A 288358-nucleotide genomic window follows, 5' to 3' on the forward strand; every position below is an offset into this window, starting at 1 on the left:
GCAGAGGTGCGCAAGCTCATATCATGATAAAGACTCCTGCAAGGTTTCATCAATTTATACGAAAAACGTTTTAGCTAGGCGCGTCACAAGGTGAAAATGTGCATATTTTTACTATTTCAGTGGCCATAACTCTAGAAATAGGGGACGGAACTAGACGAAAAATAAAAGGTGCGAAAGTTCATATCATGATTAAGACTCCTGCAAGGTTTCAACAATTTATATGAAATACTTTTTGAGCTAGGCGCGTCAAAAGGTGAAACTGTGCATTTTTGACTATTTCAGGGACCATAACTCTGGAAATAGGGGTTGGAGCCAGACGAAAAATAGGAGATGCTCAAGTTCATATCATGATAAAGACTCATGCAAGGTTTTATCAATTTATATCAAATACTTTTTGGACTAGGTACTTTTTTGGACGGACGGACGGACAAGACTAAATCTATATGCCCTCACCACTGATAGTGGGGGCACAAAAAGAGATAAAATTTGAAAATTCACATGTCACTGTTTTGCGATTATTTAGCAAAAAATCAGAAATCCACGTATATACATACTTATTTGTGCGTCAGCATTTATAGAGCATGAACGCTGTACTGAATGTTTGTCTTTACCACATCAGGTTTCAAGCGTCGGTAAAGATCGTGAGATCTTTAAATATAAAAAGTTTTTTTAGGCTTTATATTATATAGAGGTATTTTTTAAATGCCACGGACGATTTTGATGAATAATATCGTGCTTTTGTAACTGCACATAGTAACAGTAACTTTAAATAGAATGTAAATATAAGTAATGTCATGTTCTATATAATTGACCTTACGGATTCGATGAATATTTGACGTCTTGAAATTGGAACATCATAAAATCATAGAAATAAAAAGTTGTTTTACATGACAATTGCACAGCTTATTAAATAAGTACATAATTCTGAAATTCCAGTGTGAATTTAATGACAGAAGCTTGAATTCCCGAAAAGGGACTACGATAAGGGGCCTCAATTCTGGACAGTTCAGTAATTTAAAAATCTAACCATTTTCAAAGAAATCTTGCACATCTTCGTTTTGATGCATTTGCATCGATGTACGAGTACTGAAATTTCTAAAAATAAGATTGATCATCTTTTCTAGAAATTTTGAAAATTGATTGTTTTTATTTCTTTACAAATGGAATTCTACTTTAAAGGGGAATAACTTTTTGTGAATATTTGATGTTTGGAGCAGTACGGGACAATGCGTTTAAACATGTATTGGACCGAGTTTTTGGTAAAGATGTTGTCCATTTAAAGACAACTGTGAGACGTTCAATTTACGGTTCATAATATCTTTTTTATGGGATAATCATGTCTGTTTCAGGAAAGTCATTATATGTTCAAAGTTTGTAAATGACAAACTGTGAAGTATTGCATATTACTCACAAATAGAAAAATGAGTCCTAGAATTAAAAAATATGTAAGTTTGTCATTGATTTACTTATTATTTTCTATTTGTCAACCTTACACATTTTTCACAGATTGCCATTTGCAATTAAATCAAAAGGAAACAACTATTGTAAGCAATTGTGCATAATCACTTTCATGAAACGGAAATGATTAATCAATAAAAAGAGAATTATAAACCTTGAAAAAAAGTTCTTACAATGTTTTGCAAACGAATAACATCTTTACCGACATTCTAGTCGTTCAATACACGTTCTCCCGTTGTATTCCGTACTGTCTCGTATTCATTTTCAGAAAGTTGCCCCCCCCCCCCCCCCCCCCCCCTTTGTAAAACAATTCCATTTGTAAAGAAATGAAGAAATGAAAACAATTTTCAAAATTCTTGAAAACGATGTTTAACCTTGTCATTCGAAATTTCAGCACCCGTACAGTGCTGCAAATGCATCAAACCGAAGATGTGCAACATTCCTTTGACAATGATGAGATTTTGTCCAGAAGTGTGGCCCTCTTTATCTGGACCCTATTCGGGAATTCATGCATCTATCATTAAATTGACAATCGATTTTTAGAATAATATACCTATTTTATAACCTGTTCAATTTTCGTGTTATACAACGTTTTCTTTCTATGATTTGATGATGTTCAAGTTTCAAGACATCAAATATCCATCGAACCCTTACCTGGTCAAATCAAAATCTCATTTATACATTGTTACTGTAGTATTTAACAGTACACACCTTCAAAAGAAGGATGTACATAAGATATCTTTATGCACAATTTATGTGTACATAAAGAATACTACTGAAGGTGCGTGAAGTTGGCGCGTAGGTCGTAGACTGACAATTTTGTCGACCTGGCTCCGGACGGACATTTTGTTTTCAACCCTTACCTGCCCCGCCACTGCACAATCAAAGAGGAAAGCGTAATGATAAACTGTAAAGAGGGCTGGGCTGAAGACTAAACATGCAGTGCGTCAGGACAATGCTGTCATAGCCTCTTGCAAAAAAACAAAACGTTTCATAATTTTGATAAATAATGGTCAAAAATGGCTATGCCTGAGAATTTTACGAAGTTCGTAAATCACATTTACATAAAAATCAGGGTCGCAGAAGAGTCTTTAGATAACTTTTTAATCCCCCGCCAGGAGTGGTGGGGGTTATAGGAATGGTCTCCGTCCGTCCGCCCGTCCTTCCGTCCGACCGTCCGTAACAAGTGTGTCCACTCGATACAACTTAAACCCCTTGAAGGATTTTCATGAAACTTGGGTCAAAATGACCACCTCATCAAAATGATGTTCAGAACTTATGAGTCAACCATGTCGCCTCAAGGTCAAGGTCACAACTCAAGGTCAAAGTTTTTAGCCTTCAATTTTGTGTCCGCTCTGTATCTCCTAAACCCCTTGAAGAATTTTCATGAAGCTTGGGTCAAATGATCACCTCATCAAGACAATGTGCAGAACGTATGATTCAGCCATGTCGCCTCAAGGTCAAGGTCACAACTCAAGGTCAAAGTTTTGAGCCTTCCATTTTGTGTTCGATCAACATTTTTACTATCCATAACAGTGGCGGGGGATATAGCTGTCTTTCAGACTGCCTTGTGAATTTAATTACTTAATTAAGATGTTGATAACGGTAACCTTGAAGAAGCTTCCTGGTAATGGCAATATGATGAATATTTTCTCGACAGGACCATTTGACACAAAAGGCTGTCATAGATTTAGTAATTTGACAACGACATGCTTCATTTTGTACTCAAGATCGTTAGGAAACAAATTACAAGTTTTAAATGGAAGTCTGCCTGTAAAATTCGGTCAGTCTAAATATAAACCTTGTACATAATCAATGTAAAGTAGAATGTAAATTTAACAAATCTTCTTAAAATACATCTTATTTCTTTTCAAATATCTACAAAATAACCCTGAGCGCAGTTTTGGAACTAAAGAACGTTAAGTGCTGTTATAATTTTTATCACTCAATATACAATGATATCCCGAAATTTCAAACAAATCAAACACGCAGTTTCACAATAATCCAACACAAACAACAACAAATTGGATTATGAGGAAAATTGACTTTTAATTTAATAATTAAGTAAATATCGAAAACTAAATTGTCTTTTAATGTAAGGGAAATCTACGACTTTATTGTGTCTCTTATAATCTAGAATATTTGTAAATTCAAAATATTCATGTGTACTTTTATTACTTTTTACAAAATTAGCCACTGTGGTAGAATATGTTAGGCGTAATGAACGAAATGAGCCGTGCCATGGGAAAACCAACATAGTGGGTTTGCGACCAGCATGGATCCAGACCAGCCTGCGCATCCGCGCAGTCTGGTCAGGATCCATGCTGTTCGCTAACAGTTTCTCCAATTCCAATAGGCTTTAAAAGCGAACAGCATGGAGCCTGACCAGACTGCGCGGATGCGCAGGCTGGTCTGGATCCATGCTGGTCGCAAACCCACTATGTTGGTTTTCTCATGGCACGGCTCAAATAGTTTTTTTTTTCAAATGTACTTCAGCAAGTTTTATATATTGGTAAAGTTACGGCGGCATAAAGGTGACATGTTATACGTTTGATTGAAAAATCGCAAAACGGTGACATGTAAACTTTTATTTTTTATTTTTGCATAAAATATATGCTTACCCAAGCAAGGGTATATGTGTCATTTTTCTTGTTTTGGTAAAAATCACGAAATGAACAATTTTATTTGCGATTTTATTATTATTATTTCTTTTAGGTAAAAATAAAAATCACGTGTCTTCAAATACTTCTCAAGTATGGCAGATCATTAGTGCCTGGTGAAAATTGTTGCGAACTGGTAACGCTCGCAGTGACGGATGTGTTGTTCTACTAAATCAGACAGTCAGGCACATTTACTGTCGAATATCAGACAGTCAGATAGACGGACAACGCTAAAACTGGTGAAAAATTTGACAGAGTGTCAAATGAAAAATTATAATGGATTTATAGTACTGAAACAAATTTCTACAGAAGGCTATGCCAAGATTTTACTGGCTGCGGAGTGCCGTCAAACAGTAAACACTGCCTTATCAACAGTGTTTGAGATAGTTCAAGAAAATCTAACAAAGGGGCGCTTTAAAGTATTTTGAACAAACAGTTCCGACATCTCAAACATCAATAGAAAAGACGTACACGGCTTAGTAGCAGTAGAAAGATAATATTTCTGCGAACAATCATCATATAAATATAAAAGTACAATATAAGGAGTGGTAGTTGAATGTGCGCTAAAATATACGAATAAATAGATCTATTAAAAGTTTTCATCAAACAGTATAGACAGGAAACCCCTACTAGAAAATGTACTAGATCTAGGAAACTTGATGACGTAAATAATAACTACCTGCATGTGAATCACGTCACGCTTAAACAACATACAAAATGGCGGACGGCACAATAAACTGAAGTGGTTTAACATGGAAAAATGGATAATTAAGGCTTAAAATACTGTATGGATTTTGTAGTCAGTAAGTGAATCCATTATAGAAAAACACGTAACCCGATGAGTTATTAAATATTTGACACAAAAAAATATAGCATATGTATCGTAAAACACCGAAGAGCACATGTATTTGAAAACGAAAGTAGGATTGATTTACCGGCGCACTACAGTATGTTATCTCTTGACTCGACAGTTCGACATGCTGACTCAACATTTCGAATTATTAACTAGAATTGTACTTACTAACTCGAAATTTCGTAATACTTTATTGCCTCCGTATCCTTAAACAGGGCCCGCCCTGTCCAATAATTGGCTATAGCCAAATAAAGAAAATCATACAAAAATATTTTTAAAATTGCAAAATGAACCATCAAATTTGTAGCCAAATTGAAAAATTTGTAGCCAAAGTGGCATTTTATTAGCCATTGGCTACAATGGCTAATGACAGAGTTGGCCAAGCTTAAAATATGAACGTCCGTTCGTCTGTCAAATGTCAGAAAGACTATGAATAACTCTCGTACTCCAGATAACGGATTTTTGCTGTAAGCCAGCAGTAGCCATGACCTATACCTACATGTCCATGTATAGTGTGGTTTTATCTACCGGTCGAAAGCTTGACATATGGTCAGAATAATGAAATAGTTTAAGTCGAACACAACTCGGTCACCTAATATGAACTGCTCCCACCTCTAAAGAGCTATCCCTGATAGTTGTTACAAAAGAAAATCACACTTCGATTTTATTTTATTTTTTTATTTGCAAATAAATATTGACACATACACCTTTGATTGGTTTCCAAATCAAAAATAAAATATAATAAAATAAAAATTGATATGTCACTGTTTTTGCGATCCACATGTCCCCTTTATGCCACCGTATATAAACTTATTTTGTTTGTCAGGGATTTAAAAAAGCATGATTGCTCTTCAATACCGTATGTAGTTAATAAAACTTTTGAATGTCTTTACAATATCAGGTTTCAAGTGGAAATGATAAGATCGCGAGATCTTTAAATACAAAAATAGTTTTATTAAGGCTTTATATAGAGGTATTTATTAAACACAACAGATTTTGATAACTCATTCAAATCAAATGCACTGAATGGTATCGTGTCTACACATGGTTACAGTAACTGTAAATATAATGTAAATATAAGTACATTATACTACATTATAGAACTTACCTGGTCAAATTAAAATCTCATTTATACAGTGTTACAGTAGTACTCATGTGCGGTTCAGGGGGCGAGAGGGGGGTCCGACCGAACCTTTACTATGACAAACATGTGTCTTGATACACTAATTTGATGTGTTGTTTTTTTTGTGTGTGTGGATGTTAGCCGCTTACAAGCACAGGGGGTTGTCAATAAGTTTTTGTTGAACAGGCTGAAATAGGGGGTCCGGGGGCATGCACCCCCCCCCCCCCCCACCCCGCCCCACGGAAAATTTTGAAATTCAGCGCTTCATTTCCAGCATTCTGGGGCATTTAAGGAGCATTTAAGAACAACTTTTCCACTGCAATTTATATACAATATACCCCTTATTTTCACATTTTTATGAGCTCACCTGTTAAATTTTGGAAAAATAATAAAATTAAGTTTTCTTAGAGGTACAATTCTTTGTTTCTTTGGGATAATTAACATAAATATGAGTTACGTCGGGGTCGTATGTAGCAGCAGCCACATACACTTTGGATGCGGTCCTAATATTGCCTTTTCAAGAAAATGTTTTCTTTCCTTCTTCTATTCTTTCCTTTTTAGGATTTTCCAGGGCGGTCCGGACTCCCCGGACCACTCCCCTCTAGATCCGCGCATGGTACTTAACAGTAAAGGATGTGCATGAGATATCTTTATGCACAATTTAAAAACAAATTTTATATGTGCATAAAGAATACTACTGAAGGTTTATGAAGTTGGTGCGAACCTCGTAGGTAAACTGATCATTTCGTCGGCCTGGTCCGTAGATTGTAAATCCTAGCGTAAAAATGTTTATTCAACTACCTCTTTTGCTTTTAAATCATTCTATGGTGATCAACTTAAAAGTTTTGGAGAAGAAACCTGTAGTCTTCAAGCATTTTGTTTACATCATATATCCGAACATTTTGTATATAAACAGTTAATGCCTTTTTTCTGCGAATAGTACAGGTCTCGGTTGCATCTTAGCAAGGTATATCAAAATGTCGCGTCCGTTTTCAAACATATTTGATTAATTTAGAGGAATAAGGTCAGTAATTCGGTCGAAAATGTACTATTGTGGTGTAGTCGAAAGAAGTCAAAAGTAAATAGATCCTAATTTCACACGTTTTGCGCAATTTCGTGTAGAATGAGTGCTTTAATCACGCTTTTTAACTGCTAGAATACATTCTGCATAGAATGAAAGGGTTCCTATGTGAGTACTCTAACGACGGCGTGCTTTGAAGATTGAAACCGAAATTAGGTATTTATTGTGCTGACAAGAGCAAAATTGCGCATTTTTTTAGGACAGCAGACCACAACTGACTGGCATTTCACTAGGAACTATTCAACTTTCATGAAAAAAAAACAGGTGAAGGAAAAAGGGATGTTCTATAAAGATGCATAAATACGAGGTGAAGTTGTCGATTTATATCAAACAAAGAAGGATTTGAATTACTGACATTTAACCTAAATTTGTCAGTTGGTCCTGGTGACGTTATATCTATATACAAGTTGCCCAATAATATATGTAACAAGAAATATCTTTAAAAATGATGGTCGGCGAATTGTAATAAGGAAAGAAGTTTGTGAATTTTTCATCTAACATTCATCTTTCATCTAACATTTTTCAAATTGCAAAACTAAACACCGCACTTCAACAATTTAAATGGTTCTCTTTTAATTTTTCGCAAAGGTTTCGTAGGGTTGCAATTTTGTTTCGTTTATCCTTAGACGAATAGTTACAGCAGTAGTTTGATGAAGATTCATGAAGCGGTTTATGAGAAGAGGTCATTAAACGTGTTTATATTTTTAGCTAAATTGGTCCCTATCCCCATTTGTAACAAAATAGCAGGAGACCTTACGATATTGTTACACATCGGGTTTGATAAAAATCCATTACATTTTAGTGGTTAATGCGAAGAAAGGCATATCTACTTTTAGCTATAGTGGTCCCTAATAGGGCCCAAGTTCCTATATAAATAAATTTGGAAGAGGACCTTATAATGATGCTCCAGACCAAGTATGACAAAGATCCACCAAGCTGTTCATGAGACGCTGTATAAAGGCATTTCTAGTTTTAGCTCTAGCAGCCCCTAAAAGGGGTCAAATGTCCCAGCTGAACAAAGTTGGCTGCGGGCCTAAAAAAAGATGCTACAAATCAAGTTTGATTAGAATACATGAGAAAAAATCAATAAAAGGATTTTTTTATTTATTATTTTTATTTATTTCTAAAATAGGCCGACTGATCCCGCTTTAACAAATGCATATTCGCTATTCATGTATCTTTGGACAATGACGTCACACCTATAAAAAAGTGAAGGTCAAGCAAAACATACAATTGTAATTATTTCAATATTTCTGTTTCATAAGCAAAGTTTGACCGTAGTCATATCACATAGATAAACTGTATGCAGCGTACCTTCATTTCAGTGTAATGAGATTCAGTCATTATATAGCATATATATAATAAAACAGATTTCAACTGAGTTCAATATTTGCATACCATACTAAAGAAAAATATTTATATGTAATAAATCAGTTAAACAATTTATAACAAATATATCAAAGCAAACAAGTACTCATTTTAATATGCAATCTGAATAAGTCACAAAAGCAAGAAACCTTCTCATATACAGACGACAATTGTAACAAGGAAAATCTTTTAAAAAGCACTTCTCTACATAAAAGACTCTTATCACACCCTTATTCATGTGATACGCAGACCGTATTCAGCTCTTTCTTTAATTTGATATATGTTGGTATTTGAACAGGTTTTTATCATATTTATTAAACTAACTTATCATTTTGAGATATATCAATATTCTTGCTAAATATACTGAGCCAAAGTTAGCTTTATAACTGTGAACAGCGTCGTTTAGGATAAACGCTTTGTCTACATTTCACTCAGCGTAGCACAATCAACAGAGTGAAAGAAACTGACACTCTCGTCCAATCAGGCAGAGTGTTGCATAAATCTTCCATTTTGATAAATTATCTATAATGCGTTATCAAGTAGTTTGATTTGCAAACTGAAGTCACGTGGCATAGGTAACGAAAACGAATTTAGACGGCGTCGCCGAAATGCAGTAGGCAATTATCATCTAGTCATAAAACTTGCAACATCAAGATATATTGTTATATATCTTGGTCTTATTTTTGGTAAATATTTAAAATGTGAGGCATTTGTTGATAGCATTATTAAACAATAGGGACATGATGACCCTATATCGCTCACCTGTAAAACCTGGCCTTGGAATCATTAAGATAAACATTTGAGTGGTGACTAGTTTTTTTCCCCACATGACCCAGTTTCGAACTTGGCTTAGGAATCATCAAGATAAACATTCTTACCAAGTTTCATGAAGATAGGGTCATAAGTGTGGCCTCGAGAGTGTTAACAAGCATTTCCTTTAATTTAAGCGAGTGATCTAGTTTTTTACTCTACGTGATCCAGTTTCAAAATTGGCTTAGAGATAATCAAGATGAACATTCTGACCAAGTTTCATGAAGATAGGATCATAAATGTGGCCTCAAGAGTGTTAACAAGTTTTTCCTTTCATTTGATCGGGTGACCTTGTTTTGGAACCTATATAACCCAGTTTTAAAGTTAGCATAGGAATCATTAAGATAAACATTCTTACCAAGTTTCATGAAGAAAGGGTCACAAATATGGCCTCTAGCGTGTTAACAAGCATTTCCTTTCATTTGAGATGGTGACCTAGTTTTTGATCCCGGATAACTATTATTATTATTATTATTATTAATATTATTATTATTATTATACCAGATTTATATAGCGCCCTTTTCATGATCAATTTCACGTTCAATAGCGCTTTACATATGCAAATGCAGCCACACAGGCGCATAATTCATCCTCTACTAGTACAGACACAGAGCGATCTGACCAGAGGGACAGAGTGAGACAAAGCCCCCACGACAGAGAGATCAGAAATCAGATACAGCATAGGTCGTTGCGAATAGACAGCCTGGTTCTTTAACGTGCCCAGTGTATAGCACTGATACACGCAAGGATTGCCTGGGTTCCTGACCAGTACACCTCTAGTTGGGTGCGAAACACTGTAAAGCGTTTCTGAAAATTCCCGAGTAGCTGCCGGGGATCGAACCCCCGACCTCAGGATTGGAAGGCCAGTGTGCAAACCACTGAGCTATCCGTCCACCACATAACCCAGTTTCGAACTTGGTCTAGGAATCATCAAAATGAAGTTTCTTACCAAATTTTATGAAGATATGGTCATAAATGTGGCCTTAACAGTGTTAACAAGCTTTTCCTTTCATCTGACCGGGTGAAGTAGTTTTTGACCCCATATGATCCAGTTTCGAACTTGGCATAGAGATCATCAAGATAAACATTCTGTGCAAGTTTGTATCAAATCAAAGCATAAATGAAACCTCTATATGGATTAAAAGGGCCAAAATTAAAAAAATACCCCTTTCAGGGGCGTAACTTTAGAACTCATGATGAAATCTAGCTGGTTTTCAAAAGGAACTAAGATCTTATTGTGACTTAAATTGTGTGTAAGTGTGGTTAAAATCCAATGTAAAATGTCACTTCTATCGTGTTCACAAGGTAAAACTTAACAAATTTGGACTCTTTCAGGGGTCAATCAGAGGCCGTAACTCCGGAACCTATTATTGGATCTGCCAGATTCATCATGGAATCTAAGATCTTTAGTTGTTAAAGATATTTTGCAAGTTTGTTTTAAAATCAAACCATAAATGAAGTCTCTATATAGCTGCAAAAGCCAAAATAACAAATTTTGGCCCTTTAAGGGGCCATAACTCTGGAACCCATTATGGGATCTGGCCAGTTTTCGAAAGGAACCGATATATTATGCCAATACAAGTTGTTTGCAAGTTTTATTAAAATCAATCGCAAAACGTGGTCTCTATCGTGTTCACACGCCAAAATAGCAAATTTTGGCCCCTTAAGGGGCCATAACTCTGGAACTCATGATGAGATCTGGCCAGATTTCGAGTGGAACTGAGATATTATGCCAATACAAGTTGTTTGCAAGTTTGATTAAAATTGATTTGCAAAATGTGGTCTCTATCGTGTTCACAAGAAGTTGCGGACGGACGGACGGACGGACGGACGAAGGGTGATCACAAAAGCTCACCTTGTCACTACGTGACAGGTGAGCTAAAAAGGTCAAATCCCGAGTAAATGTTTTATGCAAGAATTGCCAGTACTTGAGTGTAAAATCAAAAATGACATTAGCGTCTGCCCTTGTCCAGAGACATTATTCTTGTTCGTGTTTGGTATTCTGGTCTTAGCAGAAAAGTGGAAATTAAAACAACAGACTTCTCAAACCAGAATGTTCTTGGTATTACTACTGAGGTGCTTACTAGAGAGGTACTTACTTACTCTTTCTACTTCCTCTGCACTTTTGGTTATTCGTCATTTTGTGTTATTGTTTAACCTTACATTTATATTTAAACTGAGCCGTAATGTATTTTTACGAGCTGAGGGTGCAATACAAAGTTCCCTACCGGAAGGTAACTATTGTTATAAAACCTAATGATCTGAAGTCTGTAAATGATATATAAACAATAATGTGCTATGTACGTTATAACATAAACTGTTTGGATTCAAATTAACATATATAAAAATCTACAGTTGTTGATTGCTTATATAACATCTATACATATAAACATGTGTTATTCAGAATTAATTCTTAAGGCCAACACTTTTTAATTGGGTCCATAAGACAAGCTTGTAATGTTGAATATTTATACAATTTAAAGTAAATATCATTGCACGGATGAAAAAGCTACAGACAGGACAAGAAAAAAGACCTAAATATTATTAAGACTGGACAGGAAAAGGTCACTGCTGACTTTCGACCCCCTTTGAGCTAGGGATCTGGATGTTTTGCGTTACACATCATCTCATTAAGTGCCAAGTAATATCAAAACCCTTTCGGTGGATGACAGAATTATGGATCGAACTGTATAAGCCTATTGACTTTGGCCTCCCTTTAAGCTAGGGGTCTGGATGTTGCGCATGCCATGTTGTCTCATTCAGGGAACATTTGTACCAAGTAATAATAAAACCCCTTGATTAATGGCAGAGTAATGGACCGGACTGAAAAAAACATCCGCTTTTGACCTTTGACTTAAAAATGTGAGACTGACCTTCGAGCACGGGACCTGGGTGTTGCGCATGGCAAGTGGTCTCATTATTGAAACATTTGTGCCAAGAAATATTAAAATTCCATGTTGGATGACAGAGTTATAGATCGGACAGGAAAACCTTACTAAACTTTGACCTCCAACAGCGACCTTGATCTCTAAGTTTAGGAGCTGAGTGTTGCGCACGACACATGGGCTCACTATGGGGAACATTTGTGTCAAGTAATTTAAAAAAGTGCATGACACATTGTCTTATTATGGAAAAAGTCCTGTTGTCCTTTGACATCCAAGTGTGACCTTGGCCTTTGAGCAAGTAGTAAAGATTTTGTTCACGATATGCCGCCTAATTATGGGGAATAATAGTGCCAAGTAATATCTTATCTTATCTTATCTTATCTTATCTTATCTTATCTTATCTCCTATCCTATCCTATCCTATTCAATCCAAATCCAAATCCAAATCCCAAATCCCCAATCCAATCGATCGACCGACCGACTTGTGTATAATGAGTCTGTCTGTCTGTCTGTCTGTCTGCCCTGCCCTATCCTGCCCTGCCCTGAACTGATGACCTGACCGGACCGGACCTAAAACCATTGAATACATATTTTGGTTCAGTCAGGCAACAATCTCTAGACTTTTGCAGACGGTAAATATGCTAAAAAACATATAATATCTTTATAAAACGATGCTGTGATGGTAAACATATTGTTAAAATTTATAATATTTATAAAACACATGTGTTGTAAGCGGATGTAATAAAAGAATATATATATATATTGTTTTCTTCTGCCTTGATTAAACATCCTACTGAGCGCAATGCAATAGTGGAAAGTTCAATAATTAAGATCACTTTTTAAATAGTTTTTGTTTTCACCTACGTGACACCATACATGCATATGTATTCATATTGCAAAAATATAACCCTTCCTTCCGACCTTTTTCTTTTCAGACTACGCACAATCAAGACAATATACGTTTTTGAAAGATCTTCCGATTACAATATTGTCGAACTATAAAATGTAATTATATAACCCCATACGTAGGTAAGTATGCAACTGGTTCCACATTCTTAAGTCATTAAGTATTACATTTTTGTCTGTTTGTTTACGGTTCGTCATGAGCGACTTTTGTGTTAAGATGATTGTGATTTTATAATTTGATCTTTATTGTTGAGCAATTGTTAAAGCTTTTTTAATTTAAGCATAAACTGACCTTGATATTTAGCCGATATTTTTACCTGTGCTAAAATAAATAATGTAATTTTAACAATTACAAATATATAAGAATTAGCGTTTAATTTAAAGTACAATTAATTTAATATTGAGTATTATCCTTACACCTCGCGGCGAGTCAGGCCGAGCACGGTTTTTGATCGTAACAGATCAATAAACAGTACGTACATCTCGTCCTCGCCCATGTTTTACGTTATGTTTTATTCACTGATATATTGTGAATGCATAAGATCAAACAAGTACTGAATTAAGTGAATTATATACAATAACTTTATATAAAATAAGACATTATTCAAAATATTTAAAATGGTTAGCGCTATCACTACGATGTTTTCCAACTTGAACCCTGTCATTCATTCACATGTCTTTACTTTTTTAAACTGTTTTATAACCGTCATAACGATGTGTAATTAAATTTTCAGCAATGTACATTCTGGGTTTCTTGCCTAATGAAATGTTTTTAATATATAGTATAAAATGCTATATTTTTGTGTTATGAAGTACTAGTAGTATATACAATTGCCATAATAATTCACTAACCCCACGCTCCCCCGACATAGCTATCTATATACCAAGAATGAAACTCTCGCCCTCACCCCCAATAAGATCGCTTTACTTATATGAAATATTTCCACCTGCAGTTAATTAGTTAGATATTGTAACTTGCAGTGTCACGAATTTGGTGCATTAAATTGGCGCTTTTTTCCAGCTGAAGATATCGTTCGAATTTGTTCTATTGTGTTATTAAAGTAGATGTTTCATATACAAATTTGATTTTACGGAGTAACCGTTTGTAACACTAAGGTTTATCAAACAGTTAATGAGTATAGTTTTTGTCATTTTATTTAAAAACGCGAACCATGAACGAGCTTATCAGCCATCTGGTATTAAATATCAGATGTACTTCTCACTTGTCAGAAAACCTAATGGGCGGAATTTTAAATATTTTAAATATTTTAAACTATATTGATTTATCATTGTGCAAGCCATTAAACGCAAAAGCACATTTTGGCAATTCATTCTGTAGTGAATGTTACAGCAAATAGGGCGGTGAGTAGAAATATTTGTCGAACTGTCATAAAAATGTGACAGTAATTTATATTAACTAAGTCTAACTCATGTAGAAATATGTGGTCAATTAATGTTTCTCTATCGTTATTGCACGGTACATTGCTAAACTGAGCCCCTGAGCACAATTCAGTCGCGTTATTAGGAACCATATTGATTGTTGACATCAGATTTGTAGCGGTTCTCGTATCGGGTGGCCTCGGTAGCTCAACTGGTAGAGCGTTGACACGGTAAGTCAAAGGTCCGAGGTTCGAGTCCCGGTCGAGGCTGCACATTTTTCCTGAGACTGTTACAGATTTAAAATAAGTCTACTTCGATTGTCTATGACTGTGATCAGGAGGGAATTTGCATTATATTTGTATTATTTTTTGGAAGAATACGTTTTTTCCTTGTGCCTAATAAGCGTCCACATAATATACCTCTCCGGAGGGTGCGCCTATCCAAGAAACGGAAATTACCTGTAATACAATACAATATGGGCAGCGTTGTTTTTATTCCAACATCTACCTTTAAATTGATAGGGAATCGATCCTACCCGTAGCGACGAAAATCGAGATCGATCCCTCTACGGTAACATGCGATATACCGAATGATATATTTAATATCAAAATGAAAAAAATGTGTAGACAGTTATTTTCAAATGTTATGGGATGAGTAGAAGTCGGATCGATTCCCGATTGAGGCAGTGTCTTATTTCATATTAGTCACCCATTATGATAATTCTTCCTCTGTCAATATGCATGTGAATGATACATTCAAATTCTTCTAAATATTCAATACTTGATTTTGATGAATGAGTTTTACATGGTAAAAATGAAAAGGATTTTGAATAAATTACGTTTATAGTTATATAATTTTCAATTGAGAAACAGGTAGTCGGATGAATATTATTGTTAGAAACAACATAAATACTTACTATTAGTAAATTTTATTAAAAACCCTTGTCATTGTTACAATATAAACTTTTCTGTCATTATTTTATTGCACTGTGAAAGGCAAAACATTTTCATGTTAATTTGTCTCTCCCATAAAAAGCAATTTCTGCGATTTTGATACTTAGTGATTTTGGATGTTTGTATTTACAGGGTATTATATCGGAAATGTTTTGCCATCTTGCCATGATTTTGATTTTGATAAAAACTGGATACATGTATTTTTTATTTTTATTTTATCATGCCATGCTATGATCTTGTTAGATTTCATGCATAATAAAGATTCTTCTTCTTCTTCTATATAAAATCAGGTGTTGTTTTGTTGTTGTTGTTGTTGTTGTTGTTGTTTCATATACGGCTGTACTAAAACTGTGAGTTTTATATCTCGTTGATGATTTTCTTATTCCTTCTAAAATGTATACAAAATGCCGACCTGATAAACTTATCTTCAGCCGTCAGAATCCTCACAAAAAGTGCAAAACCGAGACATTTATCGAAATCAAACCAGTACTTGACTTGTCATTCAACTATTCCTCGTGCTACCAAGTACAGCTCATGTGCTAACAAAAAAGTCGTCTACATCTTTTCTATGTCCCAACGCAAACTCGAAGTTTTTGTGACAAAAATCGTTGTTTCTATTAATATTCTTGTAAGTTCTACAAGTAAAATAATACCAGTTGTTTTAATCCGTAATAAGAATCCTCCCATCCTGTGACGAACTATTGCTGCACGCTTCATTTTTGTAAAAAATATTTTAATGGTTTAGAGATATTGATATAAAGTAACAAAGTGTATCGTTTACTGTTTAGTGTATGTTATTTTACATAACAATAGTTTTTTAAAAGTGCCGATGATTCTTCAACTCCTGGGAAATGCAGAATAAGGCAACTTAACAATGATAACAGCTTCCGGAGAAAATAATTCGAAAGTACAGGTAAGAACAAAGTAGGAATAGCAACGCACCAAGAATATAGCCTCAAAAAGACAAAACTCAATAGCAATTAATACAGGCTTTTATTCTATACCTATTTTATCTATCCAATCGCGAACGTTCATTTCCAACACGTGACCGTACAATATATTACGGTATTTGGATGCACCTGCGTACAAAATCCTGTATTTTCTGTATTTGGACGCACGCGCGTACAAAAAATCCTGTATTTTCTGTATTTGGACGGTTCAACAGTCCCATGTTAAACATACGATAAAGCCCAAAACGCGTGAAAATGTTCCGAATGTAAATCGGATGAAATAGGCGCGCTATGTACAGGGTTTGATTATGCGTCTTGAAATCTGGATTTAATTTGAGTTGGTTTTTTTTACAACACACAAAAACGATTCAAGGGAAAACAATGCTATCTGATTTAGATATTAAAACGTTCGTTAATAATCAAAAACTTAAAAATACAGTAGAAAGGATCATCAGATGTTGGAATATTTGAAAAGTTGCTTAAAGAAGCCGTTCTGGACGAAACCTAGAAATTGGTATCAGCCCTGACTGTCTGAATAGCCACCTCAGAAGTTTTTATTTAACGGTTTAAGAAACAAAATGGAGAAGATTATGAATGGCAACGGACGGGCGGTCAGCATCTAAAACATGTCTGCTCTATAATTCAGTTTTGGTCGGATCTTCACCAAACTTGCTGACAATGTTTGTGGGCATTACATCTCGGCCACTTTCGATAACCAGCTAAATTGTACTAGGCACTCTTTGATTATAGTCTTTTAATTACTGGAAAAACGGGGAATTTAGCATTGCCCGCTCTTTTAAGTCGAATAGTTTTCATCCGATCTTCACCAAACTTGCTGACAATGTTTGTTGGCATGTAATATCTCAGCCAAGTATTATTACCACCCAAATCGCCAAATGGCTGTTGTAGGGAGGTTGCACCAATACTTTTTTAATGATGATACGCAGAAAAAAACAACATTCAATGAATTACGTATATTACGTATGAAGTGAAATAAATATAGAATAAAAAGGTTATTTAAGGTCTAACATTGTTCTGTATAATAGTATAATGTATATTTGCACTCATACCAAGCTGAGAAAAACTAGAAAAGGCAGGAATACAACATTCAGTGAAAAGTTTTAATTTAAACAATTATTATAGTAAGATAAAATAGATATAGAATAAAAAGGTTATTTAACATTGTACTGTACAATACGAGATATATTTGGACTCGTACCCAGCTGAGAAAACCATATTGAACTCGCCTAGCGGCTCGTCCAATATGGTTTTCTCAGCTGGGTACTCGTCCAAATATATATCCGTATTGTACTGAACAATGTTAAATAACCTAATAGTATGTGGTGACAGTCATATAGATAAAGTCATCGACAGGCATCAATGATAAAACAAACACATAAAAATATATGGTGGAGCACCATCTTGGAACAGTCATTGATAATAAAACAGTCAGTGTTCCAAAGTTACTCTCTAATGAGAATCAATTTTGTCCCTGCCAGGCGAATCCCTCAACAAAAGCGACGAAAGGAACATTTTTAAAATTCTTTTTAACTTTTACAAAGTGCTATAAACATTTTTTATTTTCTTCTAGTAAGTTTTCAACTTGGTCAGATAGATAGTCTAGTCATTTAAATGTTTAATTTTTACATGTGCTTTAAATATTTTTAGTAAGTTTTCAATATTTTCAGATAGATAGTCTAGTCATAGTCTAGTCATTTTAATGTTTCATGGCAACTCAGAATGATTCTCACTCATTGATATCTTCCTATGTCATACAACACTACATCTCAAGGAAGAGTTTATTTTAACTCTTTTTTGTGTTATCCTTGACATATAATGTGGATTGACATGGCTATATTAATTCATACATTGTTTATTGTTTATTGTATATATTGATGTCATACTTGCCATGTAATTGGACATTTTATGTTGAAATAGATCTATCTATCTCTAAAGAGTAGAAAAGAAAATATTTTAACCAATTATGGATAAACACTGACACAAAAATCAGTATAAAATCGTCTCAACATAACAAATGCTTAATTCTGATTGATGTAAAACAATCAGTTAAACATAAAGCACGACATGTTTATTTAATTCAAAAAGTTATAGAAACAACATACGTAAGGCACGAAATGCTCGGCTTAAAAGTCCTTAAGAACTATGCACGCATGTTTAATCGCAAATGATTGTTGTACTGCATTAAAGACAACTTTTATTATCACCACAATACACATCACGAAACGTAGAATCAATTTTTCGAAATTGTTTTATTAATGCAAAATTATTTTGTATGTAAAGATTTAACAGATATGAAACATCAGTTATTTTGAAATGATCTATTTAGAGATAGTCATGAGCATTTACATAATTTCATTCTTATCCTTTTCTTTATATCATGTTAACTTGTTGTTGTAATTGTACAAATCTATGTTATGTACTCTTGGGAATGAATATACTTAAACTAAACTAACTTTTTTGTATTTTACAATGCCTTCCAGTAGTTACTGTTGATTCACCAGGCGGCGAATAATCTACACTGTCTTTTGGAATGTTGAAAGGGTGGATGCGTTCTTTCAACATGGCTTTTCCTGTTGGACATTGTTCTTGATTGTTTTTATTTATATTTCATACATATTTCCACATTGGTTAAATTCGTGGTTTGGTGTCCTCGAATCGAATAGGATCGATGCATGCAGGTAATCAACAACTCTTTCACATGTTAATATCTTAATTTGACTTTCGAAAACATAATAAAAGCGTTACTTTAGGCAATTACTTTTTTTTTTTAAACTTTCTTCATGGTTATATACTTGTACCATAAAATGTGTACTTTAAATATTTATATCTGTTTGCAAGATTGATATACATTGTATGAATACATAGACGGTTTCGCTTTAATTATTCGGATTCAAATTACACTTATTTGAAATAAAGAACTAACGTCTATTTATAAACATCTTTTTTTTATCGATTATGACGTAGTAGTAATTGACAAAATAGGTTCAATAGCTATGTTATTGAGAAATGTGTATTTTTGCAGAGGGGTTTAAAATTTTGAAGCGTGTGGACTAGGAATATATTAAGGTATTTATAGTGATTTTAGATAAATAGACGTGGTACTTTTATTTTTATCATACTATGTAATGGTACAATGCTTTTTTTTAAACCGATCCTTAAATTATTTGTTGATACTGATATTTAATTAGAATTAATTGTTTCGAGTAATGAATTAAAATTACGCATTTTGGGATAAATTGTTCTGCGGTGTATAATTTGTATTTTAAAAATGATTTAGAAGAGAGAGTCGTGTGCTGAATGCTTTGCAGAAACAGGCATCAAACAAATTCTTCTAACGGAATGAAATAAGAAATATTTTACTTTTCATTTAATTCTTGTATTAAAAAAAAATCTACAAATGTGAATTTCAATGAAAGTTTCCGCGTGCTTAAGATTGAGATATTTGCAAGTGACTTAAGTAAACCAAACTTTTGAGCTTATTTTATGACATCTTGTGCTCATATTTCGTGTTTCCTTTGTTTTTTTACACTTTTGTAGCAGAGATGAGTCAAAACTGTGTTCCCGGGGTAGCGGGGACGATTTGAGGGCGAAAATTGTATGTCCCCGAAACCGAGGGAAAATAGTTTTGGTTAGTTCCCAAACATCAGTGAAAAAAAACCTAACTGTATGATTATTTATGTGTGTATTACTAGCAGTAAACAGAAAGATCGTGACTTCACATATGCCACATATTGTATTATTTTAATTAGATATACTATTAAATGATTCACTTAAATTCATTTTTAGAGTTCATGTAGGATTAAAACAGTTTTGGTGTTCACATTCAGTGTATACGTTATTCGGCAGGGTTTGCACATGCATGAACACCAGAAAAATGTTTAATCATATATTATTGCTGTTGAACACACGATCATAATTAGCACACATATATAACAGGTATGGCAGGGATATAAGTTATTACAACAATAGTATTCAGCCCTTTCCAAGTGCGTAATGAAAAATGAACGAGTGCATTAGTTTAAATTTTCATCACCTATTTCTAATATATATATATATATATATATATATATATATATATATATATATATATATATCTAAATAATAATGATGATGATGATGATGATGATAATGATAATTTCATGGTGATATAAGCATTAGAAATAGTGTTGTAATGATTGTAAAAACAAACAAAACAAAATAATTAAAACTTACACATGTATTTCCGAGTAAATATATTTATAAGTTTTTTGAATGGAAAACATGACAATCTGACTAAGAGAATAGGTGCTCCTAGCTATATTTACCATTCAGAAGTAAGAACGTCATTGCCGCTTTTCAACTTGAGTTTTACTGCTATCCGATTTGGCGTTGATGCAACGCTGAAATACGCGCATGAGTACAAAAAGCTCATTCTATGAACATTTCGGCTAACGCAATCAAATTGCTTGCACTAATTCATAAATAAATTGGAATTCTTACGAAATGAACAACATATCATCATATTCTGTCATTTCGCACGAACGCTGAAGAAAATAACTTCATTTTTTATATTTACATTATATTTCCTTTCAATTTGTAAACAAAGTTCCTTTTCATAAATTGAACACACTTTGTTTAACTGGCGGCGTCACGCTGGAAACGTTCCCACTGGCTTCATGCGAGCATTCTCAAGAAAGATGGCGCTATCATAACTTTAGCGCATTTTCTGCTCCAGTTGAAGTAAAATTAACGTCATGATTTTCAATGAAACGCATAAGGAGAAAGTAAATATTGTCATATGACAAAAAGCGAACATTAAATAATTTAATGATGATAATTATGTTAAATGATAAATAACTGCTTAAGGTCGTTTCATATGTTTTGATAAACGATATTTCTTTCGTCTGCTTGCTATATACTCAGGAAAGAAAACTTGCTGGAAATTCTCACGACACATTTCCATGCTTTTTAATTTTGTCTCTTTGACAGTTTCTGTAATATGCATGCTCCATAACCTAAGATCTCCTCTTTACTTTCTAGTTTGTTTAGTTCTGCCCTTTTTTCTCATGAAGTGCATTATTTTAACTGGGGACCATGCGTCGCTTTTCATATGATTGCACTCCAGGGTAAGATTGGTTGAGATTCTATGCAAATGGCTGTATGAACACATCTTCGTACGTCTCTAACTTGTGTTTTTGTACTCGTAACATTTTAAATGTTGAGGTCTGCTCAACCCGTAGATTGTGTGGACGGTCGAATGTATTTCCACTACCGTCCGTGAACAGACTGAGTCAAACCAAGCCTGAAAATTTTCATTTTGTCGTGTTTGGCGGCCTGTGGGGTGTCCACGCTTTCTATTGAAAAACAATATATGATCTTTATTTTTCAACTAAACAAAGGTGTTTACAAGAAATATTTAAAGATTCGCTGTTATGGCCAAAAAGCGATCGTATTTTTATGCTGATACTTCTGGCTGAAAATTGATAAAACTAGCACTTGCTTCAGGTCTTTGTTTTGTTCGGATAAAAGATATTTTAACTGATTAGACATTAATCTAAGTTCAAGGTTTCAAAACTTCATAAGCTTCAAAGAAAGCTTCAATATTTTACTTAGGAGATCTGGCATTTTAAAAGACAGGGTTGTATGTTTGATATTTTGTAAGTCTGGTTTGAAAATCTGGACCCATGATTGTAGTTTTGAATGTCTAATTAAGGATGTACGAGCGTTTTTCAGGATATCTGACATTTTGAAAAATGTTTCTTCGAATATTGCTTTCAAACAAAAGTTTTGTCAAAAATTAATCATAAATAATTAAATTATGGCTAATAATGTACCATTTAACCAAATAGATTCTACTTTTTGCGAAAAAAAATTTTCACCCTTATTTTTGGCTGGCATTTGCCTAAACTTGACATACGATTTACAATGGGGTAGGGGTAGGTAATTTCAAATATCTATTAAAGTAGATCAGTTTTGGTTTTAATATTTTCCTGACTGATACATATAATGATAAGCTATAATTGAAATAAAAGTTTTCAAGATAGCTCTTTATATTATCTAGAAAATATTAATTTAAACAAAAAGAACAAAAAATATCAAAATTCACTAGTTTTTAACAGTTTTTTCTTAATAAATCTCTTAGATGCACGGTGACCCCAACTTTTTTTCTTTCCATTTTGAAGTTTTTTTGTGTGTCGTTAAAGCTGCAAAATATTTTGAAAATCCTACCGTCAGATTTTTTTTGTAGATCTAAATACGTTTTTCCATTGAAAATAAAGTGGGTGGGGTAATTATGTCAACATGTAAAAATGAAAGATATTCGTTAGTGACATAGATGCTTATATAATACTGACATCACCTTGTATTCATATTAATCTGTAAGACCTGAAATCATTTAGTGGGATATTATATGTTTTATAAAGTACCACCATTTTTTTAATTTTACAAAATTTCAGAAATGCTTAAACAGTGGGTGAAGAAAATGCCCTATAAAATTAAAATGAGTTCGGTGATCTGTGTTTTTTCTTCTCTTGTTTGTCTTGGAAACTAATGTTCTTCAAGCCCACAGAGTTTGAAAAAATTCTTAACGTTAGAAAAAATTCGTTCCTACATCCTTGATTGGAGTGCATGGCGTCATTTATCTTTATTACATAGAATAAAGAATGAACTTTGCATATGGAAGCATAATTCTTTTGATTTTTATCCATGCGGGCAAAACCTGTCTGGTACCCCACATGCCAGACGTCTCTCGCGCTGTCAATGGCAGATAACGATTCGTGTATTAATTACACATTGTTTATGTAAGTTCGATAAAATCAAATACCCTGATAGTTGCACATAGTTGCACTTTGTTCCTCATACAACATTACACTGTAAATGACAAATCTAAACCGAAACTCTTTGAAACGTGATCACGTATTTTCTGCTTCCGTGTGATTTGTTTAAATACGCTACCAGAAGAAAGGGTGTTAGCAATGGTTTATTAATTCTATAACTTGTAAAGTAAGGTATCCAAGAAATAAAATCTACCAGCGGTTGTAGATACCAATGGGAATATCTGGTTCGATGGCAACTGTTTTTGGCGTAACTTTCTTACCGGATATTCCCATCTGTATCAGCAACCAGTGGCAGATTATGACAGCCATACAACGGATAAGCGGTAATCCGTGTGTTCAGTGGTGAAACTAGCAAAGTTACTATCTTTCTAAAGATAAAATTTTCTATGAAAATATGAACGTAAATTAATTCCAATCAATAGCATAAAACCCGGTTAAAAGTTTCTGATCTAATCAATTATGGGAAAATATCTAAAAAAAAAAATAAGCACATGGACCTATACATTTTATTTCATAGAACATGTATACATTTACAACTGTGAAAAGTTCCATTAAAAGCTGCACTCAAGAATTTATTATATATGTAATGTAAGAATTTGCTTGAGATTTTTTTCAGATAGTTAAAATATGTCTGGGCAAAACTCAAACACATGACCCTGCCTTTTTGTTGACTGAAAAATCAGTGTAATAATATTCTACAATGCAGAAAAAACATTTTACCTAACCGTGCAAAAATATCTTAAGAAAGTCTTCTAATTTGGATTCAATATGAAACTTCTGACGAGAGCTTAATGAAAGCTTCATATATATTGTGTAACATGGTCAAATGAAATATATTTGAGCCGTGTCATGAGAAAATCAACATAGTGGCTTTGCGACCAGCATGGATCCAGACCAGCCTGCGCATCCGCGCAGTCTGGTCAGGATCCATGCTATTCGCTAACAGGTTCTCTAATTGCAATAGGCTTTGATGCGCAGGCTGGTCTGGATCCATACTGGTCGCAAAGCCACTATGTTGATTTTCTCATGGCAAGGCTCATTTGTTTTAGATATGTGGACATGCTTGAAGTTCAAACTCACAGTTACAAGCTTATTTTACGATATATTAATATAGTTATTAAATGTTGTTTTGGACAACCGTTTTGGAACATAAAATGTCAAATTATACTATGTGAGATTCTTTTATAAGACGTAACGAATGTGTGTATTATAGACAAAGGTTTCACGGGTTATGTTATGTTTTGATCAAGCAAACAATAAAATGAAGTTTCTTTGCTGATGAATATTAATCAAAGTCGTGTATCTTTTAGGTATGTTTCATGTTTCAATAAAAAAGTGATTTATTATAGAATTTGGTCGAAGTTTGAGCTTTTAAAACTTTTTGATGTATAAAGAAACTTTTACGATTTAAGAAAAGAACAGAGTGCTTTTGTTTTTCGAAAATCTAGATGTTTTCCAGTTTGATTAAATGGAAATGACGTATAATTTTGAGGACACATTTGTATACATAAAATAATGCATTGTAATTTTTTTACATTTAAATTCACTTTATCTTTTGTACAGAAAAAAATGTTTATTTACGTAGAAACATCTTTACTTCATAAATGTCAAGTGTGTGAATGTATGCACGATTTGATATTATTCGCAAAAAAATATTAACAAAAAGTGTCTTCGAAATGATATCTTTCAAAATCGGACACCAACATTTCAAAAAGAAAATTAAATTGTAGCTAAATTTTTTTTTCTGACCTTATTTTACTGCATTTACGAATACTTTAAATACAGATCAGGAGCTGTATTTTTATAGGAAGGGGAAATACGATTTAACGTGTGCTGGTCATTTTACTTCTTGTATATATATGATCATTAGGGTATGCCATCAGGTCCGTTTTTAAGGTAGGAACATGAGAAGTGAATGACCAGACACTTATTAGAACAAAAAAACTGAAGCAAGCTACGAGATAAATCACTTTAGTAAATAGAATATTACATAATTCATACAAATAATTGTATAAATTCCAAAATTCACATATTAAATACCATCAAACAAATCTGTCTTTATTTCTGAGTAAAATTCTCGGATATACTAAAAATTCTTTAAATGTACTTTTTTTCTACTGTATACGTAGATAATAATTATCATAAAAATAAGTTACAACACAGAAAATAACCATAAAACTATGGATATCCTTATTTTGTCTGAGATATTTAGATTAATAAATCTGATGTAAGCTTATCTTTATAGAAAATAACTTTTTTATTTTGTGACAGCTGAAAGTGTATTTTTATAGTCAACAGAAACTACTAAAGGCTAAGAAATGAATAATTTTAACATTCATTTTATTTTTGTTTTTAAAAACGTTATCGTTCATTTGGTTGGGACTTACCAGTAGTTGTATCCGATAACATTGAAAGGGTCTGTTCTGTAAGTCTTCTTGCACCAAATTTGAAGATTTTCAGGTATATTCATGTGCAGTATGTCGTCAGGCAGATAAACAATATCCCATTTTAGTATTCAGTGAACTTCATGTCGGTGTTTTCCTTTTTATACGCTTCAGCAAAATGAAAACTTGTACTTTACCCTTGCCAAGAATAACCATAAATTCAGTTTCCACGTTTCCATGGCGGCGGTATCAATACTTGATTGTTATGCAGATATTTATTTCGCTTATGTAGTAGGAAAGTTTTTAACATACGTTGCGATGGTTCAAATTTTATATCTGTAATAAGTGTCATATTAAACAAAAAGACAGTTTAATAATGTGTTTTGGTAGAAAATATTTCTGACTATTATTTGTTGCTGATATGCATTTGGCACATATTGTTTGCGCATTGGTATTTGATCACGTATGCCTTGGTTTGTATATTTAGGGCTACTAGTGAGGAACATTAAATCGGACAATAATAAAAGTGCCAGTAAATTTGTCTTTCTGATAAATCTAAAGAAAATTTGTTTAGATTTTGTGTAAGATGAATTTCATTTCATCTCGCGAGCTTCGAAAATAGTAATCTCACACGTGGTTTATAACACGTGATAATACTGTCTGCGAAGCTCACTGGATGAAATAAAATTACAATTCTCTATATATACTGTCATAGTTTCAACCTTTTATCTTTAGGTATGAAAATAACGGTATAGGTAAAAATGCAATAAATATATGGCTATTATGATCGTTTATATTACCTTGTCATATATGAACTTATTTAAGTTAAATACAACTGCATAATTCAAAGAATGCATAAATTCTAACTGCAGGCCATTTTTCACAGTATAATGATGAAAAATATCCTTATGTTGTTTACTTGATGTAAACCCAGGTTGGAAAATAAAGTTTTAAAGTTTGAAAGCAAATTCTATAATGTATTTTACTACCAGTCCAGAGACCAAAATCAATGAATTGGCGTCTTCAAGCGTGGAAGCGGCAACGTTGTGTGGTGAGACACACGTCATTACCTTTCTAAGATAAATGTCAAAGTAGATTAATATTTAATTCATTCACAAAAAGAATACTTGAGGCTGAAATATTTTGAAACAAAGCATAACTTAGTGTTATTTACCAGCTTGTTCAGAAAATGGCCTGGAGGTTGGCTTGGGAGGTTGATATAGTATATACACTGACTTCCCATACCTACTTCTTAGAAAACATCAAACGTCTTTTCTAAAAAAAAAATGACAAAGTTCATTAGTTTATTATAATTAGTACCTAACATACCGGGTGATAAAAATGTCAATTTGAAATTTCGCAATACCTTGAAATGTACATATTCTACATCATTTTCATCACCCAGGCCCTCAGGAGAACTCCGGTAGATACACTTATATTATAAATATGAGCCGTGCCATGGGAAAACCAACATAGTGGCTTTGCGACCAGCATGGATCCAGACCAGCCTGCGCATCCGCGCAGTCTGGTCAGGATCCATGCTGTTCGCTAATAGTTTCTCCAATTCCAATAGGCTTTAAAAGTGAACAGCATGGAGCCTGACCAGACTGCGCGGATGCGCAGGCTGGTCTGGATCCATGCTGGTCGCACACCCACTATGTTGGTTTTCTCATGGCATGGCTCAATAATGAGATCAAATTATTGAAGTTTGATGATTCCTATTAAACATGCCATGTACAAGAGAAGTATGTCTGATGTGTAGTAAAGTTAATTTTCACAAACACATAAAGCCCTGTATAAACTTGAAAAATAACTCTGGTTTTACTTTTCAATTTGGTTTTGGTTTCTTGGCCAGAAAGGGTACAGAAAAACTGACACCATAATTTTGACCGTATAATAAGACTGCTATGTCCCAGAGTTTCACATGCTACGTGTATCACGTTATAAGAAATGAATAGATCACATCAAACATAATTACTTTCCCTCTATAAATAGTTGACGGTATAATATGTCAATTGTAATAAAAGTTTATCCATTACTTTTCAGTTGTATTTTTAACCATTATCAAAATCTGAAGTGAAATAATTGTATACGATATTTTCTTTATAACTGCAGGGGACAGTACTGATACTGACCTTAACCTTTGTGTCTAACCAGGAGTATTATTTGCCTAATTTTCAGTGACGTCTATTACTTATGATTTCTAAAACGGTCTTTTTATATTAATTTATAATTTCTTTCATTATTTACAGAGAACTTTTTATCATTATCATATTTCAATTTTTGAAGTGAGATATGGATCATTGTTAAAGGGGCAAAGCTCCAGAATTATCTCCATTTTTTCAAAATGTAAAAAGAGTTTTCATTAGTTAAAAGTTTGGCAGTATTTTGCAAAATGTTTAGAAAAATACATAAAATATATTCAAAACAAAAGTCCATATATTGAAAATAGAAGTTAATAAAAAAGACAGAATGGAACGGAACTGTTTTGTTAATAAAAACATTAAATTTTATACGTATCAAATATCAAAAAAACTTAAATAATACTTATAAGTGATGTGATAGTTGCTAATTCATATATGATCAATAAAATTTGGAATTTGACACGAAAGTGTGCCCCTTTAATGTCAAAAAGAAAAAAGAAATTGACGACAAAAATATTTCATTGTCTACTTGACAGCACATTAAACAACTTATTCGAAATTCCATGAATAATGCATGGCCAAATTCGTGTCAAGTGTATTTAGTTTAATTTGCGAAGTATCAGTGTGTTACGTCACAACATTAAATAGGGTTGAGTTACAGGCTCATACCGGTACCCCTCTCCAAAAGCATGTCGCTGACGTTTGCAATTCACGAATTTATAACGACAATAGCAGACGTTTTAGAAAATATACATATAAACCATTCACAAAACAATAAACAGCAATACCATGGCAACCTTCCTGAAAAGAAATATGAAAAAGAAAACTACATTGTGTCAGTAAAATCATAATTTGTATCCACGTTGCATTTTTAAATGCTAGGTAAAAGAGCAGTAAATACTATTTTAAACCACAGACTCCTTTGACATTAAAAATTCATGGCAGCTTTTGGCAGATATTGATAAGGTTGAAAGGTTACTTGACCCTAAGATAACAGACACTTTCTTCAACACTATCAAGAACATTGACACAAGAACTTCAAAATGTGCAGAAGTGATTCATTTCTAAGCTTTAATACAGCGGATATTAGAACAAATAATGAGGTAAATTTGAATAATCTAAAATGGACCTGAGTTTATCAAACAAATCGGTCAATTTATACAAGTCAAGTAAAATATTGACTTGGTGAATTTATATACAATATATACAATAAAGCTAGTACTTCTTTTTCACCTTGAAGATCAGCGCACAAATACGACCATTCGCATACACCCACACACTCACACGCAAAGAGAACTCAATAAAAAATATTCACTTTTTTGTTTACCGTATTTTTTAAAAAAAATTGAAAATGTCACGATAGCGAGCTTCATTATAATATGAAATACTATACAGTACATGTTTAAAAATAATCTTAATGCACGATAATTGTTCTTAAACTTGAACTAGTTTTGCTTTTCTTCCACTTAAAGTCACGATTTTGGCATTACTAATTATCTCACAGTAATTAGTATCTCGCGTCTTTGCATGAATGTCTATATCAGTGTAAAGGTCGAGTTAAAATATCATAACATCAAAGTAAATATACAACTATCGTCAAAAACGAACTATAACAATGGGTACAATAATGTGTCTATCCTGCTATCATATTGCCTAACATAGTTTAAATGTCTACCTACATGCATGCCATTGAAACGTTAATTACAATTTAAAGCAACTCGCTCATAAATGAAAATTTCTCAAAAAAGGAGCAAAATATTTATGTCCATATTTTTCGCTATACATTGTGTACAGATATTGGACCCTTTTCATGACCTCTGCGGCCGGATGCATGCCGGGTTAAATCGCTTACTTCGAATCTTTTGAAACAAAACAGGTTAAAATTCGAAACTAATTTGCGAGTTTTAAGGAATATAAATACAGCCTTTGCACCGCAGAATTTTGCGTCTGATTCTATATATTCGTTGGAACTAAATAACCAAATCCGGATAACCTGCATGTGTATTTTGTTAAAACGAGATATTCAGAGTTATAAAAAGCTACAATTCAAGACAAATACAAACATAAAAACAACTGGAAAAAGGGAATACATAAATCAAGACACTGTTTAGAATTTGTGATTTCTTACGTCATTAACCCTGGTAATTTCTTAATTAATTACTGCCATATTCTAATTTTAAAGACAGATGATAAGTCCTGATATCACAAAATGGGTGTCACAAACAGAACAGAACAAGATTTTGTAAAAGTTTTCTACTGTCGTAATTACTACGCCTGTTTTGACTTAATTTCATAGATTCATTCAAAACGATAAGGATTTAAACATCAGTTGAAAAAATAAATTGAGCGTGTGAAGGCATTATTTTATTTTATGTTTGTCAATAATAACAACAACAACAACAACAACAATAATAATAATAATAATAATAATAATAATAATAAATATCTATTATTATTAAAATTATACTGTATATTTCGGCCACATTGAAGAACGGAGAACTACCTTCAGCCGACCCAGTGTTGTTTTTATGTCAAGTTTGGCGGTAAGGTGTGGAGGAGGGTTCGGGTCATGAAGGACATAACACTTCTCATTACCTCTCTCATGAACAGACTCAAATAAGTACGCGGTTATTTGTTTGGATGAGTTTTATGCTCACGAATAATCTTGCTCTGGCCCATCCCGACGGATCGATTTTACGGTAGAATTTTTGTTTAAAACCAACGTAAAAGACCGAAACATTTGAATCCCATAGATACTTTTTCCACATGGCTTTCCGAGTATGTGGGTTATTTAAAAATGCATTGGCAAGCTGGGAACCAGCTATTGAAATATAAACCCAAATAGACTCTAAACGAAAATTGTTTCTATTTTGCATAACTAGTCAGTGGTGTACCAGTATAATGTACTTCGTAGATATTTGCTAAGGTTAGCATAATGAATTGACCGATGACTGGCTTTTACACAGAGCTGACCTTGATATAGATTTTATCACATAGCGACATATATCTAGTATACGACAGTAAGTATACCTTATTTTCTAAAATTAGAGCTTTTTACTAATAATATGAAGTGACATTTATCCCTATTTTAGGTATTCTGGAAATACCGAAATTTGACAACGATGCGCTGGACCGTGTTCGGCTTTGTATTGATCCTTTCTGTTCCTGGTAAGTCAAATATAAAATCGTTCTGATATATGATCATGACAGTTCCATGTTTTAATGTTAATTGCTATTATTACTTACAACACTACTGAAATTTATCAAAATTTACTTAAATCTTTCGGAATTTATTCGAAAAACATTCTCATAAAGATTACAAATTCAGTTGGGTATTCTATAATTACTTAACATTAATCGTTGAACTGCATGTCTGTATTATTTAAGGCCGTTTTTGCACAGATGTTTTACCGGAAGTCATGCCTTAACGTTATTTTAAGGATGACATAGAATAAATCCTGGGTCCGGCATAAGTAAAAACGTTAAACTTGTCAGGAATTAAAAACACTCCGCATGCTGACTCACACAACCGTTTCACCTAAAGGAGGTTAAAAAAATATATACGACGGACTCGATAAGCTCGCCGACAAATGTTGTATTTTTTTTTAAAAGTGGACATTTGATTCATTTTCACATAGTATTTATATCATAATTTTATTGTTAAAACCGCTTTTTTCCCCGATGGTAATTATTGGAGTTATTTTTGTCTTCATTCAAGGTCATATCTGCGAGTCTAGTTACGAATACGACGAGAACGGATACACAGGTTACGAGAACGGAAACACAGGGTATACCAACACTTACACAGGTTACGAGAACGGATACACAGGGTATACCAACACTTACACAGGTTACGAGAACGGATACACAGGGTATACCAACACTTACACAGGTTACGAGAACGGATACACAGGTTACGAGAACGGTTACTCAGGGTATACCCAAACTTACACAGAGTCTCCGTATGACACGTGGTACCCTTATGAGAATACAGGCTACACTTATTCTACCGACACCACGTGGACGGGTACCAACACTGGTAAGATGTTTTTGCTTATTTGCTTATTTGTTTGATTTTGCATTTGGCGCCGTTTGCATTTGGCGCCGTTTGCATTTGGTGCCGTTTGCATTTGGTGCCGTTTGCATTTGGTGCCGTTTGCATTTGGTGCCGTTTGCATTTGGTGCATTTGGCGCCGTTTTACAACAGAAGTTCAGCTATACAACAGTTGCCAGAAACCTAGCAGTGTTTTTTTTCCTACGTAATATGTACATTTAAGTACTGACTTGTTTACAACTTCACCTCGGAGAAAGAAGGATGACGAACGACTTAACACATATTTTCTTTTCCTTATCGTCATGAAACAAATCGCCTCACTCGGATTCGAACTTGTGGCCTTTAGATTCATAGGTGTTTTGTTTGGCCTACCTGGCTGACTGGGCGCACTTAATTACGAAGGGTAACACTTTGGTTACTACACAGTGCCAATCAGTGCCTGTTAAATGGAACGATACAACATGTCTAAAACTCGACAAATACATTACAAGTGATCTATATGTCAATAGTTTTTACAACGGTTAATTAAAAATGTTCATTCGTAGCCTTTTTACTCTGTAACAAGTAATGCTAAACATTATCGAACTCAGTTCTAGAATTTATTGAAAACAACCGAAAATATAATGCTTTTATCATATGTTAATTGATTCATACATGTTTTCGTCACGGTCACTTTCAAGAAATCTACATATATATGAAATATTTGAGAAATGACACATTCTTCCACGAGTCTCATTAAACGGATGAGGATATGCACTTGTTTTTCCATAGGCATCATTTGAAATCTCAACTCTTACCAGTTGATAATATGTTTACATTTGTATATGCATTGAGACCTCTTTCAGTCTTCGAGTACATTAAACTTAAGGTAATTTTTTGTAATCAAATTTCAGGCTTCTGTTTTATTCCATAAATCATTTTAAATACACACGAAACTGCATAAACACTTATTAATAAGAGTGCAGTTTATGAAATGTATTCATTAAACTTGGGTTAAATTTTCACTTCATCAGAACAATATACAAAGTCCATGTTACACTTGCACACAGGTCAGGGCAAAATGTGCAGCTTAAAAATTCAGGCTCATTTTTCTCGAAAGCTGTTCATACACTTCTAGCCACTAGACCACGTGTATAAGATATATAAAATGTCAAGTTTCTTCCTATATTTGTGTATGTTATAAGTCCTTTATACAAACTACAATAATGATAAACATGCAATAACAGTTTACAGGGGCGATCCAGGATTTTTTCTCCCTCCTACAAGAATCTGAATCACATCAAAAATGTAATCATCACTTCGAGAAATCCAATATTATTTTACAAAATTTCCCATGATATGAAAACGAGCATAGTGGGGGTACGGATGAACAAGGATGAAAAATTAATTATTGGCCTTGACTAAGTTTAAGTCCCCTGCCAATGACTCGCCGACTTCTAAAGGGTTATTAAAAGTATAATATGAATCATGTATTGCCATTATCCATGTGGATGTTTTGCCGTTTGATCTCAAACGTTACCAGTTCTAACCACGAGGAGGTCTCCACTTTTAGAACCTGTTTATTTATTTATTTATTTATTTATTTATTTTTTTTTTTTTTGAATTTTTTTTAAAATGGTTTTTTTTTTGTATAGATCCAGTATAATTCACATATATTTATGCCCATTCACCTAAACAAAAAGACTCGAATGAAAAACCTTCCTGTAGCCTGTCTTAATTAACAAATATTACTGTGTCTAATATCAAGCGAATTGTTCAGATGCATAAGTGCCAGTCCCGCCAACCTCTCCTAATGCCTTGTATTGAGCATGTAATTCTTAATTCGTCGTTATCCCCGCTTCACTTGTACTGACAGGCAGCACGCATCCTATGTGGAGCAGTGTCTTGATGTTTGGAAATATAAATATGAGTTTTGTACTGTTTGTTCAATTGTGAGAGTGCAGCGAATTCATTTATTCTTGAATTGATTTTACAATAGTATTATACACAGGAAGTATTGTTTGGATTCACGGTGCCTGCTTGTCTTTCCGAAATATTTTTTAAAAGTATATGTTTGTTGTAATACATTCCCACAGTTTAAAGAATTTATTTAATTATGTTGTTACTATTATGTAACCTGATTGCAAATAAAAGTAATTGTTGTTGTTGCAGTTTAAAACAACGTGACTAGATTTAATGTAAAAATGTTAAATAATATGGTAATTTTCATTTTTCAAGAAAAGTAATTAGATTCGTTCGTCTTTGTTAAAAACATAGCAGGCTTTGATTACAGTTCTTATCATTAACTCATTCCACTTTCTGAGCTTAATTTGAAGTGGAAAATGACTCGTCTACGGTGTCTGCTGATTTGGACTAATGTTCTAATACCACGATACCTTGTAGAATTCATCAAACGTAAATTTCATTTTGCAAGCGGAGCAGACTCGATTACTTTCAGAAATACGTTCGTATTTTGTTAAGTACCGTTCCGCATCTGTGCTGTTTCAAAGCCATGCTTGTTTTCTCAGTTATTTCCCTGACTTAAAAAATTAAAGTTTGTTAGTCCTTAAGTAGTTTAACCTACTCTTGTTTATGGAATTAATTAGCTCCTTTAATTCATTACCATGCATGTTCAAATCATTTCCTTTTATTCATTTAAATTAAAAATATGTGCCTGTTTGAACACAATTTTCAAAGTTATTTTAAAATGATTTCAAAAACTGTTAAACAACTTGTGTCATTTTCTTTGGTACAGTCGTTCATAGATACTCTTCTCAATTCATTTTCCCGAATTTTGCACGAAACTGATTAAAACTTGTGTTAAATTGCAGACTGGATACATCCAACAGGCTCATCCTCTCACCATGACTATTACACACACGAATACAGTGGATCTATGGAATGTAAATGTTTACATTTTATAAAATAAAATCACGTGTGCATAATTATAGTAACACAATTTTACGGAATATGACTGATTTTACCATTATCTACTTACAGTTTATAAAAGAGTCGCGTGATAGATAACATTACCGATTGTTTAAATCACTTGTACAGATGTAATATGAATAATTGCGATTAAAACAAAAACGACCTTATGTAAACATTTAAGTTGAATTTAGTACTGATAGCATAGAAGTTGTTGTATGTTTTACCATGGAATTCTATCTTTCTATAGATTTACCAGACTACATTATAGGTGCCACGCATTGGATTATCTAGCTGTAGGATGCTAATCTGAATGTTTTCAAAAACTTTATTCATACAATTAATTTGAAAGTGATTAGCTTCAAATCAATAGCTGTTATCATATATTGTCAGTAAAACATCTGTGCTATTTTTAGGGAAGTGCTTGCGAGGTAATCTGACATTGCCTTTACAAAGTTGGGAAGAAGCGCTCAATGATCCCTCGTCAACCGCATTCAGTAACTTGAAAGGAAGCCTGAGTTTGAAGGTATTGTGATGGTAGCATATATTTTCCAAATATGTAATGAGAGGGTAAAGAAGAAGGCTGATTGTCAGTGTTTCTATTTCACTTTATTGCTGTCCTGATTAATCACGGTGTCCCCGAATCATGAGTGAATGGTTTTTGACGTATTATTGGACGAACCTTCTCATCATTGGCGAGTTATGAGGTCTTACTTGAAGCAAGTGCAGCGTGAAATTAAAAAAAATAGACCAACGAGGCCATAGAACGCTCACCTGATCTTGACCTTGAATATATTTTATGATACAGTCTTCTTAAGGTTTATGTTAAGTGTGAAATAACTTGACTCACAGATGAAAACAAGTTAAATAAGTTTATAACATTGGCAATATGAGTGCTAAAAGGTTCAAAACTTATTATCACATCATCGATTTCAATATCATGTAGAAATAGCTTACTACTTTAGGGAAAATAATTTTTTACCAGTTTTCCTTATGTAGTTCTGCGTAGGATTCATATTTTATAAAAAGGGCTCGGCTTTAACAATCTAAGTAAGGAACTACTAGCCGATGCTTCCTGTTAAACCATATACCTGTTGTTATCGTAATTTTTAAAGAAACTTTTTAAAACAAAAACTTTCATGTAAAATGTCATTTTCGTAATATCCAGGATAAATGAGATTTTGCGTCATATGGTTCCGTTCCATGGACCTGGCTAGAACACAGTTACTCGTTGACAATTAGAAAAAACGTTACATTTGTACATATGTACATATGTGTAAAGTAGAATATAATTTCATGTTTTTCTTATATAATTCTATTTAGATAAGTGGCGTGTTCAAAAAGTAATGCAGCTGGGTCTATATTTTGGCTGAATTTTCTAGTGAGCTTACATTCTTTACATCGTTTCTGAGGTGACGAATGACATCTATCACGACAGCATCGCTTCATTACTGTTTCATGTTGTTTTCCTTCATCACTGTTTCATGTTGTTTTCCATCAATTGGAAAAGATGTTCAATTAAAGTCCATAGTATAACTCTAATAACGGAAGTTATTTCAAGAAGATTAAAATATCTAAACGCAATTTATCGACACAATAATCAGCATTCTCGCCATTCTCCTGCTTATTAATCAACAATGAAAAATTAGATTATTACAAACACTAAACAGCACAATGTTTGTGAGACATAAAAATCACGTTTATATGTGTGAAACAAACATACTCAAGCATAGGGATCTGCTTATAGATTATATTTCATTGGTCCTTATCCATATATGAACTCTATATTTTGCAATGTTTTTGCATATAGTACAGGAATGTCACGAATTATATGTTTAGGTAGTAATTTGTTAAATGTCAACAAAATCGAGTATTGTTATGATTTTATTTTTCATTTTACGACCTGAGCCCAATCTTAGAAAGTCAAACAATATTATTGAATGATTGCATTCAATTTCGTTAGAGGACATAATGGCATGGCAAGAAAATGATTTCTTCATTTTGTCGTTAGAAAAATAATTTGGTTTGATATCTGAATATATATCAAATGTGAATTATAATGCAAACAATTTTACCAAGGAATGTTAGAAAATTGTTAACTGTATTTAGTCTGTAAAGTTCATTGATCATATTTTAATTTCCAGGTTAACAACACGGCCTCCACGGGTATATACTACGTTAATTTCGTATACTTCGACGTGATACGATTCCTGTAAGTCTATATATATATTTTCGTTACGGTAACACCTGTCCGTTTTCCTAGATTTTATCAATTACAGTCATTTCAATCAGTGACCATATCTTAAGATGATGTTTTGAGAGAATGTAATACGAAACTGAATTAACAAAGTCACGAAGAAACGAAATAAAGAACTTGATACCTTTCAACTTTAAATGGATCATCACCGCATCTTCCTATAGTTTCCGGACTTGATCTAGAGTGTGATATACAGCTATAAGTAATAGCGTAACAGGGTATTTTTTAGTTTATTTTTTATAAAAGAAGATAAGATTTTTGAGACTATAAATTATTGAAGTTCTTTCAATATTAAGTAGGTTTATTATTTGAAATTCAATTTCTCTAAAGAAACGAATATACCTATAAAACATGTCAAAAAGTTTCTGCCACAGGATTTTTTCATATTTACGATTTATGGAAAGACACCTAAATACCAAGACTTAACTCGGAAGTAAGTTTATACTAATTTAGGTCGGGTCGATTATGAAACAAGTTCTACAACTTATATTAACCACTCTCGACACCTCGTTCCTGATGGAATCCACCGCCACGAGGGTATGAGAGAAGAGGCCAATTTCCCTTTTAATGCTGAGCGCCAGGCAAGGGAGCTGCTGGTACCATTTTTCACGTCTTTGGTATGACGCGGCCGAGGATCGAACCCACGACCTCCCGCAGTCGAAGCGGATGCTCTACCACTAGGCTATCGATATAAGTTGACGATATAATGTCAATTATATTTGATTAAGATTCTGTTTGATGAACATTTATTGTTAAAATAAGTTAATGTTGAAACTGAGACTTGTGTTCTTTCGTAATTCTACTAGCAGAACTAAAATAAGGGTGCATTCCGAATACATCTCACGATCGTAGCACTTTTGTGATTTACCACCATCGCAAATGCGATTTCACAAACAAAATATCATTTTAGACCTGGGGTTATAGCGGAATACGAACTATACTTGTACACAGAACCCTTCAGCGATATTGAAGAAACGAAGAACACGACCAAATATTTGTTTCTATCGATGTCTGACGTTACAAACGCTACTGTAGTTGATGGTAAGATATTAATTTCTGTATTTTACATATTATCAGTCTTTTTTTTTTTGTCTCGGGTACGTTTTCTGAATAGAATGATTAGATTATTTAATAGGTAAATATATATATATATATATATAAAAGATATTTTTTCTGTGTATACACCTCAGGATTCCCATGAAGAAGTTATTATAGTGTAGAATAAATGAATCATTGAAGCTATATTCTTAGCTCCTTTGAGACGGTAGGGTCTTACTTGTCGAAAGTGAGTCAAAACCGGAAAGGTCTTATACCCTTTTAGATTAAGCTGAAAGAAGTTCACGGTTATGGGTTATGAGACCCTTTTCTCAGTACCAGTGTTTACGTCTAGCTTCATGCTATAAAAATACATTCGCTTTAGGGCAGGCATTTGCACATAATACGGGTCAGCGCTCTGTAGGTATGAAACTGAGTCATTTATTCTTTCAATATTAAGTATCCTGAAATCGTTTAATTCGTTGTCATGGCTTGCCATACGACGAATTGTTACGTGTATGTAATACCTTAGTTATGTATATATCATTTCTCAAACTTGTATTTATATGATTTATCCTGCACTGGCTAATAATTATTGTGGAATTTTCTAATTAAATTTCCCGCACTTTCAAAACGTTACTATTAGCTTTGGTGAAGAAAACGTCTGTTCTCTTGCCGTCCGTCAAGCTTTTCCCAAGGTTACAGATTCACTGCTGATACTAAAATTATGAAACTCAGTTAACGGTCCTATTCATAAGATATTATCAGACATGTCCACAAACGTATAATATTATCCTAAAACGTAAGACATAACATGCGATTGCTACCAAATAGCGCCGAATATGCACCAAGGTCAATGTATTATACCATTGCTGCATTTGCTCTTTGTGAATGACTGACTCATCTGAATATAGTTTTAAGATGCATTGAACTTCAAATGGATGTTTAACGTATGCCGATGATATGGCACTACTTTCGTACAATAAGTTAGGTCTTGAAAAGCTAATAAACTTATGCCGTAGAAGTTCCGCAAATGAAGTCAATCCTCGCTACATATTGCTGAATTCAAGTCATATGGTCACAAAGGAATCGTTTGCAATGAATACATGTATTTTAATGAGACTATAAAAGATGTTTGTTCTGAATTACGTATATCTCAGGCTTTGGCGTGAATAAGAACGACTTTCATCCTCTATCTATATGACATCTGTATCAGACTTTTGTCTTATCGAAAGCTATTTTCGATTTTCGATTGCGAACATAACAAACACGCAGTCATATTTGAATTATGTATTAATTTAATACGGTCAATGCCGCGACCAACAAGGACAGATATAGCTCTTGTCTGAATTAGTGCTCTCTCGACCAAGTTAATTAAGGGAATAAGATTAAAATTATTTCATCCGGAAACAATACGCCGCGCACTTTATGTATCATTATAGGTTTCATGTGAACCTCCGCATTAATACATTTGCGGGTGCCTCTTAATTTCATTCTGGTTCTTATTTGTAAATGTTGCGTTCTGCTCAATCCGGTGCTAAAGGGTGTGGACGGTAGCTTGCATTTTCACCACCGTCCGTGAATAGGCTAAATCAAACAGAGCATGCAACACTTTCGTTTATGTCGTGTTGTGCGACCTGTGGATTTCCGCTTTTTCTATTTTATTCAGTCTTTAATATCGAAATTGAGTAAGAGTAACGCTCACTAAAATAAATATGACTTTTTATTCCTTTTAATATTCAGAAAAATAACATTTAATATAAACCTTTTTTACAATTGGGAGTATATGTACACGGTATTAATCTTTGTATAGTCATTTAACTTTCATGTATTTTGTTTGAAACAGAGTGTAGTGACATGACGGATGGACATTCGAGTTGGACCAACACTCATACAGGTATAACATCATGAAAGAGAGACATTTAATTTGTATAATTTGTACAGTTGTAATAAAACAGACCGGACTTTGTTTAACATAATTTAGCCGTTGCTATGGTAAGTTAGTTATATCTTGGTCAGCATTATGGTTCAATCCACCTGCATGGTGACATTTTGGTTCCCTGACTTGCATTAAAAATGGTCAATACAATTGATGATATACGTTATTCTAAAGACTTCTTTGGATGATAAAAGGCACTTTTCAACTGAAGTCCTTCAGGTACAATATGCAACGTGACGGCAAATGTTTCCAAAGTGTTTCCCACATTGCACGAAACTTCTAATAATTTGATATTTTGTATCATACTACATAATTTAAAGTACAAAAATAAAAATTCTCAGACGTCTGAACAATATGGTAATGGTTTATTGAAAGTTCAAGAAAATTATGTGATACCATAATATAACTTTATTAATATATTCTTGACCAAATTTTAAAAGGTCTGATTTTTTAAAACATATTTTTATTAAAATGAATGTAATATTTGGACTTTAAGGAATTTTGCTAAGAATATCGATAGATGAACATTGCAAGTGTTTTTGTATTATTCAGTTTTTAGTTTTCATTAAACCACGGTTCTAACTATATACAATCCTGTTTTACTTGTATCTTAGTCGGACAGCTAGGAATAAGTTCAACGAAAATTCTTTTGAAATAGGAAGCTTGCTGGTTATGAGAGCGTAATCCATATACATATTAAAATAGTAAGAAAGAGGAAAACAACATTTGGTCAACAAACCGTTTAAACACCATGACTAGATTCTGTTTTTAAAAAAATAGTCACATAAAATATTTGTTTAATTTTGTAATTATCATGTTATGAATGTGATCACAAAAGTAATAAGATCCTAGAAACAAGAAAAAATGGATTGATCGTCTCAATGGCAAAACTATAGGTCATATGGTGACTTTCCAGCTTTTGACGCTGGAGAATGATTTCGATATGCCTGGAGTCTCCAGAATGGTCACTGTTGTTTAGATATCAAGCTTTCACTACAGTTACTATGAATTCATTCGACTTCATGATATTCATTTAAAGTGGAAAGACCTCGGCTTATTTGGAATCTATGTTGTGATACAACAATACATTGAATTTTTCAGCAAATTTTGAAGTTAATTTTATTAGCGGAGCGGACCAAATCATTTACAACAGATATTCAGCTATATAACCTAGCAATTTGTCTGTAATCTGTACAAGTATTGACTTGTTTTACAACTTCCCCTCAAAGAAGGAGGACGAACGACTTAAAACATATATTATCTTGCCTTATCGTCATGAAAAATAAAATCGGCTCACTCGGGGTTCCAACATGTGGCCTATAGATTAAATGAGATATAAACAATTCCGTATGCGTCTTGTGACATCTCACTTCTTATTAAATTGATGACATATTTATGTGCATTGAGACCTCTTTCATCCTTCCAATATATTAAACTCGAGGTAATTCTTTTTAATAAAATTTCACACCTCTATTTTATTCAGTTATTCATTTTAAATATACATCCGTATATTTTGCATTTTTGACACGAAACTGCATGTACACTCACAAGAGTGCATATTTTCAAAACGTATTCGTTACATTTAGATTACATGCCCATGTTCCACTTTCAAATGTCAGGTCAAAATGTACGGCTTTAAAAGTCTAGGCTCATTTCAACACATGTCAGACGCTCCAGTGTTGTTCATACACTCTAGCCTCTAGTTCACGCCTAAGATAAAGAAAACTGATCTGAAGTTACTGAACTTTAGATGAAACAAAGACTAGTTTGTTTTACTCGTATATAACCTACAATGTAAAATTGTCCTGGGTAATGTCCCTTTGCAAATAAATGCATCTTGAAACATAATTACATATTATATGTAGATGTCGGCTTGAGACACGATTCCATATTATGTGTAGTCATCATGTTGGAACATGATTCTTTGAACGCTAACAAATTATTGTTTCCAAAGATTTCACAGTTTTTATGAAATGATTTCAATGACTGTGGTAGCAGTTTAACAGCTTGTACCGTTTTCTTTGGTACACTCATGCATAAATATTCATCTCATTTTATTAGCCCGATTTTGTACGAAATTTATTAAAACTTATGTTAATTTGCAGACTGGATACATCCAACAGGCTCATCCTCTCACCACGACTATTCGACATTGGAAAGCAGTGGATATATGGAATGGGAATGTAAATGTTCACATTTAGTAAAAATTCACGTGTGCATAATTATAGTAACAGAATTCTGCGGAATATGACTGATTTTACCGACAGGAATGCCATCATTTACTTACAGTTTATAAAAGAGTCGCGTGATAAATAAGATGAACTTTGTAGATAACATTTAACATTACCGATTGTTTAAAGCACGTGTACAGATGTAATGAATAACTGCGATTAAAGAAACGACCTTATATAAACATTTAAGCTGAATTTAGTACTGACAGCATAGAAGTTGGTATTGTTTTACCATGGAATTCTATCTTTCTATAGATTTACCAGACTACATTATAGGTGCCACGCACTGGACTATCAAGCTGTAGGATGCTAATCTGAATCTGTTCAATAACTTTATTCATAAAATTAATTTAGTCAGAGATCTTTAAATTTGACAGCACTTAGCTTTAAATCAATAGCTGTTATCATATATTGTCAATAAAATATTTGTGCTATTTTTAGGGAAGTGTTTGCGAGGTAATCTGACATTGTCTTCACAAAATTGGGAAGAAGCGCTCAATGATCCCTCGTCAACCGCATTCGGTAACTTAGAAGGAAACCTGAGTTCGAAGGTATTGTAATGGTTTCATATATTTCCCAAATATGTAATGAGAGGGTAAAGAAGAAGGCTAATTGTCTGTATTTCTATTTCAACTGTATGAGGAAGCTTTACTGCTGTCCTGATTAATCACGGTGTCCCCGAATCATGAGTAAATGGTTTTTGACGTAATATTGGACGAGCATCCTCATCACTGGCGAGTTATGAGGTCATATACATCATTATTACTTGAAGCGAGTGCAGCGAGAAATTAAAAAAAATGGACCAACGAGGTCATAGAAAGCTCACCTGATCTTGACCAGTTGGCCTTGAATATATTTTATGACACAGTCTTCTTAAGTTTATGTTAAATGTGAAAGAACTTGATTCACAGAACAAAACCAGTTAAAGAAGTTTATGACATTGGCAATATGAGTGTTAAAAGGTTCAAGACATATTATCACATCATCGATTTCAATATCGTGTAGCTTACTACTTTGGGGAAAATAATATTTTACCAGCTTTCCTTATGAAGGTCTGCGTAGGATCCATATTTTATGAAAAGGACTCGGATAAAACAATCTAAGTAAGGAACTACCAGCCGATGCTTCCCGATAAATTATTTACCTGTTGTCATCCTTGTAGATTTTAAAGAAACACTTTCATGTAACAAATGTCAATTTCCTTATAGCCAGAATTAATGAGATTTTGCGACATGTAGTTCTGTTCCATGGACCTGGTTTGAACAAAGTTAGTCATTGATTATTAGAAAAAGTTACATTTATGCGTTATATGTGAAGTAGAAAATAATTTTATATTTTCCTTATATAATTCTATTTAAATAAGGAGAGTGTTCAAAATGTAATGCAGCTTGGTCTATATTTTTGCTGAATTTTCATGTGAGTTTAAAGTGTTTATATCGCTAAGGAGACGAATGAGTTAACAATCACGACGGTATCGCTTTATCACTGTTCGATTTTGTTTTCCATCAATTGGAAATGATGTTCAATTAAATTACATAGTATAACGCTAATAGCGGAAGTTTTTTCAAGGAGATTAAAATATCTTAATGCAATTTATCGACACAATAATCAGCTACCTCACCTTTTTCATGCCTATTAATCAAATGTGAAAAATTAAATATCAAAAACACTAGACAGCACAATGTTTGTAAGACAGTATTATCACTTTGATATGTGTGGAGCGGATATATTCAAGTATAGGGATCTGCTTATAGATTATATTTGTCATTTGTCATATTTTAATTTCCAGGTTGAAAACACGGCCCACATGAGTATATACTACATTAATTTCGTACACTTCGACGTGATACGATTCTTGTAAGTCAATATGTATATTTTCGTTAATACCTGTCAGTTTTCCGAAATTGTATTAATTACAGTCATTTCAGTCAACAACCATATCTTAAGAAATTAGTTTAAACTTAATATTTTGAGCAAATGCAATGCGAAACTGAAACAAAGAAATAACGAAGTCACGAAGAAACGAAATAGGTAACTTGATATCTTTCAAAAGCATAAACTTTAAATGGATCATTACCGCATCTTCCTAGATTTACAGCTTTTAAGCCCAACTAAAGTAAGGATGCATTCTGAATACATCTTTTGATCGAAGCAATTTTGTGATTAAACAACATCGAAGATGTGATTTCACAAAAAAATATCTTTTTAGACCAGGGCTTATAGCGGAATACGAACTGCAGTTGAACCTAGAACCATTCAGCGATATTGAAGATACGAAAAACACTACCAAATATTTACTTTTATCGATGTCTGACGTTACAAACGCTACTGTGGTTGAGGGTAAGATGTTAGTTTCTGTATTTTACATATAATCAGTCGTTCTTCATGGCACGTTTTCTCAATAGAATGATAGATTATTCAATAGACATTTATATCAAAATGGACATTTGTTCTGTGCATGCACATCAGGATTCCCATGATTCCCAAGTATTATAGTGTAGAATAAATGAATCCTTGGAGCAAAATTCTTAGCTCCTTTAAGATGGTAGGGTGTAAAAGCTTACATTACTTGTCGAAAGTTAGTCAAAACCGAAAAGGTCTTCCATTCCTATAGATTCAGTTCATAGAAGTTCAGATTATGAGACACTTTTAACAATACCAATGTTAACGTCTAGCTTCATGCTATAAGATATACATTCGCATTAGTTCAGGGTCAGTGCTCTGTATGTAGGCAAACTGGTCATTTATTGTTTTTTAAATATTTAGTATCCTGAAATCGTTTAATTCGTTATCATCCCTTGCCATACGACAAAGTGTTACATATGTGCAATATATTTGATCTACTCTCTCCTAACCTTATTTCTCAAACTTGTATTTATATGATTTATCCTGCGCTGGTTATTTTGGAAATTTGCAATTAATTGTCCAGCACCTTCATAAAGTTCGCTACAGAAAAAAGCGCCAAACCTTTCGCCAAGCTTTTGTCAAAGTTACACATTCACTGCTGATACTAAAATTATACAACTCAGTTAACGGTCATATTTATAAAATATTACCAGAGATGTTCACAAACGTATGATGATGTGCTAAAATTAAGGCATACCATCCAGTTGCTTCCAAATAGCGCCAGAAATGCGCCAATGACTATTTATTATACCCTTTCTGTATTTACTCTTTGTGAATGATTAAGTGAATACCACTGACTCATTTGAATATAGTTTTAAGATGTATGGTATTTCAATGGATGTTTAACTTATGCCAATAATATGGAACTACTTTCCTACAGTAAATTCGGTCTAGAAAGGCTAAATAAACTAAAAACATAACAATTCCGCAACAGATAGGTTTGTCTTAAATAATACATAACAGATATTTAAATAATCAAATGAGGTACAAGCTCACAATATATTGCTGAAATGAAGTCTGTGTTCACATAGGAATAGTTTGCAATGACGTTTGATGAGACTTTTAAAGATGCTTGTTCTAAAGTACGTAAAACCATTTTCGGTATGTCAGGCTTTGGCGTGAATAAGAACGACTTTCATTCTCTATCTGTAAGATATTTATATAAAATCTGGAAAGTAGATCCATCGGAAGCACCGAGAACAAAGCAAACAGTGAAAATTGCAGACTCGGTTTGATTGAGTCTGTTCATGAGCAGTAATGGAAACTGTAACACTGCCCACGCCCCCTAGTACCGGCTTAAGCAGAATTCAATCTTCAAAACGAAATGAGTTGAAATCAATGACCCCGAAGGACCAGAAAATATAACAACACTGAGATGAAGACTTTTGTCTTATCGAAAGCTATTTTGGATTGCGAACTACAGTGTAAGATAACATAAACGCAGTTACATTTGATGGAGTGTATTAAATTGATATGGCCAATGCCGCGACAAACAGGGACAGATATAGCTCTTGTCTGCATTGGTGCTCTAACTCTCGAACAAGGTAATTAAGGGTATAAGATTAAAATTATTTCAGTTGGGGACAATACCCCGCGCACTCTGTGTACCATTAAAGGTTCCATGTGAAATGCCGTATTAATACATTTGTGGGTGCCTCTAAGTTATATTCTGGTACTTATAACATGTGTAAATGTTGCGTTCTTCTCAACCCGGGGCTAGAGAGTGTGGATTGGTAGCTTACATTTGCACTATCGCCCATGAACAGGCTTAATCAAACCGAGCATTCAATACTTTCGTTTACATCGTGTTGGACAACCTGTGGATATCCACTTTTTTTCTAAAAATTAAAAATAAATCAGTCTTTAATAATGAAACTCATAACGCTCATTAGAGTAAATATGAATTTTTTGTTTCTTTTAATAGAAAAAAATATATTTTGTATATTGGAAGTATTTTTACTTAGTATTAATCTTTTTATAATCATTTAACTTTCATATGTTTTGTTTGAAACAGAGTGTAGCGGCATGCCGGATGGACATTCGAGTTGGACCAACACTCATACGGGTAAAAAAAATCATGAAAGACACTAAATTTGTATAATTTCTACAATTATGATAAAACAGTCTGGAATTTGTTTTCACATAATTAAGTCGTTGCCATGGAAATTATGTTATATCCTAATCAGCATTATAGTTCATTCCATCTGCATCGTAACATTGTGGTTCATTGACTTGCATTAAAATGGTCATGATGATATACGTTATTCTAAAGACTTTTTTTGGATGATTAAAGGCACTTTTCAATTGAAGTCCTTCGGATACAATATGCAAAGTGACGGCAAATGTTTCCAATGTGTTTCCCACATTGCACAAACTTCTAGTAATCTGATATTTTGTATCATACTACATAATTTAAAGTACAAAAAAAATCTCAGACGTCTGAACAATATGTTAATTGGTTTATTGAAAGTTCAAGGAAAGTATGTGATATCATAATGTAACGTTATTAATATAACGACCTTGACCAAATTTTAAAAGGTCCGACTTTTTTATAACATATTTTTTTTATTAACATGAATGTTATATTTGAACTTTAAGAAATATTGCTAAGAATATCGATCGGTGCACATTGCTAAGTGTTTTTTGTATTATTCAGTGTTTAGTTTTCATTAAACCATGGTTCTAACTATTTACAATCCTGTTTTACTTGTATCTTAGTCGGACAGCTAGGAATAAGTTCAACGAAAATTCTTCTGAAACAGGAAGCTTGCTGGTTATGAGACCGTAATACATATACATATTAAGATAGTAAAAAAGAGGGGAAAACATTTGGTCAACTAACATTTTAAACACCATGACTAGATTCCGTTTTAAACATTAGTCACATAGAATGTTGATTTAATTTGGTAATTATCATGTTATAAATGTCATCACAAAAGTATTAAGTAGTAAGAAAGAAAATATTTGGATTGATCGTTTCAAAATTATAGGCCACATTTTGACCATGAAGGAAGACTCCTATATGCCCGGAGTCACGGGCAATTACCTTTGAAGGACACCCAACCTTCCGTAAGCCATCTAAATGTCTAAATGGTTTGTTCACAGGAAAGACGTTTTCACCTTAGGAGAGGAATCAAAACCTGAATGGTCGCTGTTGAATTAGATATCAGGCTTTGATAACAGTTACTATTCACGATACTCATTTAAAGTGGGAAATACCCGTCAAAGGTCTCGGCTTATTTAGAATCTATGTTATGATACCATGATTCATTGAAAATTTTGGAACATTTTGAACTGATTTTTGTTGACGGAGCAGACTCGATCGTTTGCAAATCTACGTTCGTACTCTGATGCCAATCCGCATCCGAACTTAACAAATGAATCAAAGTATGTGAAAAACTTAACTAATGACCCTTGCATGTAGTTTTAATGTCATGCATGTTTTACAATGCTTTCTCTGGCTGACAAAGTAAGTTTGTTATTCCTCAGCTTTTATCTTCTCTTTTCTTTATATTCTTTTTAGCTCACCTGTCACAAAGTGCAGTCGTCCGTCCGTCTGTGCGCCGTGCGTAAACTTTTGCTTGTGACCACTCTAGAGGTCACATTTTTCATGGGAGCTTTATGAAAGTTGGTCAGAATGTTCATCTTGGTAATATCTTGGTCAAGTTTGAAACTGGGTTACGTGCGGTCCAAAACTAGGTCAGTAGGTCTAAAAATAGAAAAACATTGTGACCTCTCTATAGGCCATACTTTTCAATGAATCTTCATGAAAGTTGGGGAGAATGTTTAGGGCTGTAACGAGTATCCGAGTACTCGGATATCCAAGAATTCGACCAAAAGTTCGAGTACGGATATTCGTCTTTGTCGAGATCGTTGGATCGCGATCTTTTCCACTATTACATGCAACACGTAAAATTCTATCAATAAAACTAAATTAAAGCCACATTAAACGTATTCAATGCATATTTTGCACATCTAAGACGATTACGCATTGTCAGATTCTAGACCGATGTAAACAAATGTCCTAGGTAGAGTTAGTATCGGTCTTATTTTCGAACGAAAATTAATATGAAATCAGTCAAAACAGAGAATAAACATTTATTATTTGAGAAATTGAATTCAATAAAAAGCTAAATACGAAACTCTTTCCAACAAATAAAGTTTCCTTATCAAAAATACGAATTTTGTACTAGATATTGTGATATTAATGCCCGACGTCATATCGTTCATCTGCAAGAATGGCCGAACATTACAGTAGTCCACCCGCGAAACCTGACTTTAATTAATGAGCAAAACATTAAACATTAGACAAAACTGTTAAATGGAGCTGAAACTGAAAAGTCCATAAAGAAAACGGTACTTATATAACGGGCTTGCATTTTTGTATCATTAAAAGTTATGGCTGGTGATCCGTGGTTCGATCTGTGAATCGTCAGCCCCGACTCGCGGATCGGATCGGATCGCCACTTGTCTGACGATCCACAGCCCTAAGAATGTTTAACTTGATGATATCTAGAACAAGTTTGAAACTGGTTTACGTGCCGTCAAAAACTAGGTCAGTAGGTCAAATAATATAAAAACCTTGTGACCTCTCTAGAGGCCATATTTTTCATGGGATCTGTATGAAAGTTGGGTGTTCACCTTGATGATATCTAGGTCAAGTTTGAATCTGGGTTACGTGCGGTCTAAAACTAGGTCAGTAGGTCTGAAAATAGAAAAATATTGTGACCTCTCTAGAGGCCATACTTTTCAATGGATCTTCATGAAAGTTGGTCAGAATGTTTAACTTGATGATATCTAGATCAAGTTTGAAACTGGATCACGTGCCTTCAAAAACTAGGTCAGTAGGTTAAATAATAAAAAACCTTGTGACCTCACTAGAGGCCATACCTTTCATGGGATCTGTATGAAAGTTGGGCAGAATGTTCATCTTGATGATATCTAGGACAAGTTTGAAACTGGATTACGTGAGTTTCAAAACTAGGTCAATAGGTCTAAAAATAGAAAAAATGTTGTGACCTCTCTAGAGGCCATACCTTTCAATGGATCTTTATGAATGTTAGTCAGAATGTTTCTCTTGATGATATCTAGGTCAAGTTTGAAACTGGGTTAAGTGCCATCAAAAACTAGGTCAGTAGGTCAAATAATAAAAAAAAATTTGTGACCTCTCTAGAGGCCATACTTTTCAATGGATCTTCATGAATTTTAATCAGAATGTTTACCTGGGTTATATCTAGAAAAAGCTTGAAACGAGGGTCATGTGTCGTCAAAAACTAGGTCAGTAGGTCAAATAATAGAAAAACCTTGTGACCTCTCTAGAGGCTATATTTTTCATGGGATCTGTATGCAAGTTGGTCTGAATGTTCATCTTGATGATATCTAGGTCAAGTTTGAAACTGGGTCACATGAGCTCAAAATCTAGGTCACTATGTCAGATAATAGAAAAAACGACGTCACACTCAGTTCAAAACTGGGTCACATGGGGACAGGTGAGCGATTCAGGACCATCATGGGCCTCTTGTTTTTCTAGTAAGTTTTTACATTTTTCAAGATGTATTATTGTACAAATTTGACAATTTTTCATTTGATAAGTGATTTTTTGCTGTTCAAAGTGAATTTACCTTTGAAACAAAAGGGGGTAGAGTTAGACATCTTTATAGATAATGAGTTACATACGGGAAAAGTTCTATATTTTGCCATTACTCTTTAGATATTCTGCAAGAAATGTAGGTAGGTTTTACTTCTGCCCCAAGGCTATTTTTGAATGAAGTGAGCAAACTTTAAAACAGTCACACAGGACTTGACCTTATTTTTTCAATGTTGGAGTTGGAATTCGGTCTCAATAAATCCTTTTACTTGAGGCGCCCTAGAAAAAAATTATATTCACAGTTCTATTTTGTGTTTTATAATTGTTTACCTATAGTTTGACGTTTCTTTTATCAAAATTAATGGTATAATGAATTCTCTGCAAACGTTTTGAACTGTGGCCATCACTTTGAAATTTGTCTCTATTTGAGCTTGAGAAAATATCATGAATTATGCGAAAAAAATTAAAAACGGCACGGTAAAAGTTGTTTAAATTTTGCATACAAGTCTCTCACTGGATACATTATATTACTGTAACATTGTTTTGAACATTTGAAATATTCACCATTAGGTGGGTCATACCTTAAAATATGTGTTAACTTGCAGACTGGATACACCCAACAGGCTCATCCCATTACTATGATTATTCGACATACGAAAGCAGTGGGTATATGGAAGGTAGATATATACATTTGTTACTAAAATAATAAATTATTCACGGATGCCTTGAAATTGTAACATAATTTTAAGAATATGGCATCATTGTCCAAACAGGACATTTTACATACAATCTATAAAAATGGTACATGATGAATAAGACTTTTGATACCAACGGCTTTTTAAATCACATGTACAGATGTAATATAAATCTGTAAAAAAGATCCTTTAGAAGCATAGAATGCAACCAAGCAAAATAATAGCAGTCTCGGTCTTACTGAGTCCGTTTACGAGGGGTCATGACATCTCTCATGCCCCTTATAACTGGCTTAAGCGAAACTCATCTATTGAATGGACTCAATGATCCCAAAGGTCTAGAAAATATAGCATCACTGAATAATTATGACTAAAGAAAACGACTTTATGTAAAAATCTAAGTTGAATTTAGTGACAGCGCAGAAGTTGTTATATGTTTATCCATAGAATGCATCCCTGTATAGTTTTATCGGAAGTACAGTATAGGTACCACATATTTGATCATATGGCTGGAGGATGATAATCTGAATCTTTTCAAAAGATTTATGCATTCCATTCATTTAGTCAGAGATCTTTAAATTTGAGAGCGTTTAGCTTTAAATCAATAATTGTAATGGTAAATAGTTAATGTAACAGCTGTGCCATTTTTAGAGAAGTGTCTGCGAGGTAATCTGACATTGCCTTACGAAACTTGGGAAGACGCGTTGTATGATCCGGGGTCAATCACATTCAGTGACTTAGAAGAAGACCTGACTTCGAAGGTATTTTAATGATTGCTTATATTTTCCAAATATGTAATGAGATAGTAAGAAACTTTGATTTCCGGTACTTCTGCTTCAACTGTATGGGGAAGCTGTAGCGTTGCCCTGATTAGCCACGGTGTCGACGAATCATGAATAAATGGTTTTGACGTAACTGAGGACGAACCGTCTCACCAATGACGAGTAATTAGGTCATAGTTAAGTTTGTATATGAATAATTATCATACAAGTTTTCAGCTGTTCCCTCTCTCTTTTTCAACGTTTTGCATATAGTACAGAATTACACGCATTTTATGTTTAGGTAGTAAATTGTTACATGGCAACAATATCGAGGAATGCTATGATTTCATTTTTCATTTCACGACCTGAGCCGAATCTTAGGAATTCGAACAATAATTGATTTCTTTAGAAAGCATGGCAATAAAATGATTTCTTCATTCTGTTATATCTAAGAAAATGGATTTTCCTAGAAAACCAAGTTTGAATTATATTGCCAAAGTTTTTTATCCAAAATCTGAAACGTTCATTTGACATATTTTAATTTCCAGGTTGAAATCACGGCCTACACGAGTATATAATACGTTAATTTCGTACACTTATTTTTATGTTTTCTTTGTATAATTCGATGTATATAAGAGGGATCTTCATAAAGAAATGTAGCTGGGTCTATATTTTGACCGATTTCATGTGAATTAAAATTCTTTTTATCACTCTTAAGGTGACGAATAACGAATGCTTATGTTTTATTTCGTTAGAGGACAGGATGGCATGGCAAAAAATGATTTCTTCATTCTGTCATATTTAAGAAAAAGGATTTGAATTGATATTTCACTATATATCAAATGTGAATTATATTACCAAAATACCAAGGCGTATTAGAAGATTTGTAAATTGTTTTAGTCCATATATGTCAATTGTCATATTTAAATTTCCAGGTTGAAAATACGGCCAAAATGAGTATATACTACATTAATTTCGTACACTTTGACGTGATACGATTCTTGTAAGTCAATATGTGTATTTTCGTTAATACCTATCAGTTTTCCGAAATTGTATCAATTACAGTCATTTCAGTCAATAACCATATCATAAGAAATTAGTTTAAATTTAATATTTTTAGCGAATGCAGTGCGAAACTGAAATAAAATAAGTAACTTGATATCTTTCAGCAATTTTTAAAGTGTCATTACCTCATCTTCCTATTGGTCTAGAGTGTTATTTACAGCTTTTAATCCGAACTAAAATAAGGGTGCATTCTGAATACACCTTTTGATCGAAGCAATTCTGTGATTAACCAACATCGAAGATGTGATTTCACAACAAACAATATCTTTTTAGACCAGGGCTTATAGCGGAATACGAACTGTACTTGAACCTAGAACCATTCAGCGATATTGAAGATACGAGAAACATTACCAAACATGTGTTTCTATCGATGCCTGACGTTACAAATGCTACTGTGGTTGATGGTAAGATGTTAATTTCTGTATTTCGCATTATCATATGTGGTAGGTTTAATTGAAACGTGCAGTTTCGACTTTTTTTGTCCAGGGTATGTTTTATGAATAGAAAGAGAAAATTATTTAACTGGCATTTTTATTCAAAATGGTTATTTATTATGATTATGTGCCTAAGGATTCCCATTAATAAGTTATTATTGTGTAAAATATAAGAGAATATTTGAAGCAAATTTCCTAGCTCCTTAGAGACGGTCGGGTTTAAAAGCCAAACATACTTGTCGTAAGTTAGTCAAAAGAGGAAAGTCATCCATCACTGTTGATTCAGCTCAAAGATGTTGACGCTTATCAGACACTTTCTCACTACCAATGTTTACGTCCAGCTTCATGCTATAGAATATGCGTCCACTTGAATCAGTCATTAATACTGGACAGGGCTCTGTATGTGGTCAAACGGGTCATTTATTATTTTGATATTTGGTATCCTGAAATCGTTTAATTCGATGTCTTTGCATTTATGTCTAAATGATCAGGCTGAAAATGCCATACGACGAAGTATATGTAAAATATTAGTTTAACTCTCTCCTGTCATTTGCCAAACTTGTATTTGATGATTTTCCCTGCACTGTCTATTGTTGAAGTTTTCCATTTAACTGTCGCATGCGCTCATAAAGTTAAAAAAAAAATAGCTTCAGACATCACTTCTTTTTGTCTTGACATCCGCCAAGCTTTTGTCAAGGTTATACAGTCACTGCTGATGCTAAAATTATACAACTCATTTAACGGTCATATTTACAAAATATTATCATTATTGTATACTTGGAAAATATGGTCTGAGGCATTATTTCCATGATGATGTGACTTAGGCGAAATGTCTTGGCCTTGTTGAATGGAAATCAATTATCTAAAAAGTGTATTCAAGGTAGCAAAGTATGAGCGTAGGATAAGTTTGGTCCTTGGTAAAGTTTACAATCACGTGGCATTAGAGTCAACTTTACAGTGACTAATTTTGTCGAACAAACGATCATGTAAGGCAAAATTTGTTGCTCGTCTTGCACAAATTGATTCAGCAAAATATGTCATATCGAGGGTTCAACGCAATAAGGGCGTATCTACATATGATTATTATATGTAGATACGCCCTTATTGCGTTGAACCCTCGATATGCCTTATATAGATCAGGTTATTGAACTGTTATCAGGATTTATCTGGCTATGGATGATATAAACAAGACCAAATGCTTCAAGATAATTTCTGAGAAATGTCCATTATCTAACAACATTATTGAACTATTTGTTGTAATAATGTTTTATCATTGATATAGTTTCACTCAATATTTTAATCCTGGCGAACCATACACATTCTCTATGCCTTTCACTTTTCGACATGGAGTTTGTTTGTATTGGAATATAATTGCTAGAACAATGCGGAACTTAACAAACCCGTAGTTTACCTATATTCTTCGTTCTCCAAGTAGGGTGTCTGTGTACGGTCATTTATTTTTCTTTAATTGTCAAATCAATATTAAAGTAGTGTTAATATAGATATTACTATGTAAAAGAAAATTGATATGAAGAAAACAATAAATCTTGGATTGTGCAAGTAATATACGTTCAAATGTAACATAAAATGTTCTAGAAGCTGTTGTAAAAAGCCAGTTAATTTCTATGTTTGTTTATCGTGAAAGGTTTAGGGCTCCCACGTTCTATATCCACTGTCTGTTATGTTATGCTGTTGTTGGTTGGCTTTGTTGTTGTCGTTGTATCTGAAAAATGACAATTTTCTCTTATATATGTGTGTTGTACATATGTTCACTTTGGTGTTTATATATTAAATTTGTTCTTTGTTCAATGTATGCAATTAGTATTGATGTTTCTCATATCTGGTGGAAGAAAAGATACATATACGCAAAACATAGTAGGAAATTAAGATGCATTCATTCTTAAATGACACAGTTCAGTAAAGCTACAATAGATATGAAATTATTTGTGTTTCTTTTTATATTAAGAAAAAGTACATTTGATATTAAACTGATTAATGATTAGAAATACATTTACTTTGCATTAATTTTTTTAAAATCATTGAACTTTCCTCTAATACGATTCCGTATGTTTTTTTAAACAGAGTGTAGCAGCATGACGGATGGACATTCGAGTTGGACCAACACTCATACGGGTATAGCATTATATGTATAATTTGTGTAATTATGATAAAACAGACTTGAATTTATTTTCGTATAGCTGGTTCAGTCGTTATTGTAGAGATTTGGTTAATATATCAAAATCAGAATTATAATTCGGTCCACCTTTCCGTAATATTATGTTTCGATACTCTGTACCCATTGTGATAATTTTACGGTCTGTTGTGATGATTAAATTTGAGTGTTTATAGAGTATCGAGATGTGTATATGTTGAACATTTCAAGGTGATGCATTTTGTAGTGAAAAATATATTCAGGCATATGTTTGCCGCGTTTTCATATCTCGTCAGTGTATATGGGTGTCTTTTCATACTGAATTTATTAAACGAATTGAATAAAGTAATAAAATTCGATGCTCTGTCAGAGCATTTTATCAGTTTTATTCACCGAATTCAATAGATTCAATATGGAAAGACACAAATGTAATATTCTTTTTATCACCTGTAAGAATTTCCTACTGAAAGATCAAAATTACTTTTTCCTTTGTTCATCATAGACCAAGTCAATAAAACCAATGTCACCTGTACATACCATCAAAGCTTTATGAAATAGTTAAATACCAAATGTTTGTTTTTATCTAACGAACAATATCAGTTGTAAACAAGAGCTGTCTGGTGACAGCGCGCTCGACTATTCGAAGAATTGATTGAAGAATGGGGTCAAAATATTTCCACGGATATTCAGACAAAAGAAATAAATAGATTAGACAAACAATGTTCCTGTATTACTTTGATTTCGATAAGTCTTGCACTAAATGGCAATATATGAGCCAATTTCAAAGTCCAAAAAGGGCCATAATTCAGCCAAAATAGTTATGTAGACTTGCCTACAGATGGAAATCATAATGATAAACAAGTGTTCAAAGTTTAAAAGCCATATGTCAAATAGTTTTGACAAAACATGGACTTGTATGAAAACAGAACCAATTTCAAAGTCCAAAAAGGGCCATAATTCAGCCAAAATAGATGACAGAGTTATGTTCTCTTTCCTACAGATAGAGACTATTATACTAAACAAGTGATAAAAGTTTAAAAGCCATATGTCAAACACTTTACAAAAAATATGAACTGGTACGAAAACTTAACCAAGATTTCTAAGTCAAAAGGGGCCATAATTCAGCCAAAATCTTTGATGGAGTTATGTACTCTTGCCTATAACTGGACATGGTGATGGTAAACAGGTGTTGAAAGTTTCAAAGTTTATCTCAAAAGACTTTGTCAAAATATGGACTGGTACGAAATATTAACCCAGATTTCTAAGTCAAAAAAGGCCGTAATTCAGCCAAAATCCTTGATGGAGTTATGTGCTCTTGCGTATAACTGGACATGGTGATGGTAAACAAGTGTTGAAAGTTTCAAAGCTTTATCTCAAAAGACTTTGTCTAAATATGAACTGGTACGAAAAACTTAATCAAGATTTCTAAGTCGAAAGGGGCCATAATTCAGCCAAAATCCCTGATGGAGTTACGTACTCTTGCCTATAACTGGCCATGGTGATGGTAAACAAGTGTTGAAAGTTTCAAAGCTTTATCTTAAAAGACTTTGTCTAAATATGAACTGGTACGAAAAACTTAACCAAGATTTCTAAGTCGAAAGGGGCCATAATTCAGCCAAAATCCCTGATGGAGTTATGTACTCTTGCCTATAACTGGCCATGGTGATGGTAAACAAGTGTTGAAAGTTTCAAAGCTGTATCTTAAAAGACTTTGTCAAAATATGAACTGGTACGAAACACTTAACCATGATTTCTAAGTCAAAAGGGGCCATAATTCAGCCAAAATCCTTGATGGAGTTATGTGCTCTTGCCTATAACTGGCCATGATGATGGTAAACAAGTGTTGAAAGTTTCAAAGCTTTATCTCAAAAGACTTTGTCAAAATGTGGACTGGTACGAAAAACTTAACCAAGGTGTGACGCCGACGCCGACGCCGACACCGACGCCGACGCCGACGCGGTGGTGAGTAGGATAGCTCTACTTATTCTTCGAATAGTCGAGCTAAAAATGGAGTGTAGATATTGAATTTTCATTATATATATAACTTTAAAACAGTCCCACAGGACTCGACCTTATTTTTTCAATGTTGGAGTTGGAATTCTATCTCATTAAATCCTTTTACTTGAGGCGCCCTAGAAAAAAAATGATATTCACAGTTTTATTTTGTGTTTTATAATTGTTTACCAATAGTTTGACGTTTCTTTTATCAAAATTAATGGTATAATGAATTCTCTGCAAACGTTTTGAACTGTGGCCATCACTTTGAAATTTGTCTCTATTTGAGCTTGAGAAAATATCATGAATTATGCGAAAAAAATTAAAAACGGCACGGTAAAAGTTGTTTAAATTTTGCATACAAGTCTCTCACTGGATACAGTATATTACTGTAACATTGTTTTGAACATTTGAAATATTCACCATTAGGTGGGTCATACCTTAAAATATGTGTTAACTTGCAGACTGGATACACCCAACAGACTCATCCCATTACTATGATTATTCCACATACGAAAGCAGTGGTTATATGGAAGGTAGATATATACATTTGTTACTAAAATATTAGATTATTCACGGATGCCTTGAAATTGTAACATAATTTTAAGAATATGGCATTATTGTCCAAACAGGACATTTTACATACAGTCTATGAAAACGGTACATGATAAATAAGACTTTTGATACCAACGGCTTTTTAAATCACATGTACAGAGGTAATATAAATCTGTAAAAAGATCCTATAGGAGCATAGAATACAACCAAGCAGAATAATAGCAGACTCGGTCTTACTGAGTCCGTTTACGAGAGGTCATGAAATGTGCAACATCTCTCATGCCCCTTAGCACCGGCTTAAACGAAACTCATCTATTGAATGGACTCAATGATCCCAAAGGTCTAGAAAATATAACATCACTGAATAACTATGACTAAAGAAAACGACATTATGTAAACATCTAAGTTGAGTTAAGTGACAGCGCAGAAGTTGTTATATGTTTGTCCATAGAATGCATCCCTGTATAGTTTTATCGGAAGTACAATATAGGTACCACCTATTTGATAATGTAGCTGGAGGATGATAATCTGAATCTTTTCAAAAGATTTATACATTCCATTCGTTTAGTCAGAGATCTTTAAATTTGAGAGCGTTTAGCTTTAAATCAATAATTGTAATGGTAAATAGTTAATGTAATAGCTGTGCCATTTTTAGAGAAGTGTCTGCGAGGTAATCTGACATTGCCTTACGAAACTTGGGAAGACGCGCTCTATGATCCGGGGTCAATCACATTCAGTGACTTAGAAGAAGACCTGACTTTGAAGGTATTGTGATGATTGCTTATATTTTCCAAATATGTAATGAGATAGTTAGAAACTTTGATTTTCGGTATTTCTGTTTCAACTGTATGGGGAAGCGGTAGTGTTGCCCTGATTAGCCACGGTGTCCACGAATCATAAATAAATGGTTTTGACGTAATTGTGGACGAACCGTCTCACCAATGACGAGTAATGAGGTCATAGTTAAGTTTGTATATGAATCATTATTATATAAACTTTCAGCTGATCCCTCATTATTTTTCAACGTTTAGCGCATTTAGTACAGGAATTACACACATTTTATGTTTTGGTGGTAATTTGTTACATGGCAAATATCGGGTAATGCTATGATTTCATTTTTTATTTTACGACCTGAGCCGAATCTTAGGAAGTCGAACAATATTATGATTATATATAATTTCTTTAGAAAGCATGGCAATAAAATGATTTCTTCATTCTGTTGTATCTAAGAAAATGGATTTTCCTAGAAATCCAAGTTTGTATTATATTGCCAAAGTTTTTTATCAAAAATCTGTAAAGTTCATTTGTCATATTTTAATTTCCAGGTTGAATACACGGCCTACACGAGTATATAATACGTTAATTTCGTACACTTATTTTTATGTTTTCTTTGTACAATTCGATGTATATAAGAGGGATCTTCATAAAGAACTGTAGCTGGGTCTATATTTTGACCGAATTTCAGGTGAACTAAAATTCTTTTTATCAGTCTTAAGGTGACGAATAACGAATGCTTACGTTTTATTTCGTTAGAGGACAGGATGGCATGGCAAAAAATGATTTCTTCATTCTGTCATATTTAAGAAAAAGGATTTGAATTGATATTTCACTATATATCAAATGTGAATTATATTACCAAAATACCAAGGCGTATTAGAAGATTTGTAAATTGTTTTAGTCCATATATGTCAATTGTCATATTTAAATTTCCAGGTTGAAAATACGGCCAAAATGAGTATATACTACATTAATTTCGTACACTTTGACGTGATACGATTCTTGTAAGTCAATATGTGTATTTTCGTTAATACCTATCAGTTTTCCGAAATTGTATCAATTACAGTCATTTCAGTCAATAACCATATCATAAGAAATTAGTTTAAATTTAATATTTTTAGCGAATGCAGTGCGAAACTGAAATAAAATAAGTAACTTGATATCTTTCAACAATTTTTAAAGTGTCATTACCTCATCTTCCTATTGGTCTAGAGTGTGATTTACAGCTTTTAATCCGAACTAAAATAAGGGTGCATTCTGAATACACCTTTTGATCGAAGCAATTCTGTGATTAACCAACATCGAAGATGTGATTTCACAACAAACAATATCTTTTTAGACCAGGGCTTATAGCGGAATACGAACTGTACTTGAACCTAGAACCATTCAGCGATATTGAAGATACGAAAAACATTACCAAACATGTGTTTCTATCGATGCCTGACGTTACAAATGCTACTGTGGTTGATGGTAAGATGTTAATTTCTGTATTTCGCATTATCATATGTGGTAGGTTTAATTGAAACGTGCAGTTTCGACTTTTTTTGTCCAGGGTATGTTTTATGAATAGAAAGAGAAAATTATTTAACTGGCATTTTTATTCAAAATGGTTATTTATTATGATTATGTGCCTAAGGATTCACATTACTAAGTTATTATTGTGTCAAATATAAGAGAATATTTGAAGCAAATTTCCTAGCTCCTTAGAGACGGTCGGGTTTAAAAGCCAAACATACTTGTCGTAAGCTAGTCAAAAGAGGAAAGTCATCCATCACTGTTGATTCAGCTCAAAGATGTTGACGCTTATCAGACACTTTCTCACTACCAATGTTTACGTCCAGCTTCATGCTATAGAATATACATCCACTTGAATCAGTCATTAATACTGGACAGGGCTCTGTATGTGGTCAAACGGGTCATTTATTATTTTGATATTTAGTGTCCTGAAATCGTTTAATTCGATGTCTTTACATTTATGTCTGAATGATCAGGCTGAAAATGCCATACGACGAAGTATATGTAATATATTAGTTTAACTCTCTCCTATCATTTGCCAAACTTGTATTTGATGATTTTCCCTGCACTGTCTATTGTTGAAGTTTTCCATTTAACTGTCGCATGCGCTCATAAAGTTAAAAAAACAAATAGCTTCACTTCTTTTTGTCTTGACATCCGCCAAGCTTTTGTCAAGGTTATACAGTCACTGCTGATGCTAAAATTATACAACTCATTTAACGGTCATATTTACAAAATATTATCATTATTGTATACTTGGAAAATATGGTCTGAGGCATTATTTCCATGATGATGTGACTTAGGCGAAATGTCCTGGCCTTGTTGAATGGAAATCAATTATCTAAAAAGTGTATTCAAGGTAGCAAAGTATGAGCGAAGGATAAGTTTGGTCCTTGGTAAAGTTTACAATCACGTGGCATTAGAGTCAACTTTACAGTGACTAATTTTGTCGAACAAACGATCATGTAAGGCAAAATTTGTTGCACGTCTTGCACAAATTGATTCAGCAAAATATGTCATATCGAGGGTTCAACGCAATAAGGGCGTATCTACATATGATTATAATATGTAGATACGCCCTTATTGCGTTGAACCCTCGATATGCCTTATATAGATCAGGTTATTGAACTGTTATCAGGATTTATCTGGCTATGGATGATATAAACAAGACCAAATGCTTCAAGATAATTTCTGAGAAATGTCCATTATCGAACAACATTATTGAACTATTTGTTGTAATAATGTTTTATCATTGATATAGTTTCACTCAATATTTTAATCCTGGCGAACCATACACATTCTCTATGCCTTTCACTTTTCGACATGGAGTTTGTTTGTATTGGAATATAATTGCTAGAACAATGCGGAACTTAACAAACCCGTAGTTTACCTATATTCTTCGTTCTCCAAGTAGGGTGTCTGTGTACGGTCATTTATTTTTCTTTAATTGTCAAATCAATATTAAAGTAGTGTTAATATAGATATTACTATGTAAAAGAAAATTGATAGGAAGAAAACAATAAATCTTGGATTGTGCAAGTAATATACGTTCAAATGTAACATAAAATGTTCTAGAAGCTGTTGTAAAAAGCCAGCTAATTTCTTATGTTTGTTGATCGTGAAAGGTTTAGGGCTCCCACGTTCTATATCCACTATCTGTTATGTTATGCTGTTGTTGGTTGGCTTTGTTGTTGTCGTTGTATCTGAAAAAGGACAATTTTCTTTTATATATGTGTATTGTACATATGTTCACTTTGGTGTTTATATATTAAATTTGTTCTTTGTTCAATGTATGCAATTTGTATTGATGTTTCTCATATCTGGTGGAAGAAAAGATACATATACGCAAAACATAGTAGGAAATTAAGCTGCATTCATTCTTAAATGACACAGTTCAGTAAAGCTACAATAGATATGAAATTATTTGTGTTTCTTTTTATATTAAGAAAAAGTACATTTGATATTAAACTGATTAACGATTAGAAGTACATTTACTTTGCATTAATTTTTTTAAAATCATTGAACTTTCCTCTAATACGATTCCGTATGTTTTTTTAAACAGAGTGTAGCAGCATGACGGATGGACATTCGAGTTGGAACAACACTCATACCGGTATAGCATTATATGTATAATTTGTGTAATTATGATAAAACAGACTTGAATTTATTTTCGTATAGCTGGTTCAGTCGTTATTGTAGAGATTTGGTTAATATATCAAAATCAGAATTATAATTCGGTCCACATTTTCCGTAATATTATGTTTCGATACTCTATACCCATTGTGATAATTTTACGGTCTTTTGTGATGATTAAATTTGAGTGTTTATAGAGTATCGAGATGTGTATATGTTGAACATTTCAAGGTGATGCATTTTGTAGTGAAAAATATATTCAGGCATATGTTTGCCGCGTTTTCATATCTCGTCAGTGTATATGGGTGTCTTTTCATACTGAATTTATTAAACGAATTGAATAAAGTAATAAAATTCGATGCTCTGTCAGAGCATTTTATCAGTTTTATTCACCGAATTCAATAGATTCAATATGGAAAGACACAAATGTAATATTCTTTTTATCACCTGTAAGAATTTCCTACTGAAAGATCAAAATTACTTTTTCCTTTGTTCATCATAGACCAAGTCAATTAAACCAATGTCACCTGTACATACCATCAAAGCTTTATGAAATAGTTAAATACCAAATGTTTGTTTTTATCTAACGAACAATATCAGTTGTAAAAAATGGAGTGTAGATATTGAATTTTCATTATATATATAACTTTAAAACAGTCCCACAGGACTCGACCTTATTTTTTCAATGTTGGAGTTGGAATTCTATCTCATTAAATCCTTTTACTTGAGGCGCCCTAGAAAAAAAATGATATTCACAGTTTTATTTTGTGTTTTATAATTGTTTACCAATAGTTTGACGTTTCTTTTATCAAAATTAATGGTATAATGAATTCTCTGCAAACGTTTTGAACTGTGGCCATCACTTTGAAATTTGTCTCTATTTGAGCTTGAGAAAATATCATGAATTATGCGAAAAATATTAAAAACGGCACGGTAAAAGTTGTTTAAAGTTTGCATACAAGTCTCTCACTGGATACAGTATATTACTGTAACATTGTTTTGAACATTTGAAATATTCACCATTAGGTGGGTCATACCTTAAAATATGTGTTAACTTGCAGACTGGATACACCCAACAGACTCATCCCATTACTATGATTATTCCACATACGAAAGCAGTGGTTATATGGAAGGTAGATATATACATTTGTTACTAAAATATTAGATTATTCACGGATGCCTTGAAATTGTAACATAATTTTAAGAATATGGCATTATTGTCCAAACAGGACATTTTACATACAGTCTATGAAAACGGTACATGATAAATAAGACTTTTGATACCAACGGCTTTTTAAATCACATGTACAGATGTAATATAAATCGGTAAAAAAGATCATTTAGAAGCATAGAATACAACCAAGCAGAATAATAGCAGACTCGGTCTTACTGAGTCCGTTTACGAGAGGTCATGAAATGTGCAACATCTCTCATGCCCCTTAGCACCGGCTTAAACGAAACTCATCTATTGAATGGACTCAATGATCCCAAAGGTCTAGAAAATATAACATCACTGAATAACTATGACTAAAGAAAACGACATTATGTAAACATCTAAGTTGAATTTAGTGACAGCGCAGAAGTTGTTATATGTTTGTCCATAGAATGCATCCCTGTATAGTTTTATCGGAAGTACAATATAGGTACCACATATTTGATAATGTAGCTGGAGGATGATAATCTGAATCTTTTCAAAAGATTTATATATTCCATTCGTTTAGTCAGAGATCTTTAAATTTGAGAGCGTTTAGCTTTAAATCAATAATTGTAATGGTAAATAGTTAATGTAATAGCTGTGCCATTTTTAGAGAAGTGTCTGCGAGGTAATCTGACATTGCCTTACGAAACTTGGGAAGACGCGCTCTATGATCCGGGGTCAATCACATTCAGTGACTTAGAAGAAGACCTGACTTCGAAGGTATTGTGATGATTGCTTATATTTTCCAAATATGTAATGAGATAGTAAGAAACTTTGATTTTCGGTATTTCTGTTTCAACTGTATGGGGAAGCGGTAGGGTTGCCCTGATTAGCCACGGTGTCGACGAATCATAAATAAATGGTTTTGACGTAATTGTGGACGAACCGTCTCACCAATGACGAGTAATGAGGTCATAGTTAAGTTTGTATATGAATCATTATTATATAAACTTTCAGCTGATCCCTCATTATTTTTCAACGTTTAGCGCATTTAGTACAGGAATTACACACATTTTATGTTTAGGTAGTAATTTGTTACATGGCAAATATCGGGTAATGCTATGATTTCATTTTTCATTTTACGACCTGAGCCGAATCTTAGGAAGTCGAACAATATTATGATTATATATAATTTCTTTAGAAAGCATGGCAATAAAATGATTTCTTCATTCTGTTGTATCTAAGAAAATGGATTTTCCTAGAAAACCAAGTTTGTATTATATTGCCAAAGTTTTTTATCAAAAATCTGTAAAGTTCATTTGTCATATTTTAATTTCCAGGTTGAATACACGGCCTACACGAGTATATAATACATTTAAATTTTGTACACTTATTTTATGTTTTCTTTGTACAATTCGATGTTATATAAGAGGGATCTTCATAAAGAACTGTAGTGGGTCTATATTTTGACCGAATTTCAGGTGAACTAAAATTCTTTTTGTCAGTCTTAGGTGACGAATAACGAATGCTTACGTTTTATTTCGTTAGAGGACAGGACGGCATGGCAAAAAATGATTTCTTCATTCTGTCATATTTAAGAAAAAGGATTTGAATTGATATTTCACTATATATCAAATGTGAATTATATTACCAAAATACCAAGGCGTGTTAGAAGATTTGTAAATTGTTTTTAGTCCATAAATGTCAATTGTCATATTCTAATTTCCAGGTTGAAAATACGGCCAACATGAGTATATACTACATTAATTTCGTACACTTTGACGTGATACGATTCTTGTAAGTCGATATGTGTATTTTCGTTAATACCTATCAGTTTTCCGAAATTGTATCAATTGCAATCATTTCAGTCAATAAACATATCATAAAAAATTAGTTTAAATTTAATATTTTTAGCGAATGCAATGCGAAACTGAAATAACGAAATAACGAAGTCACGAAGAAACAAAATAAGTAACTTGATATCTTTCAACAATTTTAAAAGTGTCATTACCTCATCTTCCTATTGGTCTAGAGTGTGATTTACAGCTTTTAAGGTGAACTAAAATAAGGGTGCATTCTGAATACACCTTTTGATCGAAGCAATTTTGTTATTAACCAACATCGAAGATGTGACTTCACAAAAACAATATCTTTTTAGACCAGGGCTTATAGCGGAGTACGAACTGTACTTGAAACTAGAACCATTCAGCGATATTGAAGATACGAAAAACATTACCAAATATGTGTTTCTATCGATGCCTGACGTTACAAATGCTACTGTGGTTGATGGTAAGATGTTAATTTTTTGATTTCGCATTATCATATGTGATAGGTTTAATTGAAACGTGCAGTTTCGACTTTTTTTGTCCAGGGTATGTTTTATGAATAGAAAGAGAAAATTATTTAACTGGCATTTTTATTCAAAATGGTTATTTATTATGATTATGTGCCTAAGGATTCACATTAATAAATTATTATTGTGTAAAATATAAGAGAATATTTGAAGCCAATTCCCTAGCTCCTCAGAGACGGTCGGGTTTGAAAGCCAACCATACTTGTCGTAAGTTAGTCAACAGAGGAAAGTCATCCATCACTGTTGATTCAGCTCAAAGATGTTGACGCTTATCAGACACTTTCTCACTACCAATGTTTACGTCCAGCTTCATGCTATAGAATATACATCCACTTGAATCAGTCATTAATACTGGACAGGGCTCTGTATTTTGTCAAACTGGGTCATTTATTATTTTGATATTTAGTGTCCTGAAATCGTTTAATTCGATGTCTTTGCATTTATGTCTGAATGATCAGGCTGAAAATGCCATACGACGAAGTATATGTAATATATTAGTTTAACTCTCTCCTATCATTTGCCAAACTTGTATTTGATGATTTTCCCTGCACTGTCTATTGTTGAAGTTTTCCATTTAACTGTCGCATGCGCTCATAAAGTTAAAAAAATAGCTTCAGACATCACTTCTTTTTGTCTTGACATCCGCCAAGCTTTTGTTAAGGTTATACAGTCACTGCTGATGCTAAAATTATACAACTCATTTAATGGTCATATTTACAAAATATTATCATTATTGTATACTTGGGAAATATGGTCTGAGGCATTATTTCCATGATGATGTGACTTAGGCGAAATGTCCTGGCCTTGTTGAATGGAAATCAATTATTTAAAAAGTGTATTCAAGGTACCAAAGTATGATCGTAGGATTAGTTTGGTCCTTGGTAAAGTTTACAATCACGTGGCATTATAGGCAACTTTACAGTGACTAATTTTGTCGAACAAAAGATCATGTAATGCAAAATTTGTTGCGCGTCTTGCACAAATTGATTCAGCAAAATATGTCATATCGAGGGTTCAACGCAATAAGGGCGTATCTACATATGATTATTGTATGTAGATACGCCCTTATTGCGTTGAACCTTCGATATGCCTTATATAGATCAGGTTATTGAACTGTTATCAGGATTAATCTGGCTATGGATGATATAAACAAGACCAAATGCTTCAAGATAATTTCTGAGAAATGTCCATTATCTAACAACATTATTAAACTATTTGTTGTAATAATGTTTTATCATTGATATAGTTTCACTCAATATTTTAATCATGGCGAACCATACACATTCTCTATGCCTTTCACTTTTCGACATGGAGTTTGTTTTTATTGGAATATAATTGCTAAAACAATGCGGAACTTAACAAACCCATAGTTTACTCATATTCTTCGTTCTCCAAGTAGGGTGTCTGTGTACGGTCATTTATTTTTCTTTAATTGTCAAATCAATATTATAGTAGTGTTAATATAGATATTACAATGTAAAAGAAAATTGATATGAAGAAAACAATAAATATTGGATTGTGCAAGTAATACACGTTCAAATGTAACATAAAATGTTCTAGCAGCTGTTGTAAAAGGCCAGTGAATTTCTTATGTTTATTTATCGTGAAAGGTTTAGGGCTCCCACGTTCTATATCCGCTATCTGTTATGTTGTGCTGTTGTTGGTTGGCTTTGTTGTTGTCGTTGTATCTGAAAAGGACAATTTTCTCTTATATATATGTTGTACATATGTTCACTTTGGTGTTTATATATTAAATTTGTTATTCATTCAATGTATGCAATTTGTATTGATGTTTCTCATATCTGGTGGAAGAAAAGATACATATACGCAAAACATAGTAGGAAATTAAGATGCATTCATTCTTAAATGACACAGTTTAGTAGAGCTACAATAGATATGAAATTATTTGTGTTTCTTTTTATATTAAGAAAAAGTACATTTGATATTAAACTGATTTTAAATTGATTAGAATTACATTTACTTTGCAGTAATATTTTTAAAATCCTTGAATTTTTATCTAATACGATTCAGTTTGTTTTTGTTTGAAACAGGGTGTAGCAGCATGACGGATGGACATTCGAGTTGGACCAACACTCATACCGGTATAGCATTATATGTATAATTTGTGTAATTATGATAAAACAGACTTGAATTTATTTTCGTATAGCTGGTTCAGTCGTTATTGTAGAGATTTGGTTAATATATCAAAATCAGAATTATAATTCGGTCCACCTTTTCCGTAATATTATGTTTCGATACTCTATACCCGTTGTGTTAATTTTACGGTCTGTTGTGATGATTAAATTTGAGTGTTTATAGAGTATCGAGATGTGTATATGTTGAACATTTCAAGGTGGTGCGTTTTGTAGCAAAAAAAATATATTCAGGCATATGTTTGTCGCGTTTTCATATCTCGTAAGTGTATATGGGTGTCTTTTCATACTGAATCTAATAAACGAATTGAATAAAGTAATAAAATTCGATGCTCTGTCAGAGCATTTTATCAGTTTTATTCACCGAGTTCAATAGATTCAATATGGAAAGACACAAATGTAATATTCTTTTTATCACCTGTAAGATTTTCCTACTGAAACATCAAAATTTCTTTTTCCTTTGTCTATCATAGACCAAGTCAATTAAACCAATGTCACCTGTACATAACATCAAAGCTTTATGAAATAGTGTATGTGACAGGAAAAGCCGTACCGGCGACAGTAACCATCAGAACAAATCAACACCCTTTACAATATTTACAAATTTATTTATATAAGATGATTATTAACAATGCATAGATGATATGAAAAAAAAACTGATTATAAGAAAGAAAAAAGTCAAAGTTCAGTATCTCCGGATACAAAAGATCTTACAGTTCCGTTCTAAAGTGACGTGTCACAGTTCTTTAATTTAATTGCGAACTTTAAGTAGCACAAACAATATCAAAACGTATCTTGAAATAAAGTCCCTTTAAACCGTGAATACGTTGATTCCGTATTGGCTCCCTATGGTGGTAGGTGATTGCATCCCTGAGCTGACTTCAGAGGATAACAAAAATCAGCGTCTTTGCGGTTTACGGCACAACCATGGGACGAAAGCTCTGCGCTGGGAATATCACATCCAGGCGAGTGAAGACAAGTGAACCTCGGGCATTGTACTTCCGGGTTAAGACATCACCAGGTAAAATCGTCTGGCGGAAAAAACTAAAATATATAACATATGGTAAGCACCATAGCAAAACAAATAAGTCAGGGCATATAACTGCTCCTTTGGGTACACCATACCTCCGTAGGCACCCATAAATAATACATGCTACTTATACAAAATATATGTGCTACTAAGTTCATACGTCACGTTATTAAAATACGTCACTAATTATTTCCATTATTACAAAAATTACTTACTTAAAAGACTAAAGTTAAAGTATGAAATGATATGAAAATTATATGATGAAACATTATAGATACGGACATGATAAACTGCAGCTATTATTCACAACTACAAATTAACAAAATTCAATGCAAATCAAACGTTATATCATAGTTGGCATCCATATAATATCTAATGCCATACACTACAACGGACATTAATTAGATGTGCTATAGACTGGCACACAATTACAAATTACAATAATATATTACATACATGGTGCTAGACTTGCCATATAGATTTATACATAACAATACAATGCAGTAATGGCGTTCCATAATTAACAAAAATGTTTGACATAAGTATTTGAAACAGTGCTTTACAATTATCACGATACAAATTTCAGTATGAATCTAACATCTTATATAAACGAAACGTTTAGACTCCTCTTTCTAAATAATTTACAAAAGTCTAAAAATTTAATGAATTATCCTGACATACCGAAACTAGCCAAAATCATGTGCCGAAAAGTAAATGTTACAGAATTCTGTAGAATGAACAAAAATTTACCAAATAAAAATCGTAATGCAAAAATCATACAAAAGTCTAACAAATAAATTTCTTACCTCGATCGAGCATAAATTTCTAGCAAGAAAATAATTCAGACATAGATTCGTCTATAATGTCGGAAGGTGGTGTGCGCAAGGCATATTTAGTCCAGTCTATTTAAAGGGTAATGTCCCGCCAAATACTAAATTTCATGGGATTCACGGCCTATGCGTAAACTCTTGACTATTTGTAATACCACGGGATTCACGATATAGCCGGGGAATCTAACTACTTTGGCGCGGATTGAAATTGACAATTTGAGGCCCATTATAGTGGTTTAGGGGATAAAAACATGAATTACTGAAGTTTATAAAATATCAACTTTCTTGTTACTGAACCGAATTTAATGAAATTTACATGGATATTTAAACACCAGGGTAAAAGTATAAAAGGCAGACAAGCTCAGAAAATGTCTACTTTTCAGCTGAACACAGTGCTGTGAACAACAGAAAACTGATACATTTTTTCTAAATATCTCTACTTTTATTGAACTTTATTTTTTCAAATTTGGAACATATGTTCTCTAGTATGACAGAATTCAGTGTGTAAAATTTTGTAAATTTTTATCAAGTAATTACTGCCTTTCTGAAAAAAAAGTTTTTAGTTGTCTGCTAGAAATTCAAATTTACAGTTATAGGACAAGGGGTAGCTGGAGAATCAATTTTGATTTTGGAACTTTCAGGCTTAATGTCCTCTCAGCTTGATGCCCCATTTAGAATCACATAATGTGCATTAATGGCACTGACCATCTGATAAGCTTTGAATCTGTTCTAACTGTGGTTAAACATGTTTTAACTTTTAGTTAATGTTGAATTTTGACTCTCACAACAAGAATGAATGTTCTATCTCAATAGTTGTTGTATTTTGAGATGTGTTTATTAAAATTGTTTAACACGATGAAATTATGGAATAAACAATGTCATCATTTTATATAATTGTAACTCACGATAAAACATGAAGTTACACCGTTTTTACACAATAATGGTGTTTTCAACAATTTGAAGGAGTTGTTGAATATGACATAACAAAATTTACTAGTGAAAGTTTGCCACATTCCCTGAAACAGAAAAACTACAGACATCAGCGGCAACAAAATGGAAATGTAGGTAATTTATTACATATATTATACAATAAAATGTATATATTAACATTTTTAGTAATATCTTAGGGGATGACCATTTATATGGGGTTCGGCATGCTTCCCTAGAAAAATTTTACATTATAGATACAAAATGAGGGTCAAGGGACATGCGCCCCCCCCCCCCCCCCCCCCCCCCCCCCATTCCGGAAAAAAAAGTTATATTCAGGATGCAAGATAGTGTGTTTTGGCGCATTTTTGAAATCTTTCCTGTGTTTACGTCGTCAATGCTGCAGACTAAAACACTGGAAAGGGAATGCACAGACATTGTTTAACAGTGATATATATATTTTTTAATAACCAGTAATATTGTGTAATCTTAGCAAGGAAGAAAAATAATTGCATTCACCCAGAAAAAACAACAACACCAAATTACCTATGTTCGGGCGATATTTTATTTATTTCCTGTTACTTTGAGAATAATTGATTTCATTTACATTGGGGAAATATTATTTTTCTCAAAACTCAACCCCTCTCCCCCCACTCCCCACACGCAGGCACGCATGCATGCACGCACGCACGCACTAAATGGTCGTCCCCTTACGTTAAGTACTTGAAACATTCTCTGCCTTTGTTCAAAAGTCGAACACAAGTAAGAATGACTCTGACTTTTTTTCAGAATGCCTTTAAATTGAGTTCAGATTGCTTATGCCATTAAGTCAGAATGAATGTGACCTTTATTCAGAATGCCTTTGAATCCTGTTCAGACTGCCTATGCCCTTAAGTCAAAATGACCGATCACAAGTCGGAATGACTGTGACCTTTATTCAGAATGCCTTTGAATCCTGTTCAGACAGCTTATGCCCTTAAGTCAAAATGACCGATCACAAGTCAGAATGACTGTGACCTTTATTCAGAATGCCTTTGAATCCTGTTCAGACAGCCTATGCCCTTAAGTCAAAATGACCGATAACAAGTCAGAATGACTGTGACCTTTATTCAGAATGCCTTTGAATCCTGTTCAGACAGCCTATGCCTTTAAGTCAAAATGACCGATCACAAGTCAGAACGACTGTGACCTTTATTCAGAATGCCTTTGAATCCTGTTCAGACAGCCTATGCCCTTAAGTCAAAATGACCGATCACAAGTCGGAATGACTGTGACCTTTATTCAGAATGCCTTTGAATCCTGTTCAGACAGCCTATGCCCTTAAGTCAAAATGACCGATCACAAGTCGGAATGACTGTGACCTTTATTCAGAATGCCTTTGAATCCTGTTCAGACAGCCTATGCCCTTAAGTCAAAATGACCGACCGATCACAAGTCGGAACGACTGTGACCTTTATTCAGAATGCCTTTGAATCCTGTTCAGACAGCCTATGCCCTTAAGTCAAAATTACCGATCACAAGTCGGAATGACTGTGACCTTTATTCAGAATGCCTTTGAATCCTGTTCAGACAGCCTATGCCCTTAAGTCAAAATGACCGATCACAAGTCGGAATGACTGTGACCTTTAGTCAGAATGCCTTTGAATCCTGTTCAGACAGCCTATGCCTTTAAGTCAAAATGACCGATCACAAGTCGGAATGACTGTGACCTTTATTCAGAATGCCTTTGAATCCTGTTTTGACTGCCTATGCCCTTAAGTCAAAATGACCGATCACAAGTCAGAATGACTGTGACCTTTATTCAGAATGCCTTTGAATCCTGTTCAGACAGCTTATGCCCTTAAGTCAAAATGACCGATCACAAGTCAGAATGACTGTGATATTTATTCAGAATGCTATTGAACTGAGTTCTGATTGCCCGTGCAGAATGCCTTTAAACTGAGTTCAGATTGCCTATGCCATTAAGTTAAAATGATTGATCACAGGTCAGAATCATTGTTACCTTTTTTCAAAATGCCTTTAAATTGAGTTCAGATTGCCTATGCCATTAAGGCAGAATGACTGTGACCTTTTTTCAGAATGCCTTTGAGTCATATTCAGACGGCCTATGCCTTTAAGTTAAAATGATCGATCACAAGTCATAATGACTGTGACCTTTTTATACGCCAGTCTCTGAAATATCGGGTCATTATGTGAAGGTGGGTGGCGGGCGGTCGGCATCCAAAAGCATGTCCGCTTTCTAAGTCAAACAGTTTTCATCCGATCTTCACCAAACTTGGTGACAATGTTTGTGGGCATAATATCTCGATAAAGTTTGATAACCAGCAAAATCGCACCAGGCAGTCTCGAGTTATGGCCCTTGTATTACTCAAAGTTTGCAATTTTAGTCTTGTCCACCCTCTAAGTCAAATACTTTTCATCTGATCTTCCCCCAACTTGGTGACAATGTTTATGGGCATAATATCTCGGCCAAGTCCAATAACCAGCAAAATCAAACCAGGCACTCTTGGATTATGACCCTTGAATTACTTGAAAAATTGCAAACTTAACCTTGTCCGCTCTCTAAGTCCAGTACTTTTCATCAGATCTTTACAAACTTGCAGATAATATTTGTCGACATACATCTCAGCCATGTTTGATAACCAGCCAAATTGCCTCAGGCACTCTTGGATTATGGCCCTTGAATTCCACGAGATCTGCGAATTTAGCCTTGTCTGCCCTTTAAGTCGAACAGTTTTCATCCGACCTTCACACCAAACTTACTGACAATGTTAGTGGGCAAAATATCTCTGCGAAGCTCGATAATCAGCCAAAGCGCCCCAGGCATTCTTTGATTATGGCCCTTGAATTGGTCCGAATTCGATGACAGGCGTATTTTGTGATTGAAATGATCGATCTCAAGTCAGAATGACTGTGACCTTTATTCAGACCATGACACTAATCAAGCAAAATATTGAATATGTAAAGAAGAAAGTTCAGTTAGTGGCCTTGATTGTGATTTAAGATTTGTCTTTACAATTATAGGTAGCAAATGGAGGTTGCAGCAAAACTCAGATGTTTAAAAGACTTAAATTTCTTCAAAGTAGATGATACTATATGGACTGAGTGTGAAAATCTTGCATCATTCCTTCAAAAGCAGAGACAAGAAAATGAATCACCTATAATAAACAGTAACCTGCTTCGAGAATTACGTAATTTTAAGGCTGGACTGTCTGACTTAAATGGCAAGAAAATTGTTTGTGCTGCATCTGTTGTTAAATACTGTGTTAAACATTCTGACAAGTATGCAATATGTAATAGCGTGCTGTGTGAAATAACAGAAACCATTTTTGGCAGTCAAAATAATAAAAATTCCCACTACAATATATTGGATTTGTATAATAAAATAGCTGACTCTGATCTATGGTGTGAAGAGCAGCTTGAACACATAGATATAAGAGAAAGTCCTTCATTATATTCAAACTACAGAAACAACTTTACCAACACGGAGTGGAAAAAAGTGTGCTTCTTTGAGTTTCATTTTGCAAAAACTTACCAAAAGGTTTTGAATTATGAAGAAGAATTATGCGAGAAGCTTAGCTACTGGCAAAAAATTCAAGTTTCAAAAGAAATAGCTGATGACAGTTTGAAAAAGTGCGAAAAAGCCTTGCAGACAAACCAACTTAGGAAGTTGGCTGCCGAAGAGATTCATGGACAAAACTGCATTCATAATGGAGTGACGCACTCATATATTAAACTAGACAAATCATTAAATGACTGCTTGGTTGATTATACCCAAGGATGTGGGCAGTGTGTATGTGTAAGTTGCAACACTTCTTGTGCTCATTCAGGGGACATACATGTGATAGTGGAACTAAAGAATAATATGAACAATAGTTATGCAGAAATAGCGGAATTACTTTCGTTTGAATTACTCGGAACACACAACATAAGTGCAACATTTTACATCTTTGTAAAAGATGGAACACTTGATAGCTATCGTTGCCATTTTTGTGATCAAGGAAACACACATCGATTTCAGCTGCAATGTGACATAAATTCTAAATCACAAGATGTTGTCCTGAGCACTATGAGAACAAGTCAATTAGACTATAATGACCCAAAGGTTTTGGAGCAAGCATCAAACCTTAGGCTGTGTGAACTCTGCTTTGACAAAATTTCACTCCAATTGAATGACACCCTCGACTGGCGCTCATTAGACGTCATGGCAGAATGGATATATCACGTTCCAGTTGAAGTACAGTTGTTTTTTTCAACTTGGTTTATAAACAAGAAGAGCTTAAAGAAAAGTGATGACCCTAGATCACTCCTGAAGAACAAGGTTACAAGACTTTATGCCCTCTTTGACACAGGACTTTCACTCTTAAACAGAAATTATCAAGGGATAATTCAGCAGCTTAATTCAGAAGAGCTTCTTGTAAATTATCATTCACTTACAACAGTGTTTGACATCACAGCCAGTTCTGGATCTACACAAAGCCTAAAGACAGCCGACAGGTGGTTGAGAATGGCTTCAGATCCAAATGTTTCACACTATGAGACTTACATCAAGAGGTATCCATTGGATTATCAGTCTCTTTATGAAACTGAAGTACGTACCCACCATGTGAACCTGAAAGACTGCTTTCTGGTATTCTTTATGGACAATCTTGTGCGACTGTCAACCCATGAAGATCCTGATCCTGGACGTAGCAGAACATCACAAGTGTGTACACTCCCAATTACATTTAAAGGTCTGCCACGAAACAACAAAATCACCGAAACATGGCACACAGAGGACTGCACAGATATGTCCACTGATTGCAAATGCATGGATCCTGTCAACTGGATAAGGAAGATTCCAAAATTCTTTTTCAGTGTACCCAAACAGAATCGTCTGCCTGGAACACATTTAGCTTGCAACTTACTTGGGGTATTGTAAAACAAGCAGTGAAAGATGAAATATTTTTCCAATTTCTGAACAGAAATACTGAACAAGACAGTACTACATCCAGTGGAAATCCTGATCATCAAAATCCCTCTCTGATATGTCAGAGTGAAGAAGACCATGAACAGGTAGAAGATGAACAAGATTGAGCATTTCCAATATCAACATTACCACAGAAGACACCAGGTTTGAAGTCAACAGCCAGGATGTTGGTCTGATAGACATGGATGATTTGGAAATGGAATTTAATAAGTCCCTTACCATAGACATGTCTTTAGACGAGCAGCAGTTCATTAATGATTTACAGGATCAAATGAATGAAACTACAGTGCATGATATGCAAGTCACATTTGAAGAGAAAGATTCTGTAAGAGAACAATCAGATACCATTTGCAGAAATGATTCCGTGGATATCGAGAAGGCTGCCACAGATCACTTACTGCCTGTGTTCCAAGTCCCTCCTTTGCTATGTAGGCATCCAATTCCAGCAACAGGCAGAGATGACAGTATCTCAAACATTCGCCATGTCTTAGATGATACATTGCAAAAATTGGACAGAAGCAACAATCAGAAAGACAGAATTATATTTGCACCAGACCATAAGATTTCACAAAATGTGATAAAGTTAATGAATGAAAACTCAAAATATCAACAGTTTCTGCCAGAATTTCCAGCTCTCCACCTTCGGAAATCGAAAATTGTAAATCTCTTTGCAGCATACCAAAAGGCAGGGTTACAGCATTTGTTAAAGTTTATGAAAGACTCTGAACAGGAAAATGATTGGCATAAACTTATAACATTACAGAACATTGAAACTGCTACAAGAAATATCATTCGACTCTCTGCAGGTCTTCATCTAGCCCAATTTGTTCAGTTTTGTTCATCCCTTGACCTCAATGGACAAAAAGAAATTGAACAAGATCTTCTGAAAATGACAACAGTAGATGTGTCAGAAAAATGGGGACACAAGTTCAACAAATTCTGTCAAAAAGGTTATAACAAAAATGCCACATTTGCTCTGCACCAGGATATAACAAGGCACTGTGACGAAATTGTAGCTATAACAGTTGCTGAAAGAATAGGTGGACCCAGTGGATATAACCTACTTCTAGCATCTGTGAAAAAGTCATTGCCATTCGCATTCCTAAATGGTTCTTCGTCATATGCAGCTTTTTGCGTAGATTTGCTGTATGAACACTACAGGGCAGGTGTATTTCACCAAAATATGAAGATGACCTTGTTTTCCACACCTCACAAGGAAGGGCTAATTAACGTGGCTCTGGATACTCAGCGAGAAATGGATCACAAGGATGCCATGAAAGCATTTAGACCTAGATCTACTTTAGAAACTGTGGTACCAAGGATGGCTATTGTAGACCATTTCTTAGAAGTTCAGAATGTCAGGAAAAATGTCCTGAAACAAAGCACTGCGGATGACAATGAGTCTGGCTGTCAAAAGGCAAATGCTTGTAATAGTAAAACATATGAAGACAAAGATCTGCAATTTTCTGTCTCTGGAAAGGATTGGAAACACATTGTACCTGTAGTGAAACTGCTTTTAAGACTGAATGCTTTTACTTTAGTTGAAACATTAGTGCCACAAAACATATATGACACCCATGAATGTATGCTGCCTTGTGAAATTCTTGATTCAAATTCCTACAAAGTTGGACAATTCCTGATTATCAAGTATGCTGCTACCAAGAAGCTTTTCGGACTTGAAGAGAAAGACATTCCTGACAAAGAATGTGTAGACGGTCCATCAGTGCTAGTAAAAAAGGCAATGGGAAAAAGTACTACATTACGCCGAATAACCAACAGTCAAACTAGTCAGAAGCCTATGAATGAAAATGATATTGCAGAGAAGAAGAGACAGTCAAAAGTGAAAAGAGAGTCTAAAGTCATCGATTGTTTGAGTTCATCTATGAATACCTGTCAGTCACTTATCAATCCTGACGGCTCAAAATCAACTGTCCAAAAATCCACAGGAATTAAAAAAGCCATTGTAAGGGCTGTTCAGTATTTGAAAACGCCAGAACAATCAACACTGAATGAACACGCTTTCCTAATCAATGGTTTAGAAAATCTTTCACAAGAAATTAAACTCAGCATCACACATGCCACCATTGAATTTGCAGGGATAAAGTTCAGATCCAAGGCAACTTCAGGAGATGAATATATTTTACACATTGAAAACGGCATATTGAGAAAAACTCTGTCTATGTTTCCAAATGTATCTAGCATGGTAATTTGTGAAGAAAAATATTCTTACACACCCGATGACTTCAAAAGTGCAACTCGGAAAAAGAGAACAAAAAATGAAATATCATCAATAGCTCATTTAAAAAGCGGAGACGAAATTTTAAGCAGCAGAAAATTGTCAAAATCTGCTGTAATCAATACACAGGAGGGGAAAAAATGATAAGCAATTATTTGGCCAGAAATCTGTCCAAGCTGGACTTAAAGAAGCAGGTAGAGATTACCGTTGACAGTGAACTGATTGTCGTTAAATGTGAGTGTGCCGACCCTTGTGACCACCAAAGTTATACATTGCCAGTGAGAGCCTTCTTCAATGAAAATGGATTTGTCCATCAAGAAATTATCAATGATGTGCATCAAAGAAAGGGAGAGGCTGAAATGGCACAGGTAGATTGGTTAGCCGACATTGAGCCCAAACTAAAGGACAAACATGCTGCTCTAAGCATTCTTACTTCTGGTGACATTGATAGTGTTTTGATACATATGTTTGCTCTCTCTTTACATTGGCCAAGAAATACAGATGGCTCCTTTAAGAAGCCAGTTTTACATTTTGCTTCAGAAGGTCAATACAGAAATGTACAGAATCACAGATTTGATAGAATATTTTGAATCTGTCCTGGGTTTCAAGTATGCAGCACTTAACATTGCAACTATATGTCTTCTAGGAGGCAATGACTTTATTCCAAAACTTCATGGAATGTCTCATGATAAGTGGATGTCAGTCTTTCTTGAAGATGTGAATTCTATAAAAGCTATCATCAACATAGAAAAACGAAATGAGGCCGGAGTCCCTATGGTGGTAACCATCAATGAGAATGTTTATATCTCTGTTGTTAAAGACTGTACTCTCCCAAAGGTTTAATCCTGATGAGCTTACACTTGATGAGCTAAGACAACTGACCATACGAATGCCTGGAAAAAAGGAATTCCGACATCCAACGTCATGGATGCCACCATATTCTGCCCTACTCTGTGTGGTTCAACTCTTAAATTGCCAACTTGAGTACATGTTATGTTCATGGGACCATGCTGCTGTTCTTCCAGACTTTCTAGAGAAGGGATGCCTTGTTAAGGATACTGCTGGACAAATACTCTACAATTTTGGAACAGATTGCCATGTTGAAGACATCAATGACCTCATTACAATCGATGAATCGAGTTTGGGCGAAAAAGTCAGTAAAAGACGGAAAAAGTCCAAGAGAACTATTGACACCCATACACCGCAAAAAGAGGTTTCTCAGAAGCGCAGACCAGTTATGTCTACACCTGTGTAAGTATATCATTTATTAGTACAAATTGTTTTTCAGTAATTGCTGTCAATATTACACTTTAAAAAATATTCAAATAATAGAAAATCTTGCACATCCATAAAAACAAGAAATGAAATAAATTAACAGTATTTTATGTTAATATAATATTAGTAAAATGTAGAAAACTGTTATGTAGATTCCTGGTTTTATGTATCACAAACAAAATGTAATTATTATACATAAAACCAGGAACCTACATAACAGTGTGTCTTTTAATTGTCTTCAACTTTACATTGTAACAAATATTTAATGTAGATTTTTTATTACATTTTCAGAAAAATGAAGAAAGTAGCCTGTGCTAAATCACTGCATCTTCCAGGGTCTCAAGCAAATATGGAAAGGTAAAAACACTTTAATTTGATAACTTGTAAAAACATTTCAATTTCATAATTTAAGTCCTTTCAAAACTGAAGAAATATCACCAAAAATTACACTTATTCAGTATAGCTATATTTTTGCTATCTATGTGCATGGCTCAGATTTTATTCTGCTAATATAAAAAAAGATTTTTTAAGACTACATGTATACAGTTTTGAAATGCTTTAATGCCTTTATTTTCCTATTAATCTTTTATTTTTTCAGCTAAGACATAAGAAAAGACATACAGAGGATGTGTCAACGGAACAATGACAAAGTGAGCTATTTTATACATTAGTAAAATCATGCAACAGTGGAAGCTAAGCCATCAAAACTTTGGACTTAAAAGACTCGGTGCTGTTGAAATATACATGTATATTTTGTTATACTTTGTACATAATGTTAAATGATAAAATTCTTAAGAAATTCTTAAGAAATAATGAACATTTTAATAAACTTTGTACATATGTTAAATATTGAAATTTTTAAGAAATAATGAGCATTTTAATAAACTTCTTGTACATAATGTTAAATGTTATATTTTTTTTTAAATATTGAGCATTTTAATAAACTTCTTGTACATAATGTTAAATGTTAAAATTCTTAAGAAACAATGAGCATTTTGATAGAAAATACATAGGTTTTCAATGACTAAATAGTTTAAGCTTTATAATCACATCATTGTTTTGTATTTCAACAAATTGATGTACTGTTCCCTGTACAAACTAATAACAAGTCATAGCATGTTATGTATCAAACTATATACATGTTTTTTTCCTAAGTCTTCTTTTTCCTAAGTTCAGAACTCAGACAGGACAAATATTAATAATTAATTGATTTAGTGGAAGGTTTAACAAGAGGATTTAATCTGAGTTGCACTTGAATCTATATGTCATGTTTTAAGCTACTAAGTACTTTTCTGTATGTCTATTAAATTTGAATGTACATTTTAATGTAATTTAATTCACATGTTTCTATTTCATGTGTAGCATAATAACCTTGTTTTTTATGCCTGCATAGATGCTTGAACAGAGTTTTTCAAATTCATGAAATATATATATTAAACTGTATCATATCACAATGCTTGTTGTTTTACACATTCCTTCTTATCATTTCACACATTGTCCAGTGAAATTACCAGAGCTGACCAATGCCCTAATTTATAGCCCCGCTGCTGAACGTTAATGGCCCTTTTATTGACTTGGGGGTTAATATTAATTACATGCATCATCTTGGCAATCTAGGAGAAATTCCCTCTCTACCCTTGTCCTATAACTGTTTACCTCTACTTGCTAAAGCCAGCCCACATAAAGGTTATGACCTCCCTTTCAGCCAATAACAGAATAGGGAAGTTTACATCAGTAACATCTTTATCTGACAGATGGCGGGAGATGAAAAAATAACTCCATTCAGCATTTAGATAAAGAAAAGAAATAAAATCTTCTGCTTTTTCTATAAACCAGCTAGATTTACTCCATAAATGATAATCCACTTTCTGATTTAACCTTCAAAATGTTGAGCACATATTATATCACATTGTTCACATATTCTACATTTGTTCCATTCAATTATCAAGAGTTATAATCCCCAGCATCCCTGTATTGCACACATTACAGTAATTAGCTAGCCACCTGAAAGCTGTAGATAAAAGTGACTTATATCTAGTTCCCAAAACATTGGTTGACCCATTAGGTTAGAAGGTTATTTGACTTCCTTCAGTATTGACCTACTTCAAACAAATGAACAGTAACTGTATAATTTGAAACTGTTACAGTTAAAATATATAGCTCTTACAACCAGATGAGTATTTTTGGTATACTGAAATAAGTACTAGTAAAATTAGCAGGTCTGATTACTCTGAGTACCCTACTTTATAAAATGGGGGTATTCTGGTCACTGTGATAAGCTGAACTAAAACATTCCTAGGATATTTAGTCACCAGGTGTATGTTTTTAGCGCAGTTTGTTAGTATTTACATGCATATTAAATATGGATATCAGAGCCAGTAGTTTCAAAATTCAATTTCTGAGAGATGTAAAAACAAATATTCAAACATTCATTATGTAATACACATACTGACATATATTGTTATTAACTCTGAGAGATTCAAAAATTCCATGGAATATGTTTCAAAGAATTGTGTAAGTAAGCAAAAATATTTCCACATTTTAATATTTATTACATGAAATGCTAATTCCTGTGTACCATTGCTCTGATACTGATACAAAAGCAAAGTTAAGTTTAAACTTCTTAACTTCATCCAGTCATGTAAATTATTAGTATTTCAACAATGGAAAATATTTGTAGATACCCTTGTAGATACATAGGCTTTTTAATTTGTAGATGAGTATTTACTACAATTTATTCAGATCTGAAAAATATACAAAAGCACACGTGGCTCTGTTTACTAGAGATAAAGTTTCAGTGTTATCACCCATCATCTGTCAGATAAGCCCAGCCTACTCTCTAAATATGCTTAATGGCTTTACCACCGCAATATCAGCCAGGTAGGACCCGGCGTTTAAGTTATGAAATACAGAAAAACCTTAGAGGTATTTCATGCGTGAAATCTAACATTTACCTCAATAACTCAAAAATTTACAAAAAGATGATGCAATACCTGCATTTACAATACAGATAAAATAAGGCCCGTATGTCAATTTGTGACAGTGTAATTAATACCAAATGTTTGTTTTTATCTAACGAACAATATCAGTTGTAAAAAAATTGAGTGTAGATATTAAATTTTCATATAATATATATATATATATATATATATATAGAGAGAGAGAGAGAGAGAGAGAGAGAGAGAGAGAGAGATATTGAATTTTCATATAATATATATATATATATATATATATATATATATATATATATATATATATAATATTTGACTTGTCTTGACATTAAAATGTAGTCAAATATCAAACAAAAGTTTATAATATTTTCAGGCTGGTATGGCTCCACATCAGACAGCTATTTCAGTTATTATGATACTACTGGTTACTATGGAAGCAGCTATGGTAAGTACGTGTATCACTCTGGAAGCAGCTATGGTAAGTACGTGTATCACTCTGGAAGCAGCTATGGTAAGTACGTGTATCACTATGGAAGCAGCTATGGTAAGTACGTGTATCACTCTGGAAGCAGCTATGGTAAGTACGTGTATCACTCTGGAAGCAGCTATGGTAAGTACGTGTATCACATTAACATACTTCACAGGTTCAGAGAGAATATCACTTCCTAGGATTTAGTACGATTTTCTCCGAGCAGCATGATAAGGATAACTAAATGATAATTTTAAACATACTTTATTGTAATGCCCGTGTTCAAGCAAGTTCCGGCCTTAGATTTCAAAGTTCATGACCTGTAACGCATAAGTCAGGTGAAATAGAATGAAATTACTATTAACGTAAATTTCCAACGCCATGTTCAAGTTTGACTTATATTAACAGAAAACAAAACGCATTTTTAAGTCTGAGATAATAAAGATATAAAGGAAATTAACATGTAGATTCTCTACAGTAGTCGGCAATATTAGGTAAGTAGGCTGCCCTCACGAAATGGTCAAAAAGCTGTATCGTGCCTCAAACATACTGCGAACATGTCACGAACATTCCCAAAGACGTAGGAAGCATTCATGTGATGCTTTGCGGCTAGATGCGAACTTGCTGCGATAGATTTTATATAAAACTTCACGGGGTATTTGCAGTAAGTTCAATGACCGCGGTTAATGTGCTAGAATATTGTTCTTTGGTTACCTTGTTCACAGCATAGTGGTTGAATTGTTCCCAACAAATGTAAATGTTGAAAATAATTAAGAGCACTCGAACTTAAGACAGAGGTTTACAATTTTGCAACTGTACCAGAACATCGAAATCAAAATATAAAAAGTGCACGCTTAGCTACATAAAATTAATAACTAGCTTGATACTTTGGCAATTTCAATCGATTACTGTTAAGAGCTTGAGTTTTTTTAACAAATCTATGTTCATAGTTCTTATCGATACAAGCTAGCTTATGGGTAATTTCTTGCAGAGTTTTGCTAGGTAACCATTGCATGTTCGCACCACCCAGTTGGCGGGAAGTTGACAACAGCTTGTTCGCGGCAACTTGTTCGCGGGATGGGAAGTTCGCAGCAACTTAAATGCGGGAAGTTCACAGCAACTTGTTCGTGGAATATTCTCAGCAACTTCTTATCTCCTTATTATTGTCTACTGACTTTTTTCTTTGATAATACATATTTTGGGGCAAAAAGTGTGTGTCTGTGTTTGGAGAAACTTATCATCTCGTTTCCTAAACTTATCATGTAAAAAATGATGACAGACTTACTGCTTTACTACTGCATCACGATAAGTCCAACTATTTCTTGCTTTTGTCATCGTACTTTCAACTTTTCACCATCGTACATTTGACAGTTCAGCGTCGTAGTTTCGATTTTTCCACATCGTATTATCGCCTTCATGTCGCCCATGCGCAAAGGTCTATTTACAATTACAAGAGGTATAATATAAAAAAAACACTAATTAACATTTGGCTAGTGCAATGATATAGAGACAAGCAACATCATATTAAGCAACGTGTAAAGTATCTCCTAATGTATTCGTCCATTAGTTTGAATCCTTTGCTCATGTGTAACAGGAACGTGATACTTCTATGGTAAAACGTCGAAAGTAAGATGGTGAAAAGTCGGAACTGCGATGATGAAAAGTCGAAACAACAAAAACCACGATGGTGAAAAGTCCAAAATAAGGTGATGAAATTGCAGGATAATTTCGATTTTTCACCATCGTAGTTTCGTTGTTTCGACTTTTCAACACATAGTTTTATATTTCCATCATCGTGGTTTCAGCTTTTCGCCATCGTAACATCGTCATTTTCACTTTTTAACATCTTAGTAGCATTCTTTTGCTGTTTCGAACACACAGCATCGTTCTTTCGCTGTTTCGAACGCACAATATTCGGCGACGGCCCTAACGGGACACCGTACTTAATTCTGCAAAATGATTCTACAACTGTAAAACAGATTTACTGGTAAGTTGAACTATAAACGAAATTGTTCTCTTGTAGACTCGATAAGTCCAACAGGGACCTTCTCTGATGATTATTCAACTTACTTCAGCGGGGATTATAGCGGTGATTATAGCGGTGATTTCAGCGGTAATGGAACTGACTACAGCGGTGATTTCAGTGGAAATGGAACTGACTTCAGCGGTGATTACAGCGGTAATGGAACTGACTTCAGTGGTGATTTCAGCGGTAATGGAACTGACTTCAGTGGTGATTTCAGCGGTAATGGAACTGACTTCAGCGGTGATTTCAGCGGCAATGGAACTGATTATAGCGGTGATTTTAGTGGTAATGGAACTGACTTCAGCGGTGATTTCAGTGGTAATGGGACTGACTTCAGCGGTGATTTTAGCGGAAATGGAACTGACTACAGCGGTGATTTCAGTGGAAATGGAACTGACTTTAGCGGTGATTACAGCGGTAATGGAACTGACTACAGCGGTGATTTCAGTGGAAATGGAACTGACTTCAGCGGTGATTTCAGCGGTAATGGAACTGACTTCAGCGGTGATTTCAGCGGTAATGGAACTGACTTCAGCGGTGATTTCAGCGGTAATGGGACTGACTACAGCGGTGATTTCAGCGGTAATGGAACTGACTTCAGCGGAGATTACAGCGGTAATGGAACTGACTACAGCGGTGATTTCAGCGGTAATGGAACTGACTTCAGCGGTGATTACAGCGGTAATGGAACTGACTACAGCGGTGATTTCAGCGGAAATGGAACTGACTTCAGCGGTGATTACAGCGGTAGTGGAACTGACTTCAGCGGTGATTACAGCGGCAATGGAACTGATTACAGCGGTGATTTCAGTGGTAATGGAACTGACTTCAGCGGTGATTTCAGCGGTAATGGAACTGACTTCAGCGGTGATTTCAGCGGTAATGGAACTGACTACAGCGGTGATTTCAGTGGAAATGGAACTGACTTCAGCGGTGATTACAGTGGTAATGGAACTGACTTTAGTGGCGATTACAGCGGTAATGGAACTGACTTCAGCGGTAATGGAACTGACTTCAGCGGTGATTTCAGCGGTAATGGAACTGACTTCAGTGGTGATTACAGCGGTAATGGGACTGACTACAGCGGCGATTTCAGCGGTAATGGAACTGATTTCAGCGGTGATTCAAGCGGTAATGGAACTGAATACAGCGGTGATTCAAGCGGTAATGGAACTGACTTCAGCGGTGATTCAAGCGGTAATGGAACTGACTTCAGCGGTGATTCCAGTGGTAATGGAACTGACTTCAGCGGTGATTTCAGTGGTAATGGAACTGACTTCAGCGGTGATTACAGCGGTAATGGGACTGACTACAGCGGCGATGGAACTGATTATAGCGGTGACGATCATGGTATGCTAAGTTTTACTTCTGTTAACGCTGCCTCTAAAAATCAAATACCTTGTTCAAACTTTACTGCTTTCAAAATATTGACGGTTTCGAACAAATAAATATCAGTCTTTCAAACAGTATTGTTTGGCAATCAAACATCTTGCATATTCAGGGGAAATGTTGATAATCTTTTTGAATGAAAGATTTCTTTCTCGATCCAAGTCTTTTAAGATTTCGAATTTCTATAATGATTATATATTGTTACGCTGTAGAATATAATTCAAAACGTTTCTGTTACAAAAAATTGGTCAGGAGCCCTGAATGTGACAGTGACAACTGGTGTGGAGGAAGTTGGGAATGCTCCTAGACTTGCGTTAAGATGCGGATTTCAGTCTCAGTCAGATTACGAGTACGAGGTTAAGTGGTATGTATAGATAATCATGAAATACATGACCTCTATCTGTAAGCTAACACTTAGCGGTATCTAGCAAACACGAGGAAAAAGCCATTGGCACTTGGTGCACCCGAAGTATAAATTTAAAAGACTTTTTATTTTAATAACTACATGTATCTGCATTACTTCTCGCCTGAAATAATGTAATGAATTGTTAAGCTCGAACGCACCATGTTATTGAAAGTGGGGTTCAAAACAACGGTCGTATTGGCACAGCCATATAGGTCCCAAACTCCATTTCTGTACTGTATTTAGTATGGCGATCGCCAACTTGACTGATATTTAAATGCCGAATGGTTTCATGTGGATACTCAAGACGCTTACAAAATTTTCAAATAACATGCACAGACATCCACCAAAACAAGACAGCATTTCTCGGGAAGGATTAATACCCATGGATTAAAGATCAGGACCAGGCTTAGAGGTTAAGGACTTTACCTCACCTTTCTTGCCAATTCTATTACTTATTTATACCTTGATGGATATTAAGATAGCTTATTATAACCATTCACTGAAACAAGCGCCATATTCCCTATTAGCGTAAATATCAAGGTTGCACTTAAAGAGTTCGTTTATTTGATCTAAACCTTCTTTTATCTTTGATATATGACTGTTAAATTGAATTGGCAAAACATTTGCCATAACAAGGTTATAAACAGTGATTACCTATTACAAACTTCGTAAAGATTCATGACTTTTCATAATTGTTTAAAGACAGTTGTACTCATTTTAGTTTCATTTCGCTTTTAGTCAGCCAAGGTTATGGAAACATTTATTGATTAATTTCAAATTATTCTAATTCTAGGCTAGTGGACAATGCATCGATTTGTAACGGCTAAATGCTATGAATATATTTATTATGACTTTAGGCAAACAATATTTATACGAGCTGGAAGGAAATAAAGGAAATAAATATAAGTATTACTAAATCGTTCTGATATTAGGCAAGTAGACTACGATCTGGATTGGAGACTGGAGATTGGAGATTATTTCTGATTATTTTGTACCTTTGTAAGATGACAATGATATGAATATATTGAAGTATTTTTGTAATTATTCTGAAAATAGGCTAGCAGATGGCGAACCGATTTATACGAGCCAGCGTCTTTCACAGGAAGAAGCCGATTCCCACTTTGTAACCAATGATGATTTAACATATTCTGGTTATGCTTTGGAGAAAGTGGTACGTGAGGGTTTTTTTTAGTAATTTTGATATGCTAATTCTTAACTTACATTTTTTCTTCCATGAAGAGTTTTGAGCGGAAATGCACATTGTGAAGCAAATCAGCGAATGATAAATTTCTTGAAAATTAAAAGATGAAAATATTAAGAAACGTTTCTTTTATTTTAAATATGGACTGTTGGTTATGGGGTCGGCCGCTCAAACCGGAGGTCATAGATTCGAACTCTGATAAACACGCACCTGTTTACTTGACATCAGTACTACAAAGTGTTGAACTGGTAAACGCCGTTTTACGGTAAAGACATTTAGCCCTTACCATGCTGGACACGATTGATTCTGTCTTTGCGACCAGTGTAGATCATGATCAGCCTGCACATCCGTGAAGTCTGATAATGATCTGCACTGTTCGCTATTCAGCCAGTATCTTTTTGGTAAGCACCCCTTTTAGCAGTTAATGGTACTATCCAAATTGGAAAATGGACAAGTTCATTATGGTAAGGGTTAGTAGGCGCAATAGTAAGCTTTGGTATCAGGTTTCCAGGAGGCGTACACGAGCGTTATTCAAATAGGCTACAGTCTTGATGTAGATGTGCAAGTTAGATAAACGAAATGCATGGCGACACAAATATTTATATGATAATAAATTGTACAAAATAGTAGTTGGTCAAGGAAAATGATATATATGACATTGATTGTTTCATTAAAATGAATAAATTACAAAAGTACTGCTAGTATATAGTATAACAAATATGTATATAGATATTTCATTTCGGCTGGTCTTGCATTTTCGTGAAATATTTGGGTTATGTTGTTTTCCATACACATACAAAGTATTGAGGTACATATAATTCCAAACATGTTTGGTTACCATAGCAACAGACGGATTGTTATTTCTTAGCTAAAGGAAACCAGGGGAGGACTCCCGATTAATTTGTTGCCACTTCTGGCCTATTTGCGTGTTTCAGACAGAATTTGTGAACTCATTTGTGATCTACTTCAATTGTAAATGTTTCCAACAGCATATGTCGCATATCATATCATGTACGCGTGCTGTTTGTATATGGATAAACCGCTTTGGTATAAATACAATATTTGCTTGTAAAACGTTGAAAGCTTATAACGTAAAAAATGGAGAAAAACAATGTTTTAAATCTTTATGAATTTTACAATAAAAAAAATACTTTTTGGCCATAAAATTGAAAATAAAGAAACAATAATCTTTCAAATTCAAGGATTGTCTGCTGCACCCCGGAAAATTATGTATGACTTATAGTAGTTCTTGGAAAATATAGCTCTAATACAGGAAAGGCCTGTTACTGATTTGGAAAATAAAACTGTTATTTAAAATGTTTAAATCCTCAAACAAATACTATGCATGTCGAAGATATACAACTTTACACATACCCAACAAAGTAATACAAACCCAAAGGGCAAAAGAATTACGTTAATTTTTCTGTATAATTGAACCGAAGTGATCAGAAAATCTGTTTGGCAATTTCAGTACCGGTGTGTTGTGAGGGCTTTCCAAATTGGCGCTGCAAACAGCATAATGACAGGCACATCCGATGACAAATATGCTGTTGAGGTAATCTATTGACATTTGTTTGTCGTAAATTCTTATTCTATATCTCTGACTTTGTATATTTGTATCCGAGAATTTCTGTAATCATTTATTTCAAATATATATTTTAATTTGCAAAAAAAATGATGACAAAGACTTATGTAGCACATAACTCGCACTAAACGGCCAGGTATATTTGCACGACTATACGTATACTGGCATCACTATAACAACAATAACTCGCACTAAACGGCCAGGTATATTTCCACGTCTATACGTATACTGGCATCACTATAACAACAATAACACGCTCCAAACGGCCAGGTATATTTGCACGACTATACGTATACTGGCATCACTATAACAACAATAACTCGCACTAAACGGCCAGGTATATTTCCACGACTATACGTATACTGGTATCACTATAACAACACTAACTCGCACTAAACGGCCAGGTATATTTCCACGTCTATACGTATACTGGCATCACTATAACAACAATAACTCGCACTAAACGGCCAGGTATATTTGCACGACTATACGTATACTGGTATCACTATAACAACACTAACTCGCACTAAACGGCCAGGTATATTTGCACGTCTATACGTATACTGGCATCACTATAACAACAATAACTCGCACTAAACGGCCAGGTATATTTGCACGACTATACGTATACTGGTATCACTATTACAATAATAACTCGCACTAAACGGCCAGGTATATTTGCACGACTATACGTATACTGGCATCACTATAACAACACTAACTCGCACTAACTCGCACTAAACGGCCGGGTATATTTGCACGACCATACGTATACTGGCATCACTATAACAACACTAACTCGCACTAAACGGCCAGGTATATTTGCACGACCATACGTATACTGGCATCACTATAACAACACTAACTCGCACTAAACGGCCAGGTATATTTCCACGTCTATACGTATACTGGCATCACTATAACAACACTAACTCGCACTAAACGGCCAGGTATATTTGCACGACCATACGTATACTGGCATCACTATAACAACACTAACTCGCACTAAACGGCCAGGTATATTTGCACGACCATACGTATTCTGGCATCACTATAACAACAATAACTCGCACTAAACGGCCAGGTATATTTGCACGACCATACGTATACTGGCATCACTATAACAACACTAACTCGCACTAAACGGCGAGGTATATTTCCACGACCATACGTATACTGGTATCACTATAACAACAATAACACGCACTAAACGGCCAGGTATATTTGCACGACTATACGTACTAATAAGCTTTGATAATGTGGCAGTCGAGTCCAATAAGTCCAGGGGTGTTCAATGATAATCCATCATAGATCCATTGTAAAGCAAATATTGGATCTACCTGTATTGGAAAATAAACAGTGTCGATTGTATGTAGGTCAACTGCCACATTATCAAAGTTTATTAGTATACAGGTATCACTATAACAACAATTACTTTTATTTGCAATCAGGTTACATAATTGTAACAACATGGATATATAAATATATACGTTAAGGAGTGACGGCCCATGTCAGTTTAATGACTTGATTGTTGTTATGATATACAGCAATGCATAATCATGTTATATATCGTTCTGGTCTAATACTTTCATATACGCTATAGCTAGGAACAAAAGAGAGTTAGAATAAGAATACAAAATATCGTCTTATTCTTATAATTTCATACAGACGAAGTACAAAAGAGTTAGCAAGCTTGAATATTATGTTTCTCTTTGTTCTACGTTCAGTCAAGTCAGTCAGAAGGGAGAGTTAGAATATACTCTATCACTTTGTTTTAATTTCATTGGATAGAGTGCTGCGTTAACTTATTGCTATATCACTGTAGTATTTCGAAATAATCTTCATAGAGAGATAAAAGTGAAAATGAATTATATCTATATAAGTAAAACAATGAAAAGGTATTTTTCGTTTTCTCACTAGGATATAACGAAACCTGAGTATGGCATTTTAGGCTTGTCAAAATGAAAGTTTTCAATTAATTGAAATAAAAAATGAATATTCAGATTTACGCCCTTGATGGGATAAACCATTTTATTCTTACTAAAATTACTTCACAGAGACAGTCGTAACCATTTCAAATTTTAGGACGTCCAAACATCTGAAAATGTGAAACTGTCCGAGCATTTTGCTAAAAACACATATCAATAAATTATGTGGAGTTTAGAGCTTATTAGCTTATGTAGTTGACCATATGTCCTTGAGTATACGTGCAAATATATATGTTTATATTGTGTTCTGTTATCAATACTGTTACGGCTTCTGTTAGGGTTCCAACAGTTGCTTTACTTATTACAGGAATATACATTAACATTTTTTTAGAAAATATGAGCCGCGCCATGTGAAAACCAACATAGTGCATTTGCGAGCAGCATGGATCCAGACCAGCCTGCGCATCCGCGCAGTCTGGTCAGGATCCATGCTGTTCGCTAACGGTTTCTCTAATTGCAGTAGGGTTTGAAAGCGAACATTATGGATCCTGACCAGACAGCGCGGATGCGCAGACTGGTCTGGATCCATGCTGCTCGCAAATGCACTATGTTGGTTTTCTCATGGTGCGGCTCAATTTTATTCAAGATTCAAGATTCTTTATTAAGTAACGTAAACATATAAACGTATCTTATTTCATGATACAATGATTTGCTACACGTATCATACAAACATGACAAATATGTACAAGGACATGGAAAGCTACATACAACAACATCTATATTGGTTTACATAAACATGCACATGAGGATGGACTGAATACATCACATATATAATCATATGAAAAGGAACAAGTTGTCAACAGTACAACATAATCCTAAGGTTACATGCTATTATGGCTTGTAACCATAACAGTAGAGGGTACAACGAATGCAATATAAGACATTTGAGTATATTAATAACGACCGTAGGTAATATGGTTTAAGCCGCTATTTTTGCGATTTTCAGTAGAAATATGTTTCTCCTACATTTGTTCAAAATATTTAATGCATAATCATGCCCGCCAGATTTGCCTGTATTCAAGTTTGTATACATGCTATATTTATTTCTGTTTGGGTAAATTGTATGTTAAGTTCATATATATCTACACTAATTCAAACTTACACATCACTGAAATTTCAGATAAAGGTAGTTGCATTGTGACAGCTACGATTCTTGTGTGATTTTTTACAATACAGTCGAATATCCTAAGCCTTTTCATAGTTTGCTTACTCTGAAATACATATTTTGTAATAATATATTGACAACTTGGTTCATCGTACGAAGAATGTAAGTAGAGAATTTGTTTTATCTAAGGTAATCAAAACCAAACATTTTTGTAAGCTTCATATCAAAATTCAGTTTGATACTACTTAAAGAGATGATAAACATCTTACTGTAGAAATAGTCCATTTTTGGTATGAAAACAAGCTAACGTAGCTGTACGCTGATTTATAAAAGTAAGTTAGGAATTAATGAGTTACAACATACCCTATCACTTTGTTTTATTTTCATACAAATCCGTTAGAAATAAAAGAGTTATGATAAAATCTATTATTTGGTTTTAGTTTCATGCGAACCATGTAGAAATTAACAGAGGCCAAGAAGCAAGCTTCACCATGTCTATCAACATTCCGCTACCAAGTTTAGATGGAGAAAACAGTTACATTATTATTAAAGTTTATGACCCGTATGAAAGCCACAGCTGCGGGGACTCCACACTTGCAATAAAGAACACTGACACGTGCGGTCTCAGAATCTATGGAACATCAAACTATAGCGCCGGGAACGTGGGAGACAAAACCATCAGGCTAACTACAAAAAATAACAACAATTGGGACTTAAAAGACACTTTCTGGGTTAAGGTGAAGATTGAAGGCGTAGGAGTTGAAAATTTCTGGAGTGGAACGTTTACACAAGAATTTGAGGTAATGCATTGCCTTAGTATTTATATAAATAAAGATGTCGTCTGAAACATTTGGAACATCATCAGGTCGTAAACGCTTTTTAATGTAAAAAATTGTCATGCTTTTCAATCTTCTTCTGTTAAGCAAACCGCCAAATGGTAGTTTTTGGCGAAAAACATGTATATATGTTTATGCCAATAAATATTTTGACTTGACTTGAAAAATGAAATGTGCCATTAAAAGAAATTAGTGCTATCATACAAGATTTTTTTTCACCAGTAATAGACGCGGATTTGAATATCTAGTTGTCGGGTGACCGTTTTGGTTGTAACTCGGCAGAGCCTCGTTATCACTAAACAGTTACCCTCCACCTACAACCAGTGAAAGATTTTATGAACTAAAATAGTTCGCTTATATCTTCTATCACAAAGGATAAATAGACTTCGTGAAGAAGGCCAATGCACATAAAATATTTATTCTTATATACACCAGAATATAACACAAATTAGTAAACCGTTCATGCATTTCATGCTCTCAAGTTTATATAGAATTATAGGTACTAGTATTGAAAATTCATTTTTCTAAGCTTTTACATATACAGTAAGTTGTAAAGACCATCAATTACACCTTTTCCCTACGATAACATAATTTTCAACATTCAAATATAACGTGTTTTAATGGTCCATAATGCTTAAAAATTATTTTAAAACCAGATGAAACAGCTTTCCAAATACATGTTATGCGTACTTATATGGTTAGAAAAGCATTACTGCATATGAGCCGCAACATGAGAAAACCAACATAGTGGCTTTCAAAGCCTATTGGAATTAGAGGAACAGCATGGATCCTGACCAGACTGTGCGGATGCGCAGGCTAGTCTGGATCCATGCTGGTCGCAAAGCCACTATGTTGGTTTTCTCATGGCACGGCTCATATGAACTGTTACAGTTAGAACCATTAAGGGAGGTAATAAGAACAATAGTTTCAATTATATATTTTGGATGATGTCTTTTAATTTTCTGATGAATAAGGGATAAATATTGACTTCTATGATGGTGATATTCTATAAAATCTTTATTTTGTCTGTTGAATAAGTAACAAATCTTGACTTTATAACGACGGTATTCTTTGTATTTTTTATCTATTAAATGAAAGACAATATGACTTTAGTTAAGAGGTCGTTCTTTATATATGTATACATATACTAATCAAAATTTCTTACGACCCATTGATATATATATATATATATATATATATATATATATATTATTCTTTTTGCAATTTCATACTATGTGAAAAACATGTGTGCAATTTCTCATTCCTTTAAAAAAACATACTAGTATAACTAACCTTCTTACATTTTTGTTTTTACTATAGCTCCCATATTACATTCGAAACTTAAATACGTAGAACAATATATTATGAATAACGTTATTTTTAGATTTCGTCAAAATTAAAAAAAAACGTTATCATATCTTTGATTGACCCAACTTTGAAAAATCACAAAAAATGTCAATAATAAACAAACGAACCAATTTCGCTTAAATGCAGGAAAAACACGACAAAAGCAACATGACTTCTTTATCTAGTCATATCTTAGGCAGAAAGTAATTGTGGTTTGATATTTGATCATATATTAGAAAACAATTCAATATATATCACTAATGACGTTTATTTTTATTAGATAAATGATGAATGTTTACTTTTATGATGATGATAATGTTTATGACTTTTTCTATTAAAGCAAAAACAAAAATGTAAGAAGGTTAGTTATACTAGTATGTATTTTTATTAGATAAGTGATGAATGTTTACTTTTATGATGATGATAACGTTTATGACTTTTTCTATTAAATAAGTGATTAAGTATTGACTTTATTGATAATAATATTTTTTCATACATTTCATTTATTTTATCTATTCTGTTGTATAAGTGTATGAAAATGAATATTTATTAGGTTACTGTGAATGACGATAATTACCATTGGTATGGAACTTACTGTTACGCAGTGAATGACCCACGGTTTAAGACATTCGATTGGCTGTACGTATGTTGCGCGTTTTGCTGTTTCAATTGTTTTAACAGTAAAATGATCAGCAATTTTGCCATGAATAAATTTGCATAAATAAATACTAATGTATACACTCAAGGCAGGTAGTTTAAAGATATTTTTTGCCAGGACCCTCTTTATTGTAATTACTCGTTTGTTGAGACCTGACGGGCTTTCTGGGTAATGAAACATGTGTAAAGCTGCATTGGAAGAAATAATTCAATATTAACGATTGTCATAAATGAGTGCATTTCTTAGTTTCGTGTATTGTCTTAGAGCATATATTATACACATTTGATACATACAATAACATTTGTTTCTCTTTTCAGTTTCTATAGTATCAATTCCTTTGCTGGCATCTTAGTAATGTACAAACACGAAACGTACCCAGCTGAGGTAATAAAACATTTTTATTTTGCACTCAAATTAATACTAACTTTTATTATCAATATATGGTATAAATGAATCCCTAAAGCATTCAAGTACATGGAAACTATTTACAAAGTTTTCGACAGAATATGTTCAAACAATGTGAGTAGTTTGAATATAAACATTTTAATGGTAACATTAAATCAATAAAATATGTGAAAAGATCCAACAGAAACATAGAATGCAACCAAGCAACATAATGGCAGACTCTGTTTGATTGAGTCTGTACATGAGAGGTAATGAAATGAGCAACACCCCTCACGTACCATAGCACCGGCTGAAGCGGAATTTCATTATTGTAAAAAGGAATGTACTCCATGCTCCCAAATGACCAGAAAATATAACAGCAGAGTCCAAGTACGGGGAGACTTTTTACAGCTTCCACACGGCACTCGGAGACTGCTGTTGTGATAGTTAATAAAATCAAACAATAAGGTCATATGAGCCGTGCCATGAGAAAACCAACATAGTGGCTTTGCGACCAGCATGGATCAAGACCAGCCTGCGCATCCGCGCAGTCTGGTCAGGACCCATACTGTTCGATAATGGTTTCTCTAATAGCAATAGACTATGAAAGCGAACAGCATTGATCCTGACCAGACGCGCAGTCTGGTCAGGATCCATGCTGGTCGCAAAGTCACTATGTTGGTTTTCTCATGGCACGGCTCATATATCTTTCTGGAATAGTTTAATACATACATGGTCGGTCTTTTGTAGTGGATCATTCTCATTGGTTATCATCTATTCTACTTACAGGGAAGATAATGATAAAATTGTGTTTTAAAATAGAGCGCGTTTGACTGGCTACCACCTACACTTCTGAGGGGGGTGGGGGTGTGGGGACAGATGCAGTGGCTTAGTCAGATTCACCATTTATCCAACTAAAATAACTAGTATTGGGATAAGAGTACATTGTATAGATATAATAAACGCTTAAACCTGGCATGCTGAAGAAGTAAACAAAGTTTTGCACTATACACCGCTAACAATGGTCAAGTAATAGACCGGGCACCCTTGTACAGTGCAAACTACTAACATTCGTATAAAAGTCTCCTGTGTAAGAGTCTCGTGTATCGGTGCTTTACACTTGTCACTCTCGATGACTTCTGGAATTGGGACGTTTTCTATAACTCGCATTATCCGCCTTCTGAAAGTACTAACATTTTTCTGAAAGAGTAACCAGCAAAGGTTTCAGATGGCGACAATAAATATGGTTAAATATATACAACTACTGAGTACACTGTTGTGTGTATAGAGGACTGAGTGGTTTAGTGTTAACAGTGTCTGACTACGAAACCGGGGGTCACGAGTTCGAGTGTCTGTTCCTCCTGTTAAAATTACTAACATTCAGATAAGAATCCCTTGTATGAGTGATATAAACATGGCGTCTTAATAAAGACCCAGGGAAGTTTTTGGGACTAAAACGGCTGTGTTAGTTTACAAGTGTCTGTGCTAGTCTGCCGGCTGTGAGAGTTAACCGACTGTGCGAATTTTTCAGTGAGTTTACAGTGTATATGAATTTACCGGTTGTGTAACCTTACCGAGTGTGTTAGTGAACCGGTTGTATCAGTTTATTGACAGTGTAATCTTACAGACTGTATGATTTTATCGACAGCGTGAGCTTAGCTGTTGTGCCAATGTGCTGTTTCTGTAATAAACGTGACTGAGTAAACCGGCAGCGTGAGCTTACCAGCTGAGTAAACCAGCAGTGTGAGCTTACTGGTTTAATAAACAGGCTTTGTAAGCTTACCTGCTTAGTAAACAGGCGTGAGTTTACCAGCTAGTAAACCGGTAGTGTAAGCTTATCGGCTTAGTAAATTGGCTGTGTAGTTAAACGCCTGAGTTAACCGGCAGTATAGGCTTACCGGCTTAGTTAATAGGCAGTGTGAGCTTATCGGCTTAGTAAACCGGCCGTGTGAGCTTACCGGCTTGGTAAAAAACAGTGTGAGCTTACCGGCTTAGAAAACCGGCCGCGTGAGCTTACCGGCATAGTCAACCGGCATTGTAAGCTTACCGGTTCAGTAAATCGGCAGTGTGGGTTTACCGGCTTTGTAAGTACATTGGTTTATCAGTTTGCCGGCAGTATAAGCTTACAGACAGTGTGATTTTATCGACAACGTGAGCTTAGCTGCTGTGTCAATGTGTTGTTTATGTTAGTAAACCGGTAATGTGAATTACCGGCTTAGTAAACCGGCAGTGTGAGCTTGCACTCTTTCTACAGCCAATGAAACCACTGACATTTTGTACTGCATAATTAATTTATTTATGTCTGTAAGCGTTTTTGCTTTTTTTTGTAACATAGCTTCTTTTGTACTGCATAATTAATTTATTTATGTCTGTAAGCGGTTTCGCTTTTTTGTAACATAGCTTCTATATTTAGGTTCAAATCAACACAGAGGCATGCAACTGGGGTTGGGGTACATGTGTGTGCGCAGTTGTCGTCAGAGCTGGATCTGATGTGTTTATGATGGACCACTGCAATGGAAACCATACCACAACGTATGCACGGTCCTCGGGCAACGGACTACTTTATGTAACACAACCACATTTGAACGACTATGAGGTAATTTTATTTTTTGACGGATTGTCGAAGACAATGCCGTCCAGTGGAACCACAATAATACATTATACGAATTTCGGCTAAATCGATTTTTTGATAACCACCATATATTTCACACTCCGTCGAAAGAAAATAGTTCCCAATTGGCAGCACATAGAACAACTGAAATTACCACGCTTCACTGCGCACTTTAATTGAATGCTGACGATTAGTGTAGTATAAACGCGAGCAGACGATGTGCCTGCTGACCAATACACTAATAATAAACGAGACATTGTTCTTATCGTTGGATTACGGATTTTTCATTGACGATTTAACATCAATAGAATTCACAAATAAATAAGCTGTACTAATAATTCAGAATATAGGGGAAATAAAAGCTAGGCTATTTGTTATTTTTAATCACCACAGAGAAGTGAATTAGAATTATAGAACTTTGATAGATGCTTTTGATAATCAAAAGAAGTAAAATACTTTTCCAATGATTAATGATACTTGGAAATTTATTGAGAAAGGCATTTATTATATTGCCGAATAGAATATTACTTAGCTCTCGGTAAATCTGTAAAAGTTATTACTATTTTTAGAGCAAAAAACATGCTCAAGTGATTTGGCTATTACAGTCTATTTTAATTTGCAACACGGTAATCAGTTATATGTGTATTCCTTAAAAGTCTGATCGTCTCTGTGACCTTAAAAATGTGTTTTAGTTCTGTTCCCTTTGTTATTATAGTTTGATGTATATTGGCCCAATAGTTCTTACAAAATGTATGATTGTTTTGTAATTGTGTGTATGTGTCTACATGCACATCTGTGCAGCCTGATCATGATAGTTTACATTGTTCATATTTATTCATTAAATTCACAATGAACATAGAAATTTGGCAAGGAAATGATTACAATGTTGTAAAAAACAACCGAAAAAGACATTTACTAGTTTAACAGTCCCAACAGAAAAGTGACCATGCTGATCTCGGACCTGACAGAGTCAATACATTTCAAGACAATCCGTCCTCCAGTGTTTACAGTGCTTTGATTCATAATGGAATCATGCCCAATGTTCATAGTTTATAACATAAATATTTTCTGTCCTCTTGTACTTATAGTAGGGCCGGAGAAAACCCAACAGACAAAATTAACATTAGAACAGTGCTGTCTTTCCCATTAAAGACACTTGCTTCAGTTTCTTGTATGAGAGATGGGGCAAAAATTTCCCAATAATAGAATTGGTTCAAACTTTATATATAAACACAGTTTCATGTTAGAAACAGAAAAAATGCAAACACAATCACAGGTCACCGTATTTGTTTAGGAGTCACCTGTTCTTAAAACTGGATTTTTCTTCAAATTTGCATATAATAACTCCTGAACAAGCATGGTGGCCTTCGGTTGATGTTTTCAGAATTCTGTTTCTAACACGACACTGTTCATATACGAAGTTTGAACAAATTTTATTATTTGGCATTTTTTTATCCAAAACTGCAGCATACGTCCTTAACAGTTTATTTATGGCAATATTTTCTATTATATAAGGGAACAAATAATATCATTGCAGACACTATTAAGCGCTATAGTATTATGTAATATGTTGCTGGACAAATACTTACTGTTTATTGTTATAATCTCTGTCGAGTAATAACATATACAATCCATTAGGACACATTATTCAACAGTCACTTAGCCGTCAATCAGTTAAATCACTGTATTCACCTTTTTTGCATTCCCATTGGCAGACAAATAGGGCTTTCAGGATTTCAGAAAGTGTACCCTGTGTCTTTAATGCTGCAGTAGTTTCAAACATGGGGATTAACCCTTTTTACAACTGTTCAGGCGTCACGTATATGTCCACAAACCATTTCTTCAGTGGTGTAAATCTCCGCTTGAAAACATATTCAACACTTTGAGCAGTGTTTTAGATAACTTAAGTTTCAAAATGTTATCAAGATACCATGCAACTTGAACACGCATTTTTAGAAGAAATCATTCAATTATTCCTTAAAAAAAGAAGAATGCGATCATCCGAATGGTAAATCAACGGTAGTACAGAGTTATACAATGTCATATCTTATTATAATAATGTAAGGCTATGTATGGACCATCGGATTACTTAATGGCTGGTCAAGTTTCTTTGTTTGTTTTCCTTTGTGTAATATGATGTCTGATTAACTAGCAACAAGACATCATGGAACATCCATTTAACGTTTTCCATTACATTACATATATTATTATATTTTCTCCTTTTTAAATACCAGATATTCTTCCCACATGGAACCTCGGTGTATGTACAAGTCTCTCCACCATATTGGCCCTTCACGTTGGTCAATGTATTTATTTTCCCATCACCCGCAGACGTGGGTAATATTAAGGGTCTATGTGGAACCCTAAATGGAGATATTCATGACGACTTTACACACGAGGATGGAAGTGTAAGTGCTACAGATGTTTACTGGTGGGGATGGCAAATAGGTGAACCAACTGACTTCGCAGATTCATGGCTGTAAGTATTTCTTTTAATATTTTTATTACACTGATTTTAAAATTTCAACTATTTCGTAAAAAAAAATGTTAAAACATTCATCACAGTATTGAAAGAATCAACTTCTATACCTATCGGGCAATAAAATAGTATGAATCATACATATCGAAAGAAACCATTTATTTTCAGGTTAACAGATGAGGAATCTCTGTTTGATGATGGCGTTTTGGACTCTTTGGAAGAATGGAGTGAGGAAGAAACATACTGTGTTTGCACGGGCTCCGGAGGCGAAGATGCCCCAACATGTTCGATGCATGAAAAAAGAACCTGTGCTGACCAAGAAGCCGAAATAACTCGACGATCAGTGGACGGTCGTAAGAAAAGAATGGCAAAATTACGCGAGGTCGAAGGATACCGCATGGAACATGAAGAACTAAGTCGGCGTTTGAACACACGGAAAGAAATGCGCTTAATGACAGCTGAAACTAGAAGAAAGGTAATATATGACACATGTGGATATAGATATGAGACAACATATGCAAATTTTTAAACAATGCAGTTGTGGCATTTATATTAAGCAAAATTATAACAATTTAGAACGTATAGAATGTACTATAATTACTTGATTCTAACGCATTATGTCACACACAGTTTGAAAGGCTGCTGTGTTCAAACTTGCAACAAGGTCAAAGATAGTGTCTTGCTTAACAATAACAACATATCATGATCAGCAGCAGAGTTATCGAGTTACTTTAAACGTCATGACAAATCACTTATATGTTAAAATCTAAAGTCCATACTTTGAAAGCTTTCCCGATCTATCCAACACACATCTGTCTTATAATAATGCAAGTAAAATTATTGTTAAACAGTATTAGGACACTTATCACCGTATTATGTATGTCGTAGACTGGTTAGACTGGTTACTACACTCGTATATATTTACAAAAATAACAGATAAAAAGTAGTGTTACTTCTATCAAATTTGAAAACCACCATTTTACTAAAACTTTCTTGTTAGACTTAACAATGTACGTCATTAAAATATAACTAAAACAACTATCATCTAACCTCATATGTGAATAGCAGTGATTAACACCACCACTATTACATTATGTTTGTGTAATTAGTAACACAAAGAAATATCTTGTACTTAAATTCTTGTACTTAAGTTTACCATCAGTTTTATAAATTCTAAAATTTGCAAACTCAGTTCTATGAGTGCGAGGGAGTATCATTTTACAATAAAATGGACGGAATCAACCCCTGTAAGTATTGTTAAAGTTCGGGTTGAATGATGACACTACAGCCAAAATATAGTCTTTTGACTGTTAGCCGTAACATACAAGAAGCATAGCATTTTATGGTAAAAATTCCCAATTGCATGTGGCGGGATTTGAAACCCGGGTCGCTTGGGTTGAGTGCTAGTCCAATGTCCTTGACGCACTTGCCAGAGATTGGCTGAAAGAAAGTGCCATCATCGACACGAGATAAAACCCGTATCCCTGACGAGTCCCATCTTACGACTAATGTCGTAGTAAATCAAAGAGCATAGGATTTTATAACGAAAAATCCCAACTGCCTGTGACGGGATTCGAACCCAGGTCTCTTGGGAGCTAGTCCAATGCTCTAATCACTGAGTTAAAGAGCCGACTCCCTGACGCAGTTGTCAAAGATTGGCTTTAAATGTGTAGGCTATGCGTAAGCAACCGTAATAATAGGTGGTACATTACTACCACTAAGGCCGGTACGAAAAACGTATTGTTTAAAGACTGTATAATTATAAACAGTTCTTTTAGAAGATATTGAGCATCATTTACGTATTTCATGTACAGCGGAGCACAGATACTAGTGTGACAGCAACTAGGGAGGAAGCCGAAGCGTGGTGTAATGCTAGTTTGACAAGAGATTGCGGTGGCGACGGCTCGCAGCAACTTGTGAATATGAATGATATAATAAACCTATGTGTTGAGGACAAACAGGTTACGTAGTTTTTGTTATTAATACGTTCATTTAGATGGTGCAACAAAGTCGAAGTTCTATTATCAAACTATTACATGCAAGGAGAAAAGAAGTAAAAGTTTAGTCATTGATAGGTTATTGGTGATATATACCATACCATTTTCAAATCATTTGGTCCTAAAGTGTATAGTTTTAAACGTCTTTATCAAAGAACTTTCCATATCATAAATTTAAGATATGCGGACCTTTGGATATTTTAGAAAATCAATTATTATAATAAAGACAACAATTAAAGAAAATATATTAAATGAAGAACATGAACATTTAGATCAGTTTTGCTTGCAACAATTAGTACATGTGTTGATACCTTGTGAAATGTCGTACTTCTGCAAAACGATTTTGAAATAGATGTTATTACATGTTTTAGAAGCTAACATTCTTTCAAATTAAATAAATGTCAATTTCTTTAGCAGCATTGTAGTTCCTTGATGGTTCTCATTTGTAAGAGTTCTTCGTCCACAACCACTGTTTGTCCTGGTACCAGGCCTTTTGCTCTGCGTTAGTCCTAGTACCTATCTGTTTGCTTTGGTTAAGTTCTGATACCAGTTTGTTTCCCTCCGTTAGTCCTGGTACGAGTCAGTTTGTTATGTCTTAGCTCTGGTATTGTATTATTCCTGGTACCTGTCTGTGTGCTCTGTGTTACTTCTGGTACCACTTTGTGTACTCTTTGTTAGTCCTGGCACAAACCTGTTTGCTCTACCAGTCCACCTGATCTGTTTTAGTCCCGGTACCAGTCTGTTTTCTCTTTGTTAGTCCAAGTATCAGTCTGTCTGCTTTATGTTAGTGCTAGTCCCAGTCTGTTTGTTCTGTGTTAATCTTGTTACTGTGTAAGACCTGGTACCAGTCTGTTAGTCAAAATAACCGAAGCAGTCTGTTTTCTCTGTGTTTTTCCTGGTATCAGTCTGTTTGGTCTGTTTTAGTCCTGGTACCAGTCTATTTGCTACGTGTTAGTCCTGGTACCAGTCTGTTTGCACTGTGCAAGACCTAATGCCAGTGTGTTTACTCTGACTTAGTCCTCTTACCAGACTGTTTGCTCTGTATTAGTCCTGGTACAAGTCTGTTTGCTTTGTGTTAGTCCTTGTACTGTTTTAGTCCTTTAACCAGTATGTTTGCTCTGTGTTGTTCCAATTAAAAGTCTGTGCTCTGTGATAGTCTTGGTACCAGTTTGTTTATTCTGTGTTATTCTTGGTATCAGTCTGTTAGCTCTGTGTAAGTCTTAACATCAGTCTGTTTGCTCTGTGTTAATCTTTGTACAAGCTTGTTTGCTCTTTGTTAGTCTTGGCACCAGTTGCTCTGTTACTCTGTATGTTGTACCACTTTGTGTATTCTGTGTTATTCTTGGTCTCAGTCTGTTAGCTCTGTGTTAGTCTTAATATTAGTCTGTTTGCTCTATGTTAATCTTTGTACAAGCTTGTTTGCTATGTGTTAGTCTTGGTATATGTTTGCGTTGTGTTAGTATTGGTATTGATGATCAGTCTGTGTTAGTCTAAGTACCAGTTTGTTTGCTATGTATTAGTCCTGGTACCTGTCTGTTTGCTCTTTAATAGTTTTGGTATCAGTCATTCTAGATACCAGTCTGTTTGCTCGATATTAGTCCTGGTACCAATCATTTTCCTTTGTGTTAGTCCTGATACCAGTCTGTTTGCTCTGTGTTAGTCCTAGTTCCGGTCTGTTTGCTATGTAATAGTCCCAGTACCAGTCTGTTTGCTCTGTTTTAGTATTGTTACCAGTCTGTTTGCTTTGTGTTAGTCCTGGTACCAATCTGTTTACTCTGTATTAGTCCTTGTATCAATATGTTTGCTTTGTGTTAGTCCTGGTTTCAGTCTGTTTGCTCTGTGTTAGTCTTGGTGACTGTTTGCTCTGTATTAGTCTTGGAACCAGTCTGTTTGCTCTGTATTAGTCCTGCTATCGGTGTATCAATATGTTTTCTTTGTGTTAGTCCTGGTACCAGTCTGTTTGCTCTTTGTTAGTCTTGATATCAGTCTGTTTGCTCTTTGTTAGTCCTGGTATCAGTCTGTTTGCTCTGTATTAGTCCTGGTATCAGTCTGTTGCTCTGTGTTAGTCTTGGCATCAGTCTGTTTACTCGGTATTAGTCTTGATACTAGTCTGTTTGCTATTTGTTAGTCTTGGTACTGGTCTGTTTGCTCTTTGCTAGTCTTCGTACAAGTCTGTTTGCTCTGTGTAAGTCTTGATACCAGTCTGTTTGCTCTTGTTAGTCCAGGTATCAGTCTGTTTGCTCTGTGTAAGTCTTTGTTTCAGTCTGTTTGCTCTGTGTTAGTCTTGGTAACAGACTGTTTGCTCTGTATTAGTCTTGGAACCAGTCTGTTTGCTCTGTATTAGTCCTGCTATCGGTGTATCAATATGTTTGCTTTGTGTTAGTCCTGGTACCAGTCTGGTTGCTCTTTGTTAGTCTTGATATCAGTCTGTTTGCTCTTTGTTAGTCCGGGTATCAGTCTGTTTGCTCTAAATAAGTCCTGGTATCAGTCTGTTGCTCTGTGTTAGTCTTGGCATCAGTCTGTTTGCTCGGTATTAGTCTTGATACTAGTCTGTTTGCTATTTGTTAGTCTTGGTACTGGTCTGTTTGCTCTTTGCTAATCTTCGTACAAGTCTGTTTGCTCTGTGTAAGTCTTGATACCAGTCTGTTTGCTCTGTATTTGTCTTCTTATCAGTCTGTTTGCTCTTTGTTAGTCTTGGTACAAGTCTGTATGCTCTGTATTAGTCTTGGTACCAGTCTGCTTCTTTGTGTCAGTGTGTTTGCTCTTTGTTTGGTCTTTGTATCAGTCTGTTTGTTCATTGTTAGTCTTGGTATCAGGCTGTTTGCTCTGTATAAGTCTTGGTTCCAGTCTGTTTGCTCTTTATTAGTTTTTGTATCAGTCTGTTTGCTCTTTGTTAGTCTTTATATCAGTCTGTTTGCTCTTTGTTAGTCTTCGTATCAGTTTGTTTGCTCTTTGTTAGTCTTTGTATCAGTCTGTTTGCTTTTGGTTAGTCTTTGTATCAGTCTGTTTGCTTTTGGTTAGTCTTTGTATCAGTCTGTTTGCTTTTTGTAAGTCTTTGTATCAGTCGTTTTGCTTTTGGTTAGTCTTTGTATCAGTCTGTTTGCTTTTGGTTAGTCTTTGTATCAGTCGTTTTGCTTTTTGTTAGTCTTTATATCAGTCTGTTTGCTTTTGGTTAGTCTTTGTATCAGCCTGTTTGCTCTTTGTTAGTCTTTGTATCAGTCTGTTTGCTTTTGGTTAGTCTTTGTATCAGTCTGTTTGCTTTTGGTTAGTCTTTGTACCAGTCTGTTTGCTTTTTGTCAGTCTCTGTATCAGTCTGTTTGCTTTTGTTTAGTCTTTGTATCAGTCTCTTTGCTCGGTAATAGTCTTGGTATCAGTTTATTTGCTCTGTATTAGTCTTGGTTCTAATCTGTTTGCTCTGTATTAGTCTTTGTATAAGTCTATTTGCTCTTTGTTAGTCTTGGTACCAGTCTGTTTGCTCTGTATTAGTCTTTGTATAAGTCTATTTGCTCTTTGTTAGCCTTGGTACAAGTCTTTTTGCTCTTTGTTAGTCTTGGTACCAGTGTGTTTGCTCTGTATTAGTCTTTATATCAGTCTGTTTGCTCTTTGTTAGTCCTTGTATCAGTCTGTTTGCTTTTGGTTAGTCTTTGTATCAGTCTGTTTGCTTTTGGTTAGTCTTTGTATCAGTCTGTTTGCTCGGTAATAGTGGTAATAGTCTTGGGATTAGTTTGTTTGCTCTGTATTAGTCTTTGTATCAGTCTTTGTGCTCTTTGTTAGTCTTGATACCAGTGTGTTTGCTCTGTATTAGTCTTGATACCAGTGTGTTTGCTCTGTTTTAGTCTTTATATCAGTCTGTTTGGTCTTTGTTAGTCCTGGTACAAGTCTGTTTGCTTTTTGTTAGTCTTGGTACCAGTCTTTTTGCTCTGTTTTAGTCTTGATACCAGTGTGTTTGCTCTGTATTAGTCTTTATATCAGTCTGTTTGCTCTTTGTTAGTCCTGGTACAAGTCTGTTTGCTTTTTGTTAGTCTTGGTACCAGTCTATTTGCTCTGTATTAGTCTTGGTATCAGTCTGTTTGCTCTTCGTTAGTCTTGGTATCAGTTTGTTTGCTCTGTATTAGTCTTGGTTCTAGTCTGTGTGCTCTTTGTTAGTCTTGATACCAGTGTGTTTGCTCTGTATTAGTCTTCGTATCAGTCTGTTTGGTCTTTGTTAGTCCTGGTATAAGTCTGTTTGCTTTTTGTTAGTCTTACTACCAGTCTTTTTGCTCTGTTTTAGTCTTGGTATCAGATTGTTTCCTCTGTATTAGTCTTTGTACCAGCCTGTTTGCTCTTTATTAGTCTTGGTACAAGTCTTTTTGCTCTGTATTAGTGTTTGTAATATTCTGTTTACTCCTTATAAGGATTTGTATCAGTGTGTTTGCGCCTTGTTAGTCTTGGTATCAGTGTGTTTGCTCTTTGTTAGTCTTGGTCTTAGTCTGTTTGCTCTTCGTTAGTCTTGGTATCAGTCTTTTTGCTCTTTGTTAGTCTTAGTATCAGTCTGTTTCCTCTGTTTTAGTCTTTGTACCACCCTGTTTGCTCTTGTACCCAGTCTGCTTGCTCTGTATCAGTTTTGTACCTGTGTGTTTGCTCTCTGTTAGTCTTGGTACAAGTCTGTTTGCTCTGTATTAGTGTTTGTATTCGTCTGTTTGCTCCTTATAAGTCTTTGTAACAGTGTGTTTGCGCCTTGTTAGTTTTGGTATCAGTGTGTTTGCTCTTTGTTAGTCTTGGTCTGTCTTAGTCTGTTTGCACTTCGTTAGTCTTGGTATCAGACTATTTGCTCTGTGTTAGTCTTGGTATCAATCTGTTTGCTCTTTTTAGTCTTGGTATAAGTCTGTTTGCTCTGTGTTAGTCGTGTTATCAGTCTGTTTGCTCTGTGAGTATATTGGTACCAGTCTGTTTGCTCTGTATTAGTCTTGGTACCAGTCTTGTTGTTCTGCGTAGGTATAGATATACGTCTGTATGCTTTGGTTCTTAATTTTAGTTTTAGATCCACGTTTCAAATTCTTATGATTTACTTCCCCTCTGGTCTCGGGCAAACTTGGAATTTACAGTTAACTTGTAGGCAAAAATAAGACATATTCTGTTCCACGAAAAACTTATATCGAATAGCTGGGAAGGTGTTATTCTTGCCCGTCGCGACATTTCGGTATTAAAAAGAAAATTAAAAAAAAACAAATCAAAGCCCACGAGGACTAGTTTTACTTTACATTCTGTCCGAACAATTTCAAATGCACAGGCAGATTGAAAACCAGGCTTTAAAACATATAATCCCAAACTCTGTCTAATTCAAAAAGTTGTTTCCTTTTTGCCTAATTATGTTAGAATTAGCTTTTATATAAAGCTAACCTTGTCAAGTTTAATAAAAGAGACTATGACAGCGTGTTCTTTCAGATAAATGGATATTTATAACGCTTCATTTCGACTTTAATGTATTTTGTTTAAAGATACATATTTTGGGTTCAGACCTATCTCAATAGTGTCATCTTAAACACAGGAGTTAAATATAGAGTTTTACAAAATGACAATGTTCGAGTGTGTCATAATATATCGTGAAGTGTAATAAGTCGATCTGTTTCAAAAGATGGCCATATATGGCGGATATTTTACCTCCCATACCAATTCCACTTTAGATATGGTGAACTCGTAAAAATATCTGAGTTTACAGACTCCGAGAGTAACAAAACACTAGTGATCTTTCGGAATCGTCAAACATGTATTATTATTAAAAAAGGAAGTATCTCGTATGTGAGTGTTAGAGGATTAGCCTGGTGTTTGTTTTATACAAACTTGTGCTTTTATTACCTTTTTCGGCAAAATGAAATATGAAATATTGAAATGTATTAGGAAATTCCACAGCAAAAAAAATTTCAGATATATTTTAATGAATGAAAAACATCAAATATACATACTTTGGTTAAACCCTTTGAACACATGAAATAAAAAGAAAATGTGTTGTACTTTTAGTATTGAAAAATCTTTAACTTGTGAACATTAGGCATTTCGTTTTCACGGGTGGATATGTCATTTGTGAACATATTGCATCTGAAGGATATTTCACTCGGTATATCCTCTATATTCAATAATAAAATGTTGTCATAACTAACTGTATAAGCATTATCTCTTACAGCTCAACAAAACTGTGAGTTGGGAAACCACCTCTTGTTCTGTAACCATTACTATAGTGAATACGACCATGAACAAGAATGTAAGTTTTTGTGTTTTTTTTTGGTTTTTTCTTTTCTTTTAGTTTAGCTTACATGCCTATGATGTTCTCACTCGCCATATGTCCCACGTTATCCGTATGTTTATTCGTCGGTCTGTTCTAACATTTCACCAAGCACCATCTCTGAAACCATTTTGTGGAGGGTTGATGAAACTTGTGTGTCCCTCTACCTAGATTTTAAAATGAATTAGAGTTTGGGAAAAAAACATGGCCATGGTGTAGTCACTTTTCCCTAATTGTATATAGTGGATACTTTGAGCTCCTTCTCCTCGAAAACTGTTTACTCAGTTAAAATCATGCACAGATATTAATTGATTGGATTTATAACAAGATTGTTCAAATTATTTTGATTATGAAAAAAAAGAAACATATGTCCACCAAATCTAAAAATAGGAAATGTTCCAACAACACGCCCTAAAACTCTGGCTCAAATTTGAAAAAGTTTCACAGAAAAGTTTCTGTCGTGACCAAATGTCAAAGATTATTCCAAGTATTTCAATGTGACAAAAATGTGGCCATCAGTGCTTTAGAAAATAATCTTCAGCCTCACTCTCCGCTTACATTGAAATAATTTCGCAGAAATGTCGGATGACTATCTACCATAGAACCCTTTAAGAATTTTGCTTTTCCCATCATATTTTAATAACGGTCCTGAGACCTTGTGGTCTAGAAGTTAAATATCAGAGATCAGGGTTTCGGTACCAGGTCTAGGCCCTTTAAATTCTAAAATGCTATTCATACAGTTTCCCACTGTACTGGTTATAACCCCTGGGTCAGCAATTCGTGTATCGGTGTTCTTCATCCGTCATGTTTAAGTCTTTTCAAAACTAGCATAATAAATCTGTTATTTCTCCTGCTGGGCTCATTCCTTATTATGGTCATTTTGTCAGTTAAGAAGGATGAAAGTGGCTACGTTTGTATGTATGCACCTTTGAACGTGTTGATTATGACCTATAATGCAATATAAATTTTATATAAACATACTTGTCTATTGGCAAATGGTAGTTTGACTTTTGGTTAGCAAGCCAGTCAATTTTTATTGCATGTCATCATATTGATGTCAAAACGATCGAAGGAAATGCCTTTTTGGTAATAAATAGTTTAATTTAGTAAAATTACAACTTCAAAAGTCTCAAGTGGTTTCACCATTAATATGGATCTTCTAGAGAACTTTAATGACGTCGTCGTCAGGTAACGACGTTTTCATGATATCGCTTATGTAAATAATAAATATTCTAAACTTGTCGTTTGCATCATTGAAAAAAGTATGAAATCCGTAATTGTAGATTCTGCAAATATTGGTATAATTAGTAATAATCATTTATCATTCAGGGACGGTTTAAATAGTTTGATGAAATATGTTTCTTTCATCTTCCGAATGGTATTATAATTTTATTTCGGCTAATAAAATGGACAATTTTTTAAAAACAGTAAAAAGAATAAGTTAATTATGCAAACGTTCAATCATGGAAGGGAATACTGCCTCGGAGTTTCGTGAAATTTGTTCGCGTCACTCGAAATGACCGATTAGTTGTTTATTACAGACTCGAAGTCGCTCGAGAGGCCATAAAATCATTAAAGTGTTTCCTTTATAATTTTGACTCGGTGTTCCGTCTAGTATATTCTAGTGACGCGAAGACCGCGGTTCATAATTTATAGTTCTATTTATATTTATAGTAGTTATTGTATAAATAAGGCAGTATTCGTCGCTATGCAGACTTTTCCTTCGAGGGAAAAAAAGCGGAAAGTGGGTTTTTCCGCTTGAGCTGATCTGTATGTTGAATATCGGTGTACATTTTTTGCATATCCTGATATATGTCTGCTTACTTGAAATATTATTGTGTCTGCTTGTCTTATTTGTTGGTTATGTAGTGTAACTCTGTTTCTTAAACTGATAGTTTCTCCTATACAGTAGATTCTCTCTATAAAGGGCACCCTCGGTTTGTAGGCCTAATTGACTTTACTGAACATAAAAGATATATGACTTTCTGCATGTACATAATTGACCCAACACATGGATTAAGATCAAACTCCACATCCAAATCAAACGTATAGATGATCGAGGGATTTTAAATATGACACAACATGGTTATATCTAGAAAGGTCATTATGACCTCATATTACAATGGTTTTTGAATGGTTAGTAAGACACGAAATCTCAAATTCACTGTTAAGGCCAGACCACTATTAAGGCCACTTTTGGTCAGACCGCTGGGTGCCCGTAATAGAGAGAATCTACTGTGCTTACATTAATATGTGTCTACAATAACGAAATTTATGCATTATTTCATATTTCTTTTTTTTCAATGATGCAAACGACAATTTTACAATATTTATTATTTACATTAGCAACGACATTAATTATAACGTTGTTACCAGACGACGACGTCATTAACATTCTCCTGTAGATCCGTATTAATGGTGAAACCGAGATTTTTAAATTGTAAAGGTTTATTCTATAATTTCAATATTTGCAGGCGAGTGATGCAGCAGCGGCCAATGAAACATTTTGCCCTGGTAATTGCTACGGTCAAGGGAATTGTAGCGAAGGCGGTAAGAAATTTTTTTCGACCTTAATTGGCACCTCGCGTTTCAGAAGTGACGTTAATGATGGAGATCACAATACAAACATACCAAATATAATTTTGTTATTAGTTTGTTCTCCTAACATGCTCAATTATGTTTGTTTGTTTTTACGCCGTTTTTCAACAGTATTCCAGTTATGTAACGGTGGGCAGTTCCCCTTACCAGTGTTCCTGGAATCTGTACCAGTACAAATCTGTTCTCTGCTTGACTTTTAACTCCCCAAATTGCATCAGAGGTGGAAGACGAATGATACCAGACAGAATGTATTTCATCAAATCGTCACGGAGATCCTACGCCTCACCCGGGGGTCGAACTCACGACTCTGCGATCCGAAGATCTGCGCTCTCCCTGGGTTGTCTCAGGTTGTTTTGTTTGAAATGGTGCAACACATTACCGCTAATGAAGCAGTTAAGCTTATTAAACGATTGCAAATATATTTTGAAAATTCTTAAATGTTCTGCTTTGACAAAACAGATTCTCAAGGACTTGGAAAAAAACTTTCCATATATGGCAATTTTTCCTACTTCCAAAATGTATTTAAGTATCTAATCCGACATTGTGGTTTCTTGTGATACTTGAAACGTGACCGTTGTTGCCTCTGCACCTGCAGCTCGTTCTGTAATCCACGTTTTACAAAATTCACAGCGCGCACTTATCAATATTAAATCTTACTGCATGCTGGTCGATTACATCAACTGAAGCTGAATGCGTTTTTCCAAAATCTTTCATTGAAATGCTATAAAGCAAAAACATCAAATACTAGCCAGTTCCATCGGTATGAGAGAGTCACCGAAATCATACTTGATTGGTTATGGCACTAGGGCTGCACGTCTGACACGTGAGCAGTTTGATTTACGTCAACGTCACTGCATTAGAGTGTTGTAATGTAAAAATCAAGTTATCCTTTAGTCATTGGACAAACAGTTCATTTTGTTTTTCTTTTAACGATGTAACAAATTAAACTGGCATTCGATGTTTTCCAGCTATATTAGTCGCAACTTGACCGCGATGGTTGCCCTTAGGCTGATAATAAGGGGTGCTTAGGGTGACCGTGTATATTTACATGGAATTAGTTTGTACACAGTCCAGTACAGTCCGTGTATGATAACTTCGGAGTGACGTCACGTTTGTTTATGTTTTCTGGACTAACAAAACTAACATAATAGGTAAAGCAGCTTACATAAACAATAATATTGGGTATATTTTATTGCAACACGTCTATCAGTCCCGGTAGCTCAGTGGTAACCACTGATGTTTGAAATGTCAAATTTTGTGGGCCGTAGGTTCGAATCGAGTTAAGTGAGCTCTTTTTTTCTCTCTTTCAGGGTCGCCACCATAAGCATTCATTTTTCCTGGAATATATTAGTATGTAGATAGAAATATTATCAAATTATTTTCTGTTTAAAGATGACCAGCCATCGGCTCTGTGTAAACACATCGTATTATGAATGCATAGTCGCGAAAACACTCGGAAATATCGAACATGTTAAATTCCTCTCTGGTATATTGCCAGTATTAGTGTAGTCAACATGTTCGAGGCGTCAACGTCTGTTGTTGCAACGAGAAACATTGTTCAGTATCGTATGAGAATGATGCTAAATGCATACTGCAAAATGTTCTGAAGGTTATTTCAAGCATCATTATTTTTCCATATTTCAGTTCGTTATTGTATACCGTAGTGCTGTATTACTGCATTTTGAATATTTTCAATTGTCTTTGAAAAAAAATGTAATTAAAACATAAATAAAAAAACAAAGATTAAAAGAAAGTATAAATCACGGTGGGATTCGAACCAACGCGACAATGGAAATAAAAAGAATCGCTGTTGCATGGCTAACGCTCTACGGCCGGTACTAATCTTTTACTTCAAAGTAAGAGTAGTATAGTTAGTAGTATACTATAAAAGTGTGTACTTAGAAAATGCTAATTATCGATTACCCTCCTGACTTGGACTCGTCCGAATAGTCATTCCGAAGTTATCAGACACGGACTGCATCAAAGAATGTAGACTTACATTTGATGAGTTAAATCCAATTTACTAGTTTATATTCGCACTTTATATTTCCATTTTCTCATGCAATTCATGTTTTACCTACCTTCCTTTTCAATAATAGGTTGTGCCTCATTATATATTATAATACATAGGTCAACCTACGGGATCAAATTAAGTCCACTATTAGACAACTTAATCCCTTTATATTGAAATATTTCATGATCAACAATTAGGTAAAATTTGCTATCTTATCGGTAAAATTACCCCCCTTGAAAACACCTGGCTGGGCGATATCGATTTTGTTTAGTTGACCTGTCAAAACATGTTTCTGGCTTTCAGCCTGGAACAAGTTTTGACTGATCAAATTAATTGTACAATACCCGACTAAATCGCACCTGAATGTGAGCTACATGAGCGGTAGTCACACTTTGTTTAGCTCAGACAAATTACCATCTTAATATAATTATTTACTGTGCGTTTTTGATACCTATATGCATTATGACAATGTTGTTGAGTTCTTTTGTGTATTTACATTTCTTATAAATTGGTAAAATGAAGTCCATTCCAAACTTGCTTAATAATAAACTTACCGACAAACAGTGATCAGTAAAACTAATGTACTGTGAAGACACTAAGAGTCGAAAAGTAATAGCATAGTGTATCCAAATACTTTCCCTCTCTTACTTTCCACAGCGTCATTTCGCGAATACATTAAACCGTCAAAATTAGAAATTTATATACATTTTTGTATGCTAATACGAACTTGATTAACTGCGTTCATAAATTACAGCAAAACTAGAGGGTTCGCAAATATTAAGTGTGTTATTGAAGTTTTATTCAATAATTTACATTTTCACTCTCCTTTATCAAATGTATGTTTTAATGAAGTAAAGACTTTTTATCCCCCACCGATGAAATCAGGAGTGAGGTATTGAAATGGCGTTGTCAGTCCGTGCATCCGTCCGTCAGTCCGCAGCCATTTCTCAGTAACTAGCAGGTAGAATTTCATTAAACTTGAAATAAACATGAACCAACATACTGCAATGATGCCCGTCAAGTTTTTTTGTTTTTTTTGATTGGTCAATTTCCCTTAGAGTTATTGCCCTTGATTTAATGAAAAATGCCCAAAACTGTCCGTCCGCAGCCATTTCTCAGTAACTATCAGGTAGAATTTCATAAAACTTGAAATAAATATGCACCAACATACTGTGATGATGCCCGTTAAGTTTTTTTAGGATTGGTCAGTTTCCCTTAGGGTTATTGCCTTTGATTTGATGAAAAATCCACGTCTGCAGCCATTTATCAGTAACAAGCTGGTAGAATTTCATGAAACTTGAAATAAATATGAACCAACATACTTCGTCGTCCCAGCTGCCTCCCCCCTCCAAAAAAAAAAATATATTCATTTTCTGATCCTTAAATTTTTGCCATATAATTTTTTGCCATTCCTCACCTCAAGCCCTTTCGGCGGGGAATACTATTTCATCGAATTTGCTTGTTAATTGTAGAAGTTAGTTTATATTCATTTTTACGTGTAGACTATATGTCAGTTTATCACGTATAAATGGTTACTTACTGACAAAAAAAGTAAACCGTTTTACTTTTAATTTACAACTGAACATTGATAAGCCTTATTTTCACATATTAATAAGTCAAAATTAAAGATATATCACTAAAAATATTTTATCATAAGATACTAAGTGTAAATGCAGTAAAAAATGCATCAAATGTATATAGTAGTCGCAACTTGACCGCGATGGTTGACCTTAGACTGATTATTCATATCGATTATTTTATTGTAGAAATAATTATGGTATGCAAAGGGTATCCGTGTATTTAAATTTATGAATGCAATGAGATGAAGCGTTTTACGTACACCTCTTTTCAATAATAGGTTGTGCCTCATTATGTGTTATAATACAAAGGTCAACCATCGGGGTCAAGTTGCGTTCACTATACAACTTGGATAAATAACTGTGCTTTAGGGCAACATTTTAATCCATTAAAACAAGTTTTAGTGGTAGATAAAATGAATTTGTAGCTAGTTGTACATTTATTTTACTTGACAATGTGATACCATTTTATCTAACACCTACTGTTTATACGCACACATGTTTATTTCTGTATAGTATTTGTGCATATTTTCATATATGAAATTTGGTAAAAATATGTTTTTGTAGAAAATTCTAGTTTTTCTAGAATAGAAAGTATACCCTGCTGTAACTGTGATATGATCTAAACGTTTTTTAGCCGATGGACAAGGCGAATGTCACTGTAATGACGGCTATGAAGGCGAAGACTGTGGGACACCTGCAAATGCTCTTGCAAACGTGTTTGGCAGTACAAGTTGCAACACATCCTGCCCAAGTGTAACTGTAATGGTCAGCGTTATAACATCAAATGCTGTTTGTAAAATAAGGCTCTCGAAGGTAAGTTAGAATACTAAATTTTGCACTGGAAATGCAGTGTTCATTGTCCGCAAAGATAACTATTTGACGTACAAGTTTTCTAATCCATTTCTCTCTTTCATGAGAAAAAGGCAAAAAGTTTTTACTTTCACTAAATGACAAGAAAACAGTCATTAACCTTGTGCAGTAATGAACCCCATATAATCACGACCATACGTAGTCACGGACCTTTCTAACTGCCTCTTACATCTTTGAAACTCATCAGTGGATGGACGTTATTTTGTTATTTGCTGTCTTGGAGCCAAAAAAATGTAAGTTGAAGTGAAAATTTCGATATTTAATTAGTTTTTGACTTATGGTGTTGCTGCTGTCCGTCCGTACGTCCTGAAATATGTGTGTCCTTTACGTCTCCCACTATCAGCTATTAGTCGGACTTGCTCCAACTTTCACAGATGAACAAGCTTGATGTGCAGATGACCTTAAAGGAAGGAACGTTTGCTGTGACTATTTTACCGCTGTTGTGGCCCCTTGTTAATTTTGCTGTATAGAATATAGAGAAAAATCTTGCGTGTTCAGCTTTTCAAACACTGTTGAAAGGATATGCTTGAAAGTAAGGTTAGAAAGCTATTTCCCTTAAAATATCATTTCCATTTTCAAGCTAGGCGTGGTACATACAGCATTTATCTTGCAATCTGCAAAACTTTAACGCATTGTCAATAGTGTTACTACTGTCATTAAAAATTCTTCTTTTTTTCAGTAATTCATGGTTTTAATTAAAGTTTTACAAAATAATTAATATTTTTCTCTATAAATGAGAAAATACATACTGTTCTTAAGTAAAGTTTTATTCAAAAGTTTACATTGTCACTCTTTTTTTCTCATTTATCAAATGTACGTTTTAATAAAGTAAATACCTTTTTAAATGTTAATTATTTTACCGCCTTGTACAACTTTTTAAAAATAGGGTACGTGCGAGGCATGCATCAAACGCGTTTAAACACAGGTTTCCTTTTTACATGTAACTGACCATTTCAAGGCGGTACTCCATTTTCAATTTGCGTTTTGCCTGTTTCGTATTACATGCTATGTATATTGTCTTGAGTATGTGGTTTTAGTTTCCTTAAATCTCACGGCCTCCACATCTACGCCCCCTCTCCTTTTTGCCATGAGTGAGGGAGGTGCCAGCCAGATACCCGTTTGAGCTCCCCATTTGTGTTCTTTTGTTCGTTCATTTGCCCTCCTTGTTTGATTGTTTAATTTTGTCTCTGTGTGTATGCACGCGTGCGTAGGAACATATTTGCATGCGCGCGCGCGTGTGTGTGTCTGTGTTGCTGGTGCATGCGTGCGTGCGTGCCTGTACATGTCCATGCTTGCACTGTTTTTGTTTATAGTCTAGGAAGGCTGGGGGATTTTTTTGACATGTTGCTTTCCCTATTTTGTATTGATCCAAGTTTTTCCCCTTATCCCATCACGCCTCTTTCTCTACCTCTTCCTAATTTGTCTATCATTCATATAATTAAAGTGTACTAGTTTAAGTAGACCATCTGCAATATGTTTCCACTACAGTTTCTATTTGTGGCGGACTTTCTTTGCGATGTGTGGCTCTAGCTGTGTTCTTTGCTACTCTTATTTTTCTATTATTATCAAACGCTTAAGTGAGCTCTTGTCATTCTCTTTATTGAGGCGGAATAAATTAAGACTGTCCCATGTATGACAGAGGCTTTGTCTCGAACAAGTTCTAAAATGACCACTCATCCCTCTGCGTGACCCTGACTTTTGGGACAAGGATCTTCTGTTGTGTACGACACTTCGTGTTATCTTCGGAGACATTTCTGCCAAAAGCATTGATTGCTCTTCTCATGTCAAAGTGGCGGTCCGGACAGGCTTGAGTATGACATATGACCAATAACTTTGACATTGACCTTCAAGATAGGAGTATGAGGTTTGTATGCGGCAGTCGATCTGATTTAGGCAATCATTTCTGTTCAATAAAAATGTGCGCCATTTATACCACAGTTACTACCCGCGCTAAATTTGACATGATATTTGACTCATAAGTGTGATCTTAATCACGATCTTTATCATTAAGATAGAGACTCTTGATTTTGTGCGTGATACTCGTAAAGAAAAACATTTCTGCAGAATATAAAAAAGTTCAATGACTTTTGAAATTATTTTACAACAAAATCGGTTGGACGTAGGCAGTAACGCACGTACGAAAGCATGAATAAACCAAACATCAATTTTTCCAATGTCAGGATATAAGTTATAAGACCCAGTGAAGTGCCTACGCCTTTAGTATCTTGAACTATGAAATGGGTCCAATCGCTAAGGTGACTATGTCTTAAACTAGCTGACAAACGATTGAGAATTTGTTAAAACGTAAAGCTGATGAGACCTATACGTCTCATATATAAAATATTTCTCTGGCTACCTCGCCTAGATGTTTCGTGTACCAATGATTCGCAAATGATTTTTATTATGAGCTAGATAATTTCAGGGATCAAACAAATCAATAAATGTTTTAAATTAACTAACAACCCTCAACTAATGTAAATCAGCTCAAACTCCTAGGTTGGTGATACTGTACTTGACTTTTTTTTGTTGAAGTTCCTGTGTCTTTGAATCTTCAACATACGATTCCTATCGCATAGGTGCTAGGCCTATGTCTTCTTAATAAAAGTTGGATGCTCAGCGCTTATATGCTATCACATATAGCATTCAACTATCATATAAATATAACTCTTAAGTCTTGGTTGTGTTTTGCCTATAACGATGTGCCTCGACTCTAAGTTGGAACTCTCCTACTGTCTCAGTAGACTATCAAACACTATCTCTCTGCCTCAGCTTTCCAATGCTCAGCCTATATTTGCTATCGTCTATATTTGCTATCGTCGATTCAACTACCGATCAGGTGAAACTTCTTCGCGCTGGCCCTATAGCTCAAAATCTTGTTGAAATTCTAAACTCTTCTTTAGTGTATGAACTTCAGACGTCTTCTTTTTAATAATGTATCTGCCCTGACAGTGTAGCTACAATAACTTTCTCGTCAAGGTACTAGTGTATATATATATAGTTCAGGATACAAAATGAATTCTCTGTCATCCGTCTACCTATTTATACCTTGTCAGAAGTGAGCCTTAATTGGTGCTGTTTATAGAACTTGTTTCTGGATGGTCCAAATTAGCACTAAGTATTTTACAATGGGTACTTGCTTTAACAAAAAGTTGGTCCCCTTTAACTATTGTATATTATATAATGTATGATGCTTGGATCCAGCTAAAACTGTAATTTACCCAAATTATCCATGTATGACCCAAATCTTATTATTTACAGCAATTCAAATATTATTATAACAATCGTAGCATGAAAAAAGAGTGGAACACTTTATGTGCTTATGTGGTACGTTAGTAATATATTAAATATACAAATTATTCTGACAATGATAAATCTCTCCAGAGTTATGGACCGGACACGAAGTGTGACGGACGGACGGACGGAAGGAAGCAGCCCATTTCTTTGTCCCCATTTTTCTTCGACAAAAAAAACGGAGGACAAAAAGAGAGTATCTCATCATAAACAATTCTATGAATAGTAATAAAATTGATACTAAGTGCAGAGGTGTAGCTAACAACAGCAGGCAAGGTGACGTCATGAACCCTTTCTATATGTCATTCTACCTCATAGGGCAATAAGTAATTATCTGACTATTCATTTATAGGAATTAGAAATATTCAACAAGGATAAAGAATCGAATTATATTAAGTACCACATTACATTTGTGGATTTAGTATTTTAACATGACACTTCCGATGATTGTTATTTCAAATGTGTATTGCTCAACATACTTCAGAAACATTACGGGAGAACTATCATGCAAGAAAAACGCCGTATTTACAACATAAAACAATAAGATATGAGATTTTAGAAGAAGCAAAAATAGATCTTTAATTACAATATATTGTTATGCACTCGTCAAAAACTATGATCACCCTTTAAAGCTTTTGATTTTGTGCAGAAATCACATTTTCATACACTGTTTGATATTTGTCGTGACTTTAAACTGTCATATATCTTGAATTTCTTTACTGTGCCCCATCCCCCACCCCTCCAAAGATTTTGGTGAGTGTGCTTTAAGTTGCCCTTATCCTTCCTTTCGGAAGTCCGTCCGTCCGGAAATGTGTTGTTTATATCTCAAAAAGTATTTGACCCAGAGTCATCAAACCTTTCAAGATTGTTATTCAGCACAGTAAACTGTGCGCCTGTGTTTTGATTGGAAACTCGTACAGTAAAACCATTGACTTAGTAAAAATATGCCTAAAAAGGACCTAATTTTGTGTCGCATATATCTTAAAAGGTATTTGTTATTTGATGTAGAATTATTGAATAGTACAAAAATATAATTAAGCATGTACAGTTGTGAACCTGGGGTTTTGTTAGAGATATCACTCAGCTTGACCATAGTTTTGGCCATGACTTAGTACAAAATATGCATAAAAAGCATAAAGCTTTGTGTCGCTCATATCTCAAAAAGTATTTGACCTTGACATGAAATATCACATGTAAAGTTGTACACTTGTGATTTTGTTTGGGATGTCTTTAGTCGGACCAGAGTAATGGCCCTTGATTATCAGAAATATTACTAATGTATGTAGCATGTATACTTGAAGTGTGTGTGTTCGGGATTAGCGTCTTTTTCAACAATTTTTCAGTCTACTTGTAGCAGTGAGCACAATGCCCAACTTTATAGTGCTGCCTCACTGGAATATCTTGCCGTAGACACGTGGCATGATACCACACCCAGTCACATTATACTGACACCGGGCTGACCAGTCCTAACACTATCTCCTTAATGCTGAGCGCCAAGCGAGGAAGCTGCTAGTACCATTTTTTACGTTTTACGTCTTTGGTATGACGCGGCCGGGGATCGAACCCACGACCTCCCGCACTCGAAGCGAACGTTCTACCACTAGGCTACCGAGACGGTGTATACTTAAAGTGATTAGACACTAGAGTATTGTTAAAAAGCAATTGAAGTTTCGCACCGATGTTCTGTTTCAAGTTCACTTAACGAGACCGAAGTTCTGGTTCGTGTCTTAGTGAAAAGTACACATAAAGTGCTTAAAAGATTATGTTGCAAATATCTTAAGAGATATTTCACATAGAGACTCATAAAACCATGTAGGAATATTGTCCAACATATGAATATGTGCACCCGAGTTTAATTAGTTCACTTTGCAAAGCCAGAGGTATGGCTCTTGACTTATTAAATGAATACACGTTTATGTGCCATGTATCTCAAAAAGTACTTGATACAGAATCGTAAAACATTAAAGCATTGTTATATAATATGTGAAGTTGTGCATCTAGTGTTTACTTTGGGATTTCACTCAGCAAGGCCAGTATAATGGTCTTTGAAAATACACATACATTGCTTTTATGTTTTTGTTATGTTTGTTGCATACAATGTATATCCTTACAATTAGGGTTCACATAGAGTCATAGTGCCCTGTACAGTGCCAGGAGTGGGGAGCACCTGTGTGCTATGTACACACATCTAGTAACAAAGAAAGATGAATATGTCATACCGAGTAAAGATAATTAATATGGCTACCAACTGGGCGTTTTCATTTGAAAATACATAACAAAGACACTTGCCACTTAAAATGTGTCCTCTAGTACGTCAGAAAGTAAATAGATATCGCCATATTTTACTGCAGCTCCGATCCCTAGTAACTTACTAGGATGTAAAAAGCTGTTAGAAAGGTCCATACTATTCATAAAACGACTACTTATGTTGAACTTTGGGGTTCATTACTACACACTTTTTACACGTTTACATTTTTCGGCAGCATGAACTGGTACTTTACCTCAAGTACCTTTTTTACAAACAACGATAAACTGGTCAGACAAAAAACCGAATAAAGTTAATTAACATGGTTACCAGCTGAACGTTTAAATGTTTGCAAATAACATTTTTACCGCCTAAACAGCAAATGACAAAGTAGTTCCCACTTACACACATACAGATTTACAGAAAGCTGAACGTATTCTAGCGACATTCCCAAAGCCCTCTTTACACAAGGAGTTATAGAGTGAAATTATTGAGTGAACACCTTAGTCAATCATTAGCCTGTCCATGTTATTTTTATATAATATTAAAGCAAGCAATCTATATTAATTGCTATGCAGGATAACACAGTCGTGCATCTAACAGTCCTGAAATTGTTTTCTTTGATCTGCTCATATTTCTACATATTTTCCCCATACTTTGACGCATGTAAAGCGGTAGCAGAGATTGTTCTCTTGACAGCAGTAACTTTCTCAACATATCTAACCTTGTGAAATTCTGTTGACTTTGACATTATAAAAAAACTCGTTGACTAATTTTACCACAGAAAATGTCACACTTTCCCTAGGGCATCTACTGATTTGATCTTTACATAGTTTTCTTTTCAGATTGCTAATCCTTGCGTTATTTACGCATGCGTTTTTCATAGCTAGAGGTTAAAAGTGCATGGTTTGCGCAAGGTACTAGGTCAGTTGTAACCATAGCCTACACTAAAGTCTAAGCAGAGCTGTCTCTTTTTTCTCCAAGCATTTTACCCGGAATAAATTTTTAGCTCAAATAACTCTTTTTCAGAGAATGATATTTTTCTCAGACTTTGTTCTTAGATGCACTCAGCTACACATATATCTACACTTTGTTACGCGTACTTGAAGTTTGTATTTTTAGTTCCAGTGCAATAGTATTCACAATATTAACTATACGTATAGATGGATAGTCTGATGACCACAAGTTACATAAACATGTTTTCCTCTGCAACAACGGATTAGAATTAAACCAAATTTGATCTGTTGCATACTGAAAAGATCCTGTTAAGAGTTTGTTCAATGGCGGACCGATAAAGATAAATATGGAAAGAAATATAAATGACATTTTTAGCATATATAAAAGAGTCTTATGTTCTTTTTATTCAAATTGTGACACTCGGCCTCTTTTACAGTCCGCTTGAGCTAGATATAGATAAAACAAATGAAAAAAATCCACTTTTAAACCACATGATGGCTCTTTACCAAACTTGGTATGTTACATCAATAAAGTCCTCTCCCATGTTTTGTTCGAATTGGCACAATTGGCCCCTTTTAGAGATTGCTAGAGCTAAAATCAGAGATACTATTAAACCAGTTTTTCTCAAGAACTGCATTATGGATCTGTACAATACTTGGTCAGTACCATTCAAAGTTTCCTTCTCAATTAGTTTTCAAATGGAAGAACTTGGTTTGTTTAAAGCTTCAAATATAAAAATATCTTTGAATGACACTTCTGCATGAACCACTTGTTTTTTATTTTTCAATCTTGGTCTGTAGCATTAGTTCTCAAACATGTGTTTGAATGGGGACACTTCGTCTCTTTAAGAGCTGCTAGAACTTAATATTGAAATACATATAGTTGTTGTGGTTCCTGACGCAAAGTGTCATACGTGTATTCAAGGTCAAGAAGACAAGATCCGGTGGGTGACTTCGGGCCATTATGACTGTCTTGTCTATTTTATGCTTGTTTGATATTTCAATGAATTATTTATACATGTTGATTTCACAGATACTCCTGCCAAATAACACAGTGGAAGATGTAAGTGAAATTACAGTACCTATGAACCGGCTGAATAGTTACGAAGGCATCTGTAATACTCAATCAACATCGAGACGGAGACGACGCTCGACCGGGAGTGGAAGTAGTGACGCAGCCGATATTTACACTATATCTGTTAGCAACGACGGGACAACTTTTGGAGATTCCATTGAAGTTGCCGCCCTTGATAACACATGTCTTACATATAATGCATCAACTGGTGTTGTGACTCTTGATGTAATTATCTTATATATTTGTTTCTAGTAGTTCGTTCAAAAATGCCATATACTTTCAATGTGTAGTCAAGAGAAGTCTTGTGTGCATTTTCGCGTACAGCATGGTACTTCAAAGCACACATTCCCAACATTTTGCATGACATGTTTATACAATTTGCAAGTTGTCAAAATTAAAACAGGTAGAAGGTTATGTGCTGGAAAGGCAATATGCGCCGTTTAAGGGTCGCAGACCAGCTTATATTAACTGTACATTATATTCCCCTAATATGAGTTAATCAGCTCTGAAATGGCCATCATTTATATGAAACATAGTTTGATTTTTAAAACTGTATGTTTAACCTCTAAATTGTTATTTTTCGTGTCAGCTGCTGGATTCGGTTTCTTGGAATATTTAGTATTATTTTTAACCCGATAGAAAATACAGAGCTGATCTTTTACACAGATTGTAAAGACTGAAAACAAACATCTCAAAAGAAAGATATAAATAAAAAGTAGTCAAGATGGTTGACTTTCAAACGTTCTCTTTTGTTTTTATATCGTTAGTTGACTCATTTTCTATATGAAGTTGATAAACTAAGTTACTCCTTTCAGAATAACTACTGTCTAATCGAAGGAACTTGCTACGAGAATGGTGTGAACCAAACGGGACAGACCTGTAGTTATTGTGACATTGCAGTGAATATATATGACTGGACATTGAGTAGTGGTTACTGTCTGATAGATGGCGCATGCTACACAAATGGAACTACAAAGGCAGGAGATAGTTGTAAATACTGCCACGTGACGGCTGACACGGATGACTGGACGGATGACAACGAAACTGGTAAGTGAATTTGACTTTAATTACTATCATAACTATGGTCTGGATTTTCGATTAGGTATTTGTTTTCATTCCTGAGAGGTGGCCACACAGTGTAGAGGGACGACTGGATTTACGTCCCTTATACAATCTACTTTTCCACTATGTCACATGACTACCACTGGTCAAAATTCAATGTTTCTCCCTCAATATCACATGGCAACTATTCAATGCTCCTTATTCCACATGCACACCACTGCTCCTCTCTCCAGTCACATTACCATTACTGGTTACAACACAATGCTCCACCCCCTGTCTAGTTACCATGATAAAACACAGTTCACTGCTTCCCCACCCTCCGGTAAAACGGCCACCTGTAGTCACAGTAGAGTACTCCTCTCTCCGGTCAAATAACCACGACTAGACATAGATCAACGCTCATCCCGCAAATCACACGGCCCCAAAATGTCGCAGTCAAAGCTCCTTTCCCCCAAGTCAAATGATTACTACTGGTCACAGTTCAGTGCTCTTCCCTACAGTCGCATGATTACCACTGATTAGTCAAAGGTTCAGTTACAGTTCAGCGCTCCTCAATTCAGTCGCACTGGTCACAGTTCAATGCACTCCTTTCAGTCACATGTCTATCGCTAATCAAAATTCAAAGCGCCTCCTTAACTCTTCTTCCAGTCACATAACGACCACTGGTCGCTTTTAAATTCTACCCCTCTTGTTGCATGACCACCACTGGTTGCAGTTCAATTCTCCCTCTACTCACAAGCGCACTACTTGTCGCTGTTCAGTTCTTCTCTAACCCCACCCCTCCCAGTCACATGATCACCATTTGGAACAGTTTAGTACTCCTCTCTCAAGTCGCATGACTCCGGAGTTGACAGTTAAATGCTCCTCTTTACAGTCGCATGACCTCCAGTGGTCACTTTTCAATCTCTGGAGGTCATGCGACTGTGATACTGTGACATTGGTTACTGTCCAATATTTCGTTCTCCAGTCACATGACCACAACTTGTCACTTTTCAATTCTATAGAAGACAGATGCTGTCGAATACTATAGGGTAATAATTCACGTAAATTAAAAAAGAAGCAGAATTTGGTTTGTCTTATTTTAAATTATAATATAGACTGTAGTTTGTTTTCTGTCGAAAATGCTTTCGTTAACACTGCTCCTCTAAATATAAATGTGTTCTAACAAAAGTCTTATTTGAGAAGTCACGGAGCTGGCAAAATTGTACGCCGCGGAAATATAATAAAACAACTTGTATTGTCCCCTGTCACATAATGTTTCCGTATAATTGTGAACCATGTTTAAGTGTTCTTATATTTTCTGGTCCTTTGGGATCAGAGTCCATTCAAAACATGTGTAATAGAGTTCCGCTTAAGCTGGTGCTAGGGGGCGTGAGAGGTGTTGCACTTTCCATGACCTCTCATGAACAGACTAAATCAAACCGAGTCTGCTGTTATTTTGATTTGTTGCATTCTATGCTTTTAAAGGTCTTCTTACAGATTTTATTAAATATAGGTTATATATAATGTTTGGCGGTGACAAAGTGTAGCTGAGTGAACTCCTAACATAACTCATTAAAATATCGATAAGTGATTTATAACCGACTAATAATCAGTTTTGACTGACAGATGGAAGAGGTCGACTCTGTGTGGTGTTCAATTCATTTGATTGACAAACCTCCGTGTGAAGCAAAATATACCCCTCCGCAGTAGGCGGGATTTAAAACACCTACCATGTGAAATCAATGATTTCAATTTAAGGAATATTATAGGTCATTTGTTGACTTTCAAATGAAGTTAAGTTTTGTGGTATCGAAGAAAATTTTGACAAGGAGTTAAAGATCGTTTTGTTTTTCTTTTTAATTGTCTTACGCCACTGTTCGCATTATCATGAACATTCTTTATGTATAAAAGTAATACTATGAAACAGTATTAATATCTGGGCGGTCATATTGCGTCATTGTCCGCGAAAAATATATATTATAGCCTATATATAGACATAATTCTGTTTTTATCAATTCTCCGAGAGAATCGTTTTCACAACTCTAGTTAATTCCATTTTACAACTCTAGTAAATTCCGTTTCTGACTCATCTTCATGACATTTCAGTTAGCCTCTATCGTATATTTAAACGTCTCTTGAATCAGGTTAGGTATATATATTTTTCAGCGTCCTGCCTACCGACTGAGTCCTCCTCCGACAGCGGTATGGAAGGCTATCTGATTGCCGTTATTGTGCTTTCTGTGCTGATTGTTCTAGGCGGTGTTGCAGCCGGGGGATATTTCTTGTGGCGGAAACATAAACTTTCTAAGTAAGTGAAAAGTGTTGTGCAATTCTAGATCCATTACTAAACCACAGATGAGTTTCACCTTATAAAGTGTATAAGCTCTTCAGTAAGTTATAGTTAAAGTAACTTTCACAATTATAATGTATTGAAGATTTGAGATTCCTCACACTTCTGATGTATTTTGTTTATACATATAATAATTGTATGCATTCTTACACATTCTAGGAAATCAAACGCGGGTCTCTTCGATACAGTCGCACATGGTAGGTTTTTACTTCGGGTCGAGGCATCAAAGCGGCAGATGCTAATAGCAGAAGGTATTCATCCTCCTCCGCTTCATCCAGCTCCAGCTCGTCCTACCACGCTATACCCTGGGACCAGTCGATTCGCAGAACCAAATCCAGGCTCAGAACCGATTCCAGATAATTTGTACACAGAAAGAGAAGTGACTAATAAGCACACGACTTGGACACCTGCCATGCCAAAGTCATTGTACAAGGGTTTCTCCGAACCAAATCCAGCGTCTGAAAAGATTCCCAGCAATTTGTACACGGAACGTGAAGCGACTGACAAGCACAGGACTCCAAGTCCATCCATGCCCACAAGCGAAATTGACAGGGCTCATACACCGAACATGCCTAACATCGAGGCATAAAAATTTTGAACCAAGAGAAACTTGTTGCTTTACGAACAGAACATTTTTATTATCTACGTTTTACTTTCGTTATAACTATATTTTCCTATTTCATGTGTCCTACAATGAATTTTAGTTATCTTTTCTTGGCATTTGTACCTCAGTTGCATTAGCTGTCTGCAAACATTTCAATAAAGATGTGCGAAGTATTAAATCAGAAATGATATTTCTCCCGCAAATGAACAAATACTAAATTCACATTTAAATCAATTTCGAACAATCTGAGAATAAATGTTCAGTATTTTAAAATGAAAATTAAGTTGATTTTATTTAAGAATTGAAATACTATTTACGGTTCTAAGTTAAGATAATTTCTTGTGTTAAATATAGTCTCATCTATGAGAAAGAACATCTAATCTACACGTGTAAAGAAGGTACAAAAAGACTAAAAAGCTAAACTGAAAGATAATTTTCGTCACATTTTAACTTTTTTCTAGCAAAAGGAGAATCTTTGTAAAATTAATTTAGTATAATTTTCATTAATTACACTTTCTGTCAGTGCGACGTCTAACTGTTCGCACTGAACATGCAACTGGTCTTGCAGATTTTTTTTTTTACATTTTTAGCTGAATGTCTATTTGCAGTGATTATGTTTTCGTATATACTTATGTAACATCTTTATTAGAGAAAATTGTTTTTCTATGTATGCATTGTATGTTTTTTTGACTGTGATATTTCGGTTTGTAAAGGTTTAATGTTCCCCTTGGGACATCATATAGTAATTGAAGCGTTCGTCCATTCGTCGATTTTTTGTCATGTCTTTAACTTTGTCCTTTCTTGGATGGATTTCAAAAATCCTACACAACTGATCAGTACACGACGTGTTGCGTGCAAGAACCATAAATCTACTAGTATTATGTCTTAAAGTTATCTGTTACTGAATGCCCATCCCGAGTCCGTGGCTGGTTGGTTACTTTGTTGTTTTTGGATGAATTTCAAAAATAGTTTGCACCAATAATCAGGCTGACGTGGCAATAAGTCGCGTGCAAATACCTAAAATCAATCACTTACTTTTTGAACTTTTGACCTACATTTTGCACCCACATTTATTGAATGTTTAGCCGGATTCTTTTCCGATTATATTCATGGCTAGATTTCCAGCCTGACATGATGATGTAAATGAGGCAGTTTTGTCATGGGTTGAAATTGTTCCACAAAATTAGATCAGTATTCTAATAAGTTTTAATCGGTCAAAAAATTACCAAACATTTGCACGGATATTACATATCAGTTACCAGTTCCATTCAAATGAAGCAGTTTGGGGACATGTACTTTTTTAAAAATAAGTCTCTTGTATTGTCATTGTTATTGTCACAGTATTATATTAGTGTTATATTAGAATGTCATACATACATTAGTTTGATTTTTGTAAGAGTTATAATTGTACACGCATAATGAATTGATGTTACTGAAAGTCTGTCTGATATTTTTAGCCCACCAGAGCCAAAGGCTCAGGGTGAGCTATTCTGGTCACTCACCGTCCGTCGTCCGTCGTCAGTAAACTTTTACTTTAAACGACAACTCCTCATAAACCGCTAGGCCAATTTCACCCAAACTTCACAGAAATGTTCCTTGGGTAAAGCTCTACAAACACTATTCAAAGAATTGAATTCCATGCAGAACTCTGGTTGCCATGGCAACCGAAAGGAAAACCTTTAAAAATCCTCTTCTCAAAAACCAGAAGCTCTAGAGCTTAGATGTTTGAGGTGAAGCATTGCCTAGTGGACCTCTACCAAGTTTATTCAAATCATGACACCGGGTTCAAAATTGACCCCGCCCCAGGGGTCACTTGATTTTACAGAGGAAAATCTTCAAAAATCTTCTTCTCAAAAACCAGAAGGCCTAGTGCTGAGATATTTGACATGTAGCATTGCCTAGTGGACCTCTACAAAATTTGTTCAAATTATGACCGCCGGGGTCAAAATTGACCCGCCCCAGGGGTCACTTGATTTTACATAGGAAAATCTTCAAAAATCTTCTAAAAATAAACCAACGGGCCCAGATCTTAGATATTTGACATGAAGCATTGCCTAGTAGACTTCTACAAATTTTGTTCCAATCATGACCCCCCGGGGTCAAACTGACCCCGCTCCATGGGGTCACTTTATTTTACATAGGAAAATCTTCAAAAAATTTCTAAAAATAAACTAGAAGGCCTACAGCTTAGATATTTCACATGTAGTATTACCTATTGGACCTCTACAAAATTTGTTCAAATCATGACCCTCGCTTCAAAATTGACCCCGCCCCAGGGGTCACTTGATTTTACATAGGAAAATCTTCAAAAATTTTCTAAAAATAAACCAGCAGGCCTAGATCTTAGATATTTGACATGTAGCATTGCCTAGTAGACTTCTACAAAGTTTGTTCAAATCATGACCCCCGGGATCAAATTGACCCCGCTCCATGAGGTTACTTGATTGTACATAGAAAAATCCTCAAATGTTTCTAAAAAATAAACCAGAAGGCCTAGAGCTTAGATATTTAACATGTAGCATTGCCTAGTGGAACTCTACAAAATTTGTTCAAATCATGACCCTCGGGGTCAAAACTGATCCCGCCCCAGGTGTCACTTGATTTTACAGACGAAAATCTTCAAAAAAAATCTAAAAATAAACCAGAAGGCCTAGAGATTAGATATTTCATATGTAGCATTGCCTAGTGGACCTCTACAAAATTTGTTCAAATTATGACCCTCGCGGTCAAAATTGACCCCGCCCCAGGGGTCACTTGATTTTACATAGGAAAATCTTCAAAAAATATCTAAACATAAACCAGAAGGCCTAGATCTTAGATATTTGACATGAAGCATTGCCTAGTAGACTTCTACAAAATTTGTTCCAATCATGACCCCACAGAGTCAAATTGACCCCGATACATGGGGTTACTTGATTGTACATAGAAAAATCTTCAAAATTTTCTAAAAAAAAAAAAAAGAAGGCCTAGAGCTTAGATATTTGACATGTAGCATTGCCTAGTGGACCGCTCCAAATTTGTTTAAATCTTGACCCCACAGGGTCAAATTGACCCCGCCCCAGAGATCACTTAATTTTACATAGGAAAATATTCAAAAAAAATCTAGAAATAAACCAGCAGGTCTAGATCTTACATATTTGACATGTAGCATTGCCTAGTAGACTTCTACAAAATTTGTTCAATTCATGACCTCCTGGGTCAAATTGACCCCGCTCCATGGGGTTACTTGATTGTACATAGAAAAAGCTTCAAAATTTTCTAAAAATAAACCAGAAGGCCTAGAGCTTAGATATTTGACATGTAGCATTACCTAGTGGACCTCTACAACATTTGTTCAAATCATACCCCCAGGGTCAAACTGACCCAGCCCCAGGGGTTACTTTATTGTTCATAGGGAAATCTTCATAAATTTGCTAAAAATAAACCAGAAGGCCTAGATCTTAGATATTTGATATGTAACATTGACTTGTAGACTTCTACAAATTTGTTCAAATCATGACCCCCGGGGTAAAATTGGCCCCGCCCCAGGGTTTACTTGATTGTACATCGGAAACTCTTCCAAAAAATTTCTAAACATCATCAGTTTGACATTTGAAACATGTAGCTCATATTACTCAGGTGAGCGATCCAGGATCATCATGACCCTCTTGTTTAAAGAAGGTGACAAAACTTATTCAATTCGGCCTTCCGAAAAAAAGAATACATCTTATGATGAAGTATGCATATCCGACCATTTGTAAAATTACATCAGACCAGTATAGGTTTAGAATATATAAGCTTTTAATGCGCTTACAATTTCAGGACGAATGTATTCATTTTCTCTGTATTCAATCATTCTCATCGGCAGTATGACGAAATGTGAAAATATAAAAAAATCATATGCCGAGGCTGTGTATTAAGTCGAACCTAATCTATGCTCCTTTTCAATATACACAGGCCATTTCTCTGAAATATGTCGAGTCTAACCTAAGTGAGGCTCCGGACAAATCAAACGTCTGAAATGAGCAATATACTCCCAGCCTGCTATGCTAATATATACACTTATTTTGAAATAATTACCTCAATAAGAACACAGATGTTTACGTCACACCCACCCATTTGTTGTTACAGTACATATTTCTTTGCTAATTATATAAGCAAGTTAATCAACTGGAAGAGGTTACATAAAAGGGAGCACTCAAGTTTATTTAACACCCAACGTTATTGTTACTATACATTTTATTTTGCTAAATATATGCAAATACGGCAAGTCAGTGCGCGACTGCTATACCTATATTTCAATATGGCACTATACCTATATTTCAATATGGCATGTATTTCAGATATTATATTCTGTTGTGTTTTCTTTTGTTTTTTGGTTTTCTATTCGAACTTTTAATACTTTTTTTTTTTATTGTTGTTATTATTATACAAGTAGGACAGGTTCCCTATGCATTTTTGTTTATATACATTTTAATTTGTCCCCCTGAAACTTTGTTGAGGCTTTTTTTTTAGAGATAAATGATGTCATACTCGTAAAAATAGATATGAAAATAAAATACCAGTAAACCAAATGTGCAGCACACATACTCGCAATGTCAATACAAAATATTGCTCCCCCACAAAGACTGACAATATCAAAATAACATATCGTTCACGGTAGCAAGACAGTATGTTACGCATTACTATCTATTTAAGACACTCAAGGTCAAACAGTATGATGCTAACCACAAAAGCTCACCATGTCAAAATAATATATTACTGACTACGTCAACACAATATGTTGTTCACCACAAAGACACACAAGCCACAATGTAGCTCACTATACAGAGAGACAATATTGTCTTGAGCTTGTGAGTGTTTGTAGTGAGCAACATATTGTCTTGAGTTTGTGAGTGTTTGTAGTGAGCAACATATTGTCTTGAGCTTGTGAGTGTTTGTAGTCAACAGAGTCTCACAAGCTCAAGACGATATTTAGCTCATCACAGACTCACACAGTCCGCCCACTGCTTAGCTCAGTAGGGAGAGCGCAAAGCTACGGATCGCGGGGTCGGGAATTCGATCCCCGGGCGAGGCGTTTGTTCTCCGTGACGATTTGATAGAAGATATTATGTCTGAAATCATTCGTCCTCCATCTTTGATTCATGTGGGGAAGTTGGCAGTTACTTGCGGAGAACAGGTTTGCGCTGATACATAATCAAGGAACACTGGTTAGGTTAACTGCCCGCCGTTACATAACTGAAATACTATTGCAAAACGGCGTTAAACCCAAAACAAACAAACAAACAGAGACTCACTGATTGGCAATAAAATCTCTTGCTGGAAAATGTTAATATTTAATACTAACTGTTTGTTAGCTATACTTTTTACTTGTTTACACACTCAGTGATAGAATCATTTGCACTCAATATAGAAATAATAACTAGATAACTGTACTTTCAGTAGACGTGTTTAGACTCATTGGTATATCATGTAAACATAAGTATAATACCAGTCTGATTTCCATAAAATGAAATAATTGAGTTAACTAGGCTCGAGGTTATTAAACTGAAGTTGGTGAACAATTTTTGAACTCTGATAAAACAATGGCAAGAATGGTCTTTTATTGTGATATTTCATGGAACTGTTTCTCATGCAAATAATTTTAGGTCTGTCAATATAATGCGCAGATCAATTGTAATAAACAATGTTATATATTATACTTATTTCAACATACTTCAACGTATATTTAACATATTCTGTCTTTGTCTAACTGGTTCTAGCTAATTCTAACTGATTCGCACAATATAGGACTTTCATCATGCACATGTCTGCTTCAACAAGAACACACTAGCGACTGTTATTTGTATTAAGTGGTGGTTATTTCAATTTTTGAAAAATTTAAATATCTAACAAAATATAAGGGAGTAGTTTTCATTTTATGGTCAATAATGTGTTTGAGAGGGTTTCTGTCTTAAACAGTGTAGGTTGACCCGTAGAATATTGGATACTTGCATAAATTAAACAATTTTACCTACATTGTTCATGTCATATACAGTGATACCTAACTAAAGACCACAATTTAGAACTAGTTATATTTCCAAATTAAACACGTTCAGTGACTTGTAGCTACCCGCATATAAAAAAGGATAAATATCAAACAGGGAATGCCATGTCCCCATGTCCCCAAAACGAAACTCACAGTACGCATATGTGCACACTGCCAACACACACGCTTACATACAAAGCAAACACACAAGGACAACACGAACAAATATAGGAACACCTTGGAACGGTCAGCGGCAAAACCATCACTGGGGAGCTAAAACCGGACTATAGTTCGCACCCAACCTCACTCTTACCCCCACACTGTTCCAAAGACACGGGACAGTGTAAAAACACTTTTAAGGCTGTCTCTAGCATGGTCTTGATATATAGGTTTGACTATATTGTTTAAAACCAAAAGAATCAATGTATTAAGATCAAACAGATATAGTTTTCGCAGTGAAGTGCAAATGTGGCCAAATTTAAGAACTTTGAAACTACCTCAGATATTTTGAATATTTTAAGACTCGCCTATTACCGTCCTTAACATTTTCTATGGTGAACAGTATTATCAAGTATTCACGAAACTCTATAACAAAATATATTAAACAAACATTGTTATATGAGAGTCGTCACGTTAAGAAGTTACCATTTACAGTGGTGTTTGTTTAAGACTAAAGTATGATAACTTTGCAAGTTTTTTTTTGATTGTCAGGTTTCCAGCTACAGAAAGATATCTACTTCATTAGGTCGTGTTCTAATCAGAATTAAAAAATATGAATCGGTGAATTTATAAGCCAAAAACATCCCGTACAAAATATCTAAAATCTATGGTTCTCTCTTGGCGTGACGGTTCACATATTTATCAGTTGTAATAATGCTCAACGTGCATTGTATAATAAGTCTTTAGTATGTGTTACCTTTCCATAACTTCTGTGATGTTAATTTTGAATAATAAATGTGTGTTTAGTTTTAACGCGTTTCTTATATCTTTGTTTATTTCAATGTTGTAGTGTCGTGTAGTATGTCTACATTGACTCTTTCTCAACTTTTCGCACACATATTTCTAGCACAAGCATTTACTTCCAACAATCCGATCTAGAGACCTTCTTTCTATTAATGGTTTGCTTATATACCTTTGTCATAGTCGAAATAAAGACGTTTTAAAAATATTGAACAGTTTAGAATCGCCGAGTAAACTGAGAAGGGTTTTGTTTTTTGACCACCACGCATGTGCAGTAGGTTGTTAACACTCATGGGATATAACATGTTATGCTTGTGTTTTATCCACTCTTTCCGTAGTAAGATTATTGAAATATACGACAGTAAAGTCATATGAGCCGCGCCATGAGAAACCCAACATAGTGCATCCGCGTAGTCTGGTCAGGATCCATGCTGTTCGCTAACGTTTTCTCTAATTGCAATAGGCTTTGAAAGCGAACAGCATGTATCCTGACCAGACTGAGCGGATGAGCACGCTGGTCTGGATCCATGCTGGTCGCAAAGCCACTATTTTGGTTTTCTCATGGCGCGGCTCATATCAAATGCAAAATTTTAAAATTCTCTATGATATTAATTGAAATTCCAAAACGATTTAGAAGGGATATTTTCCTATTTTCCATTGCAGCTACATGAAAATTTGCTTTAACATAAATTTTTCCTTTACTTGTTTGAGGATTGTAATCAAACTTTCGGGATACCTCATAAAGCATAAATGAAGCATACAACAATTCGTAAATATTAAAATATCGAAAGAGGCCAGAATTTTACACAGGGAAATATAGATTTTATCATAAAAGATATCAAAAACATTCAAAAACATTCTAATACCACAACTAGAGACTTCTAAATCATGTATAACTTACTTATTTTTGGATCATGCAAAATATAGCAACAATTCAAGAAAAAAGCATGTTGCAGAGTTGGTAGACCAAACAGAAGATTAATTATGCGCCATTGTATTGATCCAATTATTTCATTGCAACATTACCTTTTTTCACACTTTACATTAATGAAATACTGATTTGACGACAATAAGTTTTTTTTTTAATGTTTCAGTTTCAGTTTATTGGCAGTCAGCAATACATTTGCCTTTGGCCATTTACAAATATAAAAAAAAAACTTATGGCAAAGACAATCATACACGAGAAAGTGAACATATATACAGAAGACAAAGAACAAAACAGAATAATTGTATTCGATCAGAAGACAAGTAGATTTTCAAGAGTATTCTTTCTTACAGTTAATGCTTCTTTAATATATTTTGCAAGACTATATATACATCTTTTACTACTGGATGACATTAGTGTATTAAACTTTCGCACAGCAGGCCATGAGCATCGACCCAGGTATTTGGATCTTATGGAACTATAACGTGGACAACATAATATGAAATGGTATTCTGACTCGATAACATTTTGATTGCATAATTTACATAATCTATTATTCCTTTCTACATTAACATATCTTCCTAGCTCTATCTCTAAATTATGTGAACATAATCGTAAACTAGTCATTTGTTTCCTTAGGTTGTCATTTGATATGACATCTAAATACTTTTCAAAACAAAATGCAGTTTTATATTTACAATAACTATCTAATTTTGAAATGGCATTAATATTAACACTCCAGTCTTGGACAAATTGGTCCCTTATTCTTGTTTTTAACAAATTATAATAATTTACACTGGTATCAAAGAAAAGTCTGATATTCGAATATCCGAGGTGATCAATGATAGAATTAATTCTGCTAGCCCAACAAACAGTATTAACATTATTACATAAATCATTATACATGTGATAAATAGGTAATTCGTTATTTTTCATAATTTTTAACCAGAACTTAACAGCTCTTTCCTTACAAATAACTGATAAAGGCACGCGTCCAAGTTCGCCATATACAGCATAGGTAGGGGTTTGCCTTTTAACACCCAATATATATTTACAAAAACGAATGTGTAATTTATCTACCTCTGTAATTATAAACACCCCATACTTCGCATCCATATGTTAAAATAGGAACAATCATAGAATCAAATAAAGATAACTTTGTTCTAATATCAAGACTAACATTATCAAAGACATTTAAGAGATTATTATATGCTCTAAGGGCTTGATCATGTAGTGCTTTAACAGCATTTGCCATGCTACCAGTGTAGGTGAATTTAATTCCAAGATATACAAAATTATCAACAATTTCAATTCTTTCATTATCTATATAAAAGTCAGGATAAACATTTTGTTTCCTTTTTTCAAACACACATATCTTCGTTTTACTAACATTGATTTTTAAGCCCCATTTTACAGAGTAATGATGTATAGCATCTATTTGTGACTGCAGACTATTTTGATCAGTAGTGAACAATACTATGTCATCAGCAAATACGATCATGTACATAGACAATAGTTCAAAATCTTTTTCAGTTAATGCATTAAAATTCATATTTTCAGCAATATCATTTATAAAGAGTATAAAGAGCAAGGGAGATAAGGGCTCACCCTGTTTTAAACCGATAGTTACATTGAAGAAGTCAGAAATATTCATATTACTTGACATTTTTACACAAGCTTGAACATTACAATATATACATTTTAACATGTTAATCATTTTACAGCTTATACCTGATTGTATCAATTTAGTCCATAAAGCATCTCTGTTAACTGTATCAAAGGCCCTTTGGTAATCAATGAAAATGCACCATAATTTTGACTTTCTAGATAAAACCTTTTGTATAATAGCATGTAATAGGAAAATAGCATCTGTTGTAGAACGCCCATCACGAAACCATATTGAGAGTCATTAAATACATTTTCTTGTTCACACCAGTTATTGATACGGTTTCTTAATACTAATGAAAATATTTTTCCAATAACGTTTATTAATGTGATACCTCTATAATTCGAAGGTATATCCTTATCACCCTTCTTATATATTGGGACAATAACTCCCTTAGACCATGCCTCAGGGTATACACAGTTATCATAAATGTAATTAAAAATGGTACATATATAGGGAGATATAACATTATTTGCATCAATAAAGAAATCAGAAACATTATTATCATAGTCACAACTTTTATATCTCTTAAGAGAACATATTGTTTTTTTTTTTCACTTCTTCTACAGAAATGGCTCTATCAAGATATTCCACATTTACAGCTTCATCAGATCATTCATGAACTGATTTTGAGTATCATCTGATATATTTTGAAAATGATTTTTAAACTCATCAAGGCTAACATTAGAATTGAAACCATTAGCAGATCTAAATTTCTTGATATATTTCCAAAACTTGCGAGGAGACGTTTTGCTAATATTAGCCATCTTGACTTTTTCTCTATTAAAGAACTTGTTTTTAGCCAATCTTTTTACTTTAATGAATTGTTTTCTACAATTTAGCATGGATAATTTATTTTCCTCCGATCTTATACGAGCAAAACGTCTCTTCGAATCATGGAACATCTTTTTAGCATATTTACACTCATCATTAAACCATAGCGACTTTCGCTTCTTTTGTTTAGGACGATTATTATATGTTTTACCATAACATGAAAATGAAATATCATAGACAGTATCAGAAAAGCATTGCATACACTGATCAATATCGTATACACCTTGTAACAGGTTATCATTTATTTAATAATAGATACAGTGCGAGTTTTCCTTCGATAAGAAGACCGCTCCGCGCATACAAAAGATAAAACGTAAGGTTAGATTTCTCTAAAGCACAGAGCACCCCAAACAAACATGCAGTTGTTCGTCCACGCGAAACGGCCTTCAGATTACGTTTGAGGCAAAACAATTATGTGTATCTGACTTAAACAACGATTTTATATATCTAATGTATAAAACAAAATTGATTTTAGTTTTCTGGCTGAAAGTGTGGTTCATATCATTGCAACCAATGAATGCAGCTGAAAAGGAAATCTAACAATACTTGAAGATTGCCAGTTTGATTTTGTTGCCATGGAAACAAGAAATCGAATGTTCCTGTGAATTTCGAGGTTTCATAATTTGTAAAACTTAAGTTTTGGCCAATATTGAATATTCTTTCAGTGTGTTGAAATTTCAAACACAGAAAACAGCTTGAATAATGTTGCAATACATTTTATCAAAGTACACATCTGAATGAATTGTATTGGAACGCATGCAAAAACTAATTTCTCGGATTCACAGTATCCACTATCACCCTTAGTGCTATATGTTATATTTACACAATACATTTTCTGTTTGTAAATTTCTTATTCTAAATAATGTTGCAGAATTTATTTTCATTATTTCCGAATCGTTGTATTTTCATCTGTTGATCGTCTATCCTCGTGCAACTTATCATCAACATATCTCATCAACGCGTAATTCATTAGGTCTTCTAATTATCTCTATTCAGCGCAACTACTAGTATCCGTGCTCTCTGTAAGACCATTATTTTCCAAGATCACATCTTTCACACTTGGAAGAAGAAGATCCTATTCATACAAGATGTGAAGAATGTTTTCTCATTTTTTTACACAACACAATCACTAATCACCATAATATTTTATAATAACTTGCGACACTATTTTGGTAGTTCTACTGTGGAGGTAGAAAACTTAGTAGCTTGGTCGAATTTGTAAATTTGTTGAAGAAGTAAGGTAACATGTCCATGTGTTAGAAATTCCGGTCTGGGCTGCACCTATTTAAAGATATGAGGAATTTAAACTTAGCACACATGTGCATGTTTCGACCGCCCCGTGTCAATGTCAATATCACACATTAATGCTAAAAGACATTTGTCAATGTCAATATCACACAATTATGCTAAAAGACATTTGAATGATTTTGTGTTCACTTTGTATCTTTAACCCTAGAAAGGATTTTCCTGAAGCTTGGGCATGTATATCCATCATATTGAAATGTATATGGGGTCTGCTAGCCCGCGCACACATCAATATACAAACGTGGGTTCTTCTCAAACACACGTGGGGGTGTGGGGGGTGGGGGATAGCGAGATATTAGAGAGTAAATTATACGGACACCTGAAATAATGTTAAAACATAGTGATTTATTTATATGTCATTTCACAAACAATATAATCGGATATGGTGTATCTGTATTAGTGCTCTGGTTCCTTGTTTACGCCAGTCACAAGTTCCTCATCTAGATTACTTCAGGAAAGTCTAAAGAGTATAGAAAGGCTTGATAGTGTCACATCTTGCCTTGGTAATATTGGAGGCCTGACAAAAACGGTGTCACGTCTTGCCTATAGGTCTTGTCAGGAAATCTGGTTGATAATTGATGAATAGAGTTAAGCTTTATAGTTGAAAGGAATCTGTGTTAAGTCTAAATAAATATAGTCTTGTATTGGTAGGATAGTAAAGAGTAATCAGTTTATTCAGGGCCCCTGGTGTATTTGGAAATAAGAAATAGTATTTTATTCTTGGCTTGTGAATATTATGTAATATCTGGTCAGGAGAATTGTAGTTTATTAAAGGAATTCGAATTTATTACAGTTTCATGGCTGGGAAGGTATCCAAACTCTGTCAATCAAATGTGGCTCTACTGTACCATCTGGGTAGCTGGAAAACGTTTATAAGATATTTTGGCATACTTAGGTGTGTGGTTTACCCAAGTGGTCACCGTGAGTTCTAACCAGGTACTGACAAAACAGTCAAGGTCTGACAAGTATTTATAGTCTTGGATTGGCACACTGTGTCTAGCTTGGTAAGGTTGTAATGGAGTTCCCACCCAGTAGATGGCATCATCATCAAGTCTGGCTCTATTGGCATACGGTTCCTAGTTTGGCAGGGTTGTCATTGCAGAATTGCCATCTCGTAAATTACGTCATTTTGCAAGTTCATGTGATAGAAATTTAGTGCTCGTCAGAAATGGCATTGATGGTAGGCAACAGATTGCAATAGTATTTCAATGACTCAAACATGGACTATGCATTATAAATATTATAAGCATGTAAATACGCTGCGGAAAGGCTAACTTTCCGTGAACACCGGTATCTGCCTAAGGATATAAAGCGCGAAAATTTATAGCTTACTAAGTAACATTTTAGATACATTATATTGATTATCATCTAAAGATGCCGATTTGCGTTTGTGTTTTACTCAGTCGGCAGAATTTGAGACACAACATTAAGTGTCTATAATCTGTTTGGCAGTATGCGACTGACTTTCAGTAATTAATGTATCGCCAATATTCCGAGTCTGCGGGGTGTGAAATTACAGCGACCTTGGTCAAATACACTGTCACCATGGTGATCTAGCAATGTGTCAACGATACAAGATTCTGTGTACATATCAGTCGCCGAGGCACTTCAGGATAAATTGACAATTGGCTAGGGAAGACCGCTGTATTATTCTCGATTATGTTTTCTAGCCTTTTCGAAATATTACGAGTTCGGCATTTCGCCGCTCCTCGAAATATTGGGGCGGTTGGCGCCGCCCCTGCCGCCCCAGCTCCTACGCCCTTGTTATGACTGGACTGTTACAATATCAACACGGAGTGACGATGGCTAGCGTGTCAAACTTTCGATCGGTGGCATCCACGCTAAATACAATTATACCTGGCAAAGATTGTCAATATGACCGCTGCAGATGGCCACGCAATGCTTGTTCCTGAATTTGAGGAAAATAGAGAATGAAAAATAGTCGACGTTACGACAATCACTATATCTACAATATTTATATCTATCGTTACGCCATGTTCCATCCAATTGTATACCTAGTATAGGATGTCACTATGACCGCTGTAGATAGATACACCAAGCTTGTTCCTGAATTCGAGGAAATTGGGGAATAGCAGTTATTCGATGCGTTAATTTTCACTATAATAGTGCATACCGTCGGACATTTTTCATTGTGATTGTTATTTGTCCTTCGATTTTGATAAGCATTTTAAATTGTACGCGCCGCTAATGAAGAAGGAATATCATACTAAGTGCCTGATTTATTGTAACTTACAGTGTTTATGTCAGTGGTAAACATCAGCATACCGAAAACCTCTTCTCCAATGCCAGTTATACTGTCATCTGATCTGTGTATTCGTAAGCAACTTTCTGGTTATACTGTCGTTTTTTCGAATCCAGTTACTCCTGCTTACAAGTATATCATTAGGCTCATCCGATGAGGACGAGAAAAGGGCAGACAATATACGGAAAACAATAAAAATAATGTGATCCCAAGAGTATCACAAAGTGACTAAAATTATTCCAACGATTCAGCTCGTAAACCAGGTGAACAGACATTGTTACGTTTGAAGGTAACAATTCTTGATACATGTACTTGAAATACTAAAGGCAACTGAAAAGCAAACTGGCAACGTTTAATAATTACAAAGTTTATTTTGAAAAGTAATAGTTCAAAAACCTTCCTAACCAGTAGTTAAGTTTCAGTCTAATATTCATAAATACAGTAAAATTTATTTAAATTAATTAAAAATCTCAAGAAGAATCCAAACAGAATTTAGTATGTCCAAAGAATATAAATCTTATTTTCAAATATAAATTTATAAGCCTACAATGTTGATTTAAAACCATCAATTTTAGATGTCAAAACTTGCAATATTTTGTTATTAGGAAATACAGGAACGTTTTTCAATAAGATCTTGCTTAGGTGCTTTTTAGACAGCTTCATATTTAAAACATTATGGAAGATTACAGCACTTTCATAGATCACCAAGAAGAAAAGGATATTCTGCATAACCCAAATTTTAAAATAATGGTAACACCCTGTTTATCAGCATTTATGATGAAACAGTCAGAAAAACCATAGAATATATTATTAAATAACTTGTTGATATACACGACGTCTCAAAACTAAGACAGGCTTCACAGTAAACAATTAGTCATCAATATTCAAAACAAAATAACTAACTTAAGCATAATTGGGAATGACATGTACATAACATTTATAAGATCTCAAATAATTTCATTAATGGAAGAAACTCATTTATGTATAATTGTTTTAAAGGCTTCCCTTCTATAAAATATCAGCGGAATGTGCCAGAAGTTAAACCGGGTAACAGTGGTAAATATGTGATATACGAGCATGGCTTGTATGCCTTCAAATGAGTTATTTATAGTTTTAAATAAGTTAATTCAATAGAACGTCTGAAGGAGGACACAGCGTACATGGAGCTATGTAGAGCAAGTTCGTGGATGCCATTTTCACTAATTTACTAAATTCCTGTAGCTTTTCGTTTTCGTAAGATGAGCTGCATTCTTTACTGTTTGTATTGAAGAATTGTCTCTTGAAAAGGATACAATCAAATGAATTGTAGCATTTCCTAAAGATACGAAAGCAACATGCATTTTGTAGCCGAAAAAGACAGTTAAAACTTATGTATTTCGAAACCTTGAAGAGACTGTTTTGCATTGTTTATTTCTTATATCTGTATAAAAGATAAAAGGTAAGGGTAGATTTTACCTTCAAGTATAGTAATTGTGGCGAAAATGAAGGACTTCTTTATAATATGATTTAATTAGAATTGACTTTTCTCACATTGTTTTGGTTTGCCAAATTCAGCTACATGTTTAAGGGTAAATGCCACAGTTACTTATATGTATATAGGCACACATTTTCCTATGGACAGAATTTCTTTAAACTTTGTATACTGACTGAGTGTCATGTTTAAGACGGAAATATGTATTAAAAATCATAGGTACCAAGGCTTGATCTTGAATTAACTGCCCTTGAAAAGCAGAAAATACTAAAATAATATTATTTTTAAGGGCAAGAAATTAAGATCAAGGCAAGGAAACTGTACATTTTAATTTATATTTTTGTTTCAGACTTCATTCGCAGTCAGTATGCAAGGTTTAAAGAAATTCGGCCCATGGGAAAGACCAGGACTTTGCTGTATTATTTTGTCATGTTCATAATTAAGGACATTTGCCCCTGTGTCTATATTGACATGGGGCAAAATTTTCTTACAGACAGAATTTCTTCTTTAAACTGTGTTTACTGACAGAGAATCAAATCAAAAACAGAATATGAAATAAAACAAATCATACGTACCCAGCCTTGGTCATGAATTATCTGCCCTTGAAAGTCAGAAAATACTGAAAAATCTATTTTGCAGGGCAGATAATTCAATATCAAGCCTGGGTACCTATGATTTTTAATGCATATTTCCGTTTTAAACTTGATTCTCAGTCAGTACACAAAGTTTAAAGAGATTCTGTCCATAGGAAAAATGTTGCCGTATATAAATATAAGCAACTGTGGCATTTACCTTTAAATGTGAGTGTGACTGGTTAATGCTAGAAAATCAGTGCCCTATATTATTCCAAACGTTAGAATTATTATACTGTTGTTACATTAGTAAAATATCTGTAACTGCTTAAAGATATATGAAAGTATTTGTTCACTATACATGTTTCCTGTCTTCTTGATCTAATAAGTCGTTTATATACTAAGAAGGATAAATATCATTTAAATGCAAAAACTGCTATTAATGTTAGATGGGAATTATGTGTTGAAATTTACACACACTACGTTTCTATTGTCTATGTTTATCAACAAGTGTTACTTAGATCAATTTGGAAAGTAGTTCTACAACTATGAATTAATCTCACAACTTTTAAGCAGTTTATATCATGTTTCTCAATAGCTGAGAAGGGCTAGCTTGTGCACTTAAAGGATCTGAGATACTCCAAAATAACACTGCATCAACTTGATTATACATACTTTTACTTGGCAATACAGTACTAGATAACAGATTTTCCTAAACTTAAAGCTGACAAATACAAACTTCAAACTGTTTTTTGAAGGTAATGGGTTAATATAATATCTATATTGTTGAGCTTTTTATACAACAGTATGTTACTGATTACTGTCTATCTTTCAGAACTTTGAATCCAGACATTTCCTTAACTGAGGATTTACTTCATACTAATAAAAATGTTTAGATTTAAATTAGTACGTCATAAAATATTTATATTAACTACTACTAGTATTAACAAGTGCACAAAAAACCAATGTAATAATAATTAAACAAATGATTACAGTTTCAGTCATTACCCCAGGTCTAAGCTACGTTCAATAGTTTTATTCCCGTGTGAATCAAAGTGCCCATACTTATTGGGTAAAGTATACTATGATCGAAACCGGCATGAGATTTTATCTAATATTATACAAGTTATGATAGCTAAATAATTCTGATTCCGGCATGATATTATGCATGCCTCGCTTTAATTATAATCATTATAGAATTGACTGCAAATGTCAATTGCACGACTGAACCAATACATTATTTTGTAAATGGAATCTGCTGCACCAGAACGGGAATATTTAGCATCATTATTTTCCTGGCTTTTTATTCGTCAATTTGTGTAATACATGTATAATTCATTTAACTATCACAAGGATTTTACGGAGAACAAAGTCTGCTTACAGTGTCACAAACGCTTATGGAAACTTGAAAGTGAATTTACATTTTTTTAAAAAACGTATTTATTGTACATAATCGTTTCTTGAAACTAACCGTTTCTTTTCGTGTTCATTATTGTATGAAAATTCTAACATTAAACCATTTACCTGCACGCTGTGATATTTGTTTATGTACAACGTAAAATAGAAACTGAAGGGTAATAGATAAATTTCTCGGCTGTTACTGCTAAAGCAAATTGTTTTTTTTTTTTTTCCAAATTTGACACAGAAGGTTTTCAATCGATGGATATATCAAAAATTACTTTAAGTTGCATTTTTGCTGTTCTTTATTTTATTTTTTCTGCTGCTCATGGTACCTCTGTAGACAGGGGAGATGACGTTGTACAGGTATATCGGAATCTTCTCGAAAATTATATTCCAAATATTAGACCATGTCATAATTGCTCCGAAACAGTAAATGTTGATATAAAATGTCATATTTTAGCATTGAACAAAGTGGATGAAATTCTTGGCGAGTTCGTTCTAGTGGCTGCATTAACTTTAGAATGGTCTGACAAACGCGTCGTGTGGGATCCGAAGTTAACAGGGACTAACAGTTTGATGTTTTCTTCAAAAGAAGTAAGTTTTTTATATTTATCTAAATATATCACCGGAACTTATTTATGTTGATAATCTTTTTAAACTTACTTTTCACATACTTTATCATCCTTATTGATATACTGCTACTGCTATAAGTGCAAGACAATATCCGGTTCAATTCACACACATTTTGGATAAACACTTTCATTGTTTATCTAATTGTGAAAAATTGTATACAAATATAAATTAGGACTGTTTTCATGGCGTCCTTTGATACTCTTTTTTCCCTAGAAGTGTTTTATAAGTTTAAGGTTGTTCTGCACGTTTGATTAATCGGAAGTAACTGCGTAAAGTCATGTAAACAGATATAGTAGAACACGCCTGGACTCGGTATACCGAAATGAAAATCGTTTAATGAATTAAAGGCAAACCGTTATTAAATTTATTAACACGGCAACGTCACTATCGTTCTAAAGATAAAATATGGTAGTAAAACGTTTGTAATGTTAGATTATTCCAAATCGTATTTTAAAATCAAAGTATAATGTGCGAATCAGTTTAATCATGCTCAAAAACAAATAAACGGACCTATACATTTTATATAACCATATTATAGACCATAATTTTCATTTACAACTGTGAGAAGTTTCATTAAAATCTAAAAAAAATATATAAAAAATGGAAACCTACATGTCGCCCATCACGACAGGCTTGGTTTGGTCAAGCCTGTTCATGGACGGTAGAGGTAATGCAAATTAAGTCAAATTCTACATTGTAGAAAAGAGTTTGATCCGAACTTGCAGAGCTAGCATCGTATTCAGACACTAAATCACTCGTCATCTTTAACTTCTTACAATTGTTTGAGACACTCAATCTTTACCCAGTTTACATGTGCATTATTGAATTTTATCTACAGGTTTGGGTACCTCCGCTGCTTCTGAGCAACCCATTCAAAGAGTTCAGTTCTGTGAACAAGGAGGAAATGCCAATAAGAGCCTTTTACAATGGAACATTAATATGGCAGCCATTCGGTGTATTCAACACAAAGTGTAAATACAATATTTACAATTATCCTCTAGACGTCCAAACTTGTTACGTCATGTTCCACCCATCCGCGTACCTAGCAAAGGAAGTTAATATGACCGCTGTAGATAGACACGCCAAGCTTGTTCCTGAATTTGAGGAAAATGGAGAATGGAAATTACTCGACGCATTTATTTCTACGGATAATCTCCTAAATTTATCTGTTACGACAATCACCATAAATATTGAAAGACGTCCGACATTTTTTATTGTGAACATTATTTGTCCATTGATTTTGATAAGCATTTTAAATTGCTTTGGATTCGTAATACCCGCCGCTAATGGAGAAAGGATATCATATTCAGTATCCATTTTGATGTCACTTACAGTTTTTATGTCAGTGGTAAACATCAGCATACCGCAAACATCCGCTCCAATGCCAATTATATGTTATTATCTGATTTGTGTATTCGTAGGCAGCTTTCTTGTTACGCTGTCAGTGCTTTTCAACACTCGTTTATATTATACTGACTCCTCGAATCGAGTTCCTCCTGCTTTAAAGTATATATTTAGACTCATTCGATGTGGAAAGGTCAATATATGTACGGAAAGCAGTGAACAAAGTTGTGATATCCCACGAGTATCACAAACAGACTCAAATAATGCCAGTGAGTCCGTTGGGAATGGCATAGAGCCTCATGCAGATGCATTTAAATCTCATGCTGACATTGATTGGCGTGATGTTGCTTTGCTTCTTGATAATACAGGCCTAATAATTTCGTGTGTATATTTCCTGGTTATAAATATTGTATTTGTGTTTGTTTGACCCTTTCAACCTGTAGAACGACACGTATATTTTTATTTTCTTGTGCCTGCAAACCAAGATGCTAAGAAACCGCCAAATATTAAATTCTGCGATATAATTAAAGGCACTGACTTCCAGATTTGGCTAAAAAATAACCTTTCTTTCAAACTGAAGTTTGGTCATACTATGAACATTAGAATATGAATTTTTGTTTCTAAAATATTTTAAAAATTCCAAATCAAGAAAAAATAGATGACCGCGTATGGAATCGAACCCCGGACCGCCGCGGCAATAAAGACATTTTTCCGTTGTCGTAACCAATAGCGGTATAGCTGAAGTAGTGCATAATGACTTCAAAATATAAATATTTATAATCGAGACAGTTTACCTGGAGTAAAAGCGTGAGAAACACTTTTCGATTTTCATCGTAAAAAGTAGTAAAAACAGCAAATTCTCATGTGTTTCCGTAACATAAAGTTTGTCAGTAATTAAGTTTTAAAGCCTTCTTAAGAAATATAGCATTTATTTCAAGATATCTAAACAAAACAAAAAATTGTTGTCGAACGATCTGGAGGCATGCCGCTTTAAGGATGAATATTTTGAGGAAAATAAAGTAACATCAGTTAAATGTTCTGCAAATGAAGACAATGATAGAGATGTACACAAATGAAAATGGCAACTATTGAGTTTTAAAATAGGTTGCTGAGGTAAGAAAGTATAATTAGGTTATTTAACATTGTTCTGTACAATACGGAGATATATTTGGACGAGTACCCAGCTGATAGCGGCTCGTCCAATATGGTTTTCCCAGCTGGGTACGAGTTCAAATATATCTCTAAAGCTAGTTCACTTGTTCATAAATTTTAATTAATACCTTTATTTTTCAATGAAGTCATAAGCTGACCATGCCTAATGAAAATAAGTAACCGTTCGACAGACTGTAGGTCCTATATTTATTACTGCTTATTTATTTTTAACGAGTTTCCACATTTTGTTGACCTCTAATAGTTCGATTATTGTAAGAAAATTCAATTATTTATTTTAAAGGAATGCCGACTAGTAAAACGGGCAATTCTTGTTAGTTTTCTCACTAACCTTCTTTGTTTGACAAAATCAAACGAAACGAGATTGGCCTGTTGTTGTTTTTTTTTGTTTTTTTTACAAAATTTAATATGGCTCGTACTCGTTCTTGTAGTTATTTCAAGGAGTACATTCAGCGGTCTTTTAAAAAAATTACAGCTTAAAGAATTTCTGAACGTTTGAAACAAATTTTTTTTCTATAATGTAGAATTTAGTCAAAGCATACTCTTTCAAAGCATCATTGTATCCGATGGATGTTCTGCAAGATTCAGGTCGTGTGCTTGAAATTTAGTTAAACTGATTTGAAAATATGTGTCTACCAGTCAATTTTTCATAATGGGCCTCTGTTGAAAATCGCACTTTTAATGACATTTTCTTCGGGAAATATTCTTTTTATGAATGTATTCATAGTTCTAGATTTGTATTTTTCAATCAAATGGCTTAATGAAATGAAATGAAATGTGTAGATCCTATCATATACATCTTCATAATATTTAAAATATGAACTGGAATCCTTACCTTGCTGATTATTTTATGTTATAATTTTGAATGATTCTTCATCAAAATTTGTTTATTGTCAATATCAACCTTAAAAAGACAGTAACATTGCCTTTTTATCACTTAATACATTGGCATCCTGGCAATATTTACGCTACTCGCATAATGGTTACTGGACATGTGTATATTACGTATCGCAATAACTTCCGGTGCAGAATTACATGAGCCGATGTTGGGGAAGGGTAAGGGGTGTTGCACTTATAATTATCTCACAAGAACAGATTCAGTCAATTCCAGTCGGTTATTACCCACTCTCACCCATCAAGTCTGTTATGTAGTCTCGGGATGAACCTATGGTTTATTTCTTTCGTTTATATTGAGAGCATATGCTCTCGCAATTACCATTATTAGAATGTAGTCGTGTATTCGATCCACCGAAACACCATCTAACAAAACTACTTGCTAGTTTACCTCGGAAAATACAAATATTCCTCTTAATTCTGTGACGAAAGTGAAATAAACGCGGTCACGCTTTTCATGGACGATTTTGACTGGTTCGTGAAAATATGTCGCGAAACACCGCTGACTAGCTGAAACATGTAACCTGTAGACAAACATATCGGCAGTATGTTTCCAGGGGTTCAGATAGGAAACAATGTAGAGATTTTACCTATTTTTCAAATCATAGGTATGAAGTTAAAAAGCTTTGAAATGAAGGCACATGTCCATATTTTTCTAAGAAAAAGATATATTGATAATACTGTAATCAGAAGCATTTAATATTGTCATATAAAAGAAAATTTTGTGATCAAAGAAATGTAACTCCTCTTGAACATGGAGAGCAGAATTATCAAAGGGACATATTATATTGAATATTTCCCATTTATCGAATTTCATTTAACATTTAGCAGTGATTTAGAATGCTAAATAATGATCCAGTCTGATAACCTGCAAAAACATGTTGAAACAGAATGCAAATATTTAAACTGTGACCGGGACTCGAACCCAGGACCTCTCACACCCAAGGCAGACACTCTACCACGTTTCTTTCCTCTTTCTCCTCACTCCCCCTATTGTTGCCCCCCACCCCACCCCCTCCTCCCCCCATCCTTTCCTCTTGTATTTGCACTACTTTGCTTCGGCATCCCCTCCCCTTTTACTATAAGTAAGTTATCGTGTCCACCTTAATTTTGGCTGCCGGAATCCTAAGGCGGTGCCCGATTGTTGCTTTTTCCTGCTTATGTGTGTTCGTTTGTGTGCTTTTGTGTCTGTGTGTCTTGGGCGGTGCCCTACAGTGTTGTTATATCTTACTTGTCTGTTTATCTATGTAAGTTAGTTATGTGTGTGTGTATGTGTGTTTGTCTTTTGTACATGGGTGTCTGTGCTGCTGTGGTTTACGTTGTAGGGTAACTGTGATTAAGGAACGTAGCATTCCCTTTTGAATATTCATCATTGTTCCAGTTCCCCCTACACTCTTTCCACCCCCCCCCCCCCCCCAACTTTTTGTACCACCTACCCTTTCCTCCTCCTTTTTCTATAGTTTATATATATGTACTTGAGTTTTGAAGCAACCCGTCTAAATTGGTTTTCCGTTACAGATTCATTTTAATGTGGGCCTGCATTGCAAATGCGTGGCTCTGAGGCTGTTTGTGGTGCTTTGTGCTTCCGAGAAATCTACCCTTACCTATTATTTTTTGTAGTGCGGTTTCGAGGTCAGCAATGTTTTTGTACTTTTAATAATGGAACTGTCCGTTATTTAGGTAGTGTTATTCAGTTCGATAGTGGTTCTTACCTCAATAAGGCTACGTAAATCGGCAGACGAGACTATAAATTGAACTCTCAAACGTCAAAATCAAACGGTACCTAACGGCAATGTTCGTGTAAAGAAAAAATATAACTTATGCCCAAATTCCTCTGACGTGTTTCTCAGGTAGTACCAGCGAAATATAACTTACACCGAATCTTTTATATTTGCCCTTGTAGTAGTAGGTGAACGGCACGACAGCGAGCAAGTTTTGTCCAAATTTAAGCTGTATGAAGTTGGCTAAACAAACGACATACAGCATACGACAATCAAAATTTTTGAATGTCGTTCAGTACGCGACATACGACATACGACATTCGAAAAAAGTTGAATGTCGTGCAAAAAACGACATTTGACATACGACATTCGAACTTTGACAAAAAGTTTTGAATGTCTTTCAGTGCGCGATATACGACATTCGAAAAATATTGAATGTCGTGCAAAAAACGACATTTGACATACGACATTCGAACTTTGACAAAAAATATTGAATGTCGTTCAGTGCACGACATACGACATTCGAAAAAAGTTGAATGTCGTGCAAAAAACGACATTGGACAAACGACATTCGAATTTTGACAAAAAAAATTTGAATGTCGTTCAGTGCGCGACATACGACATACGACATCCAAAAAAGCTTGAATGTCAAGCAAAAAACGACATTTGACATACGACATTCGAATTTTGCCAAACAACATTGAATGTCGTTCAGTGCACGACATACGACATACGACCTTCGAAAAAAGTTGAATGTCGTACAAAAAACGACATTAGACATACGACATTCGAACTTTGACAAAACATTTTGAATGTTGTTCAGTGCGCGACATACGACACACGACATTCGAAAAAGTTGAATGTCGCGCAAAAAACGTCATTGGACATACGACATTCGAACTTTGTCAAAAGAATTTGAATGTCGTTCAGTGCGCGACATTCGACATTCGAAAAAAGTTGAATATCATGCAAAAACGACATTTGACATACGACATTCGAACTTTGACAAAAAAATCTGAAAGTCGTTCAGTCCACGACATACGACATTCGAAAAAAGTTGAATGTCGTGCAATAAACGAAATTTGACATACGACATTCGAACTCTGACATGCAAAATTTGAATGTCGTTCAGTGCACGACATACGACATTCGATAAAAGTTGAATGTCGTACAAAAAACGACATTGGACATACGACATTCGAACTTTGACAAACAATTTTGAATGTCGTTCAGTGCGCGATATACGACACACGACATTCGAAAAAGGTTGAATGTCGTGCAAAAAACGACATTTGACATACGACATTCGAACTTTGCCAAATTAAATGGAATGTCGTTCAGTGCACGACATACGACATTCGAAAAAAGTTGAATTCGTACAAAAAACGACATTAGACATACGACATTCGAACTTTGATAAAAAATTTTGAATCTCGTTCAGTGCGCGACATACGACATATGACATTCGAAAAAAGTTGAATGTTGTGCTAAAAACGATATTGGACATACGACAGTAGGGTAGAAGTAGCAGAACCAGTTTTGTCCGTGTAATCCATATTGTGTACACTGTGTTTATTGTCCGAGAACAATGGCGATATATTTTTCCGTTTACTCCCTTTAGGTTTTTGTGCAGTGTCCTTTTTTGGTTTATTTTTCTTTGGTGGCATTAAGTCTATTTAGGTCCAGATTCATTCTTTCAACATAAACACAACATAAATACAACGCTTTTGCTTTAATTTGCACTGAATTCCAAATAATTTACGGAGCTTATAATCCATGCCCTCGCCTACAAAGGGCAGTAACGCAGTAACATGTGTTGCATATAGACCGGTCATAGAACAAGCTTTAGACCTGCGGTGTATTTAAGGAGTCGTGTAATTAAAGTTAATATATCATAGTCCAGTCTACGACAACCTTTGCAAATAAAATGTTTCTTCTTTGCCAGATGACACTTCTCGGATTTTATTAATTATGACAACACCAGTCTTAAAATGCCATGTCGCGGCTGTAAAAAGTATCCCGGTACTTTGACTCAGTGTTGTTATATTTTCTGGTTCTTTGGAATCATGCACTACATTCATTTTTACTGCAATAGAATCCTTCATAAGCCGGTGCTCGGGGTCATGAGTGTTGTTGGACATTCCATTACTTCTTGTGATCCGTCCTGGCAAAATCCACGACAGCCAAATACAAAATTTCAGATTTAACTACTGTTAAAATGACCCTTTTATCATATACCTTCACCTTTCTGTTAGTTATTTTGTTATCGAACGAAAATCTCTAATGTTTATCACTGAATGTAGTTTTTGAGTGTGTTATTTATAGAACTGTATCTGGTCATGCATACTAAATAAAAGGAGTCCGGCAACATACAACACAAAGGTACAATACGGAATTTACTTGTGAAATATAAGCCGCGTTTTCTGACAGAATTTATATAAGTATATAATAAAAACAAAATAATTTTTGTGAATTTATACATGCAGCGCATGAAAAGTTAATCATGCAACCTATCAAAGGCAGACATGTAAAATAACAAAATATATAAATGTGTTACGTAACTGAAATAGTGTGCTCATTATAAGTCTACAGTTCATTTATTTAGTGTTAAGGTAAAAACATAAGAAATACTGAAAACCACATATTATGTCAACAAATAACAACCGTATGTTGTACAAATTATCCGATTATATCAAAGGTGATAAAGTTAAAAAGGTCTTCCACCATTGATAGCATTACTGTTTTTAACACTGCTAAATTTCTATAATGAACTTGTCCATCTGCAAATTTGGACAGTACCATTATTGTTAAAAGGGGTGTATACCAAAAAGATACAGACTGAATAGCGAACAGTGCAGATCATGATCAGACTGCACGAATGTGCAGGCTGATAATGATGTACGCTGGTCGCAAAGGCAGAATCAATCGTGTCCAGCATGGTAAGGGTTAAAGCATACATGTTTTCTTTTTTATCTTTTTTTTAATATTGTCATTGCATTGTTTGTCTTGGTCATATTCTCTTTATACATTGTTAGTTGGCCAAATATAAACTGAACTGTTATTACAGAAAATAAAATATATTAGTATATTAAAATCTACAATATCTGATATCATTAGTCTAGTAGTTAGTCTACGGTTGTGGTTAAGAGTACCAAAGATTGACAGATTTCGTAGTTTTATTTTCAATTAAATACATACAGTCTTAATTTTCTGTAACAGTTTCTGAGCCAACTGACTGCTAAAACAGAACTTTTCAGATACACAATGTAATACCTAGTCAACCATATTTCCAATTTAGGAGTGGACAAGTATTTGCATACCATTATACTGTAAATATATCCTTCGCAAAAATTTATTTTTTTCAGTATATTGACTGTTCTAACCGGTATGTGTGGCTGAAATATTAAAAATCTGGTTTCAAAAGTCAATGTTAGCACACCCACGCATTCAGCTTTTGATAATAGCATTTGAGCGAGCAAACAATACTGCATACATGCCAAACCTGTGAAAATGGCAGCAATGTTTGTCCAAACACAGATCAATATTGGTCTTTATGTCTTATTAGCTTATCATATTATCGTTTTGAACAAATGGATGTCAGACTATAAAAATCTGTTTAATTGTAATAATACAAATGTATATGATGTTGCACATTTGCAGTATGTTGAAAATTGTTTAAATGATAACAATATGTTTCCGAAACGTGACTGTTATGCTTTAAATGAACCAGTCAGTAGGGACGATGTTTATAAAGCGATATTTCAGCTGAAACTTGGCAAAGCAACCGGTTTTGACGAGATTCCAGTTGAGGTTATCCGTAATGGAACACGCATCGACTTGCTGTTCAAAATTGTTAATTATGCTTTTAAAAATGGTATTGTGCCTAATGACTGGTCCAAAGGTATAATAAACCCTATTCCTAAGGGAAACACAAATCCACTTGATCCTTTAGAATACAGACCAATAACCTTGTTGTCTATTCCTTACAAAGTGTATGCACATATTTTGAACAAAAGACTTATGTCTTGGGTTGAAGAAAATAAAATATTATGTGAGGAACAGAATGATTTCCGTAGTCAGAGAAGTTGCTTAGATCATGTATATTTGTTACATTCATTGCTGAATAACTGTAAATCAGTGAAAAAAGAGTCTTTTGCCTGTTTTGTTGATGCACGAAAGGCGTTCGATACAGTGAATAGAAGTTGCTTATGGTATAAACTTATGCCAATTGGTATACACGGTAAATTTTTAAATGCAATACAGTCTCTTTATGCATATGTATCATGTGCAGTACGTGTCAATAACGACTTAACAGATTGGTTTAATGTTAATGTTGGTGTAAAGCAGGGTTGTGTCCTTTCGCCTACAATGTTTTCTATATATATTAATGATTTGGCAATAGAAATCAAGAATCTGAACTGTGGAATTAATGTTGACGACATTATGATTTCAATCCTGCTCTATGCCGATGACATAGTATTGCTGGCTGAAAATGAAATTGATATGCAATGTATGCTTAACACTGTGTCTGCCTGGTGCCGTAAATGGAGGCTCACTGTAAATGAAAGCAAAACTAAAGTTGTGAATTTTAGACAACAGTCCAAAATTGTATCCAACTTTCAGTTCATGATGGGTGAACTTAATATAGGTACAGCATCTGAATATAAATATCTTGGTTTTTGGTTTAACGAACATTTAAATTTGGAAAAGTCTGTGAAGGAGGTTGCAAAATCTGCAAGCAGGGCTCTTGGTGCCATATATTTGAAATTTGTTAATGTTGGTGGTATGTCACACAATGTATATAAGAAGTTAGTTGAAACAGTTGTCGAGCCTGTCCTCTTCTACTGTGCTGGAGGTTATCGTAAGTTCCCATGTGTTGAGTCTGTGTTTAACAAGGCTAAGCGAATGTACCTAGGTATAACGAAAAACGCCCCAAACCTTGCCGTTAGTGGAGATCTAGGCTGGGCATCTGTAGATACTAAACAGAAGATTGAAGTTGTACGCCTGTGGTGTCGGTTGAGAAATCTTCCAGAAGATAGACTAGTTAGACAAATGCATTTTCTGTAAGTTAATAAACCAAAATCATGGGAGAAACAGGCTCAAAAAATGTTTAATGTATTAGGTATAAGTGATATCACCATGGTCGATAAGCCTTGTAAGACTAGTTGTATTAAAAAAGCTAAAGATAAGTTGTTTAACAATGATATGAATTCTTGGAGTACTAATTTGCAAAGTCAGGGTACAGTTGAAAATGGTAAAAAACTTAGAACTTACAGAGTGCATAAGGCAGATTATTGTACTGAGAATTATGTATTGCTAAATTTGCACAGGGACCAACGCCGTGTTCTAGCTAAATTTAGGGCATGTAATCTACCACTTGCCATTGAAACTGGTCGCTACACCAAACCTAAAACTCCTGTAAATGAAAGACTTTTTAAATACTGTGATAATAATTGTGTAGAAGATGAAACTCACTTCCTTGTTAATTGTGAATTTTATAGTGACCTTAGATACAACTTGTTATGAAGGCACACTCACTGCTTCCTGATTTCAATGACCTAAGCTCTGAAAGTAAGCTAGTAAAGCTCATGAATACTAGAGAGCTACAGTTTACCTTAGCAAATACTCTTTTATCAATGTTTAGAAGAAGAAAACATGCTAAAGTGTAGCAACACTTTGTTTTAAATTAAGATATATATAATTAGCTCGATTTTTTTGAAGAAAATGTTGAGCTATTGCACTCGCCCCAGCGTCGGCGTCAGTGCTGCCGCTGGTTAAAGTTTGTGATAAAGTCAAATATCTCTGTTACTATCATAGCTATTGACCTTAAACTTAAAATAGATATTTATTAGCACAGTCTACACCATGAGAGACAACTTCAATAGCTCAGACATGAAATTTGACAGATTAATGTCCCTTCTTAGCTTAGAAAATTCTTCCGGTTAATAATTTTGATAAAACCAAATATTTCTGTTATTATCAAAGCTTTTGAGTTGAAACTTGAAATAGGTCTTTATTATCGCAGTCTACGTCAGGAGAAACAATCCACATAACTCTGTTTGAATTTTGACAGATTTATGCCCCTTTTTAACTTAGAATTGTTTGGTTAAAGTTTTTGATTAAGTCAGATATTTCAGTTGTTGTCGAAGCTTTTGACTTGAAACTTAAAATAGTTATTTACAATCAAAGTTTATATCTTGAGAAACAATACCCATAACTCTGATTTGAATTTTGACAGAGTTATGTCCCTTTTTCACTTAGAATTGTTTTGGTTATAGTTTTACTTAACGTCCAATCTCTCTGTTGCTATCAAAGCTATTGACCTGAAACTTGAAGTGTTTTTTACTGTCAAAGGCTGCATAATAAGAAACAATCCACATAACTCTGTTCAGAATTTTGACAGATTTATGCCCCTTTGGCTGGATAGGCTCTAATTCAGAGTTAAACACTTAGAAAAGTCGAGCGTGCTGTCTTACGGACAGTTCCTGATTTTAAGTTGTAACTGAATTTTAATCCATTGATGTGCTATTAACACTGTAGTTTGTAGCATTACTTACGCTTTATGTTAACTTAGGATACATATAACTTTTAGTTTTAATTGCATTTTAGTCCTTGGATTTGCAACTCGCTCGGCAGTTTGTCTATCTTATTATCATATTAATTTAATACATATCCCACTGATTTACAGGCAGTGGCATGGAATGTTTTTCACTATGTAGATCAGATTGCCGGTGTTTAGTGAATCCATCAGGACAATATGAAATATGTGAATGTCTTGTAACATACAACTACACTAACCAAGCTAGATGAAAACTAACTTGTGGGTCTTTTCATCTGGTGCTAGCCTATGTCTGTTTGGCAATTGAAAATGTTGGCCCTGCTTAATCCAGATTGTTGTGCCCCAATTATTAGTTTTCTCGCAAACAATATTAAATGGTTATTTTTAGTTTTAATAAGTCATTTTATCTTGTTTTATGGTGTTAAATTGTAGAAAAACGATATTGATGTGAAAGCTATGTGATCCGAGGAGACTGATTGTCCGATAATGCACCCTTTTCTGGTTTAAAGGAAATGCAAATAAGATGTTAAATAATATTCAGTAGTTTATATATGCTTAACATTTAATTAGTACACTTACATCATTAAGCAGGTTTCTTTTAGTATGTTTTTGATTTTGCAGAGAAAAATTAGACCAATTCTTTATTCCATGAGTAAAAGATACAAACACTTAAAAGTTTTATGATAATCCTTTCGTCTGTGCTTACCAGACAATCAGTCCCTTTTAACTTACATATAGAAAACTTATAACTTTTTATATGGGAAGATCACTGTTAGGTCAGTGGATGGTTTCGATGCTATTGAGTTTGGTTTGCTCGTCGATGCTTTGGTTACGTCACTGCTTTTGTGGTGGTGGCGTGGGCGCCTTGGGGTAAATGATGGTCAACAACATGGATACTTCCGAACTAAACATCTTGATGTACAAATTCATGTTTTATACTGTTTTAGTGTCTCATAAGTCAGTAATGGCTGGATGTAAAACTGTTTTTAACGTGACTGTTTTATACATTATGTAAAATTCTATGAATGTTTTACATGTGACACTTTAATAAAATATAAAGTTGTAAGTTGTAAGTTGTATTATCAGAGTGTTGAATGTTTATACATGTATCGAATACAAAATTGTTGACTCTTTCATTTGTTACATCTATAGCACAATATATTTTATAGGGTAACATTTTATTACTTCGATATTCTTAATAAGAAAGATTATAAGATATCACTTTGTCCTAAAATGATGGCTTCAAACGTTTCAAATTGTAAGTCGTTTCTATTTAATCAATGGATGCAAAATACTGAGTGTTTCTGATCGGTCCAAAATTTGATTTGTATGAGGATCTGTTATTTCTTACTTTTGTGACGTTACTGTTTTTGTACTCTCTTTCGAAACATACCGCTTGCACTTTACGCTTTCAGAGTGCTAGCACTTTGTATCGCTAGTTCTAACACTGCTATCTCTGTCGAGCAAAGAGAGATCTCTTTCTAAGTACATGCTACCTTTCAAACATAACGAGATATCACTTGTATAGATAAAATAGATATCTTCTTAGCGGATTAGTATAGAAAGTACTATCCCTAAAGCTTTTTATGCTATCTCTTGGCATTCAAAAGGTATCTTTTCTTTATCTTACTCTACTAGCTTTAAAACTTAAATCGGTTCCTCTATATTTCAATTATTACTGTAGTCAATGCATTAGCAGTGAATTGGCTTGCCGTAGAAGTTTGGCGCGAAAAAGAAATGTTGGAATCTTGGCTTTGTTTTTTTTTAAATTTGCATTTATGCTTTATGTATATGGACCTGTGCTCGTAAACAAAGAAATATTTGTTCAGTAATATATTGTTCTGTATGAATGAACGTTGTGTTACAACAAAAGTGAAACATTTTTATTGCATCCATGCATACAATTTTGATGATGCTTTTTGGGGGGCAAACAGTAGATTACGGACAGTTATTATGTTTGTGGTTGATTTCTTTCATGTCGTGTTTTCATTTTGTCGCCAAGGGATAGACAACAAGAAGCGAGTGTTGTTAATGTTGTGAAAATATGGCAACATACAGATGCGATAAAATCGCAACGACAAGGCAAAAAAGTGTGAAAACAATCGCACGAAAAAAAAAATCGGCGGCAAAATGTAATCATTTGGACAGGCACCACAAGTATGTAATTAAAACAGTAAAAGTCAAGTTGAACGTGGTTTTTCGTTATTCGCCTTGTTGTACTGGAATTATACATAATTAGATGTATCTCCACATCGTTGAGTTGTCGGGAAACACAATAGCAACACAAAAAAATTGCATTGCAAATGTCAGCTATCATAGCCAAGATGTGTTTACATTCATTTGTACCTGTATACTTTACAATGCAATGATACAAAAGTAGCGGACACTAGGTATATCCAAGTGTTATTCAAACATAGATAAAAGCGCAAGTTGTTTCTTAATACACTGTTAAGTGTTTGTGTTGAGGAATACAAGCTGTATCAATGTTATGACGATGATGTGATTTGATATTTAAAGCTCAATATGTGTGTTAGAATATAGGGATAATACACGTTTTTTGTTTTGTGTTTTAACTTCTGCAGAAGCCCGAGGGAATGTTCGGTCTCGGTCACAAGGCGTCTGCATCTCTATTCTTGCATAAGAAACATGATACGAAAATTTACTGTTTTCATATGTAATGACTTTACGATTCCGGTACAATTCTTAATCAGCATTCTGTTGTTACATGTTTTAAATATCCTTATCCGGACTCATAAATCAACAACACTACCAACAGCATGTATGTCACGATATAGGACTTGAATATTAAAACGAGGAGAAAATGTGCAGGCAGCCCGGTAGCTCGGTTGGTAGAGCATCGGAACGGTATTCCGAGGTCCCGGTCTGGCTGCACATTTTTCTCACCCTGTGACATTTGGCGCCCAACATGGGACCATGACTATAGTTACTTCAAAATCATGTTCACCTTGTTCTCTATCCCATTAGAAAATCGAGGACGAATTTCATATAGCGAGGAGTATGTCACGGTATAGGACTTGAATATCATAACGGGGGGAAAATTTGTAGGCGGTCGGGACGGTATTCCGAGGCCCCGGGTTCGAGTCCCGGTCTGGCTGCACATTTTTCACATCCTGTGACATGTATTGGAGGTTTTCTTTTTCATTTCTCGTTATAAGAATAATATTTTTCATTCGAGTTATTATGATAACGAACATATTTCGAGTACGAACGTATATTGACAATCTTTAAACATCTGTATGAATTATGATTTACCGACTGACACGTCCCGAAATCATTAATATGATTCCTAAAAAACAAACAATCGCAAAAGTTACACACGGTTCAGACGGTTACTGACAAAAATTGAATCGACGCCGAGTCCAAAGGGGGTAAACAGAGGGTGAAGCGAGTAAGTATATTGTTGAATCTGTATGAGATGGCAATTCGTTTGGACAGCAAAACGTGCTATGGAATAGATTGAAACTTCTATGCATCAAAAAGAGGTTATTATGGAAGAAATAAGACACAGTTACCAGATGTCCATCTGCGCAGGAATAAATGGTCGTCCTTTGCTAAGCAATTCAAAAATAAAAATCATATATTTACAGCACATGGCTCGCCTTGTTAATACACAATTTCCCCCGTTAATACATGGGTCGATCCAGTGAAAAAAAGTAGTGATATGCAAGAATATTTCCATTGATTCTATAGTCGATCTTAAGGTAGTTCTGCACGTTTGATAAATTACTTCCGGTGTGACAACATTTATCCGGAAAACGTAGAATAAAATCATGATTCGGCGTACGGAAATGAAAATTATTTTATGAATGGCAACCAGTGAGTAAATTTATTTACAACGGCAATGTTACTGTCTTTCTAAAGTTACAATATGATATCAAAACATCGGTCAAGTTAAATAATTCCAAGAAAATGTCTTAAAGTTAGCTTGAAAGGCGGAGATTTCTTTAATCGTAGACAAATATCTAAAAAAATCAAGCACATGGACCAATATGTTTTTGTCACCATATTATAGGGTTATATGTTTATTTAAAATTTATGACCGTGAGAATTTTCATTAAATTCTAATTTTAGAAAAAAAATCTGTTCGCGAAAATGTTATCAAAATTGGGATTTTCCCATAGACTCCTATTATGTAAATTTGTGTGAGATCAAATTTTTCAAATCTGTCTCCAGTAGCACAAAATCGAGCACACGACCGTATCTTTTTTATTTGATAAATCTTTAAGTGTATTTTGAAGTTTTCAAAAATCAGGGTTAAATCAGATTCTAAATTGTAGAAACAAAAATGATCAAAATGTGCAGAACTACCTTGATATATTTTAGTTTGTTGAACTAGGTATTTAACATTTAATTAATATTTTTCATTTATTGTATAATTTACCAAATGTTGTTTTGAATATGGAAGATACGTCTTCTTGAGATCCATGACAAAATGAGAACAGAGCATTAAACTGTATAAATAGACTTGAGGAATCAGAAAAAAAAATGTAAAAAAGAAATAGAATACATAGTTGTGTTCAGTCTCAATTTCATCAGATTTTTTCATACTTCACCATCCAAAAAAAATAATGGTTATCCACTCACCACAGGAAATCATTATATTATCAGGCCAGGTATTCTCTAAGTTTTAACTGGAAACATATCTTAGTCTACAGATTACTGTTGACATTTTCTCTACCAACCCTGAACCATCGGGCTCATACACTGAAACAGGCAATAATTTTAAGCGTCGTTCAGTTATATATCATAAATACATTTTCAGTTTAACTCTTGATGTCGGCAACAATAGAGACGTCTACTCGGGCGATTGGACGAATAGGAGTTATTCTTACTTGGTCTTATAATTTCCCAGAAATAGACTCGATTCAGTCCCTATGTCAACGTTAACTTCAGAACAACGACCAAAAGCAACAATCGTATGAAGAGTGATGATAGGCACTATCGAGAAATGGGGCGGAAATCGTTTTCAGTTTTAAGTTAAACTTACAATATTATAGATTTTCACAGGCAATCATCGAACGAAGTTTGAGGGCCGATGCTTGAAGAGTTCTGCAATAACTGAAGGGAAACTAAAAGGTCTAACTAAAATGGAAAGTCAGGAAGATGGACGAACCGACTGGCCGTCATAAGCCAAACAATTTATGCCATCTATTTTGCACATAAAAAAAGTGTCTGGAAAATTTTGAAACATGCCGGTATTGCTGATGTATAATTATCAGCAATTTTATTGGTTATAAGGCAGAGAAAATTTTCATTGTTTTTAAATCAGTTATTATTCCTTGTTGACAAGCTATCTGAAAGAAATGTTATTATCAATATAATAATAATTTCAGTTTATAATTTACCAAGCAATCCAATATATTGCAACCATTATATTTCAAAGCTAAATGATCTGGACTTTATTATACCCGTATGATTCACTTCGTCCCAATCTAAAATGCATAGTATGTTACCGTAAAACTTAGCTTCAATGCTCATTATAATTATGTTGTTTTTTTTTTTGTCGTATTTGTTATGCTTGAATTATAATATAAGTGATTCAATTAAACATTCTAATGCACCCCCGCCTCTTTGATACCTTAGTGGCGTCTTTGAAAATACTAACACAAGAGTTCTGCAGTTTCTCTCACATTTAGAAAATGATATTATTTCGTTGATAACAAAACATTTAACACAATCGGATAGTGATACGTTATTATATTATTGATTTTATATTATAACCTCAACCCTATTTTTCAACGTCACAAAATACTCATATATGTTTAGAACTTACAACCGAGTAAATTTCATTAAAAGGCAAGAAAACCATGACGAAACGAAACAATTTTATAACGTCATATCTTGGACACAAACATAAATTTGAATTGATATATCAGTGAAGAATATCTCTGTTTCCATATCACTGAATGAAAACCATCCATCTGTATCTTTCTATCATACGATGATGCTCTTTTCTTGCGGAAAAGGGGGGTCGGTGGAGAAAGAACAGACAACAAAATTGTGAACACAAAGAGAGTCAAATTATTCAAATGACTGCAGACAGTGAGAAGTTTAAAATGGAACTCTCTTTGTTCACCCCCAATATTTGGACAGTGTACACAACAGAGGAATCCCTGACACTTGTTATTGTACAAAAGGTAAGTAATGTTAACAACAGAAATTAATTAATGGTTATGTACATGCATTTAAAATGATAATAAAATTATGTTAAGTATCCTCTGTATAATATCATGAAAGGGGAAAAACTCCTTCGTACTTGTCAATTTGAAATGCATTAGAAATATTGTTTTTCTCACCCATTAATCTTCGATGCTTTGAATATGTATCAAAGACACAACAAAACTCCTACTATTACCGCAAATAAACTGTTATGTCTTTATGTCTAGTCCTCGTCGGCTAAGTGTTTTACATTGTTTGGTTTTATGTAAATGTATCCATCATAATATGCCCTTGGATTTCGTTATGCTTAGGCAGCGGTCTTTGAACCTGAATATTTTCTGTTGAATCAGTGTCATAATTTTTACTTATTTACGATTTAACACGTTTTGACTCGACCACATTTGTTTTCCGGTGAAGAAAAGAAAAAAGACCAAAACTGTGTGTAATTATGCAATAAAATTACTGTTTGTACGCCAAAGTTATTAGATCTATGTCAGGGCCGTCATTGTGCATGCTGGAAAGAAACAGGGAAGTATTCGGAAAATGTCGTCAAAAATGCCCATAATAATCTAAATATTGTCTTTAGAGTTGACATAGTATACCTCAAATTGTACTCAAATAGTGTTTTTACGGTGGCACTGAGATGACAAAGATGTTTTACCAATACATGCGCTAGAATTAATTACATGAGTACGTATGAAGTGATACGTGTGTACATAAATAACACATGCGGATGTAAGTATTAATTCGTGCGCGCGTGATAACTAATAAGTTTCCATGCAATAAGTTATACGTGCACACGTATAATATATAACACGAGCGCACGTATTAAATATAACGTGCGTACGTAGTAGTATTAAAACATCTGCGCACGCATTAGTATATGAAAAAACCCATCTGAACACCTAACACATGTCGGAAAGTGTCGGAGATTGAACTACACTCGCGTGCGCACTTATTAACTAGTACGTGCGAAGATATTGCTTAATACGTGTGCAGATGTTTTTATACAGATACGTGCGAAAGTATTTCGTAGTACGTGCGTCCATATTATTATAAGACATTTATGTATCTATGTCACCTCTGTGCCACTGTAAATTTCTCTTTATTAAAATCATAATCTGTCGTTCAGAGTCGTATTATTACATTAATCGGGCTGCGCCCCTTGACGGCTGATCTCCGTACAATAACTTTATTAAACGACAAATAACAATTCGGGGCATGTTATTTCTTTTTTTGCAACTGTAATATATCACATGTGTTTCTGCGCTGTTATCATTATAGAGTTGCCAGTGCATTTAAAAACGCTTCTTCGCACTAGCACTAGATCTCGTAGATGTGATACTTTTCTGTAAGTTTTTGTCCCAAATGCTTGTGGCCCTACTTTATAGTAATTATAACGTTATACTCCTTATGTAGAAATAATTATTTTGCTGATACAAATTATATTATTTTTGTTCGGATAGAAATGCCATCAAATAGCGTGGATGAAAATAAATAATAAAACAATTTTTCTATAAATTTGAAATCTTAAAAACTCGCAGTTTCAATGTTTCGCGACGAAAATGCAAAAATAAATGACCTGGCAATAATATGCCGCTATGCATGTTCATCGTAATACTATGTAGTCTATTCAAATCCATTTAAATGATATTGATTCAACACCCACTGCTTTTCAAATATAGTACGAACTCTTACACTTAAGTGTCCTCTGTGTCCTGTTTACAGTTTCATATTTGAATTTTATTTAAAAGATTGTGCTTTGACATTATAATGCAAATACTGACTATCCCCTGGATGTACGAGACCTCGTATATATAATATTTTTAAGTTTTTATAGTTCCCATGTCTGTATTGATTTAGCTATACTGTTCCAATTGTTGTCCAGTTATCAAATAAATGTGTAATAAAATGGTCAAAGTCGAAGAATTATTCAAGTACACAGAATCCGATAATTTGTAAAATATATAAAAACGCTTTCTTCTTATTATCATACTGTTCATATTATTTTCTAAACTTTGTACAAGATTACTCTGTGGCATCTACTTCTGCTTTTTGAACGTTCTATTGATGTATTTATTCACGAGCATGTTAGTCTTGATAATTAACACAGCATCCTTGAATAGGTGAAAGCTGGTCGCATTATTCAGTAATTAAATGATATGTGCGCCAATAAAACGAAGTCCTCCCCAGCCTGTGTGGGAATGTTGTTTAATTACTGGCAGCTTGAATAGAGTAAAATGTTGTAAATTCATTTCTTCTTGGAGGCGTACGCCGGTGAATGACCTGTGGTAGTTATGTGTATCTTAAATTGCAAAATTTTCATTCCACATATATTTAAACATTGTTTAATCAGTGTCTTAAAAAAGGACACAAAAAAGTAGAATTGATTTGCATTTCTGACTAATGAAAAAAACAATAAACCTTACTAAAGTTAATTATTTAGGAGACAACCTGTCAATTTTGATAAAAATGTGATCATGTGGTACTACAAGCAGACGTTCAGATGAATATTGCCCTTAGCGGGAATAACTTTGAAGATTGGTGGATATACGGCGAGATGTCCGGTGCACACCATTAACTGTTTGAAACTCGCTGTTGGTGTTTTGCCATTGACCGCTCCACCCACTGTGTGTCCTTTACATGTTTACTGCATGGATGTGTTTTTATTGCATACTTATATATATTCTGTCCAAACTTCGACTTGTATTTCACAAGTAAATATGAACAAGCAGAAAAAAATCCGTATTGTACCTTTTGTATTGTATGTTGCCGGACTACTTTCATTTAATATGCATGACCTGACACAGTTCTATAAATGGCGCACAATGAAACTTCACTCATTTCTATTTTAAAAGTGTCATTACAACAATAGCCTAGATCTGGGATTTTGTATTCGGCTCTCGTGGATTTTGAAAGGACGGATCACAGCCGGTGCTTGCGCGCGTCGTGAGATCCGATCTGGCAAAATCCACTGGAGCCGGCTACACCATCCCAGATCAAACTACTATTATAATAACGCTATTGTATCTCTCATGCATGCATCCATAAATACGGTATTGTCCGGTTATCTACTTCTGACACATTGTCGTCTGGGTCTTATCAGAACGATTCAAAACTGTTTGCGTACTGACATCAAGCTGAACTTCCGCACTTGACGCCGTTTTGAAACAAAGACGTCTATACGAAAGAGCTATGTGACGGCCTTGCTTAGACGTTAGTACCGTCGGCCTACCTGACTCGGGCCTGTCAGAATTGTCTCCTTTTGAATTCGAACATTGAGACGTGAAATTATTGTTTTCTATGACAGTTTATCAGCCGTGTAACGCAATAAAAGGAATATGCAAACGCCAGCAGTAGGAGCATGGGATTACTAGTCGTATGTTAGACCGAACGCCCTTGAACGTATCGATTTTGAAAAAAAAAGAATGTTTAATAGGCGAAAACTTAAGTTCCAATGGACTAGGATAACCTGCCAGTTTTTATCCAAAATATTTTGACAAGTAAAAATCGATTTGATATCAATTAGATTAAAGCTATTTTTGGCTTAAGAAGTTCTTAAATAGTTTCTTAACAGGTATGTTAAACAAGAAGCATTACCATTCTTGTAACGCGTCAATATTTGTTTCCAATAAAAGTAAACTATACTAACATGATTGAAGTGTTATTCATCAGTTTATTACTTGAAGAATAAAAAAGGAAAAGTATCCATCTGGAACAGCCACATTCAAAGAAAACAATCCTTAACATGAAACCCTACAACAGCATTGATATAGAATATACAGTCTACTAAGTAAAACTATTGAGAAAAACACAGCCAATGTAAACAAACAAACAAACAAAAGTGTTCAGGTGGAGATATTTGCGAAAACAAAACTTATGAGTGTAAACAAGGTTAATTGTGCATAAACACTCAATTTTCAAAATCTGCATCGTTTCGAAAAAGTTACAGGACAGTGAAAAAAGAGCTTCCCATGGTAATTCTTTTTATTTTTAAGGTGTCCATTTGAAAATCGGTCATAATTATTAATGTGTCCGTTCGTTTTGTCTGAGCTTGAAACGGTCGTTATTCTTAAATCTGTATAGAGACTGTCGTTATGCAAAAATGACTTCGGAGTTTTCGTTAGATTTCGTTGCACATTGATAAAAGGGAAGCATGTCTTGACCTGTGTTTTTGCTTTTTTAATATGGGGCACTTTTTCATTTTTGGGCGACGCCGTCTAAATTCGTTTTTCGTTACCTTTGCCACGTGACTTCAGTTTGCAAATCAAACTACTTGATAACGCATTATAGATAATTTATCAAAATGGAAGATTTATGCAACACTCTGCCTGATTGGACGAGAGTGTCAATTTCTTTCACTCTGTTGATTGTGCTACGCTGAGTGAAATGTAGACAAAGCGTTTATCCTAAACGACGCTGTTCACAGTTTTAAAGCTAACTTTGGCTCAGTATATTTAGCAAGAATATTGATATATCTCAAAATGATAAGTAAGTTTAATAAATATGATAAAAACCTGTTCAATACCAACATATATCAAATTAAAGAAAGAGCTGAATACGGTCTGCGTATCACATGAATAAGGGTATGATAAGAGTCTTTTATGTAGAGAAGTGCTTTTTAAAAGATTTTCCTTGTTACAATTGTCGTCTGTATATGAAAAGATTTCTTGCTTTTGTGACTTATTCAGGTTGCATATCAAAATGACTACTTGTTTGCTTTGATATATTTGTTATAAATTATTTAACTGATTTATTATATATGAATATTTGTCTTTAGTATGGTATGCAAATATTGAACTCAGTTGAAATCTGTTTTATTATATATATGCTATATAATGACTGAATCTCGTTACACTGAAATGAAAGTACGCCGCATACAGTTTATCTATGTGATATGACTATGGTCAAACTTTGCTTATGAAACAGAAATATTGAAATAATTATAGTGCAAATTTTCTGACCTGGCGAAGATATTTTTAGTACAGACTTTACCATTAAAAAGGTAACTTGTGCATATCGGATTTATTCGTACGGAATGAAACCAAATCTAACGATGTAGCCGATTACCCTAAACTAAATGATAGAATGGCCCATTTATGACCTTTCTATAAATATCTCCGCCAGGTCAGAAAATATGCACTATACAAATGTATGTTTTGCTTGACCTTCACTTTTTTATAGGTGTGACGTCATTGTCCAAAGATTCATGAATAGCGAATATGCTATTTGTTATAGCGGGATCAGTTGGCCTATTTTAGAAATAAATAAAAATAATAAATAAAAAAATCCCTTAATTGATTTTTTCTCATGTATTCTAATCAAACTTGATTTGTAGCATCTTTATTAGGCCCGCAGCCAACTTTGTTCAGCTGGGACATTTGACCCCTTTTAGGGGCTGCTAGAGCTAAAACTAGAAATGCCTTTATACAGCGTCTCATGAACAGCTTGGTGGATCTTTGTCATACTTGGTCTGGAGCATCATTATACGGTCCTCTTCCAAATTTATTTATATAGGAACTTGGGCCCTATTAGGGACCACTAAAGCTAAAAGTAGATATGCCTTTCTTCGCATTAACCACTAAAATGTAATGGATTTTTATCAAACTCGATGTGTAACAATATCGTAAGGTCTCCTGCTATTTTGTTACAAATGGGGATAGGGACCAATTAGCTAAAAATATAAACACGTTTAATGACCTCTTCTCATGAACCGCTTCATGAATCTTCATCAAACTACTGCTGTAATTATTCGTCTAAGGATAAACGAAACAAAATTGCAACCCTACGAAACCCTTGCGAAAAATTAAAAGAGAACCATTTAGATTGTTAAAGTGCGGTGTTTAGTTTTGCAATTTGAAAAATGTTAGATGAAAGATGAATGTTAGATGAAAAATTTATAAACTTCTTTCCTTATTACAATTCGCCGACCATCATTTTTAAAGATATTTCTTGTTAATATGTCCGTTCGTCTGAAAGTGTGTCCCTCCGATTTGTCTGAAGCGTTTTTCATATTAAACTGATGTTTAGTGTGCATTTATAGTAAAAATTTAAAGACTGACTTTAGTGTATGTGCATTTTTGCCCTGTCACTGTAACCTTTCTTCGCCGAGAATGCACATATTGTGCCTTTTCGTGTTGAAATATCTTTTTTTCAACTGGACTGAAATAACTAACTCAAACTTGGAGAAATCACCATTCATTAAATAAAATAGGAGGTACTTGCATTGGTTTGTATCTGCAGTACATTTTTGTATTTCCTCGGTGAATTTTTCTAGGCATTTTAACTATTGAACTTAGTATATCACTTTACACTTTACTTAACAAATTCTGTTAATGCTTTTCTCTAACATCAAAATATTTGCGACTGAATTAGTTGGACATATCAAGCTGATACTGTTACATTTTTGTATTTCTGGTTTTGGGACCATGCAGTCAGTTTAAAGTAATTTTGTTAAAGGCTTCCGCTTAAACCGATGCGAGTTGGGTGGAGACGGTTTAATGATATGTGCTACATATTTCATTTCCTCCGATGGGATTAAGTATATCATAAACAAAATAAATTAAGTCATCATTATTATTATTATTATTACTATTATTATTAGCATGTCACATCTATATAGTATTCTTTTCATGCACATGTATTCATACAAATAGGCTTTACAGAATACATTGCAAACAATACAAAGAATTACTCATTCAACTGAACAAAAAGTGCATTTACATATTAACAAAAGTATGAATTTAAAACTTATAGTTAAAACAAGGCGGCAAATTTAAAAGAATTAAAGTGACCGTAGGATAAAATGCTATTCCACGCTGTGATATGAAAACAAAACATGTACTGGTCCGTTTACGAAATGTTGCATAAAAAGTGGGTTTTAACAGGTTTTGAAAGCAAACAGCGTGCCAGCTTTCCTAATCATGACGGAAATAGAATTCCAAAGTTTGGGAGCAGTGAACGAAAAGCTCCGATTGCCATACATCACGGTTTTACTATTTGGCATAACCTGTGGCAGCGTGTCTTGTGATCTTAGGTTTTTGACCGGTTTGTACACTTCTATCATACCTCTTATAAGGGCAAGGAACTGATCGTTTAAATCCTTAAAGATGTGGGTCAGAACCTTGTAAAAATTGTATTTCACTGACAACCAATGGAGCTGGTGTAATATGATTGCGGCAGGTCATCCTAGTGATAACGTGAGCTGCTAGGTCTGGACAACTTTCAAGTGTGCTGTGTGGAATACCACTTAACAAGGCATTACAGTAGTCTAACCGTGAGGTAACCCGGCAGGGTCTTTGTGGCATCATTGGTATGATACCGTCTGATGTTTCCTATTCTGCGTAGCTGTGTATATCCATCCCGGCACACAACGTCTACTTGCTGTTCCATATCCATACTGCTGTCAAATACTACACTAAAATTTCTAACACATTTTATATATCGCAGTCGCCGCCCTTCACAAATGCGTCCTCAATGTACTTGGAGTTATGCCTTGATGTGAATAAAAATAACTCTCTTTTATCAGCATTGAGCTTCAGCATGTTGCAGTGCATTCACGAGACAAGTTCAGCCAGACAACTCTCAATGCGGCGCAAAGCCTCACTTCCAGCCACAGCTTCTGTTGGTTTAAAGGACAGGTATAATTGTTAGTTATCGGCGTAGAAATGATGAAGCAGTCCATGACGTCTGCTTACGACACCAACAGGTTAAGTGTAAATGATATAGTTCTTTGGACCAAGTACTGATCCCTGGTGTACACTGTACTTCATCAACATAGGCGTCGATCTAGTTTTTTAAGCACAGGTCTTATCCTTGCGCTCTTAAACTCTTTTGGTATATAAACTAATTCTGATGATGTATGTATAATGTTTGTTATGAACGGCAAGAGCTCATCAAGACATTTCTTCAAAAGCCATGTTGGTAAAGGCTCAGGCTCACAGAATCTGTTAGCAGATTTTTGTATGATAAGTTTTACCTCTTCTGTTGTTGCAGGAGCTGAATCAGCAAGACAGTTTGCTACTTCTTGATGCTCTGAACAATTTCAAGTCTGCTGAATCACAATTAGTGTGGCTATGCGGAATAACGTCATTCCTAATGTTTTCAATTTTATCGCAGGAAAAGTCACTAAACGTTTGCACAAGTTCTTTTAAAGATAAGTTGGATGAACTGGCAGCATCCTGACTGTCTTCTGGAAGAGTTTCGGTTATTTTGGCTAAGCCTTTATGGTCAGTGCCACGTGACTTTACATTTTCAGAGAAGTAATCGGTTCAGGCCTGAATTTGGAGTTTATTTGCAGTTGTACATTGGTCTCTATAAATTTGATGGTCGATTGTATGTTAAGATTTACGCTATTTCCGCTAAAGCTTGCGTTTTACGTGTTAAGCCATATGAAATTCGTCTGTAAACCACAGACAGCTAGGTCGAAGAAGATATTTTTTGCGTAGGGGAACATGTTTATCCATCAGAAAGGATAATCCATTTGAATTGCGCCCATTAGTTGATCCACGTCTTCTTGTTTGAAAGAACTTAGGTCAACAGAGCGTAATTTCCGAACAGAAACCGTCTTCAGCACCGGAGCTGGTTTTGTGACACAGGTGTTTGTGTGAATTGCATAATGGTCTTGTGATGTATTACCAGTATTGTTACAAAGACCTGGATCGATGACCTCGACACCTGATATTATTACATACTCATTTGTAAACTCCGTTAAGTTACAGTGATTTTTTTCCATATTGACGTTCAAATTTCATAGGGTGCGTAAAGTCATTTGTGACGTCAGTTTCATGCATTCAGTCGCGTCTAAAGGTTCTTTAACGACATTATTTTCAATTTTACTCAGACTGAAGAACAAAGTATATCATTTATATAATAATTATAAGTGTAGTATGCGTATGTAATAAAAATATTATTAGATATGCACTCGTTCTTTTGCGGAATGATATTGCGCGCCTAAAGTCGCGCAATATTTCCGCTGCAGAACTCGTGCATATTTCTCGATACAGATCTAATAACCTATACTTATTCTGCTGTCGTCCCTGGTTGCAACATCTAATGTATAAGCGCGGACGTGGGATGTTCCATTCACATGTTGATGCATTCCACATGATTGAAGCACACTAGTAAATCTGATAGCATCCCGATTTGATGGATTATCGAGATGGAAATTCATGTCTCCTTCAGTTATGATATCTTTACCAACTATAGCATATCTGCCCAGGGAAACATACTAGTCCTTAAACCATTTTTAGGTTGGTGGTCAATTTTATATCACTGTCACTCGTGCAGAAAATCCACTGATACTAAAATTACAATCCATGTATTCAAATTGTTTGAAATCTTTGTCACGACTAGATGCAATAACACGAAGAGTAAATGCAGATTTATATATGAGAGTCACGTTTCCTCCACGGCTCGAAACATTTTTGATTTAATAACGATTTGGTACAGGTTCGCAAATACACGTTTTATCCACGGTAGTTCTGAGCTAAATCTCAGCTAGGGCTATCAAATCAAAATCATTTATATAATCAAACTAAGATATTGGCTTATTTTTGACAGATCGAATTTTCGTCTCACCTCTTCGTATTATAATGGATTAATCATTTTAGACCAACCCGCTAAGCTCAATAGGGAGAGTGCAGATCTACGGATCGGGGGGTCGTGAGTTCGATCCCTGGACAGGGCGTATTTTCTCCGTGACGAATTGGTAAAAGACCACGTGTCTGAAATCACTCGTCCTCCACCCCTAATTCATGTGGAGAAATCGGCATTACTTGCGGGGAACAGGTTTGTACTGGTACAGAATCCAGGAACACTGGTTAGGTTAACGTCTCGCCGTTACATAACTGACATACTTTTGTTAAACCCAAAATAAGCAAACAATTAATATTTAATTGTGGTAACACTTTTGATTTATGCTGCCAAATTTCAAGATTTTAACTAAACGGCCTTTGCAAATATATATTCTTAAAGACTGTTTATAACATAAAGGACACATTAAATTAAATGCGTTCCAAATTTTCGTCAGGCAATTAAGCATCGATAATTATTTAATGTATTCGCACAGCTGCACTAACACTACAACGCACGTATGCTTGACGACAATCAGTGGCTGATCTGCTTAAGGCGGGGGTGTGTACGGAGGGGAGAAAGGGAAGGGCGACCGCAACCGTCTAAAATCGAGCGCGCATAAATTCTTGAATACCTAAAATTAAGACATCAGTCATAGTTTAAACAAACGTTTTGGCTCGATTTTCCGTAAAACTTTGTATCAGAAGTAATGATAATTGTTGAAGTGGAGGACCGCCGCACAGTAAAATTTAAATGCTATCAACATTTTCAAATTGCTTTTTTTTCAAAATATACAACTTGGAAAGAAAATAGTGTGTCAAATATTAATTTACTCCGCTGTGCCCGAACGGGCTGATGAATCGTTTTTAATAATGTAGTAGTAAATAAATCCTTGCCAAATGTATCAACTTTACTAAGTTATGTTTGTAGAGCTACATTTAAAATCAAACGCCATATAATAACATTCGATTGTTTTAAATAATCCAGGGTTCTAGTGGTAAGACACATTTAACAAAAAATCCATTTTAAATCGTTAATGTATTTAAACGTTCAATAAACTATATAACTATGTAGTGGTCGTTCATATTTTCAAATATGAAATTTGGGTCAAGCATGCCTGTAACTACCGACTGTGCAGAAATACTTTTTTGTACATCCGACACTATGAATTAGAAAATTGTTTAGTTATATATCATACATTCGTTTAATACTCATACCAATGGTTTTGCTAGTATAAATGTTGTCATTTAGCTTTCTAGACTTTTTGACCATAGATTCCACTTAATGTATCTATATAATAGAGTTCTGTTTAAGGCGGTGCTAGGCTGAAAATAAAAATTATCATTACATCTCATGAACGACTCAATTAAACCTAATTTGCTATCATTCGGACGCTTCAAATGTATATTAAATGTGTTCTCAATTATTAGTAAAGATGTTTCTCTGTAGTGCATGAAAGGTATTGTAAATACGGTTTGATGCCAGCTGTGCTAATGTCAATACAGGCTCAACGTAAGTGTTCAGTTGATATACAAGTATAGGCTTGGACTTTCACAGCGACCTTCGTGGGGTGTTGATAATACCATTAAAAATCTAACTGAGCATGTATTTCTTAAGGGCAGTACGTATTCATCACCAGTAATAAATACATGTATGATTGTTTGAAAACATACACAATAATATTCCGCATAATAAATGTGATGTCTAATCATAAATATGTTAAATCAGGTGTAGATTTGTCTCTCCCATTAACGAGAGATTTTGTGTTGTATTTTATATAGTATTTTACTGCATAATGGGACTTGCTATTATATTAGCCATGTTTTTTATTTTGTACTATGTATATTGATGCTTTGTCCATGTGCCCTAAATGGCTTTGGTACAAATAACGAATATCATATTATATCATGTTACAAAAAAATACATCCTTAAATTCGTTAATGTCGCACACAAGCAAAGCATGCTTTGCAATTATTACCATACTTTGAATAAACCATCTGGCACGTTCTGGAAAGGATAAAGCGTTACAACAGTTTTTTATAACAAAGCTGTGCGTTCGGAATATTTTCAAATCAATATAATAATGGTATCGACCTGTGTCAACAAAACTCTAACCTACATTTTTGAAGTATCGCAAAATGTTATAAATTTTTAATGGATACCCGTATCAATATAATGTAAATTAATTGCAAAAAGCAAAATATCAATACATCTTCTTAGTTCTTTTTGTCAATCAAAAAAGCGGTATACTCCCGCACTGTGATGTTTTGTATCTGTATACACTTTAACCATGTTTTTGATAATCGTTTTGCTTTTTGAGTGAGATCTGTTGATAATCAACAGTGGTTGGTAAATATTATATACAAAGTAATTCTTTTGTCCGGGTGGGAGCGAACTCAGTGCAGTGTTTATTTTTCCGTGAATAAATATGATGCATGCTTAATGAGGGACGTTCAATGTGTTAATATGACCTGACTGTGTAGAAGAAAAAATGAATAAGCAAATATTAAACATAATTAGTTCTTCATAAGAATGTTCTTCTCCACTTTTTTTAAAATAGAAAAAGTGGAAACTCCTCAGGTCGCTCAACACGACAAAAACGAAAATGTTGAAGACTCGGTTTGATTAAGCCTTTTCATGTAGTGGAAATGCATGCTACCGTCCACCCCCTGTACAACAGTCCCTGCGCATCTATTGCTGCTTTTTTTACTTATAAATCCTCCTTTTAACGTCAATATTAACAAATGCTACTCAGTTTTAACATGTATATATTCCTGTAATGACTATGATTTGTATCTGTGATAAGTCTCTTATAATTCTGAAATAAGAATGACTATGTCTTGTATGTTTTAATATTGTATTGCACATAGAGAAGACTGAAATAAAAATAAAGAATATTAAATAAGTGCCTTCAATTGTTTGAATTCGAAAAAAAGCAAACAAAGATAAATTATTTATTTTTAAATGCTCTAAATTATCAAATAGTTTTGCAAACTTGCTTGTGTGATAACTCTTGGGAAGGTATGTATTAATCGGGGGCTTGTCAAATTTAAATAAATCAGATAGGAAATAATATAATTAATTTGAACGTAACTTTTTGCACTTACTTTCAAGATCACACCTATAATTGTTATTATAGTAAAGAAATCAGTAAAACTACACCCATTATTAGATTAGACCAAAGACATAAAAAAATTGAATAAGTCGCTTTCTTACTTTATCTTAGAAAAACGGTACTAACTTCGATCGCTCATGTAGCGCTAGCATTATGTTGCTTAACTGTAAAAACTATCATCATTTTATTTTATGTTTAAGATACACAATGATTAGATAGCAGTTTACAATAAATGAATCGAAAGAAATAATATTATATTGATTTCGACTTTCAATAATAGAATGAAGTCGCACATTTCATAGCATTCTACACAATTTGACATTGAACGTTCAAAATGTAACCTTGTATGTTTGGAAAGGAAATGACACCTGTTAATTTTCTTGTGATTACATTTTCTCGTTAGGAAATTCGGTGTTCTTCTGACATAAATGTAGCTCAATGTGTATACAGGATTTCTGTAAAATCCGAAGAATTTGGAAATCGCAAGAAGAGAACAGGTAATTTGAAGATTGTCAGTACGGATCCTCTACCTTAAACCAAGCACTGAAGCCTTAAAACGTGTAGAGTTTTCAAATACTCATCTCCCTAAAGACATTATATCTGGCATATTACTACTCGTTTTGAAGTCTTTCGCGTTTATTCTGTATGTAAAAATGAACATTAACATTTTTACAAATACTTAACGGCTTAAACATTTAATAACTATGAAATAAACAAACTCTGGGTCGCCTTTAACACTGAAGTGCATTGGAAATCCTTTATTTTCATTTTTTTTTCTCAAGTAGAGTATGTACAAAATGTATAATTAGGGAGAATATTATCAAAAAGTAGAGGCTACTTTTGGGTACAAGAGTATATTTTTTGTAACATTAACACTATGAAATTGACTAAAATGTGGATCCACGTTTGGTGATGTTTATAATCTAAGGTGCCGTGGTAACTTGTAAGGGAACCACCATATACATTGTAAGTGATTTCAGCAAGAAGTTACTCTAGAATTAAAGTGAAATGCTATTCACTGTAAACGCATCCTGAGAACTCTTTTAGTCCGCTATATTGACAATTAGATTTAAACGTCTTGTAACATCCATACCTTAAGTTTTCAATACTTCATACCTCAAATACATTTATAACAGCAAAACAACTGCAGATATTGAATGAAACATAAACCGTGTCATTTTCCAATATTTATCAGACTTTCTGAACGTCCCGCAATACCTGGGTCGATTCTAGGTTGAAAAGAGATATCGATTCCAGGCCAGTCTTATTGTTGATTTGGAAAATTTTAAAGCTTTCATTAATCCGCTTTCAGGGAAGTTTTGAGCCCCGTCCAATCGATGATCTGCGGCATACAGGTTGCCAGGCGATTAACTATAGACCGTGTTTGTCAGGTGGAACAATGAAGGTTGGAATTATTCATTAAGAGACAACGTTTGCTAAGTAAGTCTATAGACTGAAAACCGATACAGAAGAAATTGCCACGTTCGTGACAGAAGCCGCACTGAGAGGACGACATATTGAATGTGGTTAATTCCAGTTGCAGGGACTTAACATTAAATCACTTAAGTAATTAAAATGTCGGTTATACTTACCTCTTGTCGTCATTCAAAACAAAGGGCTATTGCACGGGCTTTGAAGAAAAGGGCCGAAAAGCAGTAAGTAGATTTTTATACAGAATATATCATTATCTCATTGGCTTTCAAGTGAAACATATTATGATATTACGTATATATTTCTTTTTTTTTTAATTTATGGTTTGTTTCTCAATAGTGTAAAGTTTTTCACTCATTTTGCAGTGCCGTACCAGTGAAAAATATACTTAACACGTTTAACTGTTATCAAAATATTAAAGATATTTTTGTATTTTTTTTATGTTTCAATATTTCACTGACAGAATGTAATGCAATCACAATGTTATATAAAATATAAATTATGTTGCGTTAACATTATTGTTTATGATTTCATAAGAATTGTTTTTACTTTAAAGGGGTATGCTTCTAAATAAAAACCACACAAAAGTAACATCGAACAAATATTTAAGTAGGTGTTGTTTAAGTTGATAGTTCGTGAGCATATAATTTATATAACATGCAGTTAAATTTCACCCCCATTACGCCTGCCTAGAATTCATCGAAATTTCTTGTATACAAGAAGCAAAAAAATGGAAATACCTTCTTAAATTTCGAGAACAAATGACTTAAATATAGAGGTGTGCCCCTTTAAAGCTTTATTTAATTAATCAATAAGTTTCGGTTTCGTAATTGTCTAGATCAGATCTGATTAAATTGTTTTAAAACATTCCGTTCAGAATGCCGCTTTTGCAATGTATACTCACTGTGTGTTCTATTTGCTGTTTACAGATGTCAGTAATATGTCATTGCTTACATTGATTTGATTCCAGATTTTGTATATTATTTTGTAAACAAGTGATTTGCTTTAAGGCAACTGAAAGTGTATGGGTAAGAATGTGGAAGAATTTTATTTTCATTTTCCCAAATTCTAAGTAAAGTAAAAGCTGCAAATACCCATGCTTAAGCAATGTACGCAACCAGACCTAAGCCAAATATACTAGTATTAGTAACCAACGTGTTATAATTTACTTTGTTCCCTTCGAATTGCAGTTTACTGTGCTTTAATAGATGGTTGTATGTTTCCAGATTAGACAGCATCTCGTTGTTAATTCCAGCAGTTTTAGATAAAGCATTACATTTCCTGTGTTGCGCGTGTATTGTTCTAGATGCTGATACCAGTATACCTTTGTAGTTTCAGTTTTACACGCTGATACAATATCATTTCAATAATGCTTGTAACTGTATTTCAACTTAATTAAATGAACATTCTTTATGTTATATTAAATATCTCAAAGATTACAAAAAAAAACGATTCTTGGACTTGTTAATGACGTCATAATGTTGAAATTACATGAGAAACTCAGGCAGCGTAGCTTGTGAATAGTTTAGGATCAGGTTTTGTTCTTAAATTTTATGGCATTTTCTCAATAAATCAATGACACACTTGGTATTTTAGTAACTCCAATGCAGAAAGAACGAGCATATTTGTTGCCCGTTTTACCTGCGAGTTAAATACAAGACTTCGATAACACAAAAACAAATATTTGCATTTGGACCGATACAGTTTGAAAACATGACACGCCAAAAAGTTAGAGATTTAACAATGTTTGATGTGACGTCATCATTTCATATATTTGTAATTTAGTGAGGTATTACAGCACGTTTGTTACACTAAAGGTCGTAGCTTTGACGTCATTTGGATAAGCTAGACTAAAGCCTAGAAACATAAATCATGATATTAATGATGGAAATTTTTATGCTGACACATAAAACTAGCAACAAAACAATCCTACTTTATATCAAATATCATACCAAAATGTTTGCGTTTGAAATTATTCAAATATGGATATCACTTCATCGTTAGTAACTATCTAAATATAAGTCAAAAGGACATATAAATTTCAACCGACTTTTTGATAGACGTATTCAAATTTTCATCAGTAAGAAATTTCAGTTAAACCTTCATTGCAGAAGGTTTCTGCCCATTAAGATTCCGTTAACAATTTTACTTCACAATCCCAATAGACTCTCATTATGAGAATTTCCAGATTTCAAAACTTTCTAGCAAAACAAAAAACACAGTCAAAAACACGATTCTGTCTTTCTACTGGCCGGTTTTTTATTGTTATAGTTTATCATGCTGTTTTAGCAGAGTTTAAGTTAGTTCTAAATAGAAGATACAATTTCGATCCAAACTTGTAGCACTACTTCAAAATGTATTGAGCAAATCACTGTCTTTCAATTCTGGTCACTTTATTCGAAGTAGTTTGCAACCAGACTGTTCAAAAGAGGAAACAAGTGTTATATTGGCAGAGTTATAGTACTTAAAATGATATAATATATACAGAAGTCAAATCTATATAGGTTAACCAATGACGTAATTTCAAAGTTACAGCTAGCTGACAATGTTGAAATATTACTTTTGGAAACTTAACTGATTCAGACTTTATGTGGATTCGTCTCTAAAAACAATACTAAATATAAGCGCATCCATGAAAAGCGCGTATTATTTTCAGTGAAAGCCTTTATCATTTTACGCTAGAATAACGTCACGTTTACGTGCGGTGACGTCAAAATTTTTGTTGCGACCAAGAAAGAGCGCTTCTATATTTTATCTAGTGTTTGATATTAAGGGCATATTAGAATCGAAATAATTTATAGCACAAGCGTGCTTTAACACTATTTATACACTCGGGTGGTAATACGTCGTTCAAATAATTTCACTCGGGCTGCGCCCTCGTGAAATTATAACCACCCATCGTGCATAAATAGTGTTAAAGCACTCTTTTGCTATAAATTATTTCTTAAGTATTATTTTACCTTACATTGTTTTTCCATGATAGTTGTAACTTTGTATATGTAGGTGTGTAGGTCATGACTGTGCACACTTGGTCTATGAATGTTATGATTGTGCTGACTTGGCAAATTTAGAGTGTGCTAACAAGACAAACACTTTGTACTAAGTAGGCAAACGTAGATTGTGCTAAATAAGCAAACTAATATTGTTTTTACATGACATATAAGATCGTACTAACCAGGCAAACATATGTTATGATTATGCTAACCTGTGCTAACTAGGCAATATTAGATTGTGCTAACTAAGCAAATTCAGATAGCGCTAACTTGGCAAACGTAGGTTATGCTGTGCTTATGCCACGGCATATGAATTGATTACTAGAAGGGGAGAAATTATGGGATAGCTCGGTCGATAGAGCATTGGGACGGTATCCTAAGGGCCAAGGTCCGCCGCCTAGTGTGGCTGTACATTTGTTCATCCCTGTGACACGAATTAGGTATCAGGTGATGAATGTGTTATTCTAATAACTGAACCTTAACATACAATTTTTGTAACCACCGCTCTTTCCTTTTAAAAGAATGAAACAATGTGAAAACTCGTTAATTTCAATTTCGTTATACAAATGAAAAGTTCAAATCACTGAAAGTGATCTAACATATACCTTTATATACAATGCTCAAATAAATGTTAAAGATTTGATCGTAAGCGTGCAATCACTGATATAGAAATATAACATAATGGGATAAAATCAATCTATTGTGTTCCATCTATAACAATAAATATAATAAAAATATATTGCGTGTAAAAAACTGTCATAAAGGGCCTCAAAAGTATTTACCCCATAACTGACCAGTACATCAGCTAGTATCTTGAGGAAAGCACTTAGAATTAGTAGTAATTTGGATATATTATCTTTAAGGAATCATTACACGTGATTCTGGATCTTTTTTTCAACGTCATTCATTCTAAGGGTATGGTCTTGATCTTTGGCCAACGTCGTCCATTCTGGAGGCAAACTCCAGACCTTTGTTCAACGTCGTCCATTCTAAGGACACGGTAAGGAATTTTTGTCGACACGGTCTAGATCTTTAGGCACCATAGTCATTTCTAAAGGCAAGGTCAAGATCTTTAGTCAACTTCATTCATTTAAACGACACGGTCCAGATACTTGGTCGAAGTTGTCATTTGAAGGGCCTCTGTCCAAATCTTTGATCAAGGTCGGTCTTTCTAAGGACATGTTCCAGATTTTTTGTCAATATCATTGGTGTAGATGGTTAGTTATTATCTTCCATTCTAAGGTTTAGATCTTTTGTAAAGGTACTAAGCTGAAAATTAAACAAATTTATTTGACCGCAGTCATTTGTTAAACAAAACGTCTGACAAATAATTTTATGCATTAAATTCATTTTACATTTCAAACGAAGATTTGAAAAAGAAATGCTTCAGTAACTCAGTAATATTTCAATGTAAAAAATCTTTGTCACAGAATTTACGCATGAGTTCTGTTAAAGTAGCATTTTAAATATTTCATTGAACGTACCTGGCTAGGCCATAAATAATTTATTCCAATCTTTGTAACCTGACATGACAAACACAGCCAGGCGTTTATAGAAGTTGTTTACTTTTTTAATTAGTATGATTTCAAGGCAATTTACATCTTCTCTTATCTATTGATTGCATATTCTTCATCTCCCTTTTGATACCGAATCAATGAAGTTTAATTTCCCCTGATTATTTTGATAATGCACGGCATGATTAGATATAAATCTAAATTCTGTGTTTTTCCCGTAAGCACTTATTGTGCTTATCCCAGTTCATAATTGAATAATAAGTTCTGAGTATGTCTCTGCCCTGACAAACATTTTAAATTATTCAATCTAATTCATTTTCGGAGACATAAAAACTGATCTTGCTGAAATCACACGGTTTGTCTGATTTAGATTGAAATAATTGTAGCTAATTTCAAACCAGGGTTAATCACCAGAACTAAGTTCATGCACTACTTGAGCAATCCAGACTTTGCCCTAGTTTAACATTTGCAATATGTAAGAAAGCATTTTTCGTTAATCAGACATAAATATTGAAGGTGTGCTGTTTTGTTTGTTATACCATATTAACCAGGCCTCTGGTACTAACCACGTGATCACGCAGGGTCAAATCTATTTATCTCTGCATCCTTATTCAACATACAATGACCACGTTTAAAAAATTCGGTGTCTTTTTGAAGGAAACAACTAAATTAGAACGGTCGTATTTCAAAATTCTGCCATTTTATAGGGACAAAAACAGGTATTTCAATAAGACCGTTTTAAGGATAAAATAACTAAGTATGCATTGCCCTCTTTCACAGTTGAGTTCATTGTCATGTTTCAAAATTTAGTCAGTTTGTAGAAAAGAACTGTCATGTTCGCAATTTATCCGTTTTGAATGAAAAGACTGCCAGATTACACTATGTACACGTTTTTGTATAAAAAAGGATGGTATGTTTCCCAACTTTGTACTTCTTTAGGAAAGAGTATTGCGGTGTTTCACTATTTATTATGGAATATAATTATTTTTTATTTTTTTTTTTACAATTTTCTCTCTTTTTGTTTTTGGAGATTATTGATTTATTTTTTTTTTTTTTTTGTAGGAAAAGATACTTAGATACTTCAGTTAGCACTCTCTGATGTCACAGTTTATTTAGTCAGTCTGAATGGGGGCACTGCACTGTATCACAGTTTAGTCATTTTATTGAAAATCTGTGGCATGTTTCACAAAGTGTTTTTTTTTTTGTGTAGGTATGATAAGTCAGTAGGCACCGTAATGTATCGGTAGACACTTTCATATATTTCGTAGGAAAGCGCTAGCATGTTTCACATTTAATCAGTTTGTAGGAACTTGCATGTTTATTGATTTGGTCATATTGTAGGTAGTAAGCGCTTGCATTTTCATCATTAAATTATTTTGTAGAAAAGCGCTTGCATGTTTTACGATTAAGTCATTTTGTAGGAAATCGCTGTCATGTTTCACAATTAAATCATTTTATAGGAAAGAGCTGACAAATTAAATAAGTAAATCATTTTGTAGGAAAAGACAGGTCAACGAGCAATTTTGAGTCGACGTTCTGTTGGGAAACACTACTCAGTAGCATTTTCTTGATTTATGCAAGAAAATGTATGACATTTGTACAGTTAGTAGTTTAAATAGGGAGTCCGTGGCGCAGTGGTAAACAGGTTGGACCACAGTTACAGCTACCCGGGAACACTTGCTGGTTGCTACAAAATTCCGATTAGTTTTCAATGCGCGATTACATGAATTTGTAATGCATCCTTTAGTATGTGGGCATAGACTAATTTCTGAGGAGGTAAATATGGAATTTGCAATATAAGTACGACAAGGGTAAAGTAGTTCCATTCGTACAAGGAGGGGGCCTTTTGAACTACCCATGTTAAAAAGGATAAAGTTACCTTTTTCAATTTTGTAAAACAAAAGGCAAATTAACGACCACCTTAATGTTTGAGAATTTGATTGGCTTATAAGGAGAGACTATATTATCATTTGATGCTTTTATTTTACACAGGAGAGTGAGACGGCTGCTGTAAGTTAAATGTCAATGCGTAACGTTTTTCATTTATTGTAAAACATGTGGTTTAGTGTTCAACAATCATGGTACATTATCATTCATAACTGCATATCTATGGCATGAACTGTTGTAAATTGCACGGGAGTATAATATTTACATCGTGATGAAGTTTTCCTTAAACTTGGTAAGAGCCAGTAACATTAATGCTTTATATGAGATTTAGTCTTATCGCAGAATTTTCATATTGTTTGCTTTTTTGTTTTATCTTTGTCACAATTTCAGTTATTTATGTACCAAAATCAAGCCTTGCTTGCCTCAGTCAATAATGCATGTTAAAAATAAAAAGTGAAACCTTATGAGGGGAATGTTAAAAGTGACTTCAATTTGACCCTTATGGTTTTACCATTCCTTTTGAAGATAACAAACGCAAAGTTAGAATACATCCATAATACATGAGAAGAATATCAGAAATATTGATCTTCTAAAGTTGATATATGAAACTTCTGTGACGTGTACGACACATCTAGAACATCGTCAGTTATTTACTGAGGTCAGCTGACCTGACCTGTGTTCTTAGATTAAATTTACACGGTATCCATTTCAAGACATGAATCAAGAAAAAGTTAAACTGATCACACACGCACTCTGATAGAGAGACGTCTTTGCTGCTTACTGAGATAACTGTGCCAAAGGAATCCTTCTCAAAGTGAAATATTGACAGAGAAACCAAAACCTATAGCAGAGATACCAAAAGCTATAGAAGACAAAAGCTATAGAAGAACTGGAACAGTTTACATCATGTTAGGGAGTAACCTTGAACGTGCTTATGCTTGCGTGTAATGATCGCTTTATCAATTGTTTTGCTATTTAGAATCTGTTGTTTTATTCATGTTGTTAAATTCGTTATCACTATAATGCAATGTAAAAAGCAAGGTTATAGCTTTCAAATTTTCTACCATTACTTGATGCACTATTATGATGGTATGACCTGGGTAATAAATGCACTTTCCTGTTGGCATGCTAGTTTATTTTTTTAGCATTAGGAAACTATAACGCTAAATATGTGGTTTTGTCGCGTGTACTTTTGTTGTTTTTTTATCATAAAAAATTTGCAATTGTCTTGCTTATTTGTTGTTTTATCAATTTGTTTACCTATAGGTTACTAATATAATTTGTTTACCCAAACAAAACAGTTTTGCTTTACATTAAGACGACGCTTTACTAAAATGTCACATGTCAAACACTTAGTTCTTTTAATGTATTAAGTGTAATCATCATGTGCGTCAACATGTGGGTATCTAGAGTTTAGATGTTGTATATTCTAGACTTTATAAGACTGTGGTACATTCGCGCTAAACGGTCGGTTGGAATACAAATAGTAACTCTAATCGTTAATATGTGGGAGATCCTGATCAGGGATAGTTCTAAAGCATAAAATATTATTTCAAATCCCAGTGACTCTAAAATAGTTCAAAGCCTGCAGAGCTATATAAGTCCTGTATAGTACCGACAATTGAACAAACAGGATGATTAATTGCAATATGTGACCAAACATTTTACAAGTCCTCAGGTATATTGAAAAGGGACTGTCGTATCTGATTTACTTATTCAGAAATGATTTAATTTATGATAGTTGTTTCGCTTAGCAATACCGGTATATGTGCTTAATAGACAGGCATTGCTTTTAAAACATAAAACAAACCTCTACAGTTATATAAGATTCACTGACTTATAATGGTAGCATCGTTGTAAAAGCCAACTTTTAAAACACTTTCCTAGAGTTATGGCACATCGATTTAACATTTTAGTAATTCAATAGCCCTTTATGAAATATTTAGTGGCTCGTGACTTTCAAACAGCTTTATTCGTGATTTATTATAAGTTTAGGAAATAACAAGTGGTGGTGTAGGTGTCTTTGAAGATGGCTGAATAAATAAAAAATGATTGGTTATCTAAATACCTTTGGCATAATGCATATTTTGATAATAATAACTTGTCTTCTCAGTTTGATTTATGATATATTATTCAATAAAAAGATGTTTAAAATGCGTATTTCAATATGACTTATAAAGTTGCTATTTCAATACAGAATAATAGTCTGAAAAGCAACTGATAAACGCCCTTATTTTATATCATTGTGTATTACGTCAACTGAAGAAGCTATGTTTTGATAAGACTGTGTTAGTTTATGAATTTACAATATCATTTTATTCATAATATCAGTCACCTATTGTTTGTCACGAAGGTGCCAGTTACTATTAGTGCATAAAACGCCAAGAAAGCGAGCTACTGGTACCATTTTTCACGTCGTTTTTTGTATGATGCCATAGATCCCTCACTCAAAGCGAGCACTACTGACACAAATCTATTTCTAGCTGCTCGACTTTTTCTAAAAAACTCGTCCATTTTAGGAACATAGTATACCAGGACTGTGTTTGCGATATATTGGCAGTTTGAACTAGGTTGTGCATAAAATAGCGTTAGTGTGGCCTGACTTTCAAAACAAATGCTAGATATTTGGATAAAAGTCGGCAGATGCCTACACATTAGATTTAAAAAATCAATTATTATAGATCAGATCTGTTATAAACTGATTAATACACACCTCTCGTTTTTAGATTTTATTATAAATTTAGTCTCATCCATATACAAATAATAAAAATTCATTTATGGGCAACATGTCGAGCCCACCAGCTGTCAAAAGGACTGGGAGTTGCACAGGACATTTTAAGTTCATACAAAAATCCTTGTCAATAGATATAGATCATAATGCACCTCATAACTGGATGTAACATGCATGTTGAACTACAGAAAAGTGGTCTTTAATTTTTCACTACGACCAGTAATAAAAAAGTTACAATATAAGCTATTTATAGTAACAACAAAGGGAAGTAATTCTAGCTTCTTGCTCATGATGGTGAACGATTGTGCCAAGTTACATCAAAATCCCTCTGTGCATGAAAAAGAAATGCTCTGGACAAAGTTATTCTTATATCTCACCTTTGACCTCTAAGTGTGACCATGACTTTAGACCTAGGGTCCTGGTTCTTGCGCATGACACTCCGTCTCATGATGGTGAATATTCATGCCCAGTTACATCAAAATCCCACCATTCATTAAGATGAAATGCTCCGGACAAACTCATTCTTCATTTGATACCAAACTTCGACCTTGACCTTTAAGACAGGAATATGAGGTTTGCCCCTGACACTCTTCTCATTACGATAAACATTCATGCCAAATATAAACAAGATTGGTCCATGCATGCCAAAGTTAGGCTCTGGACAACATCGGACGGATGGACGCACACACGCACGCACATACACCGACCTGCCAAAAGTGGCAACTAAGTCGAGCTGACCGTCGACAATACAGTGTACATGGCAAGATAGAAGATTATAAAAAGATTTATAAATATTAAACAAGAAGACACTATTTACACATGTAAAATTGTATCCTTTGTAGAATTAAGAAGCAGGTTTTGGGTAAAATTCTTACCAAATTATTATTAGTAAAAAGCAATTTCATTTTATCATTATTACTTAAACTCATAAAATTAGTTGCAGAAACTCTGGCACTCTCAAACAGGGTATTTCTTCAAGCAGTACATGGATCTTATTCTCAATGTTACTGTAATTATTGTTAATACAAAATGGACAAAATCTCCTATCAGCAGGCAAACATTCAATGCGCAGTGGAGCAACCCCAGCTCTAAATTTAGACAAAGCTGATCTATGACATTTTGGTATTATCATAGTACAATACCTTTCTACAATATAGTCCTGTTTAAATGTACAATAAGTTCTGAGCTTGTTACCACCCCTTCCAGATGTACCCTGACTAGCATTGACCTGAGTATAGAAGAGTAAAAGCCAGCGACAGAAACGTGACAGCAAAAAGTGCTGATACGTCACAATTGAACTAGAAAACAATTAGTTCCAGTGTTGACGTTACCACAGATATTTATCAGTTACAGAATTAGAACTACAATTCAATAAACTACCATAAAATTTCCATTAGCTAAGTAAATGACATATGGCACGCGAATCCTTGTGTTCATATATAACACCCACGAATAACCCTTTCATCTCTCTTACTAAATATTTCGAATGACTCTTTATGAAGGTATAATAACGTCAAATTGCACATTTTTACTGTAAGGCTAATGGTTAAATCAAAATAATTCTAAAATGACAAAATTCTTCCATTTAGATTAAGTTTATAAAACAATTACCTTAGCTGGATTGTAATGAAAGCTTCTAGTTTATCAACACATTCTCGAGTCCGCTTCATGGGAAAACCAGTGCTGGTGACAGATGATAGGGTTTAGTCTTTATGCAGCGGGGATCGAACGCACGACCCCTGATCAAGCTTCAAGATTTTTATATTGTGCTTATAACGAAAGCTGCAAAGAAAACGCGAGTAATCAAATCAATGTACAAATAATTATCTGTTATACACAATAAATGAAATAAGATATTTTATAGTATCTCAGTAATATTTGCCTTTCCTTTAGCATTATGTCTAATAACTCTCAAAATACATTACTTTTCAAAACCTTAGAAATAACTGCAAATATTTCATCTCATTTGCATATTTTCCTATTTATCAATGTGATGTTACGAAAAAGGCAAGATAGTTCTCACGCCATTTCTTCAACCAACGAAAGTGGATTGAATCTGGCTTGGCTCAGCAATACAGGTAGAAAGAGCGATGTTCCCGGCGTGCGCAGGCATTTTCATTGCTAAGCCGGGCTCAATCCACTTCCGTTGGTTACAAAAAAGGCTTGAGCATTACCTTCTCATTTTTCAAGATCACTGGCAAATTCTGAATGCATTAAAAAAGCATTTAAAACGAAAGCTGTTGGTTATTTGGTGACACTTCAAATAGAAGAAAAAAACGGTCACCTCATGGTGGGTAGTTGATAGGACGGCTTTATGTCTAGACGCAGAGTACCTTTGGATAATAGAACTTTAAAAGTTCATTACTAGTTTAAGAGTAGATAAATAAATGTTCAATGGTAAGAATGAGAAAAAGGTGCAGATATGTAGTCTTTTCATAAAATTGCATTGCAGCAATGAATGGTTTTACGAATGACGTGTGTCGTGTGGGATAATGGAGGTTAGAAAAAATCATTTGCTTATAAACCAAAGGTCATTGAAGGCAAACATGGTGTTGCTTTTTTAGACTGATTGACTTATAACCGGGTGTGTATTAGGAATACAGATCGTTAATAATGAATAGGCAACCCCCGGCAAAAAGCAATAACAATTTCTAATAAAAAAAACATTGCTGTTAATTAAGTGATTTCAGGAAGGCCTTTTTGAGCTTGATGCTAGATCGATACTATATGACTTACTTATTTCTCATTTCATTAAGAATGTTTTGTGTGCATGTTGTCCGTTAGCAGGACCAGTCTGTTTTTGTAGGAATCATGGGTCATCTACTGAGAAGCTGTTTATCTTTAAATATCAAGTTTATCTACTCGTGTAATAATTGACCCAATCTCAGTTTTCGAACGTGTAGACATTTCATAACCTTTGTTTTAGTTCTTGACATCAGATCAGATTTTTGTGCATCTTTGACTTTAGCCCAGGAAAATACGGACCGTCAATTTAACGAAGCCTTATACATGTATGACTTTCACAAGGTGATATTTACATTCCCTCTATTCGTTCCATTGAAAATTATGACGTTCATCTTTCTTGAACCGCTGAAATAAAGGCACCAATGTAGGGATAATACACGTTTTTGTGTATTAACGTCTGCAGAAGCCCGCGGGATTGTTTGTGACTGAGACCGAAGTTCGAGGTCACAAACATATCCCAAGGGTTTCTGCAGACGTTAATACACAAAACAAACGTGTGTTATCGCTATTCTTGCATAAAAAAGACATTAAACGGCGACTTAATGTATTATTTTCATATGTGATGACTTTACGATTCCGGAACACTTTTTAATTACCATTCTGTTGTTCTTGGTAACGGTAAACAAGTTTTAAATATCAATAACCAGGGCCCAGAAATCAACAACATTACCAAAAGCACATAGTGAAGATTTTTAAACGTTTATTTTTTTATCTTTCATTATTACAAACATGAAATTACCAATAATTGTTCATATATTTTCAAAATTTGGTAAACATGAGAACAATTTCAAGAATAATAACTTTACATTCGAGTTATTTTGAGTACGGACACATTTGGAGTACAGATGAGTACGAACGCAGTGTCAAGCTTTCAAGCTGTTTATATAAATTCTTCCAGAAATTAGATAAAAAAGTACCGACTGATGCTTACCAAAAACATAAATATGATTCCTAAAAGCAAACAATCGCCCAAGTTACACGCGATTCTTAAACATTCACGGTTATCTACAAAAACTGAAACGACACTGAGTTCTAAAAGGGGAGTAAACAAGGGAAGAAGCGAGTATGAACATTGTTGGGGGCAGTGCATTTGGCGTTTGTAACTGATACAGCAAAACATTCTATGGTTTATATTGCATCTTTCATGCTAAAAGAAAAGGTTTTTATGAAAGAAACAAGACGGAGATACCAGTTTTCAGTCTGCACAGAAATACATATACGTCCCTGGGAAAGCATTTCAAAAATAAAAATCGGGTATTAACAGCACGTGGATTGCCTTGTTTGCACACGATTTTTGTCCCGTTAATACATGGGCGGATCCAGTGAAAAAAAGTGGGTTTTATGCAAGAATGTTGCATTAGTGATAACGTGCAACTGTAGGTTTTTTCAAAGATGGCGTCGCATTTGTTTTGTCTAGTGAACTGAATGACCGAGCAGTTGATTCTAATGTTAAATACAACAAAATATGTGCATAAAAAAACAAATGGAAAAAACTAAATATAAAGTAAATATAAATAATTTAGTTATTGTCTTCCGATTTCATTTGAAATGAACGACAGAATGTTATTTGCACAATTCATAGATGTGCCGATCATATTCAGTCGTGCGTTTCGCATGAACTGCACAAATAAAATCATTTTATTCATATTATCCTGTGATTGTTTTCAAAATAAATTAAGCTGAGGCAGTTACAAACGATCGTGATTATCATGGTAATAATGGCTGATGTGTTACACCGGTATGGGACTAAAATGTATATAATGACTGCTATAACTTCTGCATTGTTTGAAAATTGTGTACAGGATGCGAACAAATTTTAATCATTCGTCTGCAGGAAGTTCAGATTACTAAGTTAAAAAGAATTAATCCGATAAAATTTGTCTGTCATCAAATGGAATATTAATTAGAACGACGAGTATAATACATTGGTGTGTATGGAAACACTGGTGTGGAATACCGCTCTATTCAGACCTGAATTTTTAATAGCATTTCCATCGTAATACAATGTGTCTATTATAAAAAGAACTTAAGGTCAAGTTTTCAGGAAGAAAAACTTATTTAACATATTAAATGAATCATATGTAACATAGCTTACAACAGAACAATTTCAGATTAGTATTAAATTCATTGACTGTAATTTTAATGAAATAATGCTCCAAGGTCAATACATCTAGACTATTTCTAGTATCTTCAATAATTGTTCTAGTAATATAATAAAAAAGAGGTATTAAAACTTAATGTATGACAAACTGTCACATACACATATTTTTACATTGGTTTTGGGAGAAACTGAAAAATTGAATGTATTTATAACATACGGTATCTGTATAGTTCTCTGCTTTACAAAGGATGGCCTTCTTAAAGCAGATATAATTTCACTATTTCTTACCAATATTTCATATTTCATATACAATATTTTGTCAGAGAATATTGAATTTTTGCCAGAAATCTGATTATGCACTCATTTTTACGGCTTTTCTATCCACTAGATGTAAAGAAATGGTACACAAGTTCTTATGAAATATCATCTGATTCTGATTTATTAGATATGGACTAAAGTATGTTATCATTAGATCAAAACAATGAAGCTCAACATAGAGAAATGAATGTTAAAACATCACTCAATATACAACTGATGAAACAAAGAGATCAGTCATTGGAACAAGTATTACAATGTTGACTTGAGTAGAATTTCTTGTTAAATTTTCCGCTCATTAATTTTTCAAACTTAACAATACGGTTATACACATACTGTGCCTGGACTACTTTCAATGATATTCATGACCCGGAAAAAGAGTTCCTGAAATAAAAATAAATTAATTATTAGACAATATGAATTCACACTGATTTCTTTGCCGAAAAATGTATCAACCACTTTTGTAATTTGAAATTATATTAAAGTTGTAATACGATTAAATTTCATCTTAAAGATGGAGAATAATATTTTTGCATGGTATCTGCATAAACACAAGACATGTTATTTAAAATGATGTACTAATTGTTCAACTGGCCACAGTATTTTTATTTCTTTTTGCAAATGCAGCTCTGCATTCTCGGTTCAATTTTATATATGGCTAGACTGGATGCAATTGATGAGGATTTTAGTTCTTAATACATAAAAAAAAACATTTTTAATGAAAAATTAGCATACTTTTTCTTTAGCAGTTTGTTTTAAATTTCCATATGCTTTATATTTAGGTAATTATCTTTTTTTTTTATAACAGACAGACAGACAGATAACTTTATTCACCCAAGGTATTATATAATACTACATGAGGATATACAAATAAATTTGAATAAAGCCAAAACTAGTTCCGGTAGTAACCTGCAAAAAAAAAAAAAAAAAAAAAAAATAAAGAGTGCAATCAATTGTTAACAAAAACATGTATATATGTATTGAGGGGGAACTCATTTACTCCTTTAACACAAATACATGATAAACTCACGTTTAATAACAACTTCTAAAGAACAAATATGGAAAAAAAGATGTTTAGTTAATTGACAAAAACACAGTAATACACACACACACACACACAAGGGAGATTACGAAATATATAAGTTCAGTAGGAACTACATAATACGTCGCAATGATTTAAAGTAAAGCGTGGGAGTATGTGATTAGGCTTTAATGACCTGTCATTCTATATTTAGACAAAAATAAGTGTTTGCTTATATGGATTAATAACAGCGAATTACGGATAGGTTACACGTGCTCGGATTTACTCTATGAGGTTTGTAGGTCATATATATTTACTGTCTTAAGTGTTTTGTATTTTAGTTACTAACTTGAGAAAAAAGGAAGGTTATTTGCGTATCTGCAACTGGGAGGCAATATCAAAACTTAGAAATAATAATTCGTAGAAAAGAGCAGAGATGCACTAGCGAATTTGCGTCTGTTGACTGTATAATTTGTCGAAATGAAAGATCGCTATCCTGAATATTCGAATCGCGCAGGTATCTATTTCTTTCTTGCCTAAAGAATTCGCAACTGAGTAGATAATGTCGTTCATTTCCGACGGAGTTATTACTGCACAGTGGGCATATACGTTCCTGAAATGGGGTTCCATCATAACGGCCTGTTTCAACTGGAAATCTGTGGTTGCTGGTGCGAAATTTAAGAAGCGTTAGATAATCTTTCCTACTTAGTACATTGAAATAATTTTCATATTCATGGCAATGTTTAAAGCTATTGTAAAACAGACCTTTTGTTGAAAGCTGCATTTGGCTATGCCAGTGTTGTTTGAACTGGTCGACAAGAGTTTGGTTTATTCTTTTTGGTGTACTTTTATTTAGTGCTACATCTTGATTAAGCCATAAGTCTGACCTTCCAACCGAATCCAGAATTTCTTTGATTTTAGAGATCCATTTAAAACTAACGTCATTTTGGTTAAGCATATATTTATACATCAGAAATGAAATCTTATTTTCTTTTCCTAGTAGCAATCTTGTCCAGAAGGATATCATCTTGAATTTTATAGATATTGAAACTGGGAACGTCCCAGTTTCTCCATATAACATGTACATGTAACAATCGTAAGCAAGGCTTAGTTCTGTTAGGGTTGATTTTTTGTTGCATTAATACTGAATTCATATTTTAGTGATGACCCATAATTGGTTAATAAAATGTGCCGCACCATGAGAAAACCAACATAGTGGCTTTGCGACCAGCATGGATCCAGACCAGCCTGCGCATCCGCGCAGTCTGGTCAGGATCCATGCTGTTCGCTAACAGTTTCTCTAATTCCAATAGGCTTTGATCCGCGCAGTCTGGTCTGGATCCATGCTGGTCGCAAAGCCACAATGTTGGTTTTCTCATGGCACTGCTCAAATATGTTATTCTATGGAAGATCATACTCTCATATCTTTGGAAGAATATTTATTGATGTGGTTTGCAAATTAATGGAATTAATAGAAAAATATTGCTCGACAAACCGTAACATATCTTTTATAATTAATAGGAAATCTACACAAGTATCAATATCTACAGAGTGATAAGAACGCCAATCAATATATCAATATTGTAATGTTATAAATTAAGTGATTAAATGCAGGCCTACTTGTAGTTATTTGTCTCAAGTCGCTCGTTGTAGCCGGTGTGCTTGACTACGGACGAATAATTAGTCCTCTGTGAAAACACTTCTTTAATCAGTATATTTCCATATTTAACCTAATAAGACTTTAATTGTGGGAATGATGGCCGCTTATAGCTCTAAAGAAATAAAGAGACCAGGATGACAATATTCTGGCCTTGTCATGTAATGAGAACAGATTGTATGACAATATTTTGTTATTTAAGATAACCGTAAAGATATGATTGTGAACCAGCCTTTGAATCCCATTTTGTGTGTTATTTTTTATGTTGTTCATTTTTATTGATACTTAAATGAAAGACTTATTTTGTTATTAATAGTCGGCATGCTCTTATTTCAGATATTATCTCTATTATAATATAACATGTCCCTCAAATAAATTGTACATTAAGATGTTTATGTGTTTCTCCAGTTCCGATGTATACGTGTATGTCTAATTCCGATGTAAAAAAGGATTCTGTTGCAACAATATCTTACACTAGTCAAATATTGAAAACATTATGACATTTGATTACTTCAGAATTAAGTTTATTCATTAATTTGCCAATATGTGCAATTATTATGATTTATAAGCATATAGGTACTGCCCACAATTAATGTGTTATACATTCTGTCCAAAATTTGTACTTTTAAAAAGTGTATGTTTTAATACAAACTTCCTACAAGGAAATTTTATGTGAAAATTGAAATAAGATTGAAAAATAAAACTCAAAATCACAGATCAAAGTATTTGATCAGAAAAATAAATCAAGAACAAATGTAGGTATTTCAGGTAAGACTATATTACAATGATAAAAACCATCGGAGTACCGAGTTATTTTGAAAATGTATGTTTTTTTATTTCTTATTCAATTCAAATAGTAATGAGCCCTCCATAAACAATAAACCATGGAATTACTTAGCATTGATCTTACGTCTGATTCTAGAAGTACAACCAGAAGGATAGTAGTAACTAACATACAATCATTACTGACAAATTTTAACCTCGAGTAATAGCAAGGACAATTATTCTCTCAACTACATCCTGGTCGTTTGCATATCTAACTTAGCTTTCATTTGCTTTTATATTAGCTCTGAATTAGGCAATGAAAATGTCTTCAATTGTTTAGTTTAGTGTTTTTCTTGATGTTTCTTTGTTTTATGGGTCCTGTCGTATCTTGTTTCATAAAAACGGCGGCCATTACCTTCTTTTAGTCTTTGCCAGAATTAGTATGTTACATATAAAAAGTGAATTTGTTTTGATTTCTTTTTTCATGGAAAAAAAGTATAACAATTTGTATCACGCTGTAATGCCTATTCTCACGACTGGGCCTGTTTATCCCGGCTTCATGTCTCTAGTTACTCACTACACTATTTTCAGTCCTCCAGTTCATTCTTCTAGTTATTTAATACCGCTATCATTCTTCTGTTTATTTACAATGGTTTCATTCATCTAGTTACTTATTGCTATGGCTCCATACTTTTATGTATTTATACCGGTTTCATCCCGCTATGTATTTACACTGATTCCTTTCCTCCAGTTTTTTTACACCGGTTGCATTCATCGAGTTATGTACACTGGTTCCACTCTTCTACTTATGTGTCGTATTTGTTCCATTCCTTTAGCTTTCTATGAGACTGCTTCCATTTCTTTATTTATTTATACTGTCCAATCCCTCTAGATGTTACACTGGTACTATTGATATTATTTATTGTTTATTCCATTCCTCTAATGATTTATACTGGGTCCATTCCTCTTATTGGTATCCCACCAAATGAAGGGATATAGATTTGGCGTTGTTCACCCGTCCGTCCGTTTGTAATTGAAAATGTTTATTATTCATAACATATTTTAGCTAGAATCCCCAAACCTTACATATCTATCAATTAACACATGGACTTTGCTCACATATAGTACTATCACCCTTGACCCAGTAAAATTATATGGGAAAAATAGGGTTTTTTTCTGTACCTAAACAACCTATCGATGGATCTTCGTGAAACTTTACACACACGTAGATCGCTCTAGTGTGGTGTTGCAGGCACATCGTGTTTTAATATTCCTTTAGCAACTGCAGATTTATTACCCTATGATTGTTTCAAAATTCATAAACGCCCACATAACAAAGTAACCCATTGATAGATTTTGATGACATTTAGCACAAGTATAGATCATTGTAGGGGAGTTGTGCATATACAACTTGTGCCTGGATATATTAACTATCTTTAGTGTCATTGCCTCATTTTCTGTTAACTTAAGTATGTTCATATAATCACACTAAACTCAACTGGGCCAGTGAACCAAAACACAATAGCACAGGCATATGTACATAACTTGTGTGCATCTGGAAATTAAATATATTTCAAAATGTTGCCCCCAAATTTACAAAACAACCTATCAGGCGGGGGAAATAATTTCATTGAATTTGCTTACTTCTGTTTGTTCAATTTCTCTAGTTATTTATACTGGTACCATTCCTCTAGATTTTTTCACTGGTTCAATTCCTATTGTTATGTTTTCTTGTTATTGATAGTGGCTCCATTCCTCTAGCGCTTTACCTGCTCTCTTATTATAGATACTGACTCTATTCCTGTAATTATGTAAATTGATCACATTCCACTAGCTTTTTTATACTGGTTAAATTCCTTTAATAATCGAGAGCGGTTCCATTCCTTCAGTTATTAGTATTAATTATTACTGATATGGAACGTATATTCTTTGATTTCACTGAAGTATAAATTTCGTTTATATCAAGTGGTGCATTTTGAATTCATGAACATCAGTTTACTGAAAAAAACGAAGCTCCCGCCCTCATGCGAACATAACGCTATTGATATATATTGTTTTACATATTTCCAAGGTAAGCCTTGCATTATTTTAAGTATCGTGTTGCGGTCGTAAATAGTATCTCCGCGTTCAGACTCAATGTTGTTACATTTTTCTGCTCCTTTGCAATCATGGAACAAATTCAGTGTTTTATTAATAAGTTCCGTTCAAGTCCCTGCTATGGGGACGCGAGTGGTGTTGCACATTTCATTACCTCTAATAAAAAGACTCAGTCAAACTAGTTGACTATATTTTACTAGGTTGTGTTCTCTTTCGTATAGCCCTTTTTCAAGAAACATTACCGCGTTTGTGTATCTATTTGAGATATGGACAAAAACAAATAAACCGTCACTCAGCATCAAATGACAAAATATAATTCCTTTAAGTGACTTTTGATGTTTCATTATCGGATTCTCATGTTGCGTTTTAACGTACAAAGTGATGTTCGTGATTACTTATAAATGTTTATCGCGAAGTACGTTTGTTCTCTTTAATGAAGTAATTTAAACGCCCCTGTAGAGAATCGATTATTATACACGGGTTGTTGCAATTTTACAAAACAAAAGAAAAGTATCAATTTGTTTATACCGTAGTGATACACTTAATTTTGTTAAGGTCACCAAGTCTTTATTGAAGATCCATTTTATTTTTAAATTTTGATATCACATCATTTCTGCAAAGATAATCATTCACATTGCTGATATTTTATTACATATAAGAAGAAAGAATTTAGAACGTTTGAAATATACAATTTTTTTTTCGCGTCTTGAAAAAAGCTTTTTTTTCATATACTTCTAGAAAGTTGAAGAAGGAAGCAGAGCTACAGGAACTCGAAGCAAGTGCTCTTGAGGCTTTCACAAAGATGTGGTCGTTTGAGATTGCGGGCGAATACTACTCAGTTATGCTGTACCTCGCCACTGGTAATATTTCCTTTATCTTTAACATTGCTATTTCCCTCTTCGAATATATACCTATTTACTAAATAAAATTTATATAAATAAATATTGAAAAGTTCATAGCATAAATATTTCCAAAATAACTTTTTTGGAAAGTACTAAGTAAACTATATGAATTTCCATTCATTTCCATTAATTTTAACACGAGATAAGAAGATATATATAGAAAAAAATATGTTGCCAGGTGTTTGACATTACACTAAGAACATGACAGAGAAGAGAAAAAAATCCCGTTACTATAGTTATCCTACTTGTGGTATATTAGCGGTATATATGGAACCGAATTTTCTATTAATATTTATTCAGTATAAGAACAACGGTACAATTATTTCCTCAATATTTTACACTCCTTTTTTTCCTTTGAATTGCATCTGCCTATAGATTAAAACTGACCTTTAGATATTTATAACATGAAAGCTATATAATTTCCTAGATAACAGCTATTTGACAATTACACTTTCATTACAGATAAAGATACGGTAGACATATTCTGCAACGACGATGAAGTCCATTACAATGTGGTATGTTTTATGGTATTTTCTATGCGTAATACCAAACAATAAAATCATTTTCTCTTAGCATGTTTGGGCAAAAGAGGAAATTCTGTCTTTTTGTGTTTATGATGATTCTTGACTTGCCTTCGCCAATCAAAGGATCTGATGCTTTGAGCCAGCGAGTGGTCTGTACCTATATCTTGATTGTAACTACGCATTGTTTATTTTTAGAAATATATTAACGGAAAAGTACGAGTCGAATGAGTGCTAAAGAGGCAGATACGGTTAAATGGGCAAAATATAGGGTTTTCAATAAATATTTATGAAAAGTGCACAGTGTTTGGTCCAGTTAATATAGATATATTATAAATTTTCCACTCGTATTATGTCATTTGTTATTACAAGAGTGCTACGATACCATTATTCTACGTATATTTTAAATACCAAATCTTTGCTTGTTTTTAATTGGACTGAACGATATTTCCTGGGTATACCCGAATTTTATTTCTTTTCGAAATGGTGCGGGATACTATATGGCATGTGTGGCTATATGGCGGTTTTGGGTATCCGCAGAACATTTCGGTTATTGTCGCGAATGACGTACAATATTACTTTGTTATTGGTCTGTCTTTCTTTTATAGACAGATGTCACATCCGCTGGAGCTACATTTGAGTTCATGGTAGGGGCATCATTCCCGGCGCGAATCGCCTGCCAAGGAAACCCACATACTGGTTTGGTCCATACCTTGTTTATTAACGAGTGTATTGTACCGGAAGCGGATTAGGGAACGTGGCGATAAGAAAACACGTGCCAGGAATTTTGTACAAATGTTTGAGAATAACAGCAACTTTACGAACAGAATATGCTTTAAATTACAGATCACAATTTGTGTTGTAAATAATGATGATGATAAGTATATATGTTGAACGAAAATGGTTATTTTAACATATTAAGCGTGAAATGTATTTACATTAAACTTACTCTACAATTTTTGTTTGCATTTCATGTTTATTTCTTTTTATTCTGTTGTAACTGTTGTTAGAGTTCTGGTCGTTTGGAATCATGGGGCACATTCGATGTCACTTTATGACAGTTCTGCTGCAGCTGGTGCTGGTAACCCTGGTAACCCTGAGAGGTGCTGCACATTACATAGGCATAGGAAAAAGAGATCAATATAATTGCAACTTTACTAATCATACCAGGTGTTCTGTATTACAAAAGTGCTTCTATTGTGACATTTCGATACAAGCAAAACTGTATTATCTGCACTATAAAATACTTACTGGTATTTCATTTTATTATCGGCTTTTTAAAAGTTATTTTTTACCATAAGTAAGTTGACAAAATCATAGGAGCCAGTGGTTCAGGGTTAAATCAAACACATATTAATAAATCCTAAACAATTTTGTTGTGCAAAAATGTATATTATTGTGCTTTAAACCGTTTTCGTTTTCTACTCTATTGTGTAATTGCAAGGGAAGTAAACTAATAAATATCTCTGCTTTAAAGTACTAGCCCAAGGCAAGAGTTGACATTCTTTGCGGATCACAGCTTTGAATTAAATATTAAAATTTCTGTTATTGATATTAGCAAAACTATCATACATTGCACATTTGTGAAATCATTTTTGTTAATTTCAAGGACTTGGAAATCAATTTCTAGACTTTATTTCTATCAATGAAAATGTTAGGGTCTATCTCTACATTACATTACCCTTCATGAACAGACTGGTCAAACAAAAGTCTGCTATGGTTTTGCATGGATGTGTTCTATATTTCCAAAGGATCTTTTTTCATAAATATCTTAGATAGCGTTTGGAAATTTAAAACGAACTGCAAGCACACCCTACATACTTTGGTGACGTTTGTACTTTAAATAAGAATATAAGCGTAGAAATTTTCGCTATGATAATATTTAGATAAGACTCATCCTAGTTCAAAAGTTGATGAAAGAGAAAAATATAAAAGGAAAATTATATAATAGAATAATGAAAAGCCTCAATTTTTTGGGGTATCTTGGCTTGTAGTATTTACCATAGTGTCTGCAAAAAAGCTGGGTGAGCAAGATGACGAGTGCTTAGAATAACCGTTACGTATATATTTGTTGTCATTTTTTTTTTATAAATTTGATATATGCAATTTGTTCCTTTTTGTTATTGTAAAAATAATAGAGATTCTGGAGTGCTGATTTTGTATGGCTAGCGTTACAGATATGTTTGCCTATGTCTAGATGATACTTGTGACTAGTCTTACAGATTTGTATGGCCAGGTCTTTGAAGATATGTGTGTCTAGCTTTACTTGTATAGCTGTTTCTTGATGATACGTGTAACTAGTTTTGCATGTGTACCTATGTCTTGAAGATATGTATGGCTAGCCTTACAGATATGTATGACTAGTCTTGAAAATATCTGTCGTTAAGGTAATGGTTTTTTCTGTTTTATTCAACTTGTAGGTATGAGCTTATTTGTCCTAGGTATGTGATTGCTCTATTTTCCTTCCCACCATAAAACTTTAAAAATGGACCATCTTCTAATTTTTCAAATAGAAGAAAAGTCAATTCCGGATTAAAAGAGGGCAGGAAAAAAATTACAAATTACAAATTACCATTTGTTAAAATATTTATTAATTTTAAGTTTATTAGATAAATTTGTTTACTGTCACTATTGCAGACGGTTGCATATTTTCGCCATGTAACGTTTTGCATCATATATTCCGTAAAATTGTATATAGAACCGTCTGAGTTGTGGATCTTTAACAAAAGCCCATTATAAGGCCTAATATGTGATTTATATGTCTTTTTTTTTACATATTTACAAAGAAATATATCTTTAATTGTAACATCTTCTACATTTTTTAGAATTGGAATCACAGAAAACAGTAAATTTGTGTATGGAGTAATTTTCTTTTGAAATAAGATGTATATTTGAAGAACGTTCAGTTTTTAATTGAGTAAAACATCATCTATAAAAATAAATGATTTACTTTTAATAGGGCTGTATTTACAATGAACTAGTATCAGTTGGTACTTTATTAAGCCGGGCATTTTTGCAATATCTATGCTCACAGCTTGTCTGAAATATCCTCAATATAGTAACTAGTCAGTTTTAAAGGAATAAATAAGATGGAAAATGTCTGCCACATAGAGTATCTAATTTTTTTTTGGTAGATCAGCGTTTACAGAAAATTGTAATTTTAATTTTTTATTTTACTTTGTAAACTTATTGTTCATCCCTTGTTTTTATAATTTCTGACGGACTCTTACTTTTCGGTGCAGATTTATTTTTTGAATTGTTGAATGCTTATATATTTAAAAATGAAACGAATAGAGTAATTTTATACCTTTCCAAACGGGACGACAGTTCTTTAGAATATAATTTTCTCGTACAACATCATCGTTCAGTTTGAATAATCTGGCAGGCTAGTTTGAACTATGCAAATAGTGTCGTATTAAACAAACCTGTGGGATGTATAAACAATGTTTATTGACACAACATTAAAAAGTTTTCGATTTTTGCAATTTGTCAATTTGTATTCGTTTACTTTGAACAATTGTTGTACAAAGCATTGATACTTCTGCTTTCAGTATTTAAAAGATATTGATTTACCGTCTTAATAGGTATCAAATAGTAACAAATTTATTTTCTATGTGTTGTATTTTGAATATTATGGAGTAGCATATCTGTACATACTTTTGGACCTAACTTTATCAACGTTTTAAGTCTGAAGTACTGACACACTGAGTTCGTATTCATCAACGTTTCATGTCTGAAATGCTAACGCACTGAGTCCGTATTCATCAACGTTTCATGTCTGAAATGCTAACGCACTGAGTCCGTATTCATCAACGTTTTAAGTCTGAAATGGATTTACAGACAAATTAACAAAATTTTTTTTTTATAAATTTCCTTTCAACAAATGTAAGGCAGATTGAATATTTATCTCGTTTTAGTCTAAAAAATGTTTCAGACTACATGTATAAACATTGATAAATACATTGTCTGACATTGTCGTACCCAGCTTTTCAGTAACAAGGGTTTTCCTTAATTTGCTTCTTCTCTTTTTTAAAATAACGCACTACAATTCATATTATACATCATTTTAAATAACTTCAAGGGCGGTAACAATAACTTGTTAAGAATCATTCCGTTGTAAATTTTAATCGTCTAAGACACCAAATGGTTTTAACATTTCAATTTTGGCTTCATTTGTGAATGGATTGATAAAAAGCATCGATGATATCTTACTTAGTATCAAAGCAAACGTTACATGAAAAACATTGTAAATTGTCAAAAAACATAGTTTTATGGGCAAGACTTTTACGTATGGAAATATAAATTTTAGCTTCAAAATCAACATTATGAAAGTTATCTCGGGACAGTCCCTATTTCCATTCCTAGATCTGTATTTTGCAAAATATAGCCGAAAGTCACGAATACTTATTTTACCAATAGTGTAAACTTTAAAAATTCAAATAAAACACTTTGATCGGCTATATCTTTTAGCAAAGTGTCAAAATACTGTAGTGTTATAAATTCATTAAACTGTTAAAATCGGAATTGATATCTTTATTATAGACCTAAACAGTTGATGAATTTGGGTATATCTGTAGCAGTTAAATTTTAGAAGATGAAACACACTTTATCATTTTCTTTGAATATCTGTTCTTTGTTAAAAAGAAGAGAAAAATCTATAACGCTTTGTGCAATTATTTAAAGTAAGTCAAGTTTCATTAACTCGAACTCGACGGGACTAGAAAAAAATTAGTTCGATTGATCGGTTGTTCGAGTTATCAAAAAAAAAAGATTTATACAGGGATTTTTGCGGGACCTGGTGACGAGTTCGAGAGAAGGGTGCTGTAAGAAATTATCCCAGTTCGAGTTAGCGAAGTTTGACTGCATAACATACTTTTCTCTTCGTTGTCAGTTTGTTACAGAAACTTGCCTTGAAGTCATGTTTATTACCATATTGAAGCCTTTCTAGGGATTCATTCAGACCTTAACTATGGAGTATGGAATAAACTATAAACACACGAAAAACGAATTTTATGCAGAAATTACATCTTTTTTATGAACTGTAACTTTTGTAAAATATGCTATATAGTTGTGCACTTATAGAATATACTATAGACCAACATACACTATAATTGTGCTTACACCCTGTAGTCAGTTTTCATCTTATGGAGGAAAAAGTGGCACTGTGAAGTTTTTTGTTTTGAAGAAAAGACTGGCTTTACCGAACATAAAAATTATGAAAAGTAGTGAAGGCTTGACTATTCGCGAGAGAACCAGGCAAATACCTATTTCTCACAACCATGAAGAAATGATTTTCGACATATCTTGGAGATTTATATGTGTGGAAAGTAAAACTTTGATAAAAATTCCAACCACTTCTCGCATACCATATAGGTGCATATTGAATTATAGATGCTAATATTTTTTGTTTTAAAACGTTTATATAACAGGGAGAAAATTTGAACTCATTAACAATATTAAAGGGTTAATTGTTTTGTCAGAGATGAAAAATGGTATGTTTTGACAGAATACGAGCTCTTTGACTTAAACATTATTTGGAAGGGCCGAAGTTATTCCCATTCGTATAGATGACTAATCTGTATTTCTTACAATATTGTGAAATCATGCGTTTTGTTCCAATATAAAATTATGAAAACATGGAAACAGACCAAAGTCATTAAAAAATGAACTCAAAATGCCATCTTCTTTGAACTTATGGTTGATAAGAAGAGTTTAAATGTACAAAACATTTTGAAAGCTTATGAGCAAAATATAGAAAGAGAGAAAAGAAAGTTATTAATAAGAATTAGAAAGGTTTTGGCCTTGTGTGCCTTACAATTGTGTTATGTCTTATTTTACCGTTATTAACAAATAAATTTTGTTGATTATCAGTTTTGTCATTATTGTTCATATTACTATACAATATATCCCATGATGATCCGGGGACGAAACTATAGTGCCTATAAAAAGGTACGGATGTAACCCCGATACGAATGGTACCTTGTATGGACCTAAAGGAAGTACTCCCAGCCTGAATTATATCCATTTTCAATTCGGAGATTGTTGTCTGGCAAAATAATTCTCATTTAATACTACGATGTTCCGGAGACGAATAAACATAAAGTGAGTGTACAGCCAGTAAGAACGGAACCTTCTAGCTACAAGAAGAATGTACCATCTACATTTATCATCCTTTTAAAGAACAACGACTGGTATACTACTCGGTGTTGTTATATGGTCTTGTTCTTTGGGATCATTGAATCCACTCAATGTTTTCTAAGCCGGTACTAAATGCATAAGCGGTGTTGCCCAGTTCATCACATCTCATATTCTCTGTTTCTATCCAGTCCCAAAATAACCACATTGTTGGGAATGTCTTGTCTTTTAACTCTTTTTTTTTTGTTGTTTTACTTTATATTTAATGCTCATGTTGATGAAGTGTACTAAATAGTTCCATCTAAATTGAATAGAAACTCTAAATGGAATTCACACTGTACAGAGTTAGTTATAATATGATTGAGTCCAAAAAGGGGCAAAACTCAAAAATTATAATCGGAAATAAAAGGCACCATAACCAGACTGCAAAACCTCCCTTGGGAATTGAAAATGCTGGTCTTTGTGAACAGGTGGTCTTTCAAGACAGGTAAAGTAATTGTTTTTGGTTAAACAGAAAAAGATTACAGTGACTTTTGTAAGCAGGCTTTATAACATTTATTGGGATGGTGTCTAAAGGACGGGTTTGGGTGTATTTGTTAATGAGTAGGAGCTATATACGCTCCATTGATATTCGATATCTCAACCATGTCTTCCGGTGGAAGTTGGTTAAGGGAGTTCATCACTTATTAAGACGCAATAAATTACCAAGTAATATAACAAATAATCAACCAAGTTTGTGTTGCCGTGACTTTATCATATATTTTTAAATGTAAATTATGGCATATTGTAAATATATAACATGGTATATAGAAAATATTAAAGGCAGTGCTCCAGCTAGGATGCATGGAAGAAACATAGCAGCAAGAAGGTGCAGAATACTATCATAAGAAGCGCAGAATATACCGGTACGAGATCTATTAGGCTATTGAAGGTTCTAGTTATTCTCACTAATGGGAAACGACGCGAAGATGCTCTCAGAGATCCCTATGAAATGAGATGATAACTATCTATATGATTGTATTTACGTAATAAACTGCATTTAGTACGAATTCCTGTTAAAGAACAACATACAAAGCAAAGTCCGAAGTAGCTAAGAAAGTCCCCTGAGCCTTTGTTGTTTTGTATAAGAAGATTTGTTTTTATTTAAGCATAATACATGTACATGTATATGCATTAAAATACGATCACGGACACAGATGCTAGGGAAGGGGTTATAACAGAATCTGTAACAGCAGATTTAAAACCATCCACACAACAATTGACTGAGCTTACCACCTGACTTGGATTAAAATGCAATTCTCGACTGATCACTAATAATCGTTTGGCCGATAAGCTGCTGCTACATGTGACAGAGCAGTACAGTACATTTTGTCACACACTGGAACCATAATATAAACAAAGTGACCGACATGCTTAGCTCACTAAATTTGAAAACTCTTGAAGCCCAACGTCAAAAACTTCAAATCACGTTGCTCTACAAAATCATCCATAAAGTCATCACCGTACCTTAAGCCAGAAAAAAACATACCACGGTCTCCACACAGTACAAGATTCTTACCGTATTCCACATCTTCAGATGTCTACAGGTACAGCTTTTTCCGAGAAGTTTCCTACTGTTTAACAATCTTCAAGTATCAGATACTGAGGTTCGTTCTTTGTAGTCCTTTAAGAGTGGGATTTCCAACCTGACCTTTCACTGTGGACCCTGTATCCAGTTGCAAAGCAAAGCAAACAGAGGGGATTGATCTATGTCCGTGGCCCCATGGCCCCGCCACGGTAGCTGAAATGGTCTTACTTTGGTGACTAGACAATAACTTGAGTCACTTCGTCTTATTTCTGTCTGTCTCTTTTTGCACAGTCTACCTTAACTGTGCCTTCTTCAGTCTTCAACCTTCCTTTCGCCTCTCTTCCTTTATCTTACACATGAAAGTGAATTTTGTTGTTGTTGAATCTATAAGTGTCAAAATTAAAAATATGTTTCATATTTATAAACAAACGGATGTGGTAAGTGGATCCCTTGACCCTATGTCTACCGGACTGGGTATGTTATAATTTACTGGTAATTGCTATTGGGAAAAGCTGAAGTAAGTTATCTTCAAAATTGCCTCTTTCCATTTGTTATTAAAGAATCTATACATTTGTACAAAGAGCTATAAAGTACCTATAGATATAGATGTATTGTACAAGTACCAAATATTTGTGATCTATAGATAGTTTAAAAGTACCTATAGATATAGATGTATTATAGGTAACTGAAATGAAAATAACCGTAAATATACAAAAACATTTTTTTTACTTTGACATATTGACTTACATTCTGTCTAGAGACAGTTTTATTAAATCTTTTAGATATGGCCAAGTCATGATTATTAAATGAATAAAAAAATATTAAAGAAAAATACTCTTTGAAGTGATAGTCAAGACTGCAAAATTTGTTCAGTAGTTATAGCTGTGCTGTAGGTGCACATTTCACTGTGATGTTTATTGGGGGAAGCAAGGGCTGATCTGAAAGGGACCAAAATACAAAAAGCATAATGATTGATTTTTGACAGCCTAAAATTAATACATCAATCATTTAAGACAACAGTTCAGCTGGCTTCATTGAATCACTCACAGAACTTTATTTACATCACTTTTTATTATTGCTGACTGTCAAAGCAAAAAGCCATCACCTTAGTCAAGTTGCTTATATAGAACATTTACTTGTTACATTTTGTAAAAAAAACTCATGCTCAAACTGCCTCAAATATAAGTCAGTTTGCACCTTTCAGGTATGCTTACACAATGTTCCAAGGGGTCATATGCTTGGAATCCTCAAGAAACTTTGCAACTTCATAAACCAAAATACTGAATGTGGCCCTTATAGCAGGTATCACATTATAATAAACTGCATTCCATTGAAAATTGTTAGCCTTCAGCCTTCACGTGACATGCACATTCCTGTAGTGAAGATGCATGACACACCTAATGTAAGCTATGGGTGTATTTGATCATGACTAGTGATTCTAGTTGAGAGTGATTCAATAGTACATGAACATTTAATTGGCATTTTATGCAAAATATGCATTTTCAAGTGAATGGTCATTCAGTATTGAAGACAAGTTATAACTGCAAGTCTCTGGTTTTGTTTTGAAGGAGACTGGGGAGGGGATTTATTGCAGGTGTAAATGAAAATAAATAAGGGTTTTGTCACATTTTGGCAAATATAATTTATGATCATTATAAATGTTGGGAGACTGTTTTATGCATGAACAACCTGACAAGCTTTGACTTTGCACATTTATCAATGAACTTATTTTGAAAAGACAAGACTTGTAAATATCTAATATAATAAATTTTATTGGGCAAAATTCAAGACTGACAAGAGTCAACATGTGTCACTGGCATGTCTATTTTTTTTTTTTTTTTTTTTTTTTTTTGGGGGGGGGGGGGGGGGGTAGCTCTACACATAGAGCTCTGAATTCGGCTACCCATATCGGGCCTCATGTCAATACATGCGATCAGCTGTTTAGACGGCATAGAGGCTATGACTAGGGGGGGGGGGGTGGGCTAGAATGCACTTTACTGCTAGGATTTTAAAAGTCAGGACACGGTCGTTACAATCATTTAAATAAATTGTAACAATAATTTATTCATTAAAGAAAAAAGAAAAACGGGACTGTGGGGGCAGTAGGAAAAAATGGGGTGTATTTATTAAATGTGCTACCGGTAAAGTGCAGGTGTCCCTTTTTGGGCAGCATTTTCTGGTAGTTTCAGCTTTTCTTCATTTGTTGAACAAAGACATTATTACTTGAGGCATAAGTTGCGTTTTTCTCTGATGATCATGCATAAAATACAACGAAATGAAGTACTTTAGAAATCATAGAAATTCAAATTTTTCCGAATGAATCGAGGGAAAAAGTTTTCATGTTGTTGTTGTCGATATGTCATTCTTTATTTACCTTCGAAACAAGGATACGATTTCATTGGTTGGTAAAATCTAGGACACTATCTCATTGGCCGAGCTATTCAGGTGCTCGTTTGGTATATATTTTGATTACGGAATCAGCTTTGTTCAAATATTATTATACGACGCAGTCTGTTAGCCACAATTTTGGCTATTTTGCTTAGTGGTTACTTGATCCAATAATTGGAAGCCATTTTGAATGGGAACCAATATTGGACAGGGAACCAGATTACTGTCCAACGTCATTTATGACGTCATTACAGCAAATTTTGACGTTTGTCTGTGTTTCCGGTTGAAATATATAAACATTTTTAACGGCGTTGTCACTAACCGAAATTTCAAAACCATGACTTCAACGGGCGATGTCGAATTAAGGACAGCAATTAAATTTTGCGTGAGATTAGACAAGACACTAAGTGAAACGTTAAAGATGTTACAGAGTTCCAGTACGACCAGGAAATGCAGTAGGGCGCTTGTCTTTAAGGAGGTAGGTTACCTTAATTTTTGTAAGTGCGCATGTCCAACCGGAAGCTAACGTGACGATTTACGACGATGTTTACGACAAACTAATTGTGTTTGTATATCCATTCTTCTGGAAATAAATCTTGAACCTGCCTCCGATCTTATGTTTAATGGTTTAATAATGCAGAAATAATGAATGAATTGCCGCGGAAACGCTTCAAAACATTGTTGCCTTAAAATGACTTCATTGACGTCATGACGTTACGTGTCAGTTACCGCGCAAAATTAATAGCTTTTATTTTGAAAGTACGTTATTCTGTGCTTTTTCTTTATTTGAACTATTTCTAAACAGCCATTATATGCTGAAATACTTTTTATTAGTCTTTTGCTCTAAAAAATGATCAATATTTTGCTTCTTTTATGTATTAATTACTAATTATATTGAAATGTTATGCGGAATGTAAGGAAATGGATGATGGTAACTGATGTGATTGGGAATATAGTTGGCTGAAAGGTAACTTATTACGGTCATTTACAAATAAAAAATGGGCAGTTTGATTTGTTATACCTATTTCCCAGTTTCCGTTGATAATTTGTTACTTAAATACTAAAACTAAGCTCCAAAATTGTTCAAATTTCAGTATAAAATTGTGGTGTCATGAATTAAACTGATGTTACCATGGAAACGAAGCCCGTGACCTATATGTCTAATTGTAAAATTCAAAAGCGTTGACACTGGTCTATTTAAGGAACACAGCTTCGGCTTTTTATTTTCATTTCAACAATATCCATGAAAATAATAGCAGCATGCAGAACGATTTTTCAGTAAAAATGTCAGACGACGGGCACTGCTGTAAGTATTTTAAGCTGTGAAATTTGTTAAATTAACTGCAATTCATACGAAAATATTACTAACGTTAGAAATAAGATGTTTTAAAGCTACATTAACAAGACAGATAATTTTATATAATATTTTTTATAAGAAATTACGATAAAAAGCAACATATACTAGTAAGCTATTTTAAACATCTCTGTTGCCATGGTTACTCTAAAATTTAAGAAAAACATAGTACCATGTAAAGTTCTTGTTATTTTGCTAATCATATTACCCAAATATTTCATGTTGGTCAATAACAGAATGGCACTGAAGCCGTCGAAAAACCCGTTTTCATACATAATTGTTGAAAAATGAGAGAAAATGCGTTACCATGGAAACACTAGCCCCGCGACATATACATTTTAAGCTTTTATTAGAAAGCTAATGCGCATACTAGTAAAACTATTAATTATGCAGACTTCTACGGATAACAATGAAACCAAAATACACTGAAAAGTGTTAAATATCCGTATTTTCCTTCTTCTTTCTATATACAATACCTTAAGAGGATCATGTACTTCAAAAATTGTACTTGAAGGGACAGAGACAAACGGAACTGAGATTGTAGCAGTTAAAACATTAAATTACACGAAATACAAAAAATCACTGCGGTTCAACTAATTTGAATTTACCCTGGTAATAAGGTAACCTACCTCCTTAAGTAGCACCGACGGTTTCGGGAAGGAAGATGCTCTACAGAAAACGGGCATCGATGTGACCGGCCGTCTAAGGTGAAATGTTCGATTTCAGAGAAAGTGAAAGATATGATGTACAGTGACAGGCAACACACTGAGAAGTTTAGCTTCTGAACTAGATGTTCCACTTCTACAGTGCATGACATTTTGAAAACAGAGTTATGTATGTCTAAAGTGTGCGCGCTCTGAGTGCCGCGACTCCTTAAGGATCACGAGCGGGAAACCAGGGTTCGCTGCTCGGAAGAGTTCATCCGCCGGTATGAGCGTGAAGGCGAAGAATTCCTCGACCGTATAGTTACAACCGACGAGACTTGGTTATGGCACTTCAACCCGGAGACGAAAATCCAGTCCTATATATGAAAAACTCCGGGGTCCCCTCCCCCAAATAAGGCAAGAGTACAAAAAAGCGGTTGGAAACACATGTTTATGTTTTTCATGGACAGGAAGGGCACGATCCTACAGCACCAGGTTCTCGATGACCAGACAGTGACCGCTAGTTACTATTCGAAGGTAAGTAGATTAACATTTTAAACATTATTTTAACTAGATCTATTACTTAGATATTCAAAAGTATTTGAATTTGATATTAACAAAAAGTATTAATATGTTAAAACTACACTGTTTTCGCGTTACTGTCACGATTAAGTTTTACTCGTTTTTGTCGTGTTGAGCGACCTGTGGAGTTTCCATTCTTTTTTCTTTTTTAATTTTATCACTTCAGGTTCTTAGGCGTGACTTGATGCAGGCATTGAAGAAGAAACGCCCCAATCTCGACCCCGAGCGCAAAATATTCCACCAAGATAACGCTCCAGGACACATAGCTTCCTCAACCCTCCTTGAAGTCAACTTGCTTGGTTTTGAAATTCTTCAGCATCCACCCTACAGTCCAGATCTTGCCCCCTTGGACTTTAGAGTTTTCCCGGAGATCAAGGCAGCGCTACGAGGCGTGCGGTTTGAGGACGCCAGTGAGCTTCGTATATATACGCAAAATGTTGTTTCGTCATATGACAGTGACTGGTTCAGCGATACATACGCTAAATGGTTACAGAGACATAGAAAATGTATTCAAATCCGCGGTGATTACGTTGAAAAAAAGTGTGACTGAATCTTTAATGTTATCATGACGTCACTTGTACGCTGGCGTTCTCCGGGTACGCCTTACTGTGTAATTGTTATTTGCTGTAACTTTTTTATTGTTGAATATTTTTACCTAATATTTACACATCGTTGACAAAATATATCAGCCTTCAAAAATATATATAATTTCCATGTATTTAGAGTTGCATTTTTTATTTTCTCGCAACAGTCTACGAACTTCCCGATCACCCCTCGTATGTGATACTTTGTGTAAAAAAAAAGACAAAAAAAAAACAACAATATATAATGATCATAACATTTGTTTTGGTAAACTGACAGAATTCAATACAGAATTGACAATACTCAATAGTATTGACTATTACATACACTGATTTATTTAGATATTGTTTGAGTTTATGATTATAAAATAACCGTAACCTTTAATGAGGTAATATACGTACAATCCTAGTACTTGAATTTCGTAACAAGCATCTTTAAATAGAACAAGTCTAACAAGCAACTACGCAACATTTAATTTTGATATTACACAAAGGATACCATAATGACACAACTATCAGTTTTATAGAAACACGCAATGCAGTGCTTAGCATGGTTTCCCAATACTTGATTATCACAAAAAAAGATTAGATATGAAGTTGCACAATAATTACCTTGTACGAACGTTAACAACTGCTTATCACTGGTTTGTGAAATATAATGGACTTATTTGATAGTTTCCCCCTAAAGCGGAAGAAAAAGACTTTCGATATACATACACTTCAGTAAAGAATTACATGATAATACCATACAATTATATGAAATCATAAAATTCGCGTGATAAAACGTACCTCAAAAAGTTATTCAATCCAAATCATTGAAAAAAATCAGGGTTAGGATTGGACCAATTTAATTAGTCATAAAATGTTAAAGGGATGTTCGAAAACCATAGCTAAGCCACATTGTACTTAATTCAATAGATCTCTCATCGTAAATAGATACCCGTCTTCCTGGAAAATTGCTAATGTAATACCGTTTTATAAGAAAGGAGAAAAATCTTTACCATCTAACTATAGACCGATTTCTTTGATCAGTTGCGTAGGTAAAGTAATGGAACGAGTGATTTTAAGTATTTGTACAATCATCTAAACACCAATAATCTTATATATAAAAATCAGTCAGGATTTCTTCCTGGACACTCCACTGTATACCAACTTGTAGATATATATAACCAGATCTGTACATCTTTAGACGAGAAGAAAGCAACCTATATGGTTTTCTGTGACATATCGAAAGCTTTCGACCGAGTTTGGCATAAAGGCCTTATATTTAAACTGAAGCAGTATCATGGTATTTCAGGAAACTTGGTCAACTGGATAACAGATTACCTGGAAAATAGATCGCAAAAAGTATTTGTAGGGCAATCGTTTTCAAATAGTAGGTTATTACCTGCAGGCGTACCTCAAGGATCGGTCTTGGGCCCTCTTTTATTTCTTGGATTCTGTTATAAGTACCGCTAGACTATTCGCTGACGATAGCTCACTTGCTATATCTTCACCAGACTCCGTTTATATAGAAACTGTTTTAAATTCAGATCTAGAAAAAAATTCCAGTTGGGCAAATCAATGGCTAGTAAAATTCAATCCTTCTAAAACTGAAGTCATGTTTTTCTTCTTTAGAGATATAGCTCAACCTTCGTTAACCTTTGATAATACCCCTCTAAACTTCGTTGACGATCACAAACATCTAGGTCTTACACTAAGTCATGATGGCTCTTGGCACACCCATATAAACAATATCACTTCCTCAGCTTCAAAAGTACTCGGCTCAATGAGAATGTTAAAATTCAAAGTTAAAAGGTCTACTCTTAACAACATTAATTTATCGTATCTAAGACCTCTACTCGAGTATGCTTCAGTTGTATGGGATAGCTGTACTCAATATGAAAAGGACACTATAGAAAAACTTCAATATGAAGCAGCTCGCATTGTTACTGGTTTGACTCGTTCCGTTTCCATTCAAAATTTATTAACTGAAATTGGCTGGGTTTCTCTTGCAGACCGTAGAATTATACAGAAATTAATATTAGCGTATAAAGGAAATAACGGACTACTTCCGGATTACCTTATAGACATTTTTCCTCCAACAGTTCACAATTCTAACAACTATGAACTTAGAAACAACACTAATTTTGTAAATTGCCTAGACGTCTCGAAATTTACTCAAAATCAGTTATACCCGATTCTGTAAAACTATGGAAAAACATTGACCTCCCGACACCCAATGCTAACACACTTACATCTTTTAAGGGCAAACTGAAGAGTAAATTTAAATCTCCAATTGTTCCGTCTTTTTATCTAATAGGAGAACGATTCTATAATGTAGTTCAAACTCGTACCTTAAACAATGATTTATTTTATAACCATTTACGAGACTATCCCGATTGCTCTTGTGGACATGGTATTGAAGATGCGGAACATTTCTTTTTTAAATGTAGCCATTATGCCGATGCTCGTCCATTGTTATTTATTAATACTCGAAGATTTCATCCTCTTAGTACTCACAAATTACTTCACGGAATTGATTCACTTACTATTGAGGAGAACAAATCTTTGTTTTTAGAAGTACAAACTTATATAAAAAATACACATCGTTTCTCTAGCACTGCCTCCTGATCGTTTGACTATATATCTGTTTTGAGGGATCTGGGTTGGGCTGGATGTGGGGATTCGGCAGCGGATGCGACGAGGTGCACTGATTGATTTTACGCTTGTCTGTGTTAGTTTTTTTATTGTTGTTTTTTTCTTTTCGATTGTTTTATTTTTTCTGCTTTTCTTCTGTTTAATTTACTGTCTTAACTCTTCTTCTATATACGTAAGTTTATATCTGAAAATTATATTTCGTAAAGCATATATATTTTTTTCCATTCTAGTCCAAACAAAAATCCGTCATTTACTTTAATCTAACATTAATTTGACAGCCAGGGACGGACAGATTTCTAATGTTGGCACAACATGTGGTCCAACCCTTTTGTATTATCGCACATTCGCAAAGTTACTGAATACTTCTTAATGTACAGTAGTAATATATATGTCTTGTATAATGATAGTTTGCTTTTGTATATATATTTACATATGTATCTGTATATTATTGTTTTGATGTACATTTACCATAATGTCTTGTGTGATGATTACAATAAAATATGATTAAACTTAGCCAATTTAATGTATCTGTTTGATAGAGACTACTTCAGCAAGTGCTAGCGTGCATAATAAGTGTTGCACCTTTCATTACCTTTTGGTATTATTTAGCTTGGTTAGATGCTTTCAGACTTCATCTGTAATCACAACTGTTACAGCTGTCTTAAAAATCCAAAAGTCTCCTCGTACTTGACTATGTCGCGTATAGACATATTATCGCCGTAATACCGTTTCGCTTAATAAGCCAGTGTTAGGGGAATGAATGGCGTTGTACATTACATTGCCTTTTTCGAACAAACTGAATTAGGCAAAGTCTGCTATTAATTTGATTAGTTGCGTGGATCTTCTGATAGAGTGTACGTGTGCTTGCGAAACCCGTATAATTATCACATTTGACCTTCGAGAGAGCAATGATATTACACCATTATATAAACTTAAGGGTTCGCTGCCATTTAAAAAAAAAGATGGCAGCTGTTCTGTTATGGCGCTAATGTGACCATTTAACTCTACAGAGACAACTTATAATAATATAAGAGGACGGAGTAACTACTAGTAATCTATGATGTCCTATCTATTACCAGAGTTACAATTGCGTAGAGGTAAGTATTTTGAGAGTTGTAAGTACTTTATCTGTAATCAGTATTAAATCAATAATTTCAAGATAAACTTTTAATATAAAGACATTCTGATATTATATTTGTAAAATGCATAACTGTATGGACAAATAAGAAGACGGTTAAAAATGTTGAATTATCTATTTAAACTCACTCAAGGGGGTGGGGTGGGGGGAGGGTTGATGGAGAAACAACATGTGAAACACAGGGGTATAAGAGACTTGAAAATATCTACCGGGTTCGGTCTTCATCAGGATTAAAGTTTAAGAATTTGAAGTCCTAAAGTACTAAAATTATGCGTCATGAAATGTTGTTATGCTACTAAAATAGTGATAGCTGTTACTAAAAATAAAACATTTTTGGACAGTTGCCATACATACATGTTCAGCAGTGACATAATGCAGGCCTTGTTATTTTAACTGAAAACTCCATATATGTTGCCTATGCTGATGATTTGTTCGTGGCACTGAACATAAAATATTCATCTAAGCAGACAGTTTCATTGCTTTCTAATTTTGAAATGGCTATGATGTCATTTTCATTTGACGGTGGTGCTGACCTCAGAGTTTCTGGTATTGGCGTGATGGGTCCAGGAATGTTGAATTTGCTGTCATCAGCTGGTGTAGGTGTCATGGAATCAGTCTGTTGTAATTTATTCTTGCCTGGTACAGTTCTAAACTTTGGGGTTTTGGTGAGGTCTCATATTGGCGTACTGGATGTTGTTTTGAATTTTGATGATGACGTTTTCTTTTTTCAGTGTAAGTTTATTAATGTCAGTATCCAGGGAGTGGTATGTTGGTATCTTGGCAGCTAAGCGTTGTGTACGTTTTCTTCAACCAGGAGCATTCATATATGTTGATTGTTTTTGTTTCTTTTTTCTTTTTCTTTGTTTTGTTTTCTTCTTGGTGTTTTTTTCTGTTGCCTTTGTTATTTTGATGAGCATTCGAGAAACTATGCACAGATGAGGAATGCGGGAATGATTTGTTGTACGTTTTGCCTGTTCTCCTTTTCGTAGTTCATTTTGTTGATGGCTTATTGAATTTCATTCTTTGTTGTTTTTCTAGCTATAAATTCGTACTTCATCATTTCATTTAAGATTAAGACCTGTAGGTGTTTTTATTCTAAGTATTGCCGTCCAATTTTCTTCAGTCCGCAGACGTATGTTTGAATCTTTTCCCGTTTTTTTTTTTTGTATTACTGTTACTTTGACATCGCTGACGTCCTGGTCAGCCCGTGTATAGTGGCGCGATACTGGTTTGACGTCGTTTTTGGCACGAACGTCTGTAATGTGACCGTAAAATTGTGCCGGATTGTCTGAAAATATGTTTGCGATTTTTTTTGCTGTATTTCATGAAGTTGTGTGTTTGTGTTTTTTTAAAGTTTTAACATCCAGCCTCTCAAAATCCATTGGTAACATTTTTTATCATCATTATTTTGGCGGCCATCTTGGTTTCAACATGGCCGCCTCAAATTATTCTGTTTTACATTTTCTTACCAATTTAATTTCTTTAAAATGTACTGTATGTATTTTGTAGGTTACCTAAATGCTAGAGTGTATTAAATAAGTTTAAATGGAACATTTACATTTATCTTGTGTTTTTAAAATGCAGTTATTTGTGCTTAAAGGGAGATAAATATCTTGTGATTTTATAAATTTAGTATAATTTGCCATATCTTCAAAATACAGATATGACATGGACAAAAGACATTCTTTTATACAAACTATGTCTATACTAACCATACGGAATATCTTTTAAGTTAATCTTTACAATTTAAAGCATATTGATAACATGATGAAGACAAAGTAAAGGGAGGTAAAAAGCCAGAATGTTCATTTGCTATTGGCATCCTATATTATTGAAATTATTCAATTATCAGCGAAGCGATTGCATCTATTACATTAAATAAGCCAGTGTAAACTATGTGGTAAACTATGTGTGTTATTATCAGTATTGATCTTTTTGTTTTGGAGTTATAAAAAGGGAGATAATTACAAAATGTGATAGCTTTATCTAGATATTTTAAAATGAACATTTACACTGTAACTATTTTTCTCCATTTTAGAGCTAAATAAATCAGCTGCAGTTATGATATACAATGCTTTATTCTAAAACGTTTAACTTGAATAAAATAAATAGGAAAAATCGGGAATTATATTTAAGATTCATTGTTGTTATCATTCTCAAATGTTCATTTTATGGTGTTATACTTTTATTAAATGGCGGCATTCTCAGAGCAATGCATGACTGCGTGGCTTAAAGGCTTTCCTTTACCACTAAAAGCTGAACGTTGACTTTCAAATCATTTTGCCATCACCTATGTCGGGTTGAAACCTTTCATGTGACGTAAAATTCTTTCAGTTAGACTGACAAAAATAAAACATGACGGAATAGAACTTTTACATTTCTGTGCAATGTTTTATCAATGAGTGAGTTATGAAAACTTTCTACATAAGTAGAAAGATATTTCCCTTGCGATTCTTGCATTAATGATTTCCAGTTTGTAATAGATGTACTAAGTTATTTACATATAACTTGGTGTTCAACTGGTATGTCAGTCACATCCTTTTAAAATGTAAAAAAGTTCAACATTATCTAGACTAAGACGAATGAAATATGATTACAAAAGAGGACCAATGTTGTTGAATTTGGAAGAATAAAGTAAAATACCAATGTAAAACTCGGTAATGATCAGCAAGAGTCATTTCTAACTAGAAATGACAATATTTATACATATCAGTACGTGTAGTAAAGCTTTTCCTAATCTCAGGAATTTCACAAAATATTAAAGCCGCCTTTTAAATGTGGTTGCCATTTCTTGATACCACTAGTGGTCAAGGAAGTAAAGGCACTTCAGTTTTGTTCTGCGGCATTTTCGTTTGTATATTCAACTCTAGTCACATCAGTTAGTCGACATTTTAAGAAATAGTTAAACAAAACTGGTAAATACAATATAGAAAGGAAGTAGATTTGAAGATTAATTCTCCTACAAGCTTACTAAAGTCTAACAATGTTATTGAAATCTACGGTTGGCAAGCCATTAAGCCGGCTTTGTTGAACAAATGTTTACATGTTTTTGATTAATTAAGTGGTTATAGCTCATGCAATGCTTATTCAAGAAAATGTTATAATAAGGCCTTGTTCAGGACTCATTCATTGGGTGATTGCGATACTTGAGTTCCCTTTTGGCAGATTTAATACTCAGTTGTCTGAAGATATTGGATAAAATGTGAATGAAATCATCAAATCACGGAAGAACACGTACCGAATGTTTCTGTGTGTGAAAAATAGTTTGTTGTTAAACTGCATGTATTTATTCACATTTAGACTGATACCTTCCACAATGGATTTCTAGTTCATATAGATATCTGGGACTATAATCGTTACAGTTAGAATGAAAGAGTTATCAAATACAGTGAGTGTGTGAGGGAAAGGTGGGGGAGGAGGGGGGTGGAATTCGTATTCGTAATATTTCATACAGATATGCTTATTTATATCCAAATTTAAATGCACACATGTTACACTAACAAGTTCATATGCTGAAATTTGTCTATTAACAATGCTTGTTTGTGTAAGGCTGCAGACAGTTTATTAAAGTCATGTATTACTATTATACTTAAAGTAATTCAAAACTGCTAATGCTAATTCATTTTGCCTTCTACAACAGTATCCTAATTTATGACACTGTCATATTCTATTTGTAGCAGGCTTCCAGTAGTAGGTTTTGGAGAAAACTGTACTCTTACATGTAAAAAGTGTTCTAGTTTAAGTGATGATGTTTAAATGAAAGAAAAACCAAATAACAACTCTAATTTCATCACCATATTTTGTGTTTTCTTACATTATAATAGGTATGTATTGCAGCATGGACTTTTGCTACACCCTGTCGGTTTTGATTTATAATAACAATGTCTTAAAATAATTGATACAATGTCTAAGTTGAATGGCTTAAGCATGTATTTGGATAAATATACTATTTCTTTTGAAGAATAACCGCATTTTACCATTTAAGACCTAATATGGGCCTTTGAAAATTATGTTTTGCATGTATAAAAAATCAATACTTGATTAAAACGTTACTGAAACCTTATAAAACAAGCCTTTACCATTTAGAAATATAAATTTCCATGTCTTAGTCTGACAAAAAAGGTTTATTTGAAGGCTAGATTGAATATATAAGGGCATACTAACCGAAATATAGCAGCCATTTTGAAATTCAAGATGGCTCCCACACTGATGGCTGAAAAAAAATGTTACCAATGGAATTCTTCAAAGATGTAAGCTTTCATAAAAACATAACTTTTCAAAATATAGGAAAAAATCCACAGGATAACAATTCAACACAGACTACCTGTTCCGGAACTAGATTCCTGAATGGCCTACGTTTGCTTCTCTTACAAGTTATAAGGTAAATGATGTTTACGTTTTTGCGTGCGTAGTGGCCGTGGATTCTGTGTTTTAACCAGTTACAGAACTATCGAATGGAGTCATGTACGGACAGGAAATGCAGTTTTGACTACATGGATACCTTGCACTATCGGGTGTCGGGGTTTGTAGACTTTAGCTTGCTTTATCAATTTAAGTCAAAATTGATTATCAGGAGGAGTGGGAACACTATATAAACTAATTAGTAGAAACTGAAACGACTATACGGGGACTGGAATACGGCATTTATCCTAGTTTATCTTGTCGGCGTCTTTGGTCATTCCGCCATTACCCACACGCTTAAGCCATTAAGTTTTAGTCGCCTTTTCAGTAAAAATCTCATAAACAATTTGTTGTGTTTCTTGTTGAAAAACAAAAGTTCTACCATGAAATTATTGCCTTCATCTGTTTTTAATGGAAAATACTACATTAATGTTCATTTCACAGTGAGAACATGGCTAAATCTACGCTTGTTTTGCCAAGAGAGAAAGATGCCATTTTTTACATGTTAATTACCTTGACAGTATTTAGGTCACAGAGTTTATGACATATTTGATAAAATTAGTAAATAAGTTACTCCAAAGGTATTACATTTAGCTGTTAAAGTAACTTATTCTGCATTTAACAGTGACTGTTCACTTCACAATATCCAGTGTGCTTTTGATTAGTCCAGATATACATTACATGAATTCATTTTTAGCTTGTTTCTTATCAAGGTTCCTTTCAAAAGAAGAAAAAAGGTAAGATGTTTTTTTATATATTCTAAATTCCTAGCATCTAATTTTAAAATATCTCTTAGAAAACAAGGAATAAGACCAAACAGGGAAAGCCTAGTTCAAAAAGGCGCAGCCTCCCCAAACTGCAACTTGCAGCACGCTGATGGACACACGACCAACAACATACCCACCCACAAAAGGAAACACACGAAGACAAAACTAACAAAGAAAGGAACACTGGTGGTCATCGCCGTAGGACGGTCAGTTGCAAAAACACCACTGGGAAGCTTTAACAGGTGTAGGGTGCACCTAACATTTACCCCAGTCATGTTCAAAAGTCATAGGACACTGTAAATAAAAGTTATCCTTGCCAGGTGAATCCCTAACACACACAAAGGCAATGGAATGCATGTTTTGTAAAACGCAAAAAAGGTATTGCAAATTTATATGAATTTACATAAAAACCAAACATTATTATCCAAACACACATGTACCAAATGCCTTTACCGAAGACAGAACAACAACAGAAACACCCTTAAGGCCCTGACAAAACAGGTTAGAAGACAGATATCAAAATAGTTACCTATTCTAGAGCCTCTGCCTCACCCTGTTCCGTCAGACACAATCAAAGAGAAAAGCGCATCGCCCCACTGTAAAAGGGTTGAACAAATAACATGCAAAAGTAACATGCAGTATGTCTCAGAACAGTTGGGTCAAAACCTCTTTTAACAAAACGGTTTATATCTTTGACAAGTCTTACCTAGATGATAGGTTTCTGATAGTTTGAAACAAATTTTATCTAAGCGTCGTTTTATTGGCCGATGGACATTTTCATCGATCTTCAAATTCTCAAAGATTATATATATTTAACTTTGTCTTGATTAAATTGGCACTTTTCTACCGATCCCTTTCACACGCATACAAAGAAGTAGATGTAACCAAAGGCACAGTGTTGAGAATGCATTTAACATAGCAACCTGAGTGTAGTTAATGTTAGATACGCCGCATTTCGATATGACTACTTTGGTTAAAGTTGTGTGACACTGACACACAATGTTCTTTATGTAAAGTCCTCAATAAACTATTCTTATATTCTTATACCGAAATAATGGCCTTGCCCTAAACGAGAAAACAACGGACAGAAGTAAACAAACTAGAATTTAGAGACACTCGGTAGCAGGCTCTATTTTTTGTATCATTTTTGTGCTAGTGTCCTCAATATCCTTATATACACACCCTGCAGACTTATGTGCTTCAAGAATTTCAATTTTCCCACTTTTCGTCAAGTTCATCATTCACTAGCAACTTGCTGGCAATGTTCATGTACCCCTCTAAGTTCATTTCAGATTCAACAGTTATTTTGTTTCGTACAGTTCTCATTAAATTTCCATAAGGCTTTTAATTTTATGTTAAAAATATAAAGTAGCTGTTCATTTAGATGTTATGCATAATTACGTGGTTAGAATGGCACCTCTTTCAATATTGCACATGAACTTAAACAGTCAGGGCTGCCATAAAGGGAGGTAATCATAAATGATGGAATCAAAAATATTTACTACGATACGATACAATACAATAAATTTTATTTAAAATCGACAAGGTGTCACAACAAGACACATAAGCTCGAGAAGAGCTTTTATAACCGACTGCTATAACATACGCGTATATTAAATGAACAAATAAAACGGGCTGCAAAAACACACACAAATATATAGCATATACAACACATGAATACAAATCAAAGTATTTTGCAAGCAAAGCAAAAGTAAAAACTGAGTGGATTATGCTAATCATGACCGGGGGCCTACAATTTTAATTAAGAAAAAAGGTTAAGAAACCGAAAAGGAAAAACTGACACAAATGTGTAGACTAAAAAGGTGTTAAGAACGCGTATCCCTTCAAACCAGGTTTGAGGAGAACAGATTAGCACGCTTTATAATAAAACAAGCCTATATAGTTATAAAACGGAGGCAAGCATGCACACAATTTAAACAGGAAGGCCAGAGTAAATTACAAAACGGTACTGGAGGACAAGTATATAATCATAGAAGCACAAGATCTGTCCATCTCTAGGACTGGATAAGAATAATACTTAATAACTGTATTGGGAGGAGCATGCAAAAAAAATCAAACAGACAAAACAAGCAGGGTTGGGAATGGCAATCATGTCACTGCATTGTGGACAAGTTATACTTGCCGACAAATCACATAAGTACACATAACAAGCAATGGTTGGGAACGGCAAGCATGTCACTGCATTGTGGACAAGTTATACTTGCCGACAAACCACATAAGTTTACATAACAAGCAAGGGTTGGGAACGGCAAGCATGTCACTGCATTGTGGACAAGTTATACTTGCCAACAAACCACACAAGTACATTCCTTGCTTGACCAAAAGGATATAAGAGTTTTAAAACTATCGAAATTATTGGTTACCGAAATGTGTCCGTTAAGGAGTTCCACAATACAGGGGCAGAATACCTAAAACTGTTCGGAAGTACATGCAACATATTAAAATATCTAAAATAATATGAATTTGAACGCTTATTTATTAGGTCTGATAAAACTGGAGGTGTCAAATTATTTAAAATTCTGAAGGTTTCTGTCGCCATTGTTCTTTGCCTTCTTACATGCATTGTTGGTAATTTTGCTGGTCATAAGCACTTATATAATCATCATATACAAATCTTAATCGTTCTTGTAATTTTTCTTTTCATTTTTAATATTTGCAACACTACAGAAAAGCCATGATAAAGGACAAAAATTAAAATTTGATAAAATGAAGCTTATTTGTAAGTCTATTTAATTTACCTAGATGTTTACCAAAATTTATCGTAGGTCAAATTGAAATCAATTTCCATACCAAGTAGTTTCAGTACATCACAACACTGAATTGAGATGTTACCTTTGAAACATGAGTCTTCTTACTTTACCGATACTGCTTGGAATTTATTAGGATTAGCCTGCATACAAATTAATGTGGAACCATTCAGTTAGAGTTTGGCTTTCTTTTGAAGTACGGTAACTAGTTTTTGATAGTCAAGAGTATAAAAAGACTATGTGTTATCATCTGCATAATTGAAGAGTCTTACTTCCTCAATCGTTGATGTTAATTGATATTCAAACTTTTGCAAATATATGAGAAAACAATTCATGAAAATAGGATTTAATAAGAAATAAACATATACATGTATGATGGTCAGAACAAACAAGTGTAGCAGCCACATTTTGAACAAGGAATTATGAGCCTTTAACCTTATTAGTTCACCGATCGGAACATTGTCATCATCATTATTATTAACATTTTCATCATCACAGTTTTCACTAAAATTCAATCCACATTTCTTACAATACTTTGCAAAAGTCTCGGATTTTATTTCCTTAACTGCACAACTACCCTATTCAATGGCATCCAACACAGTCAAATTCTTAGATAACTCATCAGCACTCACAGTACATCCATCATCAATTTTGGCAAGCATGGATCATAGCAATCGCTTCTTGTAGATCTTTTTCATATTTTAATGATTCCCTGATATAGCGGCTGAAGTTATGATGTTGTGTTTGCAGGGAGATACAACAACTTCACATTTAATAACTTCAAGTCATGAGGATTCGACGGAGTGTTATCCAACAGTAACAGCACACTGCGACCTGTACGTTTCACTCTCACATTAAAATCCTTCATCCAGTCACTGAACAGTGCACATGTCATCTTCTTGTTATTAAATATAATTGTATTTCCTAGCAATTAATACAGATATTTTTATAAAAAATGCAAACAATGAGCAGATGTTTTCAGGATGTTCAGAATAAAAATCATTTTAAATGACTCTTTACCTGAGATTTTCAAACGCAAAATTGCTCAGCGAACTAACACTAACTTTTGCCTTCATTTGATTTAATAAGTGGACTTTCTCTTTTAAGCTTAACCCTTTGCATTTTCCCATTGTTTTGTCTCGGGGATTACTGAAGAGAGTGTATAAAATTTTGTCTTGTGATCATATGAAATTCAAAACAGATATGAACAGATTACGCAGGAAAATTACTCTTTACTCAATTTCATGCAATTAAGTTATTTATTTCAGACGTTGACTTTGATTTGAGGGTTACCCTTTTGGTAGCTTTACGGTAAAATAAGTTTGCTTTGGACTATTATTGTTGCTATGTATTTATGCCCACGTGCGTCCGTGTAAATCCTTGTCCGGGCTGTAACTCTGCCATCCATAAAGGGATTTTGAAATAACTTGGCATAAATGTTCACCATAATGAGATAATGTGTCAAGCGCAAGTCCCAGACCCCTAGCTCCAAGGTCAAGGTCAAACTTAGAGGCTTAAGTCTGGAGCATTTTTGAGCACGCTTCAGGGGTATTTATCATTAATAGTGACAGCTCTTGTATTATAATAAAATAATCATTAAACAGTGTGTACAAATTTCATTAAAATCTGTCAAAATTTGAAAGAGATAAAAAAAACAGGTGTGTAGTTAGATGAGTCGTTGAGTATAATAGCAGATTTGGTTTTTGGTTTGCTATATATGACGCTCTGGCTGTGCTTGTGGTGCTCTGTTCTTCCCGGAATTCTACCCTTACTTTTTTATTGATATTTTTTTCAATTCTTGCAGAATAAGAAAGGACAAGAACAGTTTTACTTATTACTAGTTGGTTGGTTAATTTATTTGTGAAAGATATTGTATTAGCATGACAGCCTACCCTAAAGTTTCAAGGCTGAACATGATAATATTGATACTCGATTTTACATTTTCTCATGCATGCCGACTAACGCACACATTGAATGTATTACAATAGACACATTAATATAGCAATTTTCGTTCCAAATAAATATTTCTGCATGATTTTGTAAACGATTTTCACCCTCTAAAAATTTAGAACACTTTTTATGAAAATTAATCGAAAGCATGATCACCAAAAAGGATATGGCCTACTTAGAAAATGTGTGCTCACATATGTATAACCTAGAAATAATAATCGCACTACTGAAATACTCGTATAAATACAAAAACAGTTTGTGTGACTTAAGTTCGGTATTTAGATTTGGATCGATCGAATGTTAGGATCACAGCAACTATGTATTTACTTGGCCAATATTTGCACAAATCAAATGAATCGCCACGCATTATTACTTTGATACGGGGTTATACAGGTACACTGGAAAAGGTAAGATAAGATGGCTGTGGGTATAATTATTTGTTTTTATTACATGCATGCCTTTTTACCATTTTCAATTCTTTGAGGTATCAAAGCCTGGCAACAAAAAATAATTGAAAATTTGCTTTCAGCACATGCTATAGACTGAAATATGTTTACTGTACAGTACATACAAATGTAACAATTTCCATTTTTATTTGAATATTTGAAGAAAAGTGACCGGGAGACTATTGCCCTAAGGCTTTCAGGATAAAAAATCTATCGAAAGTTAATCAATTACATTATATTCCCTTAACTACATCCCACATTATCATAAATCTTCGCATGAGTAAGCAGACATCCAAAAGGTCAAGTTCACTGGTATCACTTGTATTGAAACAGTTTTGGTTAAGCTTCTCAATTTCACAATGTCTTGTTAACTGCTGCTTGAGTTAGTTTATACTTATTTTAATTTGATCGTGAAGCAAGTTCGACAACCTATATTTATCTCGACAACTCATTCCTGATGGAATCAATCGCCACGAGTGTATAAGAGAAGAAAGAAGCCAGTTTCCCTTTTAATGCTGAGCACCAAGAAAGACGGCTACTGTTACCATTTTTCACGTCTTTGGTATGACGCGGCATGGATCGAACCCATAACCTCCCGCACTCAAAGCGGACGCTCTACCACTACGTTACCGGGGCTGCTCCAGTTATCATCAAACATAAGATAATGATTGGACTCGGTAAGGAGCAGATATTTTATAGTTAAGGCATCCAATATTTAAAGATCATCGGGCTCAGATATTGTAATAGTATCAGTTAAAATTTATAGAAAGCTTCTAAATTTCGCTATATCTTATCATCCCTATGTTCTCCCTAACTTCTAACAGTAACTTAAGAATGATTCCCAGATGACATGTCGAACCAGGCTTTCACTTTAGCAACTTTATTTCTTCACCAGTCATAATCATATATGAGATAATGTGTATATATGTAAGATGATATTCAAATCCAATTATGTTCCAGGACAGAGATGTATATAACGTCCATGATTTACAAAATAAAATGACAGTTTCCACTAAAATTAAGATCTGCCGCGTTTATTTCTTCACAAGTGCCAGTTATATGTACACAGAATGTGCATAGCTATAAAATATTAGTTTAGTTACGGGCAATTTATCAAAGAGATTTATCAAAACATGTCATTTTGCGAAATGTTTTCACCGTAACTTCTTCATTTCGTACTAACCTCAATCATATTTTGATTTAAAGTATATGCCTAATAAGATTTTTAGTCAATTTGCAATTTGATTCAAATCGGACTAGGTATATGTGTCCTTGATTTAATTAACAAGAGCTCCAGCAAGCGGGACAATATACGCACGAACGCTTATATCAGAGGAGGACGGAACCAAAATTTAAAGAAAAAGCAAAAGTTGCAGATTTTTTTTTCGGTGGGAGGTGTGTGGGGGATGAGGGGAGGGAGAGGGTGTATGTGCGTGCGTGCGTGCGTGCATGTGTGTGTTGTACAGTGGTGGTGACAGGATAGTAAAGGGCAAAAACCTAAATGAAAAAATTATTGGAATGCGGGGGTGTAGGAGAGGAAGCGGTGCGTGCGGTGGTGATGACAAGATATTAAAGGCTAAGCAACTAAATGAAACAATTGGGAGGGTGCGGGGTGATGGCGGTGGGGGAGGAATGTAGCAGTAACAGGATACAAAAGGGTAAGAAACTTAATGATCTTTTTTTAATTTTGGAGGGGGGTAAATTGGTTGTAGGGGGTGTGTAATGTAGATTATTGCAGTCTGCACATCGTCTCATCACCAACTGCCGATATATTCCAAGTTTCAAGTCAATACCTTTAATACTTTTTAAGTTATGCTCTGGTCCTTGCTGTAACCTTAATCTCAGACCTACCATCATTGTTCATGCCCTCTGCACATGCCCTCTGTCACCTACCTACATCTCAAGTTTGAAGTCAATACCTTGAATAATTAATAAGTTATGCTTTGGACACGAAATATGACTGACAAATTTGACATTTGAGCTCAAATTGTGACCTTGATCTTTGACCTACAGAGCCAGTTTAAGTGCTTTGCACATTGTCTTATCGCCACCTACATGTACCTACATGCCAAATTTGAAGTTAATACCTTGCATGGTTATTTAGTTATGCTCCGGACATGAAATATGACGGACAGTTTTGACCGTTTAGCTCAGTTTGTGACCTTGACCTTTGACCGGCATGGCTGGTTTAAGTGCTCTGTCCATTGCCTTATCGCCATCTACCTATATGCAAAGTTTAAAGTCAATACCTTTAATGGTTATAAAGTTATGCTCCGGACATGAATTATCACGGACGCACGCACGCGCCATCACATAATACTTTCATTTTTTCAAAACGGGCGTATAAAAACACTTATTCGCTTCTTTGTTATTAACATTTACTATACATGCAAAAATGGGATACGAATACAAAGTTTGTATTTTCGCACACCTGAGTACAATGTTCTAAAAGTGAATGTTTCTCTATATGTTTTCGATCGAAATCAGTTTACTCAAATAATATCTCCTAAACAACTTGGCTAATGCCAACCAAACATCACATAACTGTTCAAGGAAATTTATTCCATGCAAAACTTTAGCTATAACGGCAACGGTTGACAAATCCGTGTAAAAGTTTCTTGTCAGAACCAGCAATCTTTATCACAGAAACAAATGTCATTTTATAACTCACTTTCAAGACTGTTCAAGTTATTTCTACTTACCAAGGGTCTGTTCTCTTATCCCTAAGTTTATATTAAAAATTTTAAAACGTTTTCATGTCAGAAACTGATAGCCCGATTTCAAAATAGCTTAATAGAAATATTGTTTGTGTGATAACCAAGATTGTTCAAATTATTCTTAGGATCTAGAGGGCGTGATCACCTTTTCCTAAATGTGTCACACAAATATGCCTGTGGTGACCCTTTAGCAAGAATGTTCATATTTTCTGACTGCAGTGTGGTCATCTTTTCCTAGGGACTGGAGCTATTTTGTCATTTTTGCTATACTTGTGAATCTGCAAGCTAGGTTTCGAAGTATTTTGTCTGAAATGATTCTTTGTTGACTCTCTACCAATATAATAACGATGAGTATGTAAACTGGCGATTTTTCGCGCGAAAACATGGGGTCGCTTGCAGTATAAATACACAAGATATTTTCAGCTTAATATATGGGAAGTGTGATGTATCAGCATGATTTGACTGTACAATATTATACTATTACATCATTGTTATTGCTTTTTTCTCATGTAAAAACTTAATCACACTAAATAAACGTCATCTTCTCACCATTTTTGTAGCAGAGCCAGGTTGAACATTTTAGTCGACAGTAACGAAGATATTTCGGAGAAATATGGCAAATTTGCTCGAAACTGAGGAATATTTTTACTTCGTAACGACACGCATTCTTGTTTTGTGGTTTGAAACAACACAAAACTAGACTCAAAACAGCATTTACAAAATGCAAGAACAAGTTGTTCAATGAGGTAGATGAAGTCGAATTAATCGACAAATCGAGTGTAAGGGAATTGCAGGACAATTTTGATAAGTGCCAAGATGATGCTGTGCGTTATTTAGAGGACTAAACCATTATGTATCGTAATGAACGTGACAGCGCCAATGAACAAAAAACAACTACTGAAGTGGAAACCATTGACTCTGAATACAGTAACACGTACAAAAAATTCAAGATGCATTCGAGACAATGAAAAGCCAAAATAATTTATCCAGTACAGGTTATGGGCACGCCTACTATTCCAAAGTTTGATGGAGAGAAACGTAAATATGAGTCATGGCAGGCTGCCTTCATGGCATGCTGCAACACCTGAGTATAAACTTCTGCAATTAAGGCAGTATAACACTAGAGACGCATTGAAAGCAATCGACAGTCTTGGCTATTCTGCTGCAGCCTATGAAGCAGCAAAACAACGACTGGACCATACGTTTGGAGGTCAGTGACGCCAAATCGCAATCTATTTGGATGAACTTGAAAACTTCCCACCAATGAGAAACGAAAACCCAAAAACGACTGAAAAATTTGCAGATCTTTTAGATATAACATTAATTAATTTTTTAAAAAAAGTGATAAATCTGACGATTTGAATGATGGTGCCCTTTATTTAGGATTGCAAAACAAATGCAGGAAAACATGCTCATCCAGTATCATCGCTGAATTTATGAAAGTAATGAAGAAGAGTCTGTGGAAACCCTCCGTAACTGGATAGTGAATGAATCGGAATTCTATACTATTGCGTCAGAAACAGTATATGGGTTTGGTAAAGGGCAAAGAGTTGAAAAAGGTTAAAAATACAATAGCATTCCCGGTAGTAATCGTACATTTAACAGGGGAAATGACAGGAAAAAAGACATTGCCAGCGTGTAAAAATTGCAACGGAGCGTGTATGGAAATGTTCACCATATGAGAGACTGTCTGTACCGGATCGATGGGAAAAGGCAAAACTATAAAAACTCTTTTTCTGGTGTCTTGGTAGTAGTCATTATGGACAAATATGTACCAGATCGAGACCGTGTGGAACAAATGGTTGTACTAAAAGTCGTCATACACTTTTGCACGACAATGTGAAATATCAGGTAAAATCGTCAACAAGTCAAATGAATGCACATACACAAGAATTGCAGCCACAAAATAGTACCGGTAGTCCAACTACTGAAGGGGAGAATAATAGGACAAATCATGCAAATGCTAACACAAAAAGAAATTATGTTGCATTAAGAACATTGCCAGTCATATTGCATTCCGGACAGATACAAATAACAGTAAATGCACTTCTTGGTGATGGAAGTACTAAAACATACATATATTCAGATATAGCGGCCGAACTTGGACTACATGAAGCAACAGAAACAGTGACAGTCAATGTGCTTAATGGTAAGTCTGAGACTTTTAAGACAATGTCAGTAAACGTGGAATTACAAAGTTTGAATAGGCAGTTCAATACTTCCGTAAATGCACAAACAATAAGAAATGTAACAGGGAATTTAAGAACTATCGACCGGAATGAGTACTCAAACAAGTTTGAACATTTAAATGGCATAAACTTTCCTTTTATTTCTGAAGCAGATAAGTAGATGTGTTAATAGGAATTACTCACACAGACTTGCACTATTCACTTCATGAGGTAAAAGGTCAACCAGGTCAGCCTATAGCTCGACTTATTCCATTAGGCCGGACATGTGTAGGCGTTACAGATCCAAATTATGCGGAGACAGGTGCAAACTTTTGCTCATTCTTTCTACACAATGAAAATGAATACCAAGAATTGAATTCCGCGTTGAAACGTTTCTGTGAAATAACATTGCAGGAACACTTGAAAGTACAATCGGTTATCGCATGAAGATGCCCTTGTAATCGATAAAATAGAAATTTCCTTAAAATATAACAACGAGCATTATGAAGTGTATAAACATTGGAGAGAACCAAATCAAAAGTTGCCATATAACTTCGAGATGGCCTTAAAACGCCTTGACAATACTGAAAACGGTTGTATAACAATCCGGAAGTGCTTGAAACGTACAATAAAACAACTGTATGTTGAAAACGGTTATGTGAAAAGGTAGAAGAAACAGACACTAACACTGAGTAAAAATGGTATTTACCACGCTTCCCTGTCATTCGTCCCGACAAAGAAACGACAAAAGTACGTATAGTATTTGATGCATTAGCTAATTATGAATGTGTTTCTTTAAATGATACAACTTACAAGGGACCAAAGCTTCAAAGAGAACATTTTGATGTATTACTTCGTTTTAGATGATATCCTTTCGCGTTAATGTGTAACATTGAAAAAATGTACTTTAGAATTGGTATAGCTAAACCCAATAGACAGTATCATCGTTATTGACGAGAAACAATGTGTAGAATTGTATAAACATCTATCAGCAGTATGGAAAAAGGCTGGAATGTTCGCAAGGAAATGGCTTTCTAACTCTTCATCGGTAATGGAAGCAATCCCAAAAAAAGGATCGCGTTTCACAAGTAACAATTAACATGGTGAACTGCCGTCAGTCAAGACACTTAGTGTACTATGGAAGGCCAAAAGTGACAAGTTAAGTTTGAATTGCAGTCCATTAGATGAATTAATGAATATAACAAAACGAACATACTTAAAAACTATTGCAACTATATTTGACCCACTTGGTTTTCTTACACCATATTCAACACAAGGAAATATGTGGATGCAAGACATATAGGTAACAGGTATAGACTGGGATGAAGAACTAGACGAGGAAATATCTGAAAAAAAATCATAAGTGGTTCAATGAACTATCGAAACTCTCAAATGATAACATTACTAGATGTATCCGTTCAGGGCAATGCAACGAGATGTCAAAATTCATACATTTGTTCATGCAGCATGTACAGAATATAGTGCTGTTGTCTATTCTAAAACTATTGATAATGAAAATCGAGAATCGGTGAAATTGATAGCATCAAAGGGAAGAGTAGCCCCTCTCAGTGCGACTAGCATTCCACGGTTAGACTTAATGGGTGCGGTTTTAGGATTAAGGCTTTCATTGTCAATATGTGAAGCTTTAGAAATCAGTGTAAGCCAAGTGACATTCTGGTCTGACAGTATGAATGTTTTGTGGTTGATTCGTGGACAGAGTCGTCGGTATAAGCCATGTCGGTGAAATTCATAACCACTTAACCGAGTCAGAGTCAGTGGCAGCATGTGCCAACAGATGAAAATCCAGCAGACTTTATCGCTCGTGGAATGTCGGTTGTTGAACTTTCTAAAAATGAACACTGGTGGAATGGACCAGAATATCTCTTGAAAAACAAAAATGATTGGCCCCAAAATAAATTTGAGAAAGACTAGAACGCAGATGAAAAAGTCAAAACAGTTAAAAAGAAAACTACAAATTCTGCATTTGTCACAAATACTGAAAGCGAACAAAACATGCAACCAAGCGATAGCTTAGAATGGACGTTACTCCAGCTGGTTAAAGCTTACACGTGTCTAGGCTTGGGTGTATCGTTTCATAAACAATTTTAATTCTAGTCAAACTTCAAAGTTAAATGGGCCTTTAAAACTAGATGAGATTAAAGACTGTGAGTTGGACAGACATTTTTGGCAACGATGGCTTCGGGAACCAGGATGGTTACCCGGACTTAATGCTAGAACAAATTGGTTCCGTGACAAAAAAAAATGAAATGACATGAAACCTGGGGATTTTATTCTGGTCCTATCTCCAGATACTCCACGTGGTCGCTGGCCTTTAGGACGAATAGTCAACATACATACGAGAAACGATGGCCATGTTCGAGTAGTGAAAGTCCGCGTTGGAAAATTAATACAGATACTACAAAACCAATTACAAACATTGTGTCCACTAGAGTTAGACGTTAATTGAGTGCCAAACTTGCTAGCAGTAAAGATATGTGTAAATAGTGTTAATATTGCTAGGGCATAATAATCTTTGCAATATTATATAAATCGCGTTGTAATACGTTGAGGCATAAACCTCATACATTATTTATTAAAAATTGATAAAGATTGCTATTCTGCTATTCATATGGATGGAAAGATTAACTACGGCGAATAATGTCAGAATTCATGTTCTAAAAGACACATTGAACAGAGCTGATTTCCATGAATTATGAGCAGAACTTTATGCAGTGTATAACATTTAATAATCTTATGTTGTTTGACTAATTTAATAGTTTATAAAATATGCCTTAATGCATATTAACATATGTAGAGTTATGAGTCTGTTTAACAAACATGTTAAGATTAATGTTTTCTTTCAATTCAATTAAGTGTAACATATAAAACTTAAAAGATGCTGTTTTAACTACTTTCTAGAAAAGTACCCCTACAGTACTTCAAAATTTAGACCAGAAAATGCACCAGAGGCCACTATTTCATACCTGTATATCACAACTTTCAGGGAGGAGACCCCACTCTTACCCTAAATACGGACAGATGCACCCCTCCCGTACATACCCCTCTCGGCGCTGTACACCACGCCGGTGACGCCTTTGTTCTGTACTGATGCCCCCCCCCCCCCCCCCCCCCCCCCCCCCCCCCACACACACACACCATCAAATATTTCTGGATCCGGGCCAGATAATATGTATTCGTTATTTGTAATTGTTTATAAGCGTGGGCAATAGACGTCCCTTAGGTTTTTGGGTGCTGACATGTGGTGCTCTAGAGATCATTGAATTGTGATGCATGCAATATTTGAATATATGTGTATAATTAAGGATGTTATGCATTCATGTGTTTAGTTCATGTGAATTGCTATGATACTTTGCTATGTTATTATACATGTAATGTATAATGCTGATGCCCATATGGGCCAAGTTGTAAAATAAAACTTGAAACTTGAAACTAGATACATCGCCGCCATTTGTAATAAAAAATTAGCAAAACGTTTAATCGCAATAAAATCGTGAAAAATAATAAGTTTTACGTTGCGACTCCTCACCAAGATTTTTGTTTTAACATCCATATCTACACGATCAAATAAGGACAGAATATTAAAATAAGCTCTAAGAGCTTGATCATATAGAAGCTCAACTACGGTGTTCCGTTAGGACCAGCGTTTGCTCCCTGTGAACGCGAAGCGCGAAGGTACGACGGTACGATGGCAAAGCGTGACAGTACGAAGGCGAAGCGCGACAGTACGATGCTGACAACACGACAGTGCGATGGCGAAGCGCGACAATACGATGGCAGAGTGCGACAGTACGATGGCGACAGTCCGTCGTACTGTCGCGCTTCGCCATCGTACTGTCGCGCTTCACCATCGTAGTGTCACCATCGAACTGTCGCGCTTCGCCATCACACTGTCGCGCTTCACCATCGTAGTGTCACCATCGTGCAGTCGCGCTTCGCCATCGTACTGTTGCGCTTCACCATCGTACTGTTGCGCTTCGCCATCGCACTGTCGCGCTTCACCATGTAGTGTCACCATCGTACTGTCGCGCTTCGCCATCGTACTGTCGCGTTTCACCATCTTTTCTCTGTTTACTTAAGGGCCGACTTAATTTAAACTTTATTGTATAGTATTGTCAACTCTGTCCCATGATCAGATAATTGGAACGCTTTTCGGCACGGGTATTATTGAAATGATTATCACCAGACCTTATGTTATTCAAATGAAAATGTGCCGGCGATTGTCACTCAAATGAATGTCATCTGACATGATGATATTAAAAAAATATCATATTTTAATATTGTTTGAAATGTACTATTCCAAAATAGGCTCTGTTGGTCTATGGCTATTTTACATTGTTTACTTGAGGGATAATAAAAACGAATATCACCCAACCGAGTGTTATATATGGACAAAATAACATTGTATTCAAAAATAACCTCTCTGTGGAAAAATAAATTATAATGTATTTACATGTAATTAATTGTTTTGTGAGAAAATATTGTTTAATCAGCTCATATATTTCAAGCCATGAAACGTTAAAGGTATATATTGTCAGCTAAAAATAATAAAAAAAAAAACAATACCAACCTCGTCTGATAGAATTGATATCAATAGACGGTAGGCTGTTTTTCTCTATTTATGTTACAAATAAACCGTGATAATGACAATTTTAATAGGTATAGTGGACGCAACTTGACCCCGATGGTTGACCTTTGTATTATAATACATAATTAGATACAATCTATTATTGAAAAGGAGTGTACGTAAAATACTTCAGATGTTTGCATTCATAAATTTGAAACTGACGGCTACCCTAAGCACCCCATATTTCTACAATAAAATAATCGATATGAATAATCAGCCTAAGGTCAACCATCGCGGTCAAGTTGCGACTACTATATAGGTATGTTTCAATTTACAATCTGATTGTTTTGACAATTGAAGTCACACCTTTGTGAAATAATACTGAACTGCAAATCGTATTTATAGACTCGTTAATGTTATCATAACATCACTGTTGGTTTGTAATTGTAAAATAATGCTGATCTTATTAAATTGTATTTAAAGTAGGACTACGAATCCGTTCATATAAGTATTGGGTGTAATGAACATGACGGAGACAGATGATTAAGTTATAATAACTTATATACATTAATTCCATTTTAACTCATTATTTTAGGAATACAACATTTGAAGAGGTAAAATTAATGACACTTAAATTGAAAGTATTAGTTTGTCGTTTTAATATGAGCACCACTGTTGATATATCTAACATTTTAAACCGCTTCGGTTATAGCTTATGTAATGAGTAATAGAGGCAAGTAAATTGTCCAGATATGTTTAAAAGATTTACGAAAGGATGTTTCTACTAAGTTATAATATTCATTTTATTTTCAGGAGTAGTTTAAAAGACAAAATAACGATGGCGTAAGTATATACCGTTTTATATCATGTCTTGTTATAAAAAAAGGTCTCATCGGCAAGAATTCCATGTTGCTATGTGTAGTCTGTATAGGCGGCTGCGTTCTTTGAAAGTGATTTTCCTGTCGGAAGTGTGTGGGTTTTCCTTTTTTTTTTTTTTTTTTTGGAAATACATTAAAACAACTGACAATATTTACTTCGAACTTGTTTTAACATGTCACTTAAGATACGATATTAAGTTTGATCGATGGCTACAAATCCCATCTCGACTGTCCGGTTTCACAGTTGGGATAAAGTGTGAAGGTTTAAGCTCTCTAATAATATTTTCTTTTCTTACCGTTCAAAGATGGTGTCCAAATGTGTTCGCTAATAAGTTTGTTTTATCAAAGTTATCTATTTTGTTTTACTTCAGCTATTTATGGCTGTAATGTTATTAATCAAGCAATTTCATATTGGCCTTGTTACTTGTCCAAGGGTTGTCGTATTGGCCCGAGGGCCAATACGACTACCCGAGGACAAATAACAAGGCCAATATGAAATCGCTTGATTATTGATAATATTATTATTCAACTTTACAATATTACACACTGTATTAGATCAATTGCAAACATCATATGAAAGAGACAGAGCTAATACAAAACATAACTGAGCCAATATGAGACAAACAGGGCCAATACGAGAAAAACAGGGCCAATACGGAATTCAAGCATTTTGATTGGTTCAAAACAGAGGGCCAATACGGAGAAGCCACTTCCGTTAGATTTTTAAATGACGCCATTTTGTTTTACATCAGAGTTATAGATTACATTTTTTTTCACATTTTGACAAAAAAATCATCCAACATATTCATTTAATAACCAAGTATGACTGAGCGGGATGTACGTCTTCAGAGATTACAACGGTACTTTCGCTTATTCGGTATTGTGTAAAATGCAAGTGGTTCCTGTCAGAAATTCTGGCAGTTGTCAAGGAAAATAATAAGAAACTATGGAAACTTAGATTAATTAAAAGGATGAGACTTATCTTTAACAGACATTTTAATAGTGTGGACTATTTGTGCAATGATAAATAGCGATTCAAGTGCTGGAAAGTGGATAAATAAATTGGCGAACAAGTGTGTCAATTGTGAACTGCAAACAATTTCGGATAAGAATTAAACGAGGCATAGGACTATATAATATGTGTTTGGTTGGTTGTATTATCTTGATCAACACATATGTGTATAATTTTGTGTCTCGTTGCTTGCAGCCTAAAAGGAAATGACTTTTAAAGCAGTTTTTATCACAGTTCAAATGATAAGAACCTCGCTAAAGAAAATAAATAGGAATTCCAAAAAATAAGGTAAGTTTTAGTTACTCTTGATTTTGTCGCATTAAAAATATCTCTCAAAATTATTTTCAAGTACCTACATACAACTCATTCTGTTTTACTGGCGAACTTGATCATGATTTCTAAAATACGTCTAAACAACTTGTCAAGATTTTTCACCTGAACGTGCATAGCTGTCATAAGGTAACTCATAGAGTTCTTATACTGTTGAAAGTTGAATAACAGTTGAAAGTTGAATAATAATATTATCATTAATCAAGCGATTTCATATTGGCCTAGTTATTTGTCCTCGGGCAGTCGTATTGGCCCTCGGCCTACGGCCTCGGGCCAATACGACAACCCTTGGACAAATAACAAGGCCAATATGAAATTGCTTGATTAATAACATTATATTATTATTCAACTTTGGACTGTTGATGGTAACACCGTAAGAACTCTGTGAGTTACCTTATGACAGCTATGCACGTTCAGGTGAAAAATCTTGACGAGTTGTTTAGACGTATTTTAGAAATCATGATCATTTTCGCCAGTAAAACAGATGGCCAGTAAAACAGAATAGGTTGTATGTAGGTACTTGAGAATAATTTTGAGACATATTTTTAATGCGACATAATCAAAAGTAACTAGAACTAACTTATTGTTTGGAATTCCTGTTTATTTTCTTTAGCGAGTACCTTATCATTTGAACTGTGATAAAAACTGCTTTAAAAGTCATTTCCTTTAAGGCTGCAAGCAACAAGACACAAAATTATACACATATGTGTTGATCAAGATAATACAACCACAGGAGCCTGAAATTCTATCCAAAAACACGAAAAGTCTGTATATGAAAAAAGACCCCCCTTCTATGTGATAAAAAACTACAGGAATGAAACACATTCACTCCCCACCTACCACGAGAAAACAAGAAAATTTCAAAGTAAGCAGTGCGAGTGTTCTCGGGTGGCGTAATTATCTAAAGGCAACTAAAATATATGCGTGACTGTGCTTACTGGTCGCTTCACCGTATTAACTAACACGAAATCAACGATTTCAACAACATTTCGTTCATCGTCCAAACCATTGCGTGACGTCACACCTTCATGTTTATTTCTGCACCGGAGAGAATACAAAATAATTTCAAGAACCAGGTAAAAAATATCTGTATATGTCATGTTTTATTATTAATATTTCTTTCAATAAATATTACATCTTTGAATTTCTTTAACCATTAAATAATAAAAGAATTAGGCAGATCATGTTGGAAAAAACCCATTATGGGAACTAACTCTAGCATTGACAAAAGAGGGGAAGTAACTCAACCATTGACGGAAGCAGCGCATAACAGAAAGAAAGACTATCATGGCTGCTCAGCTACGCTTGGTGATACGGAATGAGTTTTCTGATATCAAATATTAATTGTGTTCTAAATGACAAATGACATTGGTTACACGATGCTGTTCTGTTCTATCCTAAATTGTGTACGGATCGGACCGGATACTGGCATTTACACAAAAGCATTATTAACTCCGGTGCAGAAATATACATGAAGGTGTGACGTCATGCCATGGTTTTGACGATGAACGAAATGTTGTTGAAATCGTTGATTTCGTGTTAGTTAATACGGTGAAGCCACCAGTAAGCACAGTCACGCATATATTTTAGTTGCCTTTAGATAATTATGCCACCCGAGAACACTCGCACTGCTTACTTTGAAATTGTCTTGTTTTCTCGTGGTGGGTGGGGAGTGAATGTGTTTCATTCCTGTATTTTTTTTTTTTTAATAGAAGAGGAGTCTTTTTTTATATACAGACTTTTCGTGATTTTTGGATAGAATTTCAGGCTCCTGCGATACAACCAACCAAGCACATATTATATAGTCCCATGTTTAATTCTTATCCGAAATTGTTTGCTGTTCACAACTGACACTCTTGTTCGCCAATTTATTCATCCACTTTCCAACATTTGAATCGCTATTTATCATTGCACAAATAGTCAACACTATCAAAATGTCTGTTAAAGATAAGTCTCATCCTTTTAATTAATTTGAGTTTCCATATTTTCTTATTATTTTCCTTGACAACAGCCAGAATTTCTGACAGGAAACACCTGCATTTTACACAATACCGAATAAGCAAAAGTATCGTTGTAATCTCTGAAGACGTACATCCCGCTCAGTCATACTTGGTTATTGAATGAACATGTTGGATGATTTTTTGTCAAAATGTGAAAAAAAATGTAATCTATAACTCTGATGTAAAACAAAATGGCATCATCTAAAAACCTAACGGAAGTGGCTTCTCCGTATTGGCCCTCTCTTTCGAACCAATCAAAATGCTTGAATTTCGTATTGGCCCTGTTTTTCTCGTATTGGCCCTGCTTTTCTCATATTGGCCCAGTTATGTTTTGTATTAGCTCTGTCTGTTTCATATGATGTTTGCAATTGATCTAATACAGTGTGTAATATTGTAAAGTTGAATAATAATATATGCTTGGGAAGCTGCGTTCATAGAATATTGATAATTTCTTTGTTTGTTTCTGCTTTCTGTCTTTATTTACACTGTCCTGTAAGGTAACTTTGGGACATCTGAGGTTTGGTACACCATTTACTAGTGTAGAATATTGGTATTGCTTTACTTTTTCTAACTTTAGTATACTGTTATGATTTAGACTTCCATACATACACTGCTGTAGTAGTTTAGTGATAGGGAAATGCGTTCTTTTTCCTAATTATTATGCTGATGAAAATATGTAACTTTAACATAGAGCAAAAAACGTGATTCTGATGAATTAAAATTAGGCTGAAATCATGTGATTTTCTGTTTTAGGCTTATCAATCAACAGGAACTTTTATCCAAGTTCATGTTCGATACGTATCCCTATGGGCAAAATCCTAGATGGTGGCCACACAGTACCATACTTCTGTGTCGGTGTTTGGTTATTTCCAATGGCATACAGCTCCAACAAAGTCTAACTCGATCACCCCTTGGTGGAGTATGGCAGCGATTTGATAATGTCATTGAATATAAAATAAGGCATGCAGAAGAGAAGATGATCGAGTATCTTTCAAGCAACCTTGATAAAATATTGCCAACCCAAGTGGTGCATTTACGTGTTTTTCTCAGTTATTCCCCCTGTTGCAACTGTGCAACGAATATCTCGAAATTTAAGACTGCTTTACAAATCAAGAACATTGAGAGTACAATAGAAATAATATTTTCAAATTTTTACAAATGTTCCAACATACAGGAAAAGAATAACCAGCTTGGAGGTCTCTGCCAACTTGTTCTCTGTGGTATCAGATTGGGCGTATTTTATGGCGTTAATGACTGGAATAATTCTATTCATTATGTCGTTGGCCTGCCCCTAGATTATACCTGTATAGACGCCCATTCCGCAGGAAGACAAGAACGGGAATACATTGATTTATGCATTATTCACTGTATTGCTATATACTCAAAAACAGGGCTAACTAATCCAGCCGTTGACCTGCTACCGGTTGCCAGGGCGAGAACATATGCTGAAGCTAACACTGCTATGCAAGATTTGAAGTATCCATTGCCATTAGTACTGGTATCACCTCTATCACACCTTTTCAGTCTACTGAATCTATTAAGGATGTACTGTAGGAGCGGTTTTTTTTAGAATATCCGCTATTTTGAAAAATGTTTCTTCAAATATTGCTTTCTAACAAAACTTTTGCCAAAAATTAATGCTAAATAGTTAACATATGGCTAAAAATGTACCATTTAACCAAATAAATTCTACTTTTTGCGAAAAAAAAAGTACAATGGGGTAGGGGTACGTATAAAAGTAGATCAGGTTTCCTTTGATATTTTCCTGACTGATACATAATAATGATAAGCTATAATTGAAATAAATCTAGAAAATACTAAATTAAAACAAAAAGAAGAAAAATAACAAAATTCACCAGTTTTTAACAGTTTTTAATGAATAAATCCCTTAGATGCACGATGACCCCAACTTTTTTCTTTCCATTTTGAGGCATTTTTGTGTGTCATTAAAGCTGCAAAATATTTTGCAGATCTAAATACGTTTTTCCATTGATAATAAAGTGGGTGGGGTAATTATGTCAACATGTAAAAATGAATGTTAGTGACATTTATGCTTATATAATACTGACATCACCTTGTATTCATGTTGACTGTAAGACCTGAAATTCTGTTACCATTAAATGGGATAATATATGTTTTATAAAGTTCCACCATTTTTTCAATTTTACAAAACTTCAGAAATACTTATACAGTGGGGGTACAATTAAAACGAGTTCGGTGGCCTGAGTTTTTTCCTTATCTTGTTTATCTTTTAAACTAATGTTCTTTAAGCTCACAGAGTAAGAAAAAAATCTTAACGTTAGAAAAAAAATTCGTTCCTACATCCTTAAACCCGTACGTATTCTGTTTCAAACCAGTATACTGAAATGACTTGCAATAATAGTTATATACAGAATTACCAGAGACTATACAGCGACCGTCTGGTAGAATTAGAGGTATTCCAAACCCTCTTTTGGCAACTAACCATTTGCTTGCCAGATAAGTTGTTGGCAGTTGTGATATTTCTCGAAATAATTAAATTTTTAGATGTGTTTTAACTGAATTTGAGTACGTGTTATGTGCACTGTTGTCTTTTTTTATATTTTAGCAGTATTCTTGCATTTCATATCATTTTTATTCCATTATATTAGACAAGTAAAGTAATGTTCATGTTGATGTCCATGTGCAACACAGAATAGTTCCATTCATGCACAACGCGGATGAATTATCAATGATCAAGCCTTTCTTCATTCATGTGACGTCACCTAGAGTTAGTTCTTCTTAGATCTGGAGCACATTGTATTTGTTTCTCATGTATTCTAATAGTTTGGCATTTGGTTTGTTACAAATAGGGTGTTACAAATAGATAAGAAATATATTATGGAATTGTTATAGCACAATTTATGAGCTATTCATAAAGTAAATGTGGTGAATGTTATTTATTCACGTAAACTGTTTGTTGTTGTTTTTATATAAAGTTACATTTTGCGCAGGTTACATGATATTTTTAATAGACAAAATGTAAATTCGTATATTCTCAGCTTTATCCTAGCTGTTAATAAATGACATTGAGCTACACAATAGTTGCGATAAAACAGAAAATAAATCTACCAAAACCCGCCCAACAGAGGTATCAAGGCTTCGCTTCAAATGTTGAACACAACCGTATACGCAGATGTTTGAACCGCCAGTTTATTTTGTCGGTAATGAGCTACCACCGACCGGTGTTAGAAAGAATAAGTCGTGCTTAGGACCGCTTTGTATACTTCATGGTTAGGTGAACACTCTCCGTAGAATTTTATTCGAAAGTCAAATTTCACTAGTATTTAATGTAAGAAAATAAACAGAATAACACAAGTGTATAATTATGTGAACATATTTTTCAAAAGAAATAAGTCTGAAGTCAGATATTTTTTAGTTAGTTTTGAAAGACTAAAGAGTGTCCGTATGAACATTAGTTTTAGTTTTTCAATTTCCAGTTCAATATTTAAGCACATTTCATTTCTTTTTCAAATCGTCAAACCTTAGAAAATTTTCGACCAGTGGTATTGTAAAATTCTTAAATTTACCATTTCATCATATAATTATATCACTACTATAAAGTATGTATTGAAGCAGAATTTTTAGAACTGTATAGATAAAAAAAAGTAAGGAAAAAGAAAACTGAGAGTTTCAAATGCTAGAACGGCCGTAATAACTGTCACGGATAAAACACGATTAGACTGGTATGATAAAACATTGTGTAAAATAGAAAGCATAAAGTTCGAAAACTCAACAATGCAGTAACATTTTATTTCTTCAATTGACTGAACTTAAAACAGGTCTGACTATATCATTGAATATGAGATTATAAAATAACTGCAGAACTTACTGAGATTATAAACATACATATCAACTTCAATTTGAACTTGAAACAAATTTTGATATCACATAAAGAGAATAGAACTTCGAGTCTATAATATATTGATTGATGAAGTAGAACTATACCAAAATATTGATAAAAAAGTTCAAGCTCGTGTCTATTCGATTTCATTTAGTTTCAAGCGTTCGTGGTCATTGATGATTTTAAAAATCAACATAGCGTTTTACGAAAACAGGTCTGCAAATCCAAAAAAAACGTCTGTCACATCTGCACATATACATACCAAATACGGTAAAACTGTAAGCAAAAAAATCATGTACTGTATGTGAGAGCTTTGAAGTTTTTGAAAAAAATATATCGCGTATGAAACCATAGTCCGCATCTTTTCAAAGGTGGTCTTTAACACAAGTTTTGCAGAATATTCTTGACGAGTCCTTCCTCTGTGTAACAATAAGTTTACTATTTAACTGTAGAGGACTAAGGATTGCGAAATTGAATTTTATATATTACCCATTTAAATCTGTGAATGCTTTTGTAACAAGAAGCTTACAATATCTGAGATTAATAATCGTTACCGTACTGCAGTTCAGGCCATACATCAATTTCGTTATTACATATTTAGTATGTTTTGACATTTTTCTAGTTCTTTCGCACACAGAAAATAATCACACACCTTACTTTAACGGTTGTAATACAACTCTAGAATTATTTTATTCCAATATCTATTATATACTGACCCTAATTAAATTGTTACTATTATCAGGAGATGTTGAGTTGAACCCTGGTCCGGATGAGAACTCGAATCACTGTTTATCAATACTCCATCAAAATATACGTAGCATACGACATAAATTAGAATATATTTCAGATAATTTCTTAGATTTCGATATTTTATGCTTCACTGAAACTCATTTGTGTGCCGAAGTAAATAACGACAGTTTACAATTAGAAGGTTTTGATACAATGTTTCGTAAAGACAACACCTCTTATTCTGGGGGATATCTAGTCTACCTTTCATCCTTTTTGAGGCCAAAAAGAATATTAGAATTAGAAAATATATTACCTGAATCTCTTTGGATAGAAATTAAAGATCGTAACAATACTTTCCTTATTGGCACTATTTACAGACATCCTCATTATACTGTTGATTTTTGGGACAGATTGGCTGTATGTATTGATAAAGCTACCGAAATATCAAATAACATTGTTCTTGTTGGAGATGTAAATGAAAATCAACTTAGTGACACCAATACAAAATTAAACGACTTGCTCATGATATATAACATGACTAATTTTATTACAGAAGCAACTCGCGTCTCAAATAACTCTAGTACCTTAATCGATCCTATAGCCGTTTCAAATGGCATTTCGGTGTTTCAGGCCGGTATTTTAAAAACAGAAAATTATATAAGCGATCATTACGGTACATATGTACATATTGAAATTAACCTTCAAAGTAATATACCTTTTAAAAGAAAAGTATGGAATTATAAACGCGCCGATTTTGAAATGTTTAATAATCTGATACAAACAACTGAGTGGTCCTTTTTATACGACAATACTCTTAATAACGCCTGCGACTCCTTTGTTAGCAAATTTCTAGAATTAGCAAGAACATGTATACCGTCATCTTTTGTTACTGTCCGTCCTAACGACAAGCCTTGGTACAATTCAGAGATACGTAAAACCTCGCGACAACGTGATCGGCTGAAAACCACCGCAATTCGTTCCGGAAAAGATTCTGATTGGCACAAATATAAATGTACACGCAAAAAAGTAAATAATATGATAAAACATGCAAAAGAGCTATTTTACAGTAATATAGAATTTACCTTGAATGACCTCACCAACACAGACCCGCGTCAATATTGGAAAATTGTTAAAATGTTAGTCAAAGAAAACTCAAAAGGAAGTAACATTATCCCAACTCTTATAAATAATGACCAAAGTTTTTCTGTGTCTGATACTGAAAAGGCAAATACTCTGAATAATTATTTTGTGTCTATTTCAAATTTAGATGATTCGAATGTTTCTCTTCCATCTTTCATTGCCAAGACAGACTCTTTGCTAAATGATATAACAATTTCAGAACAAGATATATTTGATGTTATTTCTAACCTGCAATTAAACAAAGCGTCTGGACCCGACGAAATAAGCCATCGTATGTTAAAAGGAACAGCATCCACAGTTAAAAAACCACTTACTATTCTATTTAACAGGTCCGTACAAGAAGGCATTTACCCAAACTGTTGGAAACAAGCTAATGTTATGCCACTTTTCAAAAAAGGAGAAAGTAACACCCCATCTAATTATAGACCAATCTCTTTAATCAGTTGTGTAGGTAAAGTCATGGAACGTGTTATTTCTAAATACATGCACAATTTTTTAATGTCAAACAATTTAATATACAAAAGTCAATCAGGGTTTCTACCAGGACATTCCACAGTTTTTCAACTCATAGATATTTATAACCAAATCTGCAAATATTTTGACGAAAAAAAAGCAACATGTATAGTCTTTTGTGATATATCAAAAGCATTTGATAGAGTTTGGCATAAGGGTCTTATTTTTAAACTTAGACAACATGGCTTTTCAGGCAAACTAATTGACTGGATTACTCACTATCTTTCAAATCGCAGCCAAAAAGTTTTCGTTAATTCCTCTTTCTCAGACTCTAAAGAGCTTAAAGCTGGTGTTCCTCAAGGCTCAGTGTTAGGTCCTCTTCTCTTTCTAATATACGTTAACGACATCGCAGATTCACTTATAAGTACGACACGATTATTTGCAGATGATAGTTCTCTAGCCGCTTCGTCTTCCGATATACACGAAATTGAACTTTCTCTAAATTCTGACCTTATAAAAATATCAGAATGGTCAAAACAATGGCTGGTTACATTTAATCCTACAAAAACAGAAGCTATGTTCTTTTCCCTCGCGCGTAGACAATGTCCTAATCTATTATTTGAAAATACTCAGTTAAATTTTGTCGATTATCACAAACATCTTGGCATAACACTCTCTAAAGATGGATCTTGGCACGAACATATATCTAATATTGTAAAGTCGGCAGCAAAAATTCTAGGATCTATGAGAGCGCTGAAATTTAAACTTAGAAGGCACACCTTAAACAAAATCTATATAGCTTACTTGAGACCAGTTCTAGAATATGCCTCTGTTGTTTGGGATAACTGTGCGAATTATGAAAAAGATCAATTAGAAAAGATTCAACTTGAAGCAGCGCGTATTGTAACTGGGCTAACGCGTTCAGTATCAATAGAAAGACTTCTTAACGAAATTGGATGGGTTTCTCTTTCTGACCGCAGAAAAATACAAAAATTAATTTTAATATACAAAGGAAAAAATGATGATCTTCCAACATATTTACTAGATTTATTTCCATCGATCGTGAATGACTCAAACCAGTACAATTTAAGAAACAATGCCGATTTTGAAACTTTAGCTAGGCGTATTGAAATTTACTCCCAATCTACTATTCCCTCTGCAATAAAATTATGGAATGATCTGAACATTGAAACTCGTCAACTACCAACTCTTTCGGCTTTCAAAAGTAAACTTAAAGAAATTTTCAAGCCTCCACAATTCCCTACTTTTTACTTAATTGGTGACAGACGATACTCTGTGTTTCATGCTAGGATACGAAACAAGTGCAGTAATCTAAACGCCGACTTGTTTAATAATCACATCAGAGAAAATCCAAACTGCGACTGCGGATCCGAAACGGAAGACGCAGAACACTATTTCTTTAAATGCACTCGTTTTTCACATCAGAGAAGAGAACTTTTTACTAAAACAAGATTATTTCACCCACTAAGTGTCAATAAGCTTTTATATGGCAATGATAATATTTCTATAGAAGATAACACTACTCTTTTCACAGAAGTTCAAAACTATATCAAACATACAAGACGTTTCGACAGTACATAATGTATTTCTTATGTCCTCTTGTCATTATTACATTACTTTGGGACAGGATGTTTGTCATTACTGGGTAGACACTCGGGGATATAGAGCAGCATATATTTCTTTTTCTTTTCTTCTCTAGCTCAACTATAATGATTACAACCATAACTTGACTAATACTAAAATTTATTAATTATCATTGTGTAATTATTATCATAAGTACTATTATTGTTATCATTTTGTTACTACATCACCGTGTAATTATTATCATAAATACTATTATTGTTATCTTTTTGTTACTACATCATCGTGTAATTATTATCATAAATACTATTAGGGTTATCATTTTGTTACTACATTGATATCATCATTATAATATTTCCCTTCTTCTTCTTCTTCCTTTTCTTCTCCTTCATCTTTTTATCTTTGTAGTTATTATCACTATCATATATCTTTGTATAAGGAATGCTTAATTAAACTAATACACTCGTTCATTTTTCATTTGCTATTAATGTTACGCACTTGGGAAGGGCTGACTTCTAATGTTGCAATAACTTGTAGCCCAACCCATTTGCTTTTGTTACTTATTATGTATATGTGCTATGTATTATGTGTTCAGAAGCAATAAAATATGATTAAATCAATAAGTTTACTTTGACCATTCAACAACTGAGGGGTTGCTCACATGCACATGATCTTCCGGTTGAACGCCGCAGACAGTCAGATTTGTGCCCACCACTGTACCGACATTACCTAAAAGGAAAATACAATGACGTATTTACTATGAATGATAGAATATTGAAGAATTCTTTAAACCGTACCTCTTCTTGTCTTAATTGTATGCATACCTGAATTTTCTCAATTTAAATCTAGGACTCGTTATTTTACTAAAAAGCTTTACCGATTTGTTTAGAAGCCGTCATATAATACTTTATACACGAGGCGCTGATCAAACTTTTTTCTTGTGAAAACTCATACTAGCTTAGTATTGTTTACAACACCCCACACAGATATTTTCAAACAAAAGGTTTCAATTCATTTAATACGGTTATTTTACATAATATACATACTTTATACGCGTTAAAAGCAGATATAATTTTCCTTATAATCAAAATTATTCATTAAACAGGTTTGATCAAGATTATTTCAATGAAATATTATTTAGCTTATAAAGATATGTCAAAAAATAAACAAGGAACGTATGCATTTTCGATGTTGGTCAAATTCGTCGGCAGGTACTGTATTGTTTCCTTAATAATTCTTATAAGTTATACTTTCACTTATCAGTTTATCTACATGAACATTAAAAATTTCTAAACATGATTAGTTGGAAACATATACAATAATGAATTAGTACTTCCTGTTGGAACTCCATTTGCTTATAAAGAATATCCAAAGACGTTGCGGCCACCAACTACTCACAAACATATCACGTGACATTTTTATATCTCTCTCCGTAGCCCGGCCATGCATGGAAGTATTACTGTCTTCATTTCTTGTGTAATTGTTTCGCTATAAGAGAAAAGATGTGCTGGATAAGGTCGCCTTGCCTGTTTGTCACAGGCAATAACGTACAGTTGAAATGTTTTGACATGGACGGCGGACGAATAATTTTGAACGCTACATGCAATATTGCAAGAATATAACGGACTTCGTTTCTATAGGGCAAACAGTTTTGCCAGTGCTCGGTCGTTTTTATTCCATTTACTTGATTTCAATCAATAATTATGACAATCCAGTTCTATGTAATGTTCAAAATTGACAGATTTGTAAACAGCAAACTTTTGGTTTATTTCTATAAAAGGTCTTGTTTATTAAAGTGTCACCCCTATTGAAAGGGCCAGCCAATTTGGCTTATGAGACATCTTTTTGTGCATACCAATTACCTCCCTACTCCTACCACTATGCCAGGCGGATAGAAGTCGGTAACCGTTCATTTAACTAGCTCGCGGCTCACGAACAGGCCTTTTCAGAACGGGCCCCATGACAAACATCCCCCGGACAAACGCTCCCCATGGGGCTCGAACCTTCGACCTCCCGATCCCGAGGCAGACGCCTTAACCACTGAGTCACGGTGACTGGTCTATAACTTCTATCGATAATAATAGCACAAGATTTGCAATTTGTATTATAATTGTTTTTCATTATATATGTATTTTTATTATATATTCCAGTACAACAAATCAAAAGACATTGGGTTTTACAGAAATTAATAAGTTTTGTTATGAATGTTACAAAGTCTTAAATTTGATTTAACTACAAATAAAAGTGTTTGAAGATGAATAAGAATATGGAAATGTTTAATTTAAGTAGAACTTGGAAAAATCCGTACACTGATACAGTGCAGTTTAACAACAGAATAGCGACTAAAACACATGGTGCAATCATTACATTGGTGTATCTGAAATACAGAATATCAGCCACAATATACTTGCAACCTAATGCTCTGTTTACACTTAGCCACAATGTCCACGATTTGAGAGAAGCGTGGTGAGCGTGGGGGTGGTGGGGTCAAATCGTAGTGATCTTGAGGGAACTTGGTGGAATCGTGATGATCGTAAGGATGGTGACAAAATTTTTGACAGTCAAATAATTTTCCAAGATTATCCCGACTTATCGTTAAATCTTGAAAGAAAGTGATAGAACGTGGAAATCGTAGTAAAGCTTTCTAGACCTTGACGTAACGCATCAGGCCTTGATGCTCCATCGTAGGGGATTTTGATTAACTTGGTGAGGACCAGCTTCATTCCAGGTGATAGGGGTTCTCGTCTGGTACTTTGCCTCTCTGTACTTGGTGCTATTCTTTCCAGGATCTCATCAAAAAGATCTGGAGGCATCCTTACATAGTTGACGCAGGAGCCAACATCTTCACGCCTGAGTTCTCTGTTGAGAAGTTGAGAGTATTGTCCCAACTGGTGCCTTCGGTTTACACTTAACAGGGGTCTTACCCAGCAGGTCCTATGCCTTCTTCTTCTCCTTCCTCTCTCTTCTATCATGCCCAGTTCCGTCCCTTGTGGTCGGAACTATATAGGCATACATGAAAATTGCCAATTCAGCACCTTATTCATCTCTTGGGTGCATAGTTCGTTCCTCTTTGGAATCTCTGGAGAGAATGAGAGGATGACCGGTGCCTCCTATTTATACTCCAATCGTGCTCAAAACGTGAGAATCTTGATCAAATCGTGGCCATGAATAGTAGGAGAGCTTAACAGACTTTGATAACGTGAGGGATCTAAACGGAAAGTGACAAAACGTGATAGCATATCGTGGTAATCGTAAGAGAACTTGAGAGAACGTGATGATAATCGTGTTGCTTTCGTAACAAAATGCTACGTAAGAAAGCGTAGGAAAACGGAAGCGTAGTAACACAAAATTCATGCAATAAATTGTGGAGCTCTGCGTTTTTTTAATCGTGGATATCGTGGACATCGTGCTTAATTAAGTGTAAACGCAGCATAACCAGTCCAAACGATTATTATGCAATAAACGTAGCAAACCTTTTAAACAATCGAATTTCTTTCTTTAATCGTACAATACGATCAATGCTTTCCTCATGAAACTATTAAATATATTGACACCTTTTTATTTAAAAACAGTTATTACGTAATCCTTAGAAATTTAAGTAAATGATTATTTCATGCAACACAATGAGGTCAACATTTATATATAGGCATCATTTCATGCTCTATTTATAGACCGGAATATAATCTAATCTACTACACTTTAAGGTTTAAGTTAAAAGTCTTAATTTGTCATCTAATCGCCCTATTTTCTTTTTACCATTTTTATGACAAAATTGCACGATGCTAATTGATCGATTGAACTTTGCGATTGACTATTAGGTCAGCTCGGGTAAACATCTTCTATTTTAAATAATCGAAATGGTAACATAACGATTATATTAAGCGGTGCAAATAAGGCGTATCGAAATGTAAACACGGCATGTAAACAAAATTTTAGATTAAAGGAAATATGGGCCGATTCGTTTCACTCAACCCGGAATACGCTGTTCACGCGAGCGGCTAGTAAAAAATCTCAACAAAAAACGAACGCTTCGGCATATGCCGGTTAGGAATGCTGCAAAAAAAACCCCCTAATTTTGTTTAATTTTTTATTGTATTCTGTTCCAAATAAGTAAGCAAAATAATTATTTAGGTCATATGTTTCTAACTTCATCCCAAATTTCCAGATGTTTTATCCAAATTTTATATAGATATCGTGAAAGTATATGATTTACCACTAAGCATATCTCGTAAGATCGGCGCACACCGACTAAACCCAGACAATTCATGGAAGTCAAACGAACGACTAACCGGTTGCAAACGGCGACATGCGCACACCGCAATAGTGAAACGAATTGGACCATAGTAACACGTCTAATTATACGTTCGGTGACAGAGCAAGAAGCGTGGTCAGAGTCTTGCGCATGTAGGGTCGAGTCTCGTCTCCGTACTTTTTCCTTTTTTTCAACTAAATTGATACTGAATTGAATACATATCAGATAAGGTAATTTAGATCCAAATTTAGTATGTCTAATCGAAATAAGTACTTTTAAACCCACAAAAGTGTACCGACAATACATACTAATATTTAAACTATTTAATATATCTTTTGTGAAATTTGCTTTTCTCGGGTAGTTTGAGAAAGAATGTAGATTGTAAAGCCGATTGCATGCTAAAAACCTTTACATTAAAGTCACATGTATGTCGCTATGGCCGAACTGATACGTAAGACACGAATAACGCAATGGCTATTCGGGTCTCAAACTCGATGATATTGGGCAATATTTAATCGTTTGTCTTTTTCTCCCTGGCTTAACAAATGTGGTAGAAATGGCATATTCTACGAAGAACAATACTTTGTTTTGAAATACTGTAAGCTGCTCCTGATCTAATGCCACATCTATTTGAATATCCTGCACAGTGTATCGGGTGTCATGATTATCAATAAAAGCCGACAAAGGACACCCTTATCTTGTGTAAGCAATGATCTACCCTGCTTTAGTCCTTGTGCCTTAGCAACTGTATGAGGCGATAGGGCAGTCTGTCCATAAACAATATCTAAGTCAGCTGTAATATTTGTTGGGAAATGATTGATAAATGTGCATATATTGATATAAGCTCTCTGCTTTTCAAACTCACTGATTGCATATACTACATAGGCAAAACAATGCCTTTTAAATGCGTTATTGCATTGTCCTCACATGAATTTATAAATGCATTTTCTGTCATAAAATGTTTTTCTGTCATAAAATGTACACTGTGCACGATCTTTCCTTTCCGCTCCTGTAACGTAATAAAACGTATTAGCGTCTAATTGCCCTTTCACGCTTCCGTAGAATCAACATTTAATACATGAAGTTCGTTTTGCAACTATTTCTGAAATGTCTAGGTCTGCGGCTCGCAAATACGGAAATATCTATCATCTGAGGCATATACTGACACTTTAAAACAACATCAAAAAGGACCTTTTGAACGATTTGACGAAGTTCCAAAAATCTCCATATACCCTTGCTCCGTTACGGACCCCTGTGGGATTTGTGTTTATTCCGAGTTCAAATATGTAGATAAAAGCTGATATGTCGTGCTAAAGCCCAGGTATTTTCAAATCGTTAGAAAGTGATGATAATTGACTCCGCATTAGCAAAAAGAAGAAGTCCACGCGCATACAATTATAAGGGGTGACCCCTGCGCGTGACCCCTTACTATAAACCAATGCAAATGCGACTTTTGTTTTCAGGTTTTGCCTGTTTACTTTTATCTTCTTTACTTCCGGAAAAGCTGTGTTGTCAAAAACATACGTATGCCTGGTGAGATTGTATAAAAATGTGGCCGTAGTCCTAAGAATATCATGTAAATTGGAAGACTTTCTGAATGCCCCGCGTACTTCAGACCGAGGCAAAGACAAAGACATTACCTGCTCAACTGGATATGCCATGGCAGCGTGCCAGTAAGTTGATAGGAATACCTAGCCTGGGTTCCAGTCTGAGGATTTTTCATATGCTTCTGTTCGATAAACTAAACGACCAGTAACAGCGACGTGCTCATAAATATGAAATAGTTCGTATGTTATGAAAAGGCGAAAAATATCAACGCCTGAATCCCTTGCAGAACAGTGTCTAGGTTAGGATCCATAATGAACATTACTGCGGAAAAAAACTGGGTTAGACAACAAGATCGTCATTGACGATTTTGACGAATACGTGATACGTTGAAGAGTGAACAAAATGTACGCAACCAAAAATGTATACCAACCCTAGATAAAATCTTGCAAACAAATGTCCGGCTTACCTTACAATAGACTATACAGGAGGCAGATTTTTGAAACTGTTACGAAAACTAGGATTTACTTGGCACAAATGAATCTTAAACCAATCACTGTTGATGGGGAAAACAGAGGTTATCCTTCTACGGATCAACCATCTCCGAAGCATCAATCGCACGAGAGAAGAGGGCTGTCTCAAAGTCTATGCATCTCGAACACAGTGCAGAAATGCTGTAACAGCAATTAATCGGACCTCAAAGTTCCATCGACGGATTATCCTTTACGCTTGCTTCAGGACAAGCTTTATTCCTGGAGCGATGTTTTTATGTTTAAGACTCAACAGTGCTATTTGAAAATATTATAATGAAATGAACGGTAAAATCTTTCATAAACTTTAATGTGTTTGAGAAAAACTGATACCAAATTTGGAAACAACCTCAGTGGTAGTGATTGGCATTGGAGGCTCAATCACAGGCCAACCTAGGCAGCAAAAAAGCTGAAATACAAGACTGGCTCTGCCGACTTGATAGGAGACACTGTGTTAAAAGTCATTTCTAGGTTCACAGATTACACCATTCAATATTTAAAACCATTTTGTGCGTAAGAACTGTCTTTAAAAATGCAGAAATACAATTCTCGAATGTTGCTACAAAACCTTCCGGTTTATAGAATTTTCCGCCACGATAAATTGAAACAATTTATCCCCCGAAATTCTATTTAGTAAAATGTGCATTCTATATACGAGGTTTTAACATGGAAGATTCAGCTTTTAGGTTTACTATTTGTTTTACTTATATTAATTTCCTAATTGAATCCCTTAAGTAATCTATGTAGAATTCCAGTCCGACGAGATTTAAATGAACGCCGTCGTTTCTAAAAAATGCTGTTTCCGCGTCAATGTCGGGGCTGATGACGTCACTTCTCCCGGACTCGGTTACTATTTTCCGCGCAATGCGGTTAAGGCGTTTCCTTTTCTTTTCAATTGGCTTTTTCCCGCCAAATGCCCCTTGCCAATTTTGCCTCTGCAGTATATCTACCCAGACTATTGTTGTATCTGGGAATGCTTCCCGTAAATAATTGATCTCTATCTCAATGATTCTTCTTAACTCACATGTATTTTCATAAACTAGGTCATTTCCGCCTAAATTGATATAAATTATTGAAGGTGGAGATGAAAGTATGACCTGTGTTTCAACTGCATGTCTGAAACCTCTCCAACGAAGACCTCTGACAGCCCACCAAGCAATTGATATGTTAGGTATACCAAGATTTGGCTTCCCGGTCGCCTTTGCGTGTTCGCCGGCCCAGAACGGGATCGAGTCGCCCACAACCCAGACATCTGAATAAAAGATTTTTCGGAGATAAAATCGAATTAATGAAAAAAAAACATTACGTTTGGAATGTAAATTACTACAGTTGTGAAACAGAGTTAATTGTATTGTACCCTATAAGACCTGCAGGCTAATACTATGTTCGAACATAGAGATTAACGCAATTGGATGTCCATCTACCAAGTTTCATTATGATTTCCGACGGGTATCCATCAGAAGCTAGATCAGTGGCTCTACCTATCCTAAAACTGTGTGTTTTGTACTGTGCACTTAAAAAGCCGGTTTTATGATGGCTTTTGCTAAGACTGCAGAGAATTGAGTCCTAGTTGTAACAGACCCATCCGATGACAAAAAAGTGGAGCTTGAACGCTTGGCCTCACTGAAAAGAATTCCTTTATTGCTTGATGGGCACAAATTGTCAGCTTGTCTTGGCAACTTTAAGTATACCGGTTTACCCTTTGATTTGTTTTATAACGGTGTAATCGAATGATTAAACAATCATCTTTCGTAACATATAAATCTTTGCGCTGTAATGCAATTTCTGACTGGTGTTTGTTTACATTAACAAGTTCACTGACCCGAAACAAACCGAAATACGCTAAGGTAAAAAGTGCGTGAAATAGCTTTACTTCATAGTTGTCATAACATACTTCCGAGAGTGACCTACAAACAGCGAATAATACAGGCTTGGTCAGCGGAGCACGCTTATCTCGTGTAGTGCGACTCCTATGACAACCTTCAAGCAATTTTTTGACAATAAAAATACTGTTAAGATCATAAAAACCGTGAAGTTTATGATAATAATTGATGCGCGCTACATAAGTAGATATTGATTTCGGTGAGAGTCCTTTCTCAAAGCAATAAGCTATAAACAGCGTAAGTTGTTGGACAGGAATAGGTAGTTGATTTTTTAACCCATAAATAGACGAAAGTTCATGAAAGCATTTACAGCTGTGTTATATGTTGACCTGGAGTTATATGCAATTCCTGATCGAATGAGCTGTCTAGCTCGACGTCGAAGATTTTCCATAGGAAGTGTGGAACGGGACATGGCTCTTGATCCGCGTCTGGGACTATTTTTCTGAATCTGTTCAACTGAAAGCGAGACAGTGCATCACAGATTTCGTTTTTACAACCAGGTACATAACAAGCTTTAATTAAGATATTTAGTTTTAAACATCGTAGCGTCAATACTCTGACAGGCACATCACTGCTTCTGATTTTGAAGTTAATTTGTTCAAAATTTGTACTACTGCCTGATTATCACAATTGAATTTTATCTTTTTATTGGACAAATCTGCACCCAAATATACAGTGCCGCTAAGATTGGAAACAGTTCTAAACTGTTATATCTGCCGTAATACCCGAATCGTGCCATGCTTTAGGCCATTTAGCGTGCGACCAGTGACCTTGAAAATATATGCCGAACCCTAAGTTTTCACCAGCAGCGCTATCTGAAAACAGTTGAACATCTGCATTCGATACCCAAAAGCGGTCATGAAATACAGAAATTCCGTTAAAATTCTGCAAGAAAATCAACCACATTGACAGATCTAAGCATAGTTCTTTTTTTTATCCTTATATGGTGATATGGTTTCGTTAATCCACAGGTCGCGTTTATCAAACGACGGATGAAAGGTCTACCCATAGTGATTGCGCGGCAACAAAAGTTCAGAGAACCTATAAGTGATTGTATTTTCTTTAGTGTTGTTTTTGGATGTAGCAAAATTTCTTTAATTTTTTGCATTAGTTCTTGGATTTTTGAAGCTGGGATATGAACGAGCATTTGGTTTGAGTCTAACTCCAGCCCTAGAAAAACTAATACCTCAGTCGGGCCTTCCGTTTTTTCCTCGGCCAAAGGCACACCTAATTCTATCATGGTATCTCTAAACGTTTGAAGTGCAGCAGTACATGATACGTTTGATTTGTCTCGCCAAAAAATCGTCTAAATAATGTAACAGACCACCTGATTTGAGTTCGATTTGACACAAAATTCAAGAAATCTTGCAAATCTTTCAAAAGTGATACAACTGATTGAGGCAAACCCAAAGGGAAGCGCTTTATCAAATAATATTTTTCTTCAAAACGAAAGCCTAATAATTCAAAATCAGTCGGTTTTATAGGTATTAGCCTATATGCACTTTTAATATCAGTTTTGAATAATTTGCAATTACGTCCCAAATCCTGTACTAATTTCACCGCTTCGTCGAAGTGTGTGTATTGTACAGAACACAAAGTAGGGTCTTTTGTGAGTTTCTAATAATTTGTTCAAAATCAATTACATTGCACTCACCGGCTTCTGTTTGTAGCAGCCTCTCGTCTACAGCGTCCTCGAGGTCAGCCGCAGGCCTTTTCTGTCCTCTGGCGCCCCTGACATTTCTTTGACCTTGGTCATTCTGCTCGTCTTGGCAGCGTTCCTTCTCGGATTACGCGAACATTTGGCGCATTTTGTTCCTCCTCCTGTTCAACGTCTCTTCCTGTCTCGGTAATGCACGTCTTTGCCTGTGGGCCCGTCTCGACGACCCCGTGGCATTTTAATGGTTCTTTATAGCGTAGCCTTGAAAAACTTTTCTCTTGGCCTTGATAAGTTTTCTTTGACACAACCATGTAGTAATGCAAAGTGAATGAAGAGCACGGGTTTTGCGGTATTTATAGCACAATACCTGATCATGCGTATTAGCTTGAAACCGGTTTAAAAAACGTTGGTACCCAGGAGATAAAGAAAAGCTATGGAACCAGTTATAAATCTATATTGTTTTGCCTAGCAACCAATAACGTGATTTCTCGAAAATAAATAAAATTATTTTTATTCAAAATAATTTACATTATTTTGATTCGTCAAAAGACATAGTAGCAAGATTTTCCCTAAATGTGTATAGTGGAAAGTTTAAAAATCTTGTTTGAAACTGCTGGCATGACCTTAAGATGATTTCCCTCGAATGGTCCTTGTTTGACCCTTTACCAAGATTTTTCAAATAATTCCAATTCATCAAAAACATGGTTTCCAGAGGGTGTGGTCACTTTCCCCTGTATGTGTGTAGATCTTCTTGTTTGATATTGTATAGTATCCTATGTCATCATTCCCCAACTCTCCCATTCCCCCTTCATCCAACACACAAACATTATCCATCCATATTTGTTTAGTAGAAACTTTTAAAATAGTCTAGTCATAAAACACTGGCACTATTTTTAAATAATTTCACAGATATTTTCCTTGCATAATCATCTACCAAAACTGTTCAAGCAAGGGGTGAGCAATCTAGGGTCCATTATGGCCCTCTTGCTTTGTTTCCTATCAGTGATAAGGCTCTAGGTTTGAAATTCTACCTTCAAAGGATGTATGAGGCCAGTATTTGGCTCCTATTATTTAAGGTGTCCGTAAACTAAAGTTCAAGATGACAGTGATCTTGAAAATGACAACAGTTTTCATTCAATAAGTTAAGATTGATTACGCCTACTGTTACCATGTTATGACAGCTTTTATTTTAAGGGTCAATTATTAGTTCAAATGTTAAGGTCACAGTGGTCCTATGGCTGAAATATTTTTGCAACAATAGCAGGTGAGTGCTTGGATCTGTAGCAGTCCAGTACTGTTACTAAGGATGATAGGTAAAGGCCAGTACATGACCTGTATTTTGGGGTTCATTATTTCAAAAGGTCAAGTTTATTTGGCAGGCTGCAAATGGGGCATTTGTGTTTTGTAAACAGCTTTTGTTTAATTAGCTCGACTATACGAAGTATAAGGAGAGCTATCACTCGCCCCGGCGTCGGCGTCTTTCCGCGTCCCCACCTTGGTTAAAGTTTTGGTGCACTTTCTTTTTTTTCAACTTATCTCTGTAATTACTAGATGGATTTGATTCAAACTTGAAATACTTATTCCTCATCATCATCCACATCATCTGACATAAGGGCCATAACTCTGGCACCAATATTTCAAGAATTATCCCCTCTTTTCACTTAGATTTTCAGGTTAAAGTTTTGATGCACTTTCACTCTATCTCTGTTATTACTGAATGGATTTGATTCAAACTTAAAATAGTTGTTCAACATCATCATCCACATCATATGACACAAGGTGCATAACTTTGGCACCATTTTTTCATGAATTATGCCCCCTTTTTACTTAGAATTTCAGGTTAAAGTTTTGGTGCACTTTCATTCAACCTCTGTTATTACTGAATGGATTTGATTCAAACTTAAAATAGTTGTTCAGCATCATCACCCACATCATATGACACAAGATGCATAACTCTGGCTCAATTTTTCATGAATTATTCCCCTTTTTACTTAGAATTTCAGGTTAAAGTTTTATGCACTTTCACTCTGTCTCTGTTATTACTGAATAGATCTGATTCAAACTTAAACAATTGTTCAGCATCATTACCCTTATCATATGCCACAAGGTGCATAACTCTGGAACCAATTTTTCATGAATTATTTCCCCTTTTTACTTAGAATTTTAGGTTAAAGTTTTGATGCACTTTCACTCTGTCTCTGTTATTACTGAATGGATTTGATTCAAACTGAAATTAGTTGTCCAACATCATCACCCACACCATATGACACAAGGTGCATAAATCTGGCACCAATTTTTCATTAATTATTCCCCCTTTTTACTTAGAATTTTAGGTTAAACTTTTGATGCACTTTCACTCTGTCTCTGTTATTACTGAATGGATTTGGTTCAAACTTAAGATAGTTGTTCAGCATCATCACCCACACTATATGACACAAGCTGCATAACTCTGGCACCAATATTTAATGAATTATGCCCCTTTTGCTTAGGATATACTTATATAGTGTTTTGATACATTTTATCTTTACCTCTCTTATTACTTTAAGTTGATATTTTTGACATAGACTCAGGCTATTGTACAATATCTTCATCCACAATTGGAGTCATTAAACACTCAGATGTGCACAGTTTCACTATCCAGCATCGAAATAGTTGAGCACGCTGTCTCCTGTGACAGCTCTTGTTTTTAGCTCCTGTTCATCAAGTAAATATATAGCAATAGAGCAAGAGATGTATATTGTATATTTTTTTATATTTGCATCTTTCTTGTTGAAGATGATGATGACGATGATGACGACGATGATGATGAAGATTTTGAATGTCCACCACCTATGGTTAGTCCACCGGCAACACCAACTGAGAAGAAAAATGGCCACTCTGAAACGGGAGAAGTTGATTTGGAAAAGAATTTTTCAAAACTAAATCTTCAAAAGTATGTTTAGTATTTTGCAATAATTGTTTTCTCAGTAATTATACAAAACAAAACTGTATAACTTGATAACACTAAGCTTTAAAAATATTTAGTGAAGCAAATTTTAATGTTTAGAAAGGATTTTTGGGTCAAAGGGAATTTAAAATTGAAATTAAGTTATAATTTCATTTAGCTTGCATAAAGATCTTAAAAAGATAAAAGATCTACTTAGCTTTTGCTATGGTAATTATGAAATTTATCAATAACATTAGTTTCAAAATGCATTTATTATGAAGTGCTACCTTCCTGCCCTAGTTGTGATAGTCTCCATGGCTGTCTGGTTGTTGTTGTCTGTAAATTACTTACCTGGTGTTGCTGTATGTTCAATCCCTACTTGGGTTGTAGAACTATTTCATATGAGTAAGGTATCCAGCTGGCTGTCTATGGTTCTATCCATCTGGCTTTTGAGACATATGTGGATCTATCCAGCTGGATTGAGGGATGTCTGGTTCTATCCAGCTGGATTGTGGGATGTCAGTGGTTCTATCTAGCTGGATTACCTGGGATCATGTCAGTGATCTTTCCATTTGGATTGTGGGATGTCAGTTGTTCTGTCTAGCTAGTTTTAGGGATGTCAGTCATTCTATCCAGCTGGATTGTGGGATGTCAGTGGTTCTATCCAGCTTGTTTGTGGGATGTCAGTTGTTCTGTCCAGCTAACTTTCAGGATATCAGTTGTTCTATCCAGCTTGACTGTGGGATGTGAATGGTTCTATCTAGCAGACTTTTGGAATGTCAGTGGCTCTATCAAACTGGTTTTTGGGATGTCAGTTGTTCTATCAAACTGGCTTTTGGGATGTCAGTGGCTCTACCAAACTGGCTTTTGGGATGTCAGTGGCTCTATCAAACTGGCTTTTGGGATGTCAGTTGTTCTATCAAACTGGCTTTTGGGATGTCAGTGGCTCTATCAAACTGGCTTTTGGGATGTCAGTGGCTCTACCAAACTGGCTTTTGGGATGTCAGTGGCTCTATCAAACTGGCTTTTGGGATGTCAGTTGTTCTATCAAACTGGCTTTTGGGATGTCAGTGGCTCTATCAAACTGGCTTTTGGGATGTCAGTGGCTCTACCAAACTGGCTTTTGGGATGTCAGTTGTTCTATCAAACTGGCTTTTGGGATGTCAGTGGCTCTACCAAACTGGCTTTTGGGATGTCAGTTGTTCTATCAAACTGGCTTTTGGGATGTCAGTGGCTCTATCAAACTGGCTTTTGGGATGTCAGTTGTTCTATCAAACTGGCTTTTGGGATGTCAGTGGCTCTATCAAACTGGCTTTTGGGATGTCAGTGGCTCTATCAAACTGGCTTTTGGGATGTCAGTTGTTCTATCAAACTGGCTTTTGGGATGTCAGTGGCTCTACCAAACTGGCTTTTGGGATGTCAGTTGTTCTATCAAACTGGCTTTTGGGATGTCAGTTGTTCTATCAAACTGGCTTTTGGGATGTCAGTGGCTCTATCAAACTGGCTTTTGGGATGTCAGTTGTTCTATCAAACTGGCTTTTGGGATGTCAGTGGCTCTATCAAACTGGCTTTTGGGATGTCAGTGGCTCTACCAAACTGGCTTTTGGGATGTCAGTTGTTCTATCAAACTGGCTTTTGGGATGTCAGTGGCTCTACCAAACTGGCTTTTGGGATGTCAGTTGTTCTATCAAACTGGCTTTTGGGATGTCAGTTGTTCTATCAAACTGGCTTTTGGGATGTCAGTGGCTCTACCAAACTGGCTTTTGGGATGTCAGTGGCTCTATCAAACTGGCTTTTGGGATGTCACTTGTTCTATCAAACTGGCTTTTAGGATGTCAGTGGCTCTATCAAACTGGCTTTTGGGATGTCACTTGTTCTATCAAGGTGGATTTTAACAGTGCCTGTTATTCCAGATTTACAATTGTTACATTTGTAACTAAGTAGTGCAACAAGGTTTCAATTTGAATGAAAAATTGTTTTATTTGTAACAGCTGTGATGCAGAGTTTACAAAAGCTTTGAAAGACTATGTGGAACAGGGATACAAGAAAGATTCTGTGTCAATGAATGTTGGTGATTCTGAACTGCATGAGTTTACCAAAGTACTTGAGGTAGCTGCAAGTGGCCTTAAAAGGTATGTTTTAAGATTTTATCTAATTCATTGAGAATTCATTTGATAATACATGTGTTACAGGTAGAGAAAAATGTGCAGCTAGACTGGGACTCTACCTCAGGGCCTTGGAATACCGTTGCGATGCTTTACCGACTGAGCTACCCAAACACCTGCACACCTTTTCCCTGTTTTAAAAATCAAGGCCTATACGGTGACATACTCCCCCGTTTATGAAATTTGTCCTCGAATTTCTAATGGGACAGAGAACAAAGTAAACATGATCTCGGAGTATATTCAGTCACAGACCCATGTTGGTCCCAAATGTCACAGGGTGAGAAAAATGTGCAGCCGGACAAGAACTCGAACCCAAGGCCTCGGAATACTGTTCTGGTGCTCTACCGACAGCTACCTGGCTGCCAACGCACCTTCTCCCCATTTTAATAAGTCCTATACCCTGACACATGCCCCAATTTAAGTGAAAAAAGTTTGATGTTTAATAAGTAACAGTAATTTTTAATAGAAAATTAATTATTTGCATTTATATAAATTTAATTTTGGTAACCAAACTGAATATTTGTCAGTGTTTAAAAATGTATCTGTGACCTGAGTTTTTGCAAGAATGTGAAAATGGTGATAACAGTAGAAAATACCTTGCTTTTCAAAGGTAGAGGTCTGATGACTTAAGAGATTGAAACCAGTCATTATAATGGCATTTTTACAGCAATCAGTATATATCCTGACCTTGTATGAATATATTAATTGTTTTATGTCATCTCAGAATAAGAAACTAAGGATTATATAACATAGCAAAATATATCAAAGATGCTTTATACAAAGAAACAGTACCCTTGAATATATGACTGATTCTTGAAATCTGTAAATAATGTTGTTTTAAACTACTTGATGTATTGTTTATATGTTGTATTTATTTATGTATGTCTGTACTATGCTGATTGCCAACGAGTTTGAAACTTGAAACTTTCAACGTTTTCGTACTTACAAGGTTCTTGACAGCCCAATGCTCACCTATAATTTACTTGTTTGGGCAAGTGCAGTAGTACTTACAAGAGAAATTGTTCATTGGTAGTACAAATTGACCCATTGTTCTGAACATGCACATAACAACTGAGAAAAACACCTTTAATATATGTATGGTTTTTATTTACAGCGAGCTTGACAGTTTTATGAAGAAAATGAGCGTTCTGAACGATTTCCTAAGAGTTGACCGTCAGAAGCATTCTACACTCGACTCAAAATACAGAGTAATATACCTGCATTATTTACTCATTTTAGCTGGTCGTAACAAAAGTCACAAGAGCTGTTGCTGTACCATCTGAGTTGATGTATGCATCATGTATAGACACTTTGTAAACAACTCTCAGCAAGCTCATTTCTTTAGTCACCAAACTCACCCTCAAAATTGTTCTTTTTTCATACTTTTCATTTTTTCACAGTGAACTTCGTTGTCTGCAGACATCTCTGGTTTTGCTCATTTATTTGAATAACCGTCATGAAAATTGACTCATGTCAGTTTGTCAGATCATTGTTGGAAATTAATTTTCATGGATTGTCTAGTTGCTTCTGTCTCTGGTGATCATATTTTTTTCTCAAATTTTGAAAGAAACAAAACCAAGGTCCAACAGAATAGCCATTTTTAGTCCCAACAAAATAGCCATTTTTAGTCCCAACAAAATAGCCATTTTAGTCAAATTCTCTGCATCTTGTGTCAGTGAAATTATTTCACAGTCAATGCATGTATGTAAAATAGAGGTGAATAGTGTAAGATATTTCTCTGCTTAAAATATTTATGTTTTTGGAACAGAAAGAAAGTTTCAATTCCCTGTGTTAAATTCTCACAGTTTATATTTTTAATCATGACATGTGCTAGTAGGTATTACGTAAATGTGTTATAATTATAACATGCATGCAGGCATTTTGTTGAAAAGTGTGAAAACCTTTAACACTTTTTGAAGCATGATAACACCATTATCAGATTTTTTTCATTATCAACAATATATCAGTACTTCTACCACCTTTATGAAATAGTCATTTTTGGAAAGAAAAGCCATTAGATTTTCATCAATAATTCATTGACATTTTAACCTTAAATATCTACTTAAATGCATGATTGTTAACAATTACATCCTCTAGAAACTAAGCAGACAGTTTCATAGAAAATTAATCGACAATAAATATTTGGTTGCTAAAGTGATGTGGTTATTTCTAGAGTATATAGATTTTGCATGTATTAGTCTTGGTAACTGTATACCACTTGATTCAAAGACAGTTAAGAGATATTTTCTAATGTCACAGGCACAGGGAATTTCATCTTTCCTCAATTTTATTTGTTTAAAATAAATTCAAGCTTAAGAGCAATATGGGAGTGGTGTTTGAATATGTGAAAGATAGTAAAGCTGTTAGAATTAGAAATTATAAATATTAACAAACAAAAAAAAAAGGACTTTTTTCCGTGGCAAAAACTAGAACAAGAGAAATGAGGAAATTTTTATCCAGCCAGGCTTCATATAATGTAAGTTCAGTACTGTTCATGAATTTTTCTTGTGTAACGGATTCTGATGCTGTACATGAATTTTCTGGTGCTATGAATGGATCTAGCTTATGTTTTAGATATAATTTTTATGATTTTTTTTATTCTTGTTACAGGTATCGGGTTCTGTACATGAATTTTCTGGAACTGTACTTGAATCTGGCTTATAATTTAGATATCGTTTATTGTACAAAAAATGGGAATTGTTAAGTATTTTGAAAAATAGATAACTTTATACTGTGTGAAATGTATCTGATGAACTTGCCTATAACTTATATTTGTTTTGTTTTACAGGTATCTGGTGCAGGATTACCAAACCTACTAGAGCAGTTGTCAAAGGTCCGAACAGAAGTTCTCAACATACAAACAAAGGTTTGCTATTATCCTTCTACTGTCAAACCACCAAAGGGAATGACTAAAAGATGATCACTTGATAACACTGTCTTTTGATACAGAACAAAAGTTTAAACATTTTGTATAGAATCAGGGTTTAATATCAGCAACCAAGGAAGACTGAAATTACTACAATTATATAGTTAAATCTGATAAGCACTTTTTATGCCCCCGAAGGGAGGCATATAGTTTTTGAACCGTCTGTCTGTCTGTCGGTCTGTCAGTCTGTCGGTCTGTCGGTCTGTCGGTCTGTCCGCAATTTTCGTGTCCGGTCCATATCTTTGTCATCGATGGATGGATTTTCAAATAACTTGGCATGAATGTGTACCACAGTAAGACGACGTGCAGTGCGCAAGACCCAGGTCCGTAGCTCAAAGGTCAAGGTCACACTTAGACGTTAAAGGATAGTGCATTGATGGGCGTGTCCGGTCCATATCTTTGTCATCGATGGATGGATTTTCAAATAACTTGGCATGAATGTGTACCACAGTAAGACGACGTGCAGTGCGCAAGACCCAGGTCCGTAGCTCAAAGGTCAAGGTCACACTTAGACGTTAAAGGATAGTGCATTGATGGGCGTGTCCGGTCTATATCTTTGTCATCGATGGATGGATTTTCAAATAACTTGGCATGAATGTGTACCACAGTAAGACGACGTGCAGTGTGCAAGACCCAGGTCCGTAGCTCAAAGGTCAAGGTCACACTTAGACGTTAAAGATCATTTTTCATGATAGTGCATTGATGGGCATGTCCGGTCCATATCTTTGTCATTCATGCATGGATTTTAAAATAACTATGCATGAATGTGTGACACAGTATGACGATGTGTCGCGCGCAAGACCCAGCTCCGTAGGTCAAAGGTCCTAAACTCTAACATCGGCCATAACTATTCATTCAAAGTGCCATCGGGGGCATGTGTCATCCTACGGAGACAGCTCTTGTTTTCTCTCAAGACAGGGAAAACATTTACTTACAATTGTTTATTTATGTTTCCAGATTAGAAATTTATTACTAAAATTGTGTCGGTGCGACGTTAAACCCCTCCTCCCCCTCTCAAAAAAAAAAAAGAAGAAATTTATAAAGCTTATATAATGAATGTATCAGCTGCAGAAAGTGGTGTCAGGTCAATGTTTGGTAAATTGGAAATCTTAATGAAATTCTAATTTTTTGGTATCTCTAATACTTAATCTTTACCCTGTTAAATTTCTAGAATGGACTGGTCCATCATTCAATTTCGGCAGTACCACTTCTTATTCAAAGGGGTGTTCACTGAAAATCTGAAAATTTACTGACTGAATAGCGAACAGTGCAGACCATGATCAGCCTGCACAGATGTGCAGGCTGATCTTGGTCTGCACTGGTTGCAAAGGCAAAACCACTTGCTGCCAGCAGGCTGATCTTGGTCTGCTGTGGTCGCAAAGGCAAAACCACTTGCTGCCAGCAGGCTGATCTTGGTCTGCACTGGTTGCAAAGGCAAAACCACTTGCTGCCAGCAGGCTGATCTTGGTCTGCACTGGTTGCAAAGGCAAAACTACTTGCTGCCAGCAGGCTGATCTTGGTCTGCTCTGGTCGCAAAGGCAAAACCACTTGCTGCCAGCAGGCTGATCTTGGTCTGCACTGGTTGCAAAGGCAAAACCACTTGCTGCCAGCAGGCTGATCTTGGTCTGCTCCGGTCGCAAAGGCAAAACTACTTGCTGCCAGCAGGTTGATCTTGGTCTGCTCTGGTCGCAAAGGCAAAACTACTTGCTGCCAGCAGGCTGATCTTGGTCTGCTCTGGTCGCAAAGGCAAACTTGCTGCCAGCAGGCTGATCTTGGTCTGCTCTGGCTGCAAAGGCAAAACCACTTGCTGCCAGCAGGCTGATCTTGGTCTGCTGTGGTCGCAAAGGCAAAACCACTTGCTGCCAGCAGGCTGATCTTGGTCTGCACTGGTTGCAAAGGCAAAACCACTTGCTGCCAGCAGGCTGATCTTGGTCTGCTGTGGTCGCAATGGCAAAACCACTTGCTGCCAGCAGGCTGATCTTGGTCTGCTGTGGTCGCAAAGGCAAAACCACTTGCTGCCAGCAGGCTGATCTTGGTCTGCACTGGTTGCAAAGGCAAAACCACTTGCTGCCAGCAGGCTGATCTTGGTCTGCACTGGTTGCAAAGGCAAAACTACTTGCTGCCAGCAGGCTGATCTTGGTCTGCTCTGGTCGCAAAGGCAAAACCACTTGCTGCCAGCAGGCTGATCTTAGTCTGCACTGGTTGCAAAGGCAAAACCACTTGCTGCCAGCAGGCTGATCTTGGTCTGCTCCGGTCGCAAAGGCAAAACTACTTGCTGCCAGCAGGTTGATCTTGGTCTGCTCTGGTCGCAAAGGCAAAACTACTTGCTGCCAGCAGGCTGATCTTGGTCTGCTCTGGTCGCAAAGGCAAACTTGCTGCCAGCAGGCTGATCTTGGTCTGCTCTGGCTGCAAAGGCAAAACCACTTGCTGCCAGCAGGCTGATCTTGGTCTGCTCTGGTCGCAAAGGCAAACTTGCTGCCAGCAGGCTGATCTTGGTCTGCTCTGGTCGCAAAGGCAAAACCACTTGCTGCCAGCAACCTTAAGGTTAAAGTCATACACTGTTGTGCTTTCTGTTATTTAATTAAAGCAGAACATGTAATTTATTGGGCGCTGTGGCACTGAGTGTGAAATGCAATTTAGAGATCCAGCAAAAACAAAGATTAGTGAATTTCATCAGTCACTGGTTGCCTTAGACAAAGCTGAAAACAAATGAAATTTTGAACAAAAACCTGGGAGGAATTAAAAATGGTTGCTTAAGACAAATGTTTTTCTCAGTTCAAAAAATGTTTCATATTTAAAGTCAGTTGTTATCTGCTTAATACCTGCTGGTGGATTAAGTGCTTTAGAAATGTCTATTTCACAGATATTAAGAATATATTATAATTTAGTACTATAGGGCCAAAGTTGTGGAACAATTTGCCGTTGAACATCAGACAAAGTTCTTCAATTGACTGCTTTAGGAAAAGGTTGAAAACGCATTTCTTCAGAGACTACTTTGCATTATTCTAAGTTTTGACTGAGTTTTAAACAATGATGCTGGTGACAGTGATAGAAATTTAATGTTTGTCTGTGATAATTGTATGTTAGTAGTATTTTAAAATATAGTATTATCATTGACTTTAAATTAATAATTGCTATTTTGATTCGTTTTAATTAATCTTATTTAAAATATTTTATATTTAATATTTTATTTCAACTTGTATTGTAAAACGCCATTGAATATGTTTTAAATGTAGAAATAGGCGTTTAAGCAAATAAACCAGTTTCAGTTTCAGTTTCAATTTAATGCCATTGAGTAGAGTTGACATTTTTGGAAAAAAGTTTGCCTGATTAACATTGCTTTGCAGTAAAAAAATAATGATAAACATAGGAGATAAAGTTGTCATATTTGGATGTTTGAATGTATAGATAATAATATTGTATTTGCCTTACTTTACTGTATACAAATCTACATAATAAAAAAGCCTGTGGAAAGAATTGCTGAAAATATCACACAGTTCTATATCAATGTCACATATTTACATGCAACCAAATTTTCATGAAAATCAAAAATAGTTAAATAACACACTGTATCATTGTCATATAAGCCATAGACTTCCTCAATGAAGAAATTACAATCTGAGTGTTCGTGAGGTCTTACTCTTGGGAAAGAATCATAAATGTGAAAAAGTGAAAATTAATCCTTCCTAAATATTTCTAGAGTACATGATTTAAATTTTGAATTTCAGGCACAGGAAACGATACAGCTTGCATCACTGCCATCAGATTATGAATATCTGGACCCTCCTGACGGGGTTTACTGTGAAAATGGAATCACAAGTGGCCCCTTTCTGGCCTCCACTTACAGACCATACATTCCACAAAGCAAATTTGAGGTAAAATGTTTATTTTATGTTTTGGTATTGTGTTTTGATTATGTTTGATTAGTTCAGTTGGTTGTGTTTTTTGTGACAGTTTTGCTTGAGACAAAACCTGTTAACAAAATAATGAAGTTGTATGGTACCTCTGACTTGTGAGGAAGTTACTCAATGGTGGGTAACTATATTTTTATTTTCTATGGATTGTGGGCATGAGTAAACTGAGAAATACGATCAAGTCTGAAGGAACAAATTCTTCAATTGCACCAGTATTAATCAATATGGTCCTCCTAAAGAGGAATGACAGCTGCAATATCTAAGCTGTTGATAAAAGTCTTTATCATAGCAGCCAGGGATGTGCCTAATTATTTTATATTAGCAGTATATCTGTTCAGTTCTGAAAATAAAAGCTCACTGCCAGTTCCTCTCTCAGGTCAGAAATTCCGTTTCTGCCATATTTGACTTTGGTTTTTAGCTCGTCTGATTGTTGAAAAGCCTACAAGGTATTGTCGGCATCTGTGTCTGCGTCAGTGTTGGTTAAATTTTTTGTTTAGGTCCACCTTTTCTCAAACACTGTTAGAGCTACAGCTTTGAAACTTTGCACATTTGTTTTCCATCATTAGGGGACTAAGTAGGCAAAGAACTTTAACTCTGATTTGCATTTTGTCAGAATTATGGCCTTTTTTTATACTTAGAAAATTTTAGTTTATTGGTTAAAATTTTTGTTCAGGTTCACCTTTTCTCAAAAACTATAAAAGCTACAGCTTTGACACTTTTGCACACTTGTTTATCATCATTAGAGGACTATGTAGGTCAAGACCCATAACTCTGATATGCATTTTGTTAGAATTATGGCCCTATTTATACTTAGAAAATCTGAACTATAACTCTTTTCTTACATATTGTCCAGCACTTGCATACGAGCGATGGCACCTGTAGGCAATGCTCTTGTAAATTATCTTTAGAGTGGTGTAGGTTAATTTTTCTCTTTATTTAATGAAGTATGAAAGTGCATTGTCATGTTATATTGTTTTTCATGACTTATTAATTTCCTTTTCACTCAGGTATTTAAGCTATAAAATTTCTCTGACATTAACTGGATATATATTTGCCTTTTTAGTAAGTGAAATGACAAAGTAATTTCCTTTTCATTCAGGTTAGAAAGGTGAAACATGGGAAATCTAATAAACTTACACTGACTGTGGACTTACAGAATGGAAAATACTCAATACTCAAACAGACTGGAAAGGAGACTCTTGGAACCAACACAATATCTCATGACAGAAGTATGTCAAAATATTGTTAATTGGCTTTAATCCATGTTTTACGGGAAATTTCCTTCTGTTCTATTGTAGTGTATGGTTAATGTATTCATGTATACATGTGAATAGTTATGTTATAATCTTCCAACATCTCTGTTTCTGCTGTTTCTGTGCATAGCAACTAATAGCACACTCTCGTATGTAAGGATCTGTGACGTCACCGATAAGGTCTGCTGTCTAAAAATAGCACAAGACTCAATTTGCGGACAAACAACTCGTGCATTCATTATACAATAGCATAAGTAAACCATAAATTTTGCCTTTATTTCGTTATTTTTGTTCAGGTTTCTAGTCTGCACATCGCAAACAAATATTTTTTCTTCAGTTTTTATTCCACAAAACTAGCCGAGAAACTCTTTATTTTATATCCATGTTAGATATAACATACCACTTTTTCATCAATATATATGTATGAATGGGTGATTAGTATATTATTCTGTTCATTTTGTGACGCATCCAGTTTTAAAAAAGAACATTTAGAAAAAATAGAATAATTTGGAAAATGTATTAATACCAAATAGAAAGCGTTATTTAAAACAAAAATGTATTCACAGATTTAGCTAATTAGCAAATTAATTGTTCTTCCTAGTTACCGTCATAATTATATTAACATTTTATTTTTGTAAAAAACAATTCTGTTTTAAGTATTTATAAATTTAATACATCTATCTGTGAATGTAAAAAGAAATCTTATGATCGAATAATTTAAATTCATCGAAATTTCGAAATGTGATGAAAAACATGAATATTTTAAAGTAAACTGTCATACACATTATTATTTTTGGCCACATATTCAGTTATTCGTTGAAACAATTAACACCTCTGTGATATACATATGTTGTGTTTTATTACAAATGACCCCTTAGTGTGACATTAATAAATTATAGATATCTGACTTTTGATAGTAATATTTAGATGTTATCTGATAATAAACATGTTTTATTATGTATTATTAATAAGGAAATGTCGGGGATCATAATCAAATTTACGTTTGTGTGTGAATCAATTGTTTAAAGTGAAATACATGCAGTTATTGTAGTTATGATTTTAATTTTGCTAATACATTCTTTGAACGTCATGAATCAATATGATTTAGCATTAAAAGTTTCAACCACAAATGTTCTTCAGTGTGTCGCATTCGAAAATATTGTAATTTGTTAATACGACTGTAAACAGTTCTTCTGATGAGATTTCAGTAGTATATAATAATAGTAGGCCCGTTTTGAATCGTTTTGTTAAAATAATATGTCTGTATATTTTGTATATTCCTTACATTCGTTCCGATATATTTCTTTAATTAGTTATTTATAGTTTCATCTCTTTTATTTATTCTGTTAACAGATGCGACAATTTTATACAGGTGGCGTGTTACTTTTTTAATTCCCAGATAGTTGATGATTCGTTATATATATATAGAAAATGCTCCCTTGTCCGCAAATTGCGCATTGCATTATGGTATTACTGCTGTATGTTCTATTTATAGAACACGAGAGAGTGCTATTAGAAATCAATGAGCAGAAATCTGTGCATTAGAGATATCAGATATTACATAATTTCTCTGCATTTATGTCATAGCGCTCATACAATCATGCTCAAAGTTAAAATATTAGTAAAATACTGACATTAATCCGTTAGAGAATTATTGATCTTTACTGAAGACCATCATCATTTCTATTCAGTTTGTCTGCAATTAAATGTTTGACATTGAAATCTAAGAAATTGATAACTATTCAGAGCATTCTCATGGAACTCCCTAGATGTTGTTTTTCATATAAATCAATTTTAGAGGGTAGTATCAAATGTGCAAGTACATATTTACTGTTTAAATTCATTTGCAAACAAGGTGTGAGAAAAAGTGGTGGGTTTCTATCCAACTTAAGGGCTATGATCTAGTTTTGCCAAGGTAGCAGGCTTGAGCATGATCAGAGTATGCTTAACCTTTAGCCTGCTAAATTTCTAAAGTGGACTGGTCCATCATTCAATTTGGGCAATACCATTTACTGTTCGAAGGGATGTTCATTGAAAACTTACAGACTGAATAGCAAACATCAGCCTGCACTGCAAGGAAGTGCAGGCTGATCATGGTCTGCACTGGTCACAAAGGCAGAATCACTTGCCGCCAGCTGGCTAAAGGTTAAATCTTTCTTCACAATTGAGGTTGAAAAAGCTAATAAATACTAAAAAGTATTCAAAGTGTTCTTATAAGCTCAGAAAATCTAGTTTCCACTAAAGTGTTTTTACTGTATTATCCTTTTCAGTACTCCATTTAATCAAATGTACTAAAGACAAATGTATTTTGGATGTTATACTTGATGGCAAGAAGAAACAGACATACATATTTGCTGACCCTCACGCACGAGAAAACTTCTGCCTTCAGATTCGACAGATGAAGAACATGCACTCAACTGAGACCGAGATTGATCAGATCTCAATTTTTGTTGGTACATGGAATATGGGTATGTTCATATAGGTGTTTTTGTTGGTACATGGAATATGGGTATGTTCATATAGGTGTTCTTGTTGGTACATGGAATATGGGTATGTTCATATAGGTGTTATTGTTGGTACATGGAATATGGGTATGTTCATATAGGTGTTATTGTTGGTACATGGAATATGGGTATGTTCATATAGGTGTTATTGTTGGTACATGGCATATGGGTATGTTCATATAGGTGTTATTGTTGGTACATGGAATATGGGTATGTTCATATAGGTATTTTATAACTTTCTGTGAATACTAACAAAGTCACATTAAATTCACATACCAAGTGACTTGCTTGGATGGTATTTGCACACTTACCAACTCTGGATTAGTCATTATATTCTTACAGTAATCTTATTATCAATATATATGATAATAAATGGTCAGTAAGTTACTAGGGTATGACTTCTGACCATAATGACACACCTAGTTTCCGTATACCCCTAGTGCCATTACACCAGGTTTGCTAGAAAACTTTAAAGTATTGAAAATATTCTGTGTTAAAGTTGATGATGCATCTTTGTTTGACCTGCTGGAAATGATGGCATTGCAAAGTTTTTTCTTGATAATAAAACAATACCTGGATTTAACATTTTGAAATGTCAAACATACCTTGGATAAATATTAATCTAGTATGAAATTTTATAAAACTGAAAACATTTACACTTTCTATAATGTTTCTAAATTTACCCAGCTAAAACAAATAAACATGTTAACCCATTCATGTTATTTGCTTCCTTTTCTCACAAGACAGTGAAGATTTGTATTGTTAGCAATAAATAAGCCTAAGCTGATGATTAGCTAATTCAGGTGTGCCTTCAGGTGTTACTCTGAAATCATTTAATTTCATAGGTATAATATTTTGGCAATGTCATTGGTTGATAGAACCATGAAAATGAGTTCATGTTGAATGATAGCAATTTTCACAGTATTTAAAGACATATGTATGTGTTGAATATACACCTTAACCAATTCTGCAAAACTAAAAAGAAACACTTTATGATTTGTAGGTGATGCCTCACTTAACCAAAGTTTAAGCACTTGGTTGAAGTGTACAGGGGCGGGTAAATGTCGGGACAGGGTACTAGGAGTTATCCCCCATGACATGTATGTTGTCGGTACTCAGGAGAGCTCCATGACAGAGAAGGATTGGGTAAACACGCTGAAAGCTGGTCTCAAAGGTATAATCATAATTTTATTCATGATTTCAGACTTATGAAAACAAAAATTATTTGAGAAAAAGCGTTGTTTGCTCGTAGTAAAAAAAAAACATATAGAAAGTACTTTAGGTCATGTCAAGCTGACTGATAAGAGAAAAGACTTTGATCAACCTATCTTGAGATCAGGAAATCAATTCATATTAAAATGTTGACACTGTCAGTTGTACAAGAGGAATACTTGACAAGTTAATTCACAGCTACTACTTTCTACTTAGATACGGCAATTGTGACATGTGAAGCTGGCTACCAGAGTGCGAACACGTCAATTATTTGTACTGAACATGGATCCTGGAGTACCGTGACATGTGACCGCATTGGTATATCTTTGACTTTTCCCTGTTCAAGATAAGATATATCGTATGAATGTACCTTCTAAAATCGTCAAAGATTTTCAGTTCTGCAGAACAATCAAAAAATATTCTAAAACAAAACTACACATTTTGAAATGTACTGTAAAGTTCTGAGTTCAGTTACTACAGGGTGCCTACCTATAGAGTCGGACCCGCATATTACACAATAAATTCCACATTCACAAAGCAAATGGCACTATTTTCAACATTGCGACCAGCACCAAACTGCACACATGTCATGACTTTTTATTGTGTTCAACGAATTAATGTCCAATTGCTAACATTGTTATATTTTATTTGAATAAACTGGCCGTTAAAGTGTTTATCTTGTTTACATTGAGATATGACAATATTTGACAAAGATGACAACACAAATACGAAGAATTGCGTTTGAAATGTCATTGGGAAATATCCATTGCTATAAATAGTAACATATTAACGTAAAATCAATTGATCTGTCCAAGTAATATTTGCTCACTGTGCCAGATAGCATGCAGGTAGCTCTCTTCCGGGCACTGGCAGAACATGCGTACCTTCTACGTTTGACATAAAACAGTGTATACTTGTTTATTCTATCACATACTAGTAGCACCACAGAACGATGTATACTGTTTTATTCCATTTAGCTTGTGTTGACCCACCTACAATTGTGTATGGAACTGCTGTTCTTGATACAGTCGGTGGCACCTTCTACTTAGATAAGGCAACTGTGACATGTGAAACTGGGTACGGGAGCACGAACACTTCAATTATTTGTACTGCAGATGGATCCTGGAGCAACGTGACATGTGACCGTATTGGTATATATATTTTACCTTTTCCTGTGACATGTGACCTTATTAGTAAATAGTATATCTTCCTCTGTTAAAGGTAGGTTTGACATTTAAAGAAGATTTATCAGCTTAAAAGGATAAAAAGTGTACACATCTTTATAATTTAGAAATTATGTATTAAGACTACAAAATGCTCTGTCAACTTTATGGTCCATTTACGACACAACTCCTAGCTATATAGTCGGAATCACATAATAATTTGATTTATTGATAGCTTTTATACCAGTAACTATGTGAATTTTGTTACTGAAATTTCTGGACACTTTATAGCAGGAACATATTTGCTAATATGTCCGTTTAAAAATCAAATCTTCGCTCTATTGACGGTTATTCCAGAAAGACCCTGGTCGATATATCCTTAAGCCTTTCTCAGAATTTATTTTCCTGAATCATTTTAGTTTGTTTTTGTATATTATCCAATTAGCAATCTTCAAGGCCCTGGTGGAACATCCATGCAATCTGACTTTCAGGTGTTATAGCAACGAATACATATTTCTTCCAACATATACAATAATGTAGCATTATTTACTTGTTAATTCCATTCAGACTGCGGTTACCCACCTACAATTGTGCATGGAACGACTGCTCCTGATACAGTCAATGCCACTTTCTACCTAGAAACGGCAACTGTGACATGTGAAACTGGTTACCAGAGCATGAACACGACTATTATTTGTACAGCGTATGGATCTTGGAGCACCATGACATGTGACCGTATTGGTAAATGTTTTATCTTTCCCTGTTAGATATTGGGTATATCGCTTTAAAATATCTGCTTCAATCGTAAAAGGATTGTATCCTTCATTTATACCAGGTCCAGGCGGAATTTCCGTGCGTTCTAACGTTAACATAACATAGCAATGTTTATACATGGTAGTGAGAATAAATGTCTATAAACGTTCTGGTCATGGTAGCACACCTAATTTTGCAATAGCGCTCAGACCATTATTGCATGAGGTGTGCAATTATTAGCAGAAATTGTCACCGCAGTCTACAAGAATTCCGACATTTTTAAGTGCTCCTTGGCAACATTCTACTAACTTGATTTGTTTTTATCCCTCACTGAAGGCGGAGGGATATAGTTTTGGCGTTGTCCGTCCGTCCGTGCGTCCTTCCGTCTGGAGCCATATTTAGGAAGTAGATCAGAATACTTGAAACAAACTTCATGTACATGTTTACCACTAAGGAAAATGCGGTCCGTCAAGTTTCAGTCAAATTGCTCAAATAACACCAGAGTTATGGCCCTAAGTAGTTTCTCGTGTTAACTATATAGGGTACTATAAATATGACAATTACTGCTTTATAACTTGTGACATATTTGACCCAAAACTATGAACTTAGATTGAATTTAGATCATCATAATGTGGTAGTGCACACACAATTGCGTCAGGATCTCTTGATTAACTTCAGAGTTATTGTACTTCAGTTATTGTCCTTTAACTGTTTAAAAATCCACAATTTTGTACATAAAAACTAACCAATTGTTGGTAGAATTGAATTAAACTTCTTTCATTTTTTCCCATGAACATTTATTATCAACATGTGAAATTGTGTATCCACACCTGGTCACCCTCATATCCCTGGTCACACCTTCACCATCCCCTACTCCACATTTTTTTCATTTCTCTTTTTAAAGAATATGAATATTCATCAACATGCAAAGTTGTACCCTCCACCCCACCTAGCTCTTCCACCCAGTCACCCTCATCACCCCGATCAAAATACCCCCACCACCAACTAATTTTTTAATTTTTATTCTCGATCAATATTTATTTTCAACATGTGAAGATTTTTACCCTCACCCGATCACCCCTCACGCCTCTTAAAATGTTTTTAATTTTTTCAAGAAATTCCATCAATATTTATCAACATGTGAACTTGTAACACCCCCGCCCCCACCACACACACACACACACACACACACCCCTCCCCAGTTCAAATGTAACGAAATGAATGAATTATTTCATTCCTAGTAACATCCTTAACTTTTTGCGGGGTATATTCCTTTGCTATTCTTCACCACAAACCCATTCGGCGGGGGATACCAATTCGTCGAATTTGTTTGTTTATTACTATAACGGTCACGTTTTATTTCTGCATACAGATTGTGGTGACCCGCCCACAATCATGCATGGAACAGCTGTTCCTGATACAGTTAGTGGCACTTTCTACTTAGATACGGCAACTGTGACATGTGAAGCTGGGTACCAGAGCGCCAACACAATTATTTGTACCGCAAATGGATCATGGAGTAACGTGCTATGTGACCGCATTGGTATATTTTTTACCTTGCTCTGTCTAAGATGGTTTATAACGTATTTGCCACTAAATACTATTAATTATCCATAGAGCTACATACGAATGTACTAATGCAATGCTTTGGCACAATGTTTTAGAGTCAAAAGCAAATATCTTTTCTAAAATAAATCTATCTGAGAGAAACAGGAAATGCATTTTAAGTGCTATTTTGACCTGCTTCTTTTCTCCTTTCATCTATCAGAATAAATAATGTATTGCATTTTACCAAAATGAAGCTGTCAATCCTACTTTTTGTACAAATCCGCAGACAGAAATTTGTAAACGAAATCATGATTTTCCAGCATTTTTTACAGCTTTCTCTTCATTTACCTCAGCTATATAAAATTTGGTTACTTTCACAAGCTCAGTACATATATTTTCAAACAAGTCTATCAAGAAATGTGGGTCCTCCTTTCTCTCGGATACACTTCCTTTAGTTGGGTAAAAAGGGCAGGTAACTGTACCTTATTACCTATATTAAGAAATTGTATCTGCTAAAATCGTCATAAATTTGCATCATTTTAGTATATTTGAAAATCATTAAACACCTATACATTTCAAAAGACATTGCAAACTGAGTATCTGTTTACTGCAGGGCACTTAGTTTACTACCAATTTTACATTCAAAAAAACAGATGGCACTACTTTTCACATTTTGACCAGTACTAAAAAGCAAACATGTAACGACTTTTTGTTTTTCTTCAATAGATTAACGTCAATTTGTTAAAATGGTATTTCCGGTATTTTATTTAAATAAAAAGACCATTAAATAGTTTAATCTATATTCATTGAGAATATTTATTTGTACAATGTGCCAGATAACATGCAGATACCACTCTTCCAGGATTTAACGAAACATTCGGGCGGTTCTAACATAGACATCATATGGCAATGTATACTTTCAATTAAATTCAGTTTGTGGTGACCCACCTACAATTGTGCGTGGAACGGCTGTTCTTGATACAGTTGGAGGTACTTTCTACTTAGATACGGCAACTGTGACATGTGAAACTGGTTACCAGAGCGCGAACACGACAGTTGTTTGTTCCTCATATGGATCCTGGAGCAATGCGTCATGTGACCGTATTGGTAAAAGATATAATATTATATCTTTTCCTGCTGAAGATGAAATTTAAGGTTTTAAGAAATTTCCTGTGCTTGAAAAGGAAAGGTTTGAATATTTTACTTATAGTTTATAGATGAAAACGGTATAACTACTTATACATTTCGCAAAGCACTGAGAACTTTGTGTCCCTTATGACATTGCGCCTAGCTATATCGTTGGACTTGTATTTACACTATAAATATCGCAACCACAGAATGGGATTATTCATCGATAGCTTATGTATCGACAACACTATGAACTTCGTTATTGACATTTCTAAACACACTATAATAGAAACATATTTGCTAAATGTGTCTTCTTATAGTTTGCTGAAATAATATACGTCCAACTGTTAAAGTTGTAAAATGTTATTTAAAAACAATGAACATTAAATGGTGCGTCCAATTTCATTAAGATGTGACAAAATTTGACAGAGATAATAACAGAAAAAAGAGGTATTGAGTGTTATACACTACTATACATAGAAACAGATTAACTTTAGAGACTACGGCGGAACATCCGTGAGTTCTCACATTGCCATTAAATAGCGGTGTATATTTCTGGTTAGAAAGGAAAATAAACGTCAATATATTCCCTCTGATCTAATTAGCTCCCATAATTTCACAATGTCACTTTAGCCATTATGGTTATAATTGTGTCATTATTGACAGAATGCTCACTGTAGTCACATATTAATATCGCAATATTTCTGGATATTTTACTGATTTTTTAAAAACTATTTCCTTTTCAGTTACGATTAATCTAATGTTTTTATTCCATTCAGATTGTGGTAATCAGCCTACAGTTGTATATGGAACTGCTGTTCCTAATACAGTTGATGGAACTTTCTACTTAGATACGGCAACTGTGACATGTGAAGCCGGTTATCAGACTGCAAACACGACAATTATTTGTACCGCTGATGGATCGTGGAGTACCGTGACATGTGACCGTATTGGTATACCTTTTACTTTTCTCTGTTCAAGATAGCGTGGAACGCATTAAACATTGTATCTGCTAAAATCGTCGAAGGTTTTTCAGTGTTTCAGTACATTCAAAAAGTACATGTATTTAGAATTAAGAGTTCAGTTACTACATCGTGCCTAGCTATAAAGTCGGACCCGCATATTACACTACAAATGTCACCTTCAAACAAATGACACTACTTTCAATATTGCGACCAGCACCAGACTGCATGTAATGGCTTATTAGTGTGCTCAATAAATTGAAGTCCAGTTACTAACATTGTTATATTTTATTTGAATAATTTACCATTTAAATGTTTATTTTGTTTTATTGAGATACAACAATATTTGACAAACATAATAACACAAATGAGACAATGGCGTTCGAAATGTTATTGGAAAATATCCACTGCTATAGATAGTAACATATTTACGTATAAATAGTTGATCTGTTTTAAGTAATATTACCTCTCTTCTAAGCATTTTTCATAACATGTTTGTATTTCAAAATATTCATAGCATTTTTCAAAACGTTCATAATGTATTCATATAACCATAAACAAGAGATGTAGAATCAATCACCATTTGGGTATTTTCGTAAAAAATAACTGGTACTGAAACAAACAACGTATTTAAGTGAATTGTAATCAACAACAACATGCTGAGCAGGTAAACAAAGTAATAATAACATTTCAGACCATAAAATGAAACTTCCATCGAAAACAATAACAAAATAATTAAGGCTAACTGACTCAATTTCTGTTGAGTACTTCGTGATATCTGACCGGTAATAAAAGTAAACAAAGTCATTTCGGCCAAAATTTAATGGATAAAACATTCCGATGTTACGAAATTTGCTAGAGTAGTAAATACTGGTCAACAAAGACCTATACATGTTAACAAAATGAGTATTATTTGTGAAAATTATCAGAATCAGTAACGGATAAAATACACGGATAATGATTAATTAACTGAAAACTGACCCGAGAGCTATCATTGTGTTACATAATGTATACTGTTTTATTCCGGGCAGCTTGTGGTGATCCACCCACAATTGTGTATGGAACTGCATTACTTGATACAGTCGGTGGCACTTTCTACCTAGATACGGCAACTGTGACATGTGAAACTGGTCACCAGAGTGCGAACACGACAGTTGTTTGTACCGCAGATGGATCCTGGAGCACCGTGACATGTGACCGTATTGGTAAGTATTTTACCTTTCTCTGTTAAAGGTGAAGTTTGACATTTAAAGAAATTTTATCTGATTAAAAAGATTAAAAGTGTGCAGTGTGCATATCTTTATCATGTAGAAATTATATATTAACACATGAGCTTTACAACTCCTAGCTATATAGTCGGACTGTTATATAACACTACTAATATATAAAATAAAAATTAAACATAATCACAAAATAATTTGATTCATTGATAGCTTATATACCAGTAACACTGTGAACTTCATTACTGACATTTCTGAACACTTTATAGCAGGAACATAAATTGCTAATATGTCATTTTAAAACATTCAATCTTTATAACCATTATATAGTTTAATCTATATTCATTGAAACGATTTATTTGTACATTATGCAGGATAACATGCAGCACACTTACAGGCTTCGTGAAACATCATAGCAGTTCTAACATAGAGATCATATAGCAATTTGTACTTTTTATTACATTCAGTTTGTGGTGACCCGCCCACAATTGTGCATGGAACGGCTGTTCTTGATACAGTTGAAGGTACCTTCTACTTAGATACGGCAACTGTGACATGTGAAGCTGGTTACCAGCGCGCGAACACAACAATTGTTTGTACCGAATATGGGTCCTGGAGCACCGCGACATGTGACCGTATTGGTAAATATTATACCGATGAAATTTCATCTGCTTGAAAAGGAGAGGTTTAAATCTTTTACTTCTAGTTTATAGATAAAAATGGTAAAACTACTTATACATTTCGCAACGCACTGAGAACTTAATGTCCATTATGACATTGCGCCTGGACTTGTGTTTACCCTACAAATACCACAGTCACAAAATAATATTATTCATTAATAGCTTATGTACCGGCAGCACTGTGAACTTCGTTATTGAGGTTTCGAAACACTTTATAATAGAAACATATATAATAGAAACATATTTGCTAATGTGTCTATTTATAGTTTTCTCAAAGAATATATGTCCAAATGTTAATGTTGTAACAACGAAAATTAAATGATGCGTGCAATTTTAAATGAGATATAACAAAATTTGACAGAAACAACAACAGAAAAAAGAAGTGATGAGTGTAATTGTTACAGGGAGTTATACACTACTATAAATAGTAACAGATTAACTTTAGAATTAAAAGACTCGAGGCCATGGAGGAACATCCATGAGTTCTAATATTGCCATCAAATAACGAAGTATATTTCTGGTTAAAAAGATAAATACACGTCAATATGTTCCTTCTGATCTAAATAGCTCACATAATTTCACAATGTCACTCGGGCCTTTATAGCCTTAATTGTGTCATAATCTCATTATTGACAGAATGCTCAATGTAGTCACATACATGTATAAATATCGCACTATTTCTATATTTTACTGTTTTCTTTTAAACTAAGTCCTTTTCAGTTACGATAAAGCAAATGATTTTGTTCCATTCAGATTGTGGTAATCCGCCCACAGTTGTACATGGAACTGCTGTTCCTGATACAGTTGATGGAACTTTCTACTTAGATACGGCAACTGTGACATGTGAAGCCGGTTATCAGACTGCGAACACGGCAATTATTTGTACCGCAGATGGATCCTGGAGCAGCGCGACATGTGATCGTATTGGTAAATATTTTACCTTTCTCTGTTAAAAGTGAAATTTGACATTTGAAGAAACTTTATCTGAATAAAAAGGTTAAAAGTGTGCAGTGTGCATATCTTTATTATGTAGAAATTATATATTAACACTACAAAAATGCGCTGCGAACTATACTATTACTACTATATCTACATCACAATATTATTTGATTCATTGATAGCTTATATACCAGTAACACTGTGAACTTCGTTACTAATATTTCTGAACACTTTATAACAGGAACATGAATTGCTAATTTGTCATTTTAAAACATCCAATCTTTATAACCATTATATAGTTTAATCTATATTCATTGAACATATTTATTTGTACATTGTGCAAGATAACAAGCAGCACTCTTGCAGGCTTCGCGAAACACCATAGCGGTTCTAACGTAGACATCATATAGCAATTTATACTTTTTATTACATTCAGTTTGTGGTGACCCACCCACAATTGTGCATGGAACGGCTGTTCTTGATACAGTTGGAGGCATCTTTTACTTAGATACGGCAACTGTGACATGTGAAGCTGGTTACCAGCGCGCGGACACGACAATTGTTTGTACCGAATATGGATCCTGGAGCGCCACGACTTGTGACCGTATTGGTAAATATTATACCGATGAAATTCAAGGTTTTAAGAGGTTGGGTGCGCACCATCAACCGGTTTAAACTCCCCAGTGGTGTTTTTGCCACTGACCGTTCCAAGGCGGTGCCCCACTGTGTTCCTTTGTTTGTTCGTATTGTCCTCGTGTGTTGCTTTGTGTGCGAGTATGTGTGTGTGTTTGTGGTGTGCACGTTTGCGTTATGTGGGTTTCGTTTTGGGGAGGCTGCGTTTTCGTTACTTGACATTCCCTGTTTGATATTTGTCTTTGTTTTTTAAGAAATTTCACCTGCTTGAAAATGAAAGGTTTGAATCTTTTACTTCTAGTTTATAGATAAAAATGGTATAACTACTTATACATTTCGCAAAGCACTGAGAACTTTACTTTACTCCAAATTATCTGTCAGACTTGATTCCGACGAACTCACAAACTCGGTACACTTTAAGGAACATAAATGATGTTCCTTTAATTACGAACGCGCATGCAACTTTATAGAGAATCATTCCTTCCTTCCGTCATTTGCGAATGGAACGCGCTACCCGAGCATATAAAACATTCATCTACATTAAGTGAATTCACGCGTAAACTCAATACGAACTGTCATAGTGTATCCCCACACTTTCTTATTGGGAGCAGACTTGGCCAAATCCTTCATAGCCGTCTTCGTCTACAATGTAGCTCCCTGAAATACGACTTATTCAGAAAATCAATTGTAGATAGCCCGCACTGCATATGTGGAGAGATTGAAACAGTGAACCACTTCCTACTAGCATGTCCTCTTTATAACGCACATAGACAAACATTCTTTTCAAATTTACCGTGTCCAACAACCTTCCAAAATCTCATTTACGGTTCTCAAAACCTAAGCCAACCAGAAAATAGTACCGTGTTTTTGCAAGTTCAATCATATATCGTTGCCACACGACGTTTCACGACATGATGCTTATTAAAGAGTTTGGATTGTCGAGTCGCGTGCACATTGGGCGTTGGGCGATTGTTGATTGCAGCAAACTTCGTTAATTTTTCTCTCCTTTTTTGTTTATTTCTTCTTTTTTTATCCTTTCCGCTTCAAAAAAATCTCATAATATGTTATCTCAAAAATATACACAAACACATACTCAAAATTTTGACCAGCGCCATTAAATCTTACACACTCAAGGAAACGAATTCATGTCAGTCTTCTTCGAAAACTTGTTTTCGAATCCTATGTATAATTTGCTTATATGTATCTAACTGTATGTATGCATGTATATACTCATTGTAATCGAAATAAATACTGTTTAAACCAACTTTATGTCCGTTATGACATTGCGCCTAGACTTGTATTTACCCTACAAACACCACAGTCACAGAATAATATTATTCATTGATAGCTCATGTACCGGCAACACTGTGAACTTCATTATTGAGGTTTCGAAACACTTTATAATAGAAACATATTTGCTAATGTGTCTGTTTACAGTTTTCTCAAAGAATATATGTCCAAATGTTAATGTTGTACAATCATTGTTATTTAAAAACAATGAACATTAAATGGTGCGTCCAATTTTAAATGAGATATAACAAAATTTGACAGAAATAACAACAGAAAAAAGAAGTGCTGAGTGTAATTGTTACAGGGAGTCTACTATAGATAGTAACAGATTAACTTTAGAATTAAACGACTCGAGGCCATGGCGGAACATCCATGAGTTCTTAGCGATGTATACTTCTGGTTAAAAAGGTAAATAAACGTCAATATGTTCCTTCTGACCTAAATAGCTTACCTAATTTCACAACGTCACTCGAGCCATTATAGCCTTAATTGTGTCATTATTGACAGAATGCTCACTACAGTCACATATAAATATGGCATTATTTCTGGAAATTTTACTGTTTTCTTTTAAACTAATTCCTTTTCAGTTACGATAAAGCTAATGTTTTTATTCCATTCAGATTGTGGTAACCCGCCCACAGTTGTACATGGAACGGCTGTTCCTAATACAGTTGATGGAACTTTCTACTTAGATACGGCAACTGTGACATGTGAAGCCGGTTATCAGACTGCAAACACGGCAATTATTTGTACCGCAGATGGATCCTGGAGCACCGTGACATGTGACCGTATTGGTATATCTTTTACTTTTCCCTGCGTTAAGACATTGTATCTGTTAAAATCGTCAAAGGTTTTCTGTATATTGAAAAAGAATAAAAAAAAAAAACCTACACATTTCGGAATGCACTTTCTAATATGCTTTTCTGTTAAGGACGTATGCTAGAATTTGGTGCGAAAATTAATTTTCCCAATAACAGAATTTCTTTAAACTTTGGATATTGAAGGACAATCATCTAAGAAACAAAAAAATGCAATAAAAATCATAGGTCACCGGATTCGAAAAAGAGTTATCTGCCCTTGAAAACGGCATTTCCTCCAAAAATGACGTTTTCAAGGGCAGATAACTCTTTTTCGAATCCGGTGACCTATGATTTTTATTGCATTTTTTTGTTTCTTAGATGATTGTCCTTCAATATCTAAAGTTTAAAGAAATTCTGTTATTGGGAAAATTTTCGCCCGTCTCATATACAGGGAATTCTAGCGTACGCCTTTAAAACACACTTACGCTACAATGACGTCACGTTAACGTGCGGTGACGTCGATGTTTTTGTTGCCACCAAGAAAGAGCACTACTATATTTTATCTAAATCGAAATAATTTATAGCAAAATCGTGTTTTAACACTTTTTACACACTAGGGCGGTAATACGTTGTACAAATAATCAGCCCTCGTGAAATTATTACGCCCGATGTATAACCGCCCATCGTGCATAAATACTGTTAGAACACTTTTGTTATAAATTATTTCTTAAGTAAAGTTAAGAGTTCAGCTACTACAGCTTTCGAATCGGACTCGCATATTACACTAGAAATGTCACCTTCACAAAACAAATGACACCACTTTCAATATTGCGACCAGCACCAAACTGCACACATGTAATGACGTTTTATTTTGTTCAAATGACTTAATGTCAAATGTTAGCATTGTTATATTTTATTTGAATAAACTGACCATTAAAATATTAATCTTGTTTGCATTGAGATATGGCAATACATATATTTGACAAAGATAATAACACAAACACGAAGTATAGCTTTCGAAATGTTATTGGGAAATATCCACTGCTATAGATAGTAAAATATTTACTTAAACAGTTCATTTGTTCAAGTAATAATTGTTCAGTGTGCCAGATAACATGCAGATAGCTCTCTTTCTGTCACTAGTGGAACATTCGTACGTTCTATGTTTGACATAATGCATACGTTTTTATTAAATATAAACAGTATAAAAAATCACATTTCGAAATGCTGTAAATTTTTTTGTCCAGTAACTACATGGCGCATAGCTTCATAGTCTGACCGGCGTGTATTGTCCTGCCAATACCACGTTCGCAAGAATGAATGATACGTTGAAGGCTTATATTCCGGCAACACTGTGAACTATTTTATATTTTATTACGGTGTCCTGTTCGGTCCACGATAAATTTTACTTGTGAAAACAGAAAAAAGATAACATTTTAAAAAAGGTTCTAATTTCCAATGAGTATTAGTTTGCAGACTTCTAAAAGACATCGGTAGAACAAACAAACAGCAAAAATACCGTGTACATAACATCAAACAACAAAATATTGCTTGTACCAGAATACTAGATTTTAGAAGCAGAACATATGTATCTTCAATGACAATATATTGTTGTGTACAGTTTTCATCCAAAACTATTTAACATCCTGTAAGGTTTTTGTGTTGTACAGAAATCGCCTAAAACAGGAAATCACAAAATACACCCACCCCCTTTTAAAACAGAACTTATTATAGTCCTTATGACCACAAGAAGATATATGTCACTAAAGTGAATTCCTTAACCATTGTCGATCTTTGACCAAGGCTAACGGCTAGGGATGACCTCCGGGAGGGTTGGGGGGGGGGGGGGGGGGGGGGGGGGAGGGAGCGGTTCCGTGGTCGAATGGTTTAGGTTGCAGACTGTAAAACACTTGTCCCTCACCGACATGGGTTCGAGCCCCACTCGGGGCGTTGAATTCTTCAAGTGAGGAAGCTATCCAGCTGGCATACGGATGGTCGTTGGTTCTATCCAGGTGCCCGCACGTGATGAAATAATGTGGACGGAGAAAGTCGCCTTATGACCTATAATTATGACCTCCTATACCAAAACGGTTTACTGCAGTTTACAGCACTGCTTGAAGAAAACGTTTTGCAGGAATCAGAATTGATTTTATGCACCTTCATGAGCAGTGTCAGACGGTTATACACCCTTAAAGGCACTCGCTACAGTTTTTCCGGACGGGTCGGTATTTACCCCAACACCGTGCCAAATTGGTTTCGATGTAACTCACTGCAGGGTTGGTGTGGTCTTCTGCGCATGCCCGGAAGTGATTATCTAATGTCGCGTACGGCAAAAAATTCGCAAAATATTGTATGTTCGCATGCATTTAATGTACAAAATGTGTAATATACTGACTAAAGTATAGGGTAAGTATCATCATGATTACAAAATATATACATTTAAAGTACTTTTAGTTCAAATTGCTTCAATCCGACATATACTGGAGTCTGTTATTTATACCAGCGCTCAGTCACAGCTGTTTCTTATCCCGTACCGTACATTCGTAAACTATAGGTTTTGTTAAAAAAAAAAAGGGCGGAAACTTTCATCGTTCTATGCCATCAAAATGCTTCAGAAACACCTTAAAATCCGCTTATTAAGAAATCTGCCGTTTGATATATATATATATATATTTATATATATTTCTAAGTCATTTGCTCAAACACTGAAAGAATATTTCGTACCAACTTGCGTTATATAAATGCCCGCCACACCCCACATCGTTGTAATTTGATTTAAGCGAAATCTAATATGGTGACGTATCAATTTTCTTTTTGTTTTAGATTAAGTAGACATAACCAAAGATATGGG

At 34.6% G+C, this 288358-nt stretch overlaps 6 protein-coding genes across 9 annotated transcripts; 5 read left to right on the plus strand and 1 right to left on the minus strand.

Moving 5' to 3' along the window:
- The first annotated feature begins 19438 nt into the window (after positions 1 to 19438).
- On the plus strand, positions 19439 to 134493 carry LOC123553955 (uncharacterized). Of its 2 annotated transcripts, XM_053548642.1 has the most exons (47): positions 19439 to 19513; positions 30883 to 30958; positions 31509 to 31829; positions 34655 to 34726; positions 35168 to 35277; positions 36896 to 36963; positions 37919 to 38049; positions 39890 to 39940; positions 42088 to 42165; positions 42655 to 42764; positions 44003 to 44070; positions 44423 to 44553; positions 46634 to 46684; positions 50812 to 50883; positions 51550 to 51659; positions 52595 to 52662; positions 52998 to 53128; positions 55241 to 55291; positions 57770 to 57841; positions 58516 to 58625; positions 59574 to 59641; positions 59977 to 60107; positions 62215 to 62265; positions 63347 to 63418; positions 64094 to 64203; positions 65153 to 65220; positions 65582 to 65712; positions 67828 to 67878; positions 82521 to 82592; positions 84640 to 85992; positions 86284 to 86395; positions 87494 to 87608; positions 89110 to 89193; positions 92757 to 93116; positions 95053 to 95138; positions 95475 to 95541; positions 97955 to 98137; positions 100387 to 100631; positions 100800 to 101106; positions 102446 to 102592; positions 108789 to 108866; positions 111362 to 111437; positions 115714 to 115892; positions 123475 to 123741; positions 124332 to 124563; positions 126727 to 126868; positions 127070 to 134493. In XM_053548642.1, exons 2-47 carry the CDS (start codon positions 30913 to 30915, stop codon positions 127497 to 127499), a joined length of 7068 nt encoding a protein of 2355 aa, XP_053404617.1. In that variant the 5' UTR covers positions 19439 to 19513; positions 30883 to 30912; the 3' UTR covers positions 127500 to 134493. The 2 variants fall into 2 exon arrangements, with proteins under 2 accessions (XP_053404617.1, XP_053404618.1); XM_053548643.1 differs by lacking the exons at positions 57770 to 57841; positions 58516 to 58625; positions 59574 to 59641; ... (5 more) ...; positions 65582 to 65712; positions 67828 to 67878.
- Positions 134494 to 144860: 10367 nt separating this feature from the next.
- LOC128558654 (acetylcholine receptor subunit beta-like) lies at positions 144861 to 148500 on the plus strand. Its single transcript, XM_053548645.1, has 2 exons — positions 144861 to 145512; positions 146390 to 148500. Exons 1-2 carry the CDS (start codon positions 145177 to 145179, stop codon positions 147320 to 147322), a joined length of 1269 nt encoding a protein of 422 aa, XP_053404620.1. The 5' UTR covers positions 144861 to 145176; the 3' UTR covers positions 147323 to 148500.
- Positions 148501 to 177417: 28917 nt separating this feature from the next.
- LOC123553954 (uncharacterized) lies at positions 177418 to 204657 on the plus strand. Of its 3 annotated transcripts, none has more exons than XM_045343722.2 (5): positions 177418 to 177762; positions 178549 to 178566; positions 198103 to 198224; positions 198729 to 198781; positions 199396 to 204657. In XM_045343722.2, the coding sequence occupies exons 1-5, from the start codon at positions 177683 to 177685 to the stop codon at positions 199537 to 199539; spliced, it is 417 nt and encodes a 138-aa protein (XP_045199657.2). In that variant the 5' UTR covers positions 177418 to 177682; the 3' UTR covers positions 199540 to 204657. The 3 variants fall into 3 exon arrangements, with proteins under 3 accessions (XP_045199657.2, XP_045199656.2, XP_045199658.2); XM_045343721.2 differs by lacking the exon at positions 178549 to 178566 and adding an exon at positions 184038 to 184055 and having other exon boundaries at positions 177423 to 177762; XM_045343723.2 differs by lacking the exon at positions 178549 to 178566 and having other exon boundaries at positions 177425 to 177762.
- A 31435-nt stretch (positions 204658 to 236092) lies between these two features.
- On the plus strand, positions 236093 to 242759 carry LOC128558832 (uncharacterized). Its single transcript, XM_053549043.1, has 3 exons — positions 236093 to 236232; positions 236432 to 236461; positions 240592 to 242759. The coding sequence occupies exons 2-3, from the start codon at positions 236457 to 236459 to the stop codon at positions 241406 to 241408; spliced, it is 822 nt and encodes a 273-aa protein (XP_053405018.1). The 5' UTR covers positions 236093 to 236232; positions 236432 to 236456; the 3' UTR covers positions 241409 to 242759.
- An 11764-nt stretch (positions 242760 to 254523) lies between these two features.
- On the minus strand, positions 254524 to 258662 carry LOC123553949 (uncharacterized). Its single transcript, XM_045343715.2, has 3 exons — positions 258648 to 258662; positions 257489 to 257612; positions 254524 to 255203 (listed from the first exon to the last, which is right to left on the minus strand). The coding sequence occupies exons 1-3, from the start codon at positions 258660 to 258662 to the stop codon at positions 254656 to 254658; spliced, it is 687 nt and encodes a 228-aa protein (XP_045199650.2). The 3' UTR covers positions 254524 to 254655.
- Positions 258663 to 258797: 135 nt separating this feature from the next.
- Positions 258798 to 274406, plus strand: LOC123553948 (phosphatidylinositol 3,4,5-trisphosphate 5-phosphatase 1-like). Its single transcript, XM_053547266.1, has 9 exons — positions 258798 to 258804; positions 260267 to 260423; positions 262409 to 262549; positions 263697 to 263790; positions 265371 to 265448; positions 269237 to 269383; positions 270522 to 270651; positions 272946 to 273143; positions 274183 to 274406. The coding sequence occupies exons 1-9, from the start codon at positions 258798 to 258800 to the stop codon at positions 274389 to 274391; spliced, it is 1161 nt and encodes a 386-aa protein (XP_053403241.1). The 3' UTR covers positions 274392 to 274406.
- The last annotated feature ends 13952 nt before the right edge of the window (positions 274407 to 288358 follow it).

The sequence above is a fragment of the Mercenaria mercenaria genome, chromosome 7, assembly GCF_021730395.1.
Source record: "Mercenaria mercenaria strain notata chromosome 7, MADL_Memer_1, whole genome shotgun sequence".
Classification (NCBI taxonomy): Eukaryota; Metazoa; Mollusca; class Bivalvia; order Venerida; family Veneridae; genus Mercenaria; species Mercenaria mercenaria.

Excerpts from the sequence above, each read along its gene's own strand:
- LOC123553949 (XM_045343715.2), bottom strand. Across the intron at positions 255,204-257,488 it reads GCTGCTACAAACAGAAGCCG|ATGTCTGGGTTGTGGGCGAC; the intron begins GTGAGTGCAATG and ends TCTTTTATTCAG.
- LOC128558654 (XM_053548645.1), top strand. The coding sequence starts at position 145,177 with ATGGATATATCAAAAATTACTTTAAGTTGCATTTTTGCTGTTCTTTAT. Across the intron at positions 145,513-146,389 it reads TGATGTTTTCTTCAAAAGAA|GTTTGGGTACCTCCGCTGCT; the intron begins GTAAGTTTTTTA and ends TTTTATCTACAG.
- LOC123553955 (XM_053548642.1), top strand. The coding sequence starts at position 30,913 with ATGCGCTGGACCGTGTTCGGCTTTGTATTGATCCTTTCTGTTCCTG. Across the intron at positions 44,071-44,422 it reads TTCGACGTGATACGATTCTT|ACCAGGGCTTATAGCGGAAT; the intron begins GTAAGTCAATAT and ends ATATCTTTTTAG. Across the intron at positions 50,884-51,549 it reads AAGCAGTGGGTATATGGAAG|AGAAGTGTCTGCGAGGTAAT; the intron begins GTAGATATATAC and ends TGCCATTTTTAG.
- LOC123553954 (XM_045343722.2), top strand. The coding sequence starts at position 177,683 with ATGTCGGTTATACTTACCTCTTGTCGTCATTCAAAACAAAGGGCTATT. Across the intron at positions 198,225-198,728 it reads TATGCTGTACCTCGCCACTG|ATAAAGATACGGTAGACATA; the intron begins GTAATATTTCCT and ends CTTTCATTACAG. Across the intron at positions 198,782-199,395 it reads ATGAAGTCCATTACAATGTG|ACAGATGTCACATCCGCTGG; the intron begins GTATGTTTTATG and ends TTTCTTTTATAG.
- LOC123553948 (XM_053547266.1), top strand. Across the intron at positions 263,791-265,370 it reads CACTCGACTCAAAATACAGA|GTATCTGGTGCAGGATTACC; the intron begins GTAATATACCTG and ends TTTGTTTTACAG. Across the intron at positions 273,144-274,182 it reads TGTTGGTACATGGAATATGG|GTGATGCCTCACTTAACCAA; the intron begins GTATGTTCATAT and ends TATGATTTGTAG.